Source organism: Hesperophylax consimilis, chromosome 26 (genome assembly GCF_061612785.1).
Source record: "Hesperophylax consimilis isolate HC1 chromosome 26, BYU_Hcon_1.0, whole genome shotgun sequence".
In the NCBI taxonomy this organism is placed as follows: domain Eukaryota; kingdom Metazoa; phylum Arthropoda; class Insecta; order Trichoptera; family Limnephilidae; genus Hesperophylax; species Hesperophylax consimilis.
In genome coordinates, this window is record NC_142861.1 from 16,163,144 (window position 1) to 16,433,260 (window position 270,117).

Genomic DNA, 270,117 nt, shown 5'->3' on the forward strand with positions numbered 1-270,117 from the left:
GCCATTTAAAAACAATTAAAACCGTGAGACACGCCCTGTGATTGGTCGACGGGTTCTGACAGCACTTAAACCGCTACCTCAAGGGTTGGCCTGCTACGTTCATTAAGAATGCGAACAATTTTGTGCCAAATTGCGTTTATTAAACTCGCATACGGGCTAACCAATTATTTCAGAAAATTTCTTTTTTTTTGGTAATCTTACTACACATTTAAATTGGAATTTTTTTTTTACCGACTCGAGTGATATTGATATTACTGCTAACCGTCATAACCGAGATACGTATGACGTCATACGTATATATTTTTTAAATTTATTTTATTATACTTCGACCACGTAGGCCGACAAAATTTTTATAAAAGTTGGTTTGTTAGTTATGAATAACAATTTTTGCACTTATTGTTTTTGCCTTAATTTCTAGATGACCTGTACATTTAATACCTTGAACGTCCAGTTGTCAATGTGCAATTTGTACATCGCTAATAAATCTATTTGTACTTGAATTCCTTAGGCGGTGTTATGACGTCATCAAATCGTCGATTAAATAACAATCCTGATCACATTATGGAAGTAGCTACCTATTTAATGTTATTGTGATGTTATATTTGGTAGAAACTCGTCCGCACGTCTTCTATAGCTTCACTACGACCAGTTGAACACCGAGAGAGTGTCGCGTCAAAATATCAAAATCCACCACTGTGCGGTCAAGCAATTCAATAATAAAGTTTATGTCTACAAAAATTAAGTGTAACAAAAAAAGTGATTTTTCCAAATAAAATTTAACTAATTCCGGTTATGTGACTGTAACCCCGGTTCAGTGAACTCTAGATAGGACTCCGATTTGCTTTGAATTTAATTGATATTTAAACCTTTTTAACTGTTGATTGTTTGAAATTCATACAATCAATAAACTACCAAACCATAGTATAATATTTTAATATAAATTTGTTACAATTGTCATTTAAATTTTTAATTATAATATCCGGTTATTTTTTACGGGTCTGCGTTGTGTATTAAAAAAAATATAGGGTTGTAATACGGAAAAAATTATGATTTTTTTTTTAATAAACACACCTCTTTGAATTTCGTTTTGTATTCTTGATTGAATGAACGAATGAAGTAGAATTTTGAAAGTGAAAATTAACCCACTTCCCGACAAACTGGGCAGATAAACTCACTGTCGATGATAATGCATTCTATCAAACTTTTGTGGCACTCATGCACACACACGCGCAAACACGCATTTTTCTACAATTGGATAACGTTATATTTAATAAATAAAAATTAATTAAGTTTATATGCGAAATAAATATCGGTACTATCCAATTGGAATTCGGCTTAATTGTTAGCGTGGTTGACACCAGTCCCACGAGGTTCAATCTTCAGTCAAATTATTATTAGTGATAATAAATAAAATTATTAATAATAACAGATTTTTACGGGTTGTTTTTTTTTTATTTTTTTTATTCATCGACCACTCACCTATCTACGTATCTCTTTTCCTGCTATTTTAAAGTTCAACTTTCAATAATTATTATTAATTTACTACCCAATTACAACTTAATTACTATTTTACGTACTTTTAATTTGTATGCTCAAGTATTTTATACGCAGCAAAACACGTAGCAAACACGTGAACATTTCTGAACAGGTTTTCCTAGTGAGGTGTTTACGAATACTAAAAATAAATACCATTTGCAGCATCCATCATTCCCAGGACCGGCCCGGCGCCAATAAAAACATATTATTATCAGCGCCTTGGCTCCACTCCAATTGCGCCTGCACAGGACCGGCCCTGTTCATTCCTACCTTACACTTATATATATACACAGTATATAGAGAAATTTTTTTGAAGCTGAAGAATGAAACAAATAGCATAAAAATAACAATCAATTCAATAACGAGTATGAACGTCACTGGGCAACCAGTAACTTTGGGCCTTTTCGGGGTCAGAGGGGACTAAGGGCAGATGTTCCAAAGTAATTCTAAAAACGTTTTTGAAACTTTCGGTACTACCCAAATAAATACATACAAACGTGTCTTCTAATTTATAATTTTCGTGAACGGTTTAGTGTTTTAATTAAACTATTAATAATATTTAATTTTCGCAGTGTTTAAATTTGAATCAAATTTTTAACTGTCCGGGGAATAAGACTACTTGAGTGAGTGCTTTACAAATTGTCCGGGTAGTGAGACTAGTGACATAGTGATTGCTTCACAAATTGTTCTGGGAGTGAGACTAGTGACGTAGTGACTAGTAATTGCTTCACAAATTGTCCGGGTAGTGACACTAGTGACATAGCGACTAGTGATTGAGTCACAAATTGTCCGGGTAGTAAGACTAGTGACGTAGTGACTAGTAATTGCTTCACAAATTGTCAGGGTAGTGAGACTAGTGACAAAGTGACTAGTGATTGCTTCACAAATTGTCCGGGTAGTGAGACTAGTGACATAGTGATTGCTTCACAAATTGTTCTGGGAGTGAGACTAGTGACGTAGTGACTAGTAATTGCTTCACAAATTGTCCGGGTAGTGACACTAGTGACATAGCGACTAGTGATTGAGTCACAAATTGTCCGGGTAGTAAGACTAGTGACGTAGTGACTAGTGATTGCTTCACAAATCGTCCGGGTAGTGAGACTAGTGACGTAGTGACTTGTGATTGCTTCACAAATTGTCCTGGTAGTGAGACTGGTGAGGAAGTGACTAGTGATTGCTTCACAAACTGTCCGGGTAGTGAGACTAGTGACGTAGTGACTACTGATTGCTTCACAAATTGTCCGGGTAGTGAGATTGGTGACGAAGTGACTAGTGATTGCTTCACAAATTGTTCTGGTAGTGAGACTAGTGATTTTTTCACAAATTTAACTATGCTTCACATATTTAATTTCTCTTGGGTTTTCGATAACAACATAACGATCGTTGAAATTAAAATATTCACGAATCCAGCGATTTTATAAATACCGTTGATAATAGAAAGAAAATGTTGAACTACGACCAAACTGCACTTACTATCAAAGCGGTGATGCAATGAAAGTTGTGCTTTTCATGTGTAGGTAAAAGCAAAGGCGGTGCGCTGCTCTGCTTAGATGCGATTTGCAGTTAGTACTATGAGTGAACAATTTTTCACGCTAATAATGCTTAATATCTCATCTCACTTGTTTCTGTTCTTTAAAAACTCTTATTGGCTAAATAATTATACATAGTACTTATTAAAAATATTTTAACTGTTGGTTTTCTAAAATTAAAATATATGAATGAGAAAAATAAATCAAATTGAAATTTAAAAAATGATCCACCAGGAATACACCTAATTTACTAAGTCTACCAAAATTCTATATAAAATAATAATAAAAATAGAGCTAGCAGTTATAAAAACAACAACAGTTATTTTTTCAAATAACAGATGGCGCCACTTCTGTTTATAACAAGTCTAAATTATACATTCATTAGGCTAACAATTACTGAAAATTCACTAGGATAACAGTACTATCAGATTATTCATTGTTAATTTAGAAGACAAAAAAATTTAAAATGTGGAAAAAAAAATTATCGAGAAGCAGAATTTATCATTCGATACAACACTTAAATCGAAGTAAGTATTTTTTTATTGCGTTTATTTATTTTTATTGTTAAAATATATTTTAACTTATGACCAAAATGTGTTCTACTGGCAGAATTTAATTAATGAATTTCCAAAACAAAAAGATAACAAATTATTTTGTATTGCATCGCCTTGAAAACCTTGAGAAACCTTGTTTATACAAAATCACTTAAAGAATATAAATATCTAATATGATTTTAACAGTAATTCAGTATTTATTTCATAATACAGGCACCACTTGGTAGACATGGTTAAATATCGGGAAAAAAGTTTCGACATGTATCCCTCAAAATTGAATACTTTGTTACACTATTTAGTTAGACACTTTTATAAATGTATTATAAATTAGCCACCTCGCTCAATTTTTTTGTCGATAGGCCAGTCGATTCGTTTCATAACGAACATTCAGATCATACACAGAAAACTCCTATAATTGTCATCTCAGGGTATGGAGGTTTCAATGTGAGCTCTTCAGCGGTCAATTGATTTCGTAGATTAGTCAAAGCATTCTCAAACCTTCCTGGTGCCAAAATATGGTCACGTGGTTTGCCTCCAGTTCGTCGAAACGATACCCAGATGTCGTGTTAGGGCAAGTCTATTAATTTGTATGTCTATGATCGTTACTATCAACACATAACGTGTTGATAGGTAAGTTATAATTTATATTGTGCAATATATGTAAGTAGTTGATTTACAAGTTTGCATATTGTGTGCAATATGACACATTATTACCTTTCAATTTACTTTTTATTACTTTTTAATTTACTCTTACCAAAATTTCTACGTATATATCTAAATACCTGTACGTACTTAATACCTAAAGCCTCTGACATTTTGCAATGTACTTCTCTTAGGCGAAATGTCATTACATTTGATTCCAGAAAAATGCGCTTTGTTTGTACATATTTCCAAACAAAATATTGTCTTTGAACGTATTTCCAAATTAAATACTGTTTTTAAACGTATTTCTAAATTAAATACTGATTTTAAACGTATTTCTAAGTAAAATACTGTTTTTGAACTATTTCCAAATTAAATTTGTTTTTGAAGGTATTTCCAAATTAATTACTGTTTTTAAAGCAGATGAAAGAGTCGCAAATTTTGGTATTACAAATCGACATATGCAATTAAAAATATTAAAATTTTGAACACAAATAAACAACGTTTTTAAAGTCGCTAACTTACGGTTTTTATTGTGTAAACTGTAATTACCACTCTAAACGAAACTAAAAACATATTTCATTGGTATTATAAAAAATATTTTCCTTCTGCTTTTTTACGTTTCCTATAAAATATGAATTAAAAAAATTGCAAACCTTGACAAATATTTTTCTAATGCCTAATGTTGTTTCACAGAATTGTATTTTTTTTTTTCAAAAGCGAATGTGGTCAATTTTCGTACGTAAACTGCACGAAGAAAAATAACTACGGTTGATTTATTAAAATCCTGTTAAAAACGTGATGGCAAGCCATTTCCTGATAAAATACGAATACATTCAGAAGCAGACCACAAAAGGAAGAAAATGGTCGTGATTTTTATTATAAGCATCATTTTGTGGAAGCAAGCGTGAAATTAGTTTTTTCTCTCTTAAAAAAATACTAAAAATTGCATTATTTGTTTCAGATTTTCCGTCAGTCTATTCCGAGACGTCAGACGAACCCCCGCCTCTGGGTCCCCGCGGGATCATGCAGAGATGGACTGACGGCGGGGCCCAGGGGACAACCACCCACTACCAGGACCATAGAAAGGTTACAATAATAAAATCATTAATCTATTAATACTGTTTAAATAATGTTTAGTAGCGATGATCATCTTATCAAGAGTAACGGGTGTGGGGGAACTATTTCATTTGAAAAATTATTTTTAACAATATCTAAATTAATTAATAACTTAAATTTATTTTAAAGTAAACTATATAATACATATTTTTTCAAAATTAAAAAAAAATATATCACGAAAATTCTAAACCAGTAGTAACTGCGGGATACTGATGAATCTTTTATCGTTTCATATAAAAATTATTTTAATTTTTCTCAAATTGCGGTCGGAACCTTCGGTTTCATTAAGGTGTACATTTTAAACATTCCATGGTTAACTTCTATATTTGAATATAAAGCGTGGTGCTTTCTTTTTCTAACACCGTTTAGTTCTCACCAAATTTCTCTCCTAAAGACACAACGGTTTCTATGAGATCAGAATATGAACTGTTCCGAAAAGCGAACAATTTAACTTTCCCAAAACCGAACAAAGTCTAACGAGTAAAAACCTAAACGTTTCTATTTTTTGTAACATTTTCAAGAAAGATCTATCCACACAATTTAGAAATCTTAGTAGAAAGATCTATCCACATGATTTAGAAGTATTAGTAGTAAGATCTATCCACACGATTTAGAAATCTTAGTAGAAAGATCTATCCACACGATTTAGAAATCTTAGTAGAAAGATCTATCCACACGATTTAGAAATCTTAGTAGAAAGATCTATCCACACGATTTAGAAATCTTAGTAGAAAGATCTATCCACACGATTTAGAAATCTTAGTAGAAAGATCTATCCACACGATTTAGAAATCTTAGTAGAAAGATCTATCCACACGATTTAGAAATCTTAGTAGAAAGATCTATCCACACGATTTAGAATTTTTAGTGGAAAGATCTATCCATACCACTTTTTACAAAAAAGTGTAAGTAAGTCATTACAAAATGCTTGCAAGTGGCCATTGTAAGCGAAACTAGCGCTGTTTCATTATTTGTTTTCATTTTACAAACAATAGTTTGAAACGTTTATATTACGTATTCACTGCACTGCAATTTCTATGATTCAGTGCATGGAACACTGGCATAAAACATAAAAACCATATCCCCTGGTTGGCAGCACTGCGGTTTAAGGCTTTTTCATTTCACCATACGAGATATATAGTGGAAAATATTGGCATTAGCACAAAACAAGTTGGCAGCTGTTTCACGAAACGTGAAAACGCATGCGTACTGGAAAAAATATCCGGCTTTTTCATTACTGCGTTCATTAAATCCACTATTTTTTCCTCAGGACTAGTCCTGAGGTATACACAGATTGCTAACATTATTTTTAAATGCAGTATGTATGCCTCAGGACGAATCCTAAAGTATACACAGATTGCAAACATTATTTTTAAACCCAGCATGTATGCCTCAGAACTAATCCTGAGGTATATATACACAGATTGCTAACATTACTTTTAAATGCAGTATGTATGCCTCAGGACGAATCCTAAAGTATACACAGATTGCTAACATTATTTTTAAATCCAGCATGTATGCCTCAGAACTAATCCTGAGGTATACATAGATTGCTAACGTTAGTTTTAGATGCAGTATGTTTGCCTCAGGACTAATCCTGATGTATCCACAGATTTGTAACATTCGTTGTAAATCTAGTATGTATGCCTCAGGACTAATCCTGATGTATCCGCAGATTTGTAACATTCGTTTTAAATCTAGTATTAATGCCTCAGGACTACTCCTGATGTATCCACAGATTTGTAACATTCGTTTTAAATCTAGTATGTAGGACTAATACTGAGGTATACACAGATTTCTAACATTAGTTTTGAATGCAGTATGTATGCCTCAGAACTAATCCTGAGGTATACACAGATTGCTAACATTAGTTTTAAAAAACTCTATCAATATATTATTATTAAATAATATATGAAATAAATATGGTCGCTCATTGTATGCGAATCAATTTTTTTGGTCGACTGTAATCAATGTTTTCTTAACCCTTGGAAATTCTAAATTGTGTTTGCCCTTATTTACGACCGATCGCAGTGATTTTTTTGCATACAAGGACTGGGAAGTGACATAGACTAATTTTAATTTCGGATAAACTTTTAATTCCCGTGGGAAAATTCTTTGTACAGTAATTTCTTCCACATAACACGCGGGTGAAGCCGCGGGGAAAAAAACTCGTTATTAAAAGTTGTTTTAAAACTGTGAAATCACTGTCATGAAACGTTATAAAATTAAAATGAAAGATTCAGTCTTGACGTGATTTTTCACAAAACGGCGCTATAAAAATTAGGCGTTTATTATTATTATTAATATTAGTAAAAAGACATTTTTTGTTCTTTCGGAATTTAATCAAGTAGTCATAAATTTGTGATAAAACGAAACTGTAATTTTTTTTTTATATTTCATCATATTAAAAGATTTTTTCTAAATTACTACTTTTTAGTCCAAAGTATTTCAATGAGTTGACACCAAAATACTAGTCGTAATAAAATAAAACGTTTTGTGGCCTATATTTTAACTAAAACAAAAATATTTATATCTCTAGATACTAAACATAAAAAATATATTTTATCAGATTCGACTTGAGCTATGTTTGCGCTTAATTGACGTTAACTTTAAGGTGTTATTTTGTACTTGTGGTGACCAGTAAATTTTTCGAATGGTCCGTTATTGTTTTTTTTCAATCCTTTTTCTTTTGTCTAGTCTCTCCGCTGCTCCCACCCACACGGAACCAGTAAGATATTGGCATCCCCAATTGGGGTATGATGTGAGGTTGAACGTAGCGGGGAGCGGGGTAGAAGATGGGGAAGAGTAAGATGGGGAATTCCCCTGACTAATCAAATCAGGTCACCAAACCCGGCTAAAGTCATTTGATGCAATTCGAGAGCCTTACCATTCGATCACGGAGCCTGTCAAATTTATTTCAATATTTCAACAAAACATTGAGTGTAATTGGACTTATAAAGGTTGCTTTCTGGCTGCATTTAATAATCTCTAATACTTAATTTTATTTTATTTTATATTATAGAAACAAACAGTACATGATTTACAGAGATGAAACAATATACAGGAATAAGATATTTCATGTTAAGTACCTATGATATGTTTCCTTGTAACGTCGGCTTAGTGGTATGTTTATTCCTTAATTACCAGGTGACGTGTGTAGTTTATAGGTGTGTGTGTGACGTGTGTAATGTAAGGGTGAGTGTTAATACGGATTTCACTATCAATTAGAGAATTTCTTTCGAAAAGTTTATATATATAATACATGGATATTATATTTATAGAAAGAAGAGAAAAGTCGATGTTTTATAATCAAGTCGTAAAAAATATGTTGGCACTACATTGTTAACGCTGGCTAAACCTTATGAAATACATCAAGATAATGTAAAACAGAATTATATATCTAAATGAGGCCTACAGAACAGTCCACGACAGTATACGTGTATCTCCTAAGGATAACCCCCAGCAACGCTGGATACACATAAGCTAGTATTAAAATAAGTAAGAAACGAAGTAAAAATAGTAAACACTCTAAGATTTGATGTCAATCCTTTCGAAGACCCTGTTATTTAACGGCTTATTTTATTTTGTCGAATACTGAATAAAGTATCAGAAATAGATTGAATAAGGGAAAATATGGAGATTGGCTTGAGAAGTTCCTATCTTTAAAAGATTGTACGTACGTCTGACGTCATGCAAACGAAAACAATATATTTTCATTTAAATTGATATACCTATCTAACTAAACTACATAAGACAGGATTGCCTTGATAAAAACACATCGAAGAATAAACCAAGGTTTTAAGTAAAGATTTTATAAAGCTCCAAATGTAACTTTCTGTGTTCCCAATTTTTTAGAAGAGTCTAGAAGAGTTTATTTATACTTATTTAGTCCTATTATCTTCTTTAGCTAAACACGGCATTATGGGCCCCATGAGACAAAGATATAAATAAATCGTTTGCCTTTATATGATTAAAAGATTAACGAATGTTTCTGTTAGATTATCATTTGTCCCAAAGCCAAAACCTGAAACCATCTAGTTAATTACGTATTTATTTAATTACTAACGCCCTTGTTAGACTCCGTTAGTATTCTGGGCAATGAGAAACTCATTATGGTAGTTAGTCCTACAATTTCTGCTCTGAAATAAATCCCGACTTTTGGTATTATTACACGGACTTAAAATATTTTTAATTTAAAATATTTTTAATTTATTAAAAATCTAGTCAAATTATTATTCTATTCATGTTAAAAACGGGATTGCAGGCCTTTAAGGAATGAATTGACAGGTTTCCTGTTAACTGTCATTAAAACACGAATTTTTATGAACAAGTGTTCATAAAAATTCAAATATTTCGTCTTAATATTTATTATTAGCAAAAAGACACCTGCATGAACACGTGTTTGATATGTTCTGAATAGACTTCTATTTTTATTTTTTGGAATAAATTTATTGAGTAAAACCTCAAATTCTAATATTTAATTATTGAAGGCAATATTAGCAATTTCTAAACGAAAATCTGAAACAGAAAAATCATAAAAGGATACGGTCACATCTAGGACACGAACCCAGGACACTTGCCTTGCCGGGGCAAAAAAAGAAAAAATGAAGACAATGTTGGTAGTTCTTATTCGAAGTATGATACAGTTAAAAGTGACCGAAAGGGATAGGGTTCCGTTAGCTCAGTGGTAGAGCGGTGCCCCGGTCTGTTTCAGATTTTCATTTAGAAATCGCTAATATTGTCTTCAATAATTAAAGACTAACATTTTATTGGATAATGGATTGCAATCACATTTTTAACAGGATTTAAATAAATCAGCGATGCGAGTAATTCTGAACTATCAAAAGCATCATTTCGAATTTTTTATAAGGTCGGTGAAAATCCTTCTCTCCATCAATTCATGCATTTTCATATCTGTAAGAAGTTCAACAAAGTTTCTAGGATACCCATTTTTAAAACTTGAAAGGCATAATATAAGTATTCATTTTGTATTCTGTCAATACGTTCAACGTAAATATTGTAATGTGGGTTCCAGAGGGGAATTGTACTCATGCTGACTTCTGACAAAACCAAAATGTAACACTTAATTTTGTTGGTATTTCTAGTTAATCTTTTTATGAATCCCATCTTTATGAGGTTTTCATAAAGGTAATTTATTATTTTTTTTATTATAATCAAAATAAAGTTTTTTTATAGGGGTTCAATATCTGTTTCTCTAGGATATACCTGTGTCAAGACAGACGTATTGGATACATAAATTAGTATTTAAATATTATTTTATACATGCATAACTATAACTAAAATATAAATTATAAAGTTCTATATACTTTTAAATACTATTTTTTATTTGGATAATTGTTAATACCACCCCCTTAGAAAACCTCAACTTAATTCAAACCTCCAGGCTTCTTAGCTAAGAATAATGAACGGGAATCCGTCACCAGGCTCATTAGCTGAGGATAAAGAACGGAAATCCGTCTCCAAGTTCCTTAGCTAAGGATAAAGAATGGGAATCCGTCTCCAGGCTCGTTAGCTGAGGATAAATAACAAGAATTCGTCTCCAGGCTCCTTAGCTGAGGATAAAGAACGGAAATCCGTCTCCAAGTTCCTTAGCTAAGGATAAAGAATGGGAATCCGTCTCCAGGCTCCTTAGCTAAGGATAAAGATCGGCAATCCGCCTTCAGACTTACACTCTTCGTGATTTGGGAAGAAAGGTAGAACTATAAATACAAAATAGTTATTTAAAGGGTACATAATTAAATATACGTACTGTTTTAGAAAATCATTTGAATTATTTGAACTTGTCATGCTATGCTGTGTTAGAACATCTGTGCTGCCGTGTGCTGCAATGAGCAAGTTGCTATTAAATATTAAAAAAAAACTATTTTTTCAGGGCATAGGACCATCAGACGCCATCCCCATCAAGAGGTGTGAAGAAGCCCTCCAGCAGTCTTCAGCCGGCTTGGGTACGGATGACGTCATAGGAACCCATTGCAGCACGGATGACGACGCCGAAGCTCTAGACGGCTTCAGAGACGTGGTGTCTTCGGGGAACAGTGACATCTATGCAGAAGCGGTGGAACCATATCACATTGAGGTAGGATTTATAATTTATGCATACATGATACATTAGTGTACCTAGTTGAGTGTAAAAATGCATCAGGTTTTCACCCAGGTTTCGTCAGTTGTTTGCTTAGTGAATTTTATATCTCGAGCAATATCATCATGGTATAATGATGGTTAAGAAAGGTTTTCAAATATTCTCAGGTATTTTGAAAAAGATAAGAGATTGAAAGACAGAAATTCTTCTGGGGTTCTAGCACTTAAAAATGAGTTAATTAGTTTATGAGGTCTTTAGACAAAACTAACAATTTTTGTTTCTCCAAGCTGTAACAGAATCAATTGATCGTGTCTTAGGACGGGTTGTTTCGGAGAATCTGAACAATTCATCAAATTTCAACGTTCATTTTCAAGTTCTGTGAAAGATTTTTTCAAGTTCTGTTTTTATTTCAGTTTTTTCAAGCAACTAGCCTACAATGATATAGTAACAGAACTTGAATAGGACTTTCACAGAACCCGAAAATGAACGTTGAAATTTGATGAATTGTTCAAATTCTCCGAAACAACCTGTCCTTAATTGAATTAATGAAGTCTGTAGATCATGTACAATTTCGTTTAATTCTAAGGGGTAGTTGGTTCACCTACATTCATAAATAAGACAGTTATTTTGTGTAACGAACTACATTATCCAAAAATTGTAAATATTGACAGCTTATCTGACACCTTGCAGGCCGCGCTGAAAGCTGTGGCTTTTATCTACCGACTGTCGAAATCATATTCTGACCGTGCTTGCAAATATCGTTAACTGACAGTAGGCGACGGATTTCATCAAATCGTATTGGTATAGTGTTTTATCGATCTATCGTGCTAGATACCTTGGGGTCTGGGAGTCGAAAGGTCCTTTTTATTTTTTTGTTTAAGATCGGTCTAGAACACACGTCTGAGAATTATGAGTTGAGTATTGAAAAATATAGAATAATTATAATAATTGAATCATTTTTAAAGCGCCCTTTTCGTGAAAAATCTAGGCTCTATATAAGTATTAACAAACAGAAACAGAAAACGGACTTATATACCTACCCCTCTGAAAAACACACTTTTATTTTAAAGTTTCAGCTTGGAAAAGGTACGAATTGGCACGCAAAGGACTGTATAAAAAACACGGCATGTTGCAAAATATAACAGTTGCTATTTTTATATGCATTTTAAATATTATTATTTAATTTGAAGACTGTAAAAATTTGTAAATAGAGCTCATAATAAATAAATATAAGCAATAATTAGTCGCCTGAAATATCACTACAAATTGAAAATATCTCCCGAGTAAAAATAAATGTCACCAACGGGAATTGAACCCGCACCTTCTGATGTCCGGTCAGGTGCTCTGAACCACTGAGCTATGTCGGCTTATTTCCAACCCGCCAAACAATTCAATATGTACTAGTACCTCAATCAACAATTACTGCTTATTATTTTTTTTCACCTGTAAATAACCAACTTTATTTTTGTAGGAAAGGTTTTGTTAGTGCTAAATTTCCCACTAGATGGCGTCGAGACATATTATATCTACATTTGTTGGTGAAATATTTTGACTTGTCAAATATTTTTATTTTTAATGATAAACCAATGTTTATAAGACAAGGTTTTATGCATAGCATAAAGGATAACAAATAATTATAAGCAAGAATTAGTCGCTTGAAATATCACTACAAATTTATTCATATTATTCGGGAGATATTTTCAATTTGTAGTGATATTTCAGGCGACTATGTATTGCTTATAATTATTTTTTATCCTTTATGCTATGCACAAAACCTTGTCTTATTAACATGAGTTTATCATTAAAAATAATAGAGCTCAATATCATCACTTCATCTTATCCAAGATTAAATTTTTTAAATTAATGAGAAAAAACCTGGTAAAAATGATAAGTCACGGAGTCCGACTGCTTGACCCTGCGGGAAAATTATTCAGACCTTTTTTAGATTGGTTTTTAAACTTGAAATATCAATATAAAGGGTCTCAAGATGTACGGTGCGTCGACTACCCTAGTTATTCGCACGACCCTAACCCTAAACAAGATTATCGCCGAGTAGCTATAAAAACCTTGTAGGCAGGGCCGACCCTGTACCGGCGTAATTGGAGCAGTCCGCTCCGGGCGCCGAACTATCAAGACGAATTCCTACAACTGCTACTTCTAACACATCGCCCTTGAGATTATTTTTCATAAAAACGGCGCTGCAAAAAAATCAAATTATCTTAATAACATTGATTACGCTGATCACCTACCTAAGCTTCCACCGATTTTGACAAGTGGCGTTAAAATTTTATTAGCGCCAGGTGCCGTTTGGCTCAAGGTTCCATGACAAAACAAAAGAGACTGAAAGTGGTGAAACATAACAGCGACAAAACACTTATATAACAAAATAGTGACAAAATAAAACAGTTACTAAATAAACAGTGAAATAACAGAGCGGTGACGAGAAGGAGAAGAGAGAAAACAGAACAGTGACAAAACAAAACAGTTACAAAACAAAACAGTTACAAAACATAACAGTGAAAAAACGGAACGGTAACAAAACATAACAGTGTCAAAACAGAATAGTCACATAACAGAAAATTGACAAAACAGAACAGTCACATAACAGAGAAGTAACAATAAATAACAGTGAAAAAACAGAACAGTGACAAAACAAAACATTTGCAAAACATAACAGTGAAAAAACAGATTGGTTAAAAAACATAACAGTGTTAACACAGAACAGTGACATAAAATAAAAGTGACAAAACAGAACAGTTTCATTACAGAACATCGAAGAATTGTCGCTGTTCTATTTAGTAACTGTTTTGTTTTGTCATTATTCTATTTTATCAAGATACCATACCATTTAGTAGTTAATCGATTGATGTTCCGGTGGTCATAATCCTTCACTAAGAATCGTAAGGTCATAGGATCGAATCCCGGCGTGAACAAATAAATGATATTTTTGCAGATGTAATAATATAACCTAAAATATGTTTATTATTATATTATTATACTGATGAAATATCACCATTCAGAATCGAAACGTGATCTGAGCAGCCAGATATTTCCCAACCTTCCTTCTCCCCATGTCATTCCCTTCCCTACTCCCTACAGCCTCACGATATACACCAATTGGGATTCCTTAGCCCCACTGGCTCTGTACGGTTGGAATGTTATTCGATGTTGCAATAGTAATGTAAAAAAATTGTTTCAACTTTTAAAATTTTATCATTTTTTGACAAACTGTACCACATTGTTTATAGCGATGTCAAGAATTTTCTCTTTCTCTCTTTGAAAGTTATAAAGTCCATAAGGAATTCCAAACTTCTGGACAATTCGTCGAAGAATTCTGAAATTAAGGATTTCTCTTCATTCACTAGAAATATTAGGTATTTAAAGGGGAACGTTGTGAGGCGAACAAACAATAAAAGGGAGACAGGGAAGATAAGGGTTGGGCACTACCTCATATTAAACAAAGCTGAAGTTATCGTGATTCATTTTTGGGTTATTTTGCCGTGTTGCACATTCCCCTTCTTTAGCCAACGTTTGGGACAGTGTCTATCATCAGGGCACATTTGCAGATTTTGGAGTGTGTATTTAGAAGTGATACTGTGTTGCGCACGTTAAGGCGATGCCATACGTAGTAATGCAATATCATGTGTTTTTGGTTTGAAAATTTGGTCGCCTAGAACTGTTTCAGATGCTTTAATAAAATACTGCAAGTAGAATACATCCTGGCCTTTGAAATAATCGAGTATTTTTTAGGTAAGTCTTTTTATAAGCCCAGAAAAAAATAGTGTAAATGTCTATGAAAACTGCTTTAAAGTTCAAAATCTCCTACTTACGAACCCATTTGCGGTTATGATTTTATTGTATAATGTGGAAAATTAAGTTATTTATAAAATGATCGAAAAAAAATTTAATATATATGCCTGAACATCCACAAAATTAAATAAAAGGCACTTTTTGGCCATCTTTTTTTTTGCATAAATCAAAACAGGCGGATGGTGTTAAGCGGGAATTTAAACCTTATCGCCATCTACGTAAGGGTTGTTATTAATAGCGATAAGGTTTAAATTCCCGCTTAACACCATCCGCCTGTTTTGATTTATGCAAGAAAAAAACATGGCCAAAAAGTGCCTTTTATTTAATTTTGTGGATGTTCAGGTATAAATTTTTTTTTTTCGATCATTTTATAAATAACTTAATTTGCCACATTATACAATAAAATCACAACGGAAAATGTGTTCGTAAGTAGGAGATTTTGAACTTTAAAGCAGTTTTCATAGGCCTTATACATTATTTTATTCTGGGCTTATAAAAAATACTCGATTATTTCAAAGGCCAAGATGTATTCTACTCGCAGTATTTAATAAAAGTATCTGAAATATTTTTAGGCGACCAAATTTTCAAACCAAAAACACATGATTTTGCATTACTATGTATGGCATCGCCTTAAATTGGATTTTTTTTTTCATTCCCCGAGTGAAATTGATCATAACCGAGATACGTATGACGTCCCTGTCAGATTTCGATCGTTTTGGCAGACTGAAAAATGCAAACTTTGAATATTATTTTATCTATGGAATCGATATTTGCAATATTTTAATTGGGTTTTATTTTGTTTTCAAACCGACCCGAGTGGGATCAACCTTACTGTTAACCAACAAAAACGGGGTATGTATGACGTCACGTGTACCCCGTCAGATTTCGATTGTTTTGGCGGGCTATAAAAAAAGCAAACTTGGAATATTATTTTAACTGTGAAATCGACAATTGTAAAGTTTATTTTTTAAAAACACTGGTTACAAGGTGAACAAGTTGTGGTTTTTTAAGTTTTTAGATTCTCACGGCCAAAAGCATTTTTGTTGTTTGTTTTTGGGGTGTTATGCCGTGTTGCACTAACTCCTTCTTTAGCCGACGTTTCGGACAGCGTTGCAGTGTCCATCATCAGGGTATATCCGGTAGATCTTACACATCTTCGGATCTACTAATCGATTATTGAAACGTTGCTCCAAATGGCTTTAGCCGTGTTTAGTGACTAGATCTGAATAGCCAGGTACTTCCCCACCTTCCTCTTTCCCTTCCCCACTTACCTTCAGCCTCACAACATCCCCCAATTGGGGATGCCATAGTCTCACTGGCTCCAGACGGGAGCAGTTGGGACTCTTGTGAGGTATTCACTATAAAAAAAAATTATAAAAAAATTAATAGTAAATTGAAAAATAAAGAAAAAGTATATGTACCTATATTTAAAAATATTCAAATAAAAAGTAAAAATACTAAACATTAAGATTAAAATATAAACATAATTAATATAGATTGTTTAATGCATATAATTGTTTAATTATCACTAGACAAGAAATAAAGTGGGTACCTTATGTTTAGTTGCATTTCGTTTGTTTAATTTTTTTACAGATTTCAATTTTTTCATACAATTCCTTAAAATTCTTTTTTTTATTTTACCGTATAATATATTGCAATCTTGTTCCTCCAACAAGCTTTGCCAATTAAAAATATGAATATTTTTGTCGATTTTGTAAAAATCGAAATATTTTTCCCTTGTTCTGTAGCTTTTTTCCTTGCACTATATTTAAAATTAACTGCGGTTATAAAATGGTCCGCTATAGTGATATTTTTACCCAAACATGAGGAAAAAACATCGGTTTGTTCGCAACTGCTGTTAAATCGGACAAAAATATGATCTAAACAAGTATGTGTAACTTTTCCCATTAAAATTGCTTCTCTTGTTACGTCACAGATGCGTCTACTTATAATTATCAGACATTATATTTTCGTATGTTGTAATGAGTGGGATTTGGCAATTTAACAAGTCTAGGTTAATATCTACTGCAAGCAAAACATTTTATTTTTTATTTATGTTAGATAGGATTAAAGATATTTCCTTGAGAAATTGGGGTTTGCTGGAGTTTGTTGGGCGGTATATTGTTATTATGTGTCTAGAAGTGTTATAAAGCCATTTTTTTACAGATTCAATTGCATTTCGTTCGTTTAAATTTTTTACAGATGAATATTCTATTTTTCTAATGGTGTCAAATAGAAAGGTATTTCTGACGCCTCTCTAATAAAGTAATTGTTTTACTGAGTGTGAATGTGCATTACTGTTCAATTTTGTGAATTTCCGCGAGTTATTTTGATGATTTGTTAGCAAGCGAAGCCCGAATCCTATCAAAATAGTAGCCTTGTTTGATAGTACCTATTTTAATCTATTTTACAATGTGCCCGTGCTTGATGCGTTTTGTGCCTTTCCAAGATTTCATGAACAAATCTAAAGAATTGGCCACCAATCTGCCGATTTGCGATTGTTGCGGACTGTCAAGTCACTCCGACTTACTTACTTACAAGTCATTACTCCAATCAACATTAAGCAAAGTCTACTGTGAGCAAAAGTATACTAGTTACTATTTCTTACAGAGTTAATTTTGTTTGAACCATAATTGCGTATCGAAATTCCATCACACAATGTATTATTGAACTATTTCCTTTACATCAAAGCATAGCAACAGCATAACCACTTTAAATTATTTATAATTCAGGAGAAAGTGACTTGATTGAAGCCTTGGAGAAATAATTTAAACGCTACGTGAAAACAATTCATTTACATATTACGACATCCTAGGGTATACAACATCACCTTATTCGTTGTAAAAGTGCCGTTGATAAATTTAGTATGTAGTTCTTAAAACCTTATATCTCACTTTTTTAGGTTACTAAGACTAAGAGTTGTTTCGCAGACATTCAAATGTCACATTTGAAAAGACCTCTCCCTTAATTATTATTTTTTTGGTAAACTAATGTTTTAAGACAAGATTTTTTATGCATAGCACAAAGGGTAACAATTATTTTATATTACTTTAATATTTGACAAGTAGTATCTTCACCCAAAATGTAGACAATTTGTCTCGACGCCATCTAGTGAGAGAGTTAGCACTTACAATGCCTTTCTCATATAAAATAAAGTTGGTTGTTTTCAAAATGAAAAAAATGTAACAAGCAGTAATTGTTGAATAAAACACTAGTATATATTGAATTATTTCGCGGATAAGAGATAAGCCGCCATAGCTCAGTGGTCAGAGCTGTCGACCCGAAATCGAAAGGACACGGGTTCAAGTCCCGTTGGCGTCATGTATCTTTTATCAGGAGATTTTTCAATGTGGATGAGTGTTTCAGGCTAATAATTATTGCTTATAAAATAAGACCTCTCCCGGCTGTGAACAATAAATAGACTTGAAATAGCTGTATTTTTATACGTATATATCAGAAGTATTGCAATTTCTAATAGGCGCTTTACACGATGTTTTTTTTCTTCCATTTTCCATATGGGTTGTATTTTTATGTTATTTGTTGTTATTTTACGTATAGATTTTCATACAGTTTGATGGTGGATATTATTTGACAATCTGCCTGTCATCTGTCATTGTTTTACATGGAAATGTTTTATTATGTGAAAAACAGTGATTTAAAAAACATTTCATAACATTTACAATTATTAAATGGCATACAATAATACATTATTCAAATACATTCATTTGTTTCGTTTGACTGAAAAATATCAATTTCAGAATGAAGGTGGTTTAATAGCGTAGTCATTCTCCTCTGAGGTATGATCACTTTATATTTCGCTTTATATTCAAAATATTGATAAAACTACTATAATAATTTACTGGGTGTGAACGTACATTACTGTTGGATTTTGTGAATTTCCGCGATTGATTTTGATGATTTGTTATCAAATGCAAATTGCAGATGCTTTCATGTGATCTATAGTTAAAGTGTTGCCATTTTGAAGATTTAGAAAATATTATTTCATCTTTAATGGCCTGTACAAAGTCCGAAAATAACGATGGTATAAAGTAAAGGTGAAGGTTTATCTAATAAATTTGCAACGAATAATGACCAAATTTCGTAGTATAAACTACATTCTCTGACGGCCAGATGTAAACATTCTGATTTATTTGCTTCTGCGTAAAATTAACCATGCATCAGTTGATACACCAAAAATTTTATCCCAAATTAACATTAACACACCATCAAGAAAATCAACAAGGAGAATGAAATACAATTCCAATATTGACTACCACACAAATACAGGATATTTCTCCCATGTACCGCGAACATTAAGATACTAGACACTATACACTGCTCTTATAATGATATAAACATTTTTAATGAACAATTTAATTTTTTTTTTTTAAATTACCAATAATCATATTTATTTATATTTTAAATGCATATTTACAGAATAAAAAAATCCAATAACAAAGATATATTATACAAATACACAATCATAATTGTCTAATTAGCGAATTAAATTTATTAATGCTCTGGTGGAAAATGTCGATGTCAGAGGCTAGTGAATTTAGAAGGACTATCATTTTTCCGAGAGGCATTGCTAATGGTAAGTTAGTCCTACATCTCGGAAGAATGAATGGTTTGTGCCTACGCGCTCTTGCGAAGTTATCAGGGACGTAAAATAAAATTTTATTCAAAATTTCTGGATTGTTGATGTGACCGTTCAACAAGTTATAGACCATCATCAGCAACGCAGCTTTCCGCCTGTTGACAAGACTATCGATACCTAGCATTCCGGAAAGGAAGGCTGATGGGTATAAATAGGGATAGTACCCGAAGTCTCTAAGATAAAGATAACGTAGAAACTTCTTTTGTACTTTATCTACCATTGAAGTGTATGTTGCATCACAAGGTCCCCATATTATTGAGCCACTTTCCAAAATACTACGTACTAGGCTAAAATATAGCATTTTTTGTTTTTAATGAGTTTTTATTATTCACAATGTACATTTGTTACGTATAATTTTTTTTTATAAAATTAGCGACCGGTTTCGACACGTCCGTGTCATTAACTAAAAATTTAGTTTTAAAATAGCTAGTTAATGACACGGACGTGTCGAAACCGGTCGCTAATTTTATAAAAAAAAATTATATGTAACAAATGTACATTGTGAATAATAAAAACTCATTAAAAACAAAAAATGTCTAGAAATCGTTACATAGTGAATGCCAAAGAAATACAAAAAAAAATAAAAAAATAAAATAAAATATAGCAAGCGAACCACGGCAGAGCTGCAAAAAGCTGATATTGTGATAAAGCCCTTTATTTAAAGACAGGCAATGTTGTACCTATTAAATCAGTGCCTCAGCAGTACAGATGACAATAATAAATTCTTTACGGATATATGCATCTGTATTCTACCTTTAACCTTTAACCCATTGTTTTTTGTCATTTACTTTTGCAGACTTGTATAATTATTTTTTTTATTACTTTGTATTTAAGCTTATATGCATGTAAACTTTTGGGTGCCTGTTTTATGTATTGAAATAATAAAAAAAAATTAATGTAAATAAAAAAATTTCCATATGGAAATGCGATGAATAAAAGCATCGTGTAAAGCACCCATTATAAGCTGAAGGAGCGCCGTTTGCTTGAGCGGTGCTTGGAAACGAACGAATAGCCTGACAAATACTATTTTTATCATTATGCTAATAATTTCATTGGAAAACTACCTTTTTCTATTTACTTCTAGCCCCCAAATGGAAAACCATGTTTTTTACATAGAATTTTAAGCTTGGCATTTCCAGGGGATTTACTAAGTACAAGGAGTCTTTTTCACTGTAGAACTGTGAAGTATTTAGCAAACAAGGAATGCATTCAGCCTGAGGGAGATTTGTGTGGTAAGGAGGCTCTAAGTTGATGAGAATGTACCTGTAATGCCTTGTTCCCAAATCATCTCAAACAAGGCCGGGACACTTACTCAAGTTGGCCTGCTATTTATTTATCATGTCTGTTCGTAGTGTAAGCAGGAAATTGGTGAATCTATGTATATCACATTAAGAGTCAAATTTTTTAAAAACTTTTTTTGATTTTTGTTTTAGTTTTCGATTAAATCGAGTCCGAAGTTGGACTATTTTAAGTCAATTAAAAAAAATCTGTCGCTACGGGTTAATATCCAATAGTCCAATAGATCCAATAGTTTTTAAGCCTTTAGCTGTCGAAAAAACGAAGTGCTGAAATCGAATAAAATATGTTTTTTTCTTGGATTATATATATCAGTGGTTCTTAACCTGGGTTAGGAACCCCAGGGGTTCGGTGATTCAGTCTCGAGGGTTCGGCGGAGGTCAAGATACACCCTCGACTCGTATGATTCGTAATGACACGATCCGCTTGTCCATCATTGCCTGCAGATGATCACGCAGCATCGCTTGACTTATCTGTGCTGCAGGGAATTTGGTGCGCCCAGTAGTCAAATTGTAACAGTCGTGATCAAAGATATTAGAAGAACGAGATGTGCTATGAGCAGTTCATACTGTGTGGAATTGTTTTGACCAGTGTCGCCGGTTTTGTTCACCAATACTACTGCACACCTTCGCTTACGCTAAGGTATCCGCACTAATACATAGAACAGATTTCTGTGCGTACACGTCCCGATACCGTTCAAAGTACCCTAATTAGGTAGTACTCCGCCTACGGTCCGGCGGCCAACATAGCATATCTCGTTCTTCTAATATCTTTGGGTTTACCACAAGGCGATGTATTGTCCCGCTTACTGTACAATGTATACACATACTATATGCATGTCACTATTTCCCCACAAGTAAAAGTTATTGAGTTCGCAGATGACATAGCTTTCTTCTTATCATCCCTCTCGCCGTCAAATATCTTAATGAAGCCATGAATGCCCTTGGCACATGGCTCACGTTAAATGCTCTTGAACTTTCAATCCAAAAGACTCAGTGTGTCACCTTCTCAAATCGCCATAAAAAAACACGTTTAAATTTTATTTAAAAGTTCTTCAATCCCCAACGCTTCTGATGTAAAATTTTTGGGAGTAACATTTTATAGGAAACTTAAAATATCTTTGGTCGTGATGTACGTCGTGTGATACTTTCTTTATATTTAAATCCCTTCATACTAAAGTGGTCAAACGAATATGTACAATATGGATTCGCATTTAAAACAAATATAATTTTTGTGTGAAAATCATGTTTTAATGGTTTTGTTCATATTGTGCACCTATGTATAAATGTATACCTATGTTTAGAATTTGAAAAAATCATATTTTATTTTTCCAACTAAGAAAGGTTCGGTGAATCCGCGCATGAAACTGGTGGGGGTCAGTTCCTCCAACAAGGTTAAGAACCACTGATCTATATGATGCAGGTTCACCAGTTTACCGCTTGTAGTACGAGTTTCCGGACAACATGTTATTTGGTGGAATATACCTAGACTAGATGGAATATAAATATAGAAGAATGTCAAATTGGCAGGCTAACTTGATTTTGTTCTGGCCTTAGTTAAGGTGGTTTTGAATTACTCAGGGTAGACAATGTGAAGAGAATACAGGCTCCTTCCTAGTAACCAGGAAATTGAATATTACGTATTCTCTACTGGTAGTTGGATATTAATTGCAAGTCGCAAATTGAAATTCATTATTATATTTATTTATTAATCTTAAGTTAGCTCACATCTTCGTGTGTGCTAATAGTTTTATAAACATATAAACATGTACATTGTTTGGCAAACATAATCTTTCTTTAAATATTTCAATAAAGTCACAAAAAGAAACATTAATAATTGAGATAGACATATTTTCTTAATTCATTTTTGAACTTATTAATATTTTCTATCACAGCAATTTCCTTCGGGATTTTGTTATAGAGTTGAACGGCCTGGTACATCAGAGATTTTTGGGTGCTTGTTTTTTTTCTTGTTGGCAATCTAATTTGTTTAGAATTTCTCGTTCCGTGTCCGTGTATCTCGTTACTGTAATTTATTTTTCTTTTCAGTTCCTTAGACATCATCTCTATGTTAATTTTATGTATAAAAATAAGTACATTGAAATACACAGTTTGCTTTACCGTCAAAATATTCAGCTCCTTTAACATGTCTCTTATCCGTGTGTATATGTTGCTCTTAAGTATTATTCGCATTGCTTTATTTTGCAGTATTTGCATTTTTTTCATTTTCTCTTTATTGCAGATAAAAAGAATACTTGAACAGTAATTAAAGTGTGGTGATATAATTGTATTGTATATTATCTGGCATGTTTCTTTATTTACTTTGTTTCTGATTCTACCAAGAAATGATTTTTTTTGCAATTTTTTTAATTGTATAGTCTGCATTTTTTGAGAAGTTCAATTTTGATATATATATACGATAATGTAATTGCATACCTATTTACATTACACATATTATACACTTACTGTATTACAAACAAATATAGTGAACATTTTATACCATTGATAAACAACCGTGTATGTAAAAACCTTACCAATAAACTTAAATTGTGTAAACTGATGTTTGACAGCCATAAAAAAGTTATACATATTACTTTTTTTTTATAAACTTGATTTAAAAAAACTGTCACCTCAGTTATTATCTAGTTTACACAAAAATAATTGACGTTTGTACAGTAAAATTATTATAATAATTCCTAGAGAATAAAAAATTTGACACTTGGATTCTCTTGGATTACAGCAATATAAACGTTGATTTTTTGGATTTTTATTTACTCACAAGGCATAAATATGTTATTAAAAAATCATGGAACCTCATGTATCACTCAGCCAAAACGCAACATTTCCAGCCCTTTCGCAGCCAGTTAGACATTTTTAATTAGTAAGAGTTTGAAACAGAAATTGTACAGCCTCAATTTAAAATGCAACTAAGACACCGTTTAACGATCGGGAAGTGATTTTTTTATTAGTAAGGCTCTTATTATAATACTCCACTGTAAAACTTACCAATAATAATAAAAACCATGCAAAAGCCTTCAACGCCTGCTTTTTTACATGTTTAAAGTCCCGATTTAAAAACCTGCACAATGCAATATTTATGGATGAATATTTTCCGCAGTTTTGCAACTGCCAATTTAGCTGTCCGTCCGTTACTATCTGATTATCTTTACTGCTTCTTTTTTTCTATACTTTCTTCTGGAAAGTAGGTACCATGATAACTCGGCCAAACTAGATTTAAATAATAAACTAGATGCAGCATATTTAAGTAACCGGGAACGGAACGTACAAACAAAATGCTAAACGACTATTCCGTCACCCACAGACCGAAAACGAGTATATCTCTAATTATTACTAATAACTAATTGATTATAATATTTGCAGCACGTTCCAAAGTTGGGAGATATACTCGTTTTCGGTCTGTGGGTGACGGAATTCATAATTGAAACGTTGCAGTTGTTTGAAATGGCTTTATCTTTCAGCTCATTTCATACCTTTGGAGTAGACTTCAAGTCCAGCTTCTTCTCTGTGCCCTTCGGTGTACCTCAAGGTTCTCATTTAGGCCCATTATTATTTAATGTGTATATTTACGATATTCACAAATGTTTTTTACATGCTAATTACCTAGCATATGCAGATGATAAAAAATGTACTTAGTTATTAAATCAATCAACGACTACATTAAATTTCAAGAGAATCTCAATCGTCTCTTTGTCTATTGCGAATTAAACAAACTTGTTATTAACATCGCAAAATGCAATAAATTAACATTTACACGTAATAAAAATAAAATATCCTTTGTATACACACTAAACGGCACACACATCAATGAAGTAAAATTTATCAGGGACCTTGGGGTAACACTGGATGTTAAATTAAACTTTATCCAACACACTGATGACATCATTAACAAAGCCAATAAAATGCTGGGATTTATAATTCGCATAACAAAACCGTTCCACAACATAAACACTCTATATTCCCTTTACACCTCATATATTCGCCCACACCTGGAACACTGTACACCGATCTGGACTCCTTTATACCAAGCCCATATCGAAAGAATAGAAAGAATTCAAAAAAAAAATTTCAACACATTAATTATAAACTAAACCGACACTTCTCAAATTATACCGAATCCATTAAATTTCATACTTTTAACTCCCTCCAAACACTACGTCTAATTTTTGATGAAATCTTATTATTTCAAATCCTAAATAATGGTCTGGACTCACCAGAACTTACAAATTTAATAAATCTTCATATTCCGTCTAGATCAACCCGACAATCTGATTTATTTTATCTACCCTCGTGTAGAACAAACATTCGAAAAAATTCCCCAATTCCTCGTATATGTGCACAATATAATACAAAATTTTACAGCATTGACATTTTTGGTAATAACCTAAAGAAATATCGATATGAAGTAATGCGTACGATCGATTATTAATATGAGAGTATGGAATGTATCGGGAGCATTTCCTATCCTCTTCCTATTTTCCTTTCCTTCCTCTCCCCTCCCTTTAACACCAAATTAATTTTAAGATATTAAAACTTCATTTCTAATGAACTTTAACATTAGAAACTTCTGTGGCTTGACTTCAGTTAACTTGTATATTTATATCTATCATTGTATATTATATAAAAGCTGTTTATTTCTTACAAAATAAATAAATAAATGTTTCGTGATTCCCGTGTACTTCCCTTATCCACCGCCTTCATCCTCAAAAGGGGATGCCATAATACCACTGGCTCCAGACACTCAGGAGCAATTATTACAGACCACCTAGGAATTCAGATCTAGTCACCAAACACTGCTAAAGCCATTTCAAGCAAGGTTTTGATTCTGAATGATGGTCTATCACCAGGGCGATACTGACAGTCTCTACCACTATCATATTAACAATTTTATGTGTACACCAAAATATATTTTTGCTATTTTAAACACGCTCTCTGAATATACTGCCAATTTATCATGTACAAACTTCGCTAATCTAGCACTTAAGTAACTACCTGCCACCAACATTAACTGAGCAGTCTAAAAGATTTATTACTGTGGGAACCTATACTTAAATATTTTCAGGAAATCCTAAGTCCTGGTTTTACAGGATTATTTCACTAATTTGGATTTTAATTCAAAGGGATAACTTATGAAGGATTGCTTCAACCCCTAGTATGCTAAAATCCACAGTGGATTTGCTAGTAGCACACCGCCTCGACTTTATGGTATTTCGAACCTTAAAAAGTGCTCCTAGCATACTTAAATATATTGTATTGGCTTGGCATAGAAATAATGTATATTAATTATAACTTGACATTTCATCACTTCGAAATTTTTTATTTAATCTGTGAAAAGCGCGTCGCAAAATTCAAGTCAATTGTCATAATTTGTATCTATTTACAGGAAAGCCTCATGTGACTTCTTTTTATTGTAAAGAACGCTTATTTAGCTGGAAAATATAGGGTTTTCCAATAAGAGGTGTTATTTTGATATTCAATCGTAAAAGGTCAATGGTTTCGTTGCTTGTGTGGCACGTAGCGCCGTCTTGTTGAAATTAAACGTTGTCCAGATCAATACCATCCAATTCCGGCCATAAAAAATCATTAATCATCTCTCGATAGCGCAATCAATTCACCGTAACTATTGCTCCAGCCTCATTTTCGAAAAAGTAAGGTCCAATGACTCCGCCGGACCATAAACCGCACCAAACAGTCACACGTTGAGGATAGAGAGGCTTTTCAACAATAACTCTTGAGTTTTCCGAGCCTCAGATGCGACAATTTTGCTTGTTGACGAAGCCACCGAGGTGGAAATGGGCCTCATCACTCAAAATGATTTGCATTTAATTCACTCAAGTGAATTTCAATAATTTCAATGCGTTGTTGAAGCGTGAATCGTTCCAATTTTATTAATGACGTAGTTTCTACTTGTCAAATGTCAAAAATGACAGCTTCAAAAGTACCATCTACCGAAATAGCGGGCTATTCAAAATAACACCTCTTATTGGAAAACCCTGTAGAATAATTTAATTCTATATTTTGTGTAAATCGTTTTTAGTATGTAATGTGTGTAACTTAATTGGGACTTCATTAAGCTAATGTATAAGCCCCTATATACATCTGTTTTCCACAAGATGATTGATTCTATCAAATACACCAATGTTAAATGATTTTTTTCACTATAGTGTAATGATTTTTTCTTTCAATTTTTCTGTTCTGTTTAAAGGTCAGATGTTTGTCAATATGTAGGCCCAAGTTTTTTTCACTAACTATAATGTGTAGGTTTCCTTTTTCTATTTTTAATGGTTTATATTTATTTTTTTTATTTATTATTTATTTATTTACTAACGGACATCGTCCAAATTACAAAATAATAACACGAATAAAGGAAAATGAAAAATACAGGAGTAGACAAAGGTACATGAAAGCAAAGACATATGGTAGATATAATATAAGAAAATAAAGTGACAAGTCGAATCAAGTCAAGAATACGCCGTGGGTCAGGACCACAGAACACTTATAATATTCCGTCACTTGTTTAGCGACTGGCAAAAATCATTTAGACTTATCCCAAAAAAGTTAAGGTTTTGACTTGAGTTGACCAGTCTACACATTCTGGACAGTGGTGAATAATATCCATAATTTGTCGAATGATGGTTGAGGAAGAGCAGTTCATTATTTCTGAGTCTGCGAGGGGATATTGAAGGGAATGAGAATATTTTAAATAGCTGTGCCAGGGAAACTATAAATGTTAATATATTTTTTTTATAAATTGTACATCTGGTAAACCTATCCATTTTTATAAAAAACATAATTTTGCAAAAAAAAAACAATTAATTTATTACGAGAATAATGTCAACCGGCGCACAGTGGGCTGAAAATCGCCTTTCATAGACATAGAGACTTGAATTTTCAAGAGTATTTTTTTGGCTAGAAATGGATTCTGCTGATCATTACTATGCTATAAAATTTCGTATGAATCATTTGCGTGAACAAATGAAGGAGTTATCTTTTTTTTAAGAAAAATTTAATGGCACTGACATTAAAAATGAGGCTATCTCTGGAATCATAAGATTGGCCATTCTATCCTTACACACAGATATACTATTGTGGCGCAACATGTGATTTTTTTTTTTAAATCCTCAAGTTGAAAAAAAAACTTTTTTATGTTGATGATTCATTTTAATGCTTAAATGCTTTACATATAAGTATGCTTTGTCTAGTTTACAATATTTTATTTACACTACAAGCCTAAAATACCCTGAAACCCTTGAAAATTCAAGTCTCTATGTCTATGAAAGGCGATTTTCAGCCCACTGTGCGGCGTGCGGCGGGTAACTTTCACTTTACCTTGGCATTCCTTAAAAGTTGTCCTCGACATGACGTGTGTCTATAGCAGCCCTAATTTTTAGGAAACTTTGCAAGGCTGGCTGTTCTGGGGACGAAGGAGAAAATTTAGAGGAAAATTGAAAATAACTTCACACTTCTGATCTAGTCACAAAGCATAGCTAAAGCCTTTCTAGCATTGTAGAGAGTAATATTGACATACAGCATAATATTGAATCAAGTATAAGGTTGCGTATAAATACTACAAAAAACCCGTGAGCCGAATACCGAATTATAAGAAAGGAATGAAGACTTGCAGTTGCTTCGTTCCTTTCCTGTAATTTGTGGCTCGGCTCGCGGTTTTTTTTGTCGTGTCTATACGCAACATAAGGTGTCATGTCTGATTTATTGAAGTTTAACCAATTATTTCATAGCTCTATAGCCCTATGATGGAATAATTGACGTTGTGACTTAAAAATAGATGTGTTTATTAAAATTATCAAAAACAAAAAAATATATATAATTCCAAGTTTCATGTCGCCAGCGCACAACGCATTAGAGTTTCGCTGTGTTTTTTTATACGCACAGAAGACCTTCTATTATTATTTTTAAAAAATGTAAATCAAATCATTTAGTTTAAAAATGTTGTTTCCTCTCATGTTTTCTTTTCATGTTATTCTAGAAAATTCCACATTAAAGACCTGTAAGTCGGAAAATCAGGGTTAAAGTCACTGAAGATATAAACGTATAGAGGTGTATTGTGTGAATTGCTACCTGCCCAAAGTAAGCTCTATCTGTTCCTACTTGTGGTGAAATTATTGATAAAACATTTTCAACTAACGAAATATTTTTTCTTATTATTTTTAATGATAAACCAATGTTTTGTCCATAGCACAAAGGATAACATATCATTTTCAATGACAAACTAAAGTTTTATGCATAGCACAAAGGATAACATATTATTTTTAATGACAAAATAAAGTTTTATGCATAGCACAAAGGATAACATATTATTTTCAATGACAAAATAAAGTTTTATGCATAGCACAAAGGATAACATATTATTTTTAATGACAAACCAAAGTTTTATGCATAGCACAAATGATGACATATTATTTTTAATGACAAAATAAAGTTTTATGCATAGCACAAAGGATAACATATTATTTTTAATGACAAAATAAAGTTTTATGCATAGCACAAAGGATAACATATTATTTTTAATGACAAACCAAAGTTTTATGCATAGCACAAATGATGACATATTATTTTTAATGACAAAATAAAGTTTTATGAATAGCACAAAGGATGACATATTATTTTTAATGACAAAATAAAGTTTTATGCATAGCACAAAGGATAACATATTATTTTTAATGACAAACCAAAGTTTTATGCATAGCACAAATGATGACATATTATTTTTAATGACAAAATAAAGTTTTATGCATAGCACAAAGGATAACATATTATTTTTAATGCTAAACTAATGCTTTACGCATAGCACGAAGGATAACAAACTATTTTTAAGTAGTAAATATTAGCCTAAAAATTCTATATAAATTAAAAAAATATTCCAAGAAAAAATACATGCCGCCGACGGGAATTGAACTGATTGCCGGTCAGGTGCTCTGCCAACGTTGGCTTATTCAAAACCCGCCAAATTATTTAATTTGTATTGGTATATTGCATTCAACAATTATTGCTTATTTTTTTTCACTAGAAAACAATTTTATTTTTGTAAGAAAGGCATTGATAATGCTAAATCCCCTACTAGATGGCATCGAGACATATTATAACTTCAGTGCAATTGAAAGATCACCTGACCGACAATCAGAAGGCTGTGGGTTCAATCCCCGTCTATAGATGCTCTGGGCCACTGAGCTTATTTCCAACCCGCCAACTAATTCAATATGTACTAGTACTTCAATCAAAAATTACTGCTTATTATATTTTTTCACCTGTAAACAACCAACTTTATTTTTGTTGGAAAGTTTTTGTTAGTGCTATATTTCCCACTAGATGGCGTCGAGACATATTATATCTACATTTGTTGGTGAAATATTTTAACTTGTCAAATATATTTTTTTTAATGATAAACTTATGCTTATGAGATAAGGTTTTTATGCATAGCACAAAGGATAACAAATTATTATAAGCAATAATTATTCGCTTGAAATATCATCATCAATTATATATAATTATAAATATCATCAACCTATAATAATTTGTTATCTTTTGTACAATGCATAAAAACCTTGTCTTATAAACATCAGTTTATCGTTAAAAAAATAATAGCTATCACACATATCAGAAACACTAGATCTCATGGTCAAAAGCATATCCACCAAGCAGCTACAATTTCAAAATATGTCCAAAAAAGTTTCCTTTACTATTTTACGAAACTTTACAATAAACTCTCACTCTCATTCATAACTCAAAATAAATTTAAAACTTAGAGATCAGAAATAGAAAATATACTGACACCAAAGACTGAAACCAAAACCACTAAACTGCACTAAAAGCACCACCAATTATAGTTATTTCTGAAAAACCCATTATAATATGTTTAAAATTACTTCAACTGTGTCTGTCCACCAACTGCATGGCAGGCCGTATCGGGAGAGGCTGGTTGAGAGAAACCTTTTGACCTCTCCAATAGAACTTTCTCGGAACATCGCCTTGCACCACAGTGGAAGGGATGAAATCATACAAGCCTTCTAGATATTATGTGTTCTGTGGTCAAATGGCTTAGGCATCCCCAATTATTATAGACTGATTTAGATTGGAGTAAGGAGAGATAGGCCGTCACAAGAGATCAGCGGTTTGGACTCTCCAATAGGACTTTCTCGGAACATCGCCTTGCACCACAGTGGGAGGGATGAAATCATACAAGCCTTCTAGATATTATGTGTTCTGTGGTCAAATGGCTTAAGCATCTCCAATTATTATAGACTGATTTAGATTGGAGTAAGGAGAGATAGGCCGTCACAAGGGATCAGCGGTTTGGGGTCTTGAAGAGGCTTATTAAATTTGGCTAAACTGAAATCTATTTTAATCAATCAAAAGGATTAGTTTAAAGGGTAGAAAGATGGGGGAAAACTCCTAAATTTTTATTTTTGTGTGAACATATTAATTACTTCTCAAGAGTGCCCCTGTTTATACAGTGTAAGACCTGGGGCTCTATTCCTGAATCGAGGGCGCTCGTAATCGCGGTCGAAAGTACGTACGTTGGTCGTCGTTGCTATTCCCGAAATTTGTCGAAGGTACATACTTCGACGCCAAACGTCAAAAGTCATTCCACACAACAACTACTGGGTATAACCAGTAGAAACAGGGCAGCGAGTGGTAGGTTGTTGGCGTTTCTATGGAATTGGCTGTCAAAATCTAGTCTAGCTGTCAATTTTTGTTTTACCGCGCGGATTCCGCAAATGTAAAAGTGGGTGAAAATTTCCCACTTATCGGAGCTTACAAGCTCAATTAAGAGTTGCTTTTGGCAATTTGTAATATGTCCCGCAGCCATTTCTGTTTTGAATAACGAATAACTGTTGTCTGTTTGACAGTCACACCATAGAAATCCCAAAAACATCAGGAACATAGACAATATTCACAGGGGTGCCAATATAATCATCTCTTCTACCAACTTCGACCGTTCGACGCTCAAGAATACGTAAAATTGAAACATTCGAAAAAGTTAGTCGCGACGACTAGTAGTTTTTCACTTGAAGACGGCGCATACGAAAACGATTGATCGTTTAACTCCAGAATCGCAGGCCAGGTCCTCAATTATCGACGAAGTCACTCCACTCGAACAACGAGTGGTTCGATCCACACGTTGTTCGATTGGAATGACGGTAAGTATGGTAAGAATAAGAACGTCGACCAATGTATGTACTTTCGACAGCGATTGCGAGCGGTCTGGATTGGAGAATCGACACCCAGTGGCGGCTAGCGCTAAGGAGCGTTAGAGCAACACACTCAGTCTAAAAATAATAATTTTATCAATAATAAAATAGTAGGTAGAAATAAAGCTCTCTCATTCAAAATTTAAGCGTATTAAATCTGTCAAAGAATTTATATATAAAAATGCCAAAATCAGTCATTTTAAATACATGTAGGATTACGAAAGATTTTTAAAATATTTATATTGAGGAATCAGTAGGATATTCATAGGTCCAGTTAGGAGTTCTACCGAGCCGAACCCTCTGATATGAAAATATCTGGAGTCGGTGCATTATTTTCCCATTTGATATCTGGTGGGTTGACTTGTATTGTTTTGTATTTATTATGCTTATATAATGCACTTACATAATGTGGGTTGACTAGATGATCATTTGTGGAAAAGTGTGTGAAAGGGTTTAGTTTTTCCTGTGGGAAAGATTCAACCCGGACATAAAGTTGGAAAAAATAGAAAAGGAAATAATTTAATCGTATCAATTTTGTGTTTTCGTGCAAGATATTTGCTATCTGAATAGCCAGATTTCTTTCCACTCCCTACTAACTTCAGCCTCAGAACGTTCCGATGGGGATGCTATAGATTCATCGGCTCCGGACAATTGGGACTCTTGTGCAATATTCTAAAAAAGTTAATTTGAGATGTCTATATTGTTATCTTAATTTGTTTTTATTTGAGACCGCGCAAGAGTTCCAACTGCTCCCAACCGCCTGAAGACAGTGAGGAAAATGAGTATTGCTAATTTGTTAAAAATCTCTTCAAATTATTGGTGATCCGGTTAAAAACAGGATTGCAGGCCGTTTCATGATGAACTTTTAATAAATTCTCAATATATCGGAACACGCATCTGCTTTTTCTTTAATAATGCGAAAAGATTAGAATTTCTATGAAAACGGGTTCCGATATTGTGATAAATATTTAGGGAAATTTGATATTGAACTTTTTCAATGAATAGTTAGATTTATCAAAGATTTTCTTTTCCCGCTAATTATTTTCTTCTTCATTGCTCATACTTAGCAGTACTCACTTTTTTAAACGTTTTTAAATAAATAATTTTTTTTTGCACATTTTAAACTTTTAGGTATTTTATTATTTTAACATTTTATACTTTTCTTTGAGTTGTTGTACTTTTACATTTTATACTTGCACTTTATACTTTTCTTTCAGTTGTTGTACTTTTACATTTTATACTTTTCTTTTAGTTGTACTTTTACATTTTATACTTGTCACGTTATACTTTTCTTTCAGTTGTTGTACTTTCACATTTTATACTTGTTACTTTATACTTTTCTTTGAGTTGTTGTATTTTAACATTTTATACTTTTCTTTGAGTTGTTGTACTTTTACATTTTATACTTGTTACTTTATACTTCTCTTTGAGTTGTTGTACTTTAACATTTTATACTTTTCTCTGAGTTGTTGTACTTTTACATTTTTTACTTTTCTTTAAGTTGTTGAACTATTGAACTTTATGCTTGTTACTTAATACTTTTGTTTGAAGTTTTGTATTTTCACTATTCGTACTTTTGTTGATGGCACACGTTGTGACGTATATATAAAAAAATATATATTTTACTAGGAAACCTATCAATTTATTCGTTACAGGTATGCAATTCCGTTTTTAACCAGATTCCGAATATTTTTTAGAGATTCATAATAAAATAGCAATTTTCAATATTAATCATTTTTCTCCTTGCACAATTGGGTTATGTTGTGAGCCTGAATATAGTAAGGAGGGAAGGAGATGCGTAAAGAGAGATTGGGAAGTACCTGGCTATTCAGATATAGTCACCAAACATGGTTTAAACCATTTCAAGCAAGGTATGAATTCTGAATGGTGGTCTTCCACGAAGGCGATACTGAAAGTATGTACCACTCTGGAGTAGCAAAAATTATATTTTAATTTTATTTATTATATTTTATTAATGTTTATCAAAAACAGAATTACAGAAGATATAGTATTTATTTCTCCTCATTTATGTTATTTATTCAAAAATTGTTTTTAACAAAAAAACAATCTGTACATCTCACTAGAGCATTTCTGTATCAAGATATGCAGCTTTACAATTACATCATTTAAAAAAAAGCATATTATTAAGCTCAATATAATAATAAAAAAAATAAAAAAAATTGATACATAAGATGTAACACCATAATAAAGTTGGCTAATGCGTATGGGAGATGTGTTATGTAGTTCGTTATAAGTCAAAGTATTCAGTGTGTTTTAACATGAATTTTATGGAATTGCACCATTCTTTTTTTTTCATTTTGGAGTTGGGAGTATTGACGTTTAACTGAGTAATATATATATTTTTAGGTGACTAAATCATCAAATAAATCATCAAAAGGAAAATTCATCACATTTTTAAAAAGTCGTGGAAATTGATGAAACAAAAACTTTATTAACTGGGTTAAGTAGGTTAGGTTAAAAAAAAAATTCGTTGTTTTTAATGACTTTATATCACTTTTTTAAAAGTGTGTTGAGTAAGCATGGAACCATTCTTTAAATGGTGCAATTTTATTTATATATTATCTTTGCAGATTTTTATTGTTTCATTATAGAAGTATAATGTATTTAGTTTTCTGACTTCAAAATCTTTAAATAGATGTTCTGATGAATATGGTCTAAGCAGAATGTTTTTAATATTAAAGTTTGTGCTATGTAAAGCGCCTATTTTGGATTGATTTATTTATAATATTTAAATGAAACAGAAAGTCAATAAACGTGTTTCATAAATAGGTTCATTATAAGTTTATTTGATTACCAAATCTGTGTAATCCACATATTGTTTAAATTAAGGACAATTTGTATTTCTGATTACAAATTTAGGGGTGTTTTGAATAAATTATTCTTTGCCCTTGAATCACTTTGAAAGACACACCATGCATAATAAATACCTTGTTTTGTTTCTAGCATTTGTCTATAGATGATAGAAACCATGTGGATGGGCCAAGAACCATTATTAGTATTAAACCGTACGCACTAAAGTTTCGCCAACATCGTTACATACTACAGTAAATCACATATACGCACAGCGGCGCCCCGCGTTTGTTTTTACCTACACACCAAATGCATAACATTAATTAACATTAAATGCATTAATTCAATTTTTGATACCCCTGATTTATTGTATGTACCTAATCTCTTTTCATACTCCAAGCAGGTCGGTTACAAGACAGTACCTACCGTATTATTGTAGCAATTCTATATCAACGTCCCAATATCACACTCCTATGCGACAGATTCAACAGCTAGGAAACAAATACTCCGATGTTGTTGATATATTTAGTACATCAATTTCAATATATAAGCATACCCTATTGAAGTTTATTTCATCAAGTAGTGGAATATTTTAATAAAGGTATTTAATTTGATTTGACTAACACATAATAATTTTGTCAACTGAAACAGAAAAAAATATTTTCGATTTATGTTTTGTGCCTGCATGCTGTGTAGGTCAAGTTCAGTGATATTTTGATTTTATATTTATTTTTCTGCAATTGTTTTAATTTTTTTTTTTTTATAGAGAATACCTCACAAGAGTCCCAACTGCTCCCGTCTGGAGCCAGTGAGAGTATGGCATCCCCAATTGGGGGATGTTGTGAGGCTGAAGGTAAGTGGGGAAGGGAAAGAGGAAAGTGGGGAAGTACCTGGCTATTCAGATCTAGTCACTAAACAGTCGTTTAAATAGTCGTTAAAATAGAAAATCGTTAAATTTAAATAGTCGTTTCCTGCACTATTTTCGTGTATAATTTCGTAAATATTTTTTATATATGTGTATGTAAAAGCCTTAATAGGCGTGAAATAAATAACCTTAATTGAAAGTTGTTTTGATAGTTTGTGCAGTTTGGCGACAGTGGGCTTCCATGAAGTAACTCGTTTTGTTTCTATTATCTATAGACAGCAGATATATCTACAGATTAAGAAAGATTTTGAATGACATGTAACAATAATTGCTCCACTAAGTTAATTCCGTCAAGGAAGGGACTGTGGGATTGTTTTTTATTATTTTTATGTTATTACCGCAAAACTGCTCTTGACCGTCTGGAGCCAGTGCGACTGTGGCATACCCCATGGGGTATGTTTGAGGCTGGAGGTAGTGGGGAGGGTAAGGAAGTGGGGATGAGGAAGATGAGTAAATACCTGGCTTTTCAGATCTGGTCACCAAACAAAATCTTCCCCGCATCAAAAAACCCTGTGTTAAGTTAAAAAGAGACATTTCCCAGACTTAATTCTTCTAAACACTAAACTCTGTAGTCCATACATCACAAAAAACATATTTTTCCTTGGTTTTAGGAGGAGTCACTACCAGAAAGGTTCCCCGGCGATGGAGCTTCTTCTTCAGTGGTCTACTCCGCTGAAGACACCACCAACGACTTCTGCGAAGTGGAGATTGATGATTGCAAGGAACCAGTGGTAAGTCACCTTTATCACTAATTAACAAAAAAATGTGAAAAAACTAGTAATGTCAGTTGAAATCCAAAATTGAAGTAACAATTTCATCTAGTGGAATTACTGTGTATCTTTAACACCGCAAAATTGTTTTAGCGACAACCGTCGCTGTCAAAAACTATTGGAGATTATTTGGTTATTTATGGCGGGCAAGAGTTATTAATGAGTTTTGAAACTCAATTTAGAACACGACGAATTGACAAAGTGTAAGTGGAAAATGATACATAAGTATTTTGATAAATCAAAAATATAAATAAAAAAAGATAGGTTGTCCAAACAACAAGGAAATACACATGAGGACAAATACAGAGTAGGAATTGACGTAAAGCAGTATTCTTCTTTCTTTGGTTCTTCTAGTCTTTCTAGTTCTTCTTGTTATTTTGGATCTACTGGTTCTGTTGGTCAGACTGTCGGAGTAATCCCGCTTTGCAATAAAATCCAAATAAAAATCCTAATTCTGAACATATCCGAAAACTAAAATATACCTTTAAATTTTGCTGTTATAAATAAACCAATTTTTGAAATATTAAAATTTTTAATGCAAACATAAAAAAGTTTTGAAAATGGTTCACCTTACGTTTTTGTAGCTAAAATTACTGATAACATGTTTATTACTGACACACACATGTTTTATCAAAAAAACATTACGAACGTTATTGTCATCTTGATTTTTTTTATTCACTTAAAAAGTTTTTTTTTCATTTTGCTGTCGGAACTTTTCGTTTCATTGAGGTCTACATCTTATTATACTGTTGTAAACTTCTAGATTTGAATATAAAGCGTGGTGTTTTCTCTTTCTATCATCTTTAGATTATATTTCTCACCATGACGGTGGGAGACAACGATTTCTATGAAACCATGTCAGCTGTTTAAATTAACCAAAAGGGTTAATTTTTCTACTTATTATAGTTTTTCTAGATCTTGTAGTTATTCTACTTCTTCTAGAACTTTATATTCTTATACTTTTTCTACATCGCCTCGTTCATCTTTTACTTCTTCCTTTTTTCATTATTTTTTGGCTTCCAGTTTTGGACATAAGCCTACATCAACATTCTCCCGTTTGGCTGATTCTTTGAAACTACAACCCATACCAACTCCAATAACATTCTAGCTCAAGTCAACCATCGCATCTTGGATGGCCTTAGGTTATTTACCGACGAAACCCGGCGATATTGTGATTCCTCCTGCCTAGTCATATTTCATGCAAAGGAGGGAGAGCGAGTGTTATCATTGGAGAAACCAATTATAATATTTTTATTATTATTACAAGATTTGATGAATAATTTACCCTGCATCATGCCAGAACTTTCCTTGAATAACTGATTAATTCTAGAATTGTTTAGGCTGTTACATAATGGACCGACTTGCTGTGTAAACAGAACTTTTCTTAACTAGCATTATCGAAACAATTTATTACAACTATTCGTTGGCAATTCTTTGGAAAATTAGTTCATATTTCTAAACAATATAAGTGTTTAATCTGTGCTTTTTTCTGAATAGTTCCGCAGAGTTTTACGTGAAAATTGACTAAAGAAAGATTTGAATTGGAAAACGTGATGTCTTATCCAAATTTTTAAAAATTGTGAGATTTTGTTGTTTAAAATATTTTGTGCTTTATTGTCATTTTATCGTCAATTGGAATAATTGTTGTTGAGATAATAATAACGTATTTTTACCTCAATTTTTGATCAGTTACATACCAGCGTAAGTATAGATACGTTGGACCGCCTTCGTGGTTGAGTCGCGAAGTGAGTAGATGTCGAAATTTCAAATCAAATAATTTTTATTTTGATTAATTTGTGTTATTTCACGATTTATTAATTATAAATAATATATTCCTTGTTGCGGCCCCTTCCAAAGTGGAAGAAACTTTCAGTATCACCCTGTAAAAAAAAACCACCATTCAGAATCCGAAAGTTGTTTTGAATGGATTTTATCTTGTTTTGTGACCAGATCTGAATAGACAGGTAGTTTCCCACCTTCCTCTTCTTTATCTCCTTTCCTTTCCTACAATCTTCAGCCTCACACCACTTGGGGATTGGGGATGCCATAATCTCACTGGATACAGACAGTTTGTGGCAGTGCGGTAGTTCCACAAAAAAAATCAAATTTTCCGCCTATTATTATTATACCATTTGTATTTTGAGAGTTATAATTACTAATTTTTTTTTTTTTGCTATTCAGGAAGTGAAGAAAAAAACTTCAAAGGACTCAACTTCGAAGGTTTGGTATACAGACACGGAGGTGGACGCTATACCTCTGCCTGTCGGTGAGAAAGAACTCAAGTACGCCGGACTCAAAGGTAATTATAAACATATCTGCCAGTACATTATGTAGTGTCCAGATCACAGATAAAAACAACCATAAATTAAACTTATTCGGTCATATTTAACTGTATCATACTTTAAATAAGAACTACCAACAACATCTTCATTTTCTCACCGCACATTTTTATTGGCTGCTATCTTTTTGTATGAACGCAAGATTCAACACTAACTAAATTGCATTTAGTTAGTGTTTTCGAAAAATATATTTCATTTTTATTTTAATGTGACTTTTCTGCAAGTATGAAGTATGAAAGATAATAATCGAAGGTGATAATTGAAGATAATATTGAAGATAATATTGAAGATAATATTGAAGATAATATTGAAGATAATATTAAAGATAATATTGAAGATAATATTGAAGATAATATTAAAGACAATATTTAACATAATTATTAATGATAATAACTAATTGGATATTCAAGATAATCCAGAAGATAATATATTCATGAATTAAATATCACAATTTCATGTTTTACTCATTAAGTTCCATAAAATAATTTATAATAATAAATTTTAAACATTAATTAAAACACAAAAACAAACATAATGGTGACAATTATAATGAAAAAAATGTTATTTAAATCATCGGTTATCTTTTTATTACAAAACTACCAATTATTTTAGCGTTAACGCAGATTTTGAATAAAGTGTTTATAGGTAGGTATTGGTTGTTCGGTGAAAAGGCGTCAATTAAAAAGTATGTATAGGTAGGTATCGGTTGTTCGGTGAAAAGGCGTCAATCAAAAAGTATGTTTAGGTAGGTATTGGTTGTTCGGTGAAAAGGCGTCAAACAAAAAGTATGTATAGGTAGGTATTGGTTGTTCGGTGAAAAGGCGTCAATGAAAAAGTATGTATAGTTAGGTATTAGTTGTTCGGTGAAAAGGCGTCAATTAAAAAGTATGTATAGGTAGGTATTGGTTGTTCGGTGAAAAGGCGTCAATTAAAAAGTATGTATAGGTAGGTATCGGTTGTTCGGTGAAAAGGCATAAATTAAAAAGTATGTATAGGTAGGTATTGGTTGTTCGGTGAAAAGGCGTCAATTAAAAAGTATGTAAAGGTAGGTATCGGTTGTTCAGTGAAAAGGCGTCAATTAAAAAGTATGTATAGGTGGTCTGTAAAATATATTATACATATAAATATCGTGATGTGCATCAGAATAATGTAGAGTACCGATATAAAAAAAAAAAATATCCACTAAAAATTGTAGGCACCGAAAATGCGCATTAAAAATTGAGCTACAATGGTAGGACATAAAATATGCATTGAAAAGCAGGAAATTTGCATTTAAAAATAATGAAATGGTATCGGTATGCTTTTAAACTCTTGAAATATGCACAAATTTGTTAGCACATTTGTGTATTGTGTTTGGCGTGAAGGTGACCGGATAAATCATCACATCTTTAAGAAGTAATATAAAGTCATGGAACAACAACTTTATTAACAGGGTTAAGTAGGTTAGGTTTGGTTAGGTTAGGTTAGGTAAGGTTAAGTTAGGTTAGGTTTAAAAAAAAATTTCATCGTTTTTTATGACTTTATATCACTTTTTAAAGGTGTGTTGAATTGTCACTCTGTGGAGTTATCATGAGACCATATCTTCCTTACACTCCTTTCTTCGTTCATTCGCTCTACATCTATATGCCCTAACCATCTGAGCTTACCTTCCGTAGTCACTCATAACGCCTACATCATCCTTAAAATCCTTGCGAATGTCCACTTTTCTCACACGATCATTTATATATATTTTTTTTTATTTTTTACTATCAATATAAAGTTTTTTTATAGGTCTTTTTCGATGTCTGTCTCACTAGGATATACTTGTGTCAAGACAGACGTATTGGATACATAAATTAGAGTTTAAATATTATTTGATACATATAAGATTTCATTACAGCAAATGACAATGTGAAAATGATAAAAATAATAAATAATAATAATAAATTATAAATTGTTTAATCAGCATCTAATTGGAGTACATACTTATGAAGGGGTTTTTATATGTTTTCGACGGCCGGCATAGTCCAGTGGTAACGCATTGGACTGCCATTTCGAAGGTCGCGGGTTCGAACCCGGCGTGCGCAAATAAATTTTATTTGATTAATTTGTGTTATTTCACAATTAATTAATTAAAATAATATATAGTATATTTGCGGCACGTTCCAGAGTGGAAGATACTACCAGTATCGCCCTGGTGTAAGACCACCATTCAGAATTGAAACGTTGCTCCAAATGGCTTTAGCCGTGTTTAGTGACTAGATCTGAATAGCCAGGTACTTCCCCACCTTCCTCTTTCCCTTCCCCACTTACCTTCAGCCTCACAACATCCCCCAATTGGGGATGCCATAGTCTCACTGGCTCCAGACGGCAGCAGTTAGGACTCTTGTGAGGTATTCACTATAAAAAATTTAAAAAAAAAACACACATACGCCTCAGGATCTTATTTATATAAGCTTACATTGCTAGAAAACGATTACACGTAGGTACACACAGACGGTAATTAAAACTTCGTACTCAAATTCGTTGTAGGACACGTGGAAAATATTTGCTGCGAGGTCTCCGTGGTCGAGGGGTAAGGCTCTCGACTAGCAAGCCGGAGGTCGCGAATTCAAATCCCGGCATGCGCAAGAATATTTTATTTGTGTTATTTTACTGTTACTTTATAGTGTGTTTGCGGCACGTTCCAAAGTGGAAGATACATAGTATCGTTTTCGTGTAAGACTACCAGTCAAAATTGAAACATTGCTTGAAATGTCTGTGCTCGTGTTTAGAGACTATCTGAATAGCCAGATACTTCTCCACCGACCTCTTACCCCATCTCCTTCCCGTACTTATCGGTACGTGCTGATACAACCTACACAAAATGTTAAATTACTCCTTGATCATGCACCATAGGTGACAATTTACTCACAGCATTTCGATGCTGTAACTTTTCCAATTTATCCGAAACTCCGTTGGCATTTGTCACTGAATTTGCATAGTGGTCATGCCCTTATGATAAAATATCGCATTTCCCATTTGCACATAATGCATTTATGCAATATCCGCTCTCTAATCAACATGCAAATGAATGACTGCGTGATTAATAGAAAATTATACATAGTGGGTGATTAAAATATTGTTTATGTATTTCGTTCGGACAATTCTGACAGATCGATAAATACAGGGTGCGTCTTATATTTCAGGTCGTTTCGTTTGGCCGCCATTTTGGATTGGATGACATTTGTCGTTCAAATTTTTGAATTGAAATTTCAAGTAATTTTAAGCTATTTTTACGACGCCCTCGGGACTACAGATTTTCAACTTACAAAGTGCCGTCCTGAGAAAATGTGCTGTAAGAAAAGATACTTTAGAGCCCATTTTCACAGGACCGCACTGGAGTGAGTTGGAATCTTGTCGTCCTGAGAGAATCTGTTAACATTTTCAACGTTTATTTTAAAATAATATTTTAGGCTGATGAATAGGTGCCTACCTAGCAAAGATCATATTGTCTATGGTCGCGCCTTTTTTTATTGTTTCCTCTATAGGATTTCCTTGTCTACAGGATTGTAATGACGTCATCATCAGATCTACGTTTAAGTAATGAATGAAATTTCTCCCTACAAAAGCTCTAAGTTATCAATCTAGTGAGTAGTTTATTTATGCATTAGACAGTCGTAGAGAGTAGTCGATTACAATTTATTATGAGGCATTTTATTTGAATAATTGTTTAATTGTGAACGCACAGTTACGCGACCAACTGAATAATGTCGAAAAATTGTAATATCTGAAAAGGTGAACACCAATAAACCAATCACAACCTCGATACTTAAGGGCAAAATTCGAAAATAAATTGCTGAATAACGCCAGAAATCTGTGAAAATATTAATAAAAATTCGGTTAAGACGAGACAATACCCTAAAATAAAGCCAGAATATTAACGACATAAGTGATGAAGTCATGTAAAAACAATATTAAGCCCGCGGCCCGGCGTACGGTCAACTTTTCCCTAGCAGGCCTAGAAAATCGATCTTTCCGTGGTTTTTTTTTTATTATTCTGATGAACGTATTACTAAAATCTCAAATGTTTCTGTGGTTATGTTCGGTATTCTTTTTTTTAATAAGTAACTACGAAATTTGGCTGAAGCGGTTCTTAATAATACATCCGAAAACAATAAATAAACGTAGAAAATACAGCAAAATGATTTACGAAAGGAAGGTTCGAGAATGTTCCGAAGCGCGTCACGTAGGCAAAATAATTATATCTCGATGCCGCGGTTGCTGGTACTGTACTGACCATTTCGTTCACGTTGTCGCTTATCTAGGTGGAAAATAAAACATTCTCGAACATTCCAGTTGCTACAGAAACAAATATTCAAAAAAATAAAAGAAAATCCAAGAAGCTTGTTTGGAAACTTCTAGAATAACGTTCGAGTCAAGTAGTGGCGTACCACTAGAGGAATCCTTTGAGAAGTTACTAGAAAAATAAAATCTAATGCTTACCGCTAATTTTATAGTTGAAAGACGTGTCATAAAATTTTCAAACCGTTTTACATAAAATATTTTAAACTTGTGGTACTGTTTTTATTCATCTTAAATATAAATAACTTACATTTCTTGATCTCTCTAGAATCATTTGAGATGTTAGTAATACGTTCATCAAACATAATTAAAATGTGAGCGTCGAGCAAACCCACGTTATTAGTGTTATGTCGCCTTTGTGCCACGGCCAGAGGCGGCCACTTGACCGACATCATATTCAATACGTAATGTTAAAGACCATAAATCAATCAATAAAAAAATTGCGAGACCTTATAATTGTATGATCTGTGAAGAAGAAAGAATTAAAAAATATATTTTGCTTAAGATCATTGCCTTACATAAGAAGAAATTTACTTATCCAATGTTAGCAAACTTGAAAAATTACAACATCTATCCAATGACATTAAAAAAGTACGAACAAAATAAGTTATATCGTTATAGTCTACCGTATTATCCAAGGTTGATATTTTCAGTTGCGAACTTACCAAATACAAGAGGTCCATTAAAGAATATTTCTCTGATGGTTTATGAATAATGTTTATGTCACTATTGTTTATATCTCTATTGTGATTTGATTTATATCTACAGCCTCGCTCCATGGCTATAATTGTATAATTTTTAATTATTCGTTTTATATAATCTTTTGATTGTATAAATTTTTTAGTTCATATTCCTTTCTCACAAATTTAATTTACTTATTCCATATTATGCTGTCTCAGTAGAGCTAAAGTCACAGGGAGGAAATCCATAATTGTATAATAATACTTATGTACAAACTGATTAAATGTAAACTGTCGATTTCCAGAAAATTAATAAATAAATAATCGAGCAAAAAACGGTTAAAATTATTTTCGATTTCCGCTGAACGCTAAGTACGCAAAAAACACTTGGTTTCACCAAACTACAGGTTTTCCAATAAGAGGTGTTATTTTGAATAGCCCGCTATTTCGGTAGATGTTACTTTTGAAGTCATTTTTTGACATTTGACAAGCATAAACTACGCCATTAATAAAAATGGAACGATACACGCTTCAACAACGCATTGATATTATTAAAATTCACTTGAGTAAATCAAATGCAAATCATCTTGAGTGATGAGGCCCATTTCCACCTCGGTGGCTACGTCAACAAGCAAAATTCTCGCATCTGGGGCTCGGAAAACCCAAGAGTTGTTGTTGAAAAGCCTCTCTATCCTCAACGTGTGACTTTTTGGTGCGGTTTATGGTCCGGCGGAGTCATTGGACCTTACTTTTTCGAAAATGAGGCTGGAGCAACAGTTACGGTGAATGGATTGCGCTATTGCTGTTGAAAGTAAAACAAGACGGCGCTACGTGCCACACAAGCAACGAAACCATTGATTTTTTACGATTGAATATCAAAATAACACCTCTTATTGGAAAACCCTGCATATTAATTACTACAAGAAATAACTATTGATGTCGGGGGAGATGGTAAAAAAATACATTAAAGTTACATTTTTCGAAATAAAAATTATGTTTAAAGGTTAGAAAATTCGCATAAATTATTAAAATAACCCAAACCAACAACCTAAAAACATATTTTGTGAATATTTACATAAAGACTTGTCTTAGTTAGATATTTAAGTTAAAATCAAGTGTTGAATTCGACAAGTTTACCAAAAAACTTAGTTCCGCTTGTGAAAAGGATTGCCATTCAAAGAGTATGAAAATATGAGTGGGCCGATAAAGCGTGTCCACTGCACCTAGATCAGTGAAACCACGCGAGTTCTCTCAGTAATGTATCTGAACTCTACTAATTCATTAAAGTTTTATTTATTTTTCGGAATAACTTATCAATATTGATCTTAGAAGACGCGTCCTGGCAAGACGAGGGTAATGGGTTCAAGTCCTATATGCGACCGTATCTTTTTCTTATTTTTTTGTGTTCAATTTTGGTTTAAGAATTGCTAATATTGTGTTCAATAATTAAATATTACAATTTGAGATTTTATTCATTAAGTTATTAAAAAAAAATCAATATACTAGACTTAAAAAAGTCAATAGATGTCGCACATTAAAATAAAATAGGATATTTTTATCCAAGACACTGTATAGATTGCATTTAGTTCGAGTCGAATCTTGCGATTATACATAAAGATAGCAGCCAATAAAAATGAAGATAATGTTTGTTGTTCTTATTCGAAGTATGATACAGTTAAATATGACTGAAGGAGATAGGGTCCCATTAGCTCAGTTGGTAAAGTTGCGATACCGTATCTTTTTCTAATTTTTCTGCGTTCAATTTTCGTTTAAGAATCGCTTATATTGTATTCAATAATTAAATAAGTTTTATTCATTCATCTGTCAAGTATTTGAACAAAGCAAATACACATTTCGTTTATAGATTTTTTTATTCGTGAAATAATTTTGGTACCTGTTATGTCATAATTTAGTAGTTCCAAATTTTTAAATTAAAAGTACATTGAATTTGAATACAGTTACGCATGCACGAGATATTTCACTTCACATACCCATGCACCAAATACCGAATTTAGTATATTTATAATATCGTGTTAGGTAATCGTAGTTAGGTTTTCTTTATAATTTCTTTTTATTCTTAGACAATCCGTCGATGAATGTACTAACAATTTTTTTTACATACTTACTCTGATATACGGCAGTGAGGCATAGAACGTGGTGAAACCGTGTATGACCGTGTTAAAATATTGTGTAGGAATAAATACTAAATTAAGGTTATATATTGTGTAGGTACAAATACTAAATCAATAACTAAACTTAATGGAACTTTATTGGTCTAGAACATGTGAATAATTACTGTTGATGCTTAAATTTACGACTGTTCTTTTCCGAAATAAACTAATAAAAATGAAGACATCTGCAAAGAATGCGAAGCTGATGAAAGTGTAACGTATGAGATAAAGAACGGGACGCTTAGATGGTTTATGGTTTTGGAAATAAATGGTAAAAGACGCCGGGACGCCCGAGGGAGACATGGCACGATCAAGTGAATCAAGTATTTAAATCGGGTCACGTCAAGAGACAGAAAAATGGAATAGTATGTACGATGCATGAATGTGCTTGCAGTGATGTTAGTAAGTTTTTCGGGTAATTCTGTGAATTCTGGGGAAAAAAACATTTGTCAAACTTAACAAATTTGTTATTTTATTTTTAAACATACCAATTTTTCGTTGTCTGTGTTGTGAAATATTCCTGCGAAAACAAATTCGCTGTGAAATTTTAAAATTTTTGACTGATGATTTTGTGAATCAAGAAAGTAGGCATTCAGTATTGAATTTAATTGTAATATATATTTTTAATTTGTATTTCTTTTATTTAAATTTTTGACAAATGATTTTTCAAGTTTAAGTTTTTTAAGTCAGAAAAGTAAATTTCTGACTTCTGCGTCTCTTTAATCAGTCAACAAAAGAATTTGATATTATAATCTAAAGAAAATTGGCAATAAGCTAATACAGCTTCACAAATTCTACAATTTATTATAATAATATCCCAAGATTTTTCATGGGTCTAGCCTATTTTTTTAAAATAAAAAACGCTTCTATTCCCAAATGAAATATGTAAGCCTAAAAAAGGTTTTCGCTCGTCCTTCCTGTGAAAATTCAGTTTTTTATTACAATAGCGTGATCCTGACAACGAAACTAATAAATTGAATCACAATTTTCAGACAAATCAGCGGTTTTCAAGAAGGGCGTCCTTTACAAGGGCATTTACTGGCCCTCCCTCACAAACAGCTTTCACGTAAGTCTTAACTTCCCCTACTTTTGTAATTTAATATTATATTTCTAGGGGGGTAACCCGTCCCAAGACGTCGAAACAACCACATCTTACAAATCATTTACAGGGTCTAACCGTCGGAATTTGATAGGCGATTCACGTGCTTATTTGATGTTAAACATGTAATTTTACGCATCGTCCCATTCTCGCAGCATTGGACTGTACGATACGGTGAATAACATCTTCCCGTTCTCACAGCTTTGGACTGAACGATACGGTGAATAACATAGTCCCGTTCTCGCAGCATTGGACTGTACGATACGGTGAATAACATGGTCCCGTTCTCACAGCATTGGACTGTAAGATACGGTGAATAACATCGTCCCGTTCTCACAGCTTTGGACAGGACGATACGGTGAATAACATCGTCCCGTTCTAACAGCTTTGGACTGGACGATACGATGAATAACATAGTCCAGTTCTCACAGCATTGGACTGTAAGATACGGTGAACAACATGGTCGCGTTCTCACAGCATTGGACTGTGAGATAGGTGAATAACACGCGGTTAAATCATATAGGTATTAAATTCATTATTCAAATGTACCAATGAAATATATCATATTAATACTATTTAAAAAAAGTCATGGTATCCCATATAAATAAAAATTGGATATGTTTATCCAAGACACTATCTAGGTTACAAACCAATCTCATTAGAAACTTTGTTTCCATTTAATAAGATAAATGCTAAAAATATGGGAAAAAATAGTTGCAAGATGATATTGTTGATTCTGAATTTGATATATGAATAAACAAATATTCCCGGGTTACTATAACTTTAATATTTGAAAATCTCCTACTACCACCACAGTAAGCGGAAAATGTTGATTGTGTTGTGATGGAGGATTTAGCCAGCCGAGAAATTGAACACACTACGCCTGGGTGGGACAAAAACGCGATGCAAGTCAGCCACCGACCGGTTTAAGATATACAGGGTTTTCCAATAAGAGGTGTTATTTTGATATTCAATCGTAAAAGATCAATGATTTTGTTGCTTGTGTGGCACGTAGCACTGTCTTGTTGAAAGTAAACGTTGTCCAGATCAATACCATCCAATTTTAGAAAAAAATATCACTAATCATCTCTCGATAGCGCAATTCATTCACCGCAACTGTTGCTCCAGCCTCATTTTCGAAAAAGTAAGGTCCAATGACTCCGCCGGACCATAAACCGCACCAAACAGTCAGACGTTAAGGATAGAGAGGCTTTTCAACATTAACTCTTGGGTTTTCCGAGCCCCAGATGCGGCAATTTTGCTTGTAAACGAAGCCACCGAGGTGGAAATGGGCCTCATCACTCAAGATTATTTGCATTTGATTCACTCAAGTGAATTTTAATAATTTTAATGCGTTGTTGAATCGTGTATCGTTCTATTTTTATTAATGGCGTAATTTCTACTTGTCAAATGTCAAAAATGACAGCTTCAAAAGTAACATCTACCGAAATAGCGGGCTATTCAAAATAACACCTCTCATTGGAAAATCCTGTACATAATATTGTTACTACTTATGAGATATTCAGATTATAATTATTGGCACACATAATCTAAAATAACACTTAATCTACACGCTAATAAATAACAACTATTGATCGATAGTTATGATTAGTATAAAGTATTTCTACTTATGAGCCATGTTTTCAGTATATATCTGAATCTATTTGCGAATGTACATTTTTTTATGTTACTTGTTCAATTCTTAATCAATCATTAGTGAATGAGATGTGGGATTATTATTAACATAAAATAATTTTGGTACCTACGGTATAACTTGTCTGAATTGTACGTTACAAATTTTGGAAACACACTACGAATATGTACCTATTAGTTTCTATTTTAGATGATATTTTTGTTGTTGTTTTAGGATTCTCACTTGGAGCTTTCGTACTTGAAGTATTCTCACAGGCAACGTCAGAAGTCACTCATCATTGTCAATCTAGTCGACATTCTCCTAAAGGTAAGAAATACTAACTTATTTATTTGATATTTTCGTGGAAACACAGAAATATTGTGAATTTCGTTAAATAACACTATTTATTGATTTGCTCGTGTCTTTAAAAGTCTGTATTTTTTTTATGTGAAACCAAACAAGAGTCCTAACCTCCTAACTAAACCCAACCGTCTGGAGCCAGAAATATTATGTAATCCCCGATTGGGGTACGTTGTGATGCTGGAGGTAGTGGTTAGGGGAAAGAGATGAGAAAGTGGAAGGTAGAGAAGTACCTGGTTATTAAGTGATGATCACGGCCATTTAAGATTATTAGGCCAGGTTCATTTCTAGCAGCGTTTCAATTCTGAATGATGGTATTACACCAGAGAGATTCTAACAGTATCTTCCACTCTATTAAAACGTGCCACAAATATATAAACAGTCTTACCTAAATGAAAACCACTTCACATTCGTCAAACGTTGTTTTTGTTACACATTGTACAAAGACTAAAAAATTATATTCAAAGTAGTACTTATAAAAAATACCTTTAACTGGGCTTCAAAAGAACTAACAACGTTGGATTTTCCGCAAACTGACACGTGGAATTCCGGCCTTTTCGGACACATTATTCATCAATTTACTGTTACCTAGGGTTGCCAGATGTCCGGTTTTGGAACGGACAGTACGGTTTTTTGAACGGCTGTTCGGTCTAGAAAATTTTGAAAATCCGGACAATACGGAATGTCCGGTTTTTTTAAACACGACATATATACCTCACTCACGAGATAATTTACAGAGATAAAGCCGTGAGCGATTCTGGCGGGTGGTAGAAAGACTTGCTCAAATCTGTTGAAAATTGTACAATATGTGTGCAGTTTTTCCGTCTCCGATGTCTTCGTAGAAAGAATTTTTAGTGTAATGGGTAATGTATGGACTGACGAAAGAAATCTATTAGTATTTTCCAATAAGAGGTGTTATTTTGATATTCAATCGTAAAAGATCAATCGTTACGTTGCTTGTGTGGCACGTAGCGCCGTTTTGTTGAAAGTAAACGTTGTCCAAATCAATACCATCCAATTTCGGCCATAAAAAATCATTAATCATCTCTCGATAGCGCAATCCATTCACCGTAACTGTCGCTCCAGCCTCATTTTCGAAAAAGTAAGGTCCAATGACTCCGCCGGACCATAAACCGCACCAAACAGTCACACGTTGAGGATAAAGAGGCTTTTCAACAGTAACTCTTGGGTTTTCTGAGCTCCAGGTGCGACAATTTTGCTTGTTGACGAAGCCACCGAGGTGGAAATGGGCCTCATCACTCAATATGATTTGCATTTGATTCACTCAAGTGAATTTTAATAATTTCAATGCGTTGTTGAAGCATGTATCGTTCCATTTTTATTAATGACGTAGTTTCTACTTGTCAAATGTCAAAAAATGACAGCTTAAAAAGTATTATCTACCGAAATAGCGGGCGATCCAAAATAACACCTCTTATTGGAAAACCCTGTATTATTGTTAGTTCTGAATTTTAAATATCGACAAATATGACGTATAATAATTAGGTTACAATGGTCGAGTGTATAAAGACGTTGTCCCGGTAAGAAAGAAATCCTTGGTTCAATTTCCAGATGAGATCGTTATCTTTTTTTTGTGCCTTGTTCTGTTTCATGTTTCGCTTAGATTTGTAAGTGTAAGTGTTTTAATATATATTTTTTGTAACAAATAGATATCCTATCTGGGATCTCCCGTGCTGAGGATTGCATTTACATATAAAGATTAAAATTTAGTAGTATGGGTTTTATAAATTATAAATAGTATATTTTCTATTTCTGGTCTCCCTATGTTATGTATCCAGTTTTTTATTTGCGATTTAAATTTTAAAATATCGTTGTAGGTTTTCAATGAGAGTGGGATTTTTTGTAGAGTTAATTTTTCATAGGAAGCTTTTTTTGCCTGTATTTGTAATTACTTGTTGGATATGTTTTTGACCCTTTTGACTCTAGTATTTTTAATATATGAGTTACTTGCTATTTCTTCTGTTTTGTATTTATGAATGCAAAGCAGTATTGCTTTAGAATAGAGTTATTTAAGTTACACGAAGTTTGTAGAAGATTTCGTCAGTGTTAGTTCTTAGAGGGACTTTCAGAATAATTTTCACCCTGGCTTTTCGGGGTTTAATGAGTGATTTTAGAATATTGTCATTTGTCATTACTGTTATCTTCTTCTTCAATAAGTGTTTTTTTATTGCATAATCGTTATGTAAGTTCAGCACGATAACGAATTTCAACGGCAGTTCATATCACTCAATGAAATATTCCAGTTTCTCTTGTCAAATTGTTCACATTTGACGTAGCATTTGAGACTCAGCTTTCAGCTTCAGCTTTTCGAAGAAACTATCAAATTGAAAATTTCTTCAATGGGATAAAACGTATTGTCCAGATGTATTCAAGTAGACCTTTGCAAAGAAATTGTTGTTAAATGGATTTTGTGACTTTTCTAATGGTGCGAAAATTTTATGGATTGATTTACAATTCATCAATGTCAGCCCAAAAGAAATTTATTCCGGAATCTCGTTTGTTAACAATTGTAAAGAAAATTCAAAGGGGGATTTAATAGGATTGGTATCCTATTATTTAATCTGACCTTTAAAGGTTTAATCGAATATGATTTTGTAACACGGAAAAAAGATTAATGCTGAATTATTAAAAATCTCTTATAATTATTAGTAATCCGCTTCCTGATAAACTTTTAGTAAATTCGTAATAATATCGGAACGCATTTGTCTTTATAATATATAATGACGAAATTGTTCCGACATCGTGACAATTCATTGATATTTTACTAACGGCCGCTGTTCCCAATCCTAATAATCAAATTATAAGCGAATCACCACTGCACTACGTAATTCCAACACACAATAATTGCTTAAGCAAGCCGCTCAGTCTAAGCCAGCCGGACAGCTAGATTAGCTATTTAAGCAATATGTAAGGAAAAAGCTAGTTACAAAAAGTGTCGAGAGAGTGAAAAAATACCGCGAATCAATGATCAAATGTCACTCTGACAATCGACAGTCGCGCTCCTTTCAGTTTTTTGTGTTGCATTTGTCATTATCGTTTTAAAATGGATAGAGAAGTTTTAGACATATTAGATATACTAGATATTGCGGAATGGGCCGAAGTAATTGATGAAAACATCGGGTTATACAGGCGGCGACAGGGTATGGATGTCAATTACATCGAACTATTTATTTATTTATTAATTTACGGACAATATGTCCATTAAAACCATAATATTGACACGAATAAGAAAACATAGATGACAGCGAATGGAGAGTACATGTATGTGAAGGGCAAAGACAATGTAAAATAGAAAAAGTACATATAGAAAATAACTACAAAGAATTTTTTGACCGTTTTCGTATGACGAAAACGTGTTTTTTGTATATTTTTAATATAATTATTTCCGATATAAATTTACAACTATCTCAGATACATATTGAGATTAAAGAAATTGCAGCATGTATCAAACTACTGGAACCTAAATCGTGCTCACGGCCAGATAAAATTCCCCCCGTATTTCTAAAAAACTGTGGGAGTACTGTCTCTTACCCTCTGTACCTACTATTTAATCAATCACTTTTAACAGGCAAGTTCCCACAAATATGGAAAAATAGCTTTCTCACTCCTATATTTAAAAGCGGAGACAAGTCTTTAGTTGAAAATTACAGACCAATATGCATACAATCGTCAATACCAAAAATTTTTGAAAAGTTAATTCTCCAAAAAATATGTTCTTGCATAAAATTTAATATCTCATCATTTCAACATGGTTTTATCTCTGGACGATCTACCTTAACTAACCTTACACTGTATGAACATTTTATCTCTGGTGCTCTTGCTAATAGAGAACAAGTTGATTCAATTTACACGGATTTTAGTAAAGCCTTTGATAAGGTTTGCATTAAAATTCTTATAAATAAATTGTCTAAATTAGGAATAAGTGGTAATTTATTATGTTGGATTAAGAATTATTTATCAAAACGTGTACTAACTGTCTGTATTAAAGAACACTTATCTTACGAATTTGAAGCCACTAGTGGTGTGCCTCAGGGTTCGCACCTTGGTCCAATATTGTTTATACTATTCATAAACGATGTCACTTCCATATTCACTGATGTTAACATATTATTATTTGCTGATGACATGAAAATATATAAAATCATAAAAAATATATACGACTGCTTGTCCCTCCAATCCAATTTTATAAAATTCGTAGAATGGTGTACCATTAACAAACTTACACTTAACATAAAAAAATGTCAAATCATGAGTTTCTTTAGAATTAAAAACCCTATCAAATATAGTTACTCTTTTAACAATCACAGTTTATTGTCAGTACCTGTAATAAGGGACCATGGAATAACCTTCGACTCTAAACTACTATTTACCAATCACATTGATATAATAACGGGTAAAGCAATGAAAATTCTGGGCTTCATTGTAAGAATTTGTAAAGATTTTAAAAATATCCAAACATTTAAAATACTATATACAACTCTGGTTAGGAGTCATTTAGAATACAATTCCCCCATATGGAACCCTTTCTACAAAAGCCATGCAAACTCCATTGAAAGAATCCAACGCAAATTTATCAGATCAATTAATTTCAAATTAGGTATTCCCGCGGTTGACATAAACTATGAATCTTTATTACAAAAAATGAGACTCTTATCGTTAAAAGATAGAAGAATACTCAATGATCTTATTTTTTTATTTAAAATAAACAATAACTGGTTTGACTCCCCTGAATTGGTCTCATTAATAAATTACCATGTACCTAGTAGACCGACTCGACTCAAAACACCTTTCCACTGTGACAATACTATGACGAACGCAGAACAAAACTCAACCATAAATCGCTTGCATATTTTAGGCAATGAATATGCTAATATTGATCACGCTGCCGGTAATCTGTCTTCATACAAAAGATGCGTTAAACTAAATTTGTTTGCTAGTACCACGTAAATACATCATGTAAACATAATATGCCTACCAGTACTTCTAAAACTATTAATGCACTTGAAATCATAAGTACTTGTAAAATTTATCATATCGGTTAACATAATCCAGGATTTATTACTTTTTATATTTAAATCATTGTCGGTACCTTGAGATAGGTATCTTATTGGTACATTTTATTGTTTTATTTCAATCTTTAAATTTTTATTTCTATTTTTACTTTTTCCTAATAAATTATGGTTTGTACTTTAATACTTTATATTTTAAACTATTCACTTTACAATTTACTTTTATACATTATAGTTTTTATACACTACTTATTACCTTACTTTTTACCTATTTTCTTAAATTTTACTAACATTTATACTGTTATTCTTCATGTTGTTGTACTATTATAAGTATGTCAATTATGTTAATGGCACGTGTTGTGCCGTATATGTGTAAATAAATAAATAAATAAATAAATATTTTGAACCTAATTGAGGAGAATTTAATTTTATTTACGCAAGTGTCATTTTTGCGATGAATGTGCGAAATATTTTGCCCTTACCTCATGTCAGATCTGAAAACCTTTCTATTCTATCAATTTAATGTTATTCTTCGCACGCTTTGCTTTGATCTCCATTTTAAGGTTTGTTTGGGTTTGTTTTGCTGTCGCACGTAGAAAAAACTTACGTCGATCTGCCAAATCAAATGGGAAGTCCCAATTGTGGCATCACGTTCAAGTTGTCACTTTATTTTTAATATATAGTATATACGTTAGTTTAAAAAATATGAAATACCAGTTTATGAATAACGGTATTTAAAAGAAGTAATGTGTATTAATAAGAGCTACAATAATTAATTCTTTTATATTAATTTAACATAGAAAGTTTTTAATTTGATGTCATTTTATTGTCTATGGTAATGTGCGGTAGTGTGTAGGGCTACTTAAGATTTTCAAAGATAAAATGATTGGGAACAACGCAAATCGAACGTTCCCTACAAAATGCTTAAAAATCGCTTGGCTGAGCAAAAACAAAGATTTGAACTTAGATAACGATTAAAAAGTTGGGAACAGCGGCCGTAAGAGTTTATCAGGAAACCTATCGATTTTTTCGTTAAGGGCCTGCAATCCCGTTTTTAACCGGTTTATTTCTTACAACTACAACTAAATTAAGAAAGAATAATTAAAAATGATTATACCCCTCTTTCGTGTAAGATTTTAAAGTTATTTTTCTCATTTTTATTATTTTTTTTCCTTTTATCATTTTGCTTACACGATTTTACGACGTATGTATTATTTTTTATACTCTAGAAAGTAACATTTATTGAAAATATATATATTTTTTTAATTGCCTTCGCTCAGTTTTGATTCCATGACCTCAGAGGCCTGAGCTAAAGAACTGACTGCTCTGTTACTATAATTTGTATGTAGATTTTAGCAGACGTCATAGCAAAAATAGGTCAAATATAGCACTTTCTATTCACAGAAACTCCCCTTTCGTTGGTCGGCAACTTGTGACTCGCGAGCCGCATACAACTCCTAAAGCATATCATTTAGAATTACGAGTACCTATATCTCCCAATTTGGGAAGCGAGCATTGGCACCTCTGCTCGGGAACCAGTTATTGGATACCTATCACATCTGCTATAGGTCACCCCAAGTGGTTCGCTGCGTTTGGTGACTTAACAGGGGTGCCCGCGTTCATTGGATGAGGTGTATAGGCGACGAATTGATTTATCTGGCTGGTCTCTTTCGACTCATCGTCTAGCACTGCAGCGGGAAGGATGGATTCATACGTCAGTCACTGGACACACTGATCAATAGATCCCTACCCATCCCTAATATATTTTTCCTTCTCAGAATTTCCTCTCCTTCCTTTCATTAAAAAGACCATCCACACAGCATACCCAAATATGACATAGGCCCTGCGGAATAATATTTTCCTCAGGGTCCCCTGTGTGGAATTAAAGATTTAAAAAAACCTTCAATTTACCTAAAGCATATTTTTTGGTATTCATTATGTACACCAATTCGTTATAAAGTTTAATCAAAATAGTGATTTAGCATTAAGCTTCGCCTTAAGGCTATGCCATAAATGTCGCCTAGAAATGTTTCAGATGCTTTATTTAAAAACTGCGAGTAGAATACATCTTGACCTTTGAAATAATCAAATATTTTTTAGATAAGTCTTTTTATAAGCCCAGAAAAAAATAATGTAAAGGCCTACGAAAACTACTTTAAAGTTCAAAATCTCCTACTTATGAACCCATTTTCGGTTATGATTTTATTGTATAATGTGGCAAATTAAGTTATTTATAAAATGATCGAAAAAAATTATATATTTATGCCTGAACATCCACAAAATAAAATAAAATGCACTTTTTAGCCATGTTTTTTTCTTGCATAAATCAAAACAGGCCGATAGTGTTAAGCGGGAATTTAAACCTTATCGCCATCTACGTAAGGGTTGTTATTGATAGCGGCTCAATTTAAAATATTAAACGACGTAGTGCTCCGCCTTAATGAACGTCTTCACGAAGTAGGGTTGCCGACCCACGGCGTACCTATGCATACATCATTATGTCAGCCCATTCCCTGTAATACTCTGTTTACAGATATGTTCATATCGCGCGCTGCTTGGCTAGACCCTATTATTTTTGATTTTACGTTCCACATGGGTGTATTCATACTGTTTTATGTTGTGTCCGAATGAAAATATTGGATTCTGCAACCCTTTTTACTATTTTTGGAAACGGCTTTCAAAGCTTGTTACGTTTATGCTAACAGCGTATTATTTTAAATTATATCTGCAGGTCCCACGCTGTATTTATGTAAGGAAATAAGCCGTTTAATTTCTGCCACAATCCAAGTGATTATTATTTTTAATAATAAACTAATGTTTAAAAGACAAGATTATTTATAAATAGCACAAAGGATAACAAATTATTATAAGCAATAATTAATAACCTGAAATACCTCCTAAATATCCTCCGAGTAAAAAATATATGCTGCCGACGGGAATTATTTTTACTCTAGAGATATTTTCAATTTTTATGTGTATTTCTAGTGATTATTTATTACATATTATAAGAGGTTATGATTATTTTTTATCGTTTTTTATAGAGTTTTTTTAATTAGTATTCTTTCTTACTTACTTTTGGTATTTTTTTTAAATCTTTCATATTTTTTCCGGCTGGTGTCTTTACTTGTTGGTAATATCTTCGGGGTAAGTAAGGTGAACCCAAAATTAAAAAAATATATATTATAAATATTTTGCGTTTAATTTTATAATTGCTTATACATTAAAACTGAACAAAATTTGTTTACTTCAATGTCTGCATATTTACTCTGTGAATTGAATATTAAAAATGTTAGAAAATTAATTTTATAAAATATATTGTGATAAAAATATGCCAGCAGACTGAAAGATTAGTCATAATAGAACAGATATTGTTTTACATGACAAAATTTAAAAAAAAACTTATATCATTGATATCGCTATTTCATTTTCCTTTAATATTCAAAATTCTGTTTCTGAAAAAATAAAAAAATACACAGATTTAGGTAATGAGATAAAAAGAATTTGTCATTCACAGACTATAAAAATATTACCATTTGTTATTTCGGCTACTGGCATTATGTTAAATCTGTCAAAAATGTATATACATAAATTCATAAATCAATCATTTTACATACTTATAGGAGATGTGGGGAAGATTTTACCCGGTTTATTATTATTATTTTATAATTTTTTCCGACTTTATGTCCGGGTTAAATCTTCCCCACAGGAAAAATTTAACTCTTCCACACACTTTTCCATAAATTATCATTAGTTAATCCACATTATGCAAGTGCATTATATAAGCATAATACATACAAAACAATACAAGAACAACACTTCAACTCATCAGAGATCACATGGGAAAATAATTCACCAACTCCAGATGTTTTCATATCAGAGGGTTCGGCTTGGTAGAACTCCTAACTGGACCTATAAATCCTACTGATCCCTCAAAATAAATTTTTAAAAATCTTTCGTAATCCTACATGCATTTAAAATTACTGATTTTTGCATTTTTATATATAAATTCTTTGACAGATCTAATACGCCTAAATTTTGAATGAGAGAGCTAGGTATAATGCCAGTAGCCGAATCATTATTATTATTTATTATTATTATCACCATAATGATAATACAAAAATAGTAATTATATGGACTTGTGTACATACTGTGTGCTATGTTATTAAAATAAAAATCAATACCATGTAAGTGGTAGAATCCTTTTGGACAACCCTGTATGACAATTTTTTTAGAGATTAACTCATTTATGTATATATCCAATTAAATTTACAAGTTAACACAACAGAATCAAGGATTATATATATTATTTTTTATTTTTTTTATTTAATAATTTTTATTTTTTTATTTGGTACAATATTTTTTACATTTTAAGTTTTCCAGTAATGTAGGCCTCACTGGGTGGCTTGCCCGTGCTGAGACTTTAATTTTATAATATGAAAATATAATCTACATAATACATTTAAGGAGAAAATAATACATTTAAAATTAAAAATACATAATAATATATTTAAAATTAAAAAATAATACATTGAAAATAATCTTGTGTGTTTGTGAGTGATGTTTGTTTATATTGATTTTGTGTGTTACGTGTAGGTTTTATTTTTATTTTATGCTATGTCATTTTGGTAATATTGTCTTTTTTGTTCTTTAATCTATTTTGTAATTGTGTGTGATTTTATTTTTATTTTCCTCAATTTTAATAAGTTTTACACTGTTGAAAGCTTTTATAGCATGGTATTGGTAGTGTCTTTGTCCAAAGCTTGAATTTACTGTCGGAGTTTTTATGTTTTCTTTGTACGGGGAAAGTTTTTATGTTTTCTTTTTTCTTTTATTTACTAGGGGGATTATATATTTATTATAATACATACATAACTGGAATATTCACATATGTTATTTTAATCTTAATTATTTTACATAATTGTTTTTTTTAATAAAAACTATTGCAATATGTTTATTTATAGTTACTTATTTGTTTTTTTTTCATATATTTGTTATTTTTTCATAATACTCGTACGTTTATCCTGACGACGAAACCATTATTTTTCAAACCAAACGATTTCATTAAATAGTAATATTTAATTACTGTATCTTTAATTTTATAACTTAACAGTATGTACCTACTCGTAATATAGCTTCCAAAGACAATATGGCAAATTTTTCTCTCTCCTGAACGATATATTTCCAGTAAAATTCGCTCTATTGCCGACAATATTTTAATAATAATAAAAAATTGTATTTAGAGCAAATTTTTGCTCCTCACTGGATTAAAATCTACGACCTCTTGATCGAATACCAAAGAGCTTACCGCTATGTCCATGTTTATTATGGAAAAACAAAGTATTGATCGCTTTTTGTGTTGCCCTTTAAGTTCTGCGCACGAGTGCAATCCTACACTTCTAATTCGCACTAAGTCCGGCCCTGCTGTATACATGTATAAGCTTTATTGGATGGTGTGGGTTTTTCACAAAGAGTGAATTTAACGACACCTCGACTGTGCTCCGATGAATAGAAATGTCACCTTCCCTACCTTAATTGATCTTTGAATCCTTTGTAGCACTAACGAATCGCTTCAAATGTTCCTTTTGAACTTACGAAACAAAACTTTGTAACTTAGAAAAAAATAAAAATTAAGCTCAATTAATTACCAAAAAATGTTCATTAAATTTGACTAGTCGAAGACAATTGGTTTGTTTGATAACCAATTTACGTTTACCCAAAATCTTCGTTTGAATGTTTAAAACCCAAAACGGAGTTCAAATTAATGAAATTAGCTAAATTCGGGTTCCACGACAAATTACAACACTTTTAAACAAAAATATTAAGTGTCGGAACAAAGCTAGCCTTAGAACCCTAACTAACCTAACCCAGTTTTTTAATCACTTTTCATGACTTTTTAAGCCCCTTCCTACCAAATTTCTAACGATTTATAACAAGTTTCTCCTTAAGAGGAAGCTACAAACCAAAAATGTGCATATTCTTGGTATACCTTATATCATAGGTAATAGGCATTAAAATCGCTTGACAAACGGAGTCTAGAAACGTTCTATTTCAAGCAAAAAACTGTTTTTTTACTCATTTCGTAAATAATTTTATAAGAAAGCAAAAAAGTTAATCAAGTGAAACTGTCACAGGTAATCTTAGCTATAATACTGAATTTTTTAAGTTGTTTCCATTATGCGTTCATACATTTCTATTGAAAAAATATTTTTTTTAGTAGTTTGCATTTATTTTTTTTATTGAGTAATTTATTGTTTTATTTGTAATCTAATCAAGCTAAGTGATAGGAAAACCTTCAATTTATCTAAAACATAGTTTTTGGTATTCATAATGTACACCAATTCGTTATAAAGATTAATAAAAATACTGATTTGGCACTAAGCTTCGCCTTAACTCTTTAAGTTTTTAAGTTCCAAAAAAAATATTTATCATTGAATAATATATATACATTTGTTTTGCCGAAATGTTATTTTTTTAAATTCCCTCACTAGAAAAACACGTAAACACCTCAGCACAGGTTATCCTGGTGAGGTGTTCACGAAACATACAATATTACTCACATACAGTTTCACCTTCTCAAACCTACCTTACACACAACATATTATAGTTATAAGAACATAAAAAAAAGAAGAAAATCGCAAAGTAATCTCAGAAAATTATTCAAAACACGTTTTGTTCTGTTATTGAATATTTTATAGGCATGCGAAAAATCACAGTGTATCTTTAGATTTTTGCTCTATTTAAATTAAATATTTTCACAATTTCCGCTTAGTTATTATTGTTTTTTTTAATATTAGCGCGCTCCCTTTCAACGCTTACTACTGGGCCTTAAAAGTGTTTTGATTTGTCCGTTTACGAAAGCACTGGTTCTCGGTGGAAAAATCAAACGAGAACATGACAATGCTTGTATTAGGAATGAGTAAAATATGTAAAAGTACCTAAGAACTCCATGTACTACTCAAAAAAAATTAACAGCTTACTAATAAACGTGTTTTAAATTTTACACAACTGATAAATAACCATTAATGTATTTTAAATGGATTTTAGCAGTTGGGTAAAATTTAAAACACGTTTATTAGTAAGGCCTTAAATAACTAACTCTCTACCTACCTTATACAAAATTTAGGATGCAAGAATAAACATACAGGATTTTCCAATAAGAGATGTTATTTTGAATAGCCCGCTATTTCGGTAGATGTTACTTTTGAAGCTGTCATTTTTTGACATTTGACAAGTAGAAACTACGTCATTAACAAAAATGGAACAATACACGCTTCAACAAAGCATTGAAATTATTAAAATTCACTTGAGTGAATCAAATGCAAATCATCTTGAGTGATGAGGCCCATTTCCACCTCGGTGGCTTCGTCAACAAGCAAAATTGTCGCATCTGGGGCTCGGAAAACCCAAGAGTTATTGTTGAAAAGCCTCTCTATCCTCAACGTGTGACTGTTTGGTGCGGTTTATGGTCCGGCGGAGTCAATGGACCTTACTTTTTTGAAAATGAGGCTGGAGCAACAGTTACGGAGAATGGATTGCGCTATCGAGAGATGATTAATGATTTTTTATGGCCGGAATTAGATGGTATTGATCTGAATACATTTACTTTCAACAAGACAGCGCTACGTGCTACATAAGCAACGAAACCATTGATCTTTTACGATTGAATATCAAAATAACACCTCTTATTGGAAAACCCTGTACTTAATTACCTGTCTACATATGATCAAAATATTTTTCATTAACTCTACACAGGAGGCCTTCAGGAACATTATTTCCCTCAGGGCTTATGTCATCTATCTGAATGATCTGCAGAGGGTCTTTTAAGGAAAAGAAGGAGATGAAGATATGAGAAGGGAAATGTCATAGATGTGGGTAAGAATTAGGGAGTCTAATCCTGGAGTGCCGTATGAATCCATCCCTTCCATCGAGGTTGAGAGGCACCCCTGCTAAGCCATAAAAGGTAGCAAACAAATTATGGTGACCCATGGCAGAGGTGTTGGTTAACCAATCAGTGGTCACGGGGCAGCGGTATCTATACCCGCCTCCCAAATGAAAAAAATCATGCTGGTCTCCGATTCCTACTCTTTACATTTTTTAAATGTGAATTCTGCACAAGAGTCTTAACTGCCGTCTAGAGCCAATAAGACCATGGCATCTCTAATAGGGTTATGTTGTGAGGACGAAGGTAGTGGGCAGGGGAATGAGATGAAGAATAAAGAGGTGGTGGAGTACCTGGCTATTAAGATCCGGTCACCAAACACGGCGAAAGCCATTTCAAGCAACTTTTCAATTATGAATGGTGGCCTTACACCAGGGCGATACTGAGAGTATCTTGCACTCTGAAACGTGCCGCAAGTATACTTATATATTATTTGTAATTAATAAATTGTGAAACAAAAATTCATCAAATTAAATTCACTTGCGCAACCACGGATTCGAACCCACGACCTTCAGATTTCAATACTATAGCATTAATCGAGATCAATGAAGACATCACATTCAAATACCTTAAGTCCATTGATATCAAAAAGGGACCAGGGGATGATCAACTTCCAGGGATCTTCATAAATTATTGTAGTAAACAATTGACAACCCCCATTTTTGTTATTTTCAAACTATCGCTATCCGAAGGAACATGTCCCGACAAATGGAAAACAGCCCTGATTACCCCAATATATAAAAATGGCAGTAAAAATGATGTCTCGAACTATCGACCTATATCCAAATTACCGATACTAAGTAAAGTATTGGAAAAAATTGTTTACGATCAATTATATTCTACTATCTCACCCTCACTCTTAAATAATCAACACGGCTTCATGAAAAATCGCTCAACAACTTCAAATCTTGCATTTTTTACAAATTTTCTTCATGCTCAAATGGATATGCGATTCCAGGTAGATGCCATTTATACGGATTATTCTAAAGCATTTGACCGTGTTAATCATTATATTCTTTTACAAAAGTTATTAGGTCTAGGAATTCACGGTGACCTCTATAGATGGATCGCATCATACGTCAATAATCGGCACCAAATCACGGTTGTCAATGGTTTTGCATCTTGCTTAGCGGAAATCATCTCAGGTGTGCCCCAGGGATCGCATCTTGGACCACTCTTATTTAATATTTATATAAATGACATTTCCGTATGCTTTAAAAATAGTTACTTTGTTTTATACGCGGATGACATGAAAATTTATAAAGCTATACAGTGTTTATCCGATTGTATGGAATTGCAAAGCGATCTTGATAATTTGTGTGTATATTGTGAATCAAATTTATTGTCCTTAAACATATCTAAGTGTCACTCGATTACATTTACTAGAAATAAAAACAAAATCATCTATCCATACAACTTGAATAACAAACCTTTACAACCTATGTCTACGTGTAAAGATCTAGGTGTTTACTTAGATAGCAAATTAATTTTTGACAAGCACATTGAACACATTATTTCTAAATCCTACAGAATGCTAGGTTTCTTATTAAGAATATGCAAAGTTTTCAAAAGTGCTAAGACTCTGAAAATTTTGTTTTGTTCATTGGTCAGAAGTCCACTGGAGTATGCTTCCACAATATGGAATCCTCAATATAAGGTATACATAGATTTAGTAGAAAGTATACAGAATAAATTTTCGAAACATTTACTCAAGAAATACAAAAATACTACAAATAATATGTTAACTTTACAAAAAAGACGCACATTGTCAGACCTGTTGTTTCTACATAATCTGCTAAATAATAAAATAGATAGTCCCGAATTGCTATCCGTCATTGGTTTAAATGTTCCAACGAGGCGTACCAGGCACACTACACTATTTCATATTGAAGCCAACAATACCAATGCAGCAAACAACTCAGTAATTACTCGCGCAATCACAACATACACCCATTACGAAAAATTACTACATTTAGACATCTTTCATGATTCCTTTCTAACATACAAAACTAACTTATTAAATTTCTTAGCATGACAAATTTCAAAAATATTTTCACATCATTTTTCAAAACTCCTATGTATTAACAGTCAATTACAATTCGTGAGCTTATTATAATTCTTATTTTCAATTCATTTATTATTATCTATCCACACACTTCCTTCCTTTTATAACAATCTCAGGCGAAATTACGTAATGACATTTTATGGACATACGTAATAGGTACTACAACTATGTAATAACTAAAAAAATCTAACTGTATCTTATTGTACTGTGTATGTCTTAACAAATAAATAAATAAATTATCACTCATAATTCTAAGTATTTGATATATTTGGCCGTTTTCATATCTTTCTGACTTATACAATCTATGTACTAAAACATTCCTTTGATTAGCTTTTTCTTCCGTCGCTTCCATATTGTATTTATTAGATTTTGAAATTATTTTACATAATCTCATGTTACCTGTAGATTTATGAAATATCCTTTTAACTAAGCCGTAGATAATCCAAAATGATGAATTTGAAATAAGTACAAACATTTTCTTAGCAAAATTTCGATTCGTTTTCTGAGAAGGGTCGAAAGGAATATTGCTTCAATTGGGCAAGTATTAATATTGTTTCGTTTGGCAAATTTAAAATGCCAACACACAGACAATAAAAACGTATAGGAAGCATTCGTATACAATAAACTTAAAATCCAAGAGAACCGTATATATTATTAGAACACTGACTAGTCCTTCGGGTCCTTGCACGCGCTTCATGATAACAAATTGTAGGAACAAACCAGAAATTTTCCTGATAGAAGGGGGTAGCTATAGCATTCATATGGTGGTTTTTGACCCTAAGGGGGGGCATGGAATAAAGGGATGGGGGTTGGAAAATATATTAGAAAGGTTTTCTGGACATCTCCACAAAGAGATGGTGCACATAATATTGTTCTATTTTCCAGGAATATAAACTATGGTTACTATTTTTTTCCTACGCAATACAGAGGCCTATTTTAGAGATTTGAACACAAATTAAAAATGCATGTTCATGGTGTCCGGGGGGGGGGGGGGTTAAGTGTGCTAACTTCGAGGTAGATAAATAACTTTTATCGAAATTCCATTTTAACATACAGACTTATTTTTCGAAAAACGCTACTATTTATTTAAGTTGTAAAAAATAATACAACGCATTACATTATTTACCGCATTATTCTTGAAGTGTCACACACACCTTTATTCGTGATGTACTCCAAATATTTGACAGTAGTCCCTTGGCAGTACGTGTTCTCATATTTATTATTATATTACAAAATTGCGCATTTTACCGAAAAAACCATATAAACCAATACAACTGAAGATATAAACGGATAGAACTGTATTGTTGGCCCATGCCAGAAGTAAGCGAAAACTATCCATACTTATAGTGAGATTAATCAAACATAGATTTTCTTTCTGTTAACAGTTAAGGCGATGCCATACGTAGTAATTCAAAATCATGTATTTTTGGTTTGAAAATTTGTTCGCCTAGAAATTTTTCAGATGCTTTAATTAAATACTGCAAGTAGAATACATCTTGACCTTTGAAATAATCGAATATTTTTTAGATAAGTCTTTTTATAAGCCCAAAAAAAATAATGTAAAGGACTATGAAAACTGCTTTAAAGTTCAAAATCTCCTTCTTACGAACCCATTTACGGTTATTATTTTATTGTATAACGTGGCAAATTAAGTTATTTATAAAATGATCGAAAAAAAATTAAATATTTATGCCTGAACATCCACGAAATAAAATAAAAGGCACTTTTTGGCCATGTTTTTTTCTTGCATAAATCAAAACAAGCCGATGGTGTTAAGCGGGAATTTAAACCTTATCGCCATCTACGTAAGGGTTGTTATTGATAGCGGCTCAATTTAAAATATTACACGACGTACTGCATCGCCTTAATCACTTTCATTGGCCCGTCTGGACCTTAGCAGCGTTTCTTATAATGATTCCCTTATACGCCGCCGCAGTGTTGGTATAGTTATACTAGTAAGAGGGCCGTATACTGCTCGGGTTAATATCGTTACTCATAATAATATTCTTACCAGATTTTTTTAGACTGGCATCGCTTTTTTCCAAACCTCAAAAAAACGGTCATTTTCGCATTTCGCGTTTTGTTACTAAATTCACATTTCTTTAGATTACATTTGTAATGTCATCGATCCGGTCTGTTTTTATTTGCATGTAAATCTGGCCAATTCGATTGTCCGTACCGTATTTACTTTGGTAAATTGATTTAAAATACCCCTCTGATAGCGCTGCAAACGGGTATTACTTATTTTTTACACTGTCATTGATCGATATTTGTCAAACTTCACGAAAAACCGTCAGCAAATTCATTCTTCATATTGCTTTCGCTATCCTGACGCTATACTAAGGAGTCAGCCGATGTAAATCTAACAGCATACGGCCGGTGTATGCATACCCAGCGATTATCAGTAACGTTTCCGCTATTCCGATCTTTACGCCCTTATAATATTTACACCGTGATTATGAATAAGGCGATAGGAGTCGAAAAGACTTATGTAAATAGTCGACATGAATTTTCTTTCAAATCGGTATTTTTTTTTTTTTTTTTTTTTTTTTATTTAGGAGAAAAAACAGATACAGATATCAATTGACAAGAATATACAAAACATCAACTGATTATTGATTATATTGATTATAATTATTATATAATAATTATTGATTATACTTCTAGAGAATATTTGTTCAGTGGTCAATATTATTATTTTATGTGAGCTTAATACTATTATTGCGTAGCCAATTTTAGTGAGAGACAGTGTAAGTAGGGTTTTATCAATATAATAAGTATTTTATAAAAGGTACCTGTTTTCCGTCATAAAATAAATTGTATATTCGCCTATCACAGTTAGTATCAGATGAATCTTAAATAAATTATATTAAGCTCCGAGGCGACATGAGACTTTAATAATAGGGGCTTGTTCGAGACTCACATTTTAATTAATTCCAACGAATTATATATTTTTTAGACCGACATCTACGGATGTAAGTCAATTATATTTATGATTAATAAAAACGGCACCTTACCATTAAAATATATAACGTAAAATGGTTTGAACATTTTATTAAGCGTTTTTTAACTGTAAGATTTTATTTTTCTAGACGATGAATTAGTAACTTCCCAAGGTATTCGTCTAGAAATATCTGAGATTTAAGTAATTTTAATAATTCAAATATACCCACGGAAAGATCAATTTTCTAGGCCTGCTAGGGCAAATTCGACCGTAGGTACGTTCATTACGCCGGACCGCGCGCCGAATATTTTTTGACACGACTTATAGATTTATGTTATTAAGTTTCCCACTTTATTTTAGAGATTTTCCAAGGAAAATTCAACCGTAGGTTGTCCAATACACCAGGGCCGCGCATCGCATATTATTGTGCACGGCTTTTTCACTTACGTCGTTCAGAATCCGACTTTATTTTGGGGAATTGTCCTGTCTTTCGTCGCTTTTGGGAACAGCTCATACGATCTCATAGAAATCGTTGTCTTCCTTACTGTCATGTTGAAAAGAGTAAGGCCTTAGACAAATTACGCTACATTATGCGCGCATAAATTATATGTTGGGCTGACACAGCAAGATATAATATTCCTCGGGAGAGGGGGTCAGATCAATTGAGGGACTGCCGCGGAATATCATTTCTTTGTGTGGGAGCTGTCACTTTGACAGATGACAGCCGGGTAATTACAGCGCTCTGTTAATTGTTCTGACCCCTTCTCCTGCCGTAGGTAGGAGAGGGGGTCACTTAATTTTCTAATATAGCTTGGCTGGTAGATGACAGCGCATATCGTCGCCACGCCCACACTTATAACACTTCATATTTTTAGGTGTGACAGGTCTGTATTGGATTGTGTGGCGAGCAATGTGGAGTTACATAAAATTTAGTTACATAACTTACAGCGTAATGTTTCATCCCCTTTATGGAATGAAAAACCAAAGATTATCATTGTTTTCGCACATATGTTGACGGGTCGGTTGAAGTTTCATAAATTGCACTGCAATCCACATTGTCAATGACGTAATTACATTGTCAATGACGTAATTACATTGTCAATGACGTAATTACGTTGTCAATGACGTAATTGCATTGTCAATGACGTAATTACATTGTCAATGACGTAATTACATTGTCAATGACGTAATTACATTGTCGATGACGTAATTACAATGTCAATGACGTAATTACATTGTCAATGACGTAATTACATTGTCAATGACGTAATTACATTGCCAATGACGTAATTACATTGCCAATGACGTAATTATATTGTCAATGACGTAATTACATTGTCAATGACGTAATTACATTGTCAATGACGTAAGTACATTGTCAATGACGTAATTACATTGTCAATGACGTAATTACATTGTCAAAAATTGACATTGATCGGGTCCAAATATTTCACCAATAAAATGCAGATATAATATGCTTCGACGCCATCTAGTAGGGGGTGCATTACTAACAAAGCCCTTCCTAGAAAAATAAATCTGATTGTTCTCAGGGGAAGAAACGTAATAAACTTTAATTGTCGAGTGACACATATTAGAAAGCTACGGGTTCAATTCCCATCGGCGGCATTCATTAGTTTGTCATTAAAAAAATAATTAGTCCCCGGAGCCCATTAAAAGACATGATATTATATTGAACGGAAGGGAGGCAATTAGAGATTAATATTTTTTATAGACGAGAGGAAATTTCCTTGGATAGGGTCAACCAAAAATGTAATTTAAAGTTCCAACTTCTAGAGCCCAGAAAGTAGAATCTAGTGATTCAAGCAGCATACAGTCACTAACATAATGCTAAGCTTAATCTTTACTGCGAATCGGCTTCCATTATGAATATAAAAAATAGGCTTTGGATAAATTAAAGCTTTTCATGTCGTTTCGTTTGAAAAGAATTAAAATAAAATGGTCAATTACTTCATGAAAAATATAAGATTACACTATTAAACAAGTATTTTTCATTAGAAATGTATGAACACATGTAAGAAACAACAAGAATACAATGTTATGGCTCAGATCATCTGCAGTGATGGTATGTCTGTGGAGAAGTCCTCAGATCTGGGGAATTTTTAATTTCCAATATTTTGAGGATTAGGATTTTGTGTAAACATACATTTTGTTCTGTAGCGATGTGAAAAAAAACATAGTTTATCTGGAATTGTTTGTGTTAATAAAATATTATATTTATTTAAACGCCATATAATGGCTTTTACAATACAGTGATAATCGAATTATACGCAGTACAGTGGTAAACAAGATAACAATAGCAATAAATTAAAGAACAATTAATGTGTAAACAAAAACACTATTGCAAGTGATGCAGTTATTAATATAAGTGCTATGAGACAATGCATAATTCAAAAGAAATATATATTAGTTTAAAGATTAAAGATTATCATTGTTTTCGCACATATGTTGACGGGTCGGTTGAAGTTTCATAAATTGCACTGCAATCCACATTGTCAATGACGTAATTACATTGTCAATGACGTAATTACATTGTCAATGACGTAATTACGTTGTCAATGACGTAATTGCATTGTCAATGACGTAATTACATTGAGAAGGCTTAACAATAGTTGAACTACTTTATACTAGGTTTGTATAAGACCATAAGTCATATGTCGAAGTATGAGGTGTCTATGATATTAGTGGTGATAATCTGGCGTGTAAATAGCACAGACCATCAGGGAATATTTTAAATCCCTCTGAAAAAAACATTGATTGATCAATGAATTCACTCTGCAGGAGAACACAACTTATAACCCAGCCACCAAAATACATATGAACAGAAAGACTCACCAGAAAAATAGCACTTGCAATTGAGTTTTGCTCCTTGATCTTCAATCAGCACAAAATATATTTGAGTTCACACTAGGAGATTATAATGTGTCACCAGCTCTCAAGAGAGTAGAATATTATTAATGATGAATCAGCAAATTGTAAATAATAAGCAGTGCACATTATTTTTACAAAAAAAATATTTCAATCATTTTTGTCTTAAATAGACCTCTTTTGACAAATGATACAAACTGGATAAATCCATCTGATCAATGCAAAGGTGTCGGTAATCGGTTATCATTCACCTGCAGAGCAAAATCCATCCAAAAACGACCAGAGATGTCTCTTTTGTCCATTATATATACTAAAAATTAATTAATTCATATATGTATTTTAAAAATTAATTCACACTAATTTTAAATTTTAAATCGACTGCTTCTCCAATTAGTCAGTAGTGAGTTTATTGTTACCCAAAAAAATAATTGTACTCTGAATAGCTGAGTAGGCATCGCAACTTGGAATTAACAATTCAGGGTTGTCAGCGATTCAATGATACTAATAGCTGAGTAAGCATCGTGTACTGGACGGGAGTCCGCACAAGACTGTAGATTTAGGCGCCGGGTCCAAACCGTGTCTTCAACCGATGAGAATGCTCCTTTACGGTCGATGATGATGATAGTAGAAATATTTGATGAAATCTGCCTCCCGCACCCAGGCTTGGTGAATGTTGGGCACTGGGTGTGCTGTCGTCTCTGCTCGCTTCTGGCGTTGGCGGTTTTCCAGAGGAGGGCTGGCTGGTCTTGAAAAGGTAACACCAGAAGGTTTGGAGCAGAAGACTTGGCGAGGTGAGGCAGATGTTGGGCAGGAGTCACTTGTAGATAATAAAACGCTTGGTTTCGGTGGTAAAGATGAACTAATTTTATTTTATTATGTGGCTGCTTATATGCAATAAGCATGACTCGCACCCGACATTGGGCTTTGAGTCCAAAAGTGGTGGGGGATTGTACCCGCGCCAGTAAAGTGTTTATATGCCCCGGCAAAATGTTGCATATTCATTTTGCCGGCAGCATAGTCGAAGGTAGTCGCTTGAATTTGCGAGTTAGAAAAGATTTTGAAGGCTTACATGAATAACAATTAGATAGTTTAAATGCATAGTAGTTATAAGAATGTGTATCTTGACAACTAGATTTTTTGTTTGTCAAGATACGATAAAAAATAAGAAATGTTTGTAAATAAATGTGTAAAAATGATCTTAAAGCGATCAAATTTGTAAAATATTGTTAAGTTAGCATTTTTCCCAGGTCCTCCGTAACATAGCGCTCAGAAAGAGATAAGATTCACTATGCTACGAGGTTCCTGAATTTTTGTACACGCAAAAAAGGTAAAAAATATTGTTCAAAAATGGGTATACATAAATGTGAAAAACAGCTTTTTAATATCTCCTTAGCGGTAGTATATAGAAAATAGTGTTTATTTGACTACCGCCGAGGGGATGAACAAGTAAAATACATACATTTGCAACATTTAAAAATTGATTTTTCCTAGTAAATTTTACATAGAAAAAATGGAACATCGATCCGCTCGGCAATGGTAGACGCGCGATGCGGTATCCATGCCGTTCGGGGTCAAAGTTTTCAGGCCGCCTGGGCCGAAAATTGGAACAAAATGACCAGTGGCGGGGAGTTGTGATTTTGCCAGTGGCGTGGGGTAGGCACATTTTATAAATGTAAAACAGATTTTATGAAATAAAATAATGTGGTCAACTACGTCCGTTACACATCGCAACTTGGAATTAACAATTCAGGGTTGTCAGCGATTCAATGATACTTATAGCTGAGTAGGCATCGAAACTTGGAATTAAAAATTCAGGGCTTTCAGCGATTCAATTATACTTATGAATAAGAAATAATAATTTTTAATAAAATAATTCATATGTTAGCTAAAACTATAAGATATCACGGAGCCATGCAGAAGAATATTATCATTCCTGACATTGATTATTGTGTTTGAGGTATGTTATTATAGCCTTCTTACAACTATATTCCGTGCAGTTGAATACATTTACTACTTCTGAGAAAACATTGCTAACTGCATGCAATCTAGGTATAAGCGAGTATCTAAATGACTCAGTCCTGATATTTTTGTTGCAATTAAAAAGACTTTTGGATCGACTAGTTCTTATAGGTATATGGAAGGTAATTAGACTTAATAAATCTGGGCTGTCTTTAATACCATTAAAATTTTATAAATAAAAATCAAGTCGGAAACAAGTCTTGTTTTTCATTATATGTTGGTAAGGGGATTCCAATGTGTTCATAAACTAATACAGGTATCTGGCTATGCCCCGGTATATCAGTATTTTTAAGTGACTAGGCTTATCTTGCCAGGGCTTCTGCCAGAGAGCAACTCTATGATAGGAGCCATTGCAGGATAGATAAGCGTACTAAAACCATTACTAAAATTACTGACATACCGGCTTTATCTTAACTGAGTGTCTTTATTGCTTTGCTTCTTTCATATAACAGTATTCTTTTGTCAAAATATAAGAAAATAAAACATTATTCATATCAGAAACAATACTCCCCCCCCCCCCACCCCACGGCTCGTCGATAGCTGTTGCGCCTTGTTTAAACCCAGTAATTTTAAATTTTTGCCTTTTTTATCGTGGTTGAAGTGTCGAATTTTTCGAATCTTTTAGAGAGATTTTATGAAATATGGGAAGTTTAGGCGAAAAAAATGGGGAGATTAATTTTTTTGGCATACCATCACCGATCACCTTTGTCAGTTTTAGGTCATTAACTTTTTTTCGCTGTTATAAAATTATCCACAAAATAAATAAAAACAACTGTTTCTAGACTACGTTTGTCAATCGATTTGTATGGCTGTTACATATATTCGTGGTGTTACGATACATACTAAGAATGTCAAATTCGGAGGTGATTCTACATGATGGTAGAAGTAAAAAACATAAATAACCGTTTAAGAAATTCCTTTGTTGTTTATTTACAATACAAAAATATTTTAACTTTTGTATCTGAAAACTACCGTAATACTTTGAAATTTAGAAAAAACTTTTTTACTTGTACTGTCATGTAGAATCACTTCCCAAAGTTTGTGCACTTTTCCCCAGGACACCCTAATAATTATGCCATAGTTGCCACTATTAAATTCCATGTGCTGACTAGGAATACAAGACAAAATATAACATTCTTCTGCAATACATAAACAAGCAAATCAAAAACACTCACTAACCAATAGGATGCAACATCTGGGCAACAAGTTTGGGGGTACTATTGATATGTTTATTGAGTCCATTTACAGAACCAAACGTAATCTATACCTGTACTTTGTTGAATCGTACAAATTAGAGAAGCGTTGGTAATTTGTTTTAGTGATATGTATTATAATATGTAGTATTGTTCTAGTTTCTTTATTATTTTATGTTAATGTTACATGTTTTATATTCAGTTTATCAGTTTACTGATATATCTTGCTTTAATTTTTTTTGTAAAATTTTCGATAGCTTACTAGATATATTCTGTTTTTCAAACCCATGTAAAATAAAATAAAATTTTACTCCCTTGTGGGCGTGTTTCTTAATCCAAATATAAGCCTAATTTGGGCCTATAATATTTACATACAAAACTGTATTTCACCATGATTAAGAAATAGGAGTGCGATAATAAAAGTAAAAGTCAATACACTAGACAAAACAAGAATCGCATTTAATAAATCTGCCTATTTCTGACTGTCCTAAAACAGGTAATCTCCTAGTTGGACAGCCAAAGATCATTGTAATATGTAATATGTCATGTTTTTTAAAAATTAATAAATAAATAAAAAAAAAGTGATATACATTTTCAGGCAAGTGTAAGAGAGACAAATATAATAAACTAAAAAGCGTTCTAAATAGTCTAGAACCAAAAGGTACTAGGTCAGCACACATTTGTTTCCATTCAAATTTACTCTGAAGACAATTCTAGTCTTCTAATTTATTCTATGATCACAGACATAGAGTTTAAAATTCAATTAGAACCCAGATTTTGATCCCAATAGATTTGGCACAAAGTTTGTTATCTAAGAGTTCAGAATAGTATTGATAATAGCCCAGCTTAGTAACGGTTTCAGTGACATTGGTTATGATATTTTACACGAACTAAGCTGTGAAACTAATTGATCTTTATTAATTAATGGTTCTTCGTCTTATTCAAGGTTGGCGACCGAAATTTTATTTGTGTATCCCACGATCTGGATAGCCAGGAACATACTTCCTAACCTTCACCTCTCCCATACCCACCTCATAACATACACTAATTGGGGATGAAATTGTATCACTGGATTCACGAAATTTTATTTTTCAAGACTACCTTCTGCTCCTAAATATCTGCAGCTAGTACCTAAGACTACGGTATTCCCAATCGGGGTATGTTGTTAAGCTGAAGGTAGTGAGGAGAGGAAGGAGATGAGCAAAAGGATGTTGGGGGATTATCTGGCTATTCATATCTGATCAGAGAGTATATTCGACACTGGAACGTGCCGCAAGTATACTTACTGACTTTTAAAATAAAATTCATGCTCCGCGAAAGCTCTATTGAAGTTCTGTTTTTATTTAAGTCCTGTGAAGTAACTGGCCAATGAAGATATACTAACAGAACATGAATGGAACTTTCACAGAACTTTACAATTAACATTGAAATTTGATGAATCGTTCAAATTCTGCGAAACAATCGGTGTTTAGTTTCATTTTCATAATTTGAACCGATTGTGTGAAGAATTCAGACAAGCAATAAAGTAGGTACCTACCTGCAGTAATTTTAACAGAAAATAATTATTTTCGTCATTTTAAAAATTTCAACTGATTTTTCAAGAAATCAGACCATTTCGTGATTTTCACCTTATATAAATTTTGCACTATTGTAACTGACTTATTGTGTGAATTACAACTCGATTATTCTAATATAACAGTAAAATCTTAATATTTAAAAGCCGTCATACAAAAGGCAAAGAAAATTACCTTATCTGACTTGCGTATTATAGTTTGGGAAGAACTGCTTCTGATTAATGTTCTACTAAGACTTCGTAATGAATCTATAAAGTTTGTTATTCACACAAGTACATAGGCAATCCATACAAAATCAAAGTATAATTATATACATTATGTGCTTTTGTAAAAAAAATTTAGGAGCTTATTTTTTTATTGTTTATTTTATTAAATTTGTTCTTTTTTGACATTACAGATTGGGGTCTATATCGTTATAATTGTACCGTCTAAACAATGTATTTACAGTAATAAAAACCTTGTAAGAGCGTTGCAGGAAATGAAAAACGTATCGATATTTTGATCAACTACGTTTAGGAAGTACAGGGTTTCCAATAAGAGGTGTTATTTTGATATTCAAAGAGCTATCGAGAGATGATTAATGATTTTTTTATGGCCGGAATTGGATGGTATTGATCTGGACAACGTTTACTTTCAACAAGACGGCGCAACGTGCCACACAAGCAACGAAACCATTGATATTTTACTGGAAAAGTTTCCGGACCGTGTTATCTCTCGAAGAGATGGACACAATTGGCCACCGAGATCTTGTGATTTAACACCTTGCGACTTCTTCCTTTGAGGCCACGTGAAAGAAAAGGTCTACGCCAACAGCCCAGCGTCGATTCAAGACCTCAAAGATGGAATTCGTGAGGCTAACGAGGACATAAGGCAGCCACTTTGCGATTTGGTTATGGAAAATTTCATGAAAAGATATGGTCCTGTAGGCGTGGTCGTGGTGGTCATTTGACTGATGTTATTTTTTACTATTAACGGCATACCTTCTTCTTTATAATAAAATAAACATACGATCATTTATATTAAAAAATGGCATTTTTCTTTGAATATGAAAATAACACCTCTTATTGGAAAACCCTGTATTTGGCTCTCTCCACGGGCGAGTTCAGGAACAAATTGATGCGGCTTTCTCTGCAATAAAACAGGTTATGGCGACCTCTTCGAGAGCTGTTACAAGAGCCAGAATCTCATTTTTAAATATGTAACCGTTTATTAAGAGATAAAAATATTTAATCAGAGCAATACCTCTACGTGTCTCTAAGTAGATTGTTATAGCCAGGGGTAATATCCGTAGAGACGCAAAAATAAAAATTTCTTGTAAACTCCTTCAATGCATAAAATGTACGTTATCAAAATACCTAATTAAAATATGTCTCGACCATAGACATTCAAATCACTAGACTAGCCATTCAGGGAAAGGGGAACAAATCAAGTTGTGAGGAGTGCGGGAGGCGTCTTGACCGTCCCCCCTTTCTGTGATTTATCAATAAACGAATCTCACAGTATAAAAAGAACTTAAAAATGTAATCAGCTTACGAATTACTAGTATTTTTTACAACGCCGCGCAAAAAACCTGCAAATCTCAAATCGGGGAAGCAAAAGTTCGGACTTGTTTTCAAAATTTAAATGAAGTTACACTATTTAGTTAGACATTTTTACAAATATGTTATAATTTACCCACCTCTCTCAATTTTAACGTAGCTACGCGAGGCGGTTCGTTTAAAAATGAACATCCAGATCCAGCGCAGAAAAGTTTCACATTAGACTGCACTGCAAACCTTTGCCTTACTTACTTGTTATTTCAACGTACGCTCTTCGGTGTTCATTGTAAGATTGCTGTTGTAGTTTATTCTAAGTGTTCTCGAATCCTGGTGCCAAAAGTGTGGTCACGTGGTTTACCTCCAACTCGCCGAAATGATACCCAGATTTCATGTTAGAGCAATTCTTTTAATTTAATGTCTATGGTGTCAGCTCATTTCATTGTGTTAACATTGTCATATTAGGTTCGGCAACCCATCGCTTCGATAAGGAACCTCCAAGGGATTGTGTAGACGTGTAGGCGTATCGATGGCTAAGCCGATATTGATAAAGGAAGAATAAGAAGTCTCCCTCCGATGGCAACTCTAGCGGGTTATTAACGGATCGACATTTCTAAACATCAAACGTCTACGTCAAAATACAAATAAATTAACAATGTAGAATTGAAACACAATAATTTTTTTATACATTGCCTGTCTGTAAGTAGAAGTACTTACCCACAACTTGTAATATTTTGAACAACATTCTGAATTCCGTTTCTCCAAGCTCGAGCGGATTCAATTAATGGCGTGTACGACGTCTTTCAATTCTACGAACTTCGTTAGTGTGCCCCAGTTCATTAATAAGACAGTAATTTTGCATAACAAACGACATTATTCAAAAGGGTGTGGGTATATTGACAGTTAACCGACGCTTACTGACAGCCAAGATGCCGAGCTCAATTAGCCGGCTTTTGTCTACCGGCTGTTGGAATCAATTGCTAAATGTGCTCGCACATATCGTCTTAATAGAAGACGGATTTTGTCAATATCATGTTGATTTCTCATGTGGCGAACTTTATCGTTACCTGGTTGAGCTCCATTGTGCAACAAGATAAGAGCTCTAGGAAGTGATTTAGTAATGCGGGTCTTGAAGAGGCCAAAAGCCTACTTACACAAAAACGACTCGAAGAAACGACCTGATCTCATGAAGCCAAATCAACTGGGAACGGGTGTTCCATTCGTGTCCGCCGAGTTTCGCACTACTAGCTCCTTTGAACGGACTCAACTGAAATGTTTTGAGTTCTGGATTTACTTCTACCAACTTTTCCTAGGTCGGCCACTGACGTCTTCCCTTTGGAATCACACTTCGTATTTTCAGTCGAAGTCGGTCTTTTGGTTTTCTTAGTAGCATGACCAAGCCACCTAAATTGCAACTTATCTAGTAAGAGTAACATGAGTTCGAAGTATTCCTGGAGCGATTGATCATTTTATATGGGTCGATCACCGGGTCGCTCACGACCCACTGTCGAAGTTAGTTTGATCGGGTACTTTCACACGCGTATAAAATTCCGCATAGAAGAGAGATGAATGCAATCAATCGATAATTGAAAGTGAGTATCTTTGATCGGGTACTTTCGTTTGACACAGGCAGTTATAAATTACTGTAGGTAAACTTATAGATGTAACTTCTCTATGTTTATGTCACTGGATGAACATTATTTTTTGAGAAATGATATTTTTGTAATTGGTATCTTTTGGATGTTTTAGAAACCGATAATTTTGAACATTTCAACTACGTCCACGAGAAAAAAATTCGGGGTAACAGTGTACTGGACGGGAGTCCGCACAAGACTGTAGATTTAGGCGCCGGGTCCAAACCGTGTCTTCAACCGATGAGAATGCTCCTTTACGGCCGATGATGATGATTGTAGTTGATATTGTGATGAAATCTGCCTCCCGCACCCAGGCTTGGTGAATGGTGGGCACTGGGTGTGCTTTCGTCTCTGCTCGCTTCTGGTGTTGGCGGTTTTCCAAAGGAGGGCCGGCTGGTCTCGAAGAGGTAACACCAGAAGATCTTGGAGCAGAAGACTCGGCGAGGTGAGGCAGATGTTGGGCAGGAGTCACTTGTAGATAATAAAACGCTTGGTTTTGGTGGTAAAGATGAACTGATTTATTTTGAATTATGTGGCTGCTTATATTTAATTAGCCTGACTCGCGCCCGACATTGGGCTAGGAGCCCAAAAGTGGTGGGGGGTTGTACCCGCGCCAACAATGAGTTTATAGCCTCCGACAAACTGTTGCATATTCATTTTGTCGGCAGCAATGGTGATAGTGGTCGCTTAAATTTGCGAGTTAGAAAAGATTTTGAACGCTTACATGAATGACAATTACATAGTTTAAAAGCATAGTAGTTATGAGAATGTGTATCTTGACAACTAGATTTTTTGTTTGCCAAGATACGACAAAAAATAAGAAATGTTTGTAAAATAAATGTGTAAAAATGATCTCAAGCGATCAAATTTGTAAAATATGTTAAGTTAGTATTTTTCCGAGGTCCCCCGTAACATAGCGCTCAGAAAGAGATAAGATTCACTATGCTACGAGGTTCCTGGATTTTTGTACACGCAAAAAAGGTAAAAAATATTGTTCAAAAAATGGGTTTACATATGGGTGAAAAACAGCTTTTTTAATATCTCCTCAGCGGTAGTATATCGAAAATAGTGTTTATTTGACTACCGCCGAGGGGATGAACAAGTAAAATATACATATTTGCAATGTTTAAAAATTGATTTTTCTATGTAAAATTTACATAGAAAAAATGCTGGACATTGATCCACGCGGCAGGTAAGCCGGCGATGTGGTATCGAAGCCATTCGGAGTCAAAGTTTTCAAGCCGCTTGGGCCGAAAACTGGACAAAATGACCAGTGGCGGGGAGTGGTGATTTTGCCAGTGGCGTGGAGTAGGGACATTTTATAAAAGTAAACAATTTTTATGAAATTAAATAATATGGTCAACTACGTCCGTTACACTCCCCCCGTTTAGCTATGCTGAACTAAAAAATAGGACGTTTGTTGGTACGGCGCAGTCCGCGGCGGCCAGTCCCTCTGGGATGGTGCTGGGCTGGTGGTACTGTTGATGTTGCATCGGTAGGCGGGGCTGGCAGGATTACAGCGAGCTTCACATCGGGGTGGACGTAAAATCCGGTGCTCGTCTGGATCCTGGCGGTCCTCACTCGGCCGTCTGCAGCAGGGGTGAATGGAGGAACATGGTGGGCTAGCCTTGATGGCGGCAAGGGCCCCATCAGAGGGGGGGCTGGCTTGCTCCTGCGCATCTTGCAGGTGGGGCAGTTGTGGGCGATCTTGCGAATATTTGTTCGCAGTCGCAGCACATGGTAGCTGTCTCGCACCTCAGCCATTGTTCTCTCCTTATTCGGATGATCGTCTTCCTGGTGATGATATCTCACTAGAAGTCGTGCATATGCATGATCACCATCCAAAATTATAGGTGTCCGCACTGCTTGGGGCACGTTACTGAGGGCTTGTAATCTGGAATTCATCCTCAGTAGGCCGTCAGGTCCAAGGAAGGGGCTCAAGGCTTTGAGCCTACTGTCACTTGGTAGTGGATCTCCTTTCTGGAGCGCATTTATATCATGATAAAATGTTTCTTCTTGACATTTTCTTGCCCATCGGGCCTCTGCTTCCTTGATTTCATCGGTTCTTAAATGATTATCAGGTTGTTCGTGGCTTTTTCCATGACACCTTTTAATAGAACGATGTATCCAGCAGGTAGTTTGAATAAGATGATTAAATGAGGAAAATTTCTTGATGTCGGGCAGTGTTTCTGCCACAGTTGAAGAAAGGCCAACGTTTTGGCGCCTTACTTCAATGTGCCTGGGAGACCCTTTCGCGGGGCTGACTGATTTTCTCGTACCATTTGCAGGCATAGATCCAGCTGGTACTCCTTGTACGGTCGTCTGTATAAGAGGTGCTCGCGGTACTGGGCCAGATGGTCCATGGGGCATGGTAGAATGCCACCGGGCATGGTGCCTGGGTGGTCTTCTCAGCAAAGATGCTGGCACAGATCCAGCTGGTACTCCTCGTACGGCCGCCTGTATCAGAGGTGCTCGCGGTACGGGTCCAGATGGTCCATGGGGCATGGTAGAATGCCACCGGGCATGGTGCCTGGGTGGTCTTCTCTGCAAAGGTGCTGGCACAGATCCAGCTGGTACTCCTCGTACGGCCGCCTGTATCAGAGGTGCTCGCGGTACGGGTCCAGATGGTCCATGGGGCATGGTAGAATGCCACCGGGCATGGTGCCTGGGTGGTCTTCTCTGCAAAGGTGCTGGCACAGATCCAGCTGGTACTCCTCGTACGGCCGCCTGTATCAGAGGTGCTCGCGGTACGGGGCCAGATGGTCCATGGTGCACTGTATGATGCCTCCCGGCAGTGCGCCTGGGTGACATTGTGGCTCGTATGGCCAATGTGGTAGCTTCATCCACATGTTCAGAGGTCCCTCCGCCATGGGTGGTCCACCCCAACGCCGTTCGTGATAATATTCGCGTAGAATCACGAACGTCGCGCACTTCCCTCGAGACAATTAAGTTAGCATTGTCTTGCCCGATGAGAAGTGTGGGGGTGATGCAGCGACCGTGGTACCTCTGTACAGGAAGGCTGAGCTGCTTGATAGTATTCGCTCTGATGATAAACTCATCAGCTATTCCGGCGCCGCGTAGAGTGATTGGCACGCGGCGGGACGTCATGTCTGTTGAGCACATGTTTTTTGCTCCGTGTAGTCGTAGCTCACGGGTAGGTCCGGTTGTGCCGAGTTTTTGTGCTGTGGTGGCGTCAATAAGGGTGACTGTTGAGCCCTCGTCCAGAAGCGCAAAGGTTTTAATCTGCCGCTTCGGGCCCGACAATATGACTCCCACCACTTTTAACACGGCACTTTCGGTGTGGCGTCACATATTGTGAACATCTGCCACAGTAATGTCATTATCACGATTGTTATTATAGTTGTGAAGAAGTCGGTGGTGGGGGGATCTGCACTCCCCCACGCCGCACCATTCACTAACTTTGCACTGTTTTGTATAATGTTTGCCATTGAGGCACAATCGGCACAAACCGGCGTCGTTCACTGTTTCAAAACGATATTTTAAGTCTTTCGCGGCGAAAGTGCGACATTCGCTAAGTTGGTGGCCATTTTCACCACACTCGACACACCCGGCGCGGTTGTCGAACTCGCGAACTTCATTGTAACTGTTTTGCACTTTTTCCCCGCTTCGATTATTTTCTCGATTATTACCAGACAAAATTTGGGGCATTCGATTATTACCAGACAAATTTTGGGGCTTTCGATTATTTTGCGCGAACTGTTGTTTTTCACTAGAATTGTTGTTGTAAACATTGTTTTCCCGCGATAAAAACCGTTCTGACGCGGCAGACGTGTTTAAACTGTTGTCACAAGTGTCACTTTTGTTCGAATTGTTTTTTCGCGAAAACTTTTCTGACGCGGCAGACATATTGATGAAACTTTCACAGGTATCACGTTTTTTAGCACCGTTTTTTCGCCAAAACTGTTCTGACGCGGCAGACGTGTTCTCTAAACGGTTTTCGTCACATGTTTCACGATTTTGAGCACTGTTTTTTCGCGAAAACTGTTCCGTTATTGAGAACGAATGTTCACGGCGTGGGCGGGACCTCGCGGGGTCAACCAAACCGGACTTTGGGATGGCGTTCGCGACGGTTTTCAGGAAGGCGGCAAACTGGCAGATGGTAGCGGAGGCCTCGTAGTGCCGCACTTCCATCAGCCACGCCAACCGCAAGGTGGGCGGCATCTTCCCCGCGATGTCACTGAGCAGCGCTGGATTCGTCAGGTAGCCATCATTGTTGAGGGAGCGGAGTGATGCCACCAGGTTCTGAACTGTGCCAGAGAAGTCTGCGATGTCCTCCAGAGAGGCCTCAATTGTGAGGTGGGGCAGCTTCTTCACCTTGTCCAGCATCAGAGCAGCGAGTGAAGTAGTCCCTCCAAATCTCTGCTCCAGGACTGCCAGGATCTCCGGAACCTGGGCAGGGTCCATCAGAAGGGGGCCGACGGCTTCTCGGGCTTTCCCCTTGAGGGCCCGCTGTAGGCGGATCAAGTTTTCGCTGGAGGTCATCCGACATGTGGAGGTAGACTGGTTAAACTGTGCCCTCCAGGTGGGCCACTCCAGTGGATCTCCAGAGAATGGAGGCAGGTCCTTGGCCATAGATTGTCTGGCAATAAGGGCCGCCATTCGTGGATCGTCCTCGATTGTGGGACGGGGGCTGTCCTGAGCCCTTGAAGCTCTGATGGCTTCTGTCAGGGCGGAGGCCAGCTGAGCCATGGGACTGCCATCATGCTGAACCCAGGCTCTGGTATGTTGGGCCGTCTCATCCGCCGTAGGTTGGGGCGGGAATCTCGGCATGGAGCTGGTACTGGCTGTGGGCGGGCCATCTGGCCGTGCCGGCACGCCATACTCCTGTTCGCGCAGTGGTACGGGCGGCACATGTCCAGATGGTCCAGATGGTCCAGAGGGTCCAGGTGGTCCAGGCTGTGTCCATGGCACGTCCCACTGCTCCAGCAGTCCGGCAGGTGATCCTGGCGTCGGCGCTGGGTACCCCGGGTGGGGCAGAGGTACGGGCAGCACAGGGCCATGAGGTCCAGGCTGCACCAGTACTGGGCATCCCTGAATGGTCCAGGGTGCTGGTTGCGCAGGGCCTGCTGGCTCTTGCTGCGCTCGTGATGCGTACCTCTGGTCCACCAGAGGTACAGGTCCGGCTGGCACTTCAGGTACGGCTTGCCTCTGTTCTATCAGAGGGGCGGGCGGTACGGGGCCAGAGGGTCCAGGCTGCATCATGTTTGGCCACCCTGCATTGGGCCAGGGTGACGAGGGCGGGGGACCGGCTGGCCTTGGCTGCGCCGCTGCTGAGTACCTCTGGTCCACCAGAGGCACCGGGCTCGGTTGGCCGGGCTGCACCCATCCAGGGCTGTACCCTTGGAAGCGCCAGGGTCCTCCTTGGGCAGGATACCCTTCCAGGAGTACGGGTCCAGATCGGGCAGGCACTGCTGCTGCTGGTTCCTCGTACCTCTGGTCCACCAGAGGCACCGGGCTCGATTGGCCGGGCTGCGTCCATGATGGTGGTGACCTCTCCAGGAGCTTCGAAGGTCCAGGAGGGGCAGGGGCTGCTGCTGTTGGAGCTGATTGAAGAGCTGCTTTAAGTCTCTCAATGTGCTCGGTTTGACTGCGAAGCTGTTGTCGCAATGACTCCATCGCATCCTCTTGAGATGTGGAGGGCGGTGAGTCATGATGTGCAGGTGGTGCCATGTCAGGAGTAGTGCTGGGCGTGGGCATGGGGGTTACGTCAGGCGTGACGTGAACCGCAGCCGTGGCCTGAGACCCAGCGTCCAGGGCATCTGCAGATGGTGTTGAGGATCCATCGTCTTGGATCCGGCTCGACCGTAAAGTTGGAGACATCCTGGTTGAAGGCGTGTGAGAATCCGGCTCGAAGGACCACTTGTACTGGACGGGAGTCCGCACAAGACTGTAGATTTAGGCGCCGGGTCCAAACCGTGTCTTCAACCGATGAGAATGCTCCTTTACGGCCGATGATGATGATTGTAGTTGATATTGTGATGAAATCTGCCTCCCGCACCCAGGCTTGGTGAATGGTGGGCACTGGGTGTGCTTTCGTCTCTGCTCGCTTCTGGTGTTGGCGGTTTTCCAAAGGAGGGCCGGCTGGTCTCGAAGAGGTAACACCAGAAGATCTTGGAGCAGAAGACTCGGCGAGGTGAGGCAGATGTTGGGCAGGAGTCACTTGTAGATAATAAAACGCTTGGTTTTGGTGGTAAAGATGAACTGATTTATTTTGAATTATGTGGCTGCTTATATTTAATTAGCCTGACTCGCGCCCGACATTGGGCTAGGAGCCCAAAAGTGGTGGGGGGTTGTACCCGCGCCAACAATGAGTTTATAGCCTCCGACAAACTGTTGCATATTCATTTTGTCGGCAGCAATGGTGATAGTGGTCGCTTAAATTTGCGAGTTAGAAAAGATTTTGAACGCTTACATGAATGACAATTACATAGTTTAAAAGCATAGTAGTTATGAGAATGTGTATCTTGACAACTAGATTTTTTGTTTGCCAAGATACGACAAAAAATAAGAAATGTTTGTAAAATAAATGTGTAAAAATGATCTCAAGCGATCAAATTTGTAAAATATGTTAAGTTAGTATTTTTCCGAGGTCCCCCGTAACATAGCGCTCAGAAAGAGATAAGATTCACTATGCTACGAGGTTCCTGGATTTTTGTACACGCAAAAAAGGTAAAAAATATTGTTCAAAAAATGGGTTTACATATGGGTGAAAAACAGCTTTTTTAATATCTCCTCAGCGGTAGTATATCGAAAATAGTGTTTATTTGACTACCGCCGAGGGGATGAACAAGTAAAATATACATATTTGCAATGTTTAAAAATTGATTTTTCTATGTAAAATTTACATAGAAAAAATGCTGGACATTGATCCACGCGGCAGGTAAGCCGGCGATGTGGTATCGAAGCCATTCGGAGTCAAAGTTTTCAAGCCGCTTGGGCCGAAAACTGGACAAAATGACCAGTGGCGGGGAGTGGTGATTTTGCCAGTGGCGTGGAGTAGGGACATTTTATAAAAGTAAACAATTTTTATGAAATTAAATAATATGGTCAACTACGTCCGTTACAAACAGGTTATTTACCGAGTCATTTCTAGCCACCACTGCCTTCTCCAGAAAATTAAAGATTCGAACATATTCGTAGCATGATTTTTTCTTCAAACTGATAATAAATCAATCTTCCCTTCATCGGGAACCGCATCCAAAAGTATCTGGAAAAAGAAGCGGCAATCGCAATGATAGCCTATTTTAGATTTCAGGTATCTACCATTTCTATTTTTCTGCAAACAAGATTCGTGATGCCCGGTCTACAAATTTTCTACATCTATGGTCACTTCCACACCCGGCACCCATCACGGGACACGGGTCCTGACGATTGACGATCGAATCTTTTTTGAAAAAGTAACCCGATCGAAAGTGGTATGTGGTCGGATTGCAATGATCGGGTAGTCCATGATCGACCCAGATCCAATTCGATGTTGAGCGCATCTTGGATTGTCGTACCTCTTTTTTGATCTAATTTTTACTGATTTAAGCGAAGCTTAGTGCTAAATCACTATTTTGATTAACCTGTATAACGAATTGGTGTACCTTATGAATTCCAAAAATTATGCTTTAGATTTTTTTTTTTTTAAAGAAATACAAACATTCCGGGGTTACGAATAATCTGACAATATTTGAAAATCTCCTACTACCACCACAGTAAGCTGAAAATGTTGCTTGTGTTGTGGTGGAGGACTTAGCCAGTCGAGGAATTGAACACACTCCGCCTGGGTGGGACCCAAACGCGATGTCAACTCGGCCACCGACCGGTCGATAAATTGAAGGTTTTTGTATCTTGAGTAGAATACTAATATGATAATGCTATATAATATCATAATGTTAAAAAAAATATTTTTTCAATAGAAATGTATGAACGCGTAAAGGAAACAACTTTTTAAAAATACAGTATTATAGCTAAGATTATCTGTGACAGTTTCACTTGATTAACTTTTTTGATTTCTTATAAAATTATTTACAAAATAAATAAAAACCTATTTTGTGCTTGAAATCGAACGTTTCTAGACTCCGTTTGTTAAGCAATTTTAATGCCTATTACCTACAATATAAGTTATACCAAGAATATACTAGTAGCTTACTCTTAAACAAACTTGGAAAGCGTTCACGAACGATAAGCAATAATCGTAAGAATCGTGTTTAGTGGCAGTTACAATGACAGTATTTGGTATTCTGTACAAAACCGACGCTATACAAATCGTCCAAATATTATTGATTATTACTATGTGAAATCTAAGCCCAATTTTACGGTTTTCACTTTAATAACACAAAACGCCACTTTGTAAATGTGTAATACAAGCAATACTATAACGATTTTTCTGTACTTTCTAAACGGGTAGTTAGAAAAGGTCCCCAGTGAATGAATCTTAATTCTATGAAATACCAGCAATGTTCTACCAACCGCATTTACCCCAGCACACAAAACTTTCAGCAATATTGCGCTACACTGTGTTACAACTTACAACTTGCGGGCTTTTCAAACTTTTGTACGGTTATGATTATTACGTATTAATATCTATACCTAGAGAAATAATTACTCGCATAACCTAACTTAACCTAAGCTAAACCTAACCCAACCTACATCATATAAATAAGTACACAAAACTTTCAGCAATATTGCGCTCAGCTGGCTCCGGATACGTAAGACGAGTGATATATGATTATTCTGTGAAACACACAGAATTTGAACAATTCATCAAATTTCAAAGTTGATTTTCAAGTTCTCTGAAAGTTCTATTTAAATTTTGTTATTATTTCAGATTTCAATTTTGTGAAATAACCCACAATAAGGACGGGTTGTTTCGGAGAATTTGAACAATTCATCAAATTTCAACGTTAATTTTCAAGTTCTTTGAAAGATTTTTTCAAGTTCTGTTTTTATTTTAGTTTTGTCAAGCAACTAGCCTACAATGATATAGTAACAGAACTTGAAAAGGACTTTCATAGAACCCGAAAATGAACGTTGAAATTTGATGAATTTTTCAAATTATCCGAAACAACCCGTCCTAAGAAATTATGCATGCTGATTATTAAGGCGAAGCTTAATGCTAAATCACTATTTTGTTTAATCTTTATAACGAATTGGTGTACATTATGTATACCAAAAAATATTGTTTAGATAAATTGAAGGTTTTCCTATCGTTTCGCTTGAGTAGAATACAAATAAAATAATAAATGGAAACACTAAAAAAAAAATCATTAGTAATGTATGAACGCGTAAAGGAAGCAACTTTTAAAAAATACAGTATTATAGCTATGATTATCTGTGACAGTTTCAATTGATTAACTTTTTTGTTCTCTTATAAAATTATTTACAAAATAAATAAAAACAAGTTTTGTGCTTGAAATCGAACGTTTCTAGACTTCGTTTGTCCAGCGATTTTAATGCCTATTGCCTACAATATAAGGTATACCAAGAATATACATATTTTTGGCTTGTAGTTTCCTCTTAACTAACTAACCATCTCGCCATTTCCGCGCAGGGGTAGGCAGAGAGGACGGACCGCCAAACAATTCGGTATTTGCACACACTTCAACATTCATACATCATCCTATATACTCTATTCTATTATTCTGACTCCTGACATGGCCCGACTCAAATATCTGATTCACTTGATCGTAACATGTCTTCCTCGGGCATCCTCGACTCCTTCTACCATTCGCATGTGCGTCACATGACAAAACCATTTTTTTCATTTGCCCGCGTGCAGAACCAACCTTAGAAAAAATTCTCCAATCCCCCGTATATGCGCGCAATATAACACGCAATTTAACAATATCGATATTCTTAATAATACTCTTGTGAAATACCGTATATTTAAATGATTTTTTATTTTTTTGTTTATTTCATTTTCAGTTAATGGTTATAACCAATTACAATCTTGTATTATATCACATTAACCAACATTAGCATAAGAAACTATTTTGGCTTACCTCATATGTAACCTCTTGTATAACTAATCCTGTAAAAAAATGCTGTTTGTTTCTTACAATAAATAAATAAATAAATATATTCTCCTTTCACTCCTTTCTTCGTTCATTCGCTCTACATGCCCCAACCATCTGATACCTAGTCCCTTTCATATAATAATAAAAATATGTACTGTTATTTAAGTTAGAATGGTCTGTTTCTTATTATAATATGGTTACGTAATTATATATCGAGGGGAATAATTATTTGTATTATGAATTGTGTAATTATTTGTCGCTTTGTTGGCTTTACCAATAGTTTGTATGTTCTTGAGAGTTGGCTGGGGTCTATAATATTGACCTTTCATAGTTAGGCTGACTTTGACTGACTGCTAGAGTCAAATTGAAAGCCTGGTGGCGGATTCACGAACTACAGTAATTATTGCAGAATAATCTACACACGAATTATTACTGTTAATGTGTAGCAATTAAAACCTACTTCAAATCAAATTATTTTCATCACCATCGTCAGATTGTATTCAGCGTTGGACAAAGGTTTCCTTTTTGGCACAATACTCTTTGGTAAATACTGCAAGGAGAAAAATGATGCTGTCTAAAAATTGATAGCTTGCCAGTTTCCTGATAAAATATTCGTCATTCAGAATATATAAAACACGTGTTCTTTTCGTAAAAAACATGATGACGGAATGCGACAATATCAGTGTCTGTATGAAAATAAAGCTTATTACTCATAAAACATTCGCTTTTAACTGTTTTTAACAGGAAAACGAATAATTTAAACAAATCTCTAAATAGTATAAAGTAATCCGCGTCCGTCTGTTTGTGCGCTTAGTTCTTCTAAACTACGTAACTGATTTTGATAGGATTTTCACTATCATTTAGATAATTTTTTGCGAAATTTTTGTATATATAATACATGCATATTATAGTTATGGAAAGTAGAGAAAAGTCGACGTTTTGTAATCAAGTCGTAAAATATATTTTCGGGCGCTTACATTGCTAAAGCTGGCTAAACCTTATGAGATACATCAAAATAATGTACTACGGAATTGTATATCTTAAAAACGCCTACAGAAAAGGTCACAATGGTATATGTGGTATCTCCTAATGTAACGTGTTCTATTACACGGAATGGACTGTAAACCAAATCAACAAGGATGCGAATATATAAAGCACATTCCATTATAATAATGGACAGCCTACCTTGAATTCCCATGAATCCATGCGCACAGAGTGAAAATTTCCTCCAAAACGAGATAATATTTTGCAAACAAATCACAAAGCATGTGAATATACGACTCCAATTCACGACGACACAACGATTGCACCTGCTTTCCACAGCGACACAATGCGTATGTATTGACTTGCAACAATTTACAATGCAACAAAAATCATCTTCTTCTTTCCAATGTGGGTAAGGCTGTTTTTAATGAAGGAAATGGAAAGTTGGTATGATAGTATATGATGGGAAATTATGGTAGGTATTATCCCAAGCTGTTTCAATCCTAAACACCTAAGAATAACCGCAGTCAGCTGGGGTTTAATAAATTAACAGTATTATATATCAGAAAGTTTTCTCCGTGTGTCCGGAACCAGTTGGACTATGGCCTCCCTGATTGTGGAATTTTGGGATGGGAGTGGGGTATGTTGTGACAGAGGGGGGAAGAGGAAGGATTCGTAGAACCTGCTGTTCATATCTGGTTACTTAACGCGGATTAAGTCATTTTAAGCAACGTTTCGATTTGATATTATAAAAGAGTTCAAAATTTGTATACATATAATGAGAAGAATAAAATATACAAATGATTAAGGTACTATGAATTTAGTCATGGAGCAGTGTATAGTAACTTTGTTAATATTTATAAAAATAATTCCCCCAAAAAATGAAGCGCCAATCGTTCAATACTTATTATATTTTAAATTAATCTTTCTCAGTAAATACAATAAATATATCAAAGTCAAGAAAAGCCTTCTCGCAATCTAAAGCCCTGTAGATCCAAAATATATTCCTTTGGCCCATTAAATCTATACCTAAGTAGCTTTTGTGCGCCGATTTTTCGCTCCGTTAATTTTTATATCTGCATGCGAGAAAGCCTTAAAAACTAGTACTTCAAGTGGATTGCTGAGTCCGGGATTGAACCCATCAAAGAAAGGACTCTCCTGTAATGGTAATGACAATTGTCCTTTTGTTTAATGTGTTGTCTACTGAACTCTAGGAATTAATGTTTGTTAAATCGCCCAGAACTTTATGGAATGAATAAAAAAACTGAAACAAATTAACCCTTCAGGTTTTATTTGGTCGCTTTCAGGAACAACTCATAATGGTCTAATAGAAATCGTTGTATCTCCCTCAATATTATGGTGAGAAATGTAATCTAAACGGAGTTAGAAAGAAAAAACACCATACTTTTTATTCAACTCTTAAAGTTAACCACGGAATAACTAAAATGTGCACCATTATGAAACCAATCTTTTCGAACGCAATTTGAAAAAATGTTATGAAACTTAATGATTTTTTTATTCATTATTTTTATATGAAATGACAAAAATTCAGGTGACAGTAACGTTTGTAATACATTTGTTTAATAAAATGCGCGTGTTCTTATATATTTTTTCGATATCAGTAATTTTAGTTAAAAAACGTAAGGTGAGCCATTTTTAATTATGATTTATATTCGTCTTCAAAATATTTATATTTAAAAAATTATGTTTTTTTTCATAATAATAAAATTTTATGTGGTATTTTATCACCTTCGAAAGGCAGTTTTTAGTTTTCGGATACATTCAGAAATATTCCATTTATTGAGATTTTATTACAAAGCGGAAATATCCCGACCTTCTATCAAAATATAGCAGAGGACTGAGTAGTTAATAATATTGATAGCAAAAACACATTTTATCAATGACTTTACAATACATCGTTATTGTCCTCAAAACTCAAGATAAAATGTGGCAAGTAAGAAACACTCCTGTTTCAATAAATTCTTAATTCACACGTTGTTCATGTATGACAAAGACATTCAAAGAATATGCGCGTATGAACGAAATATACGATAGTCGACGAAGTTTTCGTATTTGCGTCGAATACTATGTACATTCTACATCGCGGGTGTGACTGACATTTTTTTATTTATTTATTAACCAATATACATATAATACATAATTAAACAATATATATAATATATAATATTAGTGGTAACAATACCTCCCTAATTGAGAAATTCTCGTGTTTAGGGAGGGAGCACTATCAAATTGACAGTACTATATATACTTATCAGTTGTTACAGTTTGGATGCATGAAGGACTACTTTTTTTATACATAATGAAAATATAAGTTGCAAATTTTTTTTTCTTTTTTTGTAAATAATGAAATTTTTTTATATACATAATGAAAAATATAAGATGGCATTTGTTTTGTACATAATGTAAATATAGGTTGGCACATCGTAACACATACTTAGAATTTTTTTAATAGTAAAATGTTTTTTGAGTTTTTGTTCAAAAATTTCATAATTCCTCTCGGATTGTATTTCTATAGGGAGTTCGTTAAAGCATTTTATTGCTGAGTATGTGTAATGATGTTGGGCTGTTGTAGTATTAAGTTTAGGCATTATTATTTGTCCTAAGGTTCTCGGTTTTGTGCTGAATGACTTTATTGTTAGTTTGTCTTTATGGATTTGTAGTAATGGGTTTTTTTGATAAATTTTATTAATTGGTAATACTTTGAATTCATCAAATAATTTTTGGGTTGAACAGTCTAATTGTTTCTTTAGAATTATTTTGATGAGTCTTCTATGTACTATTTCAAATGGGGTTAAGTTGGTTTTATACGCTCCTCCCCATCCTATTATTCCGTATTGCAGAACTGATTTGGCTAATGCATAGTAAACCTTTAGTAGCAAAGATTTATGTAATATATTTCTTAGTTTGAGGAATACGTAATAAAGTTTACGTATTCTATTTACAGTTTGCGCAATATGTTCTGTCCATTTAATATGTTGGTCTATAATTATGCTTAAATATTTAATATTACTTTTTTTTGAGATTTTTGAGCATTTAGGTGAATTGCTGTTGTCAGTATAATTATTACAACAGTTATGGATAGTTATATTGGAATTTATTATTGGGTGCATTTTGTCTGATAATGTGAAAGTCATGAAATAGGTTTTGTCAGAGTTTAAGGAGAGGTAGTTGTCATCCAACCATTGTTTTAAGTTGTTTATTTCTGTATTTGCAGTTTGATAGGCTTCTTCCCAATTTTTTTTCTATGATTAAAACTGTGTCGTCGGTAAAAGATATGATTTTTCCATTTTTTGGTACTGTTAGCATTTCATTCACATAAATGATAAACAATATTGGGCCTAGAACTGTCCCTTGAGGAATTCCAAATTCGGAATAGGTGGGTTCACTCAATATATTGTTAATTTTTACGTGTTGGTGTCTTTTATGAAGATAACTTTTAAACTATTCTTTAACTGTTCCTTGAATTCCAATATTTTCTAATTTTTTTATTAGCTTCTTGTGGCTTATACTGTCAAAGGCTTTTCTAATAAGTATAGAGTATAGAGATAACAATATACGCTCACTCGTTTACACTACAAGACGAACTCGGAATATTGTTTGAGACGACTGTTGTATTCCGAGTAATGAACACATTTTGTTATCACACATGATGGGATTTTGGTACTTTATCAATGCAATTTATTTTATTATAGCAGATACACAAACGTACGTTAATATATTTTTTTAATTTTATTATTTTTATTTCTTGCTAGAGCAATCCCATTGAGTTACAAAACCCTCTGTCGGACGAGATGAACTTAAATAGTTGAATACAAGGTTATTCGTTGTTCCAGTGCGCCCTGGCAGCGCTATGGGCCGCCCGCAACGAGGGGGCGGTTCCAGCCAACGGTGCGGCGTGGACCACTTGCGGGGCGGCCGCCAACCTGGCGCTCTGCTCGCTGTCCTGCTGGAGGTGCTTTGCCAACAACTACCTGCACTGGGCGGCCGTCTGCACCTGGCTGCTGCTCAATGCGCAAGGTAACTAACTACCCCTTCTTCCTTCTTTCTTCTTCCTTCTTCCTTGCCATGGGATGTCATTTATGTACAGTTCCGACTAATTATTAGCCTTTAATATATTGTTAATTATAGTGTATTCGTTGTCTGATTGATCTGTCTATCTGTCCAGGTTTTGTCGGCGACGGCCTAGGCTTTACTCGGCGGGAGTACTTGGTGTGGTACGTGCTGTTCATCGTATTCGTGCCGTACGCCATGCTGCCCCTACCGCTGCGCTGGTGTCTGCTAGCGGGGAGCGTGTCAGCGCTCAGTCACCTCATTGTCACCGCCGTCTCCATGTTCAGCTCGGAAGCCGTGAGTCACATGGACCTTTCTAATCAATTTCTTCTTCCATAGCCGTTTCTTAATTGCTGGGGAAAGTGACCTTCTCTCCAATTTACTCAGGACAAGGCTCCTACTACGATCCATCGCTCATCCCCTTTTCTTGTCTTGAGTCATGAGTTTGCTCAGTTTGGCGAGAAACGTATCCAAGGTAAGATACAATTTAGGCAGACAGTTGACAGAAAATTATTATAGATGGCGAGCTAATATTATAAAATAATAATAATCATTAGTAGTCAGACTGTTATATCCGCCACCAATCTATAAGGAAACTAATATTAGATGAAAATATTATCAACACAGATCATATTGTTCTCAATTCAATGGAGTATGATTGTATCAGAAACTCTATTAGCATTGGTTCACAGGTGCGCCGCAGTCTTGCGGGCAATGTGTGCTGTGCAACCGGGCGGCAGGAACAAGGGGCGGTTCTTGTGTAGGTATATGTTTCCTGTCGGCTGCCTTGCATGATAATTTGATCATGAGATCACTAATGGATATATGCATATGAATATGTGATTTGAAACCTCGAAAAAAATCGCACGTTTCTTATTACTCCCCACCGTCTTAGCTAGTGAGACTAAGGCATCCCTAATTGGGGTATGTTGTTACGTTAAAGGTAGTGGGGAGAAGCAGGAGATGGGGAAGAGGAAGATGGGGAAAACCTGACTATTCAGATCTGGTCAGCAAACACGGCTATAGCCATTTCAAGCATCGTTTCAATTCTAAATGGTGGTCTTACGCCAGGGTGATACTGAGAGTATCTTTCACTCTGTAACGTGCCGCAATTATACTATATATTATGTTTAGTTAATAAGTTCTGAAAAAACGCAAATTGATCAAATCAAATTAACTTGAACTAATTAATTTGAACCCGCGACCTTCGAATTGCTAGTCGAGATCCTCACCCCTCGACCACGCAAGTCGTCTCTCAAAACTGAAATGATAACAGATCTTCCACAGAACTTGAAATTTGTTCAAATTCCGTGAAACAATTTTTGTATTGTATGAAACCAGGACTTTTTTTAATGTGAACACTACATAAGATTCCCAATTTCCCGAAGCCAATGGGACTATGGCAACGTTGCCATCGTCCAACTAGCCAGAAGTTTGAGAGATATCTGGCTAATCAGATTTGGCCAGCAAAAACGGTTAATGCCATTTCTCGATTCTGCACGGTGGTCTTTGACAAGGGCGATACTGAAAGTATCTATCAGTCGCATCAGCTCATCGGAAGACATGGACCTCAGTAAGCTGCATTCGGGTAGTTACAATCGCTGTGGGTACTTATATGATGCACATATTGAACCTAAATGCTTCTAAAATTTGATTGAATTTTACAAAATTCTAACAATAAAACACATCTTAGAAGAATGTCCATTTATCAGTTTCTCACAAAGAAAACTTACTGAAATATTTTTTTTTCTAATTTATTGTAAATCTTAATTAAATTATTCGTACACCTGTTAAAAACGCGACTGCAGGAATATGACGAATGAATTGACAAGTTTTCTAACAAACTGTCACACAGTAAAACACGAATATGTTACGGGTTCATAAAAATACTGATGTTTCTCTTTTCGTCTTTATAATACTAGGATAAACGTAGCTGCGTGAACACTTGTTCAGATATATTCTGGATGTACTAATAGTTTGTTAACACAATTATAATAAATCAGCAATACTATTTTTTTTCCATGTGTTCTGAACCAAGTGACTCCATATGCCATCGACTGGCTAGATAACCTCTAGAAGAAGTCTGTTCATTAGTTTAATAGTTCAAGTTTTGTAATTTTTAACCTGATCAATATGTTATTGTGGCATTTTTACTGTATACTCTGTCCAACAAATATTTTTAAGCGATTCTCTCGTCGCTCGGTTATCTGACAATCAATATAATCCGCACTTAATTTGACTAGTAGAAAGCACAAATTAAGGCTCTATAATTCGCCGGTATTCTTATGTCAAATTCAGCAGTCTGCCGCGTGCCTAGACTGTACACCATCAACAAGTTTTGTACACCATCGAATTGGGTTATACTTGTCTGGTTTGCTTGTTCTGCCGTGGTAAGTAAAACACATTGTCTTCCTTAAAAGTCTGAAGAAACACTCTGTTTTTATACTTAAGGCGATGCACGACGTAGTGTAATATTTTAAATTGAGCCGCTATTAATAACAACCCTTACGTAGATGGCGATAAGGTTTAAATTCCCGCTTAACACCATCCGCCTGTTTTTATTTATGCAAAAAAAAAACATGGCCAAAAAGTGTCTTTTATTTTATTTTGTGGATGTTCAGGCATAAATATTTAATTTTTTTCCGATCATTTTATAAATAACTTAATTTACCACATTATACAATAAAATCATAACCGAAAATGGGTTTGTAAGTAGGAGATTTTGAACTTTAAAGCAGTTTTCATAGGCCTATACATTTTTTTTTCGGGGCCTATAAAAAGACTTATCTAAAAACTACACGATTATTTCAAAGGTCAAGATTTTAAACATTATTTTTTCTGGGCTTATAAAAAGACTTATCTAAAAAATACTCGATTATTTCAAAGGTCAAGATGTATTCTACTCGCAGTATTTAATTAAAGTATGTGAAACATTTCTAGGCGACCAAATTTTCAAACCAAAAACACATGATTTTGCATTACTACGTATGGCATCGCCTTAATGCGGTAGTATTGTTGTTTACAAACATTTCTCTTAGTCCTCTGTGTATTTTAACAAATGTAGCACGCATTTCTGTTCCGTTCGTTTTATGCCATGTCTTTTTTTAACAAGTTTACAAAATGAAGTTTTCTCACAAGCGTAAACATGACATCCTAACATTAAACCAGGATAAGTTCAAATTTCACAATAATTTTTTTTTTATAGGAAACCTGTTAATTTGTTGCGTATTTTATACCTGGGTATGTACTGTTAGGTTCTGCCACACGTACACTTTAAAGCGACGGTACCACGCGCCGGTCCAGGCCGCCGCGCCGCACAGTGGCTTAAATTTGAGCGCTGGCGCGACATTGACCCCAGATCGGCATGTTCCCGAAATGATTTTTTTTTTACCAATGTGTTTCTCAGTTAATCACTGACATTAAAAAAACCATTGAAAATAACATCCGAAGCTTACTTACTCGGTAATTACGCACAGAACTGAGATGTTCGGGCGCGCAACTATGCTGCTGTATCTAGGCGATTTGGAAGGGGTGCGGAATCCGGTTGTTTCTGTACTTGTTTCACACAAAAGTATTTTTAAAAATTACTTGACATATTCTTTAAAATTTGTACTTTATTTAAATAACTGAAAAAAAATTTTTTTTTCATAAATTATAACTGTTGCCTTGGTTCAAAGTTTACCTTTTTTTCCAATTTTTTTTACCAAAGTCTTGCCTTTAATGGAGTAGGAATAAAAATCTTCACAAGTCTTCACGCTAATTTTAATAGGATATTATTGCTGTATCTTTTTTGTACACGGACAAAAAAAATTATGACCAACTTTAGCCAGCCACTCCAGTAATTGCATTTTTAAGAAATGATTGTACTTAACTTTCGTCAATTTTTTTTCAGAATCCTATATTTAACTCCGATATGTCAAAGAAAGATCAACTGTATGTAATATTTAGTTCTTCGTACCGTTAGAATAAAATTAAAGTTATTCCCAATTATTCACTGTCAATTAAAATTAACATCTGAAACTCAATTATTATGTAATTAGTCGCAGAACAGGGGTACACTGATATTCGGGCGCGCAACTATGCTGCTGTATCTAGGCGAGTTAGAAGGCGTGCGAAATCAGGTTGTTTGTGTACTTGTTTTACAAAAAAGTATTTAAAAAAATTTCTTCAGATATTTTTTAAGATACGTGCTTTATTTAAATATCCGAAAAAATATTTTTTTTTCATAAATTATAACTGTTGCCTTGGTTCAAAGTTTACCTTTTTTCCAATTTTTTTTACCAAAGTTTTGCCTTTAATGGAGTAGGAATAAAAATCTTCACGAGTCTTCACGCTAATTTTAATATGATATTATTGCTGTATCTTTTTTGTACACGGACAAAAAAAATCTCAACCAATTTTAGCCAGCCACTCTAGTAATTGCATTTTTAAGAAATGATTGTACTTAATTTTCGTCAATTTTTTTTCAGAATCCTATATTTAACTCCGATATGTCAAAGAAAGATCAACTGTATGTAATATTTAGTTCTTCGTACCGTTAGAATAAAATTTAAGTTATTCGCAATTATTCACTGTCAATTTAAATTAACATCTGAAACTCAATTATTATGTAATTAGTAGCAGAACAGGGGTACACTGATATTCGTGCGCGCAACTATGCTGCTGTATCTAGGCGAGTTAGAAGGCGTGCGAAATCAGGTTGTTTGTGTACTTGTTTTACAAAAAAGTATTTAAAAAAATTTCTTCAGATATTTTTTAAGATACGTGAAAAAATCACCACCAACTTTAGCCAGCCACTCCAGTAATTGCATTTTTAATAAATTATTGTACTTAATTTTCATAAAATACAAACTAAGCGCCCAAGTTACATGCTACTTTTTATAAAAGCATTAAAATTATTATCAACATTTCAACTAATAAGAATTAACAAAAAATAAGTGGTATTTCTTATTAATACTTAAAAAAACATCAATGGTGCCAAATCGTCGAACGCCGAGAGCGATGTCGCGCCAAATCCTCAAAATTGGCCACTGTGCGCCGTGCAGATAAATCTCACGCAAGGACTGCGCTGTAAACCGTTACCTACCTTACTTTCGGACTTTGCTTTTCTGCGCGGCAGCCTGGAGTGGCGCGTGATACCGTCGCTCCGAAGTGTAAATGTCGCATAACCTAATCAGTGAAGGCGGTGGATCAGAAAGTTTTCGACATGGATATTGAACCGTCAGGTATTTACTTTTATCTAAAATTATTTTTAACGTAAGATGGATATAATATCATTTTTATGACATTCTATTTTGTGAAAAAAAAAAAACAAATTGAAAAATTTTCTTTAGCTAGAGTTTTAAAAAAGTTCCACCAAGTTCCACGATATTTTCTTACTAGTTCGAAAAAACATCTTATAGTAATATATAAAACTTTAAGACGAAGCTTAATGCTAAATCACTATTTTGATTAATCTTTGTAACGAATTTGTGTACATTATGAATACCAAAAAATACGCTTTAGATAAATTGAAAGTTTTTCTATCGTTTCGCTTGAGTAGAATACAAATAAAAAAATAAATTACTCAGTAAAAAATGTAAATGTAAACAATTAAAAAAAAGTTTTTTGAATAGAAACGTATGAATGCATAAAAGAAACAACTTTTAAAGAAATACAGTTTTATAGGTATGATTATCTGTGACAGATTCACTTGGTTAACTTTTTTGCTTTCTTATAAAATTATTTACAAAATAAATCAAAACCAGTTTTGTGCTTGAAATCGAACGTTTCTAGACTCAGGTCAAGCGTTTTTCAAGCGATTTTAATGCCTATTACCTACAATATAAGGTATACCAAGAATATACACATTTTTGGTTTGTAACTTCCTCTTAAATGTATGTCCTCCTTTTTTTTAAACTAGTAGACTACTTTTAAGATAGTTTTGGTTACCCCGCTCTAAAGGAAATTAATTAAAAAATTAAAAGAAATGAGCCACATTTGGTCATTTTACAGTTTAATCATAATTATATGTAATATTTACCTTTCTCATCAATTCAAAATAAAGAAATAATACTATACAGGGTGCATCGGCACTAACCCGACAAACTTTAACCACTTATTCCTTAGCACATTTGGAGTAAAAAATGTTATGGGCACTTTGCTGTCCGGTAGCATTTTTTTTCAATTAAAAACAAAAAAAAAAATTTCCACACTACATCACTGTCATTGGCATTGCGTTTCGTGTTCAACAGCTGTTATAAGCAAGTATGTCAAAAAGCGTCTTCGCTCTTTCGCACACACTAAATAATAATAGTTAAAAATGAGACGAATGGTGCCGTGCCATTTCGTTGTGATTGTAAAAGTGCGCCAATATAGGTACACACGTGCATTATTCAATAGAATTCGAATAAAATATTTGCCAGATGGGTTTTCAAACTTTGACAAAGGATAAAACAGAGGTGACATGTGGTGACAATATGAATAATAAATTTTTTATTAAAAAAAACGTTACCGGGCAGCAAAGTGCACATAAGATTTTTTACTCCAAATATGCTAAGGGATAGCTGGTTAAAGTTTGTCGGGTACGTGCCAATACAACCTGTATATAAGCATCTGACCCCAACTAATTCTAATTGTGTATTTTTCTGAAAGATTTTCTTAAGCACTCTCCTCACAAGCATTTCTGATCAGAATATTAAATAAACATATTTTGTCGTCGTAAATCGATATTTCGGCCCTATGTGTGCCGAACTTATCGAATACTTGTCTGATTTGTGGGGCGGCGGATTAGTGACAGAGAACTGTAAGGTATATAGGCAGAATATTTTCTCACCCAGGCAGAAGCATTCCTCGTACGGCCCTGATAGTTTATGATTATACACAGAATTAATCACATCGGCTAATTGGTCGGTGCCGCAGAGCCACTGTTCACGTTTACCCCTACAACCCAACACAAATCTAATCAACTAATATGAATGTGTAACGCACAGGTTCCCAACCTATCGGTCCCCAAATGGGGTCGCGAGAAATTAATAAACTAAAAAAATACATTAAAAATCAAATTATAACTGTTATTTTGCCGGGAAATTCACGAGCATGGCGGATGCGTATAAGTCTGCCAAAATGCAATATTGCCAACTCTTTCGCAGCGCAGTTAAAGACATTTTTAATTAGTAATAATTCGAAATAGAAATTGTACAGTCTTTATTCAATATGCAACTAAAAAACCGTTTAATAGTTGGGAAATGTTTTTTTATTTGTAAAACTGATTATGTTTAAGTAATATATAGTAAAAATAATATTTGGATGATTTGTATAGCGCCGTTTTTGTGCAAAATCACCTCAAGAGCGCTGTACAAATATATAATACATTTCTACAATGATCTATGTTATTACTAACTATATATGGAGATAATATACAGTGCAATACTTACCTGGTAGGTCACTTGAGATTAACACTTAATTAACATTAACTAATTACTTATTAGCGAAATTTACATACAGGATTTAGGTCATAATTGGATATAACTCGACTTTCTCTCGGGAATAGTATATTTAATTTAAGGGTATGACAGCTTAAAAAGGTGAGATTTTAGTTTAGACTATATATATTATAATATTCCCGGTGACATTAATTTCCAATAGATTCGCTATGTTTTAACATATTCCAAAATTAAATACTGTTGTTGAAATCATATTTATTTTATTTATTTATTTTTTTATTATATTGATTACATTTTATGATTTTGACTGTCCAACTAGGAAGGATTCCCGTTTCAGGACAATCAAATTTACAGGTTTCAAGTTATCCTAGACGAATACAGGATTTAAGACTAGCTAAAATAAGTATGTTAAAACGAAGATACATAAAAAGATACATAAACAAGATACATAGAGGCGTTCGTGATTTCAAATTACATTTTTTAGTATCATTTCGGAATCAGTCCTGCCTAGATCCAACAACCATTTTGTCACTCTTGGACCGAAGGATGATAATTCACACAGTTTCAGCTGAGAGGGGATTTTATTATATATTTTAGGACCGAGATATGAGAATATTTTTTGATAAGCCGCTCTGTTGCTTGTTGGAACAGAGAAAGAAAGACTATTTCTTATTTTAATATTACAAACGAACGTAATGCAATTAAAAATACAAATGTTTCGTCGATTGCCGATTTTTTTTTCGTTTCGTGATGACTTTTTGGAAAATATTACAATTATTTGGAAGTGTTTACGATAAACATTTAAATACGAATACATAGCGTGGTGTTGTCGCTTTAATACAAAAGGAGATAGAATGACAATTTGTGCCGTAATATATTTGGCTAATTTATATAGCGCCGTTTTCGTGAAAAATCACCTCAAGGGCGCTGTAACGTAAATTACACTAAAAAAAACTAAAAGCCTCAAAAATACTCACGGGGTAAATTATATTTTAAAAATCTGTTTTCTGTGTCTTTTCTTTATTGACATAATTTTTTTTTAAATATATCACGGTTGTGGTTTTACCAGTACCGTACTGGTTTTTGCTCCTCTGTCCTGGTTAGTCGTTATCTCAAACTAGTACACAAAAAATCTAAAGATTAAATAATAAATATTGTCAATTTACAAATTGAACAACGCATATTCAGAAAGCAAGCCACTCGTGGCATTATTTCAGTTATCGGGAGGTCAGAATCGGTTAACATCCACATATATCATAAAACCGGAGAATTATTTTGTACAGATTTGTTTGGCTTCCGTAAAATAGGGTCGGGTCTAGAAAGAAGGGTTAAGATTGGGAACCACTGATATTGGTAGGCATTGCCGCAATCAGCCAACCACTTCATTAGAAATCACTCAATTATCACATTGTATTATATTATTGTTAGTAAGGACTCTCGACAGGCTCTCGACTAGCAAGCCGGAGGTCGCAGATTGAAATCTAAACTACGCAACGTATTTTGATAGAATTTTCATTATCATTTAGAGAATTTCTTCCTGAAGGTTTATATATAAATAATACATGCATATTATACACGATTTTCCAATAAGAGGTGTTATTTTGATATTCAATCGTAAAAGATCAATGGTTTCGTTGCTTGTGTGGCACGTAGCGCCGTTTTGTTGAAAGCAAACGTTGTCCAGATCAATACCATCCAATTCCGGCCATAAAAAAACATTAATCATCTCTCGATAGCGCAATCCATTCACCGTAACTGTTGCTCCAGCCTCATTTTCGAAAAAGTAAAGTCCAATGACTCCGCCGGACCATAAACCGCACCAAACAGTCACACGTTGAGGATAGAGAGGCTTTTCAACAATAACTCTTGGGTTTTCCGAGCCCCAGATGCGACAATTTTGCTTGTTGACGAAGAGAGAAGAAGTTCCAATAAGAGGTGTTATTTTGAATAGCCCGCTATTTCGGTAGATGTTACTTTTGAAGCTGTCATTTTTTGACATTTGACAAGTAGAAACTACCCCATTATTAAAAATGGAACGATACACGCTTCAACAACGCATTGAAATTATTGAAATTCACTTGAGTGAATCAAATGCAAATCATCTTGAGTGATGAGGCCCATTTCCACCTCGGTGGCTTCGTCAACAAGCAAAATTGTCGCATATGGGGCTCGGAAAACCCAAGAGTTATTGTTGAAAAGCCTCTCTATTCTCAACGTGTGACTTTTTGCTGCGGTTTATGGTCCGGCGGAGTCATTGGACCGTACTTTTTCGAAAATGAGGCTGGAGCAACAGTTACGGTGAATGGATTGCGCTATCGAGAGATGATTAATGTTTTTTTATGGCCGGAATCGGATGGTATTGATCTGGACAACGTTTACTTTCAATAAGACGGAGCTACGTGCCACACAAGCAACGAAACCATTGATCTTTTACGATTGAATATCAAAATAACACCTCTTATTGGAAAACCCCGTATTTAGAGATGAAACAATGTAACATTTGTTTGAACCACTATATTTTTTTTATATACGCCGACTGGCTTCGGAACAACCATTCCTCCTTCCTCAGGGCAAAATATACTAACTTGACATTACAAAACAATGAGTGAACATAATATTATGTTACGAAGTGTTGAAGTGACGAGTGGGGAGAGGAGACAGAAGGGACGGTGAAAGGGAACATGTCTATGATGGGACTTTAAGATAACATTTGTTTGTTCATTGATAATGGACTCATTATTATAAAGGGGTTTCTTTATTTCGGAGTTATCTAATGGTTTTCCTTTATAGTTATATATAATACTTATCTCTGTTTTTCAAAACTATGATATATTTAGCGAAATCGGAAAAAAAATAATATTAAGACACCTTAAATGTTCTTTGATTCTCATTAAGAGTTGTTTTACCGATATAAAATTAGGAACAGTGATAACATTACAGTTTATACCAGCTGACGTGTACCCGACGTAGCTCAGCTTTTCTCTGCTTTATATAAACAAAATATGCATGTATTTTATATTTAAAACTTCTTAAAGAAATTTTCTAAATGATATTGAAAAATCTTATAAAAATCTGTTGCGTAGTTTAGAATATCTAAGCGTACAAACAGACAGACACGGTAGAGACCATAGACATATGAATATTAGTAGACCTGCCCTAAGTGATTAAAAGCGTACTATCCCCACTCCCCATACCGGTTCCATTGGAGCCGGCTGGGCTCGCGTATGGCCTCAAGTGAAATTTGAAAACGTGACGTCATCATTCTTGTGCGAACTATGGTCGAGGCATCATCGGTTCATTTTACGAAATAACACGGCAAAATGTTGACTTGTGATATGAAAACTTGTAAAAATAGATGTGCAAAAGAGAATAAACCCAATTGTCGTATTACATTCCATAAGTAAGCATTATTTTACTTTATTTTAAGCTTATTCACACCGTATTATATGGATCAGTTTTAGAAACATATACTATCACATCACAATGTAGCGATTCTCAAGTGTGCTCATCTTTGTTTACTGGGGTAAGTAAATTATGAAACATTTGTAAAAGTGTCTTAACTAAATACTCTGAAACTAACTACGACTCTGCAAACAGAAGAAATTTACTTTGCCGAATTTGGACTTCGCAAATTAGTTCATAACGTGGCGAGTAATTTGCGCTCCCATGTAAAAATGTCTATTCATTCAAAAGCAGATTTTACTTTTAAGAACTAAATGGTGATATTATAATGCGAGATGCCTATTTACTGTCAGATTGATTTATTGACGAATCACAGTCAGCTTAACCCCCTTCGTTCTTCAACAGTTGATTTTACCCCTCGCCATTATCTTCTCGTCTATTAATTCCTATGTCTGTGGTAGAGACTTATTTTAGTATAATACTAGCTGGTGTGTACCCGGCCTTGCGGGGGGTTATCTTTAGGACTTAGACATACAGGGTGTATCGGCAAGTACCCGACAAACTTTAACCAGCTATTCCTTAGCACATTTGGAGTAAAAAATGTTATAGGCACTTTGCTGTCCGGTAACATTTTTTTCCATTAAAAACAAAAAATAAATAAAAAATCCACACTCCGTCACTGTCATTTGCATTGTTTCTCGTGTTCAACAGCTGTTATTACCAAAGTGTGTCAAAAAGTGTCCTCGCTCTTTCGTACACATTAAATAATAATAGTTGGTGCCGTGCCATTTCGTTGTGATTGTAAAAGCGCGCCAACGTAGGTACGTACGTACATTATCCAACGAAACTCGGACAAAATATTGCCAGACGGGTTTTCAAACTTTGACAAAGGATAAAACATTGGTGACATGTGGTGAAAATATGAATAATAAATTTTTTATTAAAAAAAAGTGTTACCAGACAGCAAAGTGCTCATTTTTTACTCCAAATGTGCCGATACACCCCGTATACTACTGCACATTTCTATGTAAATCTCTTTTAGATATATAATTTATAATTAATTGTTTATAATAATTCCGTAGTACATTATTTTGATGTATCTCATAAGGTTTAGCCAGCGTTAGCAATGTAGTGCCCGAAATATATGTTTACGACTTGATTATAAAACATCGATTTTTCTCTACTTTCTATAAATATAATATGCATGTTTTATATATGTAAACCTTTCGAAAGAAATTCTCTACATGAAAGTGAAAACCTTATCAAAATCCATTCCGTAGCTTAGAAGAACTAAGCACATAAACAGACAGACGCGGATAGCGACTTTATTTTATACTACAGGGTTTTCCAATAAGAGGTGTTATTTTGATATTCAATCGTTAAAGATCAATGGTTTCGTTGCTTGTGTGACACGTAGCGCTGTCTTGTTGAAAGTAAACGTTGTCCAGATCAATACCATCCAATTCCGGCCATAAAAAAACATTAATCATCTCTCGATAGTGCAATCCATTCACCGTAACTGTTGCTCCAGCCTCATTTTCGAAAAAGTAATGTCCATTGACTCCGCCGGACCATAAACCGCACCAAACAGTCACACGTTGAGGAAAGAGAGGCTTTTCAACAATAATTCTTGGGTTTTCCGAGCCCCAGATGCGACAATTTTGCTTGTTGACGAAGCCACCGAGGTGGAAATGGGCCTCATTACTCAAGATGATTTGCATTTGATTCAATCAAGTGAATTTTAATAATTTCAATGCGTTGTTGAAGCGTGTATCGTTCCATTTTTATTAATGGCGTAGTTTCTACTTGTCAAATGTCAGCTTCAAAAGTAACATCTACTGAAATAGCGGCCTATTCAAAATAACACCTCTTATTGAAAAACCCGTACATAGAGAAGAGAAAATATACCGGAATCAATCAATTTATGGTCCTTATCTTTTAGCATAGAAAAATTACCGATATTATTTCTTGTATTAAAATTGGTTTAATATTATAAGGGAGATTTTTGCAACATTGAACTGAAAAATGATGAATCGTTATTATTAATTTATTGGGGACTTTAAAGCGAAATCAAGGTCGCAAATATGCGAATTACAAAAACCTGACAATTTTTTAGACTGCGCATTACTAAATTAAATTACTCAATTTATTCCTTGCACAATCTTTCGATCAACTCATAAATTTTTACTCAATTTAGCGTTCGCTCAGCAATAATTGGTGAAAGTGATTGAAAAAGTCCGAGGTAGGTAATACAAAAAGCCACCGGAAGCAAAAAAAGACATCGAGAAGTTGGTAAATGGGTCGTACTCCGGAAATTGCAGATAACTCTACAGCCGAAGACACTCTTATCCCCTGGACCAATTACAAGAAAATTCTAGAAAGATGGTTAGATTTCATTTTTTTTGTTGATTGGTGATCGAATCGAAATTGAAGCAAGCGTTTTCGATTTCCACTTAAGGAAGTCTAATAGATTTGAGTCTCGTGTTTCTTATATTTGCTGTCTGTGTCTGTTTACTGTTCATTTTGAGAGTTTTCACTGCTCATTGAACCTGATATCATAATTTTCAATCAGTTTGATTTCCGATTCATAAATTTTTTACATTGATTTTTTATTTGTTCAACTTAACTGGTTTATGATAGCGTTCCCCCTAGTTAGCAGAGTTTTTTCGATATTTTTTCTCTGAGGCGATACAATGCGAAGTAATCATACAAAAATTTGGATATTTGGTTTGAAAATTTGATAACCTAGAAATATTATAGAGGCTTTAATTAAATACTCTGAAAAAAACACATCTCAGCCTTTTATAAGCCTAGAAATAAATAAAGTATCAAGCTTTAAAAAAAAAATCTGTGAAGTGTAAAATCTCCTACTTGCGAACCCCTTTTCAGATTAGGTATCATTGTTCAGTGTGCCAAATGTAGTTTTCTAGATAATGATTAAAAAACATTTTAATAATTTGTGTCTTTCCGTCACAAAACCAAAGAAAACATCCATTTGTCCATGTTTTTTTTACATGAATCAAAACAGGCGGCATGTATTAAGCGGAAATTTCAACCTTATCGCCATCTGCATAAGGAGTGCGTGATTCGCCTGATTCCGAATGTGATGTGCGTATACATTTGCGAGCCGAAACGCGAGCTGAGCCTCGAATTATGGGAAAGGAATGAATAACGGCATAAGGCGTTTCTCGCTGTTTGCTATTTCTTCGTTCCTTTCGCATAATTCGAGACTCGGCTCGCGTTTGGGCTCGCAAATGTATTCGCGCCATTACACGCCGAAGTGGATCGCCATATAAAATGATAAAAATTGAACAAACAACGTGGGATTTTTTTATTGTTGGTTAATAGTTAAATGTAAGGTACAAAGCGGTCTCAGTAAGCAGATTTTCTACTTTTTGGTTAATACGCACTAATCCGATCTTCATCCTAATTAATGTACACGTTTTCAGAACAGTTTACGATAGTTTAAATCAGAGGTTCCCAAAGTGGTCTATATGGACCCCCAGGGGTCGATATCGGCTTGCTGGGGGTCTATGTCAGCGAGAAAAAATTTGGGGGTCCACGAGATACAAATGGGGGTACATACGAGCTGACCCCCATTTACCTCAACTCAATATTTAGGAGTTCCGTAAATGACACAATACACCTAAAACAAATAACACAGTTTACGTAATACTAATAATAGACTGAGAAATTACTTATTTGATATTTGTATGTTTATGTATCGTAAAGTTGTTTATTGAGGTATATAAATAGAGTCTACGTTCCTTTTCTTGTCCGAATTAATATATTGAACCAAAACATTGCACATTGGAAGCCGCGAATTTTCCTAGTTCCCCAACTTGTTTTTGAAAAACGTCCAGGGTAATAATGACGTTTAACATTTAGATGTACTTCACACAGACTTCAAAACTAAGTTTGACGACATTTTGACTGTTGAAATGGAATGTTGAAGAATCGGATATCATATGACAAGAAGAACTGACCGGAATAAGCGCTAACAAAGAGCTTAAGGGGCAGTTCTGTAGGGCCAGCGACAGAAAGAAATTCCCGTTGCTTATCCTGCTCCATTTTCATTTGGTGTAATACCTCACAAGGGCGCACAGTGGGCTGAAAATCGCCTTTCATAGACATAGAGACTTGAATTTTCAAGGGTATTTTTTTTGGCTAGAAATGGATTCTGCTGATCATTACTATGCTATAAAATGTCGTACGAAGCAATTGCGTGTACAAATGAAGGAGTTATAATTTTTTTAAGAAAAATTTTTATGGCGCTGACATTAAAAATGAGGCTATCTCTGGAATCATAAGGTTGGCCGTTCTATCCTTACACACAGATAATACTACTATTTATTTGTATTTTTTTGACATACTTCATATTGTGGCGCAAGGTGCGTTTTTTTTTTTTAAATCCTCAAAGTTGAAAAAAACCCTTTTTAATGTTGATGATTCATTTTAATGCTTAAATGCTTTTAGGCTTGCAGTGTAAATAAAATATTGTAAACTAGACAAAGCATACTCATATGTAAAGCATTTAAGCATTAAAATGAATCTTCAACATAAAAAGTTTTTTTTTTAACTTTGAGGATTTTTAAAAGAAAAATCACAAGTTTTGCCACAATACGAAGTATGTCAAAAAAATACAAATAAATAGTAGTATATTTGTGTGTAAGGATATAATGGTCAACCTTATGATTCCAGAGATAGCCTCATTTTTAATGTCAGTTCCATACAATTTTTTCTTAAAAAAATGATGACTCCTTCATTTGTACACGCAATTGCTTCGTACGACATTTTATAGCATAGTAATGATCAGCAGAATCCATTTCTAGCCAAAAAAAATACCCTTGAAAATTCAAGTCTCTATGTCTATGAAAGGCGATTTTCAGCCCACTGTGGGGCGCCCCTGTCTGCACAATGCAAAAACAGAGGAACTATATCACCACCCGGTTGTAGGGCAGGCAAGGGAAGGGAATCTTTTTACGAAAAAAATAAATGATTATCACATGGGACGTTAATAGTTTTAGGAAAATTCAATATTTGGGTCTACGGAAAAAAATATTTGGCAAGTGGTCTACGGGGCAAATAAGTTTGGGAACCTCTGTTTTAAATTACCAGAGGATGACCAAAAAAATAGTGCCCACATCGAGAACGATTATCACCTGATTAAATTTTCAATCAATTTTTTGATGATGGATAAAATTTTCTAGAAAATACCCGTAAGCTTGTATTATGGTATTTCACAGAAATTCAAATGTTACATTGTCAACAAAAGGTCAATCAGCGCCATTTTATTTTTATCGCTGTTAAACACTGATTATAGGTCACTTTCAGCTTTCTACAAAATTGTGATCAACAAATGTGTAAATGTCTATGACAACGTGACAGTTGTGCTTTACTGTTGATCTAATTTTTGTTTATAAGCAGAAACAAACTTAGAATTGGCATTTAACGGTAAATCGGTGCTGATTAGCCATTTGATGACAATGATTCATTTGAATTTCTTTGATGCACCAATACATACAGCTAGGGGTGTTTATAATGAAAATGCTTTATTTTTTAACGTTTATTTAGATTTATGCAAATGTATTCACATATTTAGTAGGAAAGAATGCATAATAAAGTAACAAGGAAAAATACAGATAACTACCTAGATATAAAAGAAACTGAAAAAAGAATCTTGGTAAGTATGTAGATAAAAAAACACATATTCATATCTTGCGAAAAGTGCCAAGACTTGTGGCTTCCTTTACGGCTTTAGGAAAGTTTGGTTAGGTTAGGTTAGGTCATTTATAAAACACGCTGTTTTGTGTTCACGCAAAGTTATGAAGGAATTCGTTTCACGGAATTTAAACAATTCGTCAGATTTCAAAGGTGATTTTCAAGTTCTGTAAAAGTTTTTTACAAGCTCTGTTATTGTGTCCGTTTTATGGAACAACTGGCCAATAATTATGTAATAACAGAAATTGAATAGAGCCTTCAGAGAACTTGAAAGACAGCTATGAAATTTGATGAATTGTTCAAATTCTGTGAAACAACGTCCTAACGTATTGGGAAACCTAAAATCTCAACTATTTCTCGTAGGATCATTGTGAACATTTTCATGGTACATCATATTATTCTGCAAATAATTATGAAGCTTGTTATTTTTAAATTGTATTTCTTTGTTAACTTGTTTAGTTGTCACCACATTTATTCTTTGATGATAAATTCTCACTTTATGTCAAAGTTTAAACTATTCGAAATATTCAAAAATGTCAACAACAAAATTGATTCTTTTTTCCACAGGACGTCGGTTGCGCTCTCCGTCAACTGTTTGCCAACGCCCTCCTGTATTCCTGCATGAACCTGGCCGGAATGTATACGAAGTATCTGACGGACAGGGGTCAGCGCAGGGCCTTCCTGGAGACCCACCGAGCCATGGAGACGCGCTGCAGGACGCAGGAGGAGAACGCCAGACAGGAGAAGTTGCTGCTCTCTGGTAAGATACCTTCGTCCATCCCTGTATTCCTTCATGAACCTGGCCGGAATGTATACGAAGTATCTGACGGACAGGGGTCAGCGGAGGGCCTTCTTCGAGACCCACCGATCCATGGAGACGCGCTGCAGGACGCAGGAGGAGAACGCCAGACAGGAGAAGTTGCTGCTCTCTGGTAAGATACCTTCGTCCATCCCTGTATTCCTGCATGAACCTGGCCGGAATGTATACGAAGTATCTGACGGACAGGGGTCAGCGCAGGGCCTTCCTGGAGACCCACCGAGCCATGGAGACGCGCTGCAGAACGCAGGAGGAGAACGCCAGACAGGAGAAGTTGCTGCTCTCTGGTAAGATACCTTCGTCCATCCCTGTATTCCTGCATGAACCTGGCCGGAATGTATACGAAGTATCTGACGGACAGGGGTCAGCGCAGGGCCTTCCTGGAGACCCACCGAGCCATGGAGACGCGCTGCAGGACGCAGGAGGAGAACGCCAGACAGGAGAAGTTGCTGCTCTCTGGTAAGATACCTTCGTCCATCCCTGTTTTCCTGCATGAACCTGGCCGGAATGTATACGAAGTATCTGACGGACAGGGGTCAGCGGAGGGCCTTCTTCGAGACCCACCGATCCATGGAGACGCGCTGCAGGACGCAGGAGGAGAACGCCAGACAGGAGAAGTTGCTGCTCTCTGGTAAGATACCTTCGTCCATCCCTGTATTCCTGCATGAACCTGGCCGGAATGTATACGAAGTATCTGACGGACAGGGGTCAGCGCAGGGCCTTCCTGGAGACCCACCGAGCCATGGAGACGCGCTGCAGGACGCAGGAGGAGAACGCCAGACAGGAGAAGTTGCTGCTCTCTGGTAAGATACCTTCGTCCATCCCTGTATTCCTGCATGAACCTGGCCGGAATGTATACGAAGTATCTGACGGACAGGGGTCAGCGCAGGGCCTTCCTGGAGACCCACCGAGCCATGGAGACGCGCTGCAGGACGCAGGAGGAGAACGCCAGACAGGAGAAGTTGCTGCTCTCTGGTAAGATACCTTCGTCCATCCCTGTATTCCTGCATGAACCTGGCCGGAATGTATACGAAGTATCTGACGGACAGGGGTCAGCGCAGGGCCTTCCTGGAGACCCACCAAGCCATGGAGACGCGCTGCAGAACGCAGGAGGAGAACGCCAGACAGGAGAAGTTGCTGCTCTCTGGTAAGATACCTTCGTCCATCCCTGTATTCCTGCATGAACCTGGCCGGAATGTATACGAAGTATCTGACGGACAGGGGTCAGCGCAGGGCCTTCCTGGAGACCCACCGAGCCATGGAGACGCGCTGCAGGACGCAGGAGGAGAACGCCAGACAGGAGAAGTTGCTGCTCTCTGGTAAGATACCTTCGTCCATCCCTGTATTCCTGCATGAACCTGGCCGGAATGTATACGAAGTATCTGACGGACAGGGGTCAGCGGAGGGCCTTCTTCGAGACCCACCGAGCCATGGAGACGCGCTGCAGGACGCAGGAGGAGAACGCCAGACAGGAGAAGTTGCTGCTCTCTGGTAAGATACCTTCGTCCATCCCTGTATTCCTGCATGAACCTGGCCGGAATGTATACGAAGTATCTGACGGACAGGGGTCAGCGCAGGGCCTTCCTGGAGACCCACCGAGCCATGGAGACGCGCTGCAGGACGCAGGAGGAGAACGCCAGACAGGAGAAGTTGCTGCTCTCTGGTAAGATACCTTCGTCCATCCCTGTATTCCTGCATGAACCTGGCCGGAATGTATACGAAGTATCTGACGGACAGGGGTCAGCGGAGGGCCTTCTTCGAGACCCACCGATCCATGGAGACGCGCTGCAGGACGCAGGAGGAGAACGCCAGACAGGAGAAGTTGCTGCTCTCTGGTAAGATACCTTCGTCCATCCCTGTATTCCTGCATGAACCTGGCCGGAATGTATACGAAGTATCTGACGGACAGGGGTCAGCGCAGGGCCTTCCTGGAGACCCACCGAGCCATGGAGACGCGCTGCAGGACGCAGGAGGAGAACGCCAGACAGGAGAAGTTGCTGCTCTCTGGTAAGATACCTTCGTCCATCCCTGTATTCCTGCATGAACCTGGCCGGAATGTATACGAAGTATCTGACGGACAGGGGTCAGCGCAGGGCCTTCCTGGAGACCCACCGAGCCATGGAGACGCGCTGCAGGACGCAGGAGGAGAACGCCAGACAGGAGAAGTTGCTGCTCTCTGGTAAGATACCTTCGTCCATCCCTGTTTTCCTGCATGAACCTGGCCGGAATGTATACGAAGTATCTGACGGACAGGGGTCAGCGGAGGGCCTTATTCGAGACCCACCGAGCCATGGAGACGCGCTGCAGGACGCAGGAGGAGAACGCCAGACAGGAGAAGTTGCTGCTCTCTGGTAAGATACCTTCGTCCATCCCTGTATTCCTGCATGAACCTGGCCGGAATGTATACGAAGTATCTGACGGACAGGGGTCAGCGCAGGGCCTTCCTGGAGACCCACCGAGCCATGGAGACGCGCTGCAGGACGCAGGAGGAGAACGCCAGACAGGAGAAGTTGCTGCTCTCTGGTAAGATACCTTCGTCCATCCCTGTATTCCTGCATGAACCTGGCCGGAATGTATACGAAGTATCTGACGGACAGGGGTCAGAGGAGGGCCTTCTTCGAGACCCACCGATCCATGGAGACGCGCTGCAGGACGCAGGAGGAGAACGCCAGACAGGAGAAGTTGCTGCTCTCTGGTAAGATACCTTCGTCCATCCCTGTATTCCTGCATGAACCTGGCCGGAATGTATACGAAGTATCTGACGGACAGGGGTCAGCGCAGGGCCTTCCTGGAGACCCACCGAGCCATGGAGACGCGCTGCAGAACGCAGGAAGAGAACGCCAGACAGGAGAAGTTGCTGCTCTCTGGTAAGATACCTTCGTCCATCCCTGTATTCCTGCATGAACCTGGCCGGAATGTATACGAAGTATCTGACGGACAGGGGTCAGCGCAGGGCCTTCCTGGAGACCCACCGAGCCATGGAGACGCGCTGCAGGACGCAGGAGGAGAACGCCAGACAGGAGAAGTTGCTGCTCTCTGGTAAGATACCTTCGTCCATCCCTGTTTTCCGGCATGAACCTGGCCGGAATGTATACGAAGTATCTGACGGACAGGGGTCAGCGGAGGGCCTTCTTCGAGACCCACCGATCCATGGAGACGCGCTGCAGGACGCAGGAGGAGAATGCCAGACAGGAGAAGTTGCTGCTCTCTGGTAAGATACCTTCGTCCATCCCTGTATTCCTGCATGAACCTGGCCGGAATGTATACGAAGTATCTGACGGACAGGGGTCAGCGCAGGGCCTTCCTGGAGACCCACCGAGCCATGGAGACGCGCTGCAGGACGCAGGAGGAGAACGCCAGACAGGAGAAGTTGCTGCTCTCTGGTAAGATACCTTCGTCCATCCCTGTATTCCTGCATGAACCTGGCCGGAATGTATACGAAGTATCTGACGGACAGGAGTCAGCGCAGGGCCTTCCTGGAGACCCACCGAGCCATGGAGACGCGCTGCAGGACGCAGGAGGAGAACGCCAGACAGGAGAAGTTGCTGCTCTCTGGTAAGATACCTTCGTCCATCCCTGTATTCCTGCATGAACCTGGCCGGAATGTATACGAAGTATCTGACGGACAGGGGTCAGCGGAGGGCCTTCTTCGAGACCCACCGATCCATGGAGACGCGCTGCAGGACGCAGGAGGAGAACGCCAGACAGGAGAAGTTGCTGCTCTCTGGTAAGATACCTTCGTCCATCCCTGTATTCCTGCATGAACCTGGCCGGAATGTATACGAAGTACCTGACAGACAGGAGTCAGCGCAGGGACGTCCTGGAGACCCACCGAGCCATGGAGACGCAGACAGAGGTGAACGCCAGACAGAAGAAGTTGCTGCTCTCTGGTGAGATATCTTCGCCCATCCCAGGGAGAAAAATGGCCATTTGCTAATTTATTAATAATCTTTTCAAATTAGGGGTTATTCCGCTTAAAAACGGAATTGTAGGCGTTACGAAAGAATTAACAGGTTTCCTGGTAAACTTTTATTTGATAAGTCATTCGTTAATAAATATTAAATTATGGTATCGGAACACACGATAATTTTTGCATTTGATATATACGGATTTTCATAAACACGTGTTCCCAAATCATGATAATATATTATGCAGATTTTTTGGTTCATCACAGCCAGCACTATAAACATTTGTAATTTGTCATTTTGCTTTTCAGTATTACCAGACTTTGTTGCCAAAGAGATGATACGGGATATCGCCCAAGAGGAAGAGAAAGGATCTTTTCAACCTCACCAGTTTCACAAAATCTACATCCACAGATATGAAAATGTGTCCATTCTGTTCGCAGACATCAAAGGCTTTACTGGTAAGCAACTTAACCTGACATAAAGCATTAAGATGACACAATACCCGAAAATAAAGTCGGAATCTCAATGACGTAAGTAAAGAAGCCGTGTACAAAAACATGCGACGCGCGACCCTTGTGCATTAGATAGACCTACGGTCGAATTTGCCTTGCCTAGCAGTCCTAAACAATTGATATTTAATAATATAAATTTGATAATCGTATCACTAAAATCTTAGATATCTCCAAACAAATTAGATGTCTCCAAACGTTTGTTCAAAATCTTAAATCTCCGAAAATTCTTCACCGATTGCTTTGAAATTTGGACACGTTGCATTCAAATATGCGTGTGTTTTTATATACCTATATTATTTAGATGTCATCTGAGACAGATAAAAACATGATTTTCATTTAAAAACAGCGCCATTTGTTGGACGTAAAATCAAAACAGCTGCTGTTTTTCTATCTGCACAGATAGACTGAAACACATTAACGCATGGCGGAGTACAGCTAGTCTTAAATAAAAATAACTCACATCCGTGGGTATCAGTTTGAAAAAAAAAGATATTGTAGTTACGAATTTGTCGGAATTAATTAAAATGTGTGCCACGAGCAATCTCCTGTTATTGGTCCTTGCTATTGATATTTATGAAGTATAGGAAGGTATCGCACGGATGATTCCTGTGTACATTATTCAAGAATAATATTAAATGCCCGGAGTTGACAAATTAAATTAATTTTTTCTGTACGTAACTGTGCGCTCCACGCGCTCTTCTGCCCAAAAAATGTAAAAAATTGAACATAACATGAAATCAAAAGTGGACATTTTCCTTTGCTAGCTGAATAAGTACAAGAGTCGATAAAAAATGTTTTTCTGGCAAGTCATGAGTAACTTTTCTATTGTTGTTCGGTTATGAATTTATTTTTTATGTACACCTAGATGTCTTATTAAAATCTTCTATTTAAATCTGTTAATTTAAGGAGTAAATCTATAAACTATTGATTCTATTTATGGTATAATGTAAAATTTGTAAAAATAATGTAATTCATCTGTTGATTTCCAAAAGAAAAAATAAATAAACAATCAGCTGTTAGCCCTAAATAAATAGGTTAGGTTTAACAGCCACCCTCTGTTGGTTTATTTCTAAAGTTATTGATTGCAAGGTTTTGCACTTGGCTAAGTTTGTGTATATGATTAGTCTAAAAATCACTAGATGTCGTTAGTCTACACCAGCTTAGTCCTTTCATTACTTTGGTTGGACAAGATTCTAACTTCACTATACCTTGTTCAGAGATGTGAGAATGAATGTTTAATTTTTTCGTTTAAAAATGTTAAACCGAAATACCACATGATTCAACATCAAAATCAGAAATCGGTTAATAGATTATGATAAATCGTCTTTGCAAACTTTGACACCTCAGAAATGGTAAGGTGAAGTTAGAACCCTATCCACCCAAAGTAACGAACTACACTGCGCCTCGTAAAAACGATCAACTGTCAGATACAATCAAAATGGCAGTAATAATTATTGCCAATTATTTCTAATTATTTCTAAAGGTTCTAAATTATGCTAGAACCTTGTAAAATAAATGGAAGCTATAAAAGATCTTAGAACTTCGTCACATTTATGGAGAAAAAAACATAGATGACTCAATCAAAGGTCATGTCTTTTACTTTTATTTAAAAGAAAGACAAACATTCTCAGGTTACGAATAACCTGACAATATTTGAAAATCTCCTACTACCACCACATTAAGCGGAAAATTTGGCTTGTGTTGTGAAGGAGGACTTCGCCAGCCGAGAAATTGAACACACTACGCCTGGGTGGGACCCAAACGCGATGCCAACTCAGCCACCGACCGGTCAAATTACTATCAGAATCCAACCAACCAGGGTGACGATACTGATAATTTCCTGTTTTTATGTGAAAATATGGATTCGTTTTTTTTATGAAAGAATGCACTTCTTCAGAAACTTTCTTCTTCCATTATAATCGTGGAGCGAGCAGGATCTTTCAGACTACCAAGGAAACATCTGGCCTTCTTAGTGTAGACTTCTTAAGACGGGTTGTTTCGGAGAATCTGAACAATTCATCAAATTTCAACGTTCATTTTCAAGTTCTGTGAAAGATTTTTTCAAGTTCTGTTTTTATTTCAGTTTTGTCAAGCAACTAGCCTACAGTGATATAATAACAGAACTTGAATAGGACTTTCACAGAACCCGAAAATGAACGTTGAAATTTGATGAATTGTTCAAATTCTCCGAAACAACCCGTCCTTAGTGTGATTGTTTCATGTAAAATAAGTCATTGTGAATTGATCAGAGAGCTTTTATTGGAGATACCTTTGAAACTTAACTGTTAATGAGTAGGTCAATGTTATAAACTTGATTTTATTTTGCAGAATTGGCAAGTCGGTGTAGTGCTCAACAACTCGTCAAAGTCTTGAACGATCTTTTTGCACGATTCGACAAATTAGCTGCGGTAAGTTTCGTATCATCAATCATCATCAAAAGTACTAATTTCGGTTGTCTGTACTTCATGCGTAACTTTGGACAATGAACTCAAATTTGATTTGAATTTAATTGTCATTTTTAAAGTTGCAACTGATTGTGTAAAAAATTCAGACAAGCAATAAATTACCAACCTATTTTTAACAGAAAACAATTTTTGCATTTTCAAAAGTGCTCTGTCAAAAATTCAAACTGTCCTGTGATTTTTCAAAGTGTCTGCACTATTTTTTTTATATTTTTGGACTAAATTGAGTAGCTGGATTCAATAACAACATAAGATGAAAATTGCAGCTTTAAGAAAATGCATTCCAAGTCTTTTGAAATGCGTAATATTCACTTGTAACTTGTGATAAGTGTTCAAAATTTTGCAAGCAGCTTTGTCTGCGTAAAGCCTACAGAAGTATTATATATATACACAAAGCAAATAAAGAAGGGATTGGTGATAGAAAAAACGTCTGAGATCTATAGTTAATAGATTAAATCAATTAAAATTCTATGTTCCAATACGTACACTTAGAATAATTTATTTATCACTAGCTGAATCTATTGGTATGGAATCACAGCTTGGGGACTTTCATGTAAAACAAATATAAACCATGTTCAATCAGTTCAAAATTCACTAGTTAAATTATTAGCTCATAAAAGTTTATATGAACAAAGGCATAATGTTCCATACCTTTATCAGAATCTTAAAATTTTCTCAGTAAGATCAATTCTGTGGTATAAAATTATATTTCAGCATATGAATAGCCATATATACATAAATAGACTGGACCACACTTACAATACTCGTTTTACGATAAATGAAGGACTAATTGTACCTAAGCATTTAAACAAATATGGACAAAGAACACTGGACTACATGATACCTAGTTGCTTAAATATGTTACCTGCTGATATAAAAAAATGTACAAATGTAAAAACAAATATTATGTTGAAAAATTGGCTCGCTGAAAGAAATAGTTTGTATTAGAGTCTAATACAAACTATTGGTAGATACTATCACTGTTGTGTATATGTTTTTTATATTTTAAAACAAATTGTTATTTTTTATTGTTATCACTATTGTCATTAAGTAAAATAAGTTTTATCTTTTTTTAATATTTTTTATGTGAAAAGTTGCCATTGACAAACTAATGAAAAGTAGTTTATTGGAACTTTTCTGTTTTTTTCTGTATTTTATCTTATTATTTACTGTAATATATATTTTTGTCTTGCTTTCTTTAAACAAAAAAAAATTGTATGTTTAATTTAAAGTCGTTATCCAGTTCCTCTATTATAACGTGAGTTTTACATTGTTTTTAAATATTAAATGTAGTTTTTACTCGCTCCTCAGGAAAACCATTGCCTGCGCATTAAGCTGTTGGGGGACTGTTACTACTGTGTGTCTGGGTTGCCAGCGGCAAGGACGGACCACGCACTCTGCAGCGTGGAGATGGGCCTGCACATGATCCGAGCTATTAGAGACACCAGCCACACCACACAGGTCTTTTGTCTTTCTATGGAATTTAACAGTCTTTTTATTGGAGTTTTTATTGCTTCATATTAGCAACCATCAATGGAAGATGCTCTGAGGAACTAGCGTCATTGATCCCTTCGGCACCGGTGCGTAGTCGGGATACACGCCAAACGCGCGCCCAACATTTGTACACGGTTGACATTTGTCACATGAGAACGGGTCGCTTCTACGATTCGTTCTTAAGTTCAACAGCTCGGCTGTGGAACGAACTGCCGGCCTCTGTGTTTCCTCCCTCCTACAACATGGGACTCTTCAAGACCCATGTTCACTCCTTCCTCTCCACAATAAGACCCTCCACACAGCATCCCCAAAGATGACATAGGCCCTGAGGGAAATTATTTTCTTCAGGGCCTCCTGTGTGGAGTTAATATAATTTTTTTTTTTTTAAAACCAACTTTTGAATGTCGGTATCCTGCTCTCTCACCGCAGTTTCTTTTTTTATATGAATACCATACAAGTGTTCCAACATCTTCCCATCATCTTGAGCAAGTGGGATTATGGACTATATCATCCTTGACAGTGTCGGAGTCCAAATTTCGAATGTCGGAGGCCAAATTTTTCCAGGATCATTTGTTTTTCAATTGGCCTTGTATCTTATTGAGTAGGAAATAAAACTCAGATATTATTGTTCAAAATGGTTAATTTGCAGACATGTTTTGAAGTACAGTTTAACCGCCAAAAAAAGTAAAAATTACAGAATTTGTGAAGCTAGGTAAAGCATTTGTTGAGTTGTGAAAAAACGATCTTTAATTTATTGGGGAATGTTCAGGGGCTGAAAGTAGTGGGAAGGGAAAGGAAATGAGGAAGAGGAAGGTGGATAAGTACATGGCGGCTCAGATCTGGTCACTAAACACAGTTAAATGGCTGAGTTGGCATCGTGTCTGGAACACCCATTCAGGAGTCATGGGTACAATTCCTCAGCTTGCTAAGTCCTCCATCATGACACTAGCAACATTTTCTGCTTAGTGTGATGGTAGTAGGAAATTTTCAAATATTGTCAGGTTATTTGTAACAACTTGGTAATGTTTGACTCTCTTTAAAAAAATATAATTATTTAATTAAAATTAAATCCATTTCAAGCAACATCGTTCTTGGCGATATCCTGCTCTCTCCCTTCGGTTTCTTGTGCTCAAGGATACGCGTTTGCCTTCGCACCGTCCAACTAGTTAACTTCTCAGTACTCTTTCATACGGAAGCCATATAGAGAAGCCTCTTTGGTGATCCTCTTGCATGTCCTGACTAGCAGAGCTGTCCCAGTTTTTTCATTATTAAGGGTTCGTTGAATTGTGAATAATCCGAACGTTCATTTCTCTAGGTTGAGCTGGACATGAGGATTGGCATCCATAGCGGCTCGGTATTGTGTGGAGTTCTTGGTTTGAGGAAATGGCAGTTCGATGTCTGGTCCTACGATGTGACCCTGGCCAATCATATGGAGAGTGGAGGAATACCAGGGTAAGTCACTTTCCACAATTTAAGCAACTTGCTTCTTCCGACTTCAGATGGACAGACAAATAAAATTATATGTCCTTACACTTGCACACTTCTACGCTACTAATTCACTTCTGACGATTCATTGCCTTTCACCCCCCAGCAATCCTGCTTCACTCAAACTGTGAGATGGCTCTAGTGCTAGTAGGTCATAATGTTTATATAGTTCTCCAAGAGATGTCTCTAGTATATAGGTTTGCCTCTCCAGTTCAGAAGTGAGGTTAGCTGGCAGTTTCTACCAACAGAGAGATTCTGAGAGCATAATAGAACTGACTTTCTTACACACTCGCCCCCAATAAAGAGTATTTGTGTCTCTTTTTAAACAAAGAGTGTTGCTGCCAAATACAACACATTCTTTCCCGCTTGCTTAGCACTCTTTATGCAAATGGTGTGTGATTGGTCTGCTTAAAAATCTAGAACACTTTTTGCCGCTCAAAACATCATCATCGCCGGCATCACGGCGCTACAACCCTGGTGGGATTTGACCTCCTCCACAAATGTTCTCTGCTGATTGCAGTCCTTCGTGCTTCCAGTACAGCTTCAATTCTCTTCCACACAATCTATCCACCTCTTCCTCGGTCTGCATCAGGGTGACTTCTGTTGTCTTCTAGCATTCCACATGTCCACTCAAATAAACCATCTATACTTATTACTATTACTATGTAATATATTATATTTCACATCCATTGAATTTGGATTATCAGGAGGGTCCACATATCAGCGGCCACGCTGGAGTCTCTCTGCGGGGCTTACGAGGTGGAGCCCGGCCACGGCGGTGAACGGAATGCCTACCTGAAGGACCACACCGTGGAGACCTACCTTGTCAAACATGCAGAGCCTTTGAAGCCACGTAGGAGGCAGCCGTCACGACCGAGGTAAACTACTAAAACTTAGCAAAATAAACAATGCGCTTGGTCCTTCGTGTACAGCTACGCCGAAATTATGCTGCAATAATAATATTGGTCCTGTTAAGCGATTGACCTACATAGCAAAGCATCCAATAAACATTACTTGATATTGTTTGTCGGTAGCATCTTCACCCAGAAGCTGTGGAACGAGGGAGAGATGTCACAAGTACGGAGCAAGGGGAGGGTCTCTACTACTACAGTGGATGAAGAACTTACCACTGACTGGACCCCCGAAAGACCATTTGAAAATGTAAGCATCTATCATGTCACTGCATTTTTTTATGAGTATGATTTTTGTTGATATCTAACGTCATCTTTTATGAGGATGTTAGTTGTTTCTACAAGTATTTGTTTGGTGGTGTCTAAAATCATCTTTTCATGAGGATGTTAACACACTTTATTTGTTAATGTCTAACAGTATCTTTTGTGAGGATGTTAATACAGTGTGTTTATTAATGTTTTACAGTGTTATGGTCCCTGTGGCCCCGCCAACCTGACCGCCGCCGAAACTGACGAAGAGGAAGAGTACTCGGGCCCTCACGACACCTACCGGAGCGTCAGGATTGGCTCCACCATGCAGGAGTCAGTGCACACTGTGCCGCTCACCACGGCTGAGAAGGTCAGGATAACTTGAACTTCCCTAAATAGCCACCTTACATATTCATTTTTATTTATTCTGTTCTCTGATTTCTTCTTTCACCAACTAGGACATCATAGGTATATACAGTCGAACTTGGTTAAAACGATCACGGCAATAGTGAATACACTTTTGTTTTTATATGTATAGTTCCTTAATACATATTTAGCTTTCCGTAATCCACACTATTAATTTGAATTTACCTTAATTAATCAAAAATCATAATTTATTGTAAACTATGTAACACAACTGTATTACTTGTTAACTACTTTTGTAAAAGCCCATTAGGGCGTAAATAAATAAATAAATAGCAAGTTCACGGCTATAATGAGCAATTACAAAACAATATTTTAGTGCACGCTTATCTTCATATAATTGTTGACTGTTGTAACGAGGTCGATTCACTGATATACTGAGCAAATAATTTTGTAGTTAACACAATTTCTGAATACACAAATAGGTCGTTGGGTCTGAAAAGTAGTTATTTAAATTAAATTAAATTAAGTTTAGTTAAATTATTCAAGAATTATTATCGAAGTAAGTAGTAACAAATAAAGGGGCGGGAATTTCCTATTCCATTAGGGACGGATTTATATATTTTATGGCACTACCTATGTAAGATTGTCGGCTATGTGAACCATTTGCTCTCCATCGGACACAATTTAAAATTGTCATAAAATCTGCGAAATTTGAGCTTCGCAAATTTGTTCCCTTCTTACATCTTCTTTTGTATTACAACTCATCATCAATTTTATTTTAAAAACTGTTGTGTTCGTACAAACAGGTCTCCAACTCGTCTTGGAAGGAGTTAACAAATAAGTGGTTCACAATAAAAGATATAAATTTGTTTTAAACCACTTTAATTGAAACTTTAAAGTGGTCTAAAACAAATTTATATTTTTAATTGTAGATTATGACGAGCCACAAAGTAAATGCTTATTACAAATATGTTTTAAGTGGTTCTTTTAGATAAATCAGGGATTTATTAATACTCCGCGTATTATAAAGGTGACTCGATAGTCGACTTAACTAGTAGCTGAATAATTGGAATCTGAAACAGTAAGTTTCTCTGAGAGCCTTCCCACTGGCCCTGGCAACAACTGGCCACTGGCTCCATCTTGCGGACTTCCATGCAAGCTCTATGCACTGCCATCTGTGCGTGCATCTATGAAGCTCTTACTTCCCAACAAAAACCAATAAATATGTTTATGAAACTACCTAGTAACGAGTACCTACATCTTTATGGGGTAAATTTATGCCAGTGATGCACAACTTTTTCAACAGAGGGGCCGCTTTGCTTATTTTTTTCAAACAGGTCGCGACCTACAAGCAGATTTTTTTTTGTTTTGGTTGAGGGAGAGGGGTTTGACAGCGAAATTCAAGAACTAAGGTTTCTGTTGAATTTTGTGTTATACAAACCGGTTCTTCAAATTTGGTTCCATTTAGGAAATCCAGTGTAAATTAACCAAAACTCTATTCAAAAATGTTCTCAGCCAGGGTTTTCAAGAATTACCCCAAACATTTAGATTTTTCTCTATAGCCAAGTGTGCCGTATGAAATTGAAACGAGTGCGATTTTACAAGCGGTAGGTACAGCACGCACAAGCTAGTGATAAAAAGATACACAATTTAGTAATATTTTTCTCGGAAGCTTTGACCCAGGTGATGATAATTATAATTTGTTGATTGTTTTGAAGAGGAAATTGAGAAGCATGAAATAAAATCTTTTTTTTTTAAATCTTTGATAGTAAATTTGAGTAATATAAGTGTATTTTTCATATTTATTTTGTTAATCGGTAATACCTACTCGGGTTTGGGTGCCTCGGTGTTGATAGGCAAATCTGGAGACGTGTATAACAACATTCTCTAAGTCTGTTTCTCCAGTCCCCAAGTTCAGTCCTGTCCAGTCCAGTTTTCAATTCAGTCAGACAATGATTTTATTCAGCAAGCTTTACAATTCTGTTCTGCCACTTTCTATCAGCCATACTGTAATTCGATTTTTAGTGGGGTTTGTTTTATATTTCTGTTGCTGTTTGAATCCATTATAATCTGTTAATCCTTAAACCGTTGTCTAAACAATGTATTCATTTTTGGTACAATCACTTTTTGTTCTGTTCTTAGTCTTGTTGTGTGACTGTGATCTACAAGACTGTGAAGTTTGGGGTCGTTCGTATAGTATTATAAGTGCATGTATATACATCTGCCTTACATCCAATTTTTTTTTTCCTTGAATAAGGCTGTCGATGGATAGATACATATAAGGTTTTTTACCCATCACTCTTACTATGTACAGCTTTCTGCGCCTTAGCTAATGGATCTAGAATGGTTTACCATATTTACTTTCAAATAATGTAATATAATAATAATAATAATAATAATAATAATTAATTTGTAGAGCGCCGTTTTTGTGAAAAATCACCTCAAGGGCGCTGTACAATTTATTTCTTAGGATCTACATTTGTTATTTAGAAAAGATACCAAAACATACTTACCTGGCAAGTCACTTCCAACAAACACACTTATATTAAAAAGTTTATGCTTATAAAAGATAGAACTGCACGCAGAGGACACTATATCAAAAAACACTGGTCGTCGCATGATCTTAAGTCTGCTATAGTTTTTATTTTAATTTAAATGTATTTTAACTGTCTTAAAAGCCTACAAATTGTATTGTTATTGTTATCATTTTTATTTATTTATTTTTAATTATTATTTATATTTATTTTATTTTATTTTTAGTATTTTTTACATTTTGTTAATTTAAATTTAAATTGCCGTCAACGTTAGCGTCAGCGTTATATTCCAAAAAATCATCAACCGCCATTGTTTTTATGTTATATTGTACTAACTTCTCGTACTTATTTACGAGGGTTGTCTCAAAATTAAGTTACACATTTTTTTTTTAATCTTAAAATGTAATTTTTTTTTAATGTTATATATTATATTTTAAGAGTACATGTAATAGTTATTTTTCTACATAAGCTCCTTGAATCTCAATATTTCTGGTACCGTGATAACAGTTTTTTTAATCCAATGTCAAACCACTTTCCCGTCAAACTGATTAGCTATCTTTGTAACCCACCGTGTGCGCAACCCATCTCGTACAACTTTTGTTAGACGGCAAAGAGAAACCATTGGCCTTAACATAACGTTTTACTAAGTTCCCTGAGACTCTTGAACTTTTCCCGTATACTGCGCAGATTTAAAAAAATAGTGTAACTTAACCTGTCCGGTGGTGAGTTTCTGGAAAGAAAACGGTCCCGCTGGAGGGAGTTTTTTCAACAATCAAAATATAGAAAAAAATAAATGCCACCTCGTAGAGTATAAAAAAATAAAAATAAAATCCTTAGAAACTAGCACGAAAAAACAAATACTAAGCTATTTAGAAGGAAAAAATAAAAACAATTTTGCAGAAATCGCCAACCATCGAAATCGGAGCAGATTTTTGTTTTTACTTAATAAAAATCAGATTCACTTACCACAATTTTAATGAAGCCAAGGGGGGAAGAACGACTTTTTATACACACTAACATATACGTATTATTATTTACACTTATACTATTGTATTTTCATTATAAAAATTAAACATAGGTATACAATGTATATGCAGTCAATAATTACGATAAAAATAACACTATTCTAATTATTATGTACACTATCTTAGGAATAAAATTGTCTTCACTAACTAATACTGCTTTTTCGTATGGTAGTCTTCGAAACATGGATATACGCAAAATGCAAGATTGCAGTCGGTGCACATATATTTCGTGTCACTTCTTTTTTGAGCTCGAACTGCTGTATGTCTACACACATGGCATTGTCGTTGAGTTCAGTTTCTAACGGGAATATTTGCTCTTATACCTGAGTTAGTTGAATCGAATTCATGAATAATGGGCGTAAACTTACCCTGATCCCATTTACGATGATCAACTTTTCTCTTTTTGGATGTTGAACAACTAGGGAAAGTTTCATCCCCATCAGATTCGTCGGATGAGCTATCTGAATGTATTGGCAAATCATAAAGATCCTCGTAAACATCTTCATCTTCACTTTCTATTAAAATGTCAGCAATGTCTTGTTCATTCAAAGGGTTAACCATTTTTTTATAAAAGTAAAATATATAAATTGAACTAGTTATCAATACGAATCACAAAGTCAAATCACAGTAAAACACTGTCCAAATTATGAATAACCTAAAATAATAAAATGTCAATGATAATAACACTTTGTAGTCGGGCGTTTCAAACAATAGACTCTAGCCTATAGCGGATGTTTTTTGCGATTAGCACAAAAATTTATCCTCATCCCTTTCGTTAGTATCTGAAGAAATTTTTGAAGGGTAAAAGAAAATATCAATTAAATAAATTCCACTAAAAACACGTCTGTTTTGTAACTCTATATATCATAACTAAAGCACGTGTATATTAGCGCCACTCTATCTTCACAAGTAACGAGTACCGGGAATACATCCAATTGCTAAACAATTTTTGTGTTATCTCTCATTCAGGAAATGATTATTGTCATAACATCCTCGGGATTATCTCATAAAAGTAAAGGTCCAATGAATTTATAAGACGCCATAAAAATATAATAGGTACTCATATTCCCAGTTCAACTAACAAACAATCTTTGAAATTTAACACGATAAAATTGCCTAATTATTACGCGCAATCTCTCATTGAGCTGCGCAAAAGTATGTGTGTACATAAAAGAAACAACGGCTTATCTTTTTTTTGTTACATGTGTGTGTAGTTTGTAATGTCTTCAAGCGTTTAGATTAAATAGTCACGGGAAATAATGGGGTAACTTTACCTTCCTCGCCTTTGAAGTGGAGCCGGCGTAAAGGATATTTTTTCCCGTCCCGCCGATAAGCACCAGTCGACCGCGAGGAAAAATACCATTCCCGCTCATAGTGTGTATACAGTATAACGAATAATATTTCAAATAGTTCATAACACTAAGATTCACTATTGAATTTTGTTCAAACTGTCAAAAACTGTATTCAAACTGAAAACAAACACTGTCGGTACAATATATGTAATAAATATTCACATTCAAACACGTGAGGTAATTTTTAATGCAAGATGATTAGGTTATTCAGTGTAAAAACAAACAAAAACCACAAATTTCACTTCACAAAAGACGTCGCTCGCAATACAAATGTTGTTTACCACCAACTGCCAGACGGTGACGTCACGGAATATTTTAATTGTGAATAACTCCGTTGGTAATGTACCTAAATCGATAAAAACTTTTGCAAGTTATGACAAATTGTCCCTAGATAGCAGTAACTATCGGTTTTCCGGAAGAAATTCAATAGTTAATTAATTTTAGGCGCAACCGTACGGGTACGGTCATACTCCTTACGAGGATTTTTTTTCTCACTGTACCTGTACGGTCATACCACCGGACAGGTTAATTTTGAGACAACCTTCGTATTTAGATCTGTTGCTGTTAATATTCAACTCGTTAATATTTACATCTTTAAACCATTACATATCAGGTGGACGAGTTAATAGATCACTCCATAGAGATTGAAAGCAACAAGCGGATACGTGCTGCCAACGTCAACCCCTGGAGCCTGCACTTCCGAGACCGCCTTCTGGAGAATGACTTCTGCACGCAGCGCGAGGACATGTTCAAGTCCAACATGCTGTGCTGCTATATCATCTGGCTGTTCATCGTGCCGACGCAGGTCATCATGCTGCCCATGTAAGCCATCCATAATAGGCTTGGGGGTTCCACTATTAGCTGTGACTCAACCACTAAGTTGTCGCTTTCAGTAATGTATGTGAAAACCTTTGAGTTCTCCTCCTCTCGGAAGATGTGGATCTCACTGAACCGCCACCAGTGCAGTCGCTGTCGCTGTGCATTTATGATGCACAAATGGGGCCTGAGGCCATGTGGACAAATGCAATCTACAGAACATACTTTAGAAGAAAGTTCCCTTGCCTTTTCTGACTTTTGTCTCTCTAAAACGGCAAACTTCACTCCGTAGGCTGCATGTTTCATTCCCTTTTTGATATAAAAATCAATAACATTTTGGAATTTTTGTTCCAGTTGCACTGCCCTCATCGTATCTCTGACAGTGACGACATTCATCTTGACGGCTGCATCCATTCTCGTGATGGCCGAAGAGTTTCAACAGTGGCCCAAGAGGCTGCAGAGGATGTCGTCCATGCTGGTGCACAACAGGAACAGAAGGACCGTCCTCATTTGCTTTATTGTCGTCATGATGTCAGTTGCCAGGTACAATAAGGGGGATGTTCAATGATCATGGATCAACGCCAATATTAAAAAAAATATATACGGGTCATTCCGCCGTTTCGTTCAAATTTGCCTGTTTCCGCGGATTTTTTTTTTTTTGCCTTTTTACTATATATTTTTATAGAAATGGGTTCCCGTACCTATCAGATGTATAAAAGTGAAAAGGGCACCTTTGTGCGACACTTGGATTCGAAGAAAATTGATGGAAGGTAATGAAGGTGTGGATGGTAATGAAAAACTGTTGGATGGTAATTTAAAAATTTGGATGGTAATGAAGTTTGGTAATGAAATATTAATAGATGGTAGTGAACATGTTTAAGGTTCTTAAAATGTCTGTGAATAATGAAATTTGAATAGAAATTGAATAATAAAATAGATTTCAAATCATGCTAAGTATCATTTGACGTGGTGAGCGGATTAGGAAAAAGAAGAAAAACCTATTATAGTGAAAAACTAAATGCTTTATTCAGACTTTTGAACATTGGAGACAAGAAATACATTTTTTCATACGTAATCAGTTCTGCTTACTTATGCTTTTGCAATATCTGTATGAATTGTTAAAAAATAATGGAAAAAAATATCAAAATACAAATTAAGAAAAGGCAGCTGGAACATCAAACCCAACACAACTAAAATTTTCCTATTATACTACTTACCCAGAAATTATAAGGAATAGTCAAATTCTTTATAATTACGTTTTATAAGTAGGTTTGTACACAAGAAATACAAAATTTTCACATTCCTAAGCAAACATTGTAATATTTGAAAAATAGAAATAATAAAAATAATAATTAAAAATAAGAAAAAATCAGAAGTCAATTGAAATGCAGTTTAAAATAAAATCAGAGATACTTAAAACAAACACAACATATGTAACTAATAAGTACAAGATAAAGGTCTTACATCTAAATAGGAACATAATATTTAAGGAACTTGAGATCATTCTTGTGAAAGTTTTTGCTGGAAAACTATTTCAAATCAAAGTTCGGCAAATTTTTGAAAGTGAATTGTCCTCTTTCATTCTCATCTGGATCTTGCAAGCGCTGAAGAATTTGTGATTCCAAAATGAAATCGTCGTCACTAATTGTTGGCCAGACAAATTTTTTGGAATTCCCTTGAGCTTTTTTCAAAAAAATTACTTTGTACTCTAGTGTGTACTCATGTTTTCCAATAATTTTCCCAATGAAATTGGGCATCAGGCATCGCCTTCAATTTCTTTTGTTCGTTTCTTTTCTCGTTCCTGAGTTTGCTTATCTGGTCCTGTAACGTCTTAATGATTTTCAATGATCTATACCTCAATTTTCTAACATTCGTTAGACCACGCACATTTTTTTTAATGATTTGTTGTTCATTCTCGACTGCGAGAGGGTCAGGATCTAGAGTATTTTGCACATTATTGGGTACTTCCTTGACATTTTCATGAATTGGAGGCATATTTTCTACTGTAATCGTTTCTATTTTACGCTGCTCCTCTTTTTTCTTCCAATAATTTACAGAGTTCTTTCGCCATCTTCGTCTTTGCTCTCTCTGGGCTCTTTCACTCATATCTTCAATGCTGCAAATCGTTTTTTGCGCTTTTCGCATTAAGTATCTTTTTTTTTCTTTCGCTTTCTGAAGACTGTACAGTTCCGGATTGTTTTTAATCTCAGCATATTTTTGTTGCTTACGCAGCCTGTCCTTGGATAACTTTTCTTCTTTTTTCAGTTTTTTATTTTACTTTGCCATTGTGGATTATGGTGTTTAGCCTGTAACAAATAATAAAGAAAAATTATCATAAGTATCGGATCAAGTGAGAAGTTGAATAACAAATATGGATAATTTCAATTTCGTTACTTTTACAGGAGAGCCCAAAAATTGTTACACTACTTTTATATCTTTGTTTAATATTTTTTTCCCTAAATGATTTAAAATCTAACAGTAATGATATGGTTTTTTAATCAAGAAATTTGCGTTGGACTCTTAATAATGCCCTTTATATAGATTTTTGTTCAAATCTGGATTTGTTTAGAAACTTGAAATTTTGTAAAAATTCATCTGTTTTAATAGACAACTGAAGTAATGAAAATAATTGTGACTGTAGGGGAATAGTTAAACCATTTGTTTGATATATTATTCTTTTACATTTGAATAATTATAATTATATCATTGAATAAAAAAATCGATTTTCAAATAAAAATTCGCAGGGTAAATTTTAACAGATTGTTTTTCCATATCAGTAAATAGATAAAACGAAAATATGTATTTCACCAAAACTGAAATTGTCCGACGCTAGAACGCAAGAAACTGCTTTTATTGATAATATTAACTTTTATGAACCCCCAAACATGGTCCCAGATGCACGTAAAAATAACCCTTACAAATTTATCATTACCCTCCACACCTCTAAATTACCATCCGGCAAAAAATTTTACGATACGGAAGGTAATGAGACGGAGGGTAATGAGGTTTTGACAATCTTTCCTTAATAACTCGCTTAATAATGACATTACAAATCTTTATGTTTCAATAAAAAATAGTCCGACTAATTATAGTTTATAGGTTCATGATTCGAATTTTTAAAACATGTACTTACTTTAAAAAATGCTGGAAGGTAATGATGCCTGGTCGGTGACAAAGTCGTTTTCGAGCACGGAGATCGCAGATATTTCTTTATTCAGCGACGCACGTCCTCCCCCGTCCAGATATAGCGGTACACTGATTAGTAACGGAGGCGCGGGGTGGAGTACAGCTGACGAACAGTGACAAACACGGTCACAATTTTAATTACCGCTTTGGCGGAAGACGACAGCGATTTTTTCTGGACAAAAACAAAATCTCAATTCTTTCTATGATACAGTAACTTTAAAAATAAATTAAACACCAATAAATATGCAAAATTAGTTGTACATTCAGGTCGATTAATGAATGTAGTGATTTTACTAGTGTAAAATGTTCTTATTTATTGATCAATTTACCGGTCCCTCATTTACACGGGGAAGGTAATGAGATTTTAGCATGTTTTTTGTATACCATAAAGTTATTAAGTAACAAATGCCTAATCCGGTAAATACTACTTTTTCCTTTTTTTAATTACTACATTTTCCAATAAAACTTTCTTGAAAAACATTATTTTTCATATGACTTTTTTGCAAGAACATGCGATTTGAACGAAACGGCGGAATGACCCATACACATATTTTTCCTGATTTTACAATGTTTAATAAAAGTTTGTCACAAAATTTAAAACTCCACCTTTTATTTCAGTTCTGTGAGTCTCGTCATCTGTCCATCTGGCCAGTTCCTTTGCAATACAACCCCGGAAAATGGTTCAACCTACCAAATAGACAATGTTAGCTTTGCACCAGAAATTTATTTGGACTTGGTTAATGCAAGAAGTCTGCCGAAAACTCCTCGAAACACCGCCCTGGCCAGCGACAAACCTGCTGTTAACACCAATGTACAACCGTTCTTCCTGATTGCTCTGGGACCTATCAACATCATCAATAAAAATACAAATAACATCACAAATGATGAAAAAGATATAGCCATCTTAGACAAGAAGAGTTTTCTCATCACACCCAATGATACAAATACTATCTTAGAACATCTAAACGTACCAAATCTAGAAGACTGTATGAAGAATAACGATAATTGTAGTGCCAACGTAAAGATTATTAATGGAATTCATTCTAATGTAAGTTTCGAAAGGCAGAAACGTGAAGAAAATAATGAAACTAATACAAATTTAGAAGGGATTGAAAATGCTAGCAAAAAGGCTGTGATTGAAGAACACATTCGTCTAAAGAGATTTGTAGAAAAAACTGAAGAAGCAATTAAAGAAATAGAAACTAATAAAATTGATGCAATAGGAACAGAAATTATAATAAATAATGCAACAGAAAGTAAAGAACTTAAAATAAACATTTCATATCCACAAAACAATGTAAACACAATAATAACAGATGTAGACAACAATCTTAAAGTCAGCCATTCAAAAGTGAGCCAATTTGGAGAAACGATCAACTCGATTATAGCCAACACAAGAAGTTTCTACTGGGAACGTAAACAGGCACAAACCGAAGAAGTGGATAATCTCAATGAGACAGATGTAGACGATTTGGATGGAGTTCTGCGATCAGAGTTGATGATAGATTACTGCTTTCATCCGGAGTATGTGGTGTTCACTTGGATAATGTGCCTGGTAGCATTGACAACTACCCTGAGACTCTATTATCTAGTGAAGACGTTTCTGGCTGTCATCTTGGTGACGGTGTTTTCACTTCTGATCACTGTTGCCTTCCCCGAGCTCTTCAGCGAACCGGAGCAGACTGCGATGTAAGTCTATCTCTTAAATGTAGGGCTGTTAGGAAAGTAACTGCCGTTTGGATGTACTTACATTTTAACAACCCGCATAGGTATGTTTCATCTATTTGCAAATTCCTTCTGCAAATATTTCGGCCGCCCCGGAATATATCAAACCTGTCACAGTGTTTTGAAGATCTTCATCATCATCGAAGTGCTGGGCCCCAAGCTTCTTCATGTGACTGAACAACAAAGGATGGAAATCATCCCCCGTCCCCCAGCCCGGACTTGGCTCCATCTGTTCACTCAAATGAAGAAGTACACAAGGAATTTGCGACATTGCAATTTGGTGAAACGCCAATGACGATTGCTTGAATTTAAATACCTATTTGTTGGTGGAGAGTTATAGTTTTAAGAGGCATGTTATAGCCAAACCGTATTTACTCTCCAAACAGCCCTTAAGATCATTTCACTATCGGTTTTCACGTCAAGATAACTTTTTTTTCTCCAGCATGGGTATGACCCTCGCCGCGCAGATGATGACTCTGCTGCTGGTATTCCTGGTAATGGTGACCTACCACGCTCGCCTCGTAGAGCAGACTTCAAGGTTGGATTTCCTCTGGAAGAGGCAGGCCGAGCAAGAGCTCTCCGAGATGCAGGATACGAGGCACAACAACACCCAGCTGCTGAAGAATATTTTGCCAGACCATGTGGCGTACCATTTCTTAAAGGAGGACCGACTGTCAGAAGTGAGATATTATATTATACTTCACATTAGATCTTATATATAATGTTGAGAGTTTACGAAACAGGAGCTATCCGAGATGCACTACAGGAGTAATTTAACGCATCATTATCATCGTCAGACTATGCAGTCTTATGCTTCTTGCTTTTTCTTTCACACTTTGAAGTCTCTAGCTGTTGAACATTGACAACAAATGTGGAAGCCATAGATAATAGAAACAAATAAATGGCATGGAAACTTGCTGACTATCTATGGTGGAAGCGTTTTCTAGTAATGACCAATATTGGCAAATGATCATTTTTTAAATTTTATTTATTTAGATAAATATGTTTATTTTACATAACGATACAAATGATAAGGTATATTTAATTATACATGGATATAATTATACAGACTGTAAATAAAAGTTTAATGAATAATTAACTACAAGTAGTTTTAAAATAATTTATATCACGTTAAAAAAATATATTAATTGGTGTTGTAACAATCGTGAAAAATTTCTATGTCTAGTATTTTTTTGTAGTGGGTATATGTTGTGTTCGCGCAAGTGATTGGTGAGATATTTGCTGCAATAGTGTCGTTGGCTTCTATATGAAGAATCGTAGTGTTTCTGGTACGCCTCGTTGGAACATTTAAACTAATTCAGGATTATCTATTTATTATGCAGCAGATTATGTACAAACAAAAGATCTGCGTCTTTTTTAAAACATATTATTTGTAGTTTTGTTGTATTTCTTTAACAATAATCTTAATAACACTTGTTGGTTTCCCCAGGAGCTGTACTCCCAGTGGCAGGATGAGGTGGGAGTCATGTTTGCCAGTATCCCCAACTTTACAGAGTTCTACTCTGAGGACATCAACATGGGAATGGAGTGCATCAGACTGCTCAACGAAATTATTGGTAAGTCGATTGAGTTATTATAGAAAATCAATAGTTTAAATATCAAATAATTTAACTAGCTTTCTAGCTTTTAAAACTTACCTAAAAAAAAAAAACTTACCCAGCTTTCTAGCTATCTAACCATCATTACGTTTCTCTGTAAGCAGGGAGGATTGATCGCCACAAAACTCTGTCTTGGCACACATTTCTTGCTTCATTCACATCCTTAAATAGTATCATACATAATGTTGTTTTTTAATATTTTTATTAACCACTACTAAAGATATGTAGTACTATAGTATACACAGAGTCCTCCTCACTAGGGATTCCTGATTCGAAGTGGACTGTAGGTTGTTATTTTGGTGTTATATCATGATTTTCTGATCTTCATGTTTTTGACCTCATCTTCATGTTTGTACATCTTATCTTCATGTTTGTTGATTTCCTTATCTTAATGTTTGTTGATTCATCTTCATGTCTGATTGATTGATCTTTATGATTCAAGCTGGGTAAGAAAAAATCTGGAAGTGAGAGAATTTTTTCTATAATTTGTACTACGAATATGAAACCTAAAATATGCCATTACCGTCTACATTAAAAAAAAAATTCTATTTAACTTCAACTTTAATTGTTTATTAAATATTTATTTATAGTTTATAAACTTTTATGAATTACGCAAAAACTCCAGTAAAATCATATTAATCTAACTATAGGTGCTATTTCTTTTTTTTTCTTCATTTAAACACCACTGTTTTGAATTCATAACTTATAATGCCCTCGCACAGGCTTCGCCTTTGTGGGATTTTTTTGTTACTGTCTTATGTTTTGTATAATTATATATGTACCTGTATGTATCAAAAAATTTGCCAATAAAAAGATTATTCATCTTCATGTTTGTGGACCTCATCTTCACGTTTGTTGAGTTCCTTATCTTCATGGTTTTCGACTATGTTTATTGATTTCATCTTCTTCATGTTTGTAGACCTCATGTTTGCGTTTATTGATTTCCTTATTTTCATGTTTGTTGACTGTAGGTTGTTATTACTATTGCTATTACATAGAAAATTTAACAAAAATAGCCATAGGGAATATAGAGGGAAATAATTTTTGGCTTTATTCATAGATCTCCAGAAATTTTTTAACATAATAGACCATAAAATATTACTGTCTAAGTTAAAAAAAATAGGAATGGCCGAAATGACAATGAACCTGTTGAAGACATATATAACAGAGCGAAAACAACAAGTACAGATTGACAAACAAAAGAGTAAACTATGGCGTCCCCCAAGGAAGCGTACTGGGACCGATTATATTTATTATCTATATAAATGATATCACTAACCTTACCAAATGTACAACAAAATATGCTAAAAGTATACTATTAAAAAATACTGAATCCTCTACAATACCGCGTATACATCAAACAAGGTCCAATCACAATGACATAAAAAATATTCCAGGTCATAAAACCACATTCGGACAAAGAAATTATATATTTTTTGAGAAGAAAATCCACAACTTCCTTCCCCCTGATATAAAGCGAATAGAAAATTTGAATGATTACAAATCAAGAATAAAAATCTGGCTCAAAAAGAGATTAATTAAAAAACATTAAAAACGACATAGAAAACTAATAAAACAGAAATGAATAACCTTAGTCCGCCTCAGCACAGGTCACCCTAGTGAGGAGGACTAAGAAATACAATTTACTATACATATATTTAACATCATATTTTGAATGGAAAATGTTTAAATAATAGCTACAATAAAAAAATTAAAAAACTTCATAATTTATTTTTGGTTATTCTGAATCTTGACATGACCCGACTTAAGTATTTAAGTCACCTCAGCCGTTCCCAAATTCTTCTACCCTTCACTTTCGCGTTGTATATTCATCTGCTCCACATTTGTTCATTATGCTTTCTTCGTCCTTGCATTCTTACCAAATCTCCACATTTGCAATACGATGAAACAAGGTTTTATCGCACACACGCCTCAGGGATCTCATTTCTATAGCATTCAGTCCACTTTCGTCCTTTCTCTACCAGTTCAGTACTCATCAGGCTTGATATCAGCACTTCATTGTGGACTGGTAGCTTTACTTCTTTGATAGTCTGTACAGTTTGGTTGTGATTCTGCGACAGTCGGCAAACTTTCATATCATAACACACTTTTTTTCTCTTATATGTCTATCGAAAAACGGTATAAATTTAACACTTACGTGTATTATGATAGGCATTTCTGACTTGCAGCCGACTTTGACGAGTTGCTGGACGAGCCACGCTTCAGCACCATAGAGAAGATAAAGACGGTGGGCGCAACGTACATGGCGGCCTCAGGACTAAATCCAGACGAGAAGACGGGCCACGATGACCTGGAGCACCTGTGCGCTCTGGTGGACTTTGCCATAGCCATGAAGCAGCGCCTGGGGGAAGTCAACATCCACAGCTACAACAACTTCCACCTCAGAGTTGGTAGGTGATCTTCGTGCAATTGCTATCAGTGTTATATTTATACAACTATTAGTTCTGTGAATAGTAGATCTCGCATCCAAAAAAGTTGATAAATCAAAACCAAAATTTCCTCTGAAATACAAGATTTGTAAGTAGGTATTTAAATACCTACCAACTTAATTATAAACCATGTATTTTATTTAACATTTTCTTATTTCAAATAAGGAATTGCACAACATTGTATAAGTCACTATCTCAATGACAAATCAGTTTTCAAACTTTCTTCAGGTAGGTAGGTACCATAATATTGATAAAATGCAAATAGGAAAGTCCAAATAAACACGACGATTTCACATTTGATTAAATAGTCTTTACTGAATACAATAATTAGGCGCTATTGCATACTAATGGCTCGTTGAAACATATTCGCAAGTTTTCTGAAACACATTTGAATGGAAAGAGGAATGCTAACCCCACTTTTCTGTAGTACCTATCTAATTTTTATATGTGTTTGTTACCAGGTATAAGTTGTGGTCCCCTGGTAGGGGGGGTTATTGGTGCACGCAAGCCTGTGTACGACATCTGGGGGGACACGGTTAACGAGGCATCCCGCATGGACTCTACGGGGGTAATGGGGAAGATACAAGTACCCAAATACACCGCACAGGTGAGTTTGTTGAGCTTAGATTTGCAGTTACTGCCAGTCCTGGATTTGTCAATAGGCCTTATAGGCCGCGGCCTTGGGGCGGCAGAGTTCAGGGGGCGGCACTCGCTCGCTTTGGTAAGCCGTGTATGTGATTATAAACAAAAAAAGTCCCTGTGGATAGACAGAGTTTTATAACTATTAGACGATAAATATCATTTTTTAAGGGCGCTAATTCCTAGTACTTTAGTTAGATAGTTAGGGCGGCAAGGGAGGCGGGCGGCGGATCGGGGGCGACACATAATATACCGTATCACGCTTTGCACTGCCGGGCCGGCCGGCAGTGCAAAGCGGCAGTTTCGTGTATATTTATGTCCATTTCAGAAACATCGCACTTGTCGCAACGTTTTCTTCGATTTTATATCCTACCAGATTGTAACGAGTCCGAATACATTTCACTTTTTGTACATTGTTTGTTGGCGAATTGTAAGTTAAGTGGAAGTGCGTTCTTGATTACGCTCCAGTTTCTGTTCACAGTGGTGTGAAAGGTGAGTATGTTAACACAATAATCAATAATACTATTACATATTCTGGTTCTGCTGGGCTAGATAGATAACGCTAACTAAATGATTTCGGCTCGCTAACAAAAACAAAGATTACTCAAGTTTCAAAAACATTAAAATTCAGAGTGTCTATGACCTTTATTATAGCGTCATCTAGTCCAGAACCTTTAAAAGTCGGCGTTTTACATATATTTTTTTCTTTTAACAGATTTTTAAAATACTTCATATTCATATACTGACGAAAAATGAGTGATGGAAGGAAGCGACTGAGTGGTGCTGAGTACAGAAAGATATCAAAATTAAAAAAAGATGAACAACAACATGCTTTTCAGAAAATCAGGAAAATAGAAACTTTTTTTAAAAGTGAAAACAGCAACGATTCATTAAGTATTTCACAAGAGAACTCGGGGAGTGGGAGTAGTAGTAATAAGGAAGATCAAGGTACTGGTATTCCAATTGAGCTGACGAGTATGCATCATCTCAATCAGTCAGATCAGCCATGTTTAGTAAAACCTGTTCGTCCTTCTGATTCCGACATTTCTGACAATGAAATACCTTCAACAAGTGGCAGGAATTTGAGGTCACGCTGTGAAGAAGTGTCTCTTGTCGCGAAAACTACTGAAATACAATCAACCACAAAACTGAACAAAGATCCAGCCTTATGGGAAATAAACGATTCGACGAGAGACATTATTGCAAGAAATGGTTTCGAATTGTGAAATCACGAACAAGTCCTGTGATTTCACAAAAAGTGGGAGAATGTATTCCGATCGCCGTTATTTACAAAAAAATCTATTTTTCAGAAAAATGAAAAATAATGAAGTAAAATAAAGGAATTGGCTTGTCTATTCGGAAAACAAAGGCTCCGTATTCGGCGGACCCTGTTTGGCATTTAGATCTATTGAGAACAGGACCCAATTTGACCACTAAGGTTTCAATGATTGGAAAAATGCAGAAATTCGAGTAGCTCAACACGAAAACTCTCCAAATCATAAGTCCTGTATTCTCGCTTTAAGATCTAGAGGTTTGATTCACGGTTGTATTCGATCTTCACTAACTGCCCATTTAAACGAGGAAATTGCTTATTGGATGAACACTTTAAAGAGGGTCGTTGCTGTAATGAAAGGATTGGCATCAAGAGGTCTCGCTTTCAGAGGAAGTAATGAAAAATTTGGTGACCCGCACAGTGGGAATTACATAATGCTACTTGAACTAATAGCAGAGTTTGATCCATTTTTAGCCAAGCATATTGAAAGACATGCAAACCAAGGATCTGGAACTACTAGCTACCTATCAAAAACTGTCTGCGACTTGTTCATTTGCTTAATGGCTGAGAAAGTACTGAAATGCATTAGTGATGAGATAAAAGAAGCGAAATACTTATCTTTAATTGTAGACTCTACACCGGATGCAGCACACGTAGATCAACTGACACTTGTGTTTAGATATGTTTTAAATAATGGAGAGCCATGTGAGAGATTTTTTAAATTGTTACCTTCTGTAGGACACAAGGCTCAAGATATGTTTGATGCCATTACTTTAGAGCTAGAAAAGTTGAACATAAATCTAGAAGACTGCCGGGGTCAGTCATATGATAATGCCTCGAACATGTCAGGAATTTATAATGGTTTACAAGCCAAAATTCAAGAACAAGCACCACTTGCCATGTTCGTCCCTTGTGCAGCTCATTCATTAAATTTGGTGGGAACCTCGGCCGCTGAGTCTTGTACAGAAGCCTGTCACTTCTTCACGTTGCTGGAAGAGGTATATACTTTCTTTGTGAAGTCAACCGATCATTGGAAAAAATTGGCTAATGAAATAGGAAAACGAAAGACGCTGAAGAGAGTAAACCTCACACGTTGGTCAGCAAGAGCAGATGCCTGTCAAAGTGTAAGAGATTCCTGGGATGAAGTACTTACGGTTTTAAAAATGATTGAAAATGACGCTACACAGAAACCCATCCCACGAATTGAAGCAAAGGGAATTCGCCTTAAATTGGATAAACTGGAAACGGCATTTATGATCGTATTTTGGACAGATTAAATAAAGTGAGTGCTCAAATTCAGAACTCATCTGTTGATGTACTGACGGTATCTGATCTTTATGGATCTTTTCTCGAATTTACAATAGCAGAGCGAGAAAACATTGATTTTTTCGAAAAAAGTGAAATTGAAATGAGCGCACTTAAAGCAATATCAGGGCGACATTAAGAGTAAGAGGAACCCTAAGAGAAAAAACTTCATAGACGAAGCATCAAATGAGGAAATCGAAACAACCTCCAGAGACTCTTTCAGAGTCAACACCTTTTTGGTAATTCTGGACAGACTGAGAGCTGAATTAGAGAGAAGACATGGTGCATATATAATCTTTAAAAAAAAAAATCATTTTTAACAAGAATGAGTGAACTTTCAACACAAAGAGTGTCAGAAAAAGCCCAGTCTCTTGTGCAATATTACTGTAATGATTTAGAAGACGATTTAGTTCAGGAATGTGTACACTTTTGTAGTCACATTTCCTCTAATAAGACGGCAGAGAAACCTGAATCGACATCATTACTGAATCTTTTTAAGTTTTTGAGGAAACAATATCTGTGTAATGTTTATCCAAACTTGGATATAGCTCTCCACATCGCACTTTGCACCCCGGCCACAAATTGTTCTGGAGAAAGGAGTTTTTCCTGTTTAAAGCGTGTGAAAAATTACCAAAGGTCTTCACTGTCGCAAGAAAAACTTAACTCTTTGGCTCTTCTGAGCATTGAAGCAGACTTAATGAATACTATAAGCTATGAAGATATTATAGATGATTTTGTCAATAAAAAAACCCGAAAAATATTTTAATTCTTGTTATTAAATTTTACTAATTAAATTAAATTGTACTAATTCGTTTGGTTATTTTATTTTTGAATACCTACTTCCTACATTTGAATATTTATTTTGAAAATTGTGTGTCACCTAATGGCAGCCTAAAAATGAGTGTTTATGTTTTTTTATTTTTTTTTTATTTTTTTATTTATTTATTTTTTTTATTTTTTTTTTATGATAGATATTATCGGTGGCAATTTCCAAGAAGGGGGTAGGGGGCGGCGCAAACGATGTGGCCTATACTTGTGAAAAGTACAAATACGGCCCTGGTTACTGCTATTGTATAAAAACTAAATAACCATCACACGGTGGATGGGTAGGCAGAGAGGATATTCTGCCACACAACTCTGTCTCATACACTCCTTGCTTCATTCACTTTCATGCATCGTCTAATACATACTCTTTTAATTCTTGACCTGACCCGACTCTTTATACCCGAGTATTTGATTTACTTGGTCGAATATCTTCCTCAGGCGTCCTCAAATATCCTCAAATATTCTCAATCATTCGCTCTACAGGTTTAAACTATTTTTTGATGTTATATTTTTTTATATTTGATGACTTTTTAAGATACATTTATTGTGTGTTATGTTATGTATTAGGAATTATCATACTGCAGTTATAAGCAAAAAGGCTGCAAAGAATGTACAAAAGTCACATTCTTTATTCCCAAGAGCTAATAAGGTTTTATTTATTTATTTTATTTATTTTTATTTAAGTACATAAAACAGGCATGGTGCCTAAAAATTTACATACATGGATGTTCAAATACATTATAATAACAAAAATAGTAACAAAATGAATAAGCTAAATATGCAGAAGTAAATGAAAAATAAGAATGGGTAAAAGGTAAATACAAATATGTTCATAAACGATTTGTTATTGTCACACCTGTACTGGTGAGACACTGATTAGGTAGGTACAATGTTGCTTCTCTTTAAAGAAAGGGCTTCATCACAACAATATCAGCTCAATATGATTAAAGGTAATACGTTTTTTTTGAAGCGTTTAAATTGGTCATTAAAAATGTCTATTTCATTATTAGAGCCATGTATAATGTTATAATTTCTTAATATTCGCGGTACTGGGGAAAAATATCCTGTATTTGTGTGGTAGGCTTTAATATAGAAAATGTCTTTCATCCTCCTTGTTGATTTTCTTGATGGTATATTGATGTTAATTTGGGATAAAATTTATGGATAAGGTTTCTTGGATTCACTCTTATTTCAATATCTCTGTCAGTGTTTCGATCTCTTTTAAACTTTATTTTTATTTTGAGGGGGCGACCCCCCTGGGGACCCACTGCACAAAATCAACCAGATATCCAAGTATTCATTATTCAAATCTATACTGCACACTGTTTGCGTAATCTCTCTTTCCTGTGAAACTCACTCTGTTACAAGGGTACACATATATAGGCGAGATAATGTGCCCGCAGAGTTAATGTAAAATTCTCTTTCTTCCAGCTGCTGGAGTCACGGGGTTTCGTGGTGTGTTGCCGCGGGCTGGTGACGGTGAAGGGCAAGGGGCAGATGGAGACGTTCTTTGTGTCGGGACGGCGAGCGCCGAAGGCCGCGGCTTGCAGACGTCAGCCCTCGCAGCACAGCAGCCTAGCCGCAGTTGTGTATGGCATGGTGCAACAGAGGCGAAGACAGAACACACGTAATTACATTAATAGAGTACTCTCTCACTAATTCCCCACCCCAAAAACCGAGCAAGTGTCCAATTAGTAAAAACGGCGGATTATACTGTATACTAGGGTGGAGTGACGTTGTATGGGACTTTTTTTTTTAAAGATGCCAGTACTGTAATAGCAAAAAAAAGTTGCCTTTATATAACACCTCTTTCGTCTTAAAAAATCAACTCGATCGAAACATTCCTTTATTCAACAACCAGCACATTTATATTTAGAAAAAAATTGTATGAAAAAAGTCGCTGAAAACTCTGCCAAGCATTATAAACAAGCGATATTCATAGCAAAAATACAATTTTATTAGGGGTTTTATAGCTTATAAGGTGCATAACACATGTGAAAATAAAAATAAAATTACCATAGTTTCAAGGCGGGGTCTATTTTTGGTTTTTTGAAGAGGATTATTGATTTTTTATTGTTTTTTTCGTGTTTTTGATAAACATGTTTTTTTATTAAATAAAATACTTTAACAAAGAGAATTTTTTAAACATTATCGAAGTTTTATAATATTTATCGTGTTTTGAAATGAGATTTGGTGTGAAATTCGGGCATTATATGCCTAGATTTTATTGTCGCCCGAATGAATCCATCTCATGCTTCAGGCCCAACTGTAGACAACGATGCCTGGGTAACTAATTTGATGCACCTCTCGACTGCTTGAGTGTGGCAGGGAAATCTGGGAAATTCAATACTGTCCTTTTCTTCACCGAAATTATTTATCCTTTTGACTGATTTCGGATAGTATCGGTGGCGGTGTAACTTCGCATTCCTGCCAGTTGATAATATCGTAATATTTACTTGCTGAAAAGTTTATTGTTGGAATAATAAAGTCTCTAACAACAGATGGACTCGGACATCTATCTCGCGCCTTTAATATTCGTCTTAAACCCAATTCTCTTACAATAAGGTTGTCATCCATTATCATGGATAGTAGCAGATTTTCCGGGTGGCAAAAATAGGCGTTTATTTGAATTACTGGATTAATTATATCTCGTAGATCGGTGCTCAAATATCGGGTGAGTTTTATTATAGTAAAAACATGTAATGCCCCATCTTTACACGACGGGTGCCTCTTTATCTCAAACCATGTCGGAGCATATGCTTTAACAACATATTCAGCAAAAAATTTTAGGTTCACTGAAGGGTTAGTTGTTCCTATATATAATCGAAGTATTGAGTTTGCTGTCGTCAACCAGCGTGAGTGACAAATACTACCTGGATGACGATTTGCTAAATTTGGTGGGCAGTGACCTGTTGTAACTGCAAAACATATTTCGTACAAGTATTTTTGGTCCGTGCTCAAATTTTTCAATTCCTCCGCGTTGAGTTTGTGCATCTCAAAGTGTATTGGTGAATAATTTATAACGGTGTTTTTAGAGCTGCTTGAAAGAAGTTTTCCAATAGGTCCTGAAAACCCTTTAGGTCCTGTTGTAGCACCATCTAAGTGTTGAAACAAGTGGCGAAGGGGAAGTTCGTTTGCATGCAGCTGACAGATAAACCATTGTAACGGATGACCTAATTCCAATTCCATGAATCTAATAGTCCCATTTTTGCCTGTATTGACAGCAGTCACAGTCACCATCACATCCAATCGCTGATAAATCATTCAAATTAAAACCGTTCATTTTTAAATGGTGTAATATGCTCTTTGCGATGTTTTTGCCAGTTCCTGATGATGGTGTAACATGTCCAACATATTGAGACTCCGGCTCAGATAAAATGGAATAATGTTCTTCTGAAATCGTTCTCCGATGATATCTATCCCCTATTTTTTCCTGAGACAGTGTTTTATCCTTCCTTCCATCGAAATATAGACCTCGAATTTTTGTTGACTCCGACGACATCTGCCATGTTTTTATTAAAGAAGTGCGACACGTTTATCTAGCTCGTCTGAATTTGCTCCTATCAATCACCATTTTAGAGTCGTCTTCGGTTACTATGCCATGTCTACATCTTGTAATGTAGCACTTGCAATAGCTGATGCCGACCTGTCTGACAAACCATACTGATCGCCGATTCTGGCCAAAGTGGGGAGTTTTAACATCATACGGGAATTTTCTGGAGGTTGCCAAGAATGTGAAGAAAATGATTGGTTTTCATCAAAAAGGGGTTGACGTGGTTTTGTCGCTGATGCTGTAGATGAGCTGACCTTCGAAGCAAGTTCAGATAAACGAGCTTGCATCCTCATTTTCCGATGTAATTTTTTTGTTGTGTCGGTGTCTATTGCTCCCAGCATCATTTTTCTCGAGGATCTTTGGTCTTGAAGGAATGCTTGTTCTTTGGTGGGTACCTTGCGCGTCTTTTCGCAGGAACACATATTCAGATTGTTACATTTGCATGAAGCAATATCGAAAAGTTTATTCATTTTGATTTTATAAGAATTTAACTTAACATAATAATGCACACTTTTTTTCGCCAATTTTTAAGTTTTAAGTATTCGTTATAATGATCTTGGATCAGTTTCATCACTCGATTGTGTGAAACAATCGGAATAGAAGCGCGCTTCCAAATTCCTTCAACAATTGCAGACATAACACTTTTTATTTCGAATACTGACGGTTTTTTTGTAGAGTTAAGATTACGCTCATATCGTAAGAACAAATAATGTTTAATCACTTCTGAGACAGTAGGTAACACTTGAGAGTTCATTTCAGTTGGTGTCCCGAATATTGGACATAAAATTTTACTTCTCGTGTAATTTGCATTCATTTTCACAACAATTATATGTGTTAAAATTTAATCGGACAAGGATTCTAACACGTCTACGGTCAGCGGTAGCCGAAACGAAACTAGATGCAAGTCGCATCTAGTTTCTGCGACGAAACAATAGGAGCGAAATTATCCCCCCCACCTCCACAGCACTCACAAACTCACTAGTTTAACAGCAATTTATGCAGTGTTTTTTTTTATAAAACATGTAATGTTCAATACGGTAAATGCAGTTGAAAGTAATGGATATTGTTTAATATTTTTGAGACTGTACTCAGATTTTGGGAAAAAAAGGCTAAATTTACGTTTTTTACGTTACGAAATCGCTAGGTTGTTGAATGAAGACATAAGTTTAGATTTTTTTAAGTATTTTTACGAGAATACGAATGACATGAAGCATCTTTTGGCAGCTATTACAATACCGAGATTTGATTTTTGCAATGTCGCTCCATGCTACTGTATACATACAAATATGCTAAAAATTAAAGCAGGTATTTTGTGAAACCAACAAACACTGCGATTGATCTTCCGTATAATTTTCCTTTCTTCATTTAAAGTTATGGTGCAATGTTAACGCTTGCGAGAAGAGTCCACTTTGTAAACTTATTGAGCCGTCAGCAGGGCGGGCGTTCAGGTGTTCGAGGGTCGGGAGAAAGAACACGAAAAGGAAGGGAGTGAAGGAAGTGAAAAGGAAGGAACGGTCAGCTCTAGCAAGCTAGACATCAGTCGGTCCACAGAGCTTGGCGCTCGAGACTAGGCCTGCGGCGGGCTACTAAATTTGACATACAAATATTGGCATATTATAAGAGCTTGATGTTATGCTTTCACCTAGTAAAAATAACAGCAATTTATAGTAGTTATCAAATAATTAGACGGCGGATTATTGAAAGAGATTAACTTAACTTAACTTGGATGGACTTCATCTCTTCGCCTTTTTGCTCACTTATTTATACGTAGATTTATTGTAGACATTTGTGATGCAGAGCTTATATTATAATGACGTCTGAAGAATGTATATAATGATAATAATTTATTTATTTATTGACGCCCTATTAGGCTTTTAAGTACATAAAAATTACAAATTTCATTTTAACAACAGTATAAAACAAACAATAGAAAATCGAAATAAAATATAATGATTTCTCATACATTATTTACATTTAAAAAGAGGTGGACTAATTTGGCTTTAAATGTATTGATGTTTAAATTAAATATGTCAGCGACATCATTTAGTTCATTGCCCAACCTATGTATTCTTTCTAACACAGAATTCGTAGCGAAGTTATTGTTGTAGAATAAAATATTCCGTCTAGTATATTTCACAATATGTAAAGATAGCAAGTCTATAGTGTCAGGGCAGTCTAACCTTGAATGAACAATTTTATATAATAAAAGGAGATCAAATATTTTTCGCCTTTCAGATAATTTCGATAAGTTAAGTTTACTGCGTAAATTGACATAATTGATTTCAATAATAGGAATACCAATTTTGTAAAAATTTATTTTGAATTTTTTCAATTTGTAAACAATGAGAGTTGAAATGAGGACACCAATTGAGTCGTGTAATTTCTATACCCGCTATATCAACTTTCATTGATTTGGAGAAAACCGCAAAAAACTGTCACATCTCTAGCGTACATGAGTAATTGCATTACAATTTTTTATATAATGAATTGGAGTAATAAAATTTCGAAAAGCATTTATTTTTCTAGACATGTCTAGCAATAATTAAGTAATTTCGATAAATAAAATGGATAAAGCGAATTTTGATACTCACTTCGTGATTTTGAAAGTCAACTGAGCCGACATGGCGGGTTTAGAAACACACGCGTAGATCATTTTGACACACGAGCGTGGCGTCAGAGCGGCGGCCATATTGTATTTTGGCAAAATAACTGCTTGTGATTGGTTGAATCCGATATAGCGGGTTTTGATAGTAACTTTCTGTATAATATAGCGGATTTGGTTTCTCACTCGCAGTTTTAACATGGTTTTTGGTCGTGATAAGGAGGGTTTTGAAACTCAATTTTAGGCTCCTCTTGTTGCTCGCAAAAATGTGAACAAGATGTCATACTCAAATCATTTTGTCAAAAAATCAGATATAGCGGGTATAGAAATTATAGGATTCAAATGGTTGCATTGTATTCAACCTGACTTCTAACCAGAGACGTGTATAGTAATTTTATAGTTTTTATGTTATTAAAGTCTTTAGCGATTCTGAGAATAAATCCAAGCATTTGTAATCCCTTACTGGTAATGCTATTAATGTGATTCAAGAAGCGTGATTTGGAGTCAAAAATAACTCCAAGGTCATTGAATTCAAAAATTCTTTTTAGATTGGCATTTTTAATTGATTAGTCGAATAATAAAGGGGTTTTAGATCTATGGAAACTGATCGTTTGACATTTGTTGATATTAAGATGTAATTTGTTTACGATGCACCATTCGTTTATTTAAGTTCATTTGTAGAGTTAAACAATCAGAAGAATTGCCGATCAATTTAAACATCTTTAGATCGTCGGCGAATAGAAGAAAGTGAATATTATCGAAAATTAGTGAAATGTCATTAATAAATAGTAGTTAAAGAATTGGCCCTAGGTGGGAACCTTGGGGGACCCCACTTGAGGCAAAAAAAGTGTAAAAAGTTGTGGAGGTAATTTTTACAGATAATTTTCTGTATGATAAGTAACTTCTAAGCCATTTGAGAAAGTTGCCGCTTATTCCCAAGTGTTCTAATTTTTCCAATAAAATGCGATGAGAAACAGTATCAAAGGCTTTGCTAAAGTCAGTATAAATTGTATCAACTTGAAGACTCTTGGACAGTGCATTAGAAATAAAATTTTCGTAAAGCAATAAGTTAGATGACGTAGATCTGTCTGGCATAAAACCATGTTGAAATGTTGATATAATTGGTTTAATTTGATGCATGATTTTACTTAATATAATCTTTTCTAAAAGTTTAGGTAGTGATGACATAATACATAATATATCTATAATTTTCAATTTGACATTTATCTCCTTTTTTAAAAATAGGTGTTATAAAGCTACTTTTCCAAATTTCAGGAAAACAACCTGTAGATAAGGATAAATTGAAAATTATAGTAATAGGAAGAGCTAGAGCATGAATACAGTTTTTAAGTAATATTGAGGGAATCATATCTGGCCCCGAATTCAACCTGGTATCTAGCTGTTTGATAAAAGTCACAACATCATTTACTACCACATGGATGTTATGCAAGTTATGAGTGAGCTTTCGGTAAATTGGGGTTTATCAGATAATATGTTGTCATTGTCTTCAACATATACACTCTTGAAGAAATCTGCAAATAAGTTTACAATATCGTTTTTGTCATGACCCACTTAATATAATATAATAATAATACTTACCTATCCTATTTCAGGAGGTGGTTTATTGTACGCATAATGGTGTAACATATATTTGTAGTGTTCAATAAACTTGATGGGATAAACGCGCTGTTGTGCCAAATTTATGATGAGACTGTGTCAAAATCACCAAATTCAAGAAGCCGATAGCCCTGATTTGCTGATGTGATGAATTTGACCGCCGGCTGGCTGGCTGTCAAAAATTTCCTGGATAATTGCCGCGGCTAGAGTTCAACTAAAGACAACCTATCCAGATGCAATAGAGTGAAAAGAGTTTTTTAAGATGTTTCCTCGGATACCATATTATGAGCTCTACATTATAAATCTAGTATTTTACGTTTTGCACCTATTCTTTAATTTTAATAAATGCTTTTAACCTTTTGAACGCTTCAATTTGCTCCGTTTTATCTATACCCGTACGCGGTACATATTTTCAAATACCTATGTACGCAATTAAATGTCAAATTATAGCATTCTGACATGATTTATTGGACTTTATAGACAGAATAGATTATTCTCCACTGTATGATAACAAATCCTCGTGTGTCAACACTCTTAGATGTTTATAAAAACAAAATCATAAAATTTCATACAAAGACGTACCGTATCTTTTGAATGTGGTCCCGCCATTCACTCGGCGTGTGTGTACTTAGGCCACTGCGTTGATAGACACAAGTGGGACACCAAGAGCACTTATCATTTTTAGTTATGAAACCTTTTTCTAAAACTGAACACTTAAATTTTATGTCACTTAATATAATAACAAAATTGGACTAACCCCATCCGTTGACAAAATTGTAAACTATAGCACTCGAAGGCGCAAAGAGGCTCACTTGATTATCGATGTTTTTTAATGAAATACAATTTTATTTTCGAGAAATTCTTGTAGATGTCAGCATCGTGATAGTTCTACGAATGTTCAAGCGAGCGGGAAATAAATTTATGTCGAAATACCGCTGGAATATCGGCATTCAAAGTTTCCGTATCAACTGTTGATACAGCCGCGTGTGAGTATGGACTTTTTGCCGTAACAACAGTTGATACGGCCACGTGCAAAGAGTTAAATAAAGATATTGGTTTTGTCTTAGCTGGGAATACCGTGGTGGCCCGATCGAACCAGCTGTCATTGGTGACCACGCGGGAAGGTGCCACTAACAGGGTACCATTCAGCTCCTTGCGCATCTCCCAGCGCGCCGCAGCCCGCCCTCTGAGGAGAAGTACCACCAGGGCATCTGCCCATGATCCTCGAAGGTAAAAATTTTTAAATACCTGGGTGGTGTTGTAGCTACCTGGTAACACTGTCAAGCCTAACGATTATTATAGACGGCTGAATCTTAAATGGGATCATTCAAATTGGAGCTGATTGTCAATCAAATGTCTCAGAAATGGATGGCATAAGGATAAGCCTCTCGACTAACAATTGGGAGGATGCAGGCTCAAATCCCGGCATTCACAAATTTATTTTATTTGATTATTTTTTGTTATTTCACAATTTATTAATTTAAAATAATTTATATTGTATTTTGCAGTACATACTGTCAGTATCACCCTGGTATAAGACCACCAATCAGAATTAAAAAGTTGCTTAAAATGGCTTTAGCTGTGTTTGGTGACCATATCTGAATAGCCAGGTACTTCCCCACCTTCCTCATCCCCATCTCCTTCTCCTCCCCACTACCTTCAACCTCACAGCATACCCTAATTGGGAATGTCACAGTCGCACTGGCTCCAGACATTTGGGAACTTTTGGGACTCTTGGAAATGAAAACTCCCCATCTTTCAATTTTTTTGATTTCAGAGTACCAAATTCGATGCGTCAAATTTCTTCTTCTACCGGTGACGTAAACTCACCTCGAGCTCCCATGTCCGCCCCCCTGACTCCAGTCTGCTATCCGTTCGGCGAAGACTTCGTACCTAGACTCCTCTCGGAACCTTTCGTCAACAACATGGGCAGCGAAACATCCACCAAGAAACACAAAGCAACTAAACAAATCTCCAACTCATCCGACACCAAAGACACTCTACAAAGCAACGGGTTCAGTGGAGACGTATCCAAAGAAGATCTACCGGATAAGTCAGGGTTCAACTCCAGAAATTACAGCTTTAAAGAGAATTTAAGAAACGTTTTGAAGTCATCTAAGAACAGTCTACCGGCCCCTGTCCATGGACCCAGGTTCGTATCAATCTCACCGAGAGCCCTGATGAAAAGAGAAGTCAAAAGTCAATCAATCGATCAAAGCCTCGAAAGGAATTTGAATGATGGATTCAAAGGAACAAACGTTTGAAAGATTGATTCGGAACATCTTGGATTTATCTTGAACCAATGTTGAAATTGGAAACTGATTTGTGGCAGATTCAATAATAGCGTTTGAATGATTGATTCAGAACATTTTGAATTTGTCTTGAACCAATGTAGAAATTGGAAACTGATTTGTGGCAGATTCAATAATAGCGTTTGAATGATTGATTCAGAACATTTTGAATTTGTCTTGAACCAATGTTGAAATTGGAAACTGATTTGTGGCAGATTCAATAATAATATTTGATTAATTGATTCGGAATATTTTAATGGCAATGTTGTATTGAGTGATTTGGTGGCCAAATATTTTATATTTAAATATGTGACTACATACACCGTGCTGTTTCAATTTCAGTTATAACGGGATTCTGACAAAAAAATCTTCAACCATGCAGCTAATAAATCCTTTATTAAGTAAATACGGAATTAATATTGTAATATGTAGGAGCATATTTGCAAATCCAATATCAGATTTCTGAATATTTTAAATTTTGAATAAAATGATTTCCGGAAAGCCGTTGGTTGGCAGCAAGAAGGGTTACCATGCCAAATAATAATATAAAGATTTAGAGATAGGTACATATATGTTTTGTTTTAAATTTTTATATCTTTACTATCAGTGTGAAAGACGCTTTCAGTATCAACCTTGCGAAGAACTTTTCAGAAATGAAGCATTGCTTAAATGGCTTCAGCTAAGTTTAGTGACCAGATCTGATATGGCAAGCTACATAAACTTTCTGGTCCTTTCTCCTCTCTCTTCCCTACGGCTTTTGTGGGCGGTTGAGAATTTTTTTTTTTTTAAGTTTCTGAAAAAGTCTAATGTTACTTTGCAAGTTTACAAGTTATGTCTAGATTGTGATGTTGGGTGCTTGTAGTTATCTGAATGCCCTTTTGGAGGAGCAGAGAAATTTTTTGATGGTTTCTATGTAGCTACATAATGAGAGATTGTATGAAAATAAAGCATATTTTTGTAAAATGTAACAAATGTTTTCATAACATTTAGTTTTCATGATTCATAGTATTATTTTCTAAAATGGATGGGATTTTTTTTCCATGTTTAACCATTTACCTCGATGTCCAGAAAACATACATATTTTATGTTAAATCAATTTTTAAGATAAGGTAAGTTTTTTTTTTAATAGAGATTTTAGAACTTATATAAAAAAATATGTATTCATTCATGGCCAAACAGCGCCGTTATGTTATTTTTACATTTGTTTTACAGTTATTGAACCATTTTGGATTTTGTTATTTCTAAAAAATCTGAAACCGACCTAGAATCGGCGTGTAATGCGGACCTTTCAAATGACAAAAAAACAAAACTGCACTGATTTTTTATTGATGACAATGCATTTGAATTTCTACTAAGACTAAAATAAATTATATTAAAAAATCGACGATTCTATTCAATATTATATAAAACAGTTTATTATTAAAGTGTCAAGCATGAACGCTGTATACTAATGCTATCAGATATAAGATTTTAATTTAAATGTTTAATATTGTGTTTTTTGTGTATAATTCAAGCCATCTTGGATGTTTTTGTGATACGAAATATTCATTTTATTTGCTGTGAAAACGTTATTATTTTATGTAATTTTTAAAAATTAAGTATGTACTTACAATGTATTAATCTTAATTGCACCTTATTACATAAGTATCGTTTAATTTTCTATCTTCTTTTTTTAATGTTATACAAAATGCTTTCCACAATCTTCCAAATGATCTCATCAATTTACAATTTGTGGAACATTGATTTCAACGACGACCGGTCAGTGGTTGAGTGGGCATAGCGCTTGGGTCTCACCCGAGCGTCGCGTGTTCGATTCCTCGGCTGGCTAAGTCCTCCATCACAACACAAGCAACATTTTCGGCTTTCTGTGGTGGTAGTAGGAGATTTTCAAACATTGTTGGGTTATTCGTAACCCGGGAATGTTTGTCTTTCTTTAAAAAAAAAAAAAAAATTATGTATACTTTAGTTATAAGTATACAAAGAATAATGAATTTGAATTTAAGCACAATAAAATTTTATTTTGTGTATGGCTATGCATTTTTTTTAAATACTATATTGTTATAAGTTACGATTCCAAGAAAATCAATTTTGTGTTCAGTCTTTTTTTTCGAGGTTTTGAAATAACACGGTCCACAAAACGTAATGGAAATATACGTTCTTATTAGAACCTCCCCATGCAATAAACATTGTACTTGTATTTTTTTAGCAGGATTTCTTTTTACAATTGTATCTCTATCCTAACCTGTAAAAACAGATTAAGTGTTTTATTATGCCTGTATCGTGTTAACTAAAAAAATGTATATCATGTTACAATAATTTTGTGATGGTTGTGTGCGTACCACCGACCAAATTCGTGGAAAAGAATTAGAAGTAAACATTAAATTATTAATATACTGCTCCTTCATTGACGACGCTAATTTAATTATTTTATGAAAATACGCTTTTTACAATCCGTCGCTCTGGTTCGTTTTTATCCAACAGACGAAAACGTAAATCGGGAGAAATAGCGCTTCAAAGTTTTTTTACGAAAAACGCACATACAATGAAATTAGCTCAATTGTAAGCTTACTAAAATGATTTAAAGTGATGGAAATTGTTATTTTTAAGTAAAATTCGTTCCAAATGTTTAAAATTATGCAGAAAACACACTTTTAATTTGGATGGACAAAGTGTTGGATAAACACGCTCGACAAACTACGTCTTGAAAACGATTTTTTTTTTTTTTTAATTTTTCACTTGTATCTTTTAAATAAATGCTTTCTGAGAACAACTGCATACTTAACTCAATTTCGCCAAAAATGCTCTGTTGGACAAAAACGAACTAGAGTGAAGAATTTATGCTATAAAGTATTAAGTTAATTTTTTGTTTGCCCAAGTATTTACGGAATATGAATAAATAGTTTTGTCCGTATAAAAACACAATTCTTTCAAGAAAGGCATACAAATACAATATTGTATCAGTGATTTAACTATTTATTCATATTCGTATTCGTATGTACAAGCGCAAGATCTTTCTCCATTCCTAGCGTCATCTATGAGCGCGTAGATTAAAACGTACGTTCCGTTTACTCTTAAGGGTAAACTTTAAATTACTGCTCGTTCAAAGACAGCGCCAATTGAATTATTTTAGAAAAAAACACTTATTGCACGTTATGCTAATATTAAGATGGATTGATTTTTTGCACCCGTACATACTGCATATGAATATGAATAAATAATTTTGTGCATAAAAAACTCAATTATTTCAATTGATTCGGTGATTTCGATATTGTATTTATATGCCTTTTCTTGAAAAACTTGAGTTTTTATGCAAACCAAACTATTTATTCATATTTATATTCTGTATGTACATGCGCAAACAAACAATTTGTCTTAATATCTAAAAGCACCTCTTGCCAAAGAGTCTTTTCCTTTAGTAATTAAATTAGAGCCATATAAGAATGCATAGATTATAACGTACATATGTTCCGTTATGAGATTCGATCAAAGATTTAAGCTACGAATTACATTTACTTACCTTACTTAATTACATTTTAAAACGATCTCCATGTTTTAATTTCTACTTTACATATTGCTATTAAATACCTTGGGTATATTATGTAAAGTAAACATCTCAATATTTTCCGAATGGCAAAATGTTGAATCTGAGCTTCAAAATCTGTTTTGTTCACAATTTATTCGAAAACAATTCGAATGGTCAATTTTTACAAATAATAAGTATTATTTTACGTTTACAACAAATTAAGTCATTAAGGCGATGCAATACGTCATGTAATATTTTAAATTGAGCCGCTATCAATAACAACCCTTACGTAAATGGCGATAAGGTTTAAATTTCCGCTTAACACCATCCGCCTGTTTTGATTTATGCAAGAAAAAAACATGGCCAAAAAGTGCCTTTTATTTTATTTTGTGGATGTTCAGGCATAAATATTAAAAAAAAATTCTATCATTTTATAAATAACTTAATTTGCCACATTATACAATAAAATCATAACCGAAAATGGGTTCGTAAGTAGGAGATTTTGAACTTTAAAGCAGTGTTCATAGGCCCTTACACAATTTTTTTCTGGGCTTATAAAAAGATTTATCTAAAAAATACTCGATTATTTCAAAGGCCAAGATGTATTCCACTCGCAGTATTTAATTAAAGCATCTGAAACATTTCTAGGCGACCATATTTTCAACGCAAAAACACATGATTTTACATTACTACGTATGGCATCGCCTTAACATAATTATTAGTTAATATTTTTTTACATCGGCTTAATTTTACCTTCAAAGAAAATCAATTGACGAGCTGGCTGCAATAACAACTTAAACATGCAAAAGCTGTTTAGCTCCCATTGCCTTTTCGGTATCTTCAATCCCTTCTTTATCTACTGTGTAAATAAAACTTCAGTATTTTTTTACACAGACGGCGCTACACACAAAACTTAAAACACTAGTTACAAGTTACGAGTAAATATTACGCATTTCAAAAATTTTTTATGCATTTTAACTCAAAATTACAATTTTTATCACAATTACATCCAGCACCTCAAATGATCTTTAATGTTTATCTCGTTATCGATGTCATAGAAATAAATTATATGTTAGGTTAGTTTTAAATGACTTATCATAGATATAATTAAAATATATTTTATGTGAAAATCTAATGAATAAAAAATAATGTTTTTTTAGAAAATAAAACATTTTAAATACAGTCTTGCTTTGTCTTTGGATTTCTACAGGTATTTCAATGGTAAATGCTCTGAGCATCTAGCGCAGTCATACTCAACCTGCGGCCCGCCAAGCTATTTTGTGCGGCCCTCAATACATTTAATATCAGGAACATGATTTACAAAATCTGGCATTTTATATCACGTTAATTTGAGATTAATTGCGACTTTGACGTACAGACATTGAAATCCGAAGAGGATAGTCGTTGTTGTGTCAACATCAGATCTGGTATAAGAGTGTTGCTACTGCACACGCTAGATCTATCTCCAAAAAACAAAGATTTGACAGACAAATATGCGCGCGAATAATTTTGCTCGTGGCAACACATAAATTTTTGACAGCTCTAAAGTTAAATGGTTACCAGTGTTGCCAACGAAGGCGATTTATCACCATTTAGGCTACTCAGAACGAGAATCGGCGACGAAAAAATTTAAAAGGCGACAGGTCGTCTATTCAGAGACAAGTTATTTAAATCAGCCAAATCACAAATAATATTTAAAAAAAAAAAACAAAACATAACAAAAACCTCTACACCGGTATTTGATATAATATTTTTTGCAACGGGAAAAATGTGAATTTTTCGAAATGGAATTCCGTAGCTACCCCCTCCCCATGGATTTCAAAAAATTGTTGTGCGGAATTACATATCGCTCATTTGCGACAAGAACGTGTTAACGAAAATGTGTATCGTTATGGAATAATGATACAGTAGAATCTGGCGCATCGCGCTCTACTTGCTGCTGAAACGCGATATTTCTAGCGCCAATAATAACCGAGTAATGAGGGAAAAGGTCGGCGACTATCGGTTTAGCGCCATCTCTTTCCGCCCTTAAGTTTAATGCAAGATCGGTTCACGTCAGTTGTCGCCGCTCGCTTGAGGAGGAAAGTGCTGCCCGATTGCGGCAAAAACGTAACAGCTCATGGTGTCACGGTTTTGATGAAAGGTAAATACGGCTTTTTGTTTTTTTAGTGATTTATTTTTGCAGCTATAACGGGACATTTTGTATGTGGGTCATTATTGTAGTAAAAATAGTAATCGCATGCTATGGTTTACATAGGATTGTACCGTTGTTGCTGAAATAAACAATGTTTTTAGTTGGTTAATTTAAGATGTTCCGTTACAGTTGATAATAAAAGTACAAAATGTTTGATCTTAATATTGGTTATCTCAAGTTAACACATTCTTGATAAAAAATAATAAATTTTTACAACGAATAGCTTACAATGTTGCATTATAAATGATAAAAACATTGTGTAATTACAATTTATTTTTCAGATGGAATCACGGTCTAGGAAGATTGTAAATCTTGCCCGAAGAATTAATGAACATTTACCATGTGAATCAGCACCGGAAGAACAACAACTGCAATGTAACCGGCCTCGTTGCGACTCGACTAGTTCTTTGAGCAGCAGCACTTCTTCATCATCAATACCATCAATTATTGAAGACTCTGACGACTCAGTGAAGGATCCTGACTACGAATTAGTTCAAGATCAACGAAGAATTGAGAGTTCTAGTGAAGGTGAAGATGAAGATATAATTATGGACGACAACGAAAATCCTAATAAGACTGATATACCTACTATACAGACTGATGATAAACAAAAAAATGAGAACGCAACAAATATAATGCAAAATACGATTTTAAATGAAGAAATAGATAACACAGCTAAACAAATGATGACAGGAAATGATGATAGAATGAGACAAGAAAAAATGCTGGATGCTATTGCAAGCATCGTGCCCACAGAAAGAGAAACGTTTGTATCTGAAAATAGATATCCGACTGCAGACATACAGATGAGCACCAATGAAGAAACAACACCTGCTAAAAAAGCAAAAAAAAGACCATTTAATGAAGCAATTGCACCTAAAAATCAACCACCACCTGCAGATGTACAGATTAGCACAAATGAAGACCCTAAACCTACAAAAAAAGGAAAAAAAAGACCACTGAATAAAGAAAAATGGATAAAAAACATTACTAAACAGTTAAGAAATGTAGGACAGTCCTACGAATCAAAAGCATCACAAAAAACTGTTCCGCCCCGTCAACTAAGAGAACCCTGTAAGGAAACCTGCATTTTCAAGTGTCAAAATTTTTTTTCCGAAGAACAACGCCGTGAAATAGTGAAAGATTACTGGAATTTAGGAGAGATTGAGAAGCAATGGAGTTTCATTGCTGCATCCGTTGAAGAAGCCATTCCAGCAAATCGTTATGTCAAACTCGATGATGAAGGAAAGGTTATTGAACCAAAGCGAACTAATAATGCTTTTTATTTGATTTCGAAGGGGAAAAAATATAGAGTGTGCAAGGTGTTTTTCAAGAATACGCTTTGTATCAATAATCGCCCAATAACAACTGCATTAAGCAAGAAAAATAAGGAAACAAATATTTCATTGATGACAGATAACCGTGGACGACATGGAAAGCAACCAAAAATTGACGATAATATTAAAGAAGGAGCCAAGCAGTTCATAGATTCAATACCCAAAATTGAATCTCACTATACACGAGCCCATTCAAGAAGAAACATCATTGATGGAAGCAAAACCATTGCTGATCTGCACCACGATTACGTCGAAATCTGTAAGGAAAAGAAAGTTCCTTTCATCAACTATGTAATGTTCTACCGGATTTTTACTCAAGAGCACAACTTATCATTTTTTACACCAAAAAAAGATATGTGTGACGTATGCGAAGCGTTTAAAAATTCATCACCCGAAGAAAAAGAAGCTAAAAAGGACGCTTATGAAAAACATCATGAAGAGAAGACGCTATCACGATTAGAAAAAGAAAAAGACAAGAAAAACGAAGAACTGACAGTATGCGTATATGATTTGCAAGCGGTATTTCAGTGTCCGAAAGGCGAGATATCCGTGTTTTACTACAAATCCAAATTGAATGTACTCAATCTCACAGTATACGACGTCCAGAAGAATACTGTAGAATGTTATGTATGGGATGAAGCAAATGCAAGCAGAGGTGTGAACGAAATAGGTACGTGTGTATTTAAGTATCTCGAGCAGATATCAAACGGTACCGAAGATAATAATATGAATGTAGTATTTTATTCTGATAACTGTGCTGGCCAACAAAAAAACAAATTTATGGTGGCCATGTACCTTTTCGCGGTTCTGAAATTTCCAAATATAAAGTCAATAACACACAAATATTTAATCAGAGGACATACCCAAAATGAAGGGGATTCGGCACACTCACAAATAGAAAGACAAGTGCGAAGAGAATTGCGAAGAGGACCTATGTACACGCCCGATGCATTCATCAGTGCTATCAAATCTGCTCGTAAAAAGAGTGAGCCATTCCGAGTGAACGAAATGTGCTTTGAAGATTTTTATGACTGGAAGAATGTATGCAGTTTAATGTCTTTTGCAATACAAAAAGATGACGAAAACGTTCCAGTCAAAATCAGTGAAGTCAAGATGATAAAAGTCATAAAGGATGATGTTCGGGCAATTTATTACAAAAACTCATACGCAGAAGAGGAGTTTAAAAGAGCTATAGTCATAAAGAAGAAAAAAGACATTGATATTGGGTTAAAAAAGCCTACACAACTAAACCCGGAATAGCTGAAAGAAAGAAGGCTGATCTAATGGAACTGATCAACAAAAACCACATTCCAAGGTACTACAGACCTTTTTACGAATTTTTGTAGATTTAAGTGTTAAGTTTTTTATTTCATTTACTCAGATTTTATTATTGTTAAGTGAACTGTGAATTCAGAAATGCCTTCCTGGCATTCCTAAATATTTAATAACGTTATAATTGCTAACAGTTGTGAGTAAAAGTAAAACTACAGATATTAGTGTCTGGTTATAATTATAATATTTTTTTAAATGTGATTATTACTTGTATTTCAGCGAAAGTTACACAATAACTTCGCTAAAATATCTTTTATTTTGTAAAATAAAATACAAAAAATACAGAGATTTCTACGACAGAAACGTGTCTTAATTAAAATGTTCCATACATTTATATTACAAATTATCAATAAAAACGTAACAATACGACATAACTTGTAAAGGTTTAGATTTTTATTCATTTTTTTTCAAGAAAAACGGTACATATCTGTTTGTTTTGCAATACTGAAAATTTTTTACAAGAATAACGCAACAAGGAGGACCCTTTTTTGAATAAATAATCATAATAAATTTAATAACTGACATAAAGGTCTGAATGCGATTTGATCCAAAAAAAACGAAAACCTTGAAGTTATGTTGTATTGAGCTGAATAGTCTAAACATAAAAATTAAAAAGTTACAGGCATTTTAAACTTTCAAATGCGTTTTATCACAAATTGAGATTTTTACTTTGTCACGTTCTTGTCGCAAATGAGCGATATGATGTTTTTGGCTGTGCGGAATTTTTTTTCTTCTTCTGTAAGAACCCCCCCCCCCCCCCCCCATGGATTTCAAATATTTTGTGGGGAGCACTCATTTTGAATTTTTTTTGTGGGGAATTATGTTTTACAGAAATTCTCTAACAAACAACCCCCCCCCCTTGAATTGATTTGAAGATCTTGTGAAGGTGGTATTGTGTCTGGGTCTGGAATACAATTTGTAATGTATTAAAATTATTGTGGATGGTACTGAATAACCCAAGATCACATTTTTAGACGATTCCGCCTTCGTTGATAATAAAGAATGTCTTCTTCATAATTACTTGATTCTGCAGACATTTTTTAATGCAATATGACACTGACAGATGACAGCTGATGTCATAAATAAACCACTCACTAGATCGATATCTTCAGACTTGCATGGAACAAATTGGTCCTAAAAAACCATAGATATGCCAATATATAGACAGTACAATTCTCATTCGGAGCCTACTTATTATACTATACACCAATGAGAAACTCTGAAAGTTTATTCCATAGACTTTCAGAGTTTTTCATTGGTGGATATAGTTAGGCAACAATATGACATCGCGGTATTCACGGTTCCAATTTTCGATCGGAGTTATACCCCCCTGGCTGAAGAGTACTTCATTCTATGGTTAAACAAGCTGAGATAATTACATAAATTGTAAACTTGAGTTGCGCCGTGAGAGAAAGAACCAGTTTTAGTTTGGTTTCGGTTTTCCCATGAGCGAAGGACCTTGCGCTTCTATCCATCCTCACAAAATGCAATTTTTGTTTACACCTTTAAACTTGTATGTTATTTTATAAAACAACTTAATTAGGTAATTGTAAGAATAGAAGAAGTAATAAAAACAATATTTTTTTACTAAATAATAATGAAGAAAATGTTTTGTAAATAATAATTTCTCATTTTTTATTGTGTTTCGCTGGGTGCTAACAAATAAGACATCGTTAAAAGCTTGGAATCACATACATAATGTAAGGTAATTGCTAGTGGACGGTGCGGCGCTACAAAATACAAATACTTTGACTCTGGAGATAGAGAGGTATGTACCTCTCACTCTGCGTGACAGAATATTATTTGTATGAAATGTTTTCATAGGAATTATCTGTGCAAAGGTGCATTCTGGATTCCGCTCCTATGAAGAATTTAAGTGGCACACTATTCAAAAGGAAGTAATATTTGTCTTTGTTACTGTTTGGGAGTTTTGTGCACATACGCTCCTTAGATAAAACTGCCCGCCACTGGTACGAGCCAAATTGAAACAGTCGATATCTTTTAAATGAAAACAGCAAGAGATAATTATTTTTATATTTTTTATTGAAAAATAAACATTTAACAGTCTTCAAAAAGGACTGAATCAAACACAATTTCATAAGACATTTTTCTACTTAAAAATAAGCATAAAAAACTTTTTACACTTTCGAGAGTATTTAAAGTAGAATACAGCATCCACACACCAATTAATCATATTTTTGGAAGTTCGAAGGGTAAAAAAAAAAATTGTAATGTAAAAATATTAGGTAAGTCACTTTTTAAGAAAAATTGTAGAAAAACAAAAAAAAAATCATAGTGCATGTAAAAATTATCTATGTTACAATAGGAGCACGCAAAACACAGAGACCTCGTATAAAAATATGTTATCATTAAAGTTAGATGTTGTAAAAAGGGGATTAGAATTATTTAAGATAAAAATTACATGAGCAAATATTTTTTTCTTTATATTACGAGTATATTTGCAATATAAAAAATCTGTGCATTAATAATTGCAATTTTTATAAAACTTTGTAAAAATGGATAAAAAAATGTAACATTTTAAAGTCAATTCACAATAAGTTCATAAGCACTGTAATCAATCACAGATTTCATTGTTTAATCTTAACTATTGTCCAGTTACTGGAAGAATCACCGCCGTGAACCAATGCATGTATTTTACGTAACTAACAGTTGCAAAGCTTTTTTTGTAAAATGCAAAACTAAAGTTGAGATGTTTTTTAAAGATTCAAATGTAGCATTTACAAAAGATGACCAATGAAAAATCAGTACCATTTTGTTATATTTTTACAATTGATATGTCTAGGTTCAAGGTTCGTTTCAGATTTTGAACAACGCTTCATCAGCAAAAAAAGCACGAGTTTCATATTGTTATGCTTGACAGCAGAGGCGGTTCCTTGGTACGTGCATTTGTGCATTGCACTGCTTGTCTTCAATCTCCACATAACAAATTACAACGACATTTGTGCCCCAGTGATTGATGTAAGAGATTCGTAATTCCCGTCAGGTCATTATTTGAGCTATCTTCTAGTAAAAAAATCCCGCGCAAGAGCAAGCGGTCGTGCATACCCAGATATGCACAGAACCAACTTTTACCATACTACTAAAACAGCATCGGGCGGTATCAAGACAGCCCGAAGTAGCCGAAACGGTGACATGAGAGAGACAGATTACACTCTTAACGTCAAATTACGTGTTAGAGCAGTGCAGATACATAACCCAACCGTGCATTATCGAAGTGCTTTGACGGCGAGTGAATTTTGCATCACTTTGATCATGTGTAATCCAATGCGTTTGGAATGGATTCGCTTAGAAATACTAATGTTCAATGTTAACGCAACAACATTAACACATTGGAACTCGTTCGCGGTAAAATCAAACGGTTTCGCTATATTTTCAACGATGAATTGAGTGTCCTTTATTTTCGAGATAATTTTGTATTATTTAATCAGTTATTTTACAAATATAACTTAGAAGATAGAATGAATTGCAGTAGGTGTTCCCATTCATTAATTTGCTCCACCTAAATTACAGACTAGGTACATTTTAAAAGTGAAATGCACTGCTGGTAATTACAGTCACGGGCCGCGTCTGCTTGACAGATGATCATATTTTGATAAAAAGCTGAAACACACCTAGAATCGGAATTTAAAATGGAGCTCATTTGCCATTTGAAGACAATGTTACATTTAAATTTCTGCAAAACATCCCAACAAAAATATACATACAAACTGAACAGCAGTGGCTCTTACAGTAACTGGGACGCACATGATACTTAAAGTTCTGTCTTAAGCCAAACGGAAAACATCGAGATTAAATACTTAGATAAACCAATCGCTACCAAAAGCGCTTTATTTGATTCCATAATGCGAGGGACTATCTACCTATTCTATTCCGATGTCAAAGGCTTCACAAACATACACTGTATTCTTTATCAATCATACCATAACTTCTAAACATGTTTACAATAAAAGATTCACTATTAAAAAAATAGATGTAATAATAATTTACATCCATATTACAATATAATATAGGAATTACATCAAATAATTCATACTTTAAACCTTCGATGAGTTCACCAACAATAAAATACACCGTAACATTTGAGGCACGAGCAATTCAGATTATAAAACCTAACTAAAATTTGCACCTACAGTAAGATGGCACAACAGTTAGTTCATACGTAATAGACACAAAGAGAGATATGGCATGGAATTGTGCCGACTGTTACCGAGCTACGACCAAACCGCACGGACTGTCAAGGTGGCGGAGCCAACAAAAGTTTTGCGTTTGGTGGGTAGAAAGAACGGTGGGGCGCCGCGGCGCATAGATGCGATTCTCACTAATATGGATGAACAATGTTCGATGTTGACGATACTTTTGTGCCTGCGGTATCATACAATAATATTTCATGACCCATCTCCCTTGTTTCTGTTATCATATTATTTATATTCGTAACAATGCCTAATCATCAATTACAGATGTCGATATTTATTGGATAGCTACATAACGATGATTCATATTATAATTTTACGACAATATTGCAACAGTTATAATGATTGGCTATTTGGTCTAGATGCACAGCTGTTGTACGCGCGCAAGGAGAGCGTCGCACGTCTTCTTGGCATCTCCGAGCAACATGGCGGTGTTGGGGCGGTAGAATACGGGATTATCCACGGCAGCGTAGCCAACTCCGAGAGATCTCTTCAGGACCACCACCTGTGGAAGAATAAAACAGTTAAATTAACAAATTGTTCATACTGAAAGACCACCTTTTAAAACCGTTTACGTAACATTGCGTAAAATGACATTAGCCCGTTTGGGAACAATTGGGAATGCTATAGTCTATAGGTTAGTAGGGAGCAGTTGGGACTCTTGTAGCGTATTCACATAAAAACAAAATCCTAGTGACTTACGATACACTAGCGGAAAATGATCCCGGGCGTATCTATCAATAATAATGGCATTCGTAACTCTCAACTTAAACATTCCACATCTCTTCACCTTGTTAGCTTAACTCGTATTTCGTTTATCCAATATCTGGTTGTATATACAATATAACTGAATGATGTAGAAATGAGATCCCAGAGGCGTATGTGTGGTAAAATCATGTAAAGAGTGAGTCAACGTAATGAGTAAGATTAAGAAAGAGACGCTTAGATGGTTTGGGCACGTAGACTGAATGAGCGAAGAAAGGAGTGTAAGAAGAATATATGACGCAAATGTGAATGATAGCAAATTTCGGGGACGCCCGAGGAAGTCATGGCACGATCAAGTGAATCAGATACTTGAGTTGAGCCATGTCAAGAGTCAGACTAATAGAAGAGCATGTATGAGATGATGAATGAATGTGAATGAGGCGAGAATTGTGTACCAAGACAGAGTTTGGCGGTTCGTCCTCTCTGCCTACCCCTGCGGGAAAAAACCGCATGATGTTTAGTTTGTTAGTTGTACAATAACTTTTAAATGTAATAATAATGGACCAGTCAATGCTGCACGGACAAATGCATTGTTTTCCCACACAGGTGGTTTTAAAAAGTTTGTCATTCTTTCAACAACAAAAAAGCTAAAAATTCAAATAAAAAATATTTTTCAAAGGGCTCACCTGTTGAGACTGCCAGACCTTGAGGACGGGCATACCTGCAATGGGCGAGTTGGGGTCATCCTCAGCAGCGCTATTGACTGTGTCGTTGGCACCTGGACACAAACAAACAGTATAAGTAGGGTAGATTGATCAGCCGCCAAACAATTTGTTGTTTTTGCAGTAAAGGTAAAGTTAAGGTATTTCGATATATGCATACGTCGACTAATGTGGTAGGTTGGTAGGCAGATGTACCAACTTTTATCGCTCAGTGTCTCATCTATAATAATACATCTATGATAAAAGGTAAGATAAAGATCACTATTCCTGTGAAGGTTCAAATCATAGAATAACCTTTCCTCATCTGTGGTGTGTATTTACTACACATTGCTTCTAATAACTTTAATAACTCTATAAATATAATAAATTATGGGTTCAGATTTTAGGTATTCCTCTGTTATACATTTATGCACTGAATTAAAAAATAATATATTACATAGTTTTCAAATTCAATTAAAAATCAGAGTTTTTTGTTAAAAATCGGGAACAAATACACCGATACAATCAACCGTGTGATACTAAATACGCGAAGAGTGTGCGAGGAAATGACACGCTATTGATGTCCCGCTTTAATTCGCTATGCGGGAACATGAGACATCCACACTTCTGCAGTTGTAGTTTTTGATTTAGACCATCGATAACTACGACCGTACAGCTGTGTTTGTGCCAGCCGCCAGCCGCACCGCTAGCCAGTTGGTCGCGAACCGTCGTTAGATGTGGACCCCTCGCACGTTTCTTTAGCATCTGCCGATGGTTTTTTCATGTTTTCAGCAATTAAATTACAATTATTATCACTTTTGATATACAATATAATAAACATAATCGATTAGCTATGAATATTCATATTTTTCCGATATTAAATCGCTTATTTTGAGATGTATATTGACTACACAGCACCGTAACGCGTGTATTTTTTTAGAACAGTAAGGGAAAGGTTAAAGAACACAAAAAATGACGTGTGGACGTGTTTCGTATCCAAAGAAGACCATTCATTGCTTAAATTGCATATGCAGAACCGTGTTTCTCCATCCATTCAAATGGGATAGCGATATACAATGTCAGATAAGTGGAACGCTCTTTTTCCACAGGAGTACGCATGTATCCGATAGGTACTCGAAGGTTTTGGCAACAACCACACACTTTTTGTAAACTCGTCGGCGACGACCAGCCCGAGCTGATCAGTTGCTACTAGTTTTTGAGACTTAAAACATGGAGTCACTTGTGTCAGACGTTTTGTAACAATGCGCGTGCTTCAGATCAATGCTAAGAACAAAATAGTTGATAAATAATAGGAACCGTTTGGTTGTGAGTGGGGTTAAGACAGCATTCTGTTTTGACGTGTCGAGAATGCAACAATATTTGGTGGCGACCGGATCTCTCGATTTCAGTAGCGACATGTACAGACTGTTTGCGACGTGAGTACACAACATGAGTATCGGATACTTGTGTATCCCTATGGAAGAAGTGCCTAAGAGAGACGGAGCACATGCTTAATAGGTTAGATCCAAAAGCTACTGAAGTATTATTAAAATGCTAATAAGACTTGAGCAGTGTTAGAGTGAGATAGAAAGAGCTTACTGTATATAACTACGCACATGATCAAGCTTCTTCTTCTCACCCAAATCACAGGTAATATAGAGATGCTAGTCTTAGTCGCATCATTTATAATTCTATCTAACAGGTACTAAATCAATGGTGACATTGGCTTCCATTCAAATCAATATAGGAGGCGTTTCAAGTGTCCTTTTTTATTCTGAAGTTCGAATAGATATCAGGTTGGAAATATAAGAGTATGTTTTTACCAATGACGAGGGTCAGCTCAGTTTCAGGGAAGTCGCTGTTAATCTCTTCCATCTCCAGCACATCATCGTACGGTACTCCAGCCTCGGCCAGGAGCACGTTCAGCTGTCCCGGCATACGTCCTGGAATTATAAACACACAACATCAGCATTACCACTAACCCTTCAGGCTTTTAAATATGTTTACCTACAAGTCCCAACGACGACGTCACTCGTGGAATCTCAGAATGCTTCCGAGGTGTTTTAAATGTGCTATACTCTTATTTTTAAAGATGTCGTAATAACAAACACCATTTTATAATCTAGATAAAATTGTCTTTCTAAATAATCTATATAAATAAAAATTTTCGTTAGTTCAAAATATTGAATCTCCGAAAGTACTTCACTGATCACTTTGAAATTATGACGTTGCATTCGAGTACAATGTGTTTTTATTTATCTATCTCTGTGATAGACACTTACTTATTTATCTCTGTTATAGGTAAAAACTGCATATATATATTGTTGGATGTAAAAGCAACCCACGCTAACCTACAGCAACGCGTGGCGGGGTACAGCTAGTAAAATTTGAATAAATATTAATAAAAAAACATGCCAAATTTTTTGACTCGTCCATAATTTTGAAAGAATTCGTAGGGAATTGGTAAGAAAACTGTCACCTCACCCTTTATGCCGTTTATACAATGAAAAATGTAAATAATTTTTAAACTGTCAATGACAATTTGACAATTTTATCCACAGAATCAAGTATGTATATTTGAGATCAACTGAGAAGAATTATTATTCATCTTTAACGATGAATGGAATTATAGAAAAAAGATAAAAAATACTTTTATAATTCATAGACGCCCCAGTCAGATTTGTCCTTCAGAGACTCTAATGGAATATGATGTTTGTGGCTAATTATGTCCTTCCGAGGCTTCAAGGGTTAAAGTGCCCTTGTGGTGATTATAATGTATAGACGCCCCGGTCAGATATGTCCTTCAGAGACTCTAATGGAATATGATGTTTGTGGCTAATTATGTCCTTCCGAGGTGTTGTGTATAAAGCTTCGGGCTTTTAGACACAGATGGCAGTGCTCGTAGTTTTAGCCTCCGACGACAGAGGGCGTCTCAGCTTCAGGTTAGGTTTCATTTGGAATCCCTCTGGCAGATCGAATCTAGCTTGTTCCGATAAAGGTTGACCAACGCGGTTGTATTGTACACGCGATATATTGAATAAACCAGTTAATAACAAGTAACCTATCTTATTATATCTTCCATCCAAGGAGTGTTGGAAGTCTGTGGCAAGAAGACCACGGCTGACTACCCTGAAGGGTAGAACATCACACGAGGCTTCAAGGGTTAAAGTGCCCTTGTGGTGATTATAATGTAACGACGCCCAGGTCAGATCTATCCTTCAGAGGCTATAATGGAATATGATGTTTGTGGCTAATTATGTCCTTCCGAGGCTTCAAGGGTTAAAGTGCCCTTGTGGTGATTATAATGTAACGACGACCAGGTCAGATCTATCCTTCAGAGGCTATAATGGAATATGATGTTTGTGGCTAATTATGTCCTTCCGAGGCTTCAAGGGTTAAAGTGCCCTTGTGGTGATTATAATGTAACGACGCCCAGGTCAGATCTATCCTTCAGAGGCTATAATGGAATATGATGTTTGTGGCTAATTATGTCCTTCCGAGGCTTCAAGGGTTAAAGTGCCCTTGTGGTGATTATAATGTAACGACGACCAGGTCAGATCTATCCTTCAGAGGCTATAATGGAATATGATGTTTGTGGCTAATTATGTCCTTCCGAGGCTTCAAGGGTTAAAGTGCCCTTGTGGTGATTATAATGTAACGACGCCCAGGTCAGATCTATCCTTCAGAGGCTATAATGGAATATGATGTTTGTGGCTAATTATGTCCTTCCGAGGCTTCAAGGGTTAAAGTGCCCTTGTGGTGATTATAATGTAACGACGCCCAGGTCAGATCTATCCTTCAGAGGCTATAATGGAATATGATGTTTGTGGCTAATTATGTCCTTCCGAGGCTTCAAGGGTTAAAGTGCCCTTGTGGTGATTATAATGTAACGACGCCCAGGTCAGATCTATCCTTCAGAGGCTATAATGGAATATGATGTTTGTGGCTAATTATGTCCTTCCGAGGCTTCAAGGGTTAAAGTGCCCTTGTGGTGATTATAATGTAACGACGCCCAGGTCAGATCTATCCTTCAGAGGCTATAATGGAATATGATGTTTGTGGCTAATTATGTCCTTCCGAGGCTTCAAGGGTTAAAGTGCCCTTGTGGTGATTATAATGTAACGACGCCCAGGTCAGATCTATCCTTCAGAGGCTATAATGGAATATGATGTTTGTGGCTAATTATGTCCTTCCGAGGCTTCAAGGGTTAAAGTGCCCTTGTGGTGATTATAATGTAACGACGCCCAGGTCAGATCTATCCTTCAGAGGCTATAATGGAATATGATGTTTGTGGCTAATTATGTCCTTCTGAGGCTTCAAGGGTTAAAGTGCCCTTGTGGTGATTATAATGTAACGACGCCCAGGTCAGATCTATCCTTCAGAGGCTATAATGGAATATGATGTTTGTGGCTAATTATGTCATTCCGAGGCTTCAAGGGTTAAAGTGCCCTTGTGGTGATTATAATGTAACGACGCCCAGGTCAGATCTATCCTTCAGAGGCTATAATGGAATATGATGTTTGTGGCTAATTATGTCATTCTGAGGCTTCAAGGGTTAAAGTGCCCTTGTGGTGATTATAATGTAACGACGTCCAGGTCAGATCTATCCTTCAGAGGCTATAATGGAATATGATGTTTGTGGCTAATTATGTCATTCCGAGGCTTCAAGGGTTAAAGTGCCCTTGTGGTGATTATAATGTAACGACGCCCAGGTCAGATCTATCCTTCAGAGGCTATAATGGAATATGATGTTTGTGGCTAATTATGTCATTCCGAGGCTTCAAGGGTTAAAGTGCCCTTGTGGTGATTATAATGTAACGACGCCCAGGTCAGATCTATCCTTCAGAGGCTATAATGGAATATGATGTTTGTGGCGGTTTGGAGGGAGGTTTGTGGAATAAGTACGCAAGGTAGGAAGAAAGGTGATGCGTAGTGGGATGATGAGATTAAAGCACTGGTCTCAGAGAAGAAGACAGCATGGTTATGTCTGATTGCGGCTGGCAGTGCTTCCAGCGAAGAGAAGTATCGAGCGAAAGAAGTATATAAGGAGTGTAAGAAAAAAGTAAGAGTTGGAGTGAAAGAACGAAAGAAACGCCTGGAAGAGGAAGAAGGAATAAAAATGACAAACCATTTCCAAGAAAACATTAAGTTGTTTTGGAAAGAAGTCAAAAGGTCCCGGAGTGGCCCAGAAACCGGAAGCATGAAAGTGATAAAATCAAAAGATGGAAAAATGTTGACGAATGAGGAAAAAATAAAAGAGAGATGGATGAATTATTTCGAGGAAGTCTTCGAAAGCGAAGTGAGTGACAGTGATTCCAGCGGCGAATCAGATATGAATGACGATGGAGTGAATGTTACCGAAATTAGCATGGATGAGATAGAAAGTTCGATTAAATGTATGAAGAATGGTAAGGCTGTCGGGTTTGACAATATTGCTGCTGAATATTTTAAAGGAGGTAGCCGTATAATTCTCACATGGTTGTGCAATCTTTTTAACCAATGTTTAAAGGAAGGTTATACGCCTTTAGATTGGAGAAGGGCTGTGATCATGCCATTATACAAAGGTAAAGGGTCACGTATGGAATGTGGGAATCATAGGGCTATTAGCCTGCTAAGTTCAGTTGGCAAGCTGTATGGTAGAATTTTGATTGAAAGAGTAAGAAAGGAAACAAAAGATAAAATATGGGATGTGCAAGGTGCTTTTATGAGTGGAAGGGGGTGCATGGACCAGATCTTCTCATTGCGTATGCTCACTGAAAAGTTTCTGGCAAAAAACCAGAAACTTTTCTGTGCCTTTGTAGATCTACAAAAAGCATACGACCGAGTCGACAGGAAAAAGCTATGGAAGGTGTTGTCCAAGTATGGAGTGAATACAAATCTGACTCAGGCAATCGCGTCTCTGTATGAGGGAAGCGTTGCATGTGTTAGGGTGAACGGTGATTTTACGGGGTGGTTTGATATCACAAAAGGTGTTAAACAAGGCTGCGTAATGTCACCGTGGTTATTCAATCTATACATGGATAATTGTATGCAAGAATTGAAAGAGGTGGGATTGGGCGCAAATTTGAATAATTTGAAAGTATGTTGCCTGTTGTATGCTGATGATGCGGTGCTGATTGCTAATAGTATAGAAGATCTACAGTCTCTCGTGTCTAGAATGAACGAAGTATGCATGAAGAATGAGTTAATGATGAATGTAAGTAAGTCTAAAGTAATGGTGTTTGAAAGAGAGAGTACGAAAACAGTGTGCAATATAATTGTGAATGAGGAATACTTGGAGCAGGTGGATGAGTTTGTGTATTTAGGAAGAATGTTTACGAGAGATGGGAAGGCTGACAGAGATATTGAAAGAAGGGTAAATGCAGGTAATTCCGTTAATGGAGGACTGAACGCCGTTGGCGCTAACAAAAAATTGTCCAAAGAAGCGAAGTTAGCTAAAGAAAAATACGAGGTTTGAGTTCGATCAGAGGTGTTCAGACGCTGTGGACAAGATTAAATGCCTAATGAGTAGTAATAGGATACTAACGAATTACTTTCCTAATTTACCTATTAAGCTATATACTAATGCAAGTAGCTCGGGGCTCGGAGCTTCCTTGTTCCATAGTTTCGCGGATGGATCGTTGAGACCAATTGAATTTGCGTCTAGAAGTTTAACAAGTGCGGAAAAAAAATACAGCATCCTTGATTTGGAAGCTTTGGCTATTGTTTTTGGGTTAAACAAGTTTTTTCGCTATTTATATGGAAGAGAATTTACATTATGTGTAGACAATATGCCACTAATGAGGATTTTAGGAGAAAATAAACATATACCGGTGTTAGCAGCTAATCGGTTGCAACGTTATGGGATCATCTTGGCAGGGTTCTCATACAAAATTGAGTACGTCAAATCAGCTAATAATCATGCGGATTATTTATCGCGTTTGCCGTTGGAAAACTCAGAGGAAAAATCGGTAGACGATCTAGGTTCCGATTTCATAGGCTATATAGAAAAGTGTGAACACTTAGATGTAAAGCGTATAGTCGCAGCGACAGGTTCAGACCCAGAAATTCAAGGAATTTTAGGGCATCTTCGTAGAGGGTGGCCCAAGTGGGTAAATCGCGATAGTTTTTTATGGAAATTCTGGATGAAAAGGAATGAATTATCTATTGAAAATGATTGTTTGTTTTGGCAACATAGAATTATAATTCCAAGTTCGCTTCAGAATATAGTTTTAGATTTGTTACACAGATCGCATTTGGGCATTGTAAAAATGAAGGGATTAGCCAAAGGTTATTTTTGGTGGCCGTCAATGAACAAGGACTTAGAGAAAATCGTTCAAAGTTGCAAAGATTGTGCAGCAGTTAGGCCGTTACCACCTAAGAGTCATTTATCAGTCTGGCCTAATTCAGGATCAGCATGGAAGAGGCTGCATCTGGATTATTGTGGGCCAATTTCGGGGAAAATGTTTTTAGTTATTTGCGACGCTTTCTCAAAATGGGTAGATTGCGTGGAAATACCGAAAGCAGACTCAAGTCATACGATTAATGAGTTGAAGAGAATTTTTTCAAATTTTGGGTACCCGGACTGTATTGTAACTGATAATGGAACCGTTTTTACTAGTCAGGAGTTCAAAGATTTCTTAGAGTATAATAATATTGAGTTTTTAACAACGCCAGTGCGTCATCCCCAAAGCAATGGGCAGGCAGAAAACTCGGTAAAAACAGTGAAGAATTTTTTAAAGAAAATTCTTGTTAATAACGTATTTAAGTCAAATTATAGAGATAGATTATATGAATTTTTAAGTGATTATAGAAATATTCCACATTCCACAACTGGAATTGAACCCTCAGTGCTAATGTTTGGTAGGAGATTAAAATCAACCTTTAGTAGCCTTTTACCTAAAAGTTTTGAAGGAAACGTAGCAACCTCGACAGAGAATTTAGCGAATGCGAATATTATTAAAGGTCAAGAAAATCAGTTTAGGAATTTCGGGGGGGTTGTTTGTAGAAGTTTTCAGATAGGTCAGAAGTGTTTAGCGAGAGACTTCAGACAAGTGAATAAATGTTCTTGGGCAAAAGGAATTGTTGAAAAAAAGACTGGGAAAAAAACTGTATATTATTAAAATTGTGGGGACACAGATGTCGTGGAAAAGGCATATTGATCAACTGAGAGGATGTCCGCAGCACAGAGAGGAAGAGGCAGAGAGTGAACCTTTCGCGTCTGATATGACGAAATGCTGGGCAGATGAGGTTGACACGTCACTCCTTTTGAGAGATTTTAACCGGTGTTCTCTTGATTTCAGGTCTCCAGGGAGAAACAGAAGCCCACCACAAAATGAACCAGCACCATGGGCGGGACGACTTCGTCCCAGACGTCTTTGAAATGACCTCCAGGGAAAGAATCAGCTACTTATAGAGTCAACATCTTTTTGGAGTAGAGTCAGTGCTTAATGAATTATTTAATTTTGTGTGTAATGATATATTTTCAAATATTTAGTTCTTGATTTTAATAATATTGATTTTAGTGACATCTGTTTGCGATTGTTTAGATTCGTGATTTTAAAAATAATACTGTAACAATGAAATATCGTAGACAGGTTTCTAGTTAACAGGGGGAAGATGTTGTGTATAAAGCTTCGGGCTTTTAGACACAGATGGCAGTGCTCGTAGTTTTAGCCTCCGACGACAGAGGGCGTCTCAGCTTCAGGTTAGGTTTCATTTGGAATCCCTCTGGCAGATCGAATCTAGCTTGTTCCGATAAAGGTTGACCAACGCGGTTGTATTGTACACGCGATATATTGAATAAACCAGTTAATAACAAGTAACCTATCTTATTATATCTTCCATCCAAGGAGTGTTGGAAGTCTGTGGCAAGAAGACCACGGCTGACTACCCTGAAGGGTAGAACATCACACGAGGCTTCAAGGGTTAAAGTGCCCTTGTGGTGATTATAATGTAACGACGCCCAGGTCAGATCTATCCTTCAGAGGCTATAATGGAATATGATGTTTGTGGCTAATTATGTCCTTCCGAGGCTTCAAGGGTTAAAGTGCCCTTGTGGTGATTATAATGTAACGACGCCCAGGTCAGATCTATCCTTCAGAGGCTATAATGGAATATGATGTTTGTGGCTAATTATGTCCTTCCGAGGCTTCAAGGGTTAAAGTGCCCTTGTGGTGATTATAATGTAACGACGCCCAGGTCAGATCTATCCTTCAGAGGCTATAATGGAATATGATGTTTGTGGCTAATTATGTCCTTCCGAGGCTTCAAGGGTTAAAGTGCCCTTGTGGTGATTATAATGTAACGACGCCCAGGTCAGATCTATCCTTCAGAGGCTATAATGGAATATGATGTTTGTGGCTAATTATGTCCTTCCGAGGCTTCAAGGGTTAAAGTGCCCTTGTGGTGATTATAATGTAACGACGCCCAGGTCAGATCTATCCTTCAGAGGCTATAATGGAATATGATGTTTGTGGCTAATTATGTCCTTCCGAGGCTTCAAGGGTTAAAGTGCCCTTGTGGTGATTATAATGTAACGACGACCAGGTCAGATCTATCCTTCAGAGGCTATAATGGAATATGATGTTTGTGGCTAATTATGTCCTTCCGAGGCTTCAAGGGTTAAAGTGCCCTTGTGGTGATTATAATGTAACGACGCCCAGGTCAGATCTATCCTTCAGAGGCTATAATGGAATATGATGTTTGTGGCTAATTATGTCCTTCCGAGGCTTCAAGGGTTAAAGTGCCCTTGTGGTGATTATAATGTAACGACGCCCAGGTCAGATCTATCCTTCAGAGGCTATAATGGAATATGATGTTTGTGGCTAATTATGTCCTTCCGAGGCTTCAAGGGTTAAAGTGCCCTTGTGGTGATTATAATGTAACGACGCCCAGGTCAGATCTATCCTTCAGAGGCTATAATGGAATATGATGTTTGTGGCTAATTATGTCCTTCCGAGGCTTCAAGGGTTAAAGTGCCCTTGTGGTGATTATAATGTAACGACGCCCAGGTCAGATCTATCCTTCAGAGGCTATAATGGAATATGATGTTTGTGGCTAATTATGTCCTTCCGAGGCTTCAAGGGTTAAAGTGCCCTTGTGGTGATTATAATGTAACGACGCCCAGGTCAGATCTATCCTTCAGAGGCTATAATGGAATATGATGTTTGTGGCTAATTATGTCCTTCCGAGGCTTCAAGGGTTAAAGTGCCCTTGTGGTGATTATAATGTATAGACGCCCCGGTCAGATCTATCCTTCAGAGGCTATAATGGAATATGATGTTTGTGGCTAATTATGTCCTTCCGAGGCTTCAAGGGTTAAAGTGCCCTTGTGGTGATTATAATGTAACGACGCCCAGGTCAGATCTATCCTTCAGAGGCTATAATGGAATATGATGTTTGTGGCTAATTATGTCCTTCCGAGGCTTCAAGGGTTAAAGTGCCCTTGTGGTGATTATAATGTAACGACGACCAGGTCAGATCTATCCTTCAGAGGCTATAATGGAATATGATGTTTGTGGCTAATTATGTCCTTCCGAGGCTTCAAGGGTTAAAGTGCCCTTGTGGTGATTATAATGTAACGACGCCCAGGTCAGATCTATCCTTCAGAGGCTATAATGGAATATGATGTTTGTGGCTAATTATGTCATTCCGAGGCTTCAAGGGTTAAAGTGCCCTTGTGGTGATTATAATGTAACGACGCCCAGGTCAGATCTATCCTTCAGAGGCTATAATGGAATATGATGTTTGTGGCTAATTATGTCATTCCGAGGCTTCAAGGGTTAAAGTGCCCTTGTGGTGATTATAATGTAACGACGCCCAGGTCAGATCTATCCTTCAGAGGCTATAATGGAATATGATGTTTGTGGCGGTTTGGAGGGAGGTTTGTGGAATAAGTACGCAAGGTAGGAAGAAAGGTGATGCGTAGTGGGATGATGAGATTAAAGCACTGGTCTCAGAGAAGAAGACAGCATGGTTATGTCTGATTGCGGCTGGCAGTGCTTCCAGCGAAGAGAAGTATCGAGCGAAAGAAGTATATAAGGAGTGTAAGAAAAAAGTAAGAGTTGGAGTGAAAGAACGAAAGAAACGCCTGGAAGAGGAAGAAGGAATAAAAATGACAAACCATTTCCAAGAAAACATTAAGTTGTTTTGGAAAGAAGTCAAAAGGTCCCGGAGTGGCCCAGAAACCGGAAGCATGAAAGTGATAAAATCAAAAGATGGAAAAATGTTGACGAATGAGGAAAAAATAAAAGAGAGATGGATGAATTATTTCGAGGAAGTCTTCGAAAGCGAAGTGAGTGACAGTGATTCCAGCGGCGAATCAGATATGAATGACGATGGAGTGAATGTTACCGAAATTAGCATGGATGAGATAGAAAGTTCGATTAAATGTATGAAGAATGGTAAGGCTGTCGGGTTTGACAATATTGCTGCTGAATATTTTAAAGGAGGTAGCCGTATAATTCTCACATGGTTGTGCAATCTTTTTAACCAATGTTTAAAGGAAGGTTATACGCCTTTAGATTGGAGAAGGGCTGTGATCATGCCATTATACAAAGGTAAAGGGTCACGTATGGAATGTGGGAATCATAGGGCTATTAGCCTGCTAAGTTCAGTTGGCAAGCTGTATGGTAGAATTTTGATTGAAAGAGTAAGAAAGGAAACAAAAGATAAAATATGGGATGTGCAAGGTGCTTTTATGAGTGGAAGGGGGTGCATGGACCAGATCTTCTCATTGCGTATGCTCACTGAAAAGTTTCTGGCAAAAAACCAGAAACTTTTCTGTGCCTTTGTAGATCTACAAAAAGCATACGACCGAGTCGACAGGAAAAAGCTATGGAAGGTGTTGTCCAAGTATGGAGTGAATACAAATCTGACTCAGGCAATCGCGTCTCTGTATGAGGGAAGCGTTGCATGTGTTAGGGTGAACGGTGATTTTACGGGGTGGTTTGATATCACAAAAGGTGTTAAACAAGGCTGCGTAATGTCACCGTGGTTATTCAATCTATACATGGATAATTGTATGCAAGAATGATGCGGTGCTGATTGCTAATAGTATAGAAGATCTACAGTCTCTCGTGTCTAGAATGAACGAAGTATGCATGAAGAATGAGTTAATGATGAATGTAAGTAAGTCTAAAGTAATGGTGTTTGAAAGAGAGAGTACGAAAACAGTGTGCAATATAATTGTGAATGAGGAATACTTGGAGCAGGTGGATGAGTTTGTGTATTTAGGAAGAATGTTTACGAGAGATGGGAAGGCTGACAAGAGATATTGAAAGAAGGGTAAATGCAGGTAATTCCGTTAATGGAGGACTGAACGCCGTTGGCGCTAACAAAAAATTGTCCAAAGAAGCGAAGTTAGCAGTCCACAACGGAGTGCTGGTACCTACCTTGATGTATGGAAGTGAGGCATGGAACTGGCAAAGAAAGGATGAAAGTAGATTGAATGCTGTTGAAATGAGATCCCTGAGGCGTATGTGTGGTAAAACCATGTTTGATCATGTGAGGAATGTGGAGATCCGCAAAGAGTGCAAGGCGGATGTAAGCGTAGTGAGTAAGATTAAGAAAGGGACGCTTAGATGGTTTGGGCATGTAGAGCGAATGAGCGAAGATAGGAGTGTAAGGAGGATATATGATGCGAATGCGAATGGTAGCAGAAGTCGGGGACGCCCGAGGAAGACATGGCACGATCAAGTGAATCAGATACTCGAGTCGGGCCATGTCAAGAGTCAAAATAATAGAAGAGTATGTATGAGACGATGTATGAATGTGAATGAGGCAAGGAGTGTGTGCCAAGACCGAGTTGTTTGGCGGTCCGTCCTCTCTGCCTACCCCTGCGGGGAAACGGCGTGATGGTTAGTTAGTTAGTTAGTTATGTTTGTGGCTAGTAATGTCCTTCCGAGGCCTCATGGGTTAAAGTGCCTTTGTGGTGATTTTTGACAACGGAGCTATCAACCGGGATAGGTTAGATCAGATCGTCGTGACCCCCACTCCAATTTTCCAGGTGAACAAGGATCCTTCACTCCTCGCGGTCCTGCGCTGCACAGAGAGCCAAGGACACCGATGTACCGATATATGATCGCTGTTAGTACATTGGTGATTCCTTTGCTTCTCCTGCCTGTCATTTTGCCAATGATGGTGAGTTTCTCCAGGATTTATTTGTCACTTTGGTGATCAACATATTATAGGATAAATACATTGCGGAAGAATAAATAGATTGGTGGAGGCTACGAGAAATTTTCTCCAGCACCACATTTCGAAGGATTCTTGTTTAGGTTAGATATGGGATGAGCAATTACCAGCAACAGGGTGGATGGCAAAGCGGACCTGCTTGCCCATCTTCTTCAGCATGGTGACCAGCTCGGCGATAGGATACTGCGCCTTAGCCACACAAAGACCATAACCTGAAAGAACAAAAAACAATTCAGTCGCTATATTACGTTTGGAGATTTAGCTGGGGTGTCGGGCTTCATGGGGTGAGGTTTGTCGGATGCATCTGTCCACCTAAAGGCCAGATCAGGAGAGACTGGTTGAAGGAGAACATTCGACCTCTACAGCCGGATTATATCGACCCATCGCCTTGCACTGCAGTGGGATGGATAAATTAATATGTCCGTCAATCCAAGACACATTGCCCCCCAATTCCTACCCACTCCTCATACCTTTTTCCTTCCCAAAACTTCATCTCCTTCCTTTTCTTTAAAAGATCCTGGAGCTGACATAATTTTTTTTTTTAAAACAATGTGTCACATTCTCTAAATCAAATATAGACTGGAAGCCGTAGAAAAGAGATCTCTGATGGTAAAACCGTGATTGACATTGTCAAGGATGTGGAAATACATAAAGAATGCAAGGCAGAAGAAATTGTTGTAAACAAGATTAAGAAAAGGAAACTTAAGACATATAATAATTTGGCTAATTTATATAGTGCCGTTTTCTTGAAAAATCACATCAAGGGCGCTGTGCAAATATATTTATTAAGTAATTAATACTAGAACTACTACCTTAAAACCAGTGACTTACATCTTAGACTAGTAAGTAGTGACTAGGGCCTATAAGTACTATCTTAATGACATATATATTTACATATGTAGAAACTTACAACTAATATTAAAATTAACAATCTAATTTAACTAGCGCCAGAAAAAGAAGGAATTTCTACAATATTAGGGTGTTTTATAATTAATTTTAGAACACGGGTGCCAAATGCGCCCAATGGGTTAGGGGCCGTTCAAGTATTATGTAAGCACTATAGGGGGGTAGGGGGGTCTTTGCTTTGCTTATTTTTGATGACATGGGGGGTGGGGGGGGTCGAGATAGTGATTACGTCAGCACTGCTCAGCAGTAATTATTTTTTTTTTACACATTGGCAACCCAACCGAATACATATTCGGGGATTCCCACAAATAATTAATACGTTTAGGTACTCGCTTAAAAAACAAAATACATTAACAGAAAAATGCATATAGGTACCAATTTTTACGTCAGCATGGGAGGGGGGGGTAAGAGCTTTGCTTACTTTTGGTGACAAGGGGGAAGAGGGGGTAAATAATTGTAATAAATCTGCTTACGTAATACTTGAACGGCCCCTTAGCTGGATATATATATATATTAAATGAATGAAATTAATCGTCTATCTTTAACGTATTTAGATGATTCATCTGCCAACAATTAAACCGATTGACGTGTTATGTTCCCACTGATATTGTCCATTGTCCATTAGTAGGCAAGTCAATAAGCAACGAAGAATGGAGTTTGATGGTAAAAGAATTCGGGCACGCCAGAGGAAGAATTGGAATGACCAAACGAATCCAATATGTGCTTGAACCGGGTCATATCAACAGTCAACACAAACAACAAAACAAATAGAGTATGTATGAGAAGACGCATGAATGTGAATGAAGCAAAGATTGTGTACCTCAATCTTTGTCAAAATGTTAACACGAATGAAGGTGATCCTAGTCCTTACCAGGGGTGATGATGATGGAGTTAGCCTTGTGGATGAGATCAGCCACGGAGTCCACGTTCAGCTCCGTATGGGTAAGACCCTCGTCACGAGTGGCCTGGCCCGAAGACACAATTCCGTAGCCTCCCAGGATCACGTTGGGGAGGGAACGGTTCATCGCCTGTAAACAAAACACTCATTAAAACTTTGCAAAAATCATTTAACTCTTGACAGGCCAAGATGACAAACAAAATGTCTGTAAGCAAGTGGGTCATCCGACGACCCCATGAGTTTTCTGTCTTATGGGCTTTTAAACTAAACAAATACCAATTATTCAGTCAATTATTAACGGTGACTTATGTATTTGCTCAGAAATACATAAAATACTAAAATGATATGTCAAGTATTTAAGCTAATATGTACAAGGAGGATAGTAATTTTGGGTACTACCCACTCCCCTATTTGGCTGCAGGATAGTTAAAAAATATATATATAATTTATTAATAACTTGCGGAACCTTGGGGATGTCGATTACTGTTTGAAAAGCCGTAAATAATACAATTTTTACGAAGAATGGAAAAATTAATGCGATTACAGAGGGAAGACATGCAGCCCTATAGAACGTTGGAAGAATCAACTCCAGAGGCTGTGGGGGGCTCCTGAAGTAGCACAGGACGCCTGGAGGCGCTGCATCAAGGATATAGGTCCCCAACCCGAATAGAACAAGGAGAAGAAGTTGAGATTAGCCACTCTGTCGACTTAGCAATCTAATGGTATTCTCATTGAAAACTACAAAAAAAACATACCAGGGCATTTTTGCCAAAGTATGTTTGTTGCATTTTTTTCATGTCTATTTATTTACTTTATTTAGTTAGTTAAATTCAACTGTCGAACCCGTATATTTGATATATTTTTAATCAATCATCTAGATCAAAAAGTACTGTGTCATGTTTACCCTGTCCTATTCAATTCAATTAAACAATGTCTAATTTTCTAATTAATTTTAAATGTGTAAGATTAAATTTATTAATTTACTTTATTTAGTCAGTTTAAATACACTGTTGAACCTGTATATTTAATATATTTTAATCAATTATCTATATTTCTAGATCAAAAGGTACTGTGTCACGTTTACCCTGTCCTATTCAATTCAATTAAACAATGTCTAATTTTCTAATTAATTTAAAATGTGTAAGATTAAATTTATTAATTTACTTTATTTAGTCAGTTAAATACAACTGTTGAACCTGTATATTTAATATATTTTAATCAATTATCTAGATTTCTAGATCAAAAGGTACTGTGTCATGTTTACCCTGTCCTATTCAATTCAATCAAAAAACGTCTGATTGTCTACTAAATTTCTGTCTCTGAGGCCTCAGTAATTCACATTACCTTGCACATGATGTAGGACAGGATGGCTCCGGAAGAGCCGATCAGGGCTCCGACCACTGTCATGAGAGAGTTGTCCAGCATGAAGCCCTCAGCGCACAGCGCCCAGCCGGAGTAGCTGTTGAGGACCGTGATGACCACGGGCATGTCGGCACCTGAGGAAAGTTACAAAATTGAAATTAGCAACAAAATACCATATTAATTTCTTCTTGAATCATGCACAAATTTTTGCACTTTATAAATTTTAAACTCAACATCCCTTTAGAGCACATAAATTACTTGTCGTTAATGAACATTTTAAATAGACATCGTGTCATATAACATCTCCTTTAAAACAACGTCAAAGTTGTGCCAAATCACATCTCCTCTAAACCAACATCAAAAGACATTGTGTCATATCACATCTCCTCTAAAACGACGTCAATGTTGTGACATATCACATCTCCTCTAAAACGACGTCAATAGACGCTGTGTCATATCAAATCTCCTCTAAAACAACGTCAATAGACGCTGTGTCATATCACATCTCCTCTAAACCAACATCAAAAGACATTGTGTCATATCACATCTCCTCTAAAACGATGCCAATAGACGCTGTGTCATATCACATCTACTATAAAAGACATCAACAAACATTGTGTCCGTGAATGTGTTAAATCAGTTTTTGTAACCTGCATCGATCGATGTGCTATCATTTCTATATGCATCGGAGACGCTGACTCGATGGCCAGCCGGCTGCTGACGGCAACACAATTCATACATTGCAGACGTGACTTACCACCAATGGCGGCCGTGAGGGTGACGCCCATGATGGAGCTGAGTGCAGCGGTGGCACCCAACAGCGGAAGGCCGGGCACCTCGGGCATGGCGAGCAGCGCGCCTCCGCAGCCCAGCGATGTAGCCAACAGCGACGCGTTCAGCACGTGGCGTCCGGGCAGCAACAACGGAGCTGAGTTCAGGACGCCTTGGAGCTTGCCGTACGCAATCAGAGAGCCACTGGAATTATACAATACTCATCAAATAATGCAAAACATACAAAGAGAAAAGAATAACTAATAATGCCTAAAGTTATTGTGACTTATTTTTGGGTTATTATGCCACGTTTAGCTTCCTCTTTCTTTAGTCAACGTTTCGGACAGCTTTATAGGGTCCATCAACAGGGCAGATGTCTAAGTTGTATAATAATCATTTTTATTATTTAATGAGCAGACAGCATATCTAATATCGCAATAAGTTCTAAAATAATTGAGTTGATTAAAATTTAAAAATAAGTTAATCATTTCTTTTCTCCAAATAGGAATGCAATCAAGCTTTAAATTGATTTATATTTGTAGCTTCGATAAAATGTTGTGGAAGTTTGTTCCATGCTTCCACTACTCTATTTGCAAGGAAGTATTTCCTAAGATTTGTTGCAAAAGATGTTTTGTTAATATTTTGTGCTGACGGAGAATTACATTTGTGTTGATGATGAAGATTTCTTGAATACCAGGTCAACTAAATCGTACCCATGCAAAATCTTATGAGATAATAAAGCGATCGTCTCTTTCGGATGTGCAGCGTCGTCACCTTGATCCATGCCTTCGGATGAAGCCACCAGTCTCTTGAAACCGTTGGAAAAACCGTTGAGCCGCAAAACGGCTTAAGTTTGTTGCTGAGCAACATCACACTGTCGCATTCCTGATTGCAGTAGTGCCACCACTTCAGCAGCTCGTCAGCAGTGGTGTCCATTTTAAGGGGTTGTTTTCTAGTGTGTCCTCTTCAACATTCGGATAGTGAATGACCTACATTTGACTTAAACTGTCTCTTTCATAGCCCAGGAAGATGACACAAGTTGTGGCACCTGTAAAGAGTATTTGCGCATTTTTTGAACGTCCCATACTCGGAAACTTTCAATGGGCAATTTTTGTGACGCCAAGTGTATAAAGTGCAGATGGAAGTCTCAAACAAGTGACCCATTCCTCTTACTTCTTTTAGTGTTGTAAGATGCAGTGATAATTGTACCTGAAGGTGACTCCTCCGATGTAGGTACCCAGGAAGAGGGCAGTCTTGATGGCGTTAGCTGCGGGATCCAAGTCCATGGCGGGGAAGTCATGCATGTAGGTGGCGATGCAGGTCAGCATGGCAGCCATGCCTACCAAGCTGGAAATTACACAAGGTACATTATACAGTGCGGAAGATGTGATTTGCAGTAGTGTGAGCGATTTTATACTAATAATGATTAATTCTATTATCCCCTATTTTATTATTTAATGATTGCTGATGCGCTCATATCAGATTTTGCAATAAATTTAACAGTAATTGAGTTTGTTTAAAATTTAAAAAGTTAACCTTTCAGGCTAATTTGTTCGCTTTTGGGAACAACTCATATAGCCTCAAAGAAATCGTTGTATCTCACTTACTATTATGGTGAGAAATATGATATAAACGGTGTTAGAAAGAAAAACACCACGCTTTATATTCAAATCTAGAAATCAACAACGGAAGAATTAAAATTTGCACCTTTATGAAACCAAAGGTTCCGATGACAATTTGAAAAAAACTTATGAAACTTTATGAATTTTTAATTAATTATTATTATATCAAACGACAAAATAGTTGAGAGACAATTACATTTGTAAAACAGTTGTCTAATAAAATGCATGTGTATTTATTTATTTTTTTTTATCAGTAATTTTAGTTAGAAAAAATGTAAAGTGAGCCATTTTTATTTATTTGTTATGTTGGCATTAAAAATTTTAATATTTCAAAAAATATATATTTGTTTCTAATAATAAAACATGTACGCATATTTTATCACCTTTAAAAAACTTTATGTTTTCGGATACGTTCGAAAATAATTCATTTATTTGGATTTTATTGCAAAACGGAAATATATACTCCGTCCTTCTGACAGAATATACCCGAGGCCTAATAATAAAGAGTTAATCCTTTCTTCTCTCTAAATAAGAATCCAATTGTGCTTTAAATTATTGGCATATATTAATTAGCAGAATCGATGACATGTTGTGGAAGTTCGTTCCATGCATCTACTAATCTATTTGCAAGGAAGTGAATGTAACGCATATAATATTGAATATGGCGTCACATATGGAGTGACATTGATTACATAAATATGTAATAAAATATTACCTGTGGAAACCGGCCACCAGCTGTGGCAGGTCCGTGATCTGGATGCGCTTGGCGATGACAGCGCCAAGACCGCCTCCGATGGCTGCGGTTCCAGCCATCTGGCACAGCACCTCCGTGGAGGGAGACAGCATGCCGAGGGTGGCCGCAATACCGCTCGACACACCGATCTACGGAACAAACAATGTTAACTATATAACTGAACTAAACTGCATGTTATTTAATGTTAGTTTATTTGCCGCTTTATGAAATCCTAGTCGATTGAAAGTGCGTCCTACGTTGAATATGGCAGCCACCTCTTGTCCAGAGCCCCAAAATATCTGATAAAAACCGATGACTCCATGCAGAAACTAGAAGTTTGTTTAACAAGATTCACCTATCATAGCGAACAAAATCAATATTTAGAGTACAGATTTCGGGTGGGGATTCTGTGCTTGTTCTAATGGTATTTTAATCATAGATGCTTCGAGGAACTAGCGTCATTGATCCTTTCATCACCGGTCCATTTGAGGTGCGGAAAAAACGTGCGCCTAACATTTTTGTAGAGTTAACATTAAGTAAAGTTAACAATTTTAAATTGAGAACGGGACGTTGTGTTCAACAGCTTGGCTGTGGAATAATTTGCTGACCACCGTGTTTCCTCTATCCTACCACATATCCTTTACTCAAAAACACCATCTACACAGCATCCTCAAAGATATTGCACAGGTATGTGAAAACATTTAAAAATGGATAAATGACGGCAGATAAAGATTAACAAGTTTGTATGTTACCATGCCCAAGTAGTTTCCTCTGCGGGAAGTTCCCTGGGAGCTGAGGCCAGCTAGGGCTCCAACGCAGCACAGGGCGGAGGCCAGGTACGCCATCTGGTGAACCTCGGGGTACCCCTGAAAACACAAACATGTGCTGTATTCATAGATAATAGAAACAAAGGTTGATATGGCATGTAAACGTGCTGAGTGTCACCGAGCTGTGACCAAAGTGCACAGACTATCAAAGCAGCTATGCAGTGAAAGCTATGCATTTGGTGTATAGGTAGAAACAAAGGTGGGACGCTGCTGTGTGTACATGTTATTTGTAGTAGTATGGTTGTTGGATGTTGGCGATACGTTTGTGTGTGTGATTTCATACTACATGTATGTAATATTATGAAAAAAATATATAAATAACTGGATTTGAAAATCTCTATCTACTATAAATAGAAAGAAGAGTGTCTGTGGCGGGCGACTAGACTAAATATTTTTTTATAAAAATCTACAATTTTATTCCAAGATTGATGAAATGTTGCACACTTGACCTTCAAAACAAGAGGAAGGTTACTGTCTACACAGTATTCCGAAAAATCAACACCATCCCCTTTTCCCAACCCTTAAAGCAGAATTTTGATACTTCTTGATGAAATTTTGCACACTTGAGATTCAAAATAAGAGGAATTCTAATCTCATAAAACTTCAGGGACTCCAGTTAGTTTGTAAGTAAATGATAGGATAGCATACCTGCATGGTTGTAGCAATGTACCCAGCAATGAAGGTGGCCGCTGGGATGGAGTACAGCATTCCGTATTCTTTGGGATCCGTAGGCCTGGAGAAACAGAATATCAGATACTATTAACCTCTCAGAAAAGGACTTTTATTTACTTTGTGTTCCTTTGCGAACTGTCAAAACGCGGAAATTTTTGTGTTATTCACGAGTTTTGTTAAAAGCTCCATAACTCACGTTTTGGGAAACGTAGCCTCATTCTAAAAAATGTTTTGGAAAGATTATGAAATTCACTATCGTATTGTTTTGTTATACGTAAATATTTGCGTTTCTAAATATACATTTTCTGAAAACGTCAAAAATATGTAAAAATCGCTGACCATTATTTCAAAACTGTGAAAAATGTACTTTTTTCTGAGTATCATAAAGAAATAACACTTTATATATTGAAGAAATATAATTAAAAACTATTGGTCACCTCAAAATATTAACCGTCCAAACTAAAATATTTTTAATAAATTATTTAAAAACGCAATAAATTACGAACGAACAAGCTGACAGATTCAATCGACTCAGATAATGCACCTTTAGATTCCATAGATATTTTTGAATGCAGACGCGTAGCGTTATTCATTATCGATACTCTGTTTTTTAAATCATGGCAATCCGTATACTAGTGATGGAAATAAATCGATTTTTGTAAAATCTCGCGCGCTTACGTGAAAAGACATACTAATGTCTTGACCGCTATTATCATATTTACGTCTTTTGACGTTCTAATGTTCCGAGTGGTTAATCTCCTTAACTCGTTAACATAAAAATTTAACAAAAAATCTTTGGACCTATGCGACATCCTAGATATTAGTTTGAAGTGTTATATGTAAGATAGAGCTGTCGATGATACAGAAATTCAAAGATATTTATAATTTATAATTCAGAGGTTGGGAGCCCAGAATTATTACGACCGCCTGCTGATGGACACTGGCCAAGCTCAATTATACAACAATTTACACCTAAACCAAATCAAAGATCTAGGAGTTATTTACAACAGCAAACTAACTTTTCACCAACACATCGATGATTTAATAAGCAGAGCATACAGGCTTCTCAGCTTCGTAATTAGAAACTCATATCCGTTTCGTAACACAAAAACACTGACGTTATTATCTAGTCCTAAGTGTACTTGAATCAAACTCGATCATCTGGGCTCCACATGAATTAACATACACTTTACGCATTGAAAGAGTCCATAAAAAATTTTAAGGTTTTTATTCTCGTGGCTCTATGGACGTTACCCTTGGCTTTACCCATCGATTTATATATTAGGCATGACCAATTACCACTCCCTAGAGACACGTAGAGGTATTGCTTTGCTTAAATATTTTTTTCAACTAATAAACGGTCACTTATCTAATAATGAGATTCTGGCCCAATTAATTTTTTTTCTACCAGAGTCTCACTCTCGAGGACGTCATCACAATCTTCTATACAGGGTGTATCGGCACGTACTCGACAAACTTTAACCAGCTATTCCTTAGCATATTTGGAGTAAAAAATCTTATGTGCACTTTGCTGTCCGGTAACGTTTTTTTAAATAAAAAATTTGTTATTCATATTTTCACCACATGTCACCACTGTTTTATCCTTTGTCAAAGTTTGAAAACCCATCTGGCAAATATTTTATTCGAATTCCGTTGAATAATGCACGTGTGTACCTATATTGGCGCACACTTACAATCACAACGAAATGGCACGGCACCATTCGTCTCATTTTTAACTATTATTATTTAGTGTGTGCGAAAGAGCGAAGACGCTTTTTGACATACTTGCTTATAACAGCTGTTGAACACGAACCAGTGGTGGACCGAAGAAGAGGAGGATTGTAACACGGTGGTAAGGACTGAGAAATGTAGGCGAACGGAGAAGAACCGGAGCCAGTGGAGAACATTTGTCGAGGTCATATCCCACGCTAGGTTATAGCCCCAATGATATTGAACATACCTCTTGAACATGTCCAACATCCGCTGGGTGACGAGGAAGCCACCAAACACGTTCACAAAGGAGATAAGTGCAGCTGTAGTGGCCAGGGCCTGGACAAAATGAAAAACAAATTTGTTAAACGTAAAAAGAAATATATTAACAGTCAGTCTATGGTAGTATTTAAAAAAACAGAACTAAAATTTTTCGTTACTGATTTTAGAACAAAATTATAGTGCTTTCAAATGTGAGGTTATGTTTAACAGTATGATAGAGAGGAAAAACATAACCCAATTTAAATCTTTTTTTGTTGCTATTTCTTGTATGAACTTCTTGATCGCCAAAGCAAAATTTTTGCTCAGCTGATTCAATTTTTGTAGCAACTTAAATTATACCGTCTTACCAAATAATGTGTTTTTATATATTAAAAACTAGCTGTACCCTGACACGCGTTGCTATGGCTCAGTCTATCTGTGCAGATAATTTTATCAAAAGCATATTAATTTGTCCAACAGATGGCGCTGTTTTTCAAAAAAAGCATATTAATTTGTCCAACAGATGGCGCTGTTTTTCAAAAAAAGCATATTAATTTGTCCAACAGATGGCGCTGTTTTTCAAAAAAAGCATATTAATTTGTCCAACAGATGGAACTGTTTTTCAAAAAAAGCATATTAATTTGTCCAACAGATGGCGCATTTTAAAAAAAAGCATGTTTTTACCTGTCACAGGTGACATCTATATAATATAGGTATATAAAAACACACGCTTATTCGTATGCAACTTAAAATTTTAAAGCAATCATTCAGAACTTTCAGTGATTTAAGATTTTGAACAAACGAACATTTACGTTTTTATATATATATGTAGACAGTATATAATCTACCATTATATATTGTCGTGTTTTATCGTGTAAGTAGTTTCCCCAGAATAGCTAGTTATATTTAGTCAAATGGTTTTTTTAATAGTACATATCCTTAAGGTTATACTGGCGAACAAGAGGTTAAATGGCTTTTTTGATATGTACATTTCAAGAACACATTTCCACGCAATTATCTCAGTAAGAGTTACCGCCGTTAAATGTTACCGTATTAAAAAATGACAAGTTTTAATATTCAATTTCCTTCAAATATAATGTATGTATCATCTCTAAATAGTATAAAATAAAGTTGCTATCTGCATCTGTTTGTTTGTGCGCTTAGTTCTTCTAAACTAAGCAACGGATTTTGATAAGGTTTTCACTATCATTTAGAGAATTTCTTCCGAAAGGTTTATATATATAATCCATGCATATCATCTTTATAGAAATTAGAGAAAAGTCTAGCTAGTATGTAATAAAATGATCTATTTTCAAGAAGTACAACATATTTTTGAACATCATAGTATTGACATTAAAAATAATATTCACTTTTTAAAGATATATCTTGGTGTTGTCATTTGAAACCATTTAAATGATATCAGTGCCCTCCATTTTTACAAAACTCTCTTGGCAGACTATAGTATGATTGATTGTTACCTGCACAGTGTTGCTTGGCATGTAGTCACCGCCCATGAGCAGTAGTCCGCCCACGCAGGTAATGCCGGAGATGGCGTTGGTCACAGACATCAGCGGCGAGTGGAGCGCCGGCACCACTCCCCACACTGTGTGGTAACCCACCACACCTAGACAACACGAGCAAACAAACAGATTACACATTGTTATCTTCGTCACGGAACTGCGTACCACTCTTTCCACCCATTTTCAAAGAGGTTCACTTATACATGCTTAACAAGTATACTCATAAGAGATCCCATCCACGTTTTTATACTACGAAAGCGCCAATCAACAGACCGACTCAACTGCTTAACGATTCTGCATTGAACATTGACAATAAGAAAACTATTTAAACAGGCCACAAAAATGTAGACTGTCAAAAATGGTGACTTTTTCTATGCTTCTTTTTTTCCCAACTGTCAATCAATAAATGTGTTCAAAATGTATATTGAAATATATATATTTTAAAACAATAAATAATGCATTATTGCAACTTACCAGACAGGGCTAATGTTGTGGCCATGGTCGTGAAAGCGGGGTTAGGAGAGACCATACCCAGACCTAGAACCGTGGCCAAGCCTGTAAAAAAAATAATAATACAATGGGTTATAGTAAACCATGACTACGTCACATGTGATTTTGGCAAAACAGGTATTTTTTTTAGTGGAGCAAATGACCGACTTGTCACTGCTATTGATCACATACAAATGACTTGTGGAGTTACAAGGCTGATGTAAGCATAATGAGCAACACTTTCAGCTTACTGTGGTGGTAGTAGGAGATTTTCAAATATTGTCAGGTTATTCGTAACCCGGGAATGTTTGTCTTTCTTTTAAAAAAAATAATAAATAAAAAAAATAAAAAATAAAAATAAAAATATTAAAAAAAAATTTAAAAAATGAGTAATATTAGTGGAGCATGTGACCGACGTGTCACTCAACATATATTTTTAAGAGCTTGAAAACTAAAGTGTACATTTTGAATTTCTACTTTTTTGAAATTCAAAATGTGGGTGCAAAAAGGGTAAAGTAGGTTTGGGCATGTAGTGCAGATGAACGAAGAAAGGATTGTGAGGAGAAATGACGCGAATGTGGATGGTAGAAGTCGGGGACGCCCGAGGACGAAAGCGCTATCAAGTGAAGCAAATACTTGGGTCGGGCCATGAGACAATGTATGAATGTGGATGAAGCAAGGAATGTGGGCAAAGACCGAGTTGTTTTGCAGTCCATCCATCCATGTAGTTACTTATTTAAAAATATACTTTTGTGAATTTATGAAACCAGCAGAAATTTCCGGAGCTGCTTCTGTAACTCGAGACTTACAGAATTAGAATACCTTACCAGTGGTGTACATGAAGCTGTCCTTCAGGGTGTCTTTGAAGGGGTCTGCCACGGGGACGACTTTGGCAGCGGCGGCCTTGACCGCGGCGGCCGTGGGCAGGGCTCCGGCGGCCGGAGCGGGAGGCGGCGGCGGCGGCCACATCAGCTCTCCCTTATGAAGGATGATGCTGCCGCGGGTGACCTCATCGGCCAGGTTGATGTTGAAGTGCTCTTGCTGACCTGGAAAATAAATAAGATTTAATTAGTTTACATTATTTCACAAACCGTTAATTTAAAATAGCATATAGAACAGTAAATTCTGTTTTTAAACGGTTTTGAAATAACGCAGTTCACAAAACATAATGCAAATTTACACCACAATTTTTAGAACTGTCTTATTTTCCAACACAGATTGTTGCATGATATTCGAACGAACTTATCTCCCCGTGTAAAAATACAATTAAGTGTAAATTTGCGGCACGTTCAAGAGTAGAAGATATTCTCAGTATCACCCTCGTGAAACACCATGCTTGATGACCAGATATGAATAGCCAAGTATTTCCCCATCTTCCTCCTTTCCATCTCCTTTACCATCCCACCTACCTTAAGCCTCACAACATACCACAATTGGCCATAGTCCCACTGCAACATGTAATTAAAACAGATTTTTAATGATTTTTCAGAATAACTGGAGAATTTTCTTACCCAAGCTGAGCAAGAATCCGGAGATGTTGTTTCCGTATAGCGTGGAGGACTGTGCGGGCATTCTGGACGGCAAGTCAGTCAGTCCGACGTGAGTCACGCCGTGAATCTGCGCCACTTCTCCCGGGCGGGTAGTTTCCACGTTGCCACCGGCTTCTGCTGCCAGATCTACAATCACACTGCCGGGGGCCATGCCTCGGATTGCGTCCTATGGAGATGAACAAGAAGGTTAATAGTTGTAATGTTATGAATAATAATTGGAAGGTAAGAAATTATCAAAATTAATTTTTGAATTAAATAACATAATTTTACCAAAAATCATATTTGACGAAATTAGTTTTTTAGATCTTCATACAATAGTATATGCTACTGCTATTACTGTTTGTAATAAGTTAGGAATCAAATTATCATCCTCTGATGATAGATCATATAGTCATAGTAAACCAGAATGGCAGATCAGATTAGAAAATGATGTAGTATTTTTAAGAAGTAACATAGCTAGAGTAATAGAATATAAAAATGGGAATAGAAGTAGGAAAATTTTGAGACATGTAGATGAAATTGGGAGAAAATTTGGTTATAATATAGATAGTCATAATAATGAAAATATAATCAATGATTTATTGGATTTATTAAAACAAAAATTAGGCGTAAAAGCTAGTAGATTAAAAAGATATAATTATACGTATAATAAAAAAAATAATAACAGATTATTCCATAAAAATGAAAAAATATTTTATTCCAAACTTGACGATAAACAAAATATTATTTCGAATAATAATATTCCGTTGCCATCTGAATCAGATATGCGCGATTTTTGGACTAAAATTTGGAGTAAAGATATAAAACATAACGAGTCAAGTCCCTGGATAGAAAATGAAGAACTCAATTTTTCAGGCATTGAACAAATGAGTTTTTCTAATATATCGGTTGAATTGTTAACCAAAATTATTAAAAATACTCATAATTGGAAAGCCACGGGTTGCGATTGGATACATAATTTTTGGTACAAACGTCTAACTACTTTACATCCTCTTTTGGCAAAAAATCTTTCAAAATTTGTCAGTCAACCACAAAATTTTCCAAATTTTCTAACTAAGGGCATTACTTATATGTTGCCCAAAAGCGAAAATATTAATAATCCCTCTCAGTACAGACCCATTACATGTTTATCGACAATATACAAAATATTAACCTCTTGCTTGACAGATTTAATATATACTCATTTAGATGAAAAAAATATTTTATCTGAACAACAAAAAGGTTGTCGCAGAACACATATGGGATGTAAAGAACAATTAGTTATTGATTCTGTAATTCTAAAACAGATTCAAACTCGAAAACGTAATTTACATACTTGCTATATAGACTACCAAAAGGCTTTCGATAGTGTCCCGCACTCGTGGCTGATCAAAGTATTAAATATATATAAAATTAACCCCATTATTATTAGCTTTCTGGAAAATATTATGTCCTTTTGGAATACCAATTTACTTATCAATTTAAAAGGTAAGAAAATAGTAATACCGGGCATTTCAATTAAAAGAGGAATTTTTCAAGGAGACTCATTGAGTCCTCTTTGGTTTTGTTTAGCATTGAATCCTCTATCTAAAATGTTAATTAAAAGCAAGTTTGGAATAAAAGTTAAGGGTAATACAAGGGAGAGTAGTACAATTTCGCATTTATTATATATGGATGACATAAAATTATTTTCGAATTCTGAACAAAATTTAGAGAAAATGATCGAGGTAGTTAAAAACTTTTCAGATGATATCAAAATGACTTTTGGTTTAGATAAATGTAGAACGATCCATATAGAGAAAGGCAAAATTGTAGATGGGGACGAGAGTATATTTAGAAATTTCCAAATTACTAGTATGAAAAGGGATGAGGTTTATAAGTATTTAGGATACCCACAATCAAATAGATTAGACCATAGTAGTATTAAAAATGACATTAGGATTAAATTTCAAACTAGGATCAGGAAAATTTTAAAATGCAATCTATCTGCTAAAAATTTAGTAAAAGCAATAAATACTTGGGCAATACCTCTATTAACGTACTCATTTGGCATAATTAAATGGTCTAATACAGATTTAGATAACTTAGAAAGATTAATTAGAACTACGCTAACAAAGTTTAATTGCCATCATCCAAATTCAGCTATAGAACGAGTTAATTTACCTAGAAATTTAGGAGGTAGAGGTATAGTCAAAATAACTTCTTTGAAACATAATCAGGTAGAAATGCTAAGAACTTTTTTCCATAGGAAAGCTCATAGCTCAGAAATGCACAAAATAATTTGCAAGGCAGATAGAAATATTACACCTTTAAATTTATACGATGAGAATGCCAACATTTTTATAAATCCCAACCAGGAATTATTAGATTCCTGGTCAAATAAAATTTTACACGCAAAACACTTCAATTATCTCAACCAAACGTATGTTGACAAAATTTCGTCAAACAAATGGTTGAGTATTGGAGAGTTGAGCGCAGAAATAGAAGGATTTATGCTTGCCATTCAGGATAGAGTCATTAATACTAAAAATTATAGAAAGCATATAATCAAAGATACAAATCAAATTGATGATTTGTGTAGAAAATGTTTGACTTTTCCGGAAACTATAGAACATATTATATCGGGATGTTCTATATTAGCACCGTCCGAGTATACATTTAGGCACAATCAAGTTTTAAAAATAATTCACCAAAATTTGGTAATTAAACATAACTTGATTGACTGCCGTAATGTAGTACCATATTATGAATACGAACCAAATTCATTTTTAGAAAACGAATTTTATAAAATATATTATGATAAAACTATACTAACAGACCGAGCGATTAGTCATAATAGACCCGATATAGTTTTACATGACAAAATTAAAAAAATAACTTATATCATTGATGTCGCTATTCCAAATTCCTGTAATATTCAAAAATCTGTTAGTGAAAAAATAAGAAAATACACAGATTTAGGAAATGAAATAAAAAGAATTTGGCATTCTCAGACTATAAAAATATTACCATTCGTTATTTCGGCTACTGGCATTATACCTAGCTCTCTAATTAAAAATTTAGGCGTATTAGATCTATCAAAAAAATTATATATAAAGATGCAAAAGTCGGTCATTTTGAATACATGTAGGATAACAAAAGATTTTTTAAATATTTATGTTGAGGGATCAGTAGGATTTATAGGCCCTGTTAGAAGTTCTACCGAGCCGAACCCTCTGATATGAAAATATCTGGAGACGGTGAATTATTTTCCCATTTGATCTCTGGTGATTTGACATGTTGTTCTTGTATTGTTTTGTATTTATTTTGCTTATATAATGCACTTACATAATGTTGATTGACTAGATGATCATTTGTGGAAAAGTGAGTGGAAGGGTTAAGTTTTTCCTTTGGGGAAGATTTAACCCGGACAACTAAATCGGAAGTTTATATAAATAGTTGTAATGAGATGAATAATAATTGAAAGGTTATAGTTGTAATGAGATGAATTGGAAGATTAAGAGTTGTAATGAGATGAATAATAATTGAAAGGTTATAGTTGTAATGAAATGAAAGGAAAGGTTAACTCTTGGTGTGCCGATGCGAAACTTTCACCGTTCGCCAGCTGATTCTATTTTATTACATTTATTACATTTATTACATCCTCTTTCCATCAGTTAGTTAATTACCTCCAGGATCAGTAATGGAGCCCTCTTGCCGGGGATGAGGGCCGTGGTGATGACCACATCGGCGTTCCTTGCTTCCCTTCCCAGCAGGTCCCTCTCCGCCTTCATGAAGGCATCGCTCATCTCCTTGGCGTAACCACCACCCCCGCTGCCGTCTTCCTGTTGTGAAATAAAACATTTTTAAATAAAATTCTAAATCGTAGTTATCAACTATACTAGTAGCAACAAAGCTTGCCTTTTAAAGGCTGCTTCGTTGATAGTAAGTATCTTGATATCTGAATTGATTCAGTTAAAAAGCAAGACTATCGACTGCCCTTACGGGCTGGTTGTGTGCAGGCGCAATTGGAGCAGTCACACTTAACACAGCGTGCTTGAGGCTTTTACCTGCCCTGCTGCCCTCTCCACCGGCATGAACATTGCCAACTTAGTCCTGCAGGCTGGCAAATAGAACAGTCTATGCTGTCGGAGACGGAGATAACCATGGGGAACATATATACGAATGCTCTCCAGGATAGCCGAGTATTCAAACTATCCAAGAATCAGTGTGAGGAAATGTGTACATTCCTTCTGACCTGTAAATGGTTCATTCCGAGCATACTTAAAAGAAATTCGCAATACTCCCTAGAGAAATCTCAGGAATAAAATATAATATAAAATCAAAGGGTCGAAGAGTTACATTCGCACGAACTTTGATGGTTTGTGCAGTTTTGCACTATCAGAGCAGAGATGAATTAAAAGTTATGCATTTGGTATCTGGGTAGAAATGAAGGAGGGGTGCTGCTCTGGATAGATGGGATTTGCGTAGTAAGACAAAACAGAACATGATAAATAAATGGAGGTTAGGTAAGTTTGTTGTTTATTTTCTTCGCTTTCTTAATTTCAATGGTGATATACAGGGTTTTCCAATAAGAGGTGTTATTTTGATATTCAATCGTAAAAGATCAATGGTTTCGTTGCTTGTGTGGCACGTAGCGCCATCTTGTTGAAAGTTAACGTTGTCCAGATCAATACCATCCAATTCCGGCCATTAAAAATCATTAATCATCTCTCGATAGCGCAATCCATTCACCGTAACTGTTGCTCCAGCCTCATTTTCGAAAAAGTAAAGTCCAATGACTCCGCCGGACCACAAACCGCACCAAACAGTCACACGTTGAGGATAGAGAGGCTTTTCAACAATAACTCATGGGTTTTCCGAGCCCCAGATGCGACAATTTTGCTTGTTGACGAAGCCACCGAGGTGGAAATGGGCCTCATCACTCAAGATGATTTGCATTTGATTCACTCAAGTGAATTTTAATAATTTCAATGCGTTGTTGAAGCGTGTATCGTTCCATTTTTATTAATGGAGTAGTTTCTACTTGTCAAATGTCAAAAAATGACAGCTACAAAAGTAACATCTACCGAAATAGCAGACTATTCAAAATAACACCTCTTTTTGGAAAACTCTGTATTATGTAGTAGCATACGAATTTGGGTTACCATATTTTCCATGGTGACGAATTGGGCCCCCAGGGACTCTATCTGCTCCCGGACAGCGGGGCGCGTGTCAAAGGCGCGCACCTTGGCACCCATACAGCGCGCTTGAGCCGCTGCGGCGAGCCCTGCCACTCCAGCGCCTACCACGAGCACGCGGCACGGGGGCACTCGGCCAGCGGCTGTGATCTGGCCTGTGGGATAGAACAAATGTTTTAATATTAGGTCCTAAAAACTGCGATGAACATAATGTCAAAATCTAAATGTTCGTTCTGAAACAAATCGCCTGACATAGCGACGCTAAAATTGAGTGCGGTGGCTAAAAAATTGGCTTTGTTTAAGTATCTTACTAAATAGTGGAACAAAATATTAAATTTTGGAAACAAGCCCAAACTTTTGTTTACCCGATTTGGGATTCTTTATGCAGCCAGCAATTTGTGCACCATTGTAAAAAGGACTAGTAATTTATAATCCATAAGCAGATTTTATTTTCGAAGACCGAATGATGATATTACAATGCGAGTTGCCTGTATACTGTCAGATTCATTTATTGACAAGTCACCGAAAGTGGGACGTTCATGATTATTGATGATTGACTGGTTGATTTAGATGTCTACGGTAAGCAGAATTATTTTTATTTTTAATAATAAGCTAAGAAGCTTCTAAAAGAAAAATGCCTTCTAAGTATTTTTAATAATAATTAGAGATGTTCCGATTATGACTTTCGCCGACTAGCCGACTAGCCGATTAGTCGGTTGTAATAAGACCGACTAGTCGGCCGACTAGTCGGCTAAGCCGATTACGGTTTCGGGGATAGTTCTAGGTACCCTGAAATGTCGTGCATGGCCAAAGTGTACCTCTGCCGTCCCGCAAGTTCTGTTTACAGTGAGAAGCTGTTCTCAGAGGCCGGAAACATATATGAAACAAAAAGAAATCGATTGCTACCAGAAAGGGCAGAAGCTTTAGCCTTCTTACATCATAATTTACCCTTAATTAAAAAATATAAGTAAGTTATAAAAAATATAAGGAGATTATGATATTTTTGGTTGTCACAATTGTGACTTTGATTTGATTAGATTATGTAGGTATGGTTATAAGAAATATGTTTTTTTCATTTTTTTTGTTTTTATCAAACAGTTCATGTTTAGAATTTTTGGATATATATATATATATAATTTATACATATATTACTGTGCATCTTGTACATAAAATCTTGCTTTAATACATATAACTGAGTTTGTTAATTTAAAAAATCTACTTTTTATTTTGATAATAAGAAATACTTATAAATGTTCATTGAAGATAAGAAGATATTATGTTGTTTTTTATGTTAATTAGGATAGGTAGTAATTTTGTTCAATAATTGTCATAATTATGTTTTCTTTACAAGCAAGTAATTTTAAAAACTGATTACCAAAGGAAAGATTGCTTTACATTTTTTAATGTATAAGACTGATTATAAAAAAAAATATATATATAATCAAGGTTTTTATTTCATGTAGTTCCCCCGCATTTATATTATTGAGAAATACATACAACGTAAGAAGCCGGATAGTCGGCGCTCTTTGCCGATTAGTCGCCGACTAATCGACGACTACAATAGTGGCCGGATAGTCGGCTTTACCGACTAGTCGCCGACTAGTCGGAACATCTCTAATAATAATCTAAGCTTATAAAAGCAAAATGTCTTTAATCTCTTTTTAATTTCTATAATCGTTACTAATGCATTTAAAATTAACTTTATTGCTAATGAATATTACCTCTCCACATTTTGTAATGTTCTTAATGTTTTAAACTGTTTTCTACTCTAATTATTATTACTCTACTTAATTTACCACTTTACCTAATTGCTGGCAGATTGTTGCTCGCCAATATAATGTCACATGATTGTTATCATGTTATTTATAACTTTAATCTGCCTGTAAATTAATGGGTTATTTCACTGCCAGGTGGTATTTAAACTTATATTGGTATGTACTATAGAACATAAGTAGGTTATGGAAAAATCTGTACCCGAGAAGCATACGGATGCAACTCCAAAACACTAAATGTTCAGGAAAGCCAAAAACCTGTTTTGGACTCTCTCAAATTCTTTCAATTATCAATAACGAGAGACTTGCAAATAACACATCGGTTTTGGACTCTCTCGAATTCTTTCAATTATTAATAACGAGAGATTTGCTAAAAACACAGGTTTTGGACACTCTCGAATTCTTTCAATTATAAATAATGAGAGATTTGCTAAAAACACATAGGTTTTGGACTCTCTTGAATTCTTTCAATTATCAACAACATGAAATTTACTAAAAACACAGGTTTTCGACTTGATTCTTCATGATAGGACAATTACATTTTTTTTCGATATTTCAACATTTTATGGTACAAAAATTGAATTGTTTGTAAGGAGAAAATAGTATTCTTCTATGGAAAAATATATTTGCATGGGAAAAAAATGGAATTTATAAAAACGTTATTTATCTTGTTTACTTCTACCATCATGTAGAATCACCTCCCGAAATTTGTGCACTTTACCCCTAGACACCCTGTATAATAAGATGAAAATATTCTTAAGTTTTATTATATTTTCCAGCTAAATAAGCATTCTTCACAATAAAAATAAGACACATGAGGATTTCCTGTAATTAATACATTTCACGACATTTGACACAGAATGTGCAGAATATTTCTCACAGATAAAAAATCAATGTTTGTAAGTGACGAAACGACAAGCAAGAATAAAATCAAAGATACTGTATATCCTTGCCAAGCAAATAAAATATATTTTAGTAAGCTACGAGCATTTTTTAAAGTACAAAATAAAATAAAAGTGGGGCAACTGCTGTGAGTTCCTAACAAATCCGCTACAGATACGCTGGATTAAGGGGGTTAATTTGGTTAATTTCACTATCTCTGATTATGTTCTGACTAAGCACTAATCCGCGGATTAGTCATTTTTTCGTTTTCACTATATCTGAATAACGCTAACGCTCGGGTTAAAGTTCGATTTGACTAATCAGTGTTCGAACCTCACGTTAGGCGCTATTCCTCGAATCAAAGATGGCGTCAAAACATTCCGAGTTTGACAGCGGAGAAGTGAGTCGAATTTTGTTGAATGAATTTGAATGCTTGTATGATCCATTCTGAATTATTTGATTGTGTTCAAAATAAGAAACAATGTATTAATTCAACACGAATCTATCTAAAATGACCTGATAATTAACATAACATAACCAAACAAATGCACACTTTGCGGTGTGCGGACTGTGACGCATGACAGCTGTGGCAGTAGATGGAGTAACTGCAAACATTTTGCGATGTTGCCAGACTATTTCGAGTGTTATCTATCCGGAAGCTCGGAAACAATGGTGAAACGGTCGCCGTTGAATAACGAAGTTATTCTGATCTTTAAAGCCAGCCAACAGATAGTGAGTCAGATATTTAGCCCGACATAGTGAAATACCCTCTAAGGGTTAAAGGTAAACAAACCTTATACGGACAAAATTAGGAATTAGGACAATTTTGCACTTATGTATCTAATTTTGTCATAAGATCACAGAGATAATGAGGTTGGAAAGGAAAGAAATTTGATTCATGGTCAACTTACCGGAAAAGAATCGGGGAAAATAGTTGGAGGCCTCGATGACAGCTCTGTAGCCGGCCACGTTGGCCATGGAACTGAGGGCATCCCACACCTGCGCACGGCTGATCCTGGGCACACAATCCATGGCTGGAAATTGAGAATAGAAGGCAAGTCAAGTTAATAGTCAAACAATAAAGCAACTGTTAGAAATATAACTTAAGACCAAAGGGGAAAACAAGGAATAATTTAGCTGATTTGTATAGCGACATTTCTCAGTCAAAATTTGTCAGTTAAAATCTCAAATTGTAGTAACAATGCAATCTAGTAGCCTTATTGCGTATCTTTCACACTGCACAATTGTTTTAGCAACAACCAACGCTGTAAAAACTATGGAGGTTCATTATGATTATGTGTGGCAGGCAAGAATCATGAGAGTCCAGACTCATGAGTAATCTTCAACTATGCTCCAGCTGTATCACAAGCAATAGAATACACACGTTTCTTGCTATGTGCAGAAAGGGTATGATCTTATAGTATTTTGCTAGTGTTCGTTGGTGATTTGCCACCGCAGTTGCTTCTCGCATTGAGCTTCATTCCGGACGAGCTAGGGAACGATCGGTTATAACTGACTTAAGAATAAAATATAAACAACCCTTCTTTCCGTCGAAAACGGGACATTGGCATCATACACATTTTGATTGTTCACCCATATTAATGCAAATTACATCTAAGAACAGCATCACCTTGTTGTATTTGTTTCTAATTACACACCAATCGCATAATTTTCATTGTCTCCTCTGTTTTGATATTCCGTGCAGTTTGATTGTACCTTGATTCCCTTTCTTTCTATTGTATCTATGTCTCTAACATTTCTTCATTTGCCTAATCGAAATATGTAGTCAACTCACCAAAAGCGTTCATCCGCTTATCTCCGAGTAGCTTGATGAGGTCCTTGTTCTGCGCAGGGTAGAGGAAGGAGATAAGGGTTGCCTCATCCTTGAATAGAGGCACCTCCTCATTGGAGGGCTGACGAACCTTCAGGATGATGTCTGAAAGAATATAAACACAATTAGACATGAACAAACATAATATGTGACCCTTCCTCCAATAGTCCTGATGAACCAGGCTCCTCGACTCCCCACAGTCCAGCACCATACGGAGCGCCGCAGCGTTCTGATCGCATTTGACACTTGACTGACTTTATATAACTTTTTAAAGATATGATGAATTATCATTGTGATGATTTATCCGGTCACCGATTTCCACTCAGGTATCGTGAGTTCAATTCATTTTCTAATGCTGCGGCGAGAATGATTTTTGGTGAATCTATGTATTGTCGTATAAACCTAATTCTAAGGTATCGCCTTCAAGTTTAGCCTAAGCTTTTAAGATCTGCTTAATGACCTTCAAAGCATTGCAAGGAATATCGCCAGTCTATATATCGGAACTATGTGTCCGACAAAACTTAAGCAATAGACAGCTTACTCTAAGGTCAGCAGATCTAGATGTTATTAATCGTCTAATCGAACTTTCTAGGTCAAATCGAGCCGTTTACTATGATCGTTCTTTTAGTGTAACAGGCCCGCTCATCTGGAATAGACTTCCCTCAGCTCTTACTAATCTCCAGAATTTGGCTGAATTTAAACGGGCTTTAAAAACAAAATTATTTAAAAACTCTTACCGTTCATAAATCTTAACTTTTTTCAATATTTTATAATAAGACATATTCTAAAACTTCCGTTAATTGTTTGGTTTCGGTTGCCTCCTTATTGTACCATTTTTTAAATGTCTGCTCAGAAGATTCTCATTTCTGAGCACAAACTGCCTTCTGTATTGTGTATGTTCATGTTTTTTCCTGTCCTGTTTTTATTGTTATCCTAAGTTTTGTCATCACTTTGTATAAACAGTATATTTAGTGTTATAATATAAGATCTGTATTGGGTAAGGCACACTGTAGGAATACTTTTAAGAACATGACCACTAATACTAAATTACCGTTTTTAAGTTTGTTATAGTAAAGCGCCCTTGAAGTGAAATGACACTAAACTGCACTATATAAATGTTATTATTGGCTGACTAAGTCCTCCATCATAATCACAAGATTCTAGTAGAAGATTTTCAAATATTGTCAGGTAATTCATAGCCCGTGAATTTTTGCCTTTCTTTAAATTTTTTTTAAAAACATGCAGCGGGATTTTGCAAAGGTTAATGGAATTTCCCATATACGTCCCATAGATCCCATAGATCAGTTTTTCCCTTTCCCTCAGAAGTCATGGATCTCACTATACTGCAGCTGTACATATATGCTGCATAAATGGGGAATAAAGGATTCTGAATGAATGGATTTGAATGTAAACATATTCCAACAACATAACACATTGCAGCATGTCGCTAAGGTGCTAATCAAATTTCAATTAACTCTTTGTTTGCCGGAAGGTATTTGGTGTAGAAGTACCGGCAGGCCGGGAAATCAAATTGTCTGTATAGCCGGTCATATTAGCACAGCTACCTAGAGCATGTACACGCGCTTAAGGCTCACAAATTGGTAACAACAATTAATAGAGGATTAACTGATAAATGAAAACTGTTATTTATTGTAAATTGATTAATGTTTCGATTATAAGCTATGTAGCTACATAATATTCTCGCTGAATGCTTTTTTGTACGATATCAAGCGAATGGCTTGACGTGAAAAAGATTCAAGGACGAGCAGCATAGTTCCATGTCAACATGTTCGATATAGCCAAACCGTCGAACATGAATACATATACGTGTGTATATAGCTTTAGATGATTATTTATATTGACTTGATTAACTGTCAATCAGTTAGACGAAAATGTCAATCAATGACTAGATGATTGAGGGCTGGTTTGTGACCAGAGTCGTTGCACTGATTGCAAAGCCGGAACGTTGCACTGATTTGCTGATTTTATATATTGACTGATTTGTGAATTTTGGACCTTAGATAAATTGGAGTTTCTTCATTGTCCTCCAATGTATTTCCAAATGTTATTGAAACTTTTCACTCCCAACAGCATGTCTACTGAGATGGCTCCTATTACAAACAACATAGACATACAAATTGATAACCCAGCCCATCAGGGAAAGGAGAACAAACCAAGTAGCGCAGAGCGGGGTGGTCAAATTACTGGCAGTGTAAAAAAACTTAACTACAAATCCTAAATCGGGTCAACAAAAGTTTGGGTTTGTTTCCAAAATTGAATATTTTGTTACACTATTTAGTTAGACATGTTTACAAATGCGTTATAATTTACCCACCTCACTCAGGTATGGCAACGCAGCAACTCGGGACAGTGGCAATTTAACACACTTGAACACACTCTTGAAAAGTCGTGAAAAGAAGAAATGTGAAGGCCTTTTTTATCATTTTAATAACTCTTTATGTAATTTTTAAACGTGTGCTGAACTGGTGGTTCAGTTAAAAACGAACATTCAGGTCTTGTGCAGAAAAGTCCCACTGTTGCCTTTCTTTAGCAAACTTTACTTTTCTGCGCGTGGAATGATTATTTCAATGTGGCGCTCTTTGGCTGTCAATGTACAAATGGATCTCGTAGTTTATTCAAAGCATTCTCGAAACCTCCTGGTGCCAAAAATGGTGTCATGTGGTTTGCTTCCAGATTGTTGAATGATACCCAGATTTTATGTTAGGGCAAGTCTATTAATTTGGATGTCTGTGACTAGTAGGTATTACTAGATCCCTCAATGAGTTTCTATCCATAGTTTTATGCATGCGTGTGTGCGTTTGTGCATTTGCACGTGTGTGGGGGCTGACTGTGTCTTATTACTAGTTCTATTGGCTCCCTCAGTAAGTTAGCGGTAGTAAATAAATGGAGATCACCTGATTGGAATGCGCTGTTGGAGTCGGTGATCTTGGCTCCAGCTTCCTCGTAAAGCTGGTTGGGGAACTTGGCCAGTGCTCCAGCATTCTCCTCGATGGCTACATTAAACCCCTTCTTCACCAAGTTGCCGACAACTGTGGGTGTGATTGCCACCCTGAAATTGAATCAATAATTAGTATTTGTAAACAGTTAATCTTATAAATTATATAATATATAACCAGTACCTTAAGCTTCACAACATACCCCGATTGGGGATGCAATAGTCTCACTGGCTCTAGACGATTGGGAGCAATTGGGACTCTTCTGCAATACGCAGTTAGAATTATTTCAGACCTGGCTGTTTTTTTTTATTTTTACATTAGTTCCACAAAGGAGGCCCTGAGGAAAAAAACCTAGATAAACCTCACTCCATGAAACAGGGCACCTGCTAAGTCACCAAACGTAACGAACCACTTGGGGTGACCTATGGCGTTAGATAGAGCCATTAACCACTTAATTGACAGCCCTGCCACTGTCTCAACTATTAAATTTCATGTAACTTATTAAGTATATATTATTCTGTTCTTATAATCTACATTAAAGCCCAGCTGGGCGTAAAACCAAATAAAATATTTAAAAAAACCCACATAAAAATTGATAAAAAATTTAAATGCAAAACTTTCAGAGCATGGCCGCTTTGATAATCAATGCAGTTTTATTGTAACTCGGCGACAGTCGGCACGCTCTCATGCAGTTTTATTGTAACTCGGCGATAGTCGGCACGCTTTCATGCAGTTTTATTGTAACTCGGCGACAGTCGGCACACTTTCATGCAGTTTTATTGTAACTCGGCGACAGTCGGCACGCTTTCATGCAGTTTTATTGTAACTCGGCGACAGTCGGCACACTTTCATGCAGTTTTATTGTAACTCGGCGACAGTCGGCACGCTTTCATGCAGTTTTATTGTAACTCGGCGACAGTCGGCACGCTTTCATGCAGTTTTATTGTAACTCGGCGACAGTCGGCACGCTTTCATGCAGTTTCATTGTAACTTGGCGACAGTCGGCACACTTTCATGCAGTTTTATTGTAACTCGGCGACAGTCGGCACGCTTTCATGCAGTTTTATTGTAACTCGGCGACAGTCGGCACACTTTCATGCAGTTTTATTGTAACTCGGCGACAGTCGGCACGCTTTCATGCAGTTTTATTGTAACTCGGCGACAGTCGGCACGCTTTCATGCAGTTTTATTGTAACTCGGCGACAGTCGGCACGCTTTCATGCAGTTTTATTGTAACTCGGCGACAGTCGGCACGCTTTCATGCAGTTTTATTGTAACTCGGCGACAGTCGGCACGCTTTCATGCAGTTTTATTGTAACTCGGCGACAGTCGGCACGCTTTCATGCAGTTTTATTGTAACTCGGCGACAGTCGGAACGCTTTCATGCAGTTTTATTGTAACTCGGCGACAGTCGGCACGCTTTCATGCAGTTTTATTGTAACTCGGCGACAGTCGGCACGCTTTCATGCAGTTTTATTGTAACTCGGCGACAGTCGGAACGCTTTCATGCAGTTTTATTGTAACTCGGCGACAGTCGGCACGCTTTCATGCAGTTTTATTGTAACTCGGCGACAGTCGGCACGCTTTCATGCAGTTTTATTGTAACTCGGCGACAGTCAGAACGCTTTCATGCAGTTTTATTGTAACTCGGCGACAGTCGGCACGCTTTCATGCAGTTTTATTGTAACTCGGCGACAGTCGGAACGCTTTCATGCAGTTTTATTGTAACTCGGCGACAGTCGGCACGCTTTCATGCCATATCTCCCTTCGTTTGTATTACCTATGCTATTAATACTAGAAAGGAATTGTAACAATATACAACACACATAATATAATATCATGTTATTACCTTCTCTCGTTGTTCCAGGACTCCTTTGGGACTCCCACAGTCAGCTTCGTGTAGGGGGTCCCCACCGCGGGGGGCTTGGGGGCCGCCTGGGACGCAAACAGGCGCCAGCGGGGCGCAGCCCTGGGGGCCCGGCGGGCACACAGAGCGCCTCGGGCAGCCATGGCCGCCCTCGCTCCGCACATTCCGCACATCGTGATTTACAAGCTGGAAATAAAAGAAAATATGGATATTATATGTCACATTATGAATAGGGGAAGAAATTGTTAGGAAGTATCTGGCTATTCAGATTTGGTCACAAAACACGGCTAAGGCCATTTCAAGCAATGTTTCTATTCCAGATGGTGGTCTTTCAACATACATACTGATATACTATGATATAATGCATCGTTCCTCAATCTGGGGGTCGGAATAAAATATAGGGGGATCGCAATCTGTCAAAAATAAGTCCCGTATACGAACAATCCTTTTATCAAATGATGAATTTCAAATTATAAAGATAATTTGGCAGCTGCAACAACATTTTCATCAAATGGATTGAGAACCCTATTTTTTGAGATATCATCGTTATCACCTGGAAAATATTTCAGTCACTGAATTTTCATTTTGCGTAAATGCGTTTTCATGCTCTCTAATATGAGATCAAAAACAGTATTTTCTAAGATCATAATTTTTTCAATGTAATTAAAAATTAAAGAAAATGCGTCAAAATTGCGTTTGTACAAGGTGAATAATACCAACGTAACTAGTTCAAGGTGAATAATCCCAATGTAACAATTTCAAGGTGAATAATCCCAACGTAACAATTTCAAGGTGAATAATCCCAATGTAACAAGTTCAAGGTGAATAATCCCAACATAACAATTTCAAGGTGAATAATCCCAACGTAACAAGTTCGAACTGGTAAAAGTAATATGAGAACTAACTAACTAACCATCACATTGTGTCTCTGCAGGGGTAGGCAGAGAGGACGGGCCGCCAAACAACTCGGTCTTGGCACACACTCCTTGCCTCATTCACATTCTTACATCGTCTCATACATACTCTTCTATTATTCTAGCTCTCGACATGGCCCGACTCAAGTATCTGATTCACTTGATCGTGCCATGTCTTCTTTGGGCATCCCCGACTTCTGCTACCATTCGCATTTGCCACATATATTCTCCTTACACTCCTTTTTTCGCTCATTCGCTCTACATGCCCAAACCATCTAAGCGTCGCTTTCTTAATGTTACTCATTACACTTACATCAGCCTTGCACTCTTTGCGGATCTCCACATTTTTCACACAATAATACATGGTTTTACCGCACATCAGTTGTTATAAATGCCTTGTGGCTCATCGGTGTTCTCGGTAAGTGTAAACACATTCTTTTTCACGTTAGTAATGTAAAACTTGAAATGATAAAAGTTAACCCCTTGGGCAATTTTGGAAGATATTCTTTATAGACAAGAAACAGCCGTAGAATCTTTTTGGTAGATATATCCCAGCCTGACACGGTCTCATTCTGTATTATCAACATTTAAAATATGAGAAATATTTGTGTTCGAAAGAGAGAATCCAGTTTGCATTTAAAAAATTTACCATAAATGCTCCCGAAGGTTTGCAAATTTTTAAATAATAAAACACGAAAAAAACTTAAGTGAAAATATATTTTATAATACAGGGTTTTCCAATAAGAGGTGTTATTTTGAATAGCCCGCTATTTCGGTAGATGTTACTTTTGAAGCTGTCATTTTTTTACTTTTGACAAGTAGAAACTACGCCATTAATAAAAATGGAACAATACACGCTTCAACAATGCATTGAAATTATTAAAATTCACTTGAGTGAATCCAATGCAAATCATCTTGAGTGATGAGGCCCATTTCCACCTCGATAGCTTCGTCAACAAGCAAAATCGTAAAACCCAAGAGTTATTGTTGAAAAGCCTCTCTATCCTCAACGTGTGACTTTTTGGTGCAGTTTATGGTCCGGCGGAGTCATTGGATCTTACTTTTTCGAAAATGGGGCTGGAGCAACAGTTACGGTGAATGGATCGCTATCGAGAGATGATTAATGATTTTTCATGGCCGGAATTGGATGGTATTGATCTGGACAACGTTAACTTTCAACAAGAAGGCGCTACGTGCCACACAAGCAAGGAAACCATTGATCTTTTACTATTGAATATCAAAATAACACCTCTTATTGGAAAACCCTGTACCTTTGTCTAATTAAATATGTGTTTTAGTTTCATGTGAAGTAGTAATCACAGTTTAGAAGGAAAAAACCACTGGTAAACGATTTTAAAAACTTTATCTGTATTTGCGTTGAAAATCTTAATATTTTTAATTGCATATGTCGATTTGTAATACTAAAATCCTATTTTATTAATTTTATACTATTTAAAGATATGTTCAGAAACAGCAAATTTATCTGGAATCAAATGTTCTGACAGTTTAATAATGCTGCCTATAAGCAGGAAAAAAAACAGCGAGCCCAACCACGAATTATGGAAAAGGAACAAAGCAACCGCACAAGGTGCGAAATACCGCTTGTCATTGTTTTGTTGTTTTCCCATAAATTCTTGGTTTAGCTCGCGCTTTTTTGTCCTTTTTGTTTATACACGCCCTGAGAGCAGTACATTGCAAAATGTCAGAGGCCATAGGGGTTAAAATATATATAGTGAGGTTTTTTTTTAGTTTATTTTTTGGCATTTAAGGGGGTCGCGACACTAAAAAGATTGAGAAACGATGTTATAATAAATGCTCCAGTATCCGAGTCAGCTGGGAATAATGGTTTACCTGCCATAAAAGACATTACTTATGAAGAAATGTATTTATAACATTAACAATGTAGATAACGTGGTGACAGCTGATACGGAATTTTTTCATGATATGACTGACATATTGATACAAGTGTGATCTTTAGGGTGCGTTTTTCAATCAAAGTTCAAAATACGAAAACAAAAAAAAATATTTCGGATTTGTGGCTCTGTGTCTGTAACTCTGGTTAATTTTCTTTACTTCCAATGCAAAGCAAAAGTTCTAGGGTTTATTGAACCGGAGTTACAGGCAGAGGCTCAACGGAAATTAGTATTTTTAATTACTATAATTCACATTTTTCTTCTCCCTTAGAATTTAGATACCGCACAGAGGTCATTGCAAAAAAAGATAATCAGGTAAACACTTTCTAGTGGTACGTGTACATTTGCGAACCGAAACGCGAGCCGAGCCACGAATTACGGGAAAGAAACGTAGCAACTACAAGCGGTGTTTCGCGCCATTGTTTCGTTCCTCTCCCACAAGTTGAGGTTCAGCTCGACAGTTCGGCTCTCGTATGTATACGTAGCATTATGATCAATTTAAAGATTTTCGGTATTTACTTCATATGGCAACCTTTTCAAAGACCGCGATTAAACAAAAAGAAACACTTAGGCCCTTCTTATAAGAGATACTTTCAAGTTACCTAACAGTGACGTTACCATAAGTAGCCTACCGATATGCTACTCTGATTTCCATTTCCAGCGCTATCCGAAATGTACTTAACTTGATCATTTTTTCACGTGCAGCCGTGGAATTAATACGATATGAAGCAACTACCGACGAAGAAATAATATTGTTCGTCTCTATATTTACAATCATAAAAAATAATCTAAAAAAAGATAAAAACAAAGAAATGTTAATTGTATGGCGTTCGTTGCCGCCAAAGAACTACTTTAGAATGATGTCAAATTGGCTTTTCTTTCCAACCTCAATCCATGCCTTCTCCGCTTAATCCTTTCTAACGTATTCTAATTTTATAAACATGGATATTTTCATATCCTCCAGAACAAATTTAACATTCAAATCATTTTCGGACGTAATTTCTGTCAAACGAGTTGTAGATACGATTGCAACTTGCGTGGCGTACTAACGTGTGAGCAGCGTGCAACTGACATTACACCCGTAGTCAACGGTACAAAACACTAGCAAAATAGTATAGCGGATTCTCACAAGCGTCGCGCACAAAACTTGAGTCGCTTTTAAGCCTCTGCATGCTCAATTTCTACCGATTTATAACAAGTTTTTCTTTAGTTTTTAAAGTTAACTATTTTATTGTTTTATAAGTTCCACAAAAATATATGTTATTTTTTAAGATAATATCTATACATTTCTTATGCCGAAACTTTAATTATAAAAAAAATCCCACGATAGAAAAAAAATCGCAAAGTTCCGAAAATTATTTAAAACACGTTCTGTTCTGTTATTTCATATTTTATAGGCATGAAAAATTCACAGTGTGTCTCTAAATGCAACTAAAGTGTTTGTCGACAGATGTTTGCTCTATTTCAAACGAATCATGTTTTATTAAATATTTTCACCATTTTATCTTAAGGCGACGCACTACCTCGTGTAATATTTTAAATTGAGCCGCTCTCAATAACAACCCTTACGTAGATGGCGATAGGGTTTAAATTCCCGCTTAACACCATCCATCTGTTTTGATTTATGCAAGAAAAAAACATGGCCAAAAAGGTGCCTTTTATTTTATTTTGTGGATGTTCAGGCATAAATATTAATTTTTTTTCGATCATTTTATAAATAAAATAATTTGCCACATTATACAATAAAATCATAACCGAAAATGGGTTCGTAAGTAGGAGATTTTGAACTTTAAAGCAGTTTTCATAGGCTTTTACACTATTTTTTCTGGGCTTATAAAAAGACTTATATAAAAAAAATACTCGATTATTTGAAAGGCCAAGATGTATTCTACTCGCAGTATTTGATTAAAGCATCTGAAACATTTCTAGGCGACCAAATTTTCAAACCAAAAACACATGATTTTGCATTACTACGTATGGCATCGCCTTAATTACTATCGTTTTTTTAAGATTACCGCGCTCTCTCTAACATTCGTATTTCCATATCTTCTTTTAAACCATCTTTTAACACTTACTTAAGTATCTCCGTGTACGAACGGCCTTAGCTTTTTTAACAGCATCAAACGAGCTTTAAAAAGCAACCTTAAAAATTGAAAAAATAAAAAAGTCGGTAAATATTGAGATATGCTTGTATACGCTTAAGTGTTATCCTACCATTCTGTCGTTTAACCCCCTTGTAAACAAGGCTATCGACAGAGCTAACAAAACGTGTTACCCAAGCAACAATACAGTGTCTTAAACAAACAACCCGACACTAACCGGGTTCAAATATTTGAACAACGTCGATTCTTTGTCGAAATTCTGCAGGTTTGTTTGATTTGATGTATCAGACAGGTGGTGCACTCCTTTATATACGGAGAAAATGCCGATGTTTGCCAAAAATTGCGCTATATAAATTAGCCAAATATTTTGCGGAAGAAATGCATCTTACACATAATGAGTCTTTTGACTAACTAACTAACCATCACGCCGTTTCACCGCAGGGGTAGGCAGAGAGGACGGACCGCAAACAACCAAACCGCCAAACAAACAACACAAACCAATTTGTTCAAGAACACACCCGTGGAGAGAGTTTTCATTTCCTACAACTTAACGTTTTTGTAGCTGCTAATACGTTGTATAAACGGCACAATTATAACACTATATACCAATATTTTGCCATAAAAAATGTACAAATTGAATAAAATAAATAAAAATAAAATAACTCGGTCTTGGCACACACTCCTTGCCTCATTCACATCCATAGTATCTGATTCACTTGATCGTACCATGTCTTCCTCGGGCGTCCCCAACTTCGACCATTCACATTTTCGTCATATATTTTCCTAACACTCCTTTCTTTGTTCATTTGCTCTACATGCTCAAACCATCTAAGCGTCCCTTTCTTAATCTCGTTACGCTTACATCAGCCTTGCACTCTTTGCGGATCTCCACATTTATGTCATATAATACCTAATACCTAGAATTACCTGTCAACGCTCGCAAAATACCTAAATCACAACAACCCGCAAGTCCCGAACAGTAATCCCGGTGAACTGATAACTAGGAATTCAATCATTTGCGAAATAATTCATATAAATATATCAAGATAAAAATGACAATATAAACCTCTCTGAGGTGACATCGGAACTAATATATTTGTTCTCCGTACAATACATCTAGACTAGCTATCGTTTCACAGATTCAAGATAAAATGTGGCAAGTAAGAAACACTCTTTTATGTTTCCAGAAAATTCTTATTTACAACGTTGTCTATTTATGACAAAGATGGACATTCAAGGAATATGTGCGTATGAAAGAAATAAACGATAGCGGGCGGAATTTTCGCATTTGCGTCGAATACTAAATTCTACATCACGGTGTGACTGAGATAACAAGATACGCTAAAAGACGAACACGGAATACTGTATGCACAGACATAGGAATTAATAGACGAGAAGCTAATGGCGAGGGGTAAAATCAACTGTTGAAGAACGAAGGGAGTAAGGCTGACTGTGATTCGTCAATAAATCAATCTGACAGTAAATAGGCATCTCGCATTATAATATCACCATTTAGTTCTTAAAAGTAAAATCTGCTTTTGAATGAATAGACATTTCTACATGGGAGCGCAAATTACTCGCCACGTTATGAACTAATTTGCGAAGTCCAAATTCGGCAAAGTAAGGCAGCTTCTATTTTCAGAGTCGTAGTTAGTTTCAGAGTATTTAGTTAAGACACTTTTACAAATGTCTCATAATTTACTTACCCCAGTAAACAACGATGAGCACACTTGAGAATCGCTACATTGAGATGTGATAGTATATGTTTCTAAAACTGATCCATATAATACGGTGTGAATAAGCTTAAAATAAAGTAAAATAATGCTTACTTATGGAATGCAATACGACAATTGGGTTTATTCTCTTTTTCACATCTATTTTTACAAGTTTTCATATCACAAGTCAACATTTTGCCGTTTTATTTCGTAAAATGAACCGATGATGCCTCGACCATAGTTCGCACAAGAATGATGACGTCACGTTTTCAAATTTCACTTGAGGCCATATGCGAGCCCAGCCGGCTCAATGGAACCGGTATGGGGAGTGGGGATAATACGCTTTTAATCACTTAGGGCAGGTCTACTAATATTCATATGTCTATGACTGTATGAGACGACCCACTGCTATTAGGTTGTCCTTTTTATACTTGTGTGTTGCTACGTTCGCTATCTCACTTTCTGCAATGGTGTTGAAAATCTTCGGGAAAATAATTTGTGTGTATTTACGAATGAAATCTTATTTCTAGTGTTTGCCGAATAATGAAAACATTCTTTCAACACAGGAATTTTGGCACTTTTTTAATGCAATTTACTTGGAGGTAGCACACGATCTAAAGTACGAAATCGAAAGCACTACAATTGACTTGCTTTTGGCTTGCGACTTTGATATTTCTACAACGCGTCTATAGTATATATAATACATACACTCACATATAAATGTGTGTTTTCATGTTTCAATATATGTGTGTGAAAAAAAAAAAACTTCTACTACAACACATAAATACCTGTCACACTTAATCACAAACACGTTAACACCTCAGCACAGGTTCTCCTAGTGAGGTGTTCACGTAACATACAATATCACCCACACACAGTTTTACCTATATCAACCTATGTTCTTTATTTTTTATACCTTTTTTTTCTGTACTACTATATAAACCACTGTAATCATTTGTAAAATGTGTATTCAAGAATAGACATAAATAAATAAATAAAATAAATATATATTGCAACGTCATTATTTTTTCACAGAGGTTTTAGTGTGTTGAAATCATAGATAATGGCATGGAAGCATACTGTCTGAGGACTGTCGCAAAGGTGTGTAGGTAGAAACAAATGCGGGGTGCCGCTGTGTAATGCAATCTCCAGTATTATGGATGAATGATGTTGGCGACACGCGTTGTGCGTGCGGATTCATACTAATGATGGTTCATGGCCCATCTACGTTGTTTCTATAATTCATTTATATATTATACGCCAATACGGTATTTCGCAAACATTTGATATACATAATAGCTTAGTGCATCAGTAATCAAGAAATAAAAGTTTTTTATTAGTTATATAGAAATTCAATACACAAGAATAGTACAGGGTTTTCCAATAAGAGGTGTTATTTTGATATTCAATCGTAAAAGATCAATGGTTTCGTTGCTTGTGTGGCACGTAGCGCCGTCTTGTTGAAAGCAAACGTTGTCCAGATCAATACCATCCAATTCCTGCCATAAAAAAATCATTAATCATCTCTCGATAGCGCAATCCATTCACCGTAACTGTTGCTCCAGCCTCATTTTCGAAAGAGTAAGGTCCAATGACTCCGCCAGACCATAAACCGCACCAAACAGTCACACGTTGAGGATAGAGAGGCTTTTGAACAATAACTCTTGGGTTTTCCGAGCCCCAGATGCGACAATTTTGCTTGTTGACGAAGCCACCGAGGTGGAAATGCGCCTCATCAGTCAAGATGATTTGCATTTGATTGAATTTTAATAATTTCAATGCGTTGTTGAAGCGTGTATCGTTCCATTTTTATTAATGGCGTAGTTTGTACTTGTCAAATGTCAAAAAATGACAGCTTTAAAAGTAACATCTACCGAAATAGCGGGCTATTCAAAATAACACCTCTTATTGGAAAACCCTGTATTATGCGTAGCTTAATTATTAATATTATTGAGGTTTGTTATTATAGCCTTCTTGCAACTATATACTGTGCAGTCGAACACATCTACAATTTCGTCGAAATTACTACCAACTGCATGTAATCTTGGTACGAGTGAGTATCTAAATGACTCAGTCCTGATATTGTTGTTGTAATAAAAAAATATTTTCGATCGAGCATTTCTAGATGGTATGTTGAAGGTGATTGGGCTCAATAAATCAGGGCTGTCTATAATTCAATGGCCGAAATACACTTAGGATGGGTTGTTTAACAGAATTTGAACAATTCATCAAATTTCACAGTTCATATAAGTTCTGTTATTATTTCAGTTGTGTGATCAAACTAGCCAATAAAGATATAATATCAGAACTTGAATAGAACCTTCACAGAACTTGTCAATCAAATTTGAAATTTGATGAATTGTTCAATTTCCGCTGAACAACCCGTCCTAAGATGTGCGTCTTTAGCAAATTCAACTACGCATAGTTTTATGTTAAAAAATAATAAATAATGGTGCATATTATATTATCTAAAAATAAGTATTTACCGGTGCCAACATTTTTTACGGGTCAAATGTTGGAACATGTTACGCGTTTTTTTCGGGGAAGAAACGTGATTATTTTTATTTCACATTACTTGACTAGATTTATTTATCTGCATAATAATAATCTGAATAATCGAAACATTATATAATACATAGTATTGGAAACATTATGTGTTAAATAATATTGGAAACATCGTGTAATACATAATATTAGAAACATTATGTGATACATATCATTTGAAACATTATGTAATAGATAATATTAGAAACATTATGTGATATATAATATTAGACACATTATGTATGAAATAATATTGGAAATATTACGTGATACATAATATTAGAAACATTATGTGATCCATAATATTAGAAACACTGTGTGATACATAATATTAGAAACATTATGTGATACATAATATTAAAAACATTTTGCAATAGATAATATTAGAAACATTATGTGATACATAATATTAAAAACATTTTGTAATAGATACTATTAGAAACATTATGTGATACATAATATTAGAAACATTATGTGATACATGATATTACAAACATTATGTGATACATAATATTAGAAACATTACTTGATACATAATATAAGAAATTTTATGTGATATATAATATTAGAAACATTACTTGATACATAATATAAGAAACATTATGTGATACATAATATTAGAAACATTACTTGATACATAATATAAGAAACATTATGTGATACATAATATTAGAAAAAATATGTAATAGATAATATTAGAAACATAAAATACAGGGTTTTCCAATAAGAGGTGTTATTTTGATATTCAATCGTAAAAGATCAATGGTTTCGTTGCTTGTGTGGCACGTAGCGCCTTCTTGTTGAAAGTAAACGTTGTCCAGATTAATACCATCCAATTCCGGCCATAAAAAAATCATTAATCCTCTCTCGATAGCGCAATCCATTCACCGTAACTGTTGCTCCATCCTCATTTTCGAAAAAGTAAGGTCCAATGACTCCACCGGACCATAAACCGCACCAAACAGTCACACGTTGAGGATAGAGAGACTTTTCAACAATAACTCTTGGGTTTTCCGAGCCCCAGATGCGACAATTTTGCTTGTTGACGAAACCACCGAGGTGGAAATGGGCCTCATCACTCAAGATGATTTGCATTTGATTCATTCAAGTGAATTTTAATAATTTCAATGCGTTGTTGAAGCGTGTATCTTTCCATTTTTATTAATGACAGCTTCAAAAGTAACATCTACCGAAATAGCGGGCTATTCAAAATAACACCTCTTATTGGAAAACCCTGTATATAAACCTTCCTGAAGAAATTCTCTAAATGATAGAGAAAACCTTATCAAAATCTGTTGCTTAGTTTAGAAGAACTAAGAGCACAACAGACAGACGCGGGCAGCGACTATGTTTTATACTATTTAAAGATTATTAAAAATACGTATTATTGTATTTTACTACAATTATTAATTAATTGGTTTATTGCGTAATGACGTAAACTGAATGATAACAAATACAATGCAGCGGTGATACAATTGCATAGATCGCGAGTAAGATACTTCGATTAGTATCGTCCTAGTAAAAAAAAAAATATTATCACTATTATATGATATATAACTACTATTATGAAGAGAATGGCTTTATACAATTATACGTTTGTATAAAGCCATTTATTCACAAACTCTTAAAAATAATTATAATTTACATAGAGAGTCTTAGAAATATAAATATATATTTAAATATGTGTGTATTTGTATAAATTATTAAAATATTATTATTATGTAATTTATTGTTTCTAGCACGCAAAAAAACACCACTGTAATAAATTTTCAAATTTCCCAACAAAAACTATTAATCTAGCGCAGACCCGTGAAAAATCACGGGATATTTTAGTTACAATTTTTTTAAAGGTAATTAACATTTTCTGCTAAAATATTTTAATATTATAGATAGGTACCTACCTAATTACTTCACACAGTGAGTTTCAATTTCGAAAATAATATTTAAATTAAATGCAAATCCGTGTTAAAGAGTTCCTCGAACCTTAGTTACAGACTGACTCAACCGAAATGAGTCTTTTTTTAAATAAGTTATTTATTTACTTATTTTCTTTTTTTTTAAAGAAAGACAAATATTCCCGGGTTACGAATAACCTGACAATATTTGAAAATCTCCTACTACCACCACAGTAAGCTGAAAATGTTGCTTGTGTTGTGATGGAGGACTTAGCCAGCCGAGGAATTGAACACACTACGCCTGGGTGGTACCCAAACGCGATGTCAACTCGGCCACGTAGTAATGCAAAATCATGTGTTTTTGGTTTGAAAATTTGGTCGCCTAGAAATGTTCCAGATGCTTTAATTAAATACTGCGAGTAGAATACATCTTGTCCTTTGAAATAATCGAGTAGTTTTTAGATAAGTCTGTTTATATTCCCAGAAAAAAATAATTTATAAGGCCTATGAAAACTGCTTTAAAGTTCAAAATTTCCTACTTACGAACCCATTTTCGGTTATGGTTCTATTGTATAATGTGTCAAATTAAGTTATTTATAAAATGATCGGAAAATATTTATGCCTGAACATCCACAAAATAAAATAAAAGACACTTTTTGGCCATTTTTTTTTCTTGCCTAAATCAAAACAGCTGGATGGTGTTAAGCCAGAATTTAAGCCTTATCGCCATCTACGTAAGGAGTGTTATTGATGGCGGCTCGATTCAAAATATTACACGACGTATGGCATCGCCTTACATCTGTATTCCTTGTAAAATCACTTAAAACTTTAAAATAATAAGGAGAAACAAACAAAATGTTAAAAATATGGCCGAAGTTAGAAACGTATCCCTTTCATAAACTAGGAGATTATAAACATTCTGGTTATTGTAAAAAAAAACTACCTGGTTCTTTTACAAATAAGGGTAGTGTATTGAAAAAAGAAATATTGGGCAGGTACCTACGAAACAATCTGTTTTGTGAATTTCAGTTTTTTTTTTTTTTTTTTATATTTACTCCACACAGGAGGCCCTGAAGAAAATAATTTCCCTCAGGGCCTATGTCATCTTTGGGGATGCTGTGTGGAGGGTCTTTTTGTGGAGAGGAAGGAGTGAACATGGGTCTTGAAGAGTCCCATGTTGTAGGAGGGAGGAAACACAGAGGCCGGCAGTTCGTTCCACAGCCGAGCTGTTGAACTTAAGAACGAATCATAGAAGCGACCCGTTCTCATGTGACAAGTGTCAACTGTGTACAAATGTTGGGCGCGCGTTTGGCGTGTATCCCGACTACGCACCGGTGCCGAAGGGATCAATGACGCTAGTTCCTCAGAGCATCTTCCATTGTAATACCGATAGAATTCTCAAGTAATTTAGGAACCTTTAAAAGATATGTAATAACTAACATTAAATAATTTTAAATATTCTACTTGAAGTTATCATGTTATTGCTTTGAATCCTTTCCAGTTACTTACCTTCCAATTTATACTCATGTGTTCAATTTAGTTGTAGGTATACATTTATTATATTGTTATTATTGCTATTGTGTAGTGTTATTGATTGCTGCTGTGTTGAAATTTTACAATACATTTTGTTTTGAATTTTAGTTGGTTATTAGTATATCAGTTAAATTTAAATTTTTGAAATTTAGCTGGTTATTAGTATATTATTTGTGTTCCTAGATCTGTTATTATTTTTTATTTATTATTTACAATTTTGTATTTTTTGTAAATTTCTCAGGCCACGGGTACAGAACCCTTAGTTTCTTGTTTTAATATTTTTTATTATTATTATAATTTTAAGTGAAAATCTGTTATTGGATTTTATCTTTATTATTTAGTTTATTCTTATATATGTAAATAATCTGTTGATTTTCCCAAATAAATAAAATAAAAATAAACAAGGACAGCATACCTACCTGACGCCTGTGCTCTAAAGATTGCAGTCCGTTTGTTAAGATTGGGGAATCTATCAAACGGACCGCCCGTTTCTGCACAGAGTCAAGGGTTTTTTTCAGGTATTTTGGGGCTCCAGACCAGAGATGGCTGCCAAATTCGACAGTAGGGCGCACTTGCGATTTGTACAGGGTGAGCAGTTGTGTACTATTAAAGTATCTGCGGGCCCTGTACAGTACGCCCAGCTTCTGAGAGGCCAACTTTACTCTAGCTTCGATGGAGCCCCCGTACCTGAGCTGGTCACTTATAGTTACACCAAGCATATCAATGGAAGGCCTGTTCGGAAGATTGCTTCCGTTGAAGGAGACTAGATTATCATTTGGATCCCTTTTAGACGTAATCAGACAGGATTGGGTCTTTGAAACATTAAATTCGACGAGATTATTTTTACCCCAGGAGGAAATACTCTCGAGATAACCGTCCATTCTCTGCTTCAAAGCCCTCCGAGCCGTTGGAGTTTGTGTGCCCTTTGGGGGCTTGTCAAACAAAAAGCTATCATGAACTGTACTGTCATCCGCGTAACAATGAATCGGTGCACATGTCAAAAGGTCATTGATGTGCAACAAAAACAAAGTCGGAGACAGAACCGATCCCTGTGGGACGCCAGCATTTATGGAGTGCGAGGAAGAGGTGAAACCGTCAGCAACCGCCTGAATCGACCTATCCCTTAAAAAGTCAGCAATCCACGTACACAGGGATGCGGGAAGTCCGTAAGAATGCAATTTGTTGACAAGTCCTCGGTGCCAGACCCGGTCAAAGGCCTTGGATATGTCTAGTGCGACCGTTTGGGTCTCACCGTGACGTTCCAGGCACCGCCCCCAAACATGCGTCACATACGCGAGAAGATCACCGCACGAGCGGTTCCGCCGGAATCCGTATTGACGGTCGTTGATAATTTTGTTCTTCTCGAGGTATGTGAGCAGTTTGTCGTTGATCACACGTTCCATCACTTTGGACAGAACTGATGTGATCGCTATGGGGCGGTAGTTGGCCGGGTTGGAGCGGTCACCTTTCTTGGGAATAGGGTGAATTACCGCTTTTTTCCAACCAGAGGGCACAGTGCCACACTTCAGGGACATTTTGAAGAGCTTTGTCAAAACTGGAACTATTTCCGCAGCACACCTCTGCAATACCAGGGCAGGTATTCCATCAGGTCCACTAGCTTTGTTAACATCGAGCCCCCGTATGACGTGGAGTACATCCCGATGCCGGATCCTCAGCTTTTTCATATAGAAGCCGCAGTGAGGAACCGACGGCGGAACAGCACCCCCGTCGTCGAGGGTCGAGTTTTCCGCAAACATTTTCCCTAAAAGGTTTGCCTTTTCGGTGGCGGTGTTTGCTAGTGAGCCGTCAGGTCTGGTAAGAGGTGGCAAACTGGGTTTGCAAAAATTTCGACCTATTGAGCCCGCAAGCGACCAGAATGCTCTGCTGCCATGCGGGCAGGCAGCCAGCTTTTTGCTAATCTGCAGGTCGTGTTCGAATTTTGACCTATTGATGATTCTCTTGCATTCCTTTGCCGATTTGTTGTATGCTGATCTGCTTTCGGGCGTTCGAGATGTGTTGTAGGCTCGGTAAGCCGCGTTTTTTCGTCGAACTGCTTCGGAGCATTGTCGACTGAACCACGGCTTTGAGCCCACACCAGTTTCTTTAGTAGTCGATTGTATGAAGCCATCCATCGCCGATTTGATGACTTCACCAATCTCCTGGGCACATCTTGAAGGGTCCGAAGTCCGAAAACAAACAGCTGACCACGGAAAAGCATTGAAATGGGCCCGCATACCGAACCAATCTGCTGACCTATAGTGCCACACTTTTCTCCTCAGCCTCTCATTGGTTGGTCTGAGGCTAACGGGGATTGATGTCGTCACTAGGCAGTGGTCAGATGATCCCAGAGGCGCTGTGACGTCAATCTTATAACCGTGTGGCACAGTAGTTAAGAATAGGTCTAACAGATTGGAGCGGTGAGTCTGGACATCAGGAACCCTTGTAGGCTCCTGAACCAATTGCTCTAATCCGTAGCAAATGGCAAAGGATTCCGCCTGTCGGCCAGCCGAGTCCGTTGGGCCTGAGAACTTCAACCATGGTTCGTTATGAACGTTGAAGTCCCCCAGAACAACAAACTCGGCCGAAGGGTAGCGGGGCAAGAGATCATCAATAGTATCGCTCAAATGTTTGAAGAGCTCGGAAGTGTCTGATTCGCTATGGTTCGGTGAGCGGTATAGACATGCGTAGAATCTTGCCGTACTGGCAAGATTGACGCGCACCCACATTACGTCGAATCTGGAGTTTTCCAGACTCAATAGTCGCACACAGTTGACGTCAGCTCGACTATAGAGGCAGACTCCTCCTTTCAGTCGGAATTTGCTTGCGAGGGTAAAGCCCGGGCAGTCCAGATAGGAGGAGTCTGGCGGCTCGGCTATCTGAGTTTCGGATAGGAAAAGAAGGTTGGGACGTTGGGACAAAAGATGGTGATGGACGGAATTTAAATTTGTGTGCAGGCCGCGAATGTTGGCAAAATTTACCAACAGTTTTGGCCCGCACCGGGGACGCCTGCTACTCGCCGCTGTAAAGATGTTATGTTTGTTTTTATGTATATTCATGATTTTAATTTTTTTTTTTTTTGTTTTTTTTTGTTTTTAAGGGTATGAAGTGAAAGGAAGGTCTGGAATGGAAAGGTGTGAGGGGTGGGTAGGAATATGGGGTTCAGGCTGTCCAGGAGTGATGAGCGTTTGGTTCCAGCCCACCCACTGCGGTGCTAGGCGATAGGCTGGGAGAGTCCGGCTGGAGAGGGCATCCAATGCGCCCCAAACGCTGCTGCTGGGTCCCCTCCGGTCACGAACCGGCACAACAGCAGTGGCGGGGTTTTTACACTCGCTGATGGGGCAGCCCACCCTTAGTCGTGAGCCTGAGGGTCGGGCCCCTGTACTATCGAGCGGCCCGGACAGCGGTAACCGGTTGTAAAGGGTCTCCCTCAACCAGCATCTCCCAACCGGCCCGCCACGCAGAAGGTGGGCCGACGCACCCGCCACCAAGACCTGGGCAAACCTTAACCCATGAACCCGGGCACCCCTGCTAAGTCACCAAACGTAGCGAACCACTTGGGGTGACCTGTGGCAGAGGTGTTGGTCATCCAATAAATGGTTCCCAGGGCGGCGGTACCCATTCCCGCCTACCAAATTATCAGTTGGTAATCCCGAACAGAATAAAAGGGTATTGCTATCAGCTGTTTTTGCATTAATTTCAGGTATGCCGGTCCTTTAAATGCAAAGTCCCACAAAACGATAATGCTGATAAAACGTGGGTAATAAAACCTACGATTCAATTCATCGTTGCTTGTCATTTTGTATACATTTTCAGGTAGGCAGGTCCTTTTCATAAGTTTACTGCAACAAGTTGGCATTCCTGGGACATGACCACGTGACTAATCGAAAATGGCCGCCAAAACATATGGGAGCAAAAATGGCGCGTTTTCTGTCTCGCTCGAACATAATATTGTTATTATTATTTTAGGCAATTAGTGAAATCTTTCAAGGACGTTCTCAGAAGGCCAGAGTTGTAAAACAATAAACACAAAGACGAAAGAAAAATTAATTTAAATTTTAAAATGGAATTAGTACTTACCAAGATTCAGCAACCATAAAAATAATGAGATACGTTTTTCAGATTTGTATTTAAACTTTTGAAATGATAATGCCCCGTCTTTTAATTCAAATGCAGTAGTTACCTACTGGTAACTACACAAATATGACTTGAAAATGAGACACATCCTTTTTTGTAATTATATTATTCTTAGAATTTAATCGTGTTAAACGAATGGAAAAAAGATGAAGATGAAAAATCACGGGATGGTTTATCGAAGCAGAAAGTATGTATAAAATATAATCAATAGTAATAAGAATCATTGCTTTTCAAAACATCAAATTATCAATTTTTAGTAAACAAAAGAAATACACATCTCAAATATATAATTATTGAAAAATATAATCATTTTCTGATTATAGGTAGGTACTTACCTACTTTATCGCTTGTCTGAACTCACACAATCAGTTCCAATTTTGAAAAAATTTAAATTTCACAGTTTCTCATTGGTGTATAATGTAAGAAGTAGACTCCGAATGAGAATTTTTCTGTCTATACATTGGAATATCTATGGTTTTTAAGGACCAATTTGTTTCATACAAAAAGCGCGAAGTTATCGATCTATAGAAGTTGATTTATGATTGCAAGTGGTTGTCAAAGAATTCACTCCACAATGGCTGCTGATACCATATCTGATGACATTGAGGCATGGAACTGGCTGATGCAAGTAGACTGAATGCTGTAAAAATGAGATCCCCGAGGCGTATTTGTGGTAAAACCATTATGACCGTGTGCAAATAAATCACAAGTAGAACGCCCGAGAAAGACACAGTAGGTACTATCAGATGATCAAATATTGTGGCCATGTCAAAAGTAAGGATGAAGATAATAATAATAATAAATAAGTAATGAATTAAGCAAGGAGCGTGTGCCTAGACAGATATGTGTTGCGTTCTTTCCCCTCTGCATACCCCTGCGGGAAAACGACGAGATGCTTTTGCTTTAGTATAGGTATATATTTTTTTAAACTGTTTTCAAAGATAATATACTTATTACTTTTACGCATTTTTGACTCGTCGTAAGTTTTAAATTTGAAAGATTCAATACAGGATTTTCCAATATGAGGTGTTATTTGATATTCAATCGTAAAAGATCAATGGTTTCGTTGCTTGTGTGGCACGTAGCGCCGTCTTGTTGAAAGTAAACGTTGTCCAGATCAATACCATCCAATTCCGGCCATAAAAAATCATTAATCATCTCTCGATAGCGCAATCCATTCACCGTAACTGTTGCTCCAGCCTAATTTTCGAAAAAGTAAGGTCCAATGACTCCGCCGGACCATAAACCGCACCAAACAGTCACACGTTGAGGATAGAGAGGCTTTTCAACAATAACTCTTGGGTTTTCCGAGCCCCAGATGCGACAATTTTGCTTGTTGACGAAGCCACCGAGGTGGAAATGGGCCTCATCACTCAAGATGACTTGCATTTGATTCACTCAAGTGCATTTTAATAATTTCAATGCGTTGTTGAATCGTGTATCGTTCCATTTTTTATTGATGGCATAGTTTCTACTTGTCAAATGTCAAAAAATAACAGCTTCATAAGTAACATCTACCGAAATAGCGGGCTATTCAAAATAACACCTCTTATTGGAAAACCCTATATTACATTTGGCTATTACCTTATTGGCTATTGGCTATTTATGTGTAATGATAATTTTAAGTAATTTTAGTTAGGTTTTAGGTTTATTTAGTTCTAAACGTGTCTAAGTTATTAGTTTTACTGCAGTTAAGTCAATAACAGTAAATAATTTACCTTATAAGGGGGAGATGATTTGCATTTGATTCACTAAAGTGCATTTTAATTTCAATGCGTTGTTGAAGCGTGTATCGTTCCATTTTTATTAATGGCGTAGTGTCAAAAAATGACAGCTTCAAAAGTAACATCTACCGAAATAACGGGCTATTCAAATAACACCTCTTATTGGAAAACCTGTATTTTTACAAACAATCATTGAACAATGAAAATACATTTAAAAACACTATTTATGAAGCCATAATGGAAATATGTAGATTAGAAAATATTTATATCGGTAATAAAAATAATTTGATAAACTTTATGAAAACAAAATTTTCAAAAATACATTTATTATGTAACTAACTGATTATTACGGCAACCCTGGCAGGGGTAAGCAGATAGGATGTCTTACCTATATACAGCGCCCTTGAGGAGATTTTTCACGAAAACGGCGCTATATAAATTAGCCAAATATTAATATTATTATTATCACTCCTCCGTTGCCGAGGGGTAAGGCTCTCGACTAGCAAGCTGGAGGTCGCGGGTTCAAATACAAGTTAATTTTATTTGATTAATTTGTGTTATTTCACAAGCATGTTCCAGAGTAGATACTATCAGTATCACCCTAGTGTAAGACCACGATTTAGAATTGAAACGTTGCTTGAAATGGCTTTGGCCGTGTTTAGTGAATTTTTTTTAAATGACTACTGAAGAAGTATTTGATACACTTGATCGTGCCTCTTCTTCTTCGAGCGCATCCGACTACTTTATCCATTCACTCGCACATTCTTTAAAATATAAAATACAACAACAAACACATGAGCCTTGTCTATTTACGGTGAAGAAATACTATTTTTTACATTTTAATACTGTATGACATGTAAACATGTAAGGTTTATGACATGTAAGGTTTTCCAATAAGAGGTGTTATTTTGAATAGCCCGCTATTTCGGTAGATGTTACTTTTGAAGCTGTCATTTTTTGACATTTGACAAGTAGAAACTACGCCATTAATAAAAATGGAACGATACACGCTTCAACAACGCATTGAAATTATTAAAATTCACTTGAGTGAATCAAATGCAAATCATCTTGAGTGATGAGGCCCATTTCCACCTCGGTGGGTTCGTCAACAAGCAAAATTGTCGCATCTGGGGCTCGGAAAACCCAAGAGTTATTGTTGAAAAGCCTCTCTATCCTCAACGTGTGACTTTATGGTGCGGTTTATGGTCCGGCGGGGTCATTGGACCTTACTTTTTCGAAAATGAGGCTGGAGCAACAGTTACGGTGAATGGATTGCGCTATCGATAGATGATTAATGATTTTTTATGGCCGGAATTGGATGGTATTGATCTGGACAACGTTTACTTTCAACAAGACGGCGCTACGTGCCACACAAGCAACGAAACCATTGATCTTTTACGATTGAATATCAAAATAACACCTCTTATTGGAAAACCCTGTATTTCAAAACGTTACGACATAATAAAAAAATTGAATTTTCATTTAGACTTTTAGAAAAAGTCAATAGGTGTCTCATTTAAATATAAATCAGATATGTTTATCCGAGACACTATCTAGGTTACAAATCAATTCTTTAGAAATTCGTAATCATTCAAAAAGATTGTTGCCAAAATATGGGAAAAATTAGTTTATTCCGAATTTCAAATATGAGATCGACAAAAATTACGTATAATAATTAGGTCCAATGGTCGAGTGGTTAAAGCCATTGTCCCGGTAAGACAGATTTTGAGTTCGATTCACCGTTATCTTTTATTATTGTTATGTATCTTGTTCTGTTTCACGTTTCGTTAAGATGAATTAGTATTATCTTCTTCTTCAATGAAAACTTACTTCGCTAGTTCATAATTTCTTCGGAGAGGCCAATGAAATTGAATTTATCTACCCAAGAAAGGAGAAATTATTACGGTTTTGAAACTGTTTGGACTTCAAACGGAAGTAAGAAAAAATTGGCCTTAATTCGGACATACGGGTGTGTTGTGGGTACAACACGCATCTATCGGTTTATTTCTTCGGTTTATTAAATGATATTTCAGTTCCCCGCACACTATGCATACAATATGTAGTATTATGATTTAAAAAATGTAAATACATTGCGATAAAGCAATGAACGAATGAACTCTGCGATAGTAATACAGACAAACCGCCGATAGATCCGTTGTAATCACTCTTTCGCATAAACGACGCGTGTAACAGACAGTGAAATTGCAATGGAGGTCTTAACGACAGGACCATAAATAATATGGGCATTATAATTCTGTCAGGCAATATATTAATTTATGGATATAATAAAATCTAACTAACCATCGCGCCGTTTTCAGAAGGGGTAGGCAGAGAGACTGCCACAGAACTCCGTCTCGGCACACACACACTCTTCTGTTATTCTGACTCCTGACATGACCTGACTCAAATATTCTTGATTCACTATATCATGCCATGTCTTACCGGGCAATACTATTATAATAAAACAATATGTTCAAAGTTATATTATTTCGTTAGTAAATTATTGGTAACGTTGTAGAAGAAAAACTATACACATTACTTTAATTTAAAACTATTCAAGTACCCATTGCTAAAGGATGTAATATAACAAAGAAAAGTAAATGACACCGCACACTTTTTTCAGCAGCTGTTCCCCTAGCATTCAAAGCGGTTGCATTCGACAAATGCACTTGTATCTTGCTTTCATGTATGAAAAAGTAAATAAACAAAACTTACCACGTGTCAATTCGATAGTCTGAAGTTTGTTGATGATTTCCAGAAGATTATAATCTCACTTAAACTTTTAATAACAGAGTTACGAGGATTATTATATGAAGAGGAATGATTCAGCGCAGCAAACGTCAGGTTCAAAATTAATACGGCGGCTTTGGTTTACAATGTCAGTAATGTGATACTTTGTTTATTTTCGATTCGGTCGGCGTTTTTGGAATGATGTCTCAGTGTAATCGATCAGCTACTATTATTATTGTGATTTTTAAGGAAATTCTCGCGTGCCACGGACGACAGTGAACCCGCACGCGGGACGCGATATATCCAAAAATGAATCGTCGACCGAAAGGCGAAAGCTTCGAACCGGCTCGCAATATGCCGGACGGTTCCGAGCGCGAAAAAACTTGACTACAAAATTAACAAAGAGTAAAAAGAAACATAATAAATGCGGCTGTATGAAATTCGGCACGTCTACTTTCAGATACATTTATCGTGTGACTTTCCTTTGCTTTGGCGGGGTGCAGTCGAGAGATATAAGACATTTGCAACTCTAGCGGCGAGGATCGTCACTACATGATGCGAGCATTGAAATTTCGTGAAGCTCTGTTGCAAAACAGAAATGAAATCGTCCTGCGGCTTGATTGTGAACTATAAATAATGCCAAATTATGACGAAACATAAGCAAATTAGCAGTTTTTTCGTTCAAAATAGACCTCTACTCTAGATGGCACTGCTGATTCATGTCGACCAGTGAAATGTTAGGTAAATTGATGAGAGTTTCGTCAATTATGTGAATGGTCCTCATATTGTCGATTGTGTGTGTGCGTTTGCTCTCATTTATTTTTATAAAAATATGCTCGTTTCTTAATATTTAGACTAAGACCGCCCTTCGGTGGGCTCACCGAATGGGTGAAAGCCATATTGTTTCTTTAAAAAATACCTTTTTCGTTATTTCAAAGACTGCAGAAATAACAGTATCTACTTCTATATTCACCACCTGTTTGTGATGTGTTTGATGTTCAAAACTGTATGCATTAGTATAGTGTTTCTCAACGTGGGGGGCAGTTATCATTAACAAAAATACTCATTTCGGTTGCCTGAAATCTGCTTCAACGAACTCAATTATGCTTTGTGGGTGTAATTTTCAAAATTGAAACTGATTGCTTGAAGATTTTAGAAGTAATGCAATAACCCTCTCGGGCCTACGGTATCATATTTGATACTTTAGGTTTTATTAAAAATATATTGACTGGTTATGCTGTCTAACACAGGCCGGGGTATCAGATTAAGAAAAGATTGCATAACGGAATGACGGAAGGTGTTAATTTGATTGTATAAAACAACTTTTAATGTGACCTACCGATGATAGAATTTCGCGATTTTTTTTATTTGATTTTACCATAATGAACAATAAGTTACAAAAACCTGCACATTTTCTAACCAATTATCAATTCTCCCTAGTTAAAAGATCACATTTGTAATTTTAAATGTAGAATTTTTTTCCCCTGCCGCACATTCTGATAGAATCTGCGTTTGATACAAAAAAAATTACAACACACAATATTTTTTACAAAATAACTTACCGAATAATAAAAATCGGCAAAAATTATAACCATCGTGAATAACGTAATTAAAATCGTAATAACGCCGTCGTTTCTTCCTTCTTTATCCAACGTTTCGGACAGCTTTACAGTGACTATGAACAGGGCAGATGTTGGATAAATGAATCAAGATAATTCTTTTGGCCATGAAAATATCAAATAATATATTGGTTACACATTAAACCGGATAAAAATTTCGCCTTCGCCGCTTTCTTTCGTGTCTTAGTGGATATTAAAATTTACATTTTGGTATTTCCACATCTCTACACATTTACACAAGCATTGCTTAAAAGACAGGTGTACTATTGTAGTTGAATTGTGTATAATATACATAATTGAATATAAAATCAATTTCAATAACACATTTTTTGGGGATGTTAAAGTTCCACTGTCTTCGGTAAATTGGGTCTATCGCAAAAAGAATATACAAAAAATATCTTTTTTAATTTTTAAATTCAGTATGTATATAAATTCATTTTATGGTTTCGTCAATATCCAAGCAGCTGTTTAGGGCCGACAAAGTTCGGGAACTACTGGATTAAGCCAATTAAGTTTATTTTTTAAATTCGTCAATTATAATATTAAGATGGGGGGAGGGTCACTGAGATTTTAGAAGCGTTGAAATGGGGCATGACACAAACAAGGTTGAGAAACACTGCATTGATGCATACGTGCCGGCAATCCTATTGTGTCCAAAGCACGATTCAAACCATTTCATTTTATCGCAACTGATTTACTATTTTATCTTCTTTCAGGTGCTGATTGTGACATTTTATCTGTCGTATGCTGAAAGCCGTGAAATTAACTGAAACTATACATTAATCGCTAGTCAGACACCTAACCTACTTATTCCAAATCAACACACTTGACAATACATATCTAATACGCAGGTCTACCGTTACAACAAAATGGAAACCATAAAAATGAACGTTCAATAAGTTGATTTTTTTATTATTATTCGCCAATCTAGAATTAACTGGTGTCTGTTTTTACGTAGGTACCTATGCAAAATCTGCAATGCACAGCAAGTCGCAAAGATTATATTTTTGTCTGTATTAAAAAAAACTCGTGAATTCAAAGCAGTTATTTTTCGCCCACAATGTCGTTTCTATTCTGACATAACTTATAATTACTCTTTAAAGTCTCTTTTCAAAAAAACACTAATGCACGGACCAATAGAATAATTAAAAATATTCACATTTTCAGAGTGAAAGTAATATTATTATATTATTATTATTTATTTATTTATTATTTATGTAAACATAATTATTACACTCGTTTAATAGTTGCGTTCACAATAGATTGTTCTACAAAGCTGTCACATCACAGCTTGTCTATGGGTTCAACCAAATCATTACCACAATTTTAATAATTAATACACGTAAATTTGTATTTCTACTTAGATCTAGTTTGTCAATGAAATATTTATGATATTATTAGAATAGGTAGATTTAACTTTTATTATGGATACGTATTAGAAGTAATGTTATACCGTTATACGTGTGGCAATGTATGTATAATATTGTATGGTAAGACGGCTGTCACCATAAATAAACCACTCACACTGTCAACAACGTTTTGTCTGTCAATTTCGTTTTGGTTGCATATCGAAAATGGCACATTTTAAATCGTTTAGAAATTTTATTCGTCAGCATAAAAATACCTTCACTATCGTTATTTTTTCCGACAGTAAAGTGAAATGAGCTGAAAACGTGCTGAACAACATAACTAACTAACCATCACGCCGTTTCCCCGCAGGGGTAGGTTAGGTTAGGTTCAATAATTGTATATGAATTGGTGCTGAACAACATAACTAACTAAACATCACGCCGTTTCCCCGCAGGGGTAGGTTAGGTTAGGTTCAATAATTGTATATGAATTGGTGCTGAACAACATAACTAACTAACCATCACGCCGTTTCCCCGCAGGGGTAGGCAGAGAAGACGGACAGCCACTTGGCACACACTCCTTACTTCATTCACATCCATACATCTTCTCATACATACTCTTCTACTATTCTCTCTCTTGAAATGGCCCGACTCAAGTATCTGATTCACTTGGTCGTGAAATGCCTTTCTCGGGCGTCCCCGACTTCTGCTACCATTCACAATTGCATCATATATTCTCCTTACACTCCTTTCTTCGCTCATTTGCTCTACATGCACAAAGCATCTAAGCGTCTCTTTCTTAATCTTACTAAATACGCTTACATCAGCCTTGCACTTTTTGCGGATCTCCACATTTCTCACACAATCATACATGGTTTTACCACACATACGCCTTTGTGATCTCATTTCTACAGCATTAAGTCTACTTTCATCTTTTTCTGCCAGTTTCATGCCTCATTTCCATACACCAGGGTAGGTATCAGCACTCTATTGTAGACTGCTAGCTTCGCTTCTTTGGACATTTTGGAGTTACCTGCATTTACCCTTCTTTCAATATCTCTGTTATCTCTCGCCTTTCCATATCTCGTAAACATACTTCTTAAATAAACAAACTCATCCACCTGCTGCAAGTATTCCTCGTTCACAACTATATTGCACATTGTTCTCGTACTCTCTCTTTCAAACACCATGACTTTAAACATACTTACACTCATCATTAACTCATTCTTCATACATACTTTGTTCATTCTATACACGATGAACATGTAAGAACTATTAACTATTTACACCTTGGTAATAAAACACTAGTAAAGCCGGGCGCAATACCCTTTTTTATTTATTTTTTATTTATTAACATTCAAAACCTGCTAAACTACTTATGTAGTTTGTCAGCAGGTACATAATGACAACATTTTTGCAATAACATGGTACAATTGTAAACACTATGTAGGTATGTATAATGTTGATAATAAATTAACAATAAAGATAAGTTGGTTAAATTACAGAATTGTATAAATATAAATATGCAAAAAGCAGTATAAGCCTCATATAACAAGCAAGCACAAATGAATTTAATATGAACAAATGAATATAATCAACAAGTACTTCTATGGCTTTAATATACATAAGGTAATACAAATTTATAACGATTTTCTATTTCCTTAGAATGTGAATTCCAATTAGGAAAACAAGGTCTTCAGTAGGGCATCAATATAAATGCTCAGTATCTAATAGCCATTTCCTTAAATTATATTTGACTTTAGCTGTAAAAACGTTTATATTTTTAATTGTCATTGGTAGTATATTAAATATTCTGGGTACAATAAAGTTTAGGGTTCTTTCACCGTATTTATTGGTACATTTCGGGACCACCAATCCTTCATTTTGAGTGAATCTTGTACTATGTTATGGAAAACTCTTTCCCTATACAAGGAATCAGACAATATAATATGTTGAATTACAATATTATAAAAAAATAATCCTCTGACAGGTAAAACATTCAGAGACTTGTATATTAATTTAGTGTCGCTTCTGTGTGCATTGGCAATTTTGTAAGGGAGTTTTGTAATGTTTGGATATAACTTATATTAGTTTTACAAGAATGTCCCCAAGAAGTGATTCCATAACGGATTGTGGATTCAGCCAGAGATAGGTAGATTAATTTTAAAGTACTTATAGGCACAAAATATTTTATTTTATAAATTTTACCCACAATAGACCGTAGACGTTTACAAACATTAGTAATGTGTACATCCTATTTCATGTAGCAGTCAATAGTAACACCCAAATATATATAATTTTATCAAAAGAAAAAACCTCTGGCACTTGTATCATCCATACAAACACAACTTTCACAGGAATTATTCAGCTTTTTTATGAATTTTTGCGAGAGCAAAGTATAAACACGAACAGTTGTCACTGTGATTATTGTTGTGTGATATTATTATATATATATATCTTCGTAATAATATCAATAAGATACCTGTATTATATATTTTCATTACCAAACTAGTACGGTAAGTAGGTACTAATATTATTCATATTAAATTTACATTATGAATATTACCAAAATCGTTATATTATTATAACCAGTTTAATTATTCAATGTCAACAGCCGCAATAATATCCTTATAATGTCATACAAGCCATTTAACCCCTAAATGCATGATTTATTAAATTTTCTGGAAAAAAATATATTTTGTAAATATTTACATGCATATGCAAGGAAATATAAAGAATTTATTTTTTTGTAATTTTTTAATGATATTTGATTAAAAAAAAATTGTTGCAAATTTACTACACCGTGTATTTAATAAAAAATAATATGAACAATTTACGTATGAAAAAAAAATAAAAAACCTTAAAAAAATCTCAAAACTAATAAGTGTACCGGAAAAATACGAGTTAATGTAATAATAGTATTGTATTATTGTATCTACTTACCTAAGAAAATCAAAATAATAACAGCAAAACCAAACTGTTATTCTAACTTCCAACCAATTTTCGAGAATCTTCATTTTGTTGAAGAAAAAGTGACATTTGACATTCGCGAAAGAAAAAAAAGGTGATGCCACTCGATAAAATACATTACCGTGAACTTGATAATTCTAAAACGGCATGCATTAAGTATACACCAAAGAGTTAAAGGTGGTTTGAACGGTATGTTGCAGTTTTACAACAGTATGCATTTAAGGGTTAAGATATTGTTACGTAGTCACTACATTAACATAATGAGTATTATTATATTGGCAACACGTTTTTATTTTTATAACTGGCAATTATTAGAGACAAAAATTTGGAGTAGGTACATAATGTTTTTTGTCATTATCTTTTTCACGACTTTATTTTATTTGATTGGTTTTGCAGGATTGCGTACTTTGAAGCAAGAAAAATAAAAATTGAATGGGGCAAGTGCAAGTTAATAAATAGACAAACACACCAATTTGATGCTGCCGTCGTTTTACAAACCATTTTTACAGTATTCTAAAAAACCGTGTTTATATGACATTTAGAATGTTCTGCTGATCTGGATAATCTGTTTTATAATAATATATGTTAATAGAAATATTTATTTGGGGGTGTGGTGAGGAGACGAATCAAAGATGTTGTGAGGTCACAGCGTTTATTGAGTCAGTGTAGTTGTGAGAGATGACTCCACTCCGGACCGATGCTCACGCAGTTGCTGGGCTTGATCAATGGCGAATTCCCCGGGCCGAAGATCGACACCGCGCCGGTGGATGTAATCAGCGGCGAACCAAAATGACAGTAGTGGAGTGGTCGAGGCGATGAAGTCGGTGGCTCGACACCGTGTTGGTGGAGACTGGACGTTAGTTGATGTCGTTAGTTGGTATCAGATATGGGCTTTATTTCAAATGGAAATGCAAAATACAAAATGGGTATTTTGCATTTTAAATGCTTTTCTCAATGCATTTTCCATTTTAAATGCTTTTTTTGCACCATTCTTCCTACTATCTCCACTCATCTTTTTTCATAAGCCCCAAATATCAGTCGGTCCTCAACCTCGCTATGAGAGATAATTTATATTTGTCAAGTTGCTCCCTGGTAGGAGCCCTGGCAATTTAGTGATACCATTACAAAAAATACTGAACATGGGGCCATGACGCTGTAATATTAAATGTTAGATAGCAGTTTCTATGTTTTTACGTTGGCAACATTAGTCTGCTGTAATATTGTGGAATTTCAGATAAATTCGTTATGTCCGCGTGTGTATGCATGATTGTCAGTAGTTAGAATGCTTTGCCATCGAAACGAATATATCTGACGAGTTGCAGCTCGATCGGATGTGGGTTTTTTTTTTTCAAGATTTTCATTCATTAATTCATAAACGAAAACAAAAGCGAAATTCAAATATCTGTGGCTGTAATCCTTTATATTTGATAATGGCCACACCCAGATGGTTCGAAGGAAAAATTATGTACCTATCTAATAAAGCCGTGGTCTAGCACACATTTTTCATATTTTAGAAATTAGTGGTATCCAAGGGCGTATTTGAGGGGGGAGGTTAGGTTAGGTTTGTAAGCGATGTGTTAAGTAAATCGAAACGTTTTTTTAAATTTATTTATACATAAAAAAACATTTAAAAATAATTAAACTTATAAAAAATCTACCGAAATCTGGATTCGAACATAAACTTATAATTTGAATGTGCACTACGTTCTAAAATCGGCGTTACTCGGTGTTACCATTATAATGAAAAAAAAATCGTTTAAAACATTTTCAAATTTCTACTTTTATTGTCACACTGTAAGTGGGTAGGTACCTATTTTTGTGGTAGTTTTATGGCTGCTCACCAAGCGACTTCAATTAAAACGTTAATTAATTAATCGTTGCCAATTATTTCCCATCTCCTATTTCGCGATTACATTGTTATGTCTCGTTCTAAGCTCGTATTTAAATATCAATTAATATTCTTAGCACGACAAACCGTCACGACAAGCTGCCATTGTCACTAGGGAACTTGGCTCGAGTTCGAGAAAAAAATTACATGTGCGTTTTGCGTAGGTACCGAAAAAAATTATCTGTTGACTTGACCAATCTTCAGTCCCACTGCCCGAAGCCTGGAACTATGACGTCTCAAATATTGGGAAGTATTTTGAAAAGTTTTTTTTATATGATTACGCACAAAAGATTCAAATGCAGATAATATTGGTATAAGTTCTGATACCAACCCTAATAATATGGTAGTGAATAATGCAATAATGAACAGAGGAAGACCGATATAATACCGAATAAAGAAGAGATTATATCGGAAGAAATTTTAAAATACAAGACTCTAATAGAGGGGTTTGCACGAGGCTCACATTTTAATTCATTCGAACGAATTCATAACTATAGTGACATTATTTATTCAGACTAATACCCACGGATGCAAGTTATCTATATTAAAGATGAATAAAAACAGTGCCATCAAAATATTTTACGTAAAACAGTTTGAAAATCTATAAAATGTTTATATAACCATAAAATTAGCGGTAAGCATCAGATTTTATTTTTCAAGACGATGAATTAGTAAGTTAGTTATGAATTAGTAACTTCCCGAGATATTTCTAAGTATAGGGTTTTCCAATAAGAGGTGTTATTTTGATATTCAATCGTAAAAGATCAATGGCTTCATTGCTTTTGTGGCACGTAGCGCCGTCTTGTTGAACGTTGTCCAGATCAATACCATCCAATTCCGGCCATAAAAAATCATTAATCATTTCTCGATAGCGATCCATTCACCGTAACTGTTGCTCCAGCCTCATTTTCGAAAAAGTAAGGTCCAATGACTCTGCCGGACCATAAACCGCACCAAACAGTCACATGTTGAGGATAGAGAGGCTTTTCAACAATAACTCTTGGGTTTTCCGAGCCCCAGATGCGACAATTCTGCTTGTTGACGAAGCCACCGAGGTGGAAATGGGCCTCATCAATCAAGATGATTTGCATTTGATTCACTCAAGTGAATTTTAATAATTTCAATGCGTTGTTGAAGCGTGTATCGTTCCATTTTTATTAATGGTGTAGTTTCTACTTGTCAAATGTCAAAAAATGACAGCTTCAAAAGTGACATCTACCGAAATGGCGGGCTATTCAAAATAACACCTCTTATTGGAAAACCCTGTAGTATAGAATAAAGTCGCTATCCGCGTCTTTCAGTTTGTGCGCTTAGTTCTTCTAATCTACGCAAAGGATTTTTATAGGTAGATTTTTTTAATTTTTCACTATCATTTAGAATTTAGAGAATTTCTTTTGGAAGGTTTATGCATATTATAAGTATAGAAAGTAAAGAAAAGTCGATGCTTTATAATAAGTCATAAAATAAATGGTGGTGCGCAAATCCTTCGTTCACAATTGTGCTGGGTTGGTTGCGGTAAAGTGCGATAAAGACTAAGACAAACAAAAACGAATTGAATTTGCCTTAGTGTTTGCAAAGGGGAAATGAGTGGGAAAGAACAAAGACTTACCCTGGTCTCGTCCTCCTTAGCCGCTGGTTCCTTACACTTATCAGCTTGCATACAATTAAGGGCAATTCCCTTTTAACATTCGCTCACTTAACACAAAACAAAAACAGTGACATTCACTGCGGCGGGTAAAAACGTTTCACTGGACGATTGTGATGCTCCAAAAAAACATTCACAGCCGAGTTCAACATATGCAACGATAACAATGCTCCTTGTCTTTGGGTCCGGGTCAAGGAAAGGGGACAAAGGGCAAAGGGGGGGGGTGAAGGGTACACATTTTAAGGCTATTCAATTTTAAAACCTCACGCGCAACTATCAAATATTATTAAAATATTAACGCTGGCTGAACCTTATAAGATAAATCCACATAATGTAGGTACTACGGAATTGTATATCTTAAAAAGGCCTAAAGAAAAGTCCGTGATGGTATATGTCTATCTCCTAAGGATAACTCCCAGCAACGCCAGGTACACGTCAGCTACTTCAATTATAAACGTCTTTTAGTAATACATTCACACAGACATAGGAATTAATAAACGAGAAGATAATGGTGAGGGGTAAAATCAACTGTTGAAGAACGAAGGGCGTAAGGCTGACTGTGATTCGTCAATAAATCAATCTGACAGTAAATAGGCATCTCGCATTATAATATCACCATTTACTTCTTAAAAGTAAAATCTGCTTTTGAATGAATAGACATTTTTACATGGGAGCGCAAATTACTCGCCACGTTATGAACTAATTTGCGAAGTCCAAATTCGGCAAAGTAAATTTCTTCTGTTTGCAGAGTCGTAGTTAGTTTCAGAGTATTTAGTTAAGACACTTTTACAAATGTTTCATAATTTACTTACCCCAGTAAACAACGATGAGCACACTTGAGAATCGCTACATTGTGATGTGATAGTATATGTTTCTAAAACTGATCCATATAATACGGTATGAATAAGCTTAAAATAAAGTAAAATAATGCTTACTTATGGAATGTAATACGACAATTGGGTTTATTCTCTTTTTCACATCTATTTTTACAAGTTTTCATATCACAAGTCAACATTTTGCCGTGTTATTTCGTAAAATGAACCGATGATGCCTCGACCATAGTTCGCACAAGAATGATGACGTCACGTTTTCAAATTTCACTTGAGGCCATACGCGAGCCCAGCCGGCTTGTAACGGAGAAAACTACAAACCCCGGACTGAGATCGATTCTTCAAGATATCGATCGATGAGAGACATCTTTATTGCTACCCGTGAGCTGCGCAGTAGATTGCGCAGAGAAGAGGAGAATCATTAATTTCTCCAGCCAGTCAGATTTTGGGAGCGGAGCAGACTACTTGTGTCTTGCGGAACCATCGGCGACCAGTACCACAACATGGCGGGTTGGAAGAAACTTTCACGTAAATCATCATTTAACTTTAGATAGTTTTACGGGTTATCTTTATCCTTTTAAATCTTTTTATTTCTAGAAGAAATAAATGGCGCCCTTTATATAATTAACCTCTTAACTTTTATGATGACTTTCATTTATAAAATTCAACATGCAGATGCTCTTCGAGTCCTGCACACGGCCCTGAGAATCCTTTAGTTTAAAAAATAGAGTCTCCTTTGCTACTTCATTTATTTAATTAACCTTATATTGTACTAGCTTCCATTCTGAATAAACGATTATTTGTTAAACTCATCCTTCTTTAATTTACAGTTGATTGAATATGTTTTTATTTCAGAATACACGCAATCCATATTTGATTTACATTTTTATTAGTGTTGCTTTGGGCATAACTAAATAACTAATCATACAATCTCTCTTTAAAATCGTTACAATGGCGCCCAACGTGGGGCGATTAACTGGCTGGAGAAATTAATGATTCTCCTCTTCTCTGCGCAATCTACTGCGCAGCTCACGGGTAGCAATAAAGATGTCTCTCATCGATCGATATCTTGAAGAATCGATCTCAGTCCGGGGTTTGTAGTTTTCTCCGTTACAGGCTCCAATGGAACCGGTATGGGGAGTGGGGATAATACGCTTTTAATCACTTAGGGCAGGTCTACTAATATTCATAATATGTCTATGTACATTCATCATAATTAATTAAAATAAACCCCGCGGAAAGGTCAATTTTCTAGGCCTGCCACGGCATTTTCGACCGTAAGTTGGTCCAATACACAGGGCAGCGCGCCGTATACATGTATTTTTTTTGTATACGTCTTCTTCACTTACGTCGTTCAGATTCCAACTTTATTTAATGCGGCCCGTTTCGACGTTTTAGCTATTGATCAAATAGTGATCTTCCGTCAATTGTTGGATAGGTACCTATATTTAGAGATTGAAAAAAATTTACCTTTTCATAATAAAAGATTTAATACACGATTTCCAGGGTGACTTATATTAATTAATAAGTCAGGTGATAATGTCTACTTGAAGTGTTGATAGCAATCTATGTTCCAAAGATTCAAATCAAGAGAGAGTCCATTGCTATTTCTGAAATTCCCAAATTAGTCGAACTAGATTTTTCTGCCCAAGATCAAAGTAAATATGTATTCAGTAATAATGATAAGCTGATTATAATTTATGATGATTTATAGTGTTAACATTCCATCGCACCGTGTCTGACAGATAAGGAGACTTCAGATATCCACCAAAATATCTATCGTGACATAATGTTAAAATATTATACCCGACTTAACCCTTTCCAGGATTACAAACCGTATTCTAAAAAAATATGAGCTTATTCTGTTACAAACCTCGTCGATTCGTTTACGCCTTAAAAGGAGAAACAATGGCTAAGTTATATAGCCCCGTTTTCGTGAAAAATCACCTCAAAGGCGATATAAAAAATGTGTTTATATAACCATTAATGTGGTATTTATTCAAAGAATCTATAGAAAAAATATCATAATATGTGTAGTGAATTCTATTCATAGACATTGCTGGGAAAGTCAGTAGGTACCTACCCGCATGTGAAAATAATAATTACAACAAAATAATAAAAGAGTCACATGAATTAATTCGGAAGATAAATTAAATATCTGACTATAAAAACATTTGTCTGAATTTGTGCATTTCTTTTTTTTGTAAATCGTAGTCGATATAAAAACGCATGTTTGAAAAGTACGTTATTACAAAACGTCTATTCGACGACGCACGTGCTGTTTATTTGTTAATCCGTTGATAAACGAAAATGTATATCTTTAATTCTAGATGCCGAATGATATTAAAAAAAAGTTAAAGAAACATCTACAAAAATATGACGCTATTCGTGTTTCGGCGTAGTCGATTCGACGAAGGGTAGTGTTCTAGGGTTAACGCCCCTTTGCTTTACTTTAGTTTACTAACTAAATTATTGTGAGAGATAATAAATAAATCGTTAAGGCGATGCCATACGTAGTAATGCAAAATCATGTGTTTTTGGTTTGAAAATTTGGTCGCCTAGAAATGTTTCAGATGCTTTAATTAAATACTGCGAGTAGAATACATCTTGGCCTTTGAAATAATCGAGTACTTTTTTAAGTCTTTTTATAAGCCCAGAAAAAAATAGTCTAAAGGCCTATGAAAACTGCTTTAAAGTTCAAAATCTCCTACTTACGAACACATTTTCGTTTATGATTTTATTGTATAATGTGGCAAATTACGTTATTCATAAAATGATGAAATTTTTTTTTATAATTATTCCTGAACATCCACAAAATAAAATAAAAGTCACTTTTTGGCCATGTTTTTTTCTTGCATAATTCAAAACAGGCGGATGGTGTTAAATGGGAATTTAAACCTTATCGCCATCTATGTAAGGTTTGTTATTGATAGCGGCTTAATTTAAAATATTACACGTAGTGCCTTAATATCGCTATACCATCGAAAATGCAGCTAATAGTTAATGCTGATGATTGTCAATGCAGCAAATAGTTAATACAACTTGTAGTTTATGCGAAGAATAGTTAGTGTAACTAAAAGTTGATACAACTGATAGTTAATGCGAAGAATAGTTAGTGTAACTAATAGTTGATACAACTGATAGTTAATGCGAAGAATAGTTAGTGTAACTAATAGTTGATACAACTGATAGTTAATGCGAAGAATAGTTAGTGTAACTAATAGTTGATACAACTGATAGTTAATGCGAAGAATAGTTAGTGTAACTAATAGTTGATACAACTGATAGTTAATGCGAAGAATAGTTAGTGTAACTAATAGTTGATACAACTGATAGTTAATGCAGCTAATAGGTAATACAGCTAATAGTTATTGCCGGTTAATGTTAATGCGGATAATTGTTAATGCAGGTAATAGTGAATGCATCTTATAATTAGAGCAGATAATAGTTAATGCAGCTAATAGTTAATACAACTAATAGTTAATGCGAAGAATAGTTAGTGTAACTAATAATTAATACAACTGATAGTTTACAGCTAATAATGCGGGTAATAGTTAATGCGGATAATAGTTAATACAGGTAATAGTGAATGCAGGTAATAGTTAAAGCAGATAATAGTTAATGCAGCTAATAGTTAATACAACCGATAGTTAATGCGAAGAATAGTTAGTGTAGCTAATAATTAATACAACTGATAGTTAATGCAGCTAATAATGCGGGTAATAGTTAATGCGGATAATAGTGAATGCAGGTAATAGTCAAAGCAGATAATAGTTAATGCAGCTAATAGTTAATACAACCGATAGTTAATGCGAAGAATAGTTAGTGTAACTAATAATTAATACAACTGATAGTTAAGGCAGCTAATAATGCGGGTAATAGTTGATACAACTGATAGTTAATGCGAAGAATAGTTAGTGTAACTAAAAATGAATACAACTGATAGTTAATGCAGCTAAGAATGCGGGTAATAGTTAATGCGGATAATAGTGAATGCAGGTAATAGTTAATGAAGGTAACAGTGAATGCAGGTAAGAAGGAATGCAGGTAATATTAAATGCAGCTCAGTCTTCTTTGTGGAGCTAAAAAATAAATAAATCTAGGAACAGCGGCGTCCCGCCTTAGTTTCTACTTACACACCAAACGCATATCTTTTATTGACTCTGTCACTTTGATAGTTAGTCGGTGCAGTTCGTAGCTTGACTACAGTCGACAAGCTTCCACGCCATATGATTACATCTCCCTTTATTTCTATTATTTCTGAATAATTAATCCCTGTTTGTAGTTATTATAAATATGGAGTAAACAAAAAAATAATGGTCGCTTAGTGACAGTAGCTATAATATAATTTTAAAGTCGAAACATTTCGAGTTGCAAACAACTTCCATACTGGTGAACGAAATAAAACACCTGTTATAATTATTGATTTTGTTCTGTTTGAATTTCCGACTGGAATTTACAGGTGTTTCATAATAATCACAAAGGATTCGTATTCAATACAAGTTTATTATTTTTTCGTCTTGGCTGTATCCGAACAACTGTATTTAAAGTGCACACTAAATAATTAACGCAATGTCTGTAAGATATATTATATTTATTATACAGGATTTTCCAATAAGAGGTGTTATTTTGAATAGCCCGCTAATTCGGTAGATGTTACTTTTAAGCTGTTATTTTTTGACATTTGACAAGTTGAAACTACGCCATTAATAAAAATGGAACGATACACGCTTCAACAACGCATTGAAATTATTAAAATTCACTTGAGTGAATCAAATGCAATTCATCTTGAGTGATGAGGCCCATTTCCACCTCGGTGGCTTCGTCAACAAGCAGCAAAATTGTCGCATCTGGGGCTCGGAAAACCCAAGAATTATTGTTGAAAAGCCTCTCTATCCTCAACGTGTGACTGTTCGGTGCGGTTTATGGTCTGGTGGAGTCATTGGACCTTACTTTTTCGAAAATGAGGCTGGAGCAACAGTTACGTTGAATGGATCGCTATCGAGAGATGATTAATGATTTTTTATGGCCGGAATTGGATGATATTGATCTGGACAACGTTTACTTTCAACAAGACGGCGCTACGTGCCACACAAGCAACGAAACCATTGATCTTTTACGATTGAATATCAAAATAACACCTCTTAATGGAAAACCCTGTAGTTTTCGCATTACGCTTAGATGCTGGGTATGCTCGCAACACAAGTATTGTGACGTCCGCGTACGGAGGGTATAAGAATATGAACAAGTGTATAATTCTAATTTCTATAGTCCATATAGCACAAGAGTACCGATTGCCCGGAGATTGTGGAAATATGGCATCCCCAATTTGAATAATATCCTGGATCAGTGCGGCCCTTTTCATACAAAACTTAAATTCGAATTATAATGTTCAAAATTAAATTTCTATAATGTTCAAATTTAAATTTCTATAATGTTTGGTTATTCCAATTCTTAATGAATCATTTTTGAACATTATAGAAATTTAAATGGGTGGGGATAAATAAAATCATATAAATAAGTCGTCGCCGTGTGGACATATCCACAGTTTGATAATGGCCTCAAAAGCCGAAACAGCTGTCACATTAAAAACTGTAAAAATAACAGAAATACTTGCAGAAATTAATAATTATTATAACATTATTAAATTTGATTTATTTTAAATTTATTTAAAAAAAAAAAAAAAAAAAAAACAGTTATAAATAGATTGCACACACTTGGGAACTTTTATGCTAAAATCGCAGATACTTTAAATATTCTCCTTGTAAAGTATAATGCTGCACTAATAACACATTTTAACGCCACTTATTTTAATGAGGTCACTACATAACAGGCTATTGTCATTGCTTCTTTCTTTACTGTTATTTTATTTGTTATGTTTTCACTTAATTTAATTCTTTAATTTTTCTCATTAAAATTTAATACTGCACTATGTATATGTAAAAAAATAAAATAAAAACTTTGTATGTAAATGGCACTTGTGCCGTAAATTCTAAATAAATAAATATATATTTTATAACGCATTTGCTATATGCTACTTTATTTAGGTATATATGGCCTATATTTTATAATTTAAAACGCATTTGCTATTTGCTACTTTATCTAGGTATATATACCCTACATTTTATAATTTAATACGCATTTGCCATATGCTACTTTATCTAGGTATATATAGTACTATAGGATTCATATGTCTTATACTGATTTATAAATGTGGAAATTCTAACTAGGTATACAATAAGGAAGTTGAGTGAAAAATATTTTGACTTATAAAAAATATGTTCATGTAGATCAAAAAATATCGATTCTAAATATATAAATATATTTCTATATTATTATTCTTACAATTAGTTAAACGTTCTTGAAAAAGCATTCAATAGCAATATACTGTATACGCTCCACGATTGGTCGAAAGAATTCTGTCGTCACATGTGTCGTGACTTGTACGTACAACGGAACACCTATGGTGCATCTCTTTCTATTACATGAGAGATGGTCGATTTAGATGAGAGAGGTGTATAGGCCAAAGGTTTATTTGGGTTTGTCAAATATATGTACGTATTTGTTATGATTATTATATGAAATGGATTTCTAAAGATACATATTCGTATAGTGCTTTATAATAATATGTTGTTTATTGCATAACTTAGATGTTTTTATTATTATACATGTCACAAAGCATGTGATACACTTCAGGCCGCCGGCCGCTCAGAAAAGTCTCACAGTGAACTGGGCTGTAAACCGTTATTTTACTTTTGGTCTTTACTTTTCTGCGCGGTGGTCCTGAATTCGCGCGGGGAACGTCAACAAGTAGCGACGGCGATACCGTACAAGTACCGTATCGGGCGTGAAAAGCAAATATTCTAACTTAAAATATTAATTTAACTATGAAATCTTAATCAATTTTCTTTTTTTTTAATAACATCAATTATAATAGACGGTTAACATTGGTAAAAAAATTACTGGAATTCCTTGTTGAAGAATTAATTTTTTTTCCATACATAATGCTTAAGCGACGTGGTTTTCACAGTTCTAATGACGTCACACTACACCCCGCCTGTTACCGCTCGGATTCCGCTCGTTTTGGCGGGCTTAATAAAATTTAAACTTTGAGAATTAATTTAACTATGAAAACAAACTTTAAAAAAAAAAAAAAAAATACCAGTATTTAAGTTTGAATGCGAACATTGATAAAAAAAAATAAAAAAAATGGACTCAACTTCCTTATTGTAAATGTTCTCCAAAATGCCCTGGAAAGAATCTCAGACTTGTGATGTCCCGAAAGAAACCATTCATCTGTTCTGAATGCAATTACTAATGTTATCCAAATTGACCCTGGTAATAAATTACATCTTTGCGATTCTTTCAAGGATAAAGAAACCATCCTGTCACTTCGAATGCAATCAACAATGTTCTCAAAATTTGTTTTGACAGCATCGCCATTCAATTAATTGTAAGAATATTATGTACTAAATACACAATTTGGCTGTCCTGAAACGGGAATCCTTCCCAGTTGGACAGACAAAGGTTCATTTTGTTTTGTATTGTTTGTAATTTATATATATATAAAATAAAATAAATATGGCCTATATTTTATCATTTAAAACACATTTGCTATATGCTACATTATGTAGGTATGTATGGCCTATATTTTATAATTTTAAACACAAATAAATAAACAGCCCATTTATAAATTTGTTACCACCACAGACATAGGAATTAATAGACGAGAAGATAATGGCGAGGGGTAAAATCAACTGTTGAAGAACGAAGGGGGTGAAGCTGACTGTGATTCGTCAATAAATCAATCTGACAGTAAATAGGCATCTCGCATTATAATATCACCATTTACTTCTTAAAAGTAAAATCTGCTTTTGAATGAATAGACATTTTTACATGGGAGCGCAAATTACTCGCCACGTTATGTACAAATTTGCGAAGTCCAAATTCGGCAAAAAAATTCGGTTCTATTTTCAGAGTCGAATATTTCGTTTAAGTATTTAGTTAAGACACTTTTATAAATGTTCATAATTTACTTCCCAGCAACCAACCAGCTTTGTGTTTCGCGTCCAGACATGTTTCTACAACTGATCCATATTATCAGTGATATTATACGATGTGAATATGCTTAAAATAAAGTAAAATAATGCTTATATATGGAATGTAATACGACAATTGGGTTTATTCTCTTTTTCACATCTATTTTTACAAGTTTTCATAGTACAAGTCAACATTTTGCCGTGTTATTTCGTAAAATGAACCGATGATGCCTCGACCATAGTTCGCACAAGAATGATGACGTCACGTTTTCAAATTTCACTTGAGGCCATACGCGAGCACAGCCGGCTCCAATGGAACCGGTATGGGGAGTGGGAATAATACGCTTTTAATCACTTAGGGCAGGTCTACTAATATTCATATGTCTATGGTTACCACCCTTTTTCAAGTATTTAGGCCTCAAATCCAAATTTAAGTTTCGTGTGTTTTTTTATTTGGAGTATGAGAAAGAGAAGGGAGGTTAATCTTCTGATCTTTGTCAGTAAACACATTTTCAAGGCATTTCATTCAACTTTTCGTTTCTGACTATCTATCAATCCGAATATATCTAATTTCGTTAACATTCGTGTAAAGTTTAGTTTTTCTGCGTGGCGCCACGCACACCTTCAAATCTATTTAAACTTTTTTAATGGCATATAATGGCAATGTTTCCACCCGAATCCACTTACGACGAGTTTATTATTGAGTCTGGGAAACCGATGCGTTATTTTTAGTCCACCAAAACTTAACCGGGATCTTAATCGAGACCATTTTATCAATGGTTTCTTCTCAGCGTTATAAAATAAATTATTTCTTAATACAGATCGCAAAATAGTCTGGAAATTTAAATTCTGCTGGAGGTGTGGACTTAAGGCCCCGTAGTAAGCGTTCAAAGATGGTTTGAAAGAGAGATATGTAAGTACGAGCGTAAGTGGGAGCGCGCTAATATTAAAAAACGATAAAAATTAAGCGAAAATGGTGAACATATTTAATAAAACACTACTCGTTTATAGAAAAAAAATCTCCCAACAAATGCTTTAGTTTCATTTAAAGATTCACTGTGAATTTTTGCATGCTTATAACATATGCTGACAACGTTCCACCTGTGTTAATCAAAGAATGTCTAAACAGCCTATCTGTTCCTCTTTTTGTAATTTTTAACCAATCATTAAAGACAGGATGTTTTCATAATATATGGAAACACAGTTTTCTTACTCCTATCATTAAAAAGGGTGACAAAACGGATGTTACAAATTACAGACCAATATGTATCCAGTCATCGATACCTAAACTTTTTGAAAAAATAGTACTTGATAAAATATCTACAAACATAAAAAAAATTATAACTCCCTACCAACATGGCTTTTGTTCAAATAAATCTACATTAACCAATTTACTAATATACGAAAAATTTATATCTACATCCTTAGCAAACAGGTGCCAGGTAAACTCAGTATACACTGACTACAGCAAAGCATTTGACAAGGTGTGTCACAAAATATTAATCAATAAATTAGCTAAACTTGGAATTTACGGTAATTTACTAAATTGGTTTACTAGTTATTTGTTCATTTGTGTGAGAATAAATGGCACGAATTCATATGAAATTATGTCGACAAGTGGAGTGCCGCAAGGCTCTCATCTAAGGCCCATTTTGTTTATAATATTCATAAACGACATTGTTGATGTGTTTACTGATATAAACGTTCTACTGTTTGCCGATGACATGAAACTTTATAGAGAGATTTACCACATTAATGATTGTATTACACTTCAAACTAACTTGAGATATCTTTTTGAATGGTGCTCAATCAACAAATTAGCATAAAACATAAATAAATGCCAGTTCATTCATTTTTCCAAAATAAGTAATCCTATTTTTTTTCAATATTCATTAAATGATGAAAATTTAATTTCTGTTAATAAAATTATTGATCTAGGCATTATGTTCAACAATAAACTCGCCTTTGTATGTCATATTAATAATATTATCACAAAGGCCCTAAAGACTCTCGGCTTTGTTTTGAGATCTGCAAAAGATTTCAATAATTTAGGAACATTTATTATGTTATATAAAACCCTTGTCAGATGCCAACTTGAGTATAACTCTACGTTATTGTATCCATTTTTCAATATTAATTCAGATAACATTGAAAAGATTCAACGGAAGTTTCTAAGGTTTATAAATTATAAATTGCATATTCCTATACAAAACATAAATTACAATTACCTCTTGGATAAAATGTCTCTATTGAAAATTTCAGAAAGAAGAATAAGCACAGATGTAATACTGTTTCAAAGAATACTACATTTTAAAATTGACTGTCCCGAATTACTTCAATGTATCAATATCCATGTTCCCAAAAAATCATGCCGACATTTCTTACCTTTTTACTTTAATAACACCATGACACTAGCTTACCAAAATTCTCCGATTCCGAGACTTCACGATCTCGGAAACAAATATTCTGATCTGGGTGATATATTTCATTTGAAAACTAATCAGTATAAATGTTGTATATTTTATCACTTTTATTCTTCTAGACACAAATAGACCTATGTACCCATATAACTTCTCCGCTTCTACTATTTTGTTTTGTTGAATCTTTTAAATTCAATTATATGCGTGAGGATTCATTTTTGCCATTATGTTTACATTCTTCTTTATTGTATTAATTTTTAAGTGTTTACTCTGATACAAAATGCTTGTATTTTTTTTAAAGAAAAGCCCACTAGGGCGTGTAATAAATAAATAAATACATAAATATTATAACAGAACAAAACGTGTTTTAAATAATTTTCGGAGCTTACTTTGCCATTTTTTATCAAGGGAATTTCAAATAATTAACATTTCGTCAACAAATGTATTGATATTATCTTCAAAAAATAAAAACTTAAAGAATTAACGAGAAAATTGTTATAAATCTGCGGAAATTGGGTATTCGAAGGATTAAAGATAATTCCCGCAATGCTAAGGGCAGAGTATTGGCACATTGCTTAAGAGGAAGCTACAAGCCAAAAATGTGTGTATTCTTGGTATACCTTATATCGTAGGTAATAGGCATTCAAATCGCTTGACAAACGGAGTCTGGAAACGTTCGATTTCAAGCAAAAAACTGTTTTTTATTTATTTTGTAAAAAAATTTATAAGAAAGCAAAAAAGTTAATCAAGTGAAACTGTCACAGATAATCTTAGCTATAATACTGTATTTTTTAAAAGTTGTTTCCTTTATGTGTTCATACAATTTCTGTTGAAAAAATATTTTTAGTAGTTTCCATTTATATTTTTTATCGAGTAATTTATTTATTTATTTTTATTCTACTCAAGCGAAACGATAGGAAAACCTTCAATTTATCTAAAGCATATTTTTTTTATATTCATAATGTACACCAATTCGGGTTAATACCAAATCAAAATAGTGATTTGGTATTAAGGCGATGTGTCATGTGTTTTTGGTTTGAAAATTTGGTCGCCTAGAAATGTTTCAGTTGCTTTAATTAAATACTGCGAGTAGAATACATCCTGGCCTTTGAAATAATCAAGTAGATTTTAGATAAGTATTTTTATAAGCCCAGAAAAAAATAATGTATAGGCCTATGAAAACTGCTTTAAAGATCAAAATCTCCTACTTACGAACCCATTTTCGGTTATGGTTTTATTTTATAATGTGGCAAATTAAGTTATTTATAAAATGATCGAAAAAAAAATAATATTTATGCCTGAACATCCACAAAATAAAATAAAAGGCACCTTTTGGCTATGTTTTTTTCTTGCAAAAATCAAAACAGGCGGATGGTGTGAAGCGGAAATTTATGCCTTAACGCCATCTACGTAAGGTGTGTTATTGATAGCGGCTTGATTAAAATTATTAAGCTTCGCCTTAACTTTCAGGAACTATCTTTGAGTTACTGACCACCATTGAGATATGAATAAAACTAAATGATTATAGACTCATTTTTATAACTTTAAATAAAAAAAATATATTTCACTATCAAGAACTTGGTTTTTCGTAGACAATTATAATCCATGATGATTTTTATGATAATTTATATTTTTCTACCTTAGGTATTAACCATTATAATTTTTAAGTAGGGTTTTCCAATAAGAGGTGTTATTTTGATATTCAATCGTAAAAGATCAATGGTTTCGTTGCTTGTGTGGCACGTAGCGCCGTCTTGTTAAATGTAAACGTTGTCCAGATTAATACAATCCAATTTCGGTCATAAAAAAATCATTAATCATCTCTCGATAGCGCAATCCATTCACTGTAACTGTTGCTCCAGCCTCATTTTCAAAAAAGTAAGATTTAATGACTCCGCTGGACCATAAACCGCACCAAACAGTCACACGTTGAGGATAGAGAGACTTTTCAATAATAGCTCTTGGGTTTTCCGAGCCCCAGATGCGACAATTTTGCTTGTTGACGAAGCCACCGAGGTGGAAATGGGCCTCATCACTAAAGATGATTTGCATTTGATTCACTCAAGTGAATTTTAATAATTTCAATGCGTTGTTGAAGCGTGTATCGTTCCATTTTTATTAATGGCGTAGTTTCTACTTGTCAAATGTTAAAAAATGACAGCTTCCAAAGTAAAATCTACCGAAATAGCGGGCTATTCAAAATAACACCTCTTATTGGAAAACCCTGTATTACATTTGGCTATTACCTTATTGGCTTTTGGCTATTTATGTGTAAAGATAATTTTAAGTAATTTTAGTTAGGTTTTAGGTTTATTTAGTTCTAAACGTGTCTAAGTTATTAGTTTTACTGCAGTTAAGTCAATAACAGTAAATAATTTACCTTATCAGGGGGAGGACGGGCACTCAACAGGTAATTCACCTTTATAACTAAGTCAACAGGATGCGAAAATCTTTTTGCAAACTCTGGTTGCATAACTGTGTGCTAATTTCATATGATTCTCTTCTATCTCCAACATAATGTTTGCATTTCTCTTAAAATAGCTGGCAAAATATTGTATTATCGCGCTAATTATGTGACAAGTGTCGAGCAATGCGCATTTTGGAGTAAATTTATCAACTCTACTTATTGTCTGAAAACACTGGGCGGAAAATTTGAATATTTCTTTAAACTGTTACATAATTACTGCAGAGTCTAGAAAATATCAGATTATCTAAATACCCGTTTAAGGCGAAGCTTAATGCTAAATCACTATTTTGATTAATCTTTATAACGAATTGGTGTACATTATGAATACCAAAAAATATGTTTTAGATAAATTGAAGGTTTTCCTATCGTTTACCTTAAGTAAAATACTATGAAAACTGCTTTAAAGATCAAAATCTCTTACTTACGAACCCATTTTCGGTTATGGTTTTATTGTATAATGTGGAAAATTAAGTTATTTATAAAATGATCGAAAAAAAATTAAATATTTATGCCTGAACATCCACAAAATAAAATAAAAAGCACTTTTTGCTCATGTTTTTTTCATGCATAAATCAAAACAGGCGGATGGTGTTAAGCGGAAATTTAAACCTTATCGCCATTTACGTAAGGGTTGTTATTGATAGCGGCTCAATTTAAAATATTACACGACGTAGTGCATCGCCTTAAACAAAAAGACGACATAAATTTGGACAGTAGTAGATATAAATAAAAATATATGAAATTAAAGCCAGTAAATGCAAGACGCCTATTCGGACAATCTACTCTGACTTCTGCGTGAACTTGACAATTATTTTTAACATCACCAAGATCTGTTAGTTGCTCAGGCTTTTCGTTAATGATTGGATTATTTATATAGCGCCGTTTTCGTTAGAAAATCACCTCAAGGGCGCTTAACAACTTAATTTATGCATTGATCACTTAGACTTATAACTAATTACTTTTGGTTTAAAACTAAGTTTCATAGATAGAGAGATACTTATAACTAGTGGCTAATATCTAAGATTAATGTCGAGTGATTTACAACTAAGACTTTTAACTAATGACTTAAGCTATACATATTTTTATGACCAAGTGGGCATTTACACAATACCGCTATAATACGACTTTCAACTAAGGCTTAAACTAGAGATTTACGACTAACATACATATTTAATTTACATTTACAAATACCGATTGTTATGATTTCTGCCCGTGGTGTCAGTTATAAAATATTACAAAAATTGTTTAGGCGTAATAAACGGTTATTCAATTAAAGTGAAAAAAGAGTCAAGTAGAAAAATCCCCTGGACTGAGCAATGAATTACTACTGATGAATAAAAAATTAAAAAAGGTCATCATTCTGGATACGACTAGTTGAAAAGGTGAGTCTTTAGTTTTGCTCTGAACTCAGATGAGCTTTCGATCTTTCGCAGATATGAAGGGAGTTTGTTCCAAGCTGTTGGGCCTGCTACTGCAAAAGTTCGGTCTCCAAAATTGGTATTGTGATTGCGCATAGGTACTGAAAGTCTATCTATGGCTGTTGAAGATGCTGATCAAGCGTTGCTTGCCTAACATTAACATCGTTTGGAATGTAGAGTTCCGACAAGTAGGGTGCGCCATATCATGTACGGCTTTAAAAACCATCCAGCAGAGTTTGAATTGGATTCACTCAGGGCAGGTTCCGCAAATATTGTGAGATGTGGGAATATTTGGAAACACCAGTTATCAGCCTTGCTGCAGCATTGAAAACTGACTGAAGTCTGTCAGTGTATATTTTAGGGAGACTTGCGTATATTTATTTATTTATTTGTTAAGACATACACAGTACAATTAGATATTTTTAGTTATTACATAGTTGTAGTACCTATTACGTATGTCCATTAAATATCATTACGTAATTTCGCCTGAGATTGTTATAAAAGGAAGGAAGTGTGTGGATAATAATAAAAATAATAAATGAATTGAAAACAAGAATTATAATAAGCTCACAAATTGTAATTGACTGTTAATAAATAGGAGTTTTGAAAAATGATGTGAAAATATTTTTGAAATATGTCATGCTAGGAAATTTAATAAGTTAGTTTTGTATGTTAGAAAGGAATCATGAAAGATGTCTAAATGTAGTAATTTTTCGTAATGGGTGTATGTTGTGATTGCGCGAGTAATAACTGAATTGTTTGCTACATTGGTATTGTTGGCTTCAATATGAAATAGTGTAGTGTGCCTGGTACGCCTCGTTGGGACATTTAAACCAATGACGGATAGCAATTCGGGACTATCTATTTTATTATTTAGCAGATTATGTAGAAACAACAGGTCTGACAATGTGCGTCTTTTTTGTAAAGTTAACATATTATTTGTAGTATTGTTGTATTTCTTGAGTAAATGTTTCGAAAATTTATTCTGTATACTTTCTACTAAATCTATGTATACCCTATATTGAGGATTCCATATTGTGGAAGCATACTCCAGTGGACTTCTGACCAATGAACAAAACAACATTTTCAGAGTCTTAGCACTTTTGAAAACTTTGCATATTCTTAATAAGAAACCTAGCATTCTGTAGGATTTTGAAATAATGTGTTCAATGTGCTTGTCAAAAATTAATTTGCTATCTAAGTAAACACCTAGATCTTTACACGTAGACATAGGTTGTAAAGGTTTGTTATTCAGGTTGTATGGATAGATGATTTTGTTTTTATTTCTAGTAAATGTAATCGAGTGACACCTAGATATGTAAGGACATATGCCATTGCAATAGTCGAGTCGTGATACAACGTAAGTCTTTACCAACATCTTTGTGGCGCTAGCCGGAATATTTATTTTTATAGATTTGATTTGACGCAGGTGAGAGAAACCTGCGCTTACTGTTTTGTTAATTTGAGAGATCTTCATCTAGATAAACTCCTTTCGTTACCTTCCTTGACCATTTTAATCTACGCATTATTCACCATAATATATAAATTTTAAATACTTATCCATCTAATGTCGTCATATTGGCTATTTTTACCACTTGTTTTGGTTTTTGTCCCTCGGCAACTAAGATAATCTGCCATTAATATTTTGGCAACACCTAAGTACGAAGGTTATTTTGTCCTTGAAGCATTTTTAGAATTTAAATAAACTTTCCCACGGCATGTGTTTGGCAAAGCTTTAAGGAACTCCAGCCATCAGCCATTCGGGTGGGAGGACATGTCAATATTTACTCTTTTATGAGGGTAATTACCAGCAGCAAGCGTTACAAGTTACGAAACAAATGTTTGTAAACATATTTACTTTAGATGTTGTGGGACGATAATTTCGCCCCAAACATGCTAATAAGATTATGTAACAGATTTTGATATCTATAATAATTGTAAGCAGTAATTAGTCGCCTTAAATAACAATACAAACTGAAAAAATCTCCCGAGTACAAATAAATGCCGCCAACGGGAATTGAACCCGTGCCTTCTGATGTCCGGTCAGGTGCTCTGAAACCACTGAGCTATGTCGGCTTATTTCCAACCCGCCAAATGATTCAACATGTACTAGTACCTCAATCAACAATTACCGCTTATTATATTTTTTCCACCTGTAAACAACCAACTTTATTTTTGTAGGAAAGGCTTTGTTAGTGCTAAATTTCTCACTAGATGGCGTCGAGACATATAATATCTTCATTTATTGGTGAAATATTTTGACTTGTCAAATATTATTACATTTGCATTCGAAAATTGTTAAAAACACTTTTTGCTCTGTTATTTAATATGTTAAAGGCATGAAAAAATTCACAGAGTATCTTTAAATGCAACTAAAGCATTTGTCAAAAGTTTTTTGCTCTATTTCAAACGACTCGTGTTTTATTAAATATTTTCACCATTTTAGCTTAATTATTATCGTTTTTTTAATATGAACGCTTTCCCTTTAATATTCGTATTTACATATCTCCCTTTCAAACCATTTTTGAACGCTTACTACGGAGCCTTAAGGAATAATTGTACCAGTCTGAAGTTGGCTATAATAAGCTGAAACCGGTCACGGTAAAAAAAAAAATAGCGGAAGTTCTGTGAAAGTTCTATTCGAGTTCTGTTATTATTTGTTATGTGAAATAACTGGCTAATAATGCCATAACAAAATAACTTTTATAGAATAGAACCTTTACAGAACTCGAAAATTATTTTAGAAATTGATCAATTTTCCAAATTCTGTAAAATTGGTCCTTAGAATTTGAGCAGATCAAAAAAAAGATACTATCGGTGAATTTTTTCGTGAATTTGCTGCAAATAATACTAATAAAACTTGGTAAAAATCATTTGAATTATGATTTTTTCATTTTCAAAATAGCTCACTTACTAAGACCGAGAAACCTGCCAGAATTCATTTATCAAAATGACATCGTTATGATGAAATAAAATTGTTTACGGTTCAGCTTTTTCGTTTTACTGACGCACTTGGAGCGCGGCTGGAGCCAAATAACTTTCAAAATAAGAACGAATCACTTCAATAACAGGCGCCCTCTTGCGTCATAGCCTCATAATATTATATACAGGGTTTTCCAATAAGAGGTGTTATTTTGATATTCAATAGTAAAAGATCAATGGTTTCCTTGCTTGTGTGGCACGTAGCGCCTTCTTGTTGAAAGTTAACGTTGTCCAGATCAATACCAACCAATTCCGGCCATAAAAAATCATTAATCATCTCTCGATAGCGATCCATTCACCGTAACTGTTGCTCCAGCCTCATTTTCGAAAAAGTAAGATCCAATGACTCCGCACCAACCACCATAAACTGCACCAAAAAGTCACACGTTGAGGATAGAGAGGCTTTTCAACAATAACTCTTGAGTTTTCCGAGCCCCAGATGCGAAAATTTTGCTTGTTGACGAAGCCACCGAGGTGGAAATGGGCCTCATCACTCAAGATGATTTGCAATTGATTCACTCAAGTGAATTATAATAATTTCAATGCGTTGTTGAAGCGTTTATCGTTCCATTTTTATTAATGGCGTAGTTTCTACTTGTCAAATGTCAAAAAATGACAGCTTCAAAAGTAATATCTACCGAAATAGCGGGCTATTCAAAATAATACCTCTTATTGGAAAACCCTGTACTACGGAAACGGGCGGTAAATGGCAGCCTAGTGCAGGAATGTAATAAACAATTATTTTGCCAATGTTTTTTTTACGCAGTGATGAAGAAATGTGACATTATTGGCAGTGTCTTACGCATGGTGATAATTGTAGTGTTTGCTTAGCGAAGCACGTAGATGTTCTTTACTTCCTATCTATATTTTTTGTGATTACAGCACAAGTGTCCCTAATAGCGATGAGCCGTATTCTTACAACTCCCGGTAAACCGTACCACGGCTCAATTGAATGTCAAAAAAGTGCCATTAAAATTGTCCAAGTATTAACATCTGGACTTGTACATAAATGTGTAGCTACCTATCATCTTATCATCGTATTCGGTAGCAAGAGTCGTACTATCATTCATGCTGGGAGCTGGGAGACGGGAGTCGTATTGGGGAAGCCGTACCGGGGGAGCCGTACCGAGGAGTCGTATCGGGCGGGCGCAGAATTATCATTGCTCATACGCTCTGAGCTCGCTGCTCCCGTTCAATTGAGTGACTCTTTGTCCGTAAGAAAATACTGTCCGATCTTAATAAAATGAGTCATGACCAGAGATGTGCAAAATGGGTACCCAAAACCATTTGAAATGCAAAATGGAAATGGGTCAAAACTTTTCCATTTGAAAATGCAAAATACCTATTTTCAAAATGCAAAATGGTTTCTCAGGTCAAACAATTAAAATAATTATAGAATTTTTAAACAATTTTGTCATAATAATGGACATCAATGTAGAACAAACATTATACATGATGGTAAATCCAAAAACACCACGACTACAGATTATGAAACCACATAAAATTTGCGCGGGACTAAGGTTGCCAACGTAAAAACATAGAAACTGCTATCTAACATTTAATATTACAGCGTCATGGCCCCATGTTCAGTATTTGAATCAGTATTTTTTGTAATGGTATCACTCAATTGCCAGGGCTCCTACCAGGGAGCAACTTGACAAATGTAAATTATCTCTCATAGCGAGGTTAAGGACCGACTGATATTTGGGGATTACGAAAATAGGTGAGTGGAGATAGTAGGAAGAATGTTGCAAAAAAGCATTTAAAATGGAAAATGCATTGAGAAAAGCATTTTAAATGAAAAATGCAAAATGGAAAATACCCATTTTGCATTTTGCATTTCCATTTGAAATGGATTTATTTGAAATAAAGCACATCTCTGGTCATGACCCATCGCTAGGCCGAAGCCATTAACATTGCATTTAACATTATCATTGAAAGAAGTGTAACTCACAAGCCCCAGAGAGGTTAATGAAATTAAGTAGGTACTTTACAAGTACCCAACAAATGAATCCATATTGCTCCCAACGCCCGGAATCGGAGAAACTATGGCATCTCTGATTGGGGTATTCTGTGAGAGTGTGGCTGAAAGTAGTTTTGGGGGGGAAGGAGATGGGGAATAGGAAGGTGGGGAAGTACTGGATATTCATATTTGGTCACCGAACACGATTTAATCCATATTAAGCTTCTGTTTCGTTTCCGAATGGTATCCTCCACCCTGGAACCTGCCGCAAATATACTATGTATTTATGAATTTTAATTAATAAATTGTGAAATAACACAAATTGATATATTCACAAACAATGAATACCGTTAATTTTTTTGGGAAGAGATTAAGTTTATTTTTCAGATTCTTATCAACTAAAAATGTTTTATTTTCATTCATAATTATTTATTTTAAAACCGCATATTCCGAAAGGGTTCCAACTGGCTACAACGTCATTATGACATTGAAACCGCCACTGGCTGGTAAGATGGCTGTCACCAAAGTTGCCCGGCGTGACGTCAACGCCGCCGAATTCACGAATAAAAACGAACAGGTCGTTTTTACGGCAAATCTAAAATGGCATATTTAAAGTCTTTAAAGAAAATTTATTCGTCAACTTAAAAACTAAATAAAAATAACTGCGTTACAGTAAAAAAAAATGTGAAAATACCCTGTTGGCTTCGTGAGAACGGGTCGGTTTTTCGACTCGTATGTGGACAAAATATGGTAAAATGAGAAAAGGGAAGGGTAAAATGAATGTTGAGAAGCACCTGGCTATTCATACCTGGTCACTCATCTCCATCTATTTAAAATGTCTTCCTGGTCCGAAAAAAGATGCCGAAGTCTATGACAATGTTGTGAGACCGGAGGAAGTAGAGAGAAAATGGAGAGGGGGAGATAATATATATAATCAGTAAAAATGGCTAAAGCTATTTCAAACAACATCGCAATTCTGAGTGTTGGCCACTCACCAGGGCTTTTCTGAGGGTGTGTACTAGGTTTAATTCCTATAAGTAGGTACTAGGCAATGATTGAGGACTTGTCAAAGGATTGACTTGTTCACTTGATTGACCTGAGATTTGTTAATTCGGCTACTAACCAGTCATACTAACAGATACTACAATAGAAATGTACTAGATTTTGCTATTCGGCTTCGACCGAGATTTTAAAACTTTTTATTCGATGTCTTGGTAATAGCAGTTGTCTACAGAAATCTAATCACTAAGTAAAGTGGATTAATTTTTAATGATAAAATTAATAATAATAATAATAAATTCTTTATTCCAGGATGTGGGGAGATTAGTGCAATCCCACACATCCCATAGAGGATATAAGTACAGATAGTATTTACATATAGTAAAATAAATAAATAGAGATTAAAAAATTAAAAATTAAATTGAAAATGAAATTAAATTAAAGCAGAGAAGCACGGGAATCATAAGATTGTGGGAGCAAGTATCTTTCTCCAATGGTCTTCAATGCTCGATCCTGAAGTCAGACGGGATTCTATGATAAGAATATTTCTGGAATGGTTTATCCTTTCCCTCAGTCCTGCAATCTTTGTTCTTAACAGAGCTGTAAATCCTGGAACTCAATATGAACTAATATGATTGTAACTAAGCGATGGTAATCATTATCGTTACACTTGGTCTATGCAGTTTTATCGGAGTTGCATTGTGTTTGATATCATGCACTCTACATATTTCTATACAGCATTGCCTAATACAGAATACAACATATGTTAAATCGATACCTATGTATGCCAATACGAGCCCTAGACGGTGTGATACTAGGAGATGGCGTGGTTATATGTTTTTCCTGAATATATTATAAACCCTTTAGCTTGTAGGTTGGTGCAATTTGCAAAAACGTCATTCTGCAAAAAAACAAGTAATTTATGACGAAAATAGTGTCAGGCGTCGTAAAGCGAGTGATTCGAATTTTACACCTGGGGGTCTATGGCACATTGAAATCGATAACTTTAAAATGTAGGAAGGTTAGGCGTAACTACCGATGATTTTATACCGATCCATAAAGTCCTATGTCAATACTTTATTGACGAAATCCGTCATCTATGGTCATTTAGAGATGTTCGCGAGGTCTCCAAGGTGTCAGATAAGCTTTCAATATGAACGAGTTTTTAGATAATATCGTTCGTTATGTAAAATAACTCTCTAATTAATTAATGCAGGTGAACTAACTAAGCTCTTAGAACAGAAAGAAGTCGTATACACGATCCATAGACTTATTTAATACATCTAAAACGTGATCAATTGATTCCGTTCCAGCAACGAGAAACAAAAGTTGTTAGTTATTTTATTTTTATTTTTATTTTATTTATTTGGGAAAATCAACAGATTATTAACATATATAAAAATAAACTAAATAATAAAGATAAAATCCAATAACAGATTTTCACTTAAAATTATTATAACAATAAAAAATATTTAAATATATTTTTTAAAAAAACTAAAGGTTCTGTACCCGTGGCCTGAGAGATTTACAAAAAATAAAATATTGTAAATAATAAATAAAAAATAATAGAAGATGTAAGAACACAACTGAAGATGGCCCTAACAGGCTGAAACCGGTCACGGTCAAATAAAAACAAGTGGAAAAAAGTTTAAAATTGTGTTCTTTATTTATAGATATTAATAACTAATAATTTCAAATATTTAAAGTTAACTGTTCAGCTAAAATTCAAAACATAAATTATTGTAAAATTTCAACACAGCAGCAATCAATAAAAGCACTACACAATAGCAATAATAACAATATAATAAATGTATACCTACAACTAAATTGAACACTTGAGTATAAATTGGAAGGCAAGTAACTGGAAAGGATTCAAAGCAACAACATGATAACTTCCAGTAAAATATTTAAAATTATTTAATGTTAGTTATTACATATCTTTTAAAGGTTCTTAAATTACATGTGAATATGTCCATATCATTAAAATTCTTATTAAATATACTACAGGCTCTGAATATAAACGCATTTTGTCTGATATTAGTAGAACATTTATGGAGATGAAAAAGTGATTTTTCTCTAGTTCTAACGCTCGGGACTCTAAAATTAATTTCAGACAGAAGGGGAGAACAATCAATAAAGCCATTAATAATTTTATGGAGATATATTATATCTGCGGAGTCTCTTCTAGTTTTTAATGGCTTAAGTCCATAAAGGTCCATCGAGCTGTTTACGTCAAGGTTTGAATTTAATTTGAAATTTAAATGATGGACAAATTTTCTTTGGATGGCTTCAATACGATTTATGTAAATATTATATTGAGGATTCCATAAGGGAGAAGCGAATTCAAGATGACTGCGAACATAAGAAAAATACAATATTTTAAGTGTTATGATATTATTAAATTCTTTTCCAATACGGAATAAGAATCCTAGCATTAATCATATCAATATGAGCCTCAAATGTAAGTTTACTGTCAAGTATAACACCTAGATCACGAATTTGTGTAACTTTTTTGAGTAGTTGGCCAGCTATATGATAATTATGGTCAAATTTAATTTTATTTCTAGTGAAGGTAATTACATAACATTTAAAAGTGTTTATGTTGATTATGTTTATGACTAATAACATCAGTGACAGAAAGTACAATATATACAAGATATCAATAGTGCGACCATGCTGGGGAAATCGGTATAAAATCATCGGTAGTTATGTCTATCAATGCGATATTGTAACGTTATAGATTATACCCTGTGCTAGACCCCAGACATTTTGTCAGTGGTAGAACCATTAATGTATTATATTTAGATGAGACATGAAGCAAAAAAATAGCTTCCTATTTGTTACCTTCAATAAAATTGACCTCCAACGCTAGCACCACTCCAACTAAAATTACCGAATCTGCATTAACATTATATTAAATATAAAAAAATGTAAAAAACACATTTTATTTTAATTTTAAAATCAGGAGAAAAAGTTCGATGAGAAATGTTGATTAAACACAAAATCGCATTTCAAATATAAAAATGGCTGCCGTCTGAACTAGTAGCTAAAATCCAATTTTAAAAAAATATCTCGCAAAGCCAGATACACCAACAATGGGGAAAACATTGTTTTTGCTTCAGATAATGATGAAAAAAATTCTGAAATCTACGTATTTTCAAATATGCACAGCGTCTGAAAAGTTAATCGTTAAGCTGCGTTTACACCAAAGTCTTCCACTAAGTTTTCCACAAGTTGCGGCAATTTGTTGCTTTTTCTACAAAATACAGCAACTTTTTTTGTCTTCCACTTGTGGAGAGACAAATCTTCCACTATATTTTGGTTTCCCGCGGAGTGTCGGTAAAGATCAAAGAAAGTTGACAACTAAAAGTGGAAGATATGTTGCTCCGCGCTTTGCGCTAGCAACTTGTAGGAAACTAGTGGAGAACTGTTCCCCCTCCACGCAGACATACAAACTTCAATAAAAAACAGTGAAATGGTTGATTTTGAAATTTTAAACAAATAACCGAGACTTGTGTAAGAATCGCCAGTAGCCAAAAAATGTAATGTAACTGCTAGCTTTTCTTGGACAGGTACTGCTTTCCTGTAGTTTGTGTCACGTTTCTTGATTTTATGTCCGATCATTGAAATCAAATACCTACTCAAAGTTACTACTGGTCATTCTCAGTGCAGTTTTTGACACTCCCGTCGCACCTCAGCTCACCACTCAACCGATCGATGTCATCTTCTCGGAGATCAGCTACACTAACTGCCTAATTCTTGACACTACTGCCTTTCGCGCCAATTCTTTGACAACAAGTTTTCCATTTGTTGTTCTAAATTTGAGAAGAGCAACTTTCAGTTTTGTTTTGTCAACTTTTAGTTGTCAACTTTGGTGTAAACGCGGCTTTATAGGTCTCGCTTTCTCTTTAATGGTTAGTACACACGCAAAGCTCACATCAACAGATAATATAAAGCACAATAGCGCTCGCCATACAATCCCATACAGACCCGACACACGTAAAAAGATAACGCGCTATAAGTGTGGTTCTGAACTTCGCTAACCGAATTTATTTTACGTAACCGCTCCCGACGCGATATTTGAAAAGTTATGCGTCCCCCTCTCCGCCGCAAAAAGGAGAGGGGGTCATTTTAATTACGGAGCTACCAACTAAGTTCCGTGTTCCCTTAGTAAAGTTGTCACTTTGACAGATGAAATTATGTTCCTCGGCCGCTCTCGAATTCAACTGACCCCCTCTCCTACCATAGGTACAAATATTTGATAGCGTCGTGTGTCGGTAGAAAAGATGATGCGCTGTACATTAACTTTTGATGTGAGCTTTGCGTGTGTACTAACCATTATGGTGCAGCCACACGCAAAGCTCACATCAACAGATAATATAAAGCACAATAGCGCTCGCCATACAATCCCATACAGACCCGACACACGTAAAAAGATAACGCGCTATAAGTGTGGTTCTGAACTTCGCTAACCGAATTTATTTTACGTAACCGCTCCCGACGCGATATTTGAAAAGTTATGCGTCCCCCTCTCCGCCGTAAAAAGGAGAGGGGGTCATTTTAATTGCGGAGCTACCAACTAAGTTCCGTGTTCCCTTTGACAGCCATGACATAAGCAGCCCAATAATGCATTTCTTATTTATTATGTTAGCTCATATCGTCATGTGTGCTAGTAAATTTAGAAACATAAAAAAACTTTATTTGGCAAACATACTTAACATATATTTAAAATATAAATATAATCAATATTTGAATTTGAAGTAAACAAATTTTCGCCCTTTCAAAATTAATCATATTTTTAACTCAGTATGTTTATTTGGTAATATCATTCGGTTTTTTGATAAAGTTGGACGGCCCGAAACCTACATAGAGAAGCTTCTAGTTTGTTCGTTTGTTGATTGTTTTCAATTGTTTTACTGGGTAATCTGGTTTGCTCTCGTCAGCTCTCGTGCTCTCTTCTCGTTCCCTGCCCTGGTGTTGGTCCTTGCCGCCTTTGCCTTCGACATTTTTAGAAATCGACGTGAGCTTATTTTACAATAATTTATTATATGTCGCTTTCGTCGATCGGCATGCGAACTGCGAATTTCCTGATTCGACGGAGAGGTTATGTGAAAATGCGCTATTTACGCGCAGATTGTTCAAAATCTAAACAGTTTATAAATAGCATTTATAATTATATAGTTGGCGGCATCATCATCTGAGGATGAGCTGTCCAACAGATCCAGCAATAGGCGACAAGTATCATCCATTTCGAAAACGCGCTCAAGCTGTCAGTAAGTAAAGTTGTCACTTTGACAGATGAAATTATGTTCCTCGGCCGCTCTCGAATTCAACTGACCCCCTCTCCTACCATAGGAAGAAATATTTGATAGCGTCGTGTGTCGGTAGAAAAGATGATGCGCTGTACATTAACTTTTGATGTGAGCTTTGCGTCTGGCAGCACCATTATGGACCTCGTTAGGAATTGGCGTTAAGGGTGGGTTTGCCAAAGATAAAACATTTCTTAGAAGAATTTGGAGTAAGCTATTCATTAATTATTAATTATAGTATTTATTTTTCGTGTGGGCACTGTGCAAGAATCCCAACTAGTCGAAGCCAGTACTTTGGCATCCGGAATAGGGTATTTTCACTGTTTTTTAATATATTTTTTTTTTTATTATTCTTGAAACAAATAACACCAATGAAAGCAGTTTAATTCTATATTTACGTTGACGAATTTATTTTCGTTAAACGATTTAAAAGGTGCCATTTTGATTTAATTCGTCTCACCATAGGTGACAGCAGACTTACCAGACATTGGGTTATATTGACGTTGTAGCCAGTTGGAACCGTTTTGGAATGTTTTAGTACGATACGATACGATACTTAGTTAAATAAACCTAAAATCTTCCACGCGTTTTTAAGAGGAAGCTACAAGCCAAAAATGTATATATTCTTGGTATACCTTATATTGTAGGTAATAGGCATTAAAATCGCTTGACAAACGGAGTCTAGAAACGTTTGATTTCAAGCACAAAACTGGTTTTATTTATTTTTTAAATAATTTTTTAAGAAAGCAAAAAAGTTAATCAAGTGAAACTGTCACAGATAATTTTAGCTATAATACTGTATTTTTTAAAAGTTCTTTCCTTTGCGCGTTCATAAATTTATTTTGAAAAAAAAAATGAAGTAGGGTACATTTATATTTTTTATTGAGTAATTTTTTTTTAATTTGTATTCTACTCAAGAAATAATTCAATATTTACTAGTGTTTCATTCAACAATTAAAAAAATGTAACAAGCAGTAATTTTTTAATGAAACACTAGTATATATTGAATTATTTCGCGGATAAGAGATAAGCCGCCATAGCTCAGTGGTCAGAGCTGTCGACCGAAAATAGAAAGGACACGGGTTCAAGTCCCGTTGGCGTCATGTATCTTTTATCAGGAGATTTTTCAATGTTGATGAGTGTTTCAGGCTAATAATTATTGCTTAAAAAATAATAAATAATTCTACTCGTATGTAAATAAAAATGTAAATGTTCGTTTTTTTCAAAATCTTAAAGCGATGCCATACGTCGTGTAATATTTTGAATCGAGCCGCTATCAAAAACACACCTTACGTAGATGGCGAAAAGGCTTAAATTCCCGCTTCACACCATCCACCTGTTTTGTGCAAGAAAAAAACATGACCAAAAAGTGCCTTTTATTTTATTTTGTGGATGTTCAAGTACAAATATTTAAATGTTTTACGATCATTTTATAAACATCTTAATTTGCCACATTATACAATAAAACCATAACCGAAAATGGGTTCGTAAGTAGGAGATTTTGAACTTTAAAGCAGTTTTCATAGGCCTATACATTATTTTTTCTGGGCTTATAAAAAGACTCATCTAAAAAATACTCGATTATTTCAAAGGCCATGATATATTATAAGCATCTGAAACATTTCTAGGCGACCAAATTTTCAAACCAAAAACACATGATTTTAAATTACTACGTAGTGCATCGCCTTGAATCTCCGAAAGTTCTTCAACAATTCGCGTGTTTTTTTATATACCTATATTATATAGATATCACCTGTGACAGGTAAAAACATGTTTTTTTTAAACAGCGCAATCTGTTGGACGTAAAAGCAACACGACCTGTTGTTTCTCTATCTGCACAGAAAGACCTAGCCACAGCAAGCTTGACGGGGTACAGCTAGTTTGAAATAATAAAAAAGTGTGAGACGTTGTATGAATTTGAATGAAGCAGAGAAAGTATGCCAAGGCAAAGTTGGGTGGTCGTCCATCCCCTCTGCCTACCCTTGCTGAGAAATATCTTGATGGTTACCTTAACTAACTGTTAACTGATGAAATGAATATATAATTTCAAATTCGCTTGTTAATCACCAAGAGATCAGGTCTAAAATAAACTACCAAAGCTTACACGCGTGTAAAAGCGAAAAAAAAGCGAGAAAAATTCGCAAATTGAAAAGTAATTTATCTCACTGCTGAATGCGTCACTAGGTTTTCGCGAAACTTAAATAAAGTCAACATCGCTTGTACGTATGTCTGTCTGTATGTCTACATGTTTGTATATCGCTTAAATTCTTAACATATTATATCTTGATTCAACGAGCAGCTGAAATAAAATTCGCCAGATGTAAATTTTATTAATAGATTCAATCTTCGAATGTGTAACCTAGTTAATGTATTTTATGTCTATGTTATTTAATGAATTATGTACAGTAAAATATTATATAATTTTTCGGTGTTTCCACGTGTTCTGTTGGCTGATACAGAGGTAAATAAGTTAAGTAATTTAATTGATTTCAGATGATTAGAACTTATAATTGCGACTTGACCAGATCTGAATATCCAGGTACTTTCCCGCCTTCTTCTTCCCCATCTCCTTCCTCACAAAAACGACGCTTCACAAAAATACAAATCGTCAGGATCTTATTAATTACAATGATCACCTACTTAGGCGCCACGCGCAGGTCCTTGACCTCTTCAAGTGGACTGGGATGGATTCAAATATGCGTTACTCCAGATTCCCACCAACTCCTCATATATTTTTCTTTCCCAGAACTTCCTCTCATATCTTTCCTTGAAACTGCCTTCGACGTAGCATTTCCGTAGATGACATAGACCTTGAGTGAAATTATATTCTTCAGCACCTCCAAAATGTATGCAAAAAAAGACAACTGGGGATCTTGTACGGTGTTACTTTAAGGCGATGCACTACGTCGTGAAATATTTTAAATTGAGCCGCTATCAATAACAACCCTTAGGTAGATGGCGATAAGGTTTAAATTCCCGCTTAACACCATCCGCCTGTTTAGATTTATGCAAAAAAAAAAACATGGCCAAAAAGTGCCTCTTATTTTATTTTGTGGATGTCCAGGCATAAATATTTAATTTTTTTCCGATCAATTTATAAATAACTTAATTTACCACATTATACAATAAAATCATAACCGAAAATGGGTTCGTAAGTAGGAGATTTTGAACTTTAAAGCAGTTTTCATAAGCCTATTCATTATTTTTTTCTGGGCTTATAAAAAGACTTATATATAAAATACTCGATTATTTCAAAGGCAAAGATGTATTCTACTCGCAGTATTTAATTAAAGCATCTGAAACATTTCTAGGCGACCAAATTTTCAAACCAAAAACAAATGATTTTGCATTACTACGTATGGCATCGCCTTAAATAATTATTGGTTAGTAATGAATTTATAATTTTAACCCGAAACCTGCACAAGTTGTAGATGTGTTTCTCCATTTTAAAAATGCCTTAAATTTGTTTAACCGATTCGATTAATCAATGTGGTCAAACCGCTCAAGAGTCTCAACAGCTCCCAACCGGAGGGACTATGGCATCCCCAATCGGGGTATGTTGTGAGCAGAGATCTGCAAAATGGGTACCCAAAACCATTTGAAATGCAAAATGGAAATGGGTCAAAACTTTTCCATTTGAAAATGCAAAATGCAAAATAGTTTCTAGGAAAGCATTTCAAATGCAAAATGCAAAATACCTATTTTCAAAATGCAAAATGGTTTCTCAGGTTAAACAATTAAAATAATTATAGAATTTTAAAACAATTTTGTCATTTAATAATGGACATCAATGTAGAACAAACATATGATTACATGATGGTAAATCCAAAAACACCACGTCTACAGATTATGAAACCACAAAAAATTTGCGCGGGACTAATGTTGCCTGAACTTGAACATAGAAACTGCTATCTAACATTTAATATTACAGCGTCATGGCCCCATGTTCAGTATTTCAATCAGTATTTTTTTGTAATGGTATCACTCAATTGCCAGGGCTCCTACCAGGGAGCAACTTGACAAATGTAAATTATCTCTCATAGCGAGGTTGAGGACCGACTGATATTTGGGGCTTATGAAAAAAAGATGAGTGGAGATAGTAGGAAGAATGTTGCAAAAAAGCATTTAAAATGGAAAATGCATTGAGAAAAACATTTAAAATGCAAAATGGTTCTTAGAAAAGCATTTAAAATGCAAAATGGAAAATACCCATTTTGCATTTTGCATTTCCATTTGAAATGGATTTATTTGAAATAAAGCACATCTCTGGTTGTGAGGCTGATGGTAGCGGGGAGGGGATGGAGATGGGGAGGAGGAAGGTCAGGAAATACCTGGCTATTCAGATCTGATCACTAAACACGGCCAAAGCCATTACAACCAGCGTTTCAATGCTGAAAGGTGGTCTTGAACCATTGCGATACTGAGAGTATCATCCACTGTGGAACGCGACGCAAATATATTATTTTTAAAAAGTAAATTGTGAAATGACACAAATTAATTAAATAAAATTTACATGCTCACGCCAGGATTTGAACTCCAGCTTGCTAGTCGAGAACTTTACCCCTCGACTACGGAGACCGTCTGTGTTGGATTTAACATAGAACCTAAGCGCAAGCCAAATACAAAGTTTGGTGATCGCGCTTTCGGAGTATCTGGGCCGAAGCTTGGAATAAACTCCCTCCGGAACTAAGATCCATAACAAGTCCAACAGAATTCAGGTCTAAACTAAAAACTTAATTTTTTAAGCTGTCATACCCTTAAATTAAAAATACCATTCCTGAGAGAAAGTCCAGTTATATTCAATTATGTCCTAAACCGTGCATCTAAATTTCGCTAATAAACAATTAGTTAATGTTAATTGAGTGTTAATCTCAAGTGACCTACCAGTTAGGTATTGTACTGTATATTATCTCAATATATAGTTAGTAATAACATAGATCATTGTAGAAATGTATTATATAGGGTTTTCCAATAAGAGGTGTTATTTTAATATTCAATCATAAAAGACCAATGGTTTCGTTGCTTGTGTGGCACGTAGCGCCGTCTTTTTGAAAGTAAACGTTGTCCAGATCAATACCATCCAATTCCGGCCATAAAAAATCATTAATCATCTCTCGATAGCGCGATCCATTCACCGTAACTGTTGCTCCAGCCTCATTTTCGAAAAACTAAGGTCCAACGACTCCGCCGGACCATAAACCGCACCAAACAGTCACACGTTGAGGATAGAGAGGATTTTCAACAATAACTCTCGGGTTTTCCGAGCCCCAGATGCGACAATTTTGCTTGTCGACGAAGCCACCGAGGTGGAAATGGGCCTCATCACTCAATATGATTTGCATTTGATTCACTCAAGTGAATTTTAATAATGTCAATGCGTTTTTGAAGCGTGTATCGTTCCATTTTTATTAATGGCCTAGTTTCTACTTGTCAAATGTCAAAAAATGACAACTTTGGAAATAATCCAAATATTATTATTAACCAAGGTCAGAATTTCGCCTATATTGCTATATTTACTGCGGGAATAAAAATACCGGACTGTTGCGTGCAGACGCGACAAGATAAAGATATACTCGTACTAATATATACAAGACACAGGACACGCGAGATCCAGTTTATCAGGTTCTGCTATTGAGATAAACTGCGATCCTCCGGTTTCATTGTTCTCCGTCCGTTTCTTTCTTGTCCGGGGAGAGTTCAAGAACCTGGGACACTCCCACTTTGATGATGCACAAATTAAAATATTTGGTTGTCCCTCTCTAAACAAATATCCTCTCTTCTATCAAGCCTTATCTAAATTTGCCTGCCGTCCATTCGACATCTCATCTCAGTCTGAATTCGACTACAATCTTCCATATAATTTTGAAATTTGCAAATTTAAATAGCGATAATTTTTTTTCGTCGAGGGGTAACGTTCTCAAAGCCAAGGTCACGGCGATGAATTACGTCGTATAATATTTTAAATTGAGCCGCTATCAATAACAACCCTTACGTAGATGGCGATAAGGTTTAAATTCCCGCTCAACACCATCCGCCTGTTGTGATTTATGCAAAAAAAATATGGCCAAAAAGTGCCTTTTATTTTATTTTATGGATGTTCAGGCATAAATATTATTTTTTTTTCGATAATTTTATAAATAACTTAATTTGCCAACTATACAATAAAATCATAACAGAAAATGGGTTCGTAAGTAGGAGATTTAGAACTTTAAAGTAGTTTTCATAGGCCTTTACATTATTTTTTTCTGGGCTTATAAAAAGACTTATCTTAAAAATACTCGATCATTTCAAAGGCCAAGATGTATTCTACTCGCAGTATTTAATTAAAGCATCTGAAACATTTCTAGGCGACCAAATTTTCAAACCAAAAACACATGATTTTGCATTACTACGTATGGCATCGCCTTAATTTGTGTTATTACCCAATTTATTTATTGAAAATAATATATGGTGTCATGAAGTTTTAAATTTTAAGGATTTTTTCTTGTTTTTCAACATTTATTAAACAATGAAAATAAATTTCGCATAAGTCGTAATGCAAAAACGTAGATTAAAATATTTATATACGTAATAAAAATTTGATTACGTATATAAAGATAAAACGAATGTAGGTACGTATTAAAAATTTTCAAACCTAAATTTATTATGTAACCAACTGACTATATCTATTACGGCAATCCTGGCAAGGGTAGCAGATAGGATGTCTTACCTATATATTATCACTCCTCCGTGGCCGAGGGGTAAGGCTCTCGACTAGCAAGCCGGAGGTCGCGGGTTCAAATCTCGGCATTCACATGTAAATTTTATTTGATTAATTTTTGTTATTACTTGCGTTACAGAGTGGAAAATACTATCAGTATCGCCCTGGTGTAAGACCATTCAGAATTGAAACATGAAATGGCTTTATCTGTGTTTGGTGGCCAGATATGAATAGCCAGGTACTCCCTCACCTTACTCTTCCCCATCTCCTACCCCTCCTTAATACCTTCAGCCTCAAAACATACCCC

At 35.4% G+C, this 270,117-nt stretch overlaps 2 protein-coding genes and 1 non-coding gene across 3 annotated transcripts; 2 read left to right on the forward strand and 1 right to left on the reverse strand.

Annotated features, from left to right (window-relative positions):
• Positions 1-18,538: 18,538 nt before the first annotated feature.
• On the forward strand, positions 18,539-18,611 carry TRNAS-CGA (transfer RNA serine (anticodon CGA)). Its single transcript has one exon. It is a non-coding gene; the product is annotated as a tRNA-Ser (tRNA).
• Positions 18,612-37,831: 19,220 nt separating this feature from the next.
• Ac78C (adenylyl cyclase 78C) lies at positions 37,832-152,105 on the forward strand. The gene is made up of 25 exons (XM_089647653.1): positions 37,832-37,840; positions 39,158-39,275; positions 47,482-47,555; positions 49,456-49,548; positions 93,261-93,444; positions 93,593-93,758; positions 98,899-98,916; positions 110,582-110,784; positions 115,058-115,207; positions 117,590-117,669; positions 119,035-119,184; positions 120,533-120,669; positions 121,410-121,580; positions 121,737-121,863; positions 122,080-122,232; positions 127,753-127,961; positions 128,310-128,498; positions 131,760-132,830; positions 133,309-133,546; positions 134,317-134,443; positions 136,675-136,896; positions 137,397-137,542; positions 142,409-142,604; positions 149,817-149,979; positions 150,527-152,105. The coding sequence occupies exons 1-25, from the start codon at positions 37,832-37,834 to the stop codon at positions 151,011-151,013; spliced, it is 4,881 nt and encodes a 1,626-aa protein (XP_089503779.1). The 3' UTR covers positions 151,014-152,105.
• A 9,050-nt stretch (positions 152,106-161,155) lies between these two features.
• On the reverse strand, positions 161,156-227,692 carry LOC149411194 (NAD(P) transhydrogenase, mitochondrial-like). Its single transcript, XM_089647577.1, has 23 exons — positions 227,198-227,692; positions 205,991-206,194; positions 204,100-204,254; positions 201,149-201,289; positions 200,265-200,387; positions 196,667-196,854; positions 195,188-195,343; positions 191,502-191,706; positions 190,818-191,036; positions 189,976-190,056; positions 189,460-189,605; positions 187,971-188,059; positions 185,987-186,071; positions 185,264-185,377; positions 184,494-184,660; positions 183,366-183,503; positions 182,143-182,360; positions 181,368-181,519; positions 179,997-180,153; positions 178,327-178,431; positions 166,867-166,986; positions 165,029-165,120; positions 161,156-164,142 (listed from the first exon to the last, which is right to left on the reverse strand). Exons 2-23 carry the CDS (start codon positions 206,179-206,181, stop codon positions 163,996-163,998), a joined length of 3,189 nt encoding a protein of 1,062 aa, XP_089503703.1. The 5' UTR covers positions 206,182-206,194; positions 227,198-227,692; the 3' UTR covers positions 161,156-163,995.
• Positions 227,693-270,117: the final 42,425 nt, after the last annotated feature.

Bases quoted from the DNA above. Each gene is read 5' to 3' on its own strand.
- LOC149411194 (XM_089647577.1), bottom strand. From the start codon at position 206,181: ATGTGCGGAATGTGCGGAGCGAGGGCGGCCATGGCTGCCCGAGGCGCT. The intron at 201,290-204,099 runs GTGATCTCCATT...ATATTCTTTCAG, and splicing joins CAACAGCGCATTCCAATCAG to ACATCATCCTGAAGGTTCGT. The intron at 188,060-189,459 runs GTAACAATCAAT...CATTTTGTCCAG, and splicing joins TGCCAAGCAACACTGTGCAG to GCCCTGGCCACTACAGCTGC.
- Ac78C (XM_089647653.1), top strand. The intron at 122,233-127,752 runs GTCAGGATAACT...ATTACATATCAG, and splicing joins CGCTCACCACGGCTGAGAAG to GTGGACGAGTTAATAGATCA. The intron at 127,962-128,309 runs GTAAGCCATCCA...TTTTTGTTCCAG, and splicing joins CAGGTCATCATGCTGCCCAT to TTGCACTGCCCTCATCGTAT.